This window comes from Procambarus clarkii, chromosome 94 (genome assembly GCF_040958095.1).
Source record: "Procambarus clarkii isolate CNS0578487 chromosome 94, FALCON_Pclarkii_2.0, whole genome shotgun sequence".
Classification (NCBI taxonomy): Eukaryota; Metazoa; Arthropoda; class Malacostraca; order Decapoda; family Cambaridae; genus Procambarus; species Procambarus clarkii.
Window position 1 is genome coordinate 5,330,439 of NC_091243.1, and position 288,358 is coordinate 5,618,796.

Below are 288,358 nucleotides of genomic sequence, written 5' to 3' on the forward strand. Positions count from 1 at the left end.
CAGTATCATTGGATTCCTGTATATTTCTGAAGATAACTCATCTGGATTCTTTTTATGGACTTAGTCCATGTTTCACAAAGAATATGCTCTGCCAAAATATTAGATTCTCAAGATGACTGCAGGTACTCTCTTGTGAGGACTTTGTCCCAATTGTCAAGAAGTCCTATCCAGGACGTTATAGTAAATATTGTCCATGGACCATTCCTGTGGGTGGACTGAACAATGCAAGAAATGTACCTGAGCAGTTCAAGTGACGAGCCCTCTATTCACGAGGCCGTCCACATAACTTCCTTTATCCTTATTTTCCCATTTCCTTTTCCCATTTCCTTTTCCCCTTTTTTTTCGCCACTCCTTGTGGGTGGTCTTCATAAACATCACCATTAGCTTGCTATTGGTGAGCGATGTCTAGTGATAGTTAGTCTAGCTATCATTAGATATCCCGAAGTAACCCTTGGTGCGTTGTTTAGGGTTCAACGCAACGAGAGAGTTCCTTCAGGGAAGTCTTTCATGAAGGATTTCCTTGTAGGATTCTCTCGGACGATTAGCCCTGGTCCAGCTCGTATTCGCAGACCTCACCGTGGTGAGCTGGTGAACGTGGAATAGCATGAATGCTATTCCATGGCCAACATGCGACATCATTCTTTACTTTCAAGCATATGGATGACAAGGTGAGCTGTATATTTATTTAAGATTAAAGTAAATTTAATATAAATCCAAATATTAAATTTACTGAAGTATTCTTAAAGTAAAATACTGTTAACATATATTTCAAAGTTTCTGAACATGTTATTGAATTTTGCCTCTGGATTCTAAATACGGTAGTAATTTATTAACTTATGTTCAATATATATATATTTTCTTCTGATCTTGGTACTTATGAATTGACATGTTCAGAACTGATTGTCATTCTGCCTATAAATTATTAACATTCACAAACTTTTGTATAAAAATCTTTGAATGTTAGATATTAAGTCACTGCACATCCTCTCAAGTGTACTCTATATATATAAACCTCTGAACTTCAATGCTAATCCTGACCTGAAACACTTCCTAGACGGTTGTAACAGAACCCACGGGCACCAAACTAATATCTACAGTATTTGATGTTCCAAGAGTGCGACTTAACCAAAGTAGAAATGCTCTGCAAATTAAGGGTCCCAAAATATGGAATGACCTTCCCAATCATGTCAAATACTGTCCCTCTCAGCCAGTTTAAGAGAGAAACTACTACCTAATCAACTCGATGTACCTTACCTTCTAAATGTCAATCTATGTTGTGCTGTTATTGGATATTAATGATCAATGCCTGAACTTGAAAAACTGCTGATATCTGCCATATAAAAACTTTTAACAAATTTATTCCTTCTGTTTATTTAATTAAAATTACTATCTGCTGTTCATTTAAAAATGTAATTAGTCATTCTTTTTCATTTTTCTACATTAGTTCAATTTTTGCTTTTGAGCTGAATTAGTTTTAAGTCTGTTCATAAGTTTTTTTCCACATCAAGCACGAAGCGCTGTGGCTATTAGCGGCTCTAGGCATACAGTCGTATATACTTACTCTACAGTATTTGGAAATCCAACATTCTTATTGTAACTTTTGTATTTGTGTACTTTTTCCATAAATAAACATTATTATTATTTTAATTACAATGTTTTGAAACATTCAATTTGGAGGATATTGGTCCAGACGATTTCTTCAGGTCAGATGTAATACAAACAAGGAGCAACAGTTTCAAGCTCAACAAGCCACAATGTACGACTGAAAATGGGAGATGCTTTTACGCCCATAGGGCTATAAACCCATGGAACCGCCTACCCACCGAAGCAGTACATGCCAAAAACTTTTAAATTGTTTAATCCATCTGGAAATAATCATCAGGGCAAATGGGAGGGGGGAGGGCCTTTGAAAAACTCCCAGCTTCCTGTTATCGAACCACTGGAGTGTTAGTGGCCCCGGGGTAAATTCAGGTAATTCTAGTCCTCAAAAGCGATAAGCGATTTGTGAACGCCAGCTAGCGGACAAGAGCGCCCAAAATACTTGATAATAATTCACTTTTTTGTAACTTATCTACTGTTGCCCACTGGCAGCAATGATCACAATGGTAAAGATGCTCAGATTGGGTGCATAAAGATTGGGAGACTGGGTAGCAATAGATACAGATAAACAAGATTAATAAACACCATACAGCAGATTGGCAGCACATATAAGAAGACAGCAATGATCACAATGGTAAAGATGTTCAAATTGGGAACATAAAGGTTGGGAGATTGGGTAGCAATAGATACAGTGCAATTTTAAGGCAGAAGGTGAAAAACTATGAAGATGAAATTAGGTCCTTTTTAGTATACTTTTAGGTACTTTTTACTATATCAATTGTGACACTAGTTCTCCACATATGTCAGTTGCTTAATTTTGAAACTGTACTTGTGATCGGTATCGAACCCATTATTGATGTGACTAATGTGCATTGAATTTTGTAACTATCTCTAAGACTAAGCTAAATGAATTGTGAGGTTTCATTCCCTGAGCCCATTATATGCCTCTGTAACCTTTTCCATTACTGCCCACAGAATGTGTATGGGGTGCATAATAAATGAACTAAACCCATTGTTGGGTTTATACCCAAACACAAGACATGGGGAGACAGATGTGTGGTTTCTGAAGTTTTTATTCATTAATATTACATGTTAGGCATTTACCTTTAATAAATATTGTATACAGGTATAACTATAACACAATAAATGGAATTTGTAATTGGAGTTTACCCAAAAACTTGCCACAATTTCAAACTTGTTTGTAGGAATTTCGATGAACTCGCCTAGTTAAGCTTCGGCTCTTTGGCCCCGCCTCTTGACTCAATCTACCAGTGTGCAGGTTCCTGATGTCATTGAGCTCTTTGATATCTACATTTGAAACTGAGTTTGCCTCCACCACATCACTTTCTAATGCATTCCTTTTTTTATTAATTTCTCTGATACTGAAAAAGTTCATTATAATGTCTCTGGCTCATTTGGGCAATCGGCTTCCACCTATGCCCCCTTGTGCGAGTACCGTGTTGATTGTTGAAGATTAAATCTTACCAAGAGGTTGCACGGACATGAATAGCCCATAAAATACCGTGTTAAACAATACGTCCATATCTTCTCTGTCATTCCTGAGACATTTTGTATGTGGTGATCATGTCTCAACGAGCTCTTGTGTTCCAGTGACGTGAGACGCAATTCACATAGCATTTCAGATTCAGATTCAGATTCAGATGTTTATTCAGGTAAGGTATATACATACAAGTGATGTTACATTAATGGATTGATATATAGATAGAGCTAGTACATACAATGCCTAAAGCCACTATTACGCAATGCGTTTCGGGCAAGAAAAACATTAATATCTAGAACTTAATACTAATTGAGCATAAAGAATAAAGAATATATGCATAAAGAATTTCTGAGTAACTCATGCCTCTTAGTTCTGGAACTAGTCTAGTGGCATACCTCTGAGCTTTCTCCTACATTTACAAAACCCTGTTCTTAAATGCAAACCATGCTCTGAAACTCTCCCTGGACAGATGTAATAGGACCCATTTTCACCACACCAGAAATAAATATCTCTTTGATATCCCCAGGGTCAAACTTAATCTGTGTAAACACTCTATGCAAATTAAGGGACCTAGTCTATGGAACTCATTCCCTAGTGAATTGAAAAACTGTAAAACTTTTGCCTTATTTAAAAGCAAAACCAAAAAGTACCTAACTTCATCTATTTAGTTTCCTACACTGAGCTTTAAATTTGCTCTGTACCTAGTTGGTACCCAATCTCCTAATTTTTATGTAATATCAAACAACCTTATCATTGTGTTCATTGCTGTCTTCTTTTATGTGCTAGCCATATGCTGTATTGTGACTACCAATTTTTGTCAACTACCATTTTAAGCTGTCATTGCAATCAATCTTAGCTACCTATGTGCTTTAATATATTATACTGTACCTATAATTTTCTCTCATCTTTTTTTTTTTCATTCCATGTAATTAATCTGTTATCATTTTTTTGTCTATAAATTTTGCAAGTATTTACCTCCTTAAAATTTTCTTAGATTAAGGACCTGCCCGAAACGCTGCGCGTGCTAGTGGCTTTACAAGACTGTAATTACCATAATTGTATCCTCACATTCCTTATGTACATTCTTGTATATGCATAAATAAATAAATAAATAAATAAATAAAATTTTCTTAGATTAAGGACCTGTCCGAAACGCTGCGCGTGCTAGTGGCTTTACAAGACTGTAATTACCATATTTGTATCCTCACAATCCCAATGTACCTTCTTGTAAATGCATAAATAAATAAATAAATAAAGTATCAGTGGCCAGCCAGGTGGAGATCACAGGCTGTACAGTACTGATAAATTATGTAATTCACAGAGATACGTTGATAAATATTAATGTTTTATATTTTATTAAAAATACAGATATATACTTTGTTTCATCCGTTAAATGTAACAATATTTCAGTATATATTATATAAGCATAGTATATATAATTCAGTATATACAATATATAATAAGAGTGTCAGACCACGAAGGAAGAATTGAAACAGGAATTTCCTTTAGTACTTTCTTATATTAATACATCTTCAGAGCGAACCATTCCTTCTGAAGATGTATTAATATACGAAAGTACTTAGAGCATTCTATTGTGGTTTTAATATTGAACAATTATACATATACGAAACAGACAAATCTGGTGTCGGAAATAGTAAAAATATTAGTGTGCGATGTGATCAATGTAAGGGGGATATTGGGTGTGCCTCGTATCCCCTACAACAACAAGAAGTTCGAGAGCGATGAGGCCGCCACTAACTAGCTTCAGGATGTCGTCGAATCTAAATCAACAATATACTACCGCCGCTACTTTCTCGGAAACGTAAGTACCTGCCGCTTTACTTCTCTCACCCTGCCAAGCCTGGCCTGGCCTGACCTGGCCTAGCCAGACCTGACCTGGCCTAGCCTAGTCTGACCTGGCCTAGTCTGACCTGACCTGGCCTAGCCTTACCTAGCCTAGTCTGACCTGGCCTAGTCTGACCTGGCCTAGTCTGACCTGACCTGGCCTAGCCTTACCTAGCCTAGTCTGACCTGGCCTAGTCTGACCTGACCTGGCCTAGCCTTACCCAACACTAATCACCACACATGACAGCCCAAACGAATCGCAAATAAGTACACGTAACAAGTCATATGCCCGGACACACTTTCACCTTGAGGACTGAGTGGTAACTATTGTATAGAAGAGCCGGCTCCCTGAGAGTGGTAAGAGGGCGTGATAAGAGGCTAATGTGTGGTCTTGAAGGAAGTCGATAAAGCAGACAATTTTCAAAAGGAAGGGCAGCATAACGAGCAGACAGGAATGGACAGACAGTCGGTTATCCCATAATGTGTAATACGCCGCACACAGCATGGGTGGAGTGGGGGGGGGGGGTTGTAGCAGGGCACAGTATGGTGATGGTGCGGGTGAAGTACACACCCACTGAATTCCTGCCATCAATAATTGTTTTCATAACCATTAGAACAATGGCATCCCTCCAGCCACCATCCTTCCACTGACCCCCTCCTCTGGTCCTCCACCTCAGACAATAACCCCCCACACCCCCTCTCCCTTCCAGACATCAGCATGTCAAAATCAGTACCATAATGTGTTTAAACTATTTAAACTAAGTCATTGTGTATCTCAAGGTATCTTAATTCATTTGAAAGTGTACATGTGCATTCATTCATATACTCGCCTAATTGTGCTTGCTGGGGTTGAGCTCTGGCTCTTTAGTTCCACCTCTCAACCGTCAATCAACAGGTGTACAGGTTTCTGAGCCTATTGGGCTCTATCATATCTACACTTGAACCTGTGTATGGAGTCAGCCTCCACCACATCACTTACTAATGCATTCCATTAGATATAATCATATATGATTACACATAATCATAATCATTCTATACACATAATCATATATGTGTACGTCAACGTATACATACATGCGTATATATACCTCATATTAAAATACTGATAAACGAATGACCATGAACAAATTAATTTATAATTGTAGCATTATATATAATTTTAATAGACTAATTACGTGTTTATACATTTGAATGGTCCAGACAGGTGGCCAGCCTTGGACATATACGCTTCTGGTAGGCACAATGACCTCATGTTAGACCCTTGATAGATTATGTGAGAGAGAGAGAGCTGGGGCAGGGAGGTGCGTGCCCCAGGGAGATAATCCATGCCCATGCCCCGCCTCGAGGTCAGTTCTCGAGTCACACCAAGAATAACATTCGAGCAAGTTGTCCTGACCAGGATGTGGCATATTAGGGAGGGTTGAGGAATAGGAAGCCTGTCTGATAGGGCTCTTGGCAAGCAGCTCTCCCTCAGTCTACCTATCTATATGGAAGAAATGTATCTAGGCCCTCCTCCCCCCTGCCTATTCTCTCTCCCCCACCTTTCTTCCTTCATTTCCTCCCTCCTTCCCTCCCCCTCACTGGTGAGAGAGTAGGAGTGTGAGAGTAGTTAGAGAACTCGTAGTTCTCACGCTCGTGAAATTGTCTGCGACCCTGGAGGAGTAGAGCGGAGGGGGGGGGGGGTGAAAGTAGGTGACGATGGAGGAGTAGAGGGGAGCATTATATGCAGTGAACGTTGGTGTCTATGGAAGAGTACATCATAGAGGAGGGTGAAAGGAAGGTGACGATGGAGGAGGAGAAGGGAGGGGGTGTGAAGGTAGGTGATGATGGAGGAGTAGAGGGGAGGAGGGGGGCAAAGGTAGGTGTCTATGGAAGAGTACATCATAGAGGGGGGTGAAGGTAGGTGGCAATGGAGTAGAGCAAACGGGGTGGGGATTGAAAGTAATCCTGAGTTTAATTTTTTAGTTATATATAGTGACACCTCGACTTACGAATGAATATTTATGAACTTTTCGGGTTACGAGCCTAATTTCTTCGAAAAATTTGAATCGGGTTACAAACTTTGCCTCGGGAAAGGAGTTTGTTGATATACGTATGGGCTGACCTAGCGCGTGGTGGCATGGTGATCGCGCCTCAGTTTACCAGTGTCTCCTGCCTAGTAAGTATCGCGCCTGAATTCTTTGTAAAGCATTACATTTGTTTTGGGATTTTTGGCTATTTGAACATAAAATTTGTTATGATATATCTTGCCATGAGTCCCAAGAAAGCCAGTGGTAAGGTTCAAGCCAAGAAAACACATGTGAGAATGACCATAGAGGAAAAACAAGAGAGCATTCATAAACATCAAAATGGTGCACGGGTTGTTGAACTAGCTAGGCAGTACAACAAATCTATGTCAACAATATGCACTGTACTTGCTAAGAAAAGGACATTATGAACATTAAAGTGGCAAAAGGCATATCAACAATCCCGAAACAAAGAACACAAACACTTGAGGATGTTAAAAAGTTTTTATTAATTTGGATACACAACAAAGAGTTTGCAGGTGATAGCATTTCAGAGGCCATCATTTGTGAGAAACCAAGGCATTTGCATGAAGACCTTTTAAAGAAAACCCCTGGAACGAGGGGGGGGGGAAAAGATGAATCAAGTTTGAAAATGTGAAAAGTTTGTGTGACAATAGAGCCTCGTGGAAAACTTTTGCTGTGGTCATTACCTGGTGGAATGCACCCAGGATGGAGTATTAGGGCTATACATCTTTTAAATCATAAAAGTAATAAACATTTCCCATCAACCTTACAAACAATATTAACCTATTTTCATGTATTTCCCCCATGTGCATTTTAACAAAGTTGCTAAATTGCCTTTATCATTCTGTAAAATTTCAATTACAGTACTGTATGTATAATTTTGTTAGTATAAATGGACTGAATATTCTGAAATTGCTATTTATTTTACAATTTCAGATTCAAAGGTGGTCTGGACACCCAATTTGGTCAGACAGGTGAAGAGAGCATTTAGGATAGTTCGAAGAGATGAAGATGGTCGCAATTGTGTTCGAAGAGGCAAAGGCCCCCCTTTGCTCCTGACATATGTTCAACCATTGACCTCTGCACACCTAACACAAGGTAGGTTGAAAACTCCTCCTTCATGTCATTGGTACATTAGCCAGAAACTCAGGGCTCATGTAGGAATATCCCTAAAAAAAAAAAAAGTGGCCCCAACAATGCATCCTCCAAGTCTGGAGGATGAGCAGGAGCATTGTCGAGAAGCAGGACCTTGAGTGTCAAACTTTTCTCTTGCAGATATTTTTTGGTGGCAGGGCAAACCACTCCACATCACAGTTTTTCTGCACATCATATATTTTTTAAAACTCTTGGATTTTCGGAATGATACACGAGCAAGGGTTTAATTTTCAAATCGCCACACAGCACAAGAGTTAGCCTATCCTGACACAAGTTAGCCCAAGTTAGCTTGTGTCCGGGCAGTGACGTCTCCTCTTGGGTAATGTATGTCCTCTTCGGCAATTTTTTCCAGAATAGCTATGTCTCCTCACAATTAAACACTTGTTGTGGAATATATCCATCAATACAGTATCTACAAAATCTTTAAAATCATGAACAAATCTTTCAGCCCCTACTTTGTCTGAGCTGGCACCCTCACCATGCCTCACAACACTATGAATACCACGTCTTTTTTCAAAATTTCTCAAACCATCCCCTACTCACCTTAAACTCTTTCGTATCTACAAAACTCGTTCTAGGGGTTTTCTTTATAAGATCTTGCATGAAGATTTCATTGTTGACCAAACCACACACTGGAAATTGAATAGACGACGACATTTCGATCCGTCCTGGACCATTATAAAGTCGATTGTGATGAGATGAGGGAAGGAAGAGCATTAAGTAGGCAAGAGAGAGAGGTGAGGAGATGGAAGTATGTACGTATGTACATGAATAAAACATGTACATACTGATACATAACGTGTGTAAATAGTGTAATAAACACAATAACAGTATTTTGGGAGGAGGAATGTTGGCGAGTAATGTGTTGGAGGAGGGAGGGAGGACTGGCAGGGTGTGGCAGCTCACTCATGTTTTTTGGGCTCACCATACCAACATAGTGGATCGTTATGGTGAATACATACGTAGATGGGTATATACAATGTGTGTATATAGTGTAATAACAGCAAAAACACTGTTTGATTGTAGAATATGTCGCATATATGAGGCCCATAATTTTGAGCATAGCGATGTTCTATACTTTGAATTATATAAATTCCACAAATTACACACTTTTAAATAATATTACAGCAAAAAAAAAGAAGAAATGAATGAGAAACTTCAAAATAATTGCGCAACATTTTATTCGCAGCAACTGCCGTCGCACGGGGTGGCGGGGCCGACAGACCCCCATCGCTCCAACGCTCAGCGCCCATAATTTGCTCAACTTCCCAGCTCCATCGCAGCTAAAGTAAGTCACATACAATATTTTTTGTTTAGTTTCCCCGTGATCAGACTCTGCATTTTAACAATATAAGAAGAGAAAAAAAATTTTTGGAAAGAATTTATTTCTTGTGCACCAGGGTGTTATTTGGAGACAGAGCAGTTCAGTGGTTAACTACTAAATTTTTTTTTCTCCCACACACGCACCCCCCCTAGGAAGCAGCCTGTAACAGCTAACTCCCAGATACCTATTTACTGTTAGGTAACAGGGGTCATCCCCTTTTGTACAAAGAATCTGCTAAAGCTTTTAGGGCTAATCTTTGACACTCGTTTGTCTTTGTCGCCCCATATTTTTTACGTCCGAGTTGAATGCTCTAAGGCCCTTAACTAACTTTAGGTCATGTCCCATACTTCTTGGGGAGCTAATCGACACTGCTCCTCTCTTTACATTCCTCTCTCGTTCTGTCTAAACTCGATTATGGCCCCGTTTACTCGTCTGCTTCTCCTTCTACCCTTCACCATCCGGACACACTGCATCATACTGGGTTACGGCTCGGCTCTGGTACCTTTCCTTCGACACCTACCCTAAGCCTGTATGTTGAAACTGGCGTCCTGTTTCTACAGGATCGCCATGATCGCTACTGTCTTCTCCACCTTGCACGGTCCTTACAGCACCCTCACTCTTGCTTATGTCATGCCTTGACCTTTACCCATCCTGTGGTTCCTGTTCCCCTTCACCACCTATCTCTTTCTGTACGGTTGTCTCTCTTACAAAATGCTCTTTCAGTTTGTGTTACCAATATTTCCCCTCGTGTCATTCCATCTTTGCCCCTATGGAGGGGTCCCCGTTCCTAAATTCTGTAAGCCTTGACCCACATGACTAAAACTTTTACCCCTCCTACAGTTCTAAATCACCTTTTCCTTGAACACTTTTCTTCACACTTCCACTCTATTTCTGTCTTCACCAATGGGTCTTAAGTCTGCAGATGGTGTAGGCTACTCTGTTGTTTTTCCTGACTGCACCTTTGTGTCTCCTGCCTCCGGAGACTAGCATCTTCATGGCAGAACTTTATGCTATTCTCTATGCTCTTTATCAACTCTTTTCTCGCTGTCAATCCTCCTCTGTGTTTGTAGTTGACACTTGCAGTGCCCTCATGGCTCTAGAATCCTTTAATCCAGTCCATCCTTTGGTAGTTGAAATTCAACATTGGCTGTTTCTTATCTCCAATAGATTTAAGACAGTGGAATTTCGCTGGATTCCCACCCATATTGGTGCGTTCTTAAATGAGCGTGCGGACACTGCCGCTAAGGAAGCTATCCGCATCTGTCCCATCTCCCGTAAAGGTATTCCTTATTATGACTTTTACCCAGTTATTCATTTCCCCATTCTTGCCCGTTGTCAGGGTTGTTGGTCTTCGGTTACTGGTAACAAATTGCGTGCTCTTAAGAGTAGTGTGTTCCCGTGGCCTTCCTCCTACCACCGTAGTTGGTGGTGGGAAACGGCTCTGGCGAGGTTGTATATTGGTCATACACGTTTAACTCACGGGCACTTAATGGAGCGCTGCCCTGCTTCTTATTGTCCAAACCGTTGTCTCTACATGTCCTGACTTCCAGGACTTACGTGTCTTGCTTCCCGACCATTGTCGGGAATTGTTTATCGAGGGATCAATTGTCCCTCGATAAAATTCTTGGTAAATTCAATACCTTTGATATTGTTCGCCGTATGCGTTTTTGTTCTTGTATTGGCGACGTTAGTGATATTTAGCGCACTATGATTATCCCACACATTTGATGGTTTGATAATTACTGTACTGTACAGTACTTTGGTTTGGAATGTATCAAATAAAGTTGTTTCATGTATTCAAATGTGTGAGAAAATCCACTGGGGCTGTGAGATGAAGCGAACCTGTAACAAAGGCATTGCCAGTTGCATACTCTACCACCACTGATGGTAAAAGTCTTACAACTGGATATCTTGTGTGACGGGTTATGGTATCACAGCTATACTGAACCAAGATGGTATGGCTCTCCCTCACATAAATGAAAGAAATGCTGGTATTGGCCTTGCAGTGTGTAAGTTGCAGGTGGAAACAAATGAAAATTATCAAATAAATAATTAAACAATTTACTGAAATAGTAATGAACAAAAATAACACATGACAATACTTGACTATCATGTAATGCAAAGGTGAACAAGTTAGTATGACCTTAAATGCAAAAAATAAACTATAAGCAATGAATAAAAGTATGAAGATATACTGGTGTTCTGAAGACAGCTACCATACCACCATGGCATCAGTCACACGACGTTGGCTGGAAGTGGACGACGGGTTAGAGACACCAAGGTGATCCTAGAGCACTAAGGGAGAGATTGCCTCTCCAGGGAGGCAGCGCTCTTTATATAGTCCGGCGGTGATGACTCATCCAGTGTCAACACGAGGTGGACATCCGGTCAACTAGCAAAATGCTCGTTGTGGCTGGCGGTGCCTTTGTGTTGAGCTGTACCACTGTCAGTTGAAGGCGGCTAACTGCTTGTTTGTGGGGACAAACTGCCAGTTAGCAGTGGCGCCCGGCTTGCCTCTGAGTCGTACCAGGCCGTGCCAGGCCCTGGGGGGTATGGAGAGGTGGCAGGACTGATGACTCTTCTGGGCTGGTGTAGATGTATAATACTTCCAGTGCAGAGGTATTGAAGGTGAAGGGAAAAGGCAGTTCCACTGCTATGCAGGGGATTCACGTGACACTTGTGAAGCCACAGAAATTCTGGAGGCCCTACTGAAGCCAGTCCAAGTATTAAATAAAACCCCTGAAGTACGCCGGTGAAGGGTAAAGTGAAGGGTGAAGCAAGACCGTATGCCCCAACTTCAGGCACACACAGAAAATCACGTTTTGGTCCCGCCTCTCAACTGTGTATTTGAAGTTGGGGCGTATGGTGTTGAACTGCTTCTTCAGCCTTCACCTGAGTGCTTGTAGGTCTTACGTAAGACGTTGACTCAAGGAGGGGCCTCAAAACTTGTTGTGATTTATGGGGAAATCCGGTTGTAAGACTTTTACAAAGTCAGTAATATACTGTGGTAGAGTATGCAGCTGCCAGTGCCTTGGGCAAGGGTTTACGTCGCATCACAGCTCCAGTGGATTTTCTGCTCGGTGTATATCAGGTTGTGATTTTGTGTGTGTACCGTATTGTTATGATCGCCGTGTGATAAGTCCTTTCTGGCCTCAAGAGTCATTTTTACCCACCTAGAAAGATTGCAGATGGCCAAAGCAGTTATTTAAGTTAAGAAGGGACAAGTCTTAAACAGAATTTTGCATAATATTTGACTGTAAAGGGGTAAATTGAGGTAGATTGAAAAACAAAATGGTGAACCGGGCAGGCGGTACTCACAATTAGGCGAGTACACTCGGGAACTTTTAAAGTGCAACCAAACATGCTCTAGGCTCTCACAACAAGAGGCGAGTGGTGGTGGCTCAGGTGCTCAGCCAATCAGAGCACCTAAGGAGGGAGGGCAGGAGTGAGAGGGGGGTGGTATGTGGAAGTTTGGTGACAGTTGTGTGTAGTTTGTTCATCTTCATTGTAAGTTTCATGGCTTGGTGTGCATTTCCCTAGTAAATTTAATTCGGGAAAAATTCAGGTGTTTGATTTTTTAAATCAACTTTTTAAATGTTGAGTTGTTAAAGCCTCAAAGTGCATGGAGTTGGTTTGGGAGTATGGCATCCTCATGCTGTTGCGTGCTCGCGTGAGGTAGCAAAGGTGATGTAAAGTTGTGGGGTGTACATGCTTGGGACGTCCTCTCTCGGGATGGCTGGTGTTAGACCTGTGTGTTTGTCGGTTGTTGAAAAGCCATTGTCATCCTTTGCTGTTGTGGTATTGATTTTACATTGTTCATCTTGTAATTAATACTGTAGTGCGATATCTAGGGCTACCATTTGTAGGTTTAAAATGTCTAATACAAACAGTTGTCCAATGAGTTTTAATAGGAAATATCATCCACCAAGCACCATTGTACAATTATATTAATACCTGCACGGTGAATGCTCAAAGACCCTTTCTTTATTCAGTGTTGTCACATACCTCATGGGGGTATGGATAGGCAAACACTCATTCGGTTAAACTTGCCTTGTAGTATTTTCAGAGCTCAGTAATTTGGAATCTGGTTAGCACTTTGCAAATAAATTGACCTTTAAAGTGAATTCCTATTTAGGTTTAAAACATCATACCGAATGAGAAACTCGGATTATATAGCCGAACACCAGAAATGTTGTTATTCAATTTGGTTGCCTAAAGCACATTCAAGGACTACACATTACATGGCATTCCAGGATTCCTCTATACCTTGCCTTATGCTGTAAACATTGCCACAACCCTGTGTTTTATTGATTTAAATGGCCACAGGGAGGCATACAACACTGCAGATTATGATGTCATTAGTTATCCACTGTGCTGACAAGTGGGCTGACTGATGTTCGTTGACACCTGTATCGTGCTTCAATTTAATCGCCAGGAGATCACCCTCTCACTAGACTCGTCTGTAGGAAGTACAGTATAGTATGTCAAATTACCTTGGATCATAAATAGCATAAGACTTGGGGGTAGGAGAGGGTTGCAGTGTTTGTCATGGCTCTCAGTTGTTCCTGGTATTAGGCAATTTAGTTCTGGAATCATTTTTGTTGGGCAATGTTAAACTTTTTCGAAAGTAGATGTTTTTCTGAAAGGGAAGGGGGGGGGGGGGGAACCTCTATGCTTGGATACAGTTATCTAAGTCAGGGGTCTCCAAACTTTTCAATGTAAGCGCCACATTATATATTTCCCATATTTATGCGGGCCGGAGGAATAAAAAATGAAAAAAAAACAAAAAACAAATCAGTGCCAGTAATTTAATTTCCTCAAATATTAAAGTATAAACATGGAAAAATTCAAACATATCTTTTTGGAAAAAATCAGGGTAAACTAAATAGATTCCTGCCTTTAGTTTTATGCAACCAAATTAGTGTGACGAATGATACTGTTGTTTTGACTTCAAAATTTCATTAAAATCAGGTTCCAGATTAGATGAGCCAATTGTAAGAATTGATTTCAAGTGATCATCAGACAAATTTGCTCGATAGTTAGATTTCACATACTTCATTTTGGAAAAAGTTTGTTCACACAAGTATGTTGAACCAAAAATGGACACAAAACTACAAGCAAACTTTATCGAATTTGGAAACTGATCTGGCTGCAGGCATTTATAAAACTCAATCAGATTTCCTTCTCTATACTTATCTTTCAGTCTGTCATCTGCCTGGAGATCAATAATTTCCATTTGAAATTGAGTTGGAAGATTTTCAGCATTGCAGTCAAATGGATTATGAAAGAGCCTGATTTCATTTGCTTTGGCATCAAGGTCAGCAAATCGCTTCTGAAACTGTTTTTTCAAATCTGAAATTATTTCATTTGCAAATGAAAAAGGAAATTCAACTTTACTTCCTGCATGAAATTTTTCACAACATGGAAAATGAGCAAAATTCTTAACCTTCACCTGGCCTTCAAGTAGCGCAAGTTTTGCTCTGAATGCCTTGACATGAACAAAGTAGTCACTGATCAAATTTGTTTTGCCTTGCAATTTCAGATTCAAGTTATTCATATGACCTGTCATATCTGCAAAAAATGCCAATTTCCAAATCCATTCACATTCTGATAATAATGGCTGAGGGTTATTTTTCTCTGTGAGAAATAAATCAATTTCTAATCTGAGCTCAAAGAAATGCAGCAAAACCTTTCCACAACTAAGCCATCTAACTGCTGTATAATAAGGCAAGTTAACAAACTCCGCATCAATTTCTTTCAAGAAATCACGGAACTGGCGATGGTTGAGTGCATGAGATCTAATGAAATTAACCACAGAAACAACAGGTTTCATGACACAAGACATATCAACATATTTTAGGCACAATGCTTGTTGATGGATAAGGCAATGCAGAAAAATGGGTTTTGAGCCTCCAACCTCACAAGCTGTTGTAATTTGCCCAACCAAACCCTTCTTTGTCCCAGACATATTCTTTCCTCCATCAATTGTCACACACTGCACTTGTTTCCATTCCAGGTTATATTCTGTCATAGTTTTACTTAGTTCATTGAAAATGTCCTCTCCAGTTGTTGTGGTGTGCATGCTGTGAACTGATGCTAATTCTTGGTTCACATTAAATTCACTATCAACACCACGAATGAATACTAAGAGCTGAGAAGTATCACACACATCAGTTGATTCATCCAACGCAAGAGAATACCAACAAAATCTTTTTGTTTTTTTCCTTTATTTGCCGAATTATGTCGCCTCCTAAATCTTCAATTCTACGAGCAACAGTATTTGACCCAAGACTTATCATTTTGAAGAGGTTTACTTTTTCTGGACATACCTCTCCTGCTGCTTCCACTATACACTCTTTTATGATACTACCATCAGTGAAAGGTTTTCCTTTTTTAGCCAACACATAGGCAACTTTGTAACTGGCTCTAGTTGAAGTTTCATTTTCAGATTTTTTCTTACTGAAAACAGCTTGTTGAGAATGCAGACTGTGCTGAAATGATTCAAACTTTTTAGTGCGTTCTGCTCCTGTGATGTGAGAATAACTTGAGCCACGTTTAGATTCATAGTGCCGACGAATATTGTATTCCTTCAGAACAGCAACACTGTCTCTACATATTATGCATAAAGCTTTATCATTTGCTATCACAAAAAAGTACTTTATCTTCCATTCATCATTGAACCGACGGCACTCAATGTCCACTTTTCTTTTCTTTATCTTTTCCATATCTGAAAACATAAGGGTAAAATAAATGAAATAAATTCTACAGGAAAAAAACAGCTTGTATGTGGTGTTAAAAAGCATAGCATATTATTATAAAGTGGTAAATATTATGGCAACAGCTTTCGTTGATAAACTTAATGGTTATCATTTTAACTATTTTAAACATGCAATATTTTTGGCTACAATAGTATTATTGCTATTTTGTATAACTAAGATAAAGGCATTGTCAAAGTACAGAGAAAAGAATATTGTACAGTGTTTGTGCTCCCTGAAACGGAAGCAGCGAAGCCCCACTCGCCCTCCATCCCCACAATATACAGTTATACACAACTGATTGGTTGTAATGCACAACACATACCTACCAGTATTAGTATCTGTGCGTCACACTATCGAGAGAGAGGAAAACTGACTCGGGTTGAGCGCCACCAGTCAGCAGCCCCAGCTTTGAATAATTCTGCGATGCCATTCGTACCATAATTATTTTTTCAAGGCCACCACACAGGGATTTGTTTGGAGGGCCGGATGAAATTATGTGGCAGGCCGGATGTGGCCCGCGGGCCATAGTTTGGAGACCCCTGATCTAAGTGAATACTTAGATTTATACAGTAGAATAACTACCTTCTTTTCCTTAGTCAAAATGGTTGCTTGTTTATTTCTAGGGACTTGTATTTTCTTTTATTTTTAACTGCAGCAACTTTCAGTGAATGATAGATTCTTACTGAAAGGACCTTTACTTCATTGTTGTTGCTTTATGGTCATCTCATTGTGTACAGGGATTCCGCGAAGCTTTTGGGGTTAGTGTTTGACACTCGTTTGTCTTGGTCAGCCTTATCTCTTGCCTCCGAGTTGAATACTCTAAGGCCCTTAACCTCCTTAAGGTTTTGTCCCATACTTCTTGGGGAGCGGATAGAGAATCAACTACAACCACAACCTTTGTGGTTGTAGTTGATTCTCGTAGTGCCCTCATGGCTCTAGGGTCCTTTAATCCTGTCCATCCGGTGGTCATTGAGATTCAACATTGGCTGTTTCTTATTTCTAGTAAATTTAAATCAGTAGAGTTTTGCTGGGTTCCCAGCCATATTGGTGTTTCAATGAGCGTGCGGATGCTGCCGCTAAGGAAGCTATCCGTTCTTGTCCCATCTCCCATAAAGGTATTCCTTATTCCAACTTTTATCCTGTTATTCATTCTTCCCTGTTGGCAGGGTTGTTGGTCCTCTGTGGTTGGTAACAAGCTGCATACTCTCAAACTTAGTGTGTCCCCGTGGCCTTCCTCCTACCACCGTAACCGGCGGTGGGACACTGCTTTGGCACGGCTGTGGGTTGGTCATACCCGCTTAACCCACGGTCACTTAATGGAGCGCCGCCCTGCTGCTTATTGTCCGAATTGCGTTGTCCCTCTAACAGTTGTGCATATCCTTGTTGAATGTCCTGACTTCCAGGACGAGCGTGTGTCTTGCTTTCCGACCGTCCCTCGCAGTCACTTGTCCCTCAATAGAATTCTAGGTGAATCGGATACTTTTGATATCGTTCGCCTTGTGCGTTTTTTTTCTCGTATTGGCATTCTTGGTGATATTTAGCGCCCTCTGATTATTTCGCACTTTGGTGCCTTCTTTTGGTAATTACCTTACCTTCATTGTTGTTTCATTTTAATGTGGTAGTTGTGATATGGATTGTTCTGGCTCACGTGCAAGGTCTTGGATTTGTTTGTTTTAAGAAATTGCCAGTCTTGTTACTATTTGTAGAGTTAGAGATCTGCATTAAGGCCTCAATATTATATTCTTTATTTTTTTAATAACATGTTATCAGCAATTTTTGTGGTTGGTAATATTTAGATTAATGTCAGTGATGTAAATGACAAGGGTTAAGACCCCTTGTGGTATGACAGCATTTTTCCCCAGTCATTTCTTTCATTTGTTAAAGGGTCCTCGTAACCATTCTTTTGTCCTTTCTACTATGTACCTGTTTGTTGCTTCTTGGTCTTTCATTTGGTACTTTGGCTATTAAAACAATGGTCTTTGGTAATGTTGCAATTACCATTTCTAAAAAAAATGAGCAGGTTCATTAGGCAGGGTTTGTTTTTAGCAAACAGTTTTACAAAAAAAAAAAAAAAATTCCATTCCTTCAGGACCTTGCAGATGTTAGGTCAAACTAATTGACAGTAATCTGTTTTGCCCCTTTCAAACAATGATGGTTTTAATATAGGTAAAATATTTCAGAATATCTGAAGTTTGGCAGACAAATCATTTAAGAGCTTTGATTAAATTTAAGTTACCAAAGACTTTGTGAAAACCATGTTGTATAGATGCTTCAGTGTCACTTTTCTAATGTTTTGTAAATTTAACAATGATCTTTAGTTAATTTAATCATAATTTGTACAAAGCTTAGGTGTTGCATAGCTTTAAATTCTTTCAAATATAAAAACTAAAATATTGACTGAAGTTTCTTCCACTTCAATATTTCAGACTAATTTGCAATATTTGTTAGTTTATGTAAATTGAATAGGTAGTCCACTTTTACATCTTTTCAATGCATTTTGCATGCACCTATGTAACAAGTTACAAATAGGTGTAAATTTTACAAAGTATTTATTTTCAAAGTAAAAAAATTTCACATGTTTAAACATTGCATCAATAGTAGTAAACAATAATTTCCAGCATAATTTCAGGATAAAGTATATAAAGTAGTTTCATTAAAATTGGTTTATTTAATAAGTTTTACATATAGTATTTATAACATCTAATATTTATTACTGTTTCAGGTTGTGGGCCAGATGCTCCTAGATGAACAGAAGATCCAAAAGGCCAAGACAACTCCAGAGACAATCACCTGTAAAACAACAATAAACATTAAACAGGGACACTACTTTTATTATCACCAATGCTTAATAATAAGTCCAAAAAATCCTAACATCCTATCTTTTAAGAGTCTCAGCAAGGCCTATCCCTTCCTCTGATTTCAGTGCAGAGCTTGTTCCCTGAATGGGAACATTACATCCACCACTTTAGTGCCCTCAACACATTGTACATATGCTTTACTCAAAGCACTGTACAATGCATGCCAGGCACTAAAGTTTTAGATGCATCCACCCATTACAGCAAACAAGCCCTGTGAGAATTAACAATGTAACCATTGTTAAGGGTCCCTAAGCAAATCTAGTCCATCTATTAGATGGGTAATAGAGCAAAGCTCTGAAAAAGCCCTGCCTGGTCCCCTTTTATGAAATGGGGTAGGATCAGTACAAACTGCATCAATCCCTGTGGGTTGTAACAGTAGGACATGGTTACACACCTATAAATGGACTAGATAAGAGAATTAAGATTAGGTCATTGATATAGCTAAAATTTCAAACTCACCCACTTTTGTAGATTTCCTTTTGCAGAGTAAAGGAGCCTCACTCCAAGCCAGTCCATGCATCATAATCACTTTCACCTGAAAAAATATTTCAACAAATTAATTTCAGATTTAAAGCCAATCTTTCTTTACTTTTCAAATTAGCATTCAGTACTTTACAAATTCAGATGGAAAAAATTTCTTTAAGGAATTTACCTTTCCTACATATTCTAGTAGTAAAGATCTAATTTAGCAATATAAATATATATGGAATCAATTTGCCAAGTTTCAGTAAATGTCATTTGAGAAACTATCCAAAACTGCACTTCAATGGCAATTTACATTTATCTTTAGCCAATGCTATATTGTTTAAGTTAATACTATTTTTTTTACTTTTATGCAAATCTATTCAGATTAACCTTTACTACAACTCACCTGATTCTGTTTAACTCTTCCAACTGACAGAGGGACTTCTGGACTTTCCAAACCACATTCTGGAAAACTATAAATTTAAAACCAAGCTAAAGTAAACAGTGAATATTTTTTACTTTCAAGGGAAAAATACCATCACTTAGAACAAAACTTTTCCTGCCATTAACTTTGACTCATGATTACCCTTAACAGTGTTATACATTTATAGATTAAAGCATATTTAACAAACATTTAATGTTAACTAAACAAGATTTATATTTCATTCAAATTATTAATAAAACACCCTCAACTATGCTGTTTAAGATCTAATGCCCCACATTGCAATTTTCACAATGTCAACATACCATTCTATTAAATACATTCCTGAAAGGACTAAACTTGCACATATTGTACCCACTAGCCTAAGCCTAGACTTCCATACCCTAATATTTAATAGGTTTTTAGCAATTAACTTCTACCCTCTAATTCCAATGTACACAACACTACTTACTGTAGATCTGCGAGTATTTTCCTGCAGCTCTTTGTTGCCAGGACCTTCCACAACCTGTCATGTGAACAGTAAATATTACTAAAAAGTTATATGCATAGCGATGTTATTTTGTTCATACCTGAACCACCAGTTTAACAGTTGCTGTTTTAAATGGCACACTAAGTATCTTGTTGTCCCATCTTAATTACAAACAAAGCTATAGTCATTTCAAGTCAACATCCTATACAAATTTTATTTTCCAACAACTTTAGTCATGAACATTTTTCTGGAACATTGCAAACAAACTTTAATTTAAGAACCATGTATAACATTTGAATAAAAGCAATACAAAACATATATACAATTTATTCTTTTGCAACCACTGCTTACTACTAGGACAAATTTATTCTGTTGAATTATGTACCAAGCTTTTTAGTCTGAAAATTCATAATTAACCCAACTATACTACCAAGACAATGTGATTTTACTAAATTTAGTAATTTTCTCCCCCCCCCCTTTCCAACTGTTCAGTGTCAAAAGGGAGGGGGGGGGTGTCCATTTACTGTACCACTTACATTTTAGTGTGGGCTTCATCCACTTAGCTGGAACATTTGTGCCAGCTGCTGGTAGGGGAGGCATACCATGTGCCAATTCAGGAAGCTTTCCACGTTCCTCACTGCATGTCAGCTCAGGACCTCACTACCATGTTGGGAGGCAGTTGAAGACTAACCAATCAACATCCCAGGCTGGAGAGCAGTGCCACCTCTGGGAGAATTTACCACCTGCAAAAAATTTAATACTCTTAACAATCTACAACATCTATCTCATCTTTACCTAGCCTCCAAACCTTACATTTGTCAGCATTAAACTGCATCTGGTAGTCTTAACCATTTCAAAACTATATAGGGCATCGGTATTTTTTATTTGCCAATTCGGCAACTATTGCAGTCTAAACCATAATCTTGCGAATAACCGAGGTCCAAGGAGAGCTTTTAGGCACTACTTACAACACTTCCTACAACTTAACCCCATTTATACTAATTTCCTTTGGTATAGCCATGACCTAATCAACTTCAGTCAGCATTCCCAATGATCCGAGCCCCTATCAATTTTGCGCCACTATCAAAATCTCTGATGAAGTCAAGGTACACAAAATCACAAACCTTATCACCATTTCCTCAACTATGCAACCTAATCCATGAACATTTAGTAATAAAACTATGCGATTCATGTATCTAGTCATGTTTCTCAAAAAGTAGAGAAATGGCACTTGCCATGTTAGATTCTAGTAACTTTCCTCACAATAGACTAAGCTAATTGGTCACTAACTTAAGCGTTAAAGTTAACTCAAACTTTTCCTTTAAAACTTGCTATATTAGGAACTTTCCACGACCGGCCTTTACCAGACATAATTAAATAGGGTAAAAACGGTATATTAAATGCAGTAAAACTACGGTAAATTCAATATGATAAACTTGCATTCTTTAAGCAAGTAGTAAGTGAACTAAACTAAATGTTAAGCACCTTGGCAAACCACTTCGTTCTATTCAATTTCTTTATTTAATCACTTTGTCCGGCTAGAATTTTTAGATTAGATTAAAGGAACACCCTCCCTGGTAACGGCTGAACTAGTTAACCAAATACAAATATTTAGGTAAAATACTTTCATAAAACCCGTCTACTTCCCCCACCAGTAGACTTGTTCAGCTAAAGGCATAATGTAATGTTCCACTTTAGTAAATAAACACTTAAAAAAACACTACCCCATCTGTGTAGTTACCGGTTACCTGACATTCTACGCTTAAAATAACCCATCTATTCCCCATAGTTGTTCGATATAACTTACCTCTCACCCGCTGGTCGAGTACACAGCAGTATATATCCTCCTCCATCACTCACCGCGTCGATACTATTTCACTCGTTCCGCAAATTGCCTCAAATCACCTGCGTTGTCCATAAACATAGAAGAGCAACTGACCGTAACACCCGTATAGAGATCATCATATAACGTGGGAACATTAGTAGTACTGCTGTCAAAACATAGATGGCGCCAGGACAAACGGTAATTCCTCCAGGAACATTCGGGTGGCCTCCATGGGCCTTTAGGGACGACCAGGAGGCCTTTTGGGCCTCCAGGGGGACCTCCACGCACCTCCACAGATATCCAGGGAGCCTCCCTCCCGGAGATATTGCATATCTCTTACCTAATTTGTATTATGAAATATGACATGATAGTGCGTTACAGACTTCAGTTAGGAAATAATTGGACTTGTAATGTGATTACTGATCCATCTGTATCCCAGTCATTTTACTATGTTAATTTTATGTAATTTATTCTTAAGCTTAATAACATTATTTAAATGTGCTAAATTTCCATTTATATATATATATATATATATATATATATATATATATATATATATATATATATATATATATATATATATATATATATATATATATATATATATATATATATTATGTTTCCAAATTTCTGATGATATACAACATATTGTGGTTTATAATTAAGTTCTTATTAATAGTGATCCTGCATCAAAATTAACAATGTTCAAATTCGGTTTTGTATGTTAAAATTAACTACATTTTTATGTTAATTTCTTTCTGTAAATAATGATGATAAAGTGCAATAAAGGTATGATTGAGACAATGTTAAATCGTTAAATCCTAAATATATCTTGAGTCTTATACTTGAAATATTAAATGAACATATAGTGTGTAGTGTAGTGTTTCAATTATTATTAAGAGGGAAGGGTTGGGGGTAATGGTTCATATGTCCACATTCGAATGCCCCTCTTCCCAGGACTGGGGGTGCGGGAGTGTACAATAAACTATACCCACCTCCGGCAGCAGCTTGTCGAAGGCGGAAGTGGAGTCTAGGCCGTTTGCCATGAAAATTATAGTGTGATGGCTCTTATTTTTATTATGGGTACATAATAAGATTATGCCTTTATTCTTAATTTATATTACAATGCTGGTAAAATACACTTCTTGATGAGTATGGAGTACAAATGAACTCATTTTGTACCCTATACTCACAGGATGAGTATAGGGTACACAATAAACTACCACTCACATCATGGGTATGGGTTGCACAAGAAACTATCGGAGAGCAGAGTATGGAAAGCAAAGTAAACAAAGATTCACACGATGAGAAAGGGTTCCACAATGTCCTATGACTCACAGGATGAGTATGAGGTGCATAATAAATTACCATTCATAGGATGAGTATGGGTTTCACAATAAACTAAAGGTAACAGGATGAGCATGGGTTGCACAAACTATTGGTAACAGGATGGGTATGGGTTGCACAATAAATTACTGTGCTAGGATGAGTGTGAGTAGGATATATATATAAACATATTGTGGTTTATAATTAAGTTCTTAATAGTGATCCTATCCTGCATCATAATTTACATAATATATATATATATATATATATATATATATATATATATATATATATATATATATATATATATATATATGTATATATATATAATTAGGAAGTAATGTTTATTTGGGTAAGTTGTCAGCTTATATGAACTAATAGCTAGTGTGGCTTGTATATGGGGTACATCCGGTGTCTTACCCTCGACGGTACCCTCCTTACCCTTATCCGCGGCGGTACCTTTATGGTCAGGAAGCCACGGATATTTACAATGGGGCTCGGTCAGTCAATATGATTCCTTTGACATCACTAAACTAACTCTTATGTATTCTGTTCTCGTATTGACAATTTGAATGACATCAAGAATATTTTGAATATCTTCTGATATAGATGGTGCTGTAGTTGATTGTTGTTCATGACAAGTCCAATGGGTCATTAGCATCGCTCAGATTAGTGGGAAGAAATTCTTGCTGCAACAATGTGTGTTCTCAGAGCTAACTAGGGTAACTAAAATACTTATTTCCTAAATAAATACTTTAATTGTAAATATTTGAAAATATATGGTATGTATCAGAATTTCTGACGATATAAAACATATTGTGGTTTATAATTAAGTTCTTAATAGTGATCCTATCCTGCATCATAATTTACATAATATCTACTTCTGTTTTGTGTATTAAAATGACTACTTTTTATATTAATTTCTTTCTGTAAATGATGATGATGATGATAAAGTTCAGTAAATGTAAGTAAGAACATAAGAATGAAGGTAACTGCAAAAGACTTATTGGCCCATACGAGGCAGCTCCTCGTATGGAGCTGCCTTTGATAAGTAATTACCAAAGAAGGCACCAAGCCGGGAAGGCTGTGTAGCACAATCAAATAAGTCAACTGCTCCTGAAGAGGACGGTATTACTTACAGTTTACTGAGATTAGTCTCACAAGTACCAGGTAATCCACTTTTAGTGTTGTACAGAATGAGTTTAAGTGAAGGAGTATTACCTGATGATTGGACAGTGTCATTGTTCCCATCCCCAAAGCACACTCAGATAATTATAGACCCATATCTCTAACATAATTTTGTCTATTAGCACAGTTTTCGGCGTGAATGCATTTTGGTTCTACAAGGTAGCCAACTCCATCAAAATATTAAATATGTACCCAACTCAATTAACGATTAATCAACCAATTACTCCATGGGATAACTTGGATCTAGCAGTTGATTTTGTAAATGCACCCAAGAAAGATAATGTACACTCTACATTATTAAAACAGTTAACACTGTGAAGCATCACTGAAAGTACTCAGAATATGGGTAACGATGTGTATCAGTGGTATACCGACGGTTCTGTAGAAGAAGGTGGACGATGTACCGGATGTGCATGTAATATATTTGAACAATCTTCTCTCTTACATACATGAATGAAGCGCTATGCTAAACTGTGTAATTACTATTTGAGTACTGGAACACTTGATGATATATTGAACTTGTACCCTAGATTGACGATGTAACGTATCAATTATACAATGAATGTATGTGATGTAACTCTATAACCTGAGCTTGTGAAAGCACCTTAATCACCTTCAGTGATTAAGTGCTTAATTGCACACTAGTTTCTCTATCAGTTATCTCACCTTGTCAGAGTAAAAGAGACAAATATATGTGTATGTATGTGTTCAGAATTCAATTTCACCTTTGTAAATGCACGTTAATGACACTATGTAAAAGACACATCGAACACTTTATGTAGGGCATACGTAAATCTGTGTATTTATGTATTTACGTATGTAGCTTAGCCTAGCATTTTAAAAACACTACAATCACCTTATGTGGTTGATTGTTCAATAAATCCCTGAACTATATGTTTAACAAATCTCTAACCCTATCAATGGAGTTAGTTTAGTTCTTATATTATGCACCCTATACCCATCTTGTGGGCGGTAGTGGAAAGGGTTAGAGTCCATGGCGGACTGAAGAAAATGTATATATGATGGTTAGCATTGTTAATGTGTGGCCACGTCTGTGGTAGAAAATAATACAAAAAAATCAAATAAAGGTATTATTGAAACTTTATACGAAAACATTAAATCCTAAATATATCTTTAATATTATACTTGAAATATGGTATACTTTGCTCTCTCCATCGTACTTCTGCACCTGCTGGCAAGTGGTTCGGTGCAGTGTGCAGGTGATGTTCATTACTGGGTGAGCTGGCAAGTGGTGCTCACCTGCCAGCTCACCCAACGAAAATTTGGTTTTTAATACACTTACACATTTATTGGGTCTTTCCTTCACCTTCATTCAAGCACTAGGGTATTACAGTAAGTGTTTTAATTATAATATTTATTAACGTTATTATTTTTAATTTTTATTATTATTAGTATTATTATTAACAGGAGAGGATCGAGTGTGTGTGTGTGTGGGGGGGGGGGGGGAAATGGTACACATGTCCACATCCCAATGCCCGCCCTTCCAGGACTGGGGGTGCGGGGGTGTACAATAAACTATACCCACATCCGGCGGCAGCTTGTCGAAGGCGGAAGTGTAGCCTAGAGAATTTGTCATGATAATTAGTGATGACTCTTATTTTGATTATGGGTCTGTAATCCAGTTAAGCATTTTATTCTTAATTTATATTACAATGCTGGTAAAATACACTTCTTGATGATGAGTATGGAGTACAAATGAACTCATTGTGTACCCAAGTTCAAGTTCAAGTATGTTTATTGAGATAAGCAATAAATAAATCTCAAAGGGATAGAGTAGCTTAGGCTATTTCAACCCCCCTCTAATTCAAGTCCCTCAAGGGGCGCACAAATACTGTGACTACAAATAGACAAATAACATTACAAGAATCCAAACAAGAATTGTGAACCCTATACTCACAGGATGAATATAGGGTACACAATAAACTACCACTCACATCATGGGTATGGGTTGCACAAGAAACTATCGCGCAGAGGATGAATATGGAGAGCAAAGTAAACAAAGATTCACACGATGAGAAAGGGTTTCGCAATGTCCTATGACTCACAGAATGAGTATTAGCTGCACAATAAACTACAGGTCACAGGATAAGTATGGGTTGCACAATAAATTACAGGTCACAGGATGGGTATGGGCTGCACAAACTACCGGTAACAGGATGAGTATGGGATGCACAATAAATTACGGGTCACAGGATGAGTATGGGTTGCACAAACTACTGGTAACAAGATGAGTATGGGATGCACAATAAATTACCGCACAGAGGATGAGTATAGGGTGCACAAACTGGTTGGGTAAATGGAAATGGTTGGGTACATTTCCTTTCACCTAATGCGACTATTCATGTGTCCGGACACCGGCGATTGTGTGGTATTGGCTATTTATTTAACCATAACTTTGCATTCATTTAATAATTATATTAAGATATGTTTTCCTTGAAATGTAGTTACATTATCGTCTACATGGCTTTATTCTGACATAAAGACCTATGGCGTTACTTTGCATATATGCAAAGTAATTATAAAATTGATTGGCTTGTGTGGAGGCCTTCACACTCCCTGAGCGAGCCATCAAGTAACTATAAAAAGGCATATATCTTAACTTTCAATTCAGTTATATTTATGCCAAAGTATTAACATGCAGCTTATATTTATGTCTTTATGATGACATAGAAAACTTCGTTTATTACAATATCTAGATTAAATTAACATTGATCTTCGGAAGGTCATAGTTCCCATATCGGTAAGGAGAGCGTCGGCCATGAAGCCTTGTTTAAAGTATGAATATTTTTCCTCTCTAATAAGGTATAATCTCTGTGATGGATTCACAAAAACTATTTTATATCTGCCTTTCTGATAACATATACAAATATAATCTTTATTTGTGAATATTTGTTAATTAAGCAATATATCAGAGGGCGTGTAGGGTTCGGTGTTCAATGAACGAAAAGGACTGGATCACTGTGTACAGGAGGCTGATATGGCAGCAAACACTCTCCTGGCGACCATATTTCTTGGATAAGTCGCTCCACACAATTGTCGCTTGGACCGTCGACTTCCTATGGCGTCACCTCTCACATATTTACGTCTCATTTCGTTATGAAATTAGATTATTTCAGAGAAAAAATAGGTTTGATCATGTTCTACGTGTAGCACCAACATTATAGTAAGTAAATATACCATATTTCTTCATTACTTACGTAATGCTAATACGTTTTGGGTAGTTTTGGCCTGATTTGGGATGATTGGGGTAATTCTATGGACCCGTGATTAAGGGTATGAGGAAGCAGGAATTCATACAGTTGAGGAAGCTAACAGCAGTAGGGTGTTCAGGCTCGCAGAGGTCAATATTAAAGTCCCCTGAATCGAAATCGAATTAAATATAGGACAAGATACCCTTCGGGTGAGCTTTGAAGTGGGTATAGGTGAAGAATAGCTTGGGTGAGAGGAAGCGTCGGAGTTGTAGAGATAGAGCCAGGGCTAGACCCTAGCTGCGCGGCTGAATATGAGGCTACTTGAACACCTGGTCGGCTTAAGCTTGGCGGGCAGGGTCCCGAGGGAGGGGCGGCGGTGTGAGGTCTTCTTTCCTCATGATGTGTGTCGAGTCTTCTTTCTTCTTAGGAGTTGAAGTCTTCTTTCTTCTTTGAAGCTGAAGTCTTCTTTCTTCTTTGAAGCTGGAGTCTTCCGTTTTCTGTCCTGCACGTTGGTCTGCTCCGAAGCTTGCAGGGGGTTCCACCACCTCAAAACGAGTCCCCTGCGATAATTAGGTGGTTTTTGTTCAGTCTGTTATCAAGTATTAGATTTCTAAGGTTTGAGTTGAATTCGGACACATCAGTGTTAGGAATTCTATAGTGATGCATCATACGTTGTAAGCGTTTAGTTTTTCGTAATAGAGTGGAAAATATCTTGTTATGCATATACAAATTATAAATTCACTCATTGGCAACAGTCTTGTGTGAGAGGGAGGGAGGATAAGCAGATTTGCTGACTCTAGTCACCCCCTTTGTGTCCGTGCAGGTGGACGTGTCTCTGACGCGCTCTCACAGATCGTATTTTTACTGCATCTACTGCACAATGGTTAGAGTATCGAACAAGAAGAAAGCTCTAAAAGCAAGAGCTGTACACGCTAGCCAAGTAAAGAAGGAGCGTAAAGCCGCACTGAGGGAAAATAGAGTTATCTTGAGTGAAGATAGAGGAGGGCTCTCTGCGAGGAGTGTGTCCCAGCCTCGAGCTCCACAACACACACTACCTCGCCTCACTCCCTCACACTCCCAGGGAGCCACACCTGCGGCACCTGCGGCACCTGCCACTCAAGATCTTAGACCTGCAACTCCAGACGTTCTCCCTCTTGATGTTGCAGGACCCAGCACCTCACGTGATATTGTGGAAACTCCCAACATTTCCACAAAGCGTAAAGGTACCCAGAGCAGTGCCACAAAACGAATTAGGTTATATAAACAACAACAAATTGACAATGACGGTGCCAATGAAAGTGACAGTGACGTGAAATGCAGAATAAATCCACGTGAGTCAACGATAATGTGGACAGATAGGAGGGTTGAACAGTACCTAGATAAACATTGTGTATGCAAGTATTGCTCAATGGATAATCTACGTCATACAGTTACGCCTATGCAACATGATGTGAAACTGGAAAAAACCTGTAATAATTGTCATGTTTCAAATACTGAATATTTGATGGGAAATCATGAAAATTTAACATCCTTAGTGTACAGCAACATGATAAATGGGCACGGATATTTATATTACACTAGCATGTGTGCTGTAAATAACATGAAATTTGTGTCACATAATACATATGACAAGATCCAGAAGAAAATAAGAGATGCTGCTAATGAAAGATGGGTTCATTTGCGAGAAAGTACTCGTCATAACATATTCAATCATTACAAAGAACAGTTCAATAGGCACCCCAGTGGTGGTGTCCTGGACATTGATGTGTCCTTTGATGGATCTTGGCATACAAGGGGCCATCATTCACAAATTGGCATTGCTTTTGTTGTGGAAATATTCACAGGGCTGGTTGTGGATTTCAATACTTTCTGCAAAAACTGCCACAAGTGCCAAATAACCAAGCATAGAAAACAACAGGAAAAATAACACAGGCCGAGTTTGACGATGAAATGGCTAAACATTTACCATATTGTGACAAGAACTACGATGGCACTGCCAAAAATATGGAAGCGGATGCCGCGGTACTGATGTGGGCTCGATCTCAAGACATCAAATTCAGGTATACGACCGTGGTCAGTGATGGTGATTCTTCGGCCTTCAATAAAGTGTGTGCAATGAACAATGGTGATGGACCATATGGAGATATAAAAGTGGAAAAGGCTGAGTGCATAAATCACTTCAGCAAGAGACTTGCAACACAGCTTCGCAACTTTCAGGAAACAGCTGTGGAAATAGAGGAGACAAAAGGGCCAATCAAAAACACCAGACGAATGTCACTGGTCAAAAAAGGGAAGGGAAAATTAACTGACGGCACCATTCTGAAGTTGGCAGGTTACTTCACAAAAGCCATCAGGGATAACGGCAACTCTGACTGGAAACAAATGAGGGATGCCTGCCTATCTGGACTGTTCCATGCAACGTCCACTGACGAAAAACCACAGCACATGCACTGCCCTAAAGGAAAAGACTCTTGGTGTTTCTACCAGCAAGACATTGCAAATGGAAAGACCACACGATCACACAAGATAATGAAAGTACATTTCCAGCTACCCAGTAGTCACATGACTGAAGTCATGAAGATATACTACAATCTTGTATCAGAGGACAACATGACCAAGTGTCTGAAGGGGAAGACTCAAAATCCAAACGAGTCTCTACACCACAGAGTTTGGCAACTCGCCTGCAAAGACAAATATGTTAGTCGTGTAATGGTAGACTTCGCCATGGCAGTGACATCCGTCAACTACAATGCTGGCTATATACTGGGATGTCTGACCAACCTCCTTGGTCTACCACAGAGTGACATGCGTGACTGGTACTTCAGTATGAAGGAAAAGAACATGCAGAGACAAACCAGATGCACCACCAAGCCAAGAAAGGCCCCTGAAGAAGCTGACCCTGGCTATGGGGCAGGTGCCTACTAGTACCAATGAAGTGCCACCTTGAGGACCCATATTTCAGACCAATTATATTAGGTTAGTATGTTTTATTTTTTATATTTTGATATTACATCATAAATAATTGTAAATATAAAGCTGCTGGCCTTTTTTTTTATTTTATTTTTTTTTAATATTTTTTTTTTTAATTAATAAAAAAATTTTTTTATCAGGCGATCTTCATGGAACTTCACACCTTACTGAAGGAATGCCAATCTACAAGGGTGGTAATTTTGATTGAAATTGGTCGTTCATCAACATCAGCCACAGGTGGCTGAACTTTGACCTTGATTTTCTACAGGTAAGTAATTTGCAACTATAGGGTAATATAACTTTTTTATTTATTATTCAATTTACATGAAACTTGCACATTATATGTAGAGTCTATGCCTCTAAAAACTCAAGTATTATTTTTTTCCTAAGATCATTTATTGATTTTATAAATATTTATAAACATCATTTTGTTGCATAATTTTTTGTGTGAGCTTTGAAAATTTGTATTATTGCACTAAATACATTTGGGATAGTAATGTTACAAGACAACCTTTATTATATAGTAATGTGATAGCCGAGTATCATAGAAATGATTTCGGTTGATATTTGTATTTCTTATATCAACTTTAAAACATGTTAAAAAAATGGTTAAATTTTTTTTTCTCCCTCTATTTAGGCTGCGATGCTGAAACTTGGACCAGTTGCAGCCCTCTTTAAATGTAACATGTCAATAAATTTTCATTGCACTAGAACAACTTTTATGAAACCTAACTAATGCCCCCTGCAGAGGGCCTATTGGCCCATACTTCCTCTTGATGCTTATATATTGGTTTGGAGTCTTGAAGTGGGTAGAATATAGTTGTGCATTAATTGGCTGTTGATTGCTGGTGTTGACTTTTTGATGTGTAGTGCCTCGCAGATGTCGAGCCTCCTGCTATCGCTGTATCTACCGATGATTTGTGTGTTGTTTGTTAAGATCTCTCTGGTGATGGTCTGGTTGTGAGGAGATTATATGTTCCTTTATGGAGCCCTGTTGTTTATGCATTGTTAATGATGCAATACAGACAACTGCAGGGCCACAGAGAACAAAGCAATGAAATACACAAACTACTCTACATGTGATTCAAACCCAAATGATTCACTCGAAACTAACTCAAATCCTCTAGTGCGAGTAGCTGCCAACAGGTGGCGCTCTAGGCTCCCATACCAGTAGTGTCACTGATGTATGAGCGTTCAGACCTTCCTGAGTTGCCAGCTCGTACCAAGTCCTACGTCTTTTTCCATAATAAGTGTAGGCCATCCTTTGAACTCTATTCTGTGGGGGCCATTTACTTGTATCATTCCTAACCTTTAATATTTGCTTCATGTGCATGTTTACAAGCCTTGCTTGGTATGCAAACTTGGTTTCATATTTGCTACAAGCTGCATGTATTTAGAGCTGTCCTTCCTTGAGTGCATGTTTAGCATTGCCTTGCACTGACTGACTTCGCTGGTAGGTTTGCGAGTCAAAGATTATAGGGATGACAGGACACGAGTGTTGCACTTGGATAATTACACACTCAAGTTCTGTACTCAACTTTATTCTTCAGGCACAAAATCCATTAAGAATAAGAGAGCAAACTGTACATACAATTCAGTATTAGCATTAACAATATTAAACAGAGGCCAAATACTTGGGTGTCATCAACGAGGGCCAAGACAGTTGTATTTTTTACATCAAGAACACTAACCATTTTCAGCAACACTATTTTAACCATTTTCAGGTTATTTTCTTACCAAGCAAGATTTACCACATCTAGATACCTGCAATTAACACACCACACACAACTTTGTATATATATATATATATATATTTGACTAAAGTTTCCTAAACACTTCTTTGTGTACTACATTTTTGTGATGGCCAAAGTGTGACTAAATTATGCTTGACGAGTACAAAAAAAAAAAATACTGTATTGCTTGCTGCATTTACTCTTGATAAATGTACACCTATGCTTCCCTTTCAAATTTTGTTCACTTGTACCTTCAGCACTGGAGAAGACAAATACTAATTGGAGCCTTTTAATACTATACTGTTCATATAGTACAGTAATAATGTTTAACACCACCATGGAACATGAGCTAAAATTTGCATTTTTTAAACTATTTTAAAATACCGGGTATTTAAATATTACCTGATCTATAGACTTACATTGCAAAATTCTAATATACAGTAATAGGTTTGAAACAAAGTTCCTAATTTAAATATACAGTATCCTTATCATCACTTGATAAGCCATAAACTTAGAATAAGCACAGTACACTGGACTAAAATGTAAAGTTATTATTATTCATAAAAACAAGATCTCGACCAACTTCGTCCGTGCATTTGATAATTACTTAATCATTGTGCTGAATTAAACTAGCATTTAGGGATGCCGCAAAGAGTCCTTGCATCAAAGTGAAATAATATTTAGCTTTTTTTTTATATTTTAGGTATACTACAGTATATACAGTAATCTTAATTTATATTTATATATTCTGTTAATTATTAGAAGAAAATAATGAAATTCAAGTGTTCATTTAATTATGTACCTTCTTAAATGCATTTATTTTAAAACGTTGCTGAAGAACAAAATAATTTACAAACTTTAATATGATGGTAGTATAAATGGAATGCAAACAACTGGTTATCTCTTGCAAATTACCATGTCAAGCAATGTGACATTCAAAGTACTCGTGAAAAAATCAACAATCCAAACAATTTATATAACAGGTTGACAGTACCAGAGTCTAAATATAATGAATACTATTGACTATTATAGTAGAATAAAAAAAAAAAAAAAAAAAAAATTACCCTATTTATAAAACCCTTCAAATGGTTCACTCTCATAGTTCCAATATAAAAACTAGCTTTAACAGCCAAAATATAATCTTTGTAATGCTTGATATAATAATTCTTTACTTCTGTCAGTAGTGTTAAAATAATGTGTTCCATACACATCATTTCAGCTCGAACATGTTAAGCTGATGTATAATTTTTTTAAACACATAACATTAGACAAATTACAAATACAGTACTGTAAATCAATATGTTAATACTGTACAGTATATGCAACTCTTGTCTTTTAAAACCTTGAAATTATGTGTGTCTTCTCGAGTCTGGGCATACAATATTCTAATTCTTACTCTATGAACCTTGTGGAAAATGTAAATTAAAAACTTTACTAACTAGTTGTGTAAATAAGCACAGCATAAAATAATTGAAGCATCTCTTCAGTCTACCTTACTAGATCATAAGAGATTTTGAGCTGTAAAGCACATAATCCATATTGTTCATTATTTACACTGATATAATTCCTATACTGTAACAATGGAAGCCAGTTGTGATTTAAGGCCATAGAATTGAATGATTTAAATACCTTATTAGCATTATTTTCATAACCAGTATAAAAGTTGTGTTCCAGATTGTAGAACTATCATTAAGATGATTTGTGCATTTCAGTTAATTAAATTTAGAGAAAAGGGCTGTATCTTTTATTTAAATTTCAAAATGAAAATTAAAGTTTAGGCGAAAGACAAGTGAACACAGAAAGAGAACGAAAGTCTATGGTTAGATGTTTGGGCGAGATTTGGCCTAAGCTTCCCCTCGTACATGGAGAAAAGCAACACAATGATAGTGTACTGTTGAACTATTTTATATATACTGTAAAGTACCGATGAATCTCTCAAATCTGCATTGTTCTAGTTCATGATAATATTGATACCAATTACTCCATTTTACAAATCTAGAATAAAATATGCAAGCTGTCTTGCCCCAAATGGAGGAGGAGGATTCTTCAGTTACATTGAAAGTGGGTCTTTACCCAACTTTTGATGATGAGCTTTTTCATAACAGATCAATTGAGTAATAGAGTACATACACAAAAAAATGGACTTTTCACATCAAATGGTCCACAATTTGGCCAATTGGCAAAATAAAAAATGTCGAGCTTCTGAAAAGGCAACAAAAACCTAACCTAATGCTTAAAACCTACATTATATATACATCAGTCCTAGGTTAGGCGAGATGTGCAAATATCCAGGTTTTGTAAATGTACCCTATTCTCGTCACGCAATAATGGAGGAGGGATTGGTTAATACAGGTGCACACTACTCTGTTAAGGATAAATTTCTTCGTGAGCATAGAGTTTTTTATATAAAATTTAATTTGTAAATATACAAAATGTAACATACATCATTGAAGTCTAAATGTTGCCAAACACTATTTTTGTTTTATACTATATAAGTACTGTACTGAAATATTTGTATGGTATAAATATACCAGTAATTTGTATGAATTCCTATGCATAATTAGTTAATTTACAGTATTTGCCAAGTAATCAATATTTTGTTCTTAAATTTTATATTTATACATAAGCAGCTGCCACTTGCATTAACACTGGCTGCTACACCATTTTTTCAGTCAAATGCAGCCTATGTATTTTGTTTAGGTTTTTATATTTTTAATATGGAAAGAAGTGCTCTTCCACATGTTCAAATGATTTTTCATTGCAATTTACTGTGCATATTCATTGTACTGTATAACACACACTATGGAATTATTTTTTTTAAAAGGCCTTATGTTCCAAATATAACAAATACTGTACAGCAATTAACCAAATGTACCGAGGAACTTTATCTACGGTATATAAAATAGAATGTCTGTCCAAAGTAGGAGTCCAGTTACTTTGGGTTAGCCACACCTAATTTTTCAGGAGGACATGGGGGTATGTAAGTGTCACAGGCTAGTCTGGGTTGGCCCCAGTGGCACAATTTTAAACATTGGCATCTGTAGCAGCCTCCTGCAGTTTTCCACGAGGTCTGAAATTTGGGGCATTTTCCATAGCGTTTTTACCATTTTTCTCGAGTGCTTTGTAATATTACATTGTCAGAGTGAGAGAGCGAGTTGGTTGGATGTACAAAGAGAGAGAGAGAGGGAGAGAGGAGGGTGTACACACACTTGGGCATGCCATCTAGTGTACTATATATTACTTAGTATTGCACAACCAAAAATAAATGAAGGCATTGTTCAGTGTGAGGGCGCCAAGAGCTATTAGCTGTCAGGTCTCCGACAGCGAGAGGAGGCAGACACTGGGAGGGATGTGTAAAGCCCTGTGGTCAAAACACCAGGTACGATGTGTGAGCTGAAGAGACAGGGTCTAATTCACTGGATGGTTAAAGGGACACTGAACAAGACTACGAGGGAGTGTCTACGAGTTCAGGTGTGTGAGGGAAGAAGCAGTGTCGGCCTTCAGTGTCAGGAGGAGAACCTGCCATAGGGGGAACAAACACAGAGACGATGCAAGGTGCGAGTTGCTTCGAGATTCTGGACGAACCGGACCTATTCAATGAGGGACTGACCAGAGGACCCCAGCTACCATCGCGAGGGATCTACGACTTTGTAGCAGAGAAGTTATGATAGATAAATTTTCCTTCCCCTTTTCTCTTGAACTAGGGAATGTAGTTTACCAGTATTATTATTACTGATCTAAGGATAGGCTATTACCAGGATTATTATAATTATTGTGTATGTAGCAACAGTGATATTAGTGCATATTATTCCTGAATGAACTACCAGTGATTATGAAAGACTGTATTCAAGCAGTGAGAGGAATGGTGAACTGTTGTGAATACAGTAGCCCGTCCTCCAAACAAAGATCCAAAAGTGATTCCATGCACCCGCCAAACCCCTGTTTATGAATGAAAAGCGGCTTACACATGACTCAACTGCTGACATTCGAACATATCCGGAACATATGCTTCACTGACGAATTTTGTTCGAATCACAACGCTATAAATGCTTCACCCACGTACTACAAATACAAATAATCGCCAACAGAACCTAAACACCTAACCTAACCTATCCTATGCCTATATATACACAATATGCTAATATATTATAATATTAATTTATACTTGAGAAAATTCCTGTTTTGAATTAACATTTTGTTAAAATTTATAAATGCGTCTGTGGGGTTGACCGCTGAATGTAATGGACTTGAGTCGAGGATGGGTTGGAATACAGGTACCCAGCTAGCGACCTTACTTGCAGGCGAGTGGTAAGATTCACCTGTGTGTAATTTTATGTCTGGCAAGCTCGGCCGAAGCATTACAGGCTTCAAACTCTGCAACAAAGGGAAGGTTGAGCTTCTCCACAGATGCAAGGCCGGGTCATGGACAGTGACTCGCCCCATGGTAAAACTGGGGTGCGCCCAGGGTGGTCAATGGCACCCATGCATAGGGGAGCAAAGACCTGCGATGACAGTACTTATGGCATAAAAAAGGATTGATGTGCGAGCGAAATATGCGAGATAAATTAACGCTGGGTACATAACGTCATAGGGTTCCCTGGCTTCTGGAGATACACGGCTGGTAGGCTCATTTGGCCCCGGGCATTCAGAGTGGTTTTGTTGCATGTTCCCCACTGGCACTTTGCCATCCGACATCGCAGTTAAGTTGGTAATTATTAAAAGGCACCAAACCGGGAAGGCTATGTAGCACCATCAAATGTTCAGAATAATCAGAGGGTGCTAAATATTACCAAGGATGCCAATACGAGAACAGAAACGCATAAGGCAAACGATATCAAAAGTATCCGATTCACCAAGAAATCTATCGAGGGACAAGTGACCGTAAGGGATGGTTGGAAAGCAAGGCATGCGCTCGTCCTGGAAGTCAGGGCATTCAACATGGATATGCACAACTGTAAGAGGAACAATGCAATTTGGATAATGAGCTGGGCAGCACTCCATTAAGTGACCGTGAGTTAAGCGAGTATGGCCAAGACGCAACCTTGCTAGAGCCGTTTCCCCACCGCCGGTTACGGTGGCAGAAGGAAAGCCATGGGGACACAATGCTTAATAGTACGCAGTTTGTTACCAACAACAGAGGACCAACAACCCTGCCAATGGGCAAGGATGGAGGAATGAATAACCGGATGAAAGTCTGGATAAGGAATACCTTTACAGGAGATGGGACAAGAGCGGATAGCTTCACAAGCGGCAGCATCCGCACTCTCATTTAAAGAAACATCAATATGGCTGGGAACCCAGCAAAACTACAGATTTAAATTTACTAGAGATAAGAAACAGCCAATGTTGAATCTTGACGACCACCGGATGGACAGGATTAAAGGACCCGAGAGCCATGAGGGCACTACAAGAGTCTACTACAATCAAAGGAGGCTTGACAACGAGAAAGCAGGAGACGGAGAGCATATAGCATAGCATAAAGTGTCGCTGTGAAGATGCTATTCTCTGAAGGGAGGCGACAAGTGCGGTCAGGAAAAACAGTAGCCTACACCGTCCACAGACTTGGACCCATCGGTGAAGATGGAAACTGAGCGGGAGTGTGAAGAAAAGTGCTCAAGGAAACGGCGTTTCAGAATTGTAGTCGACATGACGTTTCCAAGAGGAAAACAGAGATGGCACTCCATCACAGAAACATTGGCCTGGTTGTTCCAGTGTAAGGAAAGGACCTTGCAAGAAGAGGTCTTCAAGATTAGTAATCATTCTAAAATATTCATTAGAATACCCCTTCATGTTACAGCACGGCAGATCTTTAAATCTTCCAAAGATGACCAGACTGATGTGTCTGTGATAGTGTGTCATCACTGTTTCCTCCCTCAGAAATGCAATCAATACTTTCATGTTGACTGGGCTACACCCAACAAATAATTACCTGAAGTTAGTGGTCTACTTCCTTTTAAAGCAATGATCTGAGCATTTTTTTTTTTTTTTTTTTTTTTTTTTTTTTTTTTTTAGTTCCTCAGTGGGTGCCATAATGTAATACCCCCATCACCACTATTAATTAACTACAATAATAGACACCAAGGTGCCAGAGTGGGATTCGCAACAACCTCGCACTCTGAATGCCAGGAGCTAAATGAGCCTACCAGCTGTGTGCCCCTGGTAAGCCAGGGATACCCCAATGATGTCATGCACCCAGCTCAAACTTCTGGTACACATTTCGCCCATACAACTATAATTTTTTATGCCATACGTATGCACCTCGAGCAGGGAGACCCATACTTTTGTAAAGTACTGTACTGTACACACTCAAAAAAACATTACCAAATAGCTTCCAGATCTAACACTAACAAGAGAGTTATAAGACATTAGAATATGCCAAAGGTAGCATAGAAGGAAAAATAAGATTTGATCAGTGCATACAAAACCATAACAAATTTACAAAATTGAAAACGAGGAAATTTTAAAACCTGCAACTTCTAGAACAAGAAGCCACAGATTCAAGCTAAGAATAACAAATGTCAAAGTTTTCTTTTACAGCCAGATTTCTGGATGGTTGGAACAATTTAAGTGAGGTGGTGATGGATGCTTAAACCATCAGCAGTTTTAAAGTACCGTATGACAAAGATTATTAGGGAGACAGTGACACTAAAGCGTAGCTCTCAACCTGTAACTACACCTGGATAGATAGACCCAAACATGTATCTCTCTTGCACAAAACATGTTACTGTACAATGTTCAGAATAATTATCTAAACAAAATTGTAGGAATAGTCCAATGAATAGTCCATTTTAGTCCAATGAAATGTGGTGTGGGTGAAGCACAATACAGCAAGTACCGACATGTTAGTAGGATGTTAGTGAAAGAAAAGGGGGTAAGTGGGACTAAGAAATTTAAGGAGTGAAAGGTTTGTGTAGTGATAAGAGCATCCTCTAGAAATGTTTGCTGTGGCCTTACCCCTACTGGTCAGTATAAAGATATCAGGGCTACAGAACAGTTTGTGGTTATATAATACAGTGCAATAGTTTAAAATCCAGAACCCCTGGGGCAAAGCATTTGCCAAAATTTTGGATGCTATTTGATAATAGATAATGTTGAACATAGACAATACTGTACCAATTAACCAGTATTATTAACCCACTACAATGTCATATCCAAAATCTGGATTATATAGTTTCAAACCTAATTCAGATTGAGAAATTTGCACTTTTTCTTCTTGTTATTGCCAAACTTTCTATATTTTTCACAATGCTCAAAACTAGAATGAATCATACAATTTTGTTTTAAACATTCTTAATGACTACCAAGGCACCAACTGTTTCTCCTAATATTGCCTTAAAAAATGTGATTGGAGTCATATTACAAGACTTGGCATTCACACCCAAATTTTCAGCCCCTTCCCTCCACCCTCCCCCATTTTACGAGTGAATTTCAAAGAACTAAATTTTAATTTTACTGTATCATATGACGGGCATCTGCCAGAACCTGTGTATAGATATTTCTCAGGAGCTATTTGGGAGGCGATATATATTTCCAATATTTAAAACCCTTAAAATTACAGTAGTTGTATACTTACCAAAAATACTGCCTTGTCTTTGCTTTCAGAATGTTATGTACACTTACAGTAAGATAATGAAGAAAAAATAAAACCAAACCATCTGAAGTAAAGTGGTATTTCTCACTACAGTGCTTAAAAATTGGCAGTCTTATTTTATTACAGATTTTCAATGTTGCTGGGTTTAAAATACAAGATTCCAGACTCCCCTGTACTGTACTTCAATGGCTAGCATGCCACTAGACAGCATAACTTAAGAAAAACTAGCACCTTTTCTCTTTGTAAATAACCTTGTAATTATAAGGAAGATACAGGTGTTAATTCTGCTTTGAAGTATTCAACTTTTAAATACTTTACCCAAACTTTAAGCCACAAGTTATTTAATACTAAGTGTGTGTAATTGCTAGTACATGATACTTTCATGAATAGAATATTACTAATAAATCAAACTACAGTGAATAAAAAAAACTTATTAAATGGTATTTTGATTCATTTCATTTGGCAAACAATTATCAAGACAACCCCAAGCCTGAAAGAGCATCACATTTTCTTAAAATATTAATATTTCCTAGATACTCAGGATGTCAATACGAGAGCAAAAAACTAGACAAATGATGTCGGAGGCATCCAATTCATAAAATCTCAAAGGGATGTTGTGAAAACAAGATTTTTGATCTTGAAAATGTGAACATACAAAGTAGCAAGTTAAGGGGACAGCATTTCTAATGGTACGGTGTAAGTCTTTGTTAAATTCAGTAATTAGTACAGTGTTTAAACACTTCAAACCATCCCATCAAGCAGAAGAAAAAGTTATTCTCTTCAGCTGAATACACAACACATTAATATTACAATCCATTGGCGTGTTTCCAACCGTAAACATTCTAGGCACCTCGGGGTCCCTGCTCAGCGACGCCTAAAATGTTTATACAGTACTCAACATTTTGCCAGTTTTGAGTCATTATTAAAAATGTGGCATCAAAATGTTCACAAATGAATTTGCTTCTGTACTAGTGTAAAATAAAATTTCATAGAATTCTGTGACTGCCAAATAAACAAATTAACATTTCTCATTAATTTTATTGACAAAAATAAAAAGTGGAAATGTGTGAACATAATCTGTTACTGTATAAAGAAAATTTCGTACTTTTCTGGCAGGTAATTTGCAATGCACAGTGAAAAATCTTACAAGCATAGTAATTATTGAGGTGTTTTCTGCACTTAATGCTCCCATGCCAGGGACTGAACTCTGACCAACACATCTGCAGTCAGTGATGTTACAATCATTACACCACAAGAGCACATCAGAAAATGAAAATGAACATACAGAATATTTCTTTATCAATCCTGCTCCTCAGGTTCCTTTGAGTCATGTCTATCAAACAATTGGCGAATCCCAATACCTTTAACATCGCTCATCGTGTGTATTTGCCCTTACTGGTACCCTGAATGGTAACTAGGAATATCTGAATGTGACAGATGGTGCTAAATAGTTTCCCAGGTTTGGTATCTTTTTGATAATTTTCAGACCTAATGTATTTGTCTTGCCCCACTCTTCAGGTGGGGTTGCTAAAACTGCACAGTATATACAAATTTTATATCAGTGAAATGTGCCTGGTATGTTTATCATAAAGTGAGCTGCATCCATTCTAGGTACACAATGTAATGGATGATGGTAAGATTTAAAACAAACTTGTGTTCATCACCAACCATTACCTCAGCTTTAGACCTTCCACTCGGCTGAAACAATAATCTTCCATATTTAAAATTCCAACAATGTATCATTTATTATATAAAAATTATAAGCCCAGTGGTGTTCATCAACGTTTTCTACGATTTAACAATTTTGAAAACAAAAAGTAAAATGATTAGTAAATATTTATTTCTTAATATAAATATTAAACTGTGGCATTCCTCAGAACCATTTGACCCCATTCAATATATTTTTAAACTCATTGTATAAGATCAACCAAGGCATGGATACATTAAACTATAATATATAGTACTACCATTAGATAAAGTACCCTAAAACTAATTTTTATAAAATCCACTACAAAATTAATTCCACTTAAGTGAAACTTCTGAAAGTTATCAGAACTTCAAATTTATGTACTGTAATTTAAAATTAGTCTCTTGAAGGCATTCAGTGACAAAAGGTCACAAAAAGATACTTATATTAGTTTGCAATGTATGAAGAATGTATTACTGTATTATGTATTACTGACCACTTTGCATTAAACTAAACCTTTTGTGCTACAAAGAAGGTAAATTATTTGGTTTGCGTTTAGACTTGGAATAAAGTTATCCATCGTAAAAATCCTTCTACTGAATATTATAAAATTTAACTTTGATAAAATTAATTTGAATGCATTCTAAAACCATGTATAGTTTTAGTACAAAACTGAATTTCATATTTTTACTGGAAGCTAGCAATTATCAAATACAGGAAGTCCCCAAGTTATAAGTGGAGTGGGTTACAAAACAGGGCATTTTTAAGCAAGTTAAGAATTCTTAAGAGGGAATGTTCCTCATTCTTTACGAGGAACCAGGAGGAACCAGATCTTGCATAGGCACAATGCTAGAAACGGGAGACATGTTCCTGAACTACCAAAAATCAACATTTGCTATATTGTATAAAAATTTTGTGAATATAAAATAATTTAATTTGAAAGTGTTACCCATATTTTCCTGACTACTATTTGAAAATTTAAAAAGTTAATTACTAAAGATGTATACATGTATGCACACATGTATATATGTATGAATTTATACATTTATACAATGATTCTAGTCCTCAATCTGCAGTGTTAGTAGTCTTACATAAATCACATTTTCCTCATTACTGTTTATTAAAAAAAAAAATTTTATTGACAATAGTGGAACAGGTTCATGTCAAACATATACGATCTGCATTGGTGTTTCTCCCGTCTCGGTATTTTCTTATCCTCAGTTTCCTTTCTAATCTGCCTTGGCACTAATTCATGACCATCACTCTTCCTCTCAGCAGCCATTATTAATTAGATTTTCCTCAATAAACAAATGTAGCAATCCACAAAATAAATAGCCAGTCTACACTGGGCAGGAAAAAATATATGTCAACTGAAGCAGCATGGGGCAGCCACATGGAAACCATGGACTGTACGGACATTTCGGTAGCAACCTACACGAGCCATGCAAATATAAGACTGGTACTTATTCATATTATGGGAGATGGCATGGGCTCACAGAGCACATCAAGATGTAAAAATTGGGACGCGAGATGACATTTATACAATCGGGCAATTGTAAGTTAGGGATTCCCTGTATCTCCATATTCAAATTATAAGAACCTGCCATAAAAATACATTAATACTAATAAATGAATCATTTATTTATTTTCTAGAATTAAATGGTTCTTTCCATGTTGCCTACCTCGATATCAATTCAAAAAGTTAGACGCATGGCCCTGACTGCTAACCGACATAGGTTTGTAGAAACGGTATACAAATTCAAGATTACTATTTAACATCCAATTAAAATAAACAAAAAATCATTGTTACAACAAACACTTTAATTGAGCTTCATGGAAAAACTTTTTTCATTTCCTCAAGCACACAAGCACACACACTAAGAAACTAAAATCTTACCCAGTACTAGCATGCACTTGCAAAACAACCAACTGCAACATAAATACTATCCATGCAACCTTCATCATTTAATTGTTTTTTACTTGTAAAACACTACAATCCTTCAATCTGTATAAACAATACATACCAACATGAAATGCCATATTTGGTGTCCTTGATAGTTATTTTTTATTGACATGCCTAGCTAAATATTGTATGGACATTTGTAAATGTCAAACTGCACACCCAAACACCTAAAAATAAGCAAATTATAATACAATAGTTATACCTCATCTATTCTCAGCACATTTTCTGCAGACTCATACATCAAGAGGGAATGTTCCTAGCTTGCCTCTGAAATTAAGTAATGACTAACAAGAATGCTGTGCCACTGCATTATATCTAAATAAATACTGTAGATCATAAACTATTTGTAGCCAACATTAACCTGTGTAGCAACCTGTACGTCATCACATATGGAATTATTCTTAACGACCACAACATGGCATTAAGGAATTAAAATGTTAAATCACAATGTGCTTATTAATCATAAAAATATATGACATAGTAAATGTCATCACCTGGAGAATTTTCTGTATTTAATAGTTAGTGAACTTGTCATTCTGTATATTTACAATATATACATGAAATTACATTACTGTGTTGTACATCAATTTAGTGTTTTTACAATACCTATACTGCATTTGAGAATACTGTACCGATAAATGAAATTACACCAGGTGATAGCTTTACCAATGATGTATAGTATTATTCCAATCAAATTTTATAAATCTTCAATCATTTTGTATTTGAGCACCTACTGGTGTGTAGTTGCCCTTTGGTTTATAGAAAATCTGCCCTGTAGCAATACGCCTCCACAATTCTCTTGTCAACAGCCGCTTCTCTTTATGAAGTTTTTCCAGAAGAGAACTATTCTCTTTAGCACGACGTGACAGGTATGGTAGTACCTCGTTTACTGGACCATAAGGAACATATTTGTACACAGAGTAGCCAGCTTGTCCTGTAGATAAATTACCGTTGTAATCATACGTTATATTGTGGAGTTAAAATATAAATGGAGAAAAGTGCAAATGCATCAAAGTAGCTGTATTTTTAAGAAGTCAATGATAAAAGTACAGTGGTACCTCGGTTTAAGAGTTGAATCCGTTCCTGGAGACGGCTCGTATTTCAAACACCCTTAATCCGAAGCTAAGAGGGAGGAGGAGAGGTGTTACTGTTTGGAAGGGGAGTCCCCTTCCATTATAACATCAGGCAGTGAGGACTTCACTGGTGTGCACACACTGGCATGTTTTGCCTGCATACCACTAAGACTTGCTTGTCTTACTAAGAATCTGTCTAAAGACGCTTGTTTTTCCCTACATTTTAACACTTGTCTGTAGTAAGACATCACATTGTCATTTAAAAGGTCAATGCAACGGCCTGCTACAGCTTTACTTGGGTGAGTTTTTTCAACAAAACTTTACAATTCTTCCCATACTTCACACATTTTCTTAACACTTTAGCGGTATCACGGCGCTCGAGAGCGTTGGCACTTTTTGTGTTGAGGTTGCACAGCGGACTCGCTCACGAGTCACGAGAAAAAATATTTCTATAAGCTATTTGTTATGCGATCGACTTTGGGATTAGTTTGAAAATGTTCGCCATGAAATTTCCATTTTCTCTAATAGCCACATAGCCTATTTGGGAGAATGGCATAGCATTGCACCATCGTGGTAAGACCATTGTATTGTTGACACGACAAGTGTAATCGACGTAGTTTTTATTTGGTGCTGGTCTAATGCATCTTTGTGTGACATTTTATACTTATGTTCTTCTAGAACATTCTATCGCGAACACATTGGTACAAAAATGAAATATGTACATCAAAAATTAATGTCAGAACAGTGAAAAGAATATACACTTTTCAATAGGGGTTTTGCCGATGTGCCGTCACAGTTTACACTTCGGCCACTTCCCACACTCTTGTGGGTGGGACTGCGACACCGATTCTACATTTATATGTCCGTGTAGGGAATTTTATTGCGATCTCAGCGATACCAAATTTAATGCTGTAGGACAAGTGTGGAGTTGACAACCCTGAAAAAAGAGTAGCAACATTTCGTCGCTGTTTGGCGCTCACGACTAGTGATCAACGTAGTTCTTTATTTGGTGCTGGTCTAACTCGTGCTTTGGTGACATTTTAAAACGTATGTTCTTCTAGAACATTCTATTGTAAACACGTTGGTACAAAAATGAAATACATACATCAAAAATTAATGTCAGGACAGTGAAAAGAGTATACACTTTTCAGTGTTGCCGCTCGATCGCCCGAAACGCTGCACTATTTTCTTAGGTGCAGAAACCACTGCACCTTACCACTGGCTTTCTTGGGACCCATGGCGAGATAATATAATAACTTTTTATGCTCAAATCGCCAAAAATCCGACAAAAAACCATAAATCCTTGTGAAGAATTCAGGCAGAATAGTCACTGGGCACAAGGTACTGGTAAACCGAGGCGCGATCTCCGTGCCACCACGTGCTAGTCGGCCTGTACACGTATCAACACTTGTGTTCCGAGGCAACCCTCGCCTTCCGAGGCAAATTTTCCAAGCAAATCCTGCTCGTATTCCAAAAAACTCATATACAGGGACACTCGTATTCCGAGGTACCACTGTAGAGATAAATTCAAAATTAAATACAAACTGCTCTAGTGTGTTTATTGCTACATATCAAAAAGATCATATATGAATGATCAAGAAAAAAACAGCATTTAATGTAATGAAATGCTATTTTCTGGGTGAGACCCAGAGGCTCCCTGGAACTATACTGGGCTGATGTTTATATATTAGACCATGGCAACAGTCAATCGATGGAGTTCTAGCTGACTGGGGACCACGAGCCAGAACCTGGCCCCCCCTCAGAGAAGCACGAGGAGCAATGGCCTATAGAACTCCCCTCCCCCATGTTTTTGGAAGCAGTCTATGTCTGCCATCTACCAGGTCAGGACCCAGAAAGGTAGGAATCCCAAAACAAACTACAGCTGGTAAAAAATTGCAAACCAAAAGCTAAACGAGCAAACAGAACTCCAATAAGAAAACAAGCAAACAAGCATGACATCACTAGCACCCCCCATCCCCAGGAGGGAGAAGGGGGTCCCCAGACCCCCCTGGCTACCCAACCCCAGTTCAGAGGCTGAGTATCAAAAAGGAAAAAAAAAAAAATGCCGACCAGAAGGAAGGAAGGAAGGAAGGAAGGAAGGGAGGGAGGGAGGGAGGGCCCTGTGCTTCCTGACATCGCCAGGAAGCACAGGAGCCAACAAGCACACATTGAGGTGATCCAACTCGCTGACCAATGAGCCTCAATGGGGTTTTCCAGGACCCTTAGGCTAACTGCTAAGGCAAGCCCAGGCAAGGTACTGCTAACCAGTTATCCCAGATGGCAGGAGTTGTGACCTATTTTTTGGCCAATTTATTTACAGATTTCAAACTATTTCCTCTGTCTATTTAGATTGTATTGATGAATGGGGACCAGATGAGAGCCTTTTCACTTATATGAAATGAAGTTACAGGATTCCAGCTAGATGCCAGATGCTCAGATTACAGGATTCCAGGTGGATTCTTTGGGAAGACTGGGTAAAATAATGAATAGGGAAATAGTAAGGAAAGTCAGAAATGAGAACACTGGATTAAAAAAAGAAAAAAGAATTCAGTTTGAAAATGACAAAGTAACTGATCAAAGTAACAATAGGTAACCATGGACTTTTGCTTATTACCTAATGAGTTAACACGCAATACTGTACAGGCTTTGCTATGAACAATGTATTAAATAAAACACACACACACACACATCCCAAAGAATTAAACAATCCCAGACTTACCTAGAGGTAAGGAGATGTGGTCACACATTCCCAAAAGTTGACCAAAACACAGAACCCTGTCCAGAGGGTGGATTCCAAATTCAGACATCTTGTTAACAGTGTAGCGAACAGTATCTTCATTATGGGAAGCTATCATGATGGCAATCTGGTGGAGGAGAAATTTAAATACTAAATAGCTACCCAGTAGTTACACGTTCGTACCTGAATCAACACACTCGGCTGGCATTCTTGAGGTTATCTTGAGGTTATCTTGAGATGATTTTGGGGCTTTTCGTGTTCCCGCGGCCCAGTCCTCGACCAGGCCTCCACCCCCAGGAAGCAGCCTGTGACAGCTGACTAACACCCAGGTACCTATTTTACTGCTAGGTAACAGGGGCATAGGGTGAAAGAAACTCTGCCCATTGTTTCTCGCCGGTGCCTGGAATCGAACCCAGGACCACAGGATCACAAGTCCCACGTGCTGTCCGCTCAGCCGACCGACTCCCTAACTCCCTAATTCTGCTTCCTAACTCTGTTTTAAAAGCCCTTCCCTTTACAATATGATACTTTTAAAATTACTGATGGTCTTGGCATCCACCACCTTCTCATTTAACTTTGTTCCAATTATCTACCACTTGTTTGCAAGAAAACTTTAGTATTTTTTTTTTAGCCGATTTGTTTCCTTGGTTCGAGTCTATGCCCTCATGTTCTTGAAGTTACAGGTTTCAAGAATACCTCTCAAATTTATTGATTAATGTTACTTTTTTTGTACGTGGTTATCATATAGCCTCTTTCCTTCCATCTTCTAGTTTTGGCATATTTAACACCATTAGCCTCTCGTAGCTCGTTTTTCAGTTCCGGAAGGCATTTAGTAGCATGTCTTTGCACCTTCTCCAGTTTATTTATGTACTTCTTGAAATATGGGCACTATACAACTGCTGCATATTCCAATTTTGGTCTCGCAACAGTCACGAACAATTTCCTTAATCCTTCAAATGTGTGTAATTACCCAAGTGTAGCTACAGGGTGAGAGCTATGCTTGTGGTGTCCCATCTTTCCAATACTCTGTCATATAATGCTTTGAAACTACAGTACTGACGGTTTTGGCCTCCACCACCTCCACCTCACTTGTTCGAACCGTCTACCAATCTCTATGCAAACAAAAACGTTCAAATATTTTTGTTGCACCTTTGTGTGTTTTCTTAAATGATTTTCTAACACATCCATAAATACAATCATTCCAGATAACAGGTAATTTGCTGTTATTGTGAACATTACTTATTAGCTACCTCATATTTGCCTTTTCCAAATAGAGCTACAGTATTCCAATATACCATGAAGTATTATACATTAATTTTATTGTTCTCATCCACTTTTAGAATGTGCAACTTTACACTATATGAACTGTTAAAGCAGCAGCTGCTTATTAATGTCTTGTTAAATTATCAATTATTTTCATAACCTTCAATAATTCAATCATGTTCCATCTCCCTCCTTAATTTTAAGGATTCCCTAATAATAAGTGTTTAGTTTCTCCTCCTCCTTTTCATGTTATGCCCTCCGTAAAAGCTGTATATAATTTGCGAAGTGTCTTGCACAATTTTTTGTTAGCTTGCTTCCTGTTAGTATTAAATGTCTACCTTAAACCTTTACACAATCTAAATGTTATATCAAGTTATGCCCGAAACACTTACACCAATATTAGTAGCTTTATGCAATGTACTGTACTTGTTTTATCAGTGTGACTTTCCCCTTTTGTGTTTCGTATTTATGTACATCTGTGTTAACATGCTACTACCACTATTATTATTGTATAATGAATGTTAGAATTTTTTGTTTTTACTCATACAGAATAATGAATGTTGGTATACATTGTAACAGTTCAACTCATGTCCTTACCTTTTGTGGTTCTCCTATTGATTTATTCATTTTAATTCGTCGAAGGCATTCATTAAGACTTTCATGATACATATCTGTAGTAGCCTCATAACTAGGATTAACTGGGTCTTCATAACCAAGCGCAATAGCACGGGCACGTTCCTAAAGGAAAAAATTATTTTACAGATACATCATAATAATGTGAGCATTATTATTTAAAAACCTAAACATTTACAGCATTTAGTTTGTAAGAAATTATACCATCATTTTACATAACTAATAAATGACTACATGTACAGTATTTGTTATTACAGTAATTACTTTATTAGGCTAGAAAGGTAAAACTAATAAGTTTGTTTGGTTGCCTCTCTGTAGAACTGAAAGCTAAGTAACTTCATAGTTATCCGAGCTGATTTAAGTCGATGCATAGTCTAGAAAATGTAATATTATATACACACCACTAAGACAGTTCCTAGAGGCAAGCTTATTTTCAAAGTTATGATATTTATACATTTCACCCTAGCTTAATAATTAACAAATACACACCACTTAACTATTTTTGTCTGCATTAAGATCTAACAATTTTAAGGAAATATCCCAATAAAGTAGATAACTACTTTAGCTTAAGGCTCTTGAAAGATGGTGAACATCTAAGAAAGTAGGTCAGCCTGGGGAGGAACAAGCATCTGGTGATGAGGTAAATGAGCATCAAAGTCCTCAGTCCTCTCATACATCCTCTTCATGTCAGCAATATTCTTACCACAGACATTGTTGATGGCCCTCTCTCCAAGAGGGAGAGCTCTTAGTGTGCTGTCCCCAGGTTTGGTTGTACAGATATCAGGCAAAACACCCTTTATTTGATCTATTATTTGCTGGTTGGTAGACTTTACTTTGCACTTTCATACTAAAGGTATACAGAAAGGAAGAAATGCCAATTGCTACAAGACTCGTCAATCACTAACTTTCAGCCATTTCTACCTGGGGTAGGGGATGGCAGGTCACATTTGAGGCCGAGAACACACGGGCAATGATTATAAATAGACTGCACATTGCAAATTGGACAGATTATGAAGTTAATTATGTCACACATTTAGGATCTTGGTAGTACAGTCGGGTTCGTTCTTGATGCACAATCGAGAATTCCGGATTCAAATCTCAGGCAGGACAGAATTGATTGGGCACATTTCCTTTTACCTAATACCGCTGTTCACCTAGCAGTGAGGAGGTACTTGGGAGTTAGTGGGGTCAGTAATTCGGCTTTGGGGAGGATCTCAATAAAAGCCAAACGTGTATGAATATACACTGTCTTCCTGTCTCCCGACAGTGAATTATTATGGGTGTGACATAATTCTTTAACTGATTATGTCGAATTTAATTAATTCCCCTAATTCGTTCTCTCTTTACCTCCTTCAAACATTTGTGTGGGTAATGGAATGTTGTCTAATCTCTAGTGTGAACACTGATATCAAGTATTCACAGTGTTTGCTGCCCTTTCATTGTCCATTATAACTTGGGTAGTCATCTTTTAAGGTTCCTACCAAATCCTTTGTTTTACTTCTTATATAGGCATAGAACAACTTTAAATCTTTCTTTATGTTTTGGGCAATTTTTCTTTTATTGTTTCTTTTGGCCGAGATTATTTCCTGGGTGGCTGTATTTAATGCCCTTTTATGTATCTCATAATCAATGACGTTCATCGTGGATAAACACACACTCCAGAGATTCTGCTTAGTTATCAAAGCTCATTTTTACCATTTGTATCTTTCATCTAGTTCCCTTTCTTTTCTGTCTCCTTTTCAACACACATTTTTTAACAAGTTCAGTGATAACCTTGAAATTTCCCCCATGATGCTTCCATGCCATGGTCAACTATCAGCTCCCCTCAGGAGTCATTTTGCAGTTCCTCTCATTTCTTGATAGTCTGGTTGATACCTGGTCAGTCTCCTGTGTGGTAATCTTGAAAGTCATCATCGTGGACTTTAAAGAAACTTCATGTAGGTTGCAATAATTGTAAACCGTCTTAGAATACTGTAATCACACAAAGGGGTGAGCTTTTCTTCTACCTGAATTTAATCAATCATGCTCTCTTCAGTGTTAGCACACGATCTAGAATTATGTTACCTCAAGTGGGCTCTACCACATGCTGTATGTATCAGGTCAAGAAATTGTTCTCCTGCCTGTGATGTTAGATTTACCCAATCTATTGTCTTGTGGTTAAAGTTCATTATTATAACAGTTTCTTATGCCACATTGATCACATTATGCAGATCAGCAACTTCCTCTGGTGCTGCAGTGTCAGCCCTGTCCACTGTCAGTTAGCTACCATCTTGAGTTAGTATGTTGCACCATACAGACTAAAGATCCCACAACATTCAATTCGTCATTGGTGGTTGCATTCAGATCCTCTCACATACAGCATTACACTACCTGCTCCTCTTCTGTCCTTTATGAGTGGTTGATGGTATCCTGGAAGATGGAATTCCCCTTCTATAATGTCCTCTCGTCCCCATGTATCACTGATGACAATGTTGTCGGGATTCTCAGCCTCAGCGTAGGCACACAATGCATCAAATTTATTTGCTAGGCTTCTGGCATTTTTGTAGAAGCAATTCAAACTCCTGACATTGTTCCTTGGTGAACAGAATGCTACCCTTTTCTCATTACTATTCCGTTCATCATCACTGGTTTTGGGTTTGTCGACCAAGACATATAGGATTAGTTCTGACTGGCTGTATGAAGGACATCTCCATCTACTATCATGAACACCTGCCCTTGCCTGATCTTTAGCTTTAAATCTTAAGTGTACATTTCTTAACTACTTTAGTTTGCCTTTTAGTATCCTAAAATGTCTGGGGAAATGTAAACTTTGTTATACCCTTCAAGAACTTTTAGTTTGTGTGCACTGTTGAGTATCCTCCAGTGTCCAGAATTTGCAATGCTTATGCATTCAGATTTGCTTCAGATTTATCTGTCCTCCCTACACAGAAAATACTTAAATCCTCCTCCTCCTCCTCGCCTATCAGTTTATCATTGTTTCAATGATTTCCTGATGGGTCTTGTCCATCTTTTTCACCCTGACTGCTTGACAACGATGACATGGGAAGCAATGTTATTCAAGCATCGACCTGACATTGATCTTCATTTGACGATGAAAGCACTGCGCAAGACAATAACTGCACTTTGAGGGTTAAATAATTAACATATGAACAGATTAAAGACGAAAAAGTTCTGGCATAAATAGAATTGCAAAAATGTTGTAATGTGAGGTTGATATTTGGGGAAAAAAGTTAGGCATCAGATGGCATGGCAGGAGAGCGACGTGCCAGATAACTGGACTAAAGCTACTGTGCCCCCTAAATTCTATTAAAAGGAAATAAAACAGTTCACAGTATATGTTAAATAGGCAATCATCCAAGTTTTAGCAACATTAAAAATTGCTCTTCCGTACAAACCTGCTCCATATAAGCCCCTCGCACAAGCTTGGCACCAAAATAGAATTTTTGGCGATACGACTGTTCGAGGTCAAGGGAGAGGTTGTTAAAAGTTTCTTTCAGGTAACATTGGTATGTATTAAATACTATTGCTTTTTCCTGGTTATATTTCTTCATCATCTCTAAGGTGAGGCGAGATATGGCAGGCTGGAAGTAAGTTTGCTCTGCATCAACCATCACTCTTACATCACATTCTTTAGCATACTGAAAGAAGAAGAATGAATTATTACAAAAAATTCTTTCCTTTATAAAGCCTACCTATAAACTTTTCACTAGGAAAGTACACAGAGAAAATTAAAAATGGCAAGCCACATTTTTAAGAATACAAAATTTATGAACAATTCCCCCCCCCCATCACCACCATACTGCACACATGAGCACACCAAAGGTGAAAGTGCAATGATTCCTGGTGAGCTTTTGGGGGGAATTCCTTGCACATCAGGGTCATCTTTATCTGTGGCCCAATGAAGACAAGCTTTGACCTTTGCCTCAGAAGCCATTAAGGGAAGGGAAGCCATTAAGATACTTTAAGACTGCCAACTCCATACCTAACACCGAGACAAATTACTCAATAAGGTCCAATTTTATGCATCTTCTATAGATCCAACAGTGGCTCCAACTTTATGTTGGTCCTTTCCATGGAGAACTCGTCCAATGTGGTCCGTCTTGCCTGTAGTAGTATACCTTTGTGTCCCTGCTGTCCCAAACAGGGATACAAAGTAAAACCATCTTTGAGACCAATCAGAAATGCCACCAACTTGAAGTCTGATGATCTCCCAGCCATACTCATACTACTTTAAGGTGTTCAGCAAGGTCATGCTGCTGTTGTAATCCTCTTCAAGGCGTTTTGAGTGAGCCAGGGAAAAAGATGAGTACTTTTTTCCCTTGTGGAGCAGTACGGCTTTGAGGCTACTTTGTGTGCTGTACCTAAAGAGGCGCCATTCATTAAGGTTCAGAGTGCCTTAAAAAAAAATATATAATATTTTTTATTAAGTACAAAAAAAGTCTTACTCTAATATATAGTGCTTACCATACAGTATCTGTAAACTTAAAAATAAAATGAGATTAAAAATTAATTTGCAATAATCAAAGATCAACCTTTTAATTTGTTAAATGTAAAACTTGCCTGGAAAATAGTATGCAGCCTGCGCATCATATTTTTAAACATCTCTTCCTCCTCCCTAGTAAGTGCAGAGATAATTGGTTCCATTTGCCCAGAGTTAAGGCTAGGCACGTGGAAAAGGTCACTCAAGAGGATGTTGGCATCTATCAGCCCTGACCAGGAGAACAGATGAATTAGACCTTTCTTGTCATAGGTCATGCTGTCTAACCATTTTCTTACTGCAGGATTATCGGTCAGCATGTTTTCCTCGCGGAAACGTTTCTCAAATACATCTGTTTTAATGTCAGAGAAGAGGATAGGCCCAGACTCTCCTGTCACTTGGGTAAAATACTGCCGTGCTTTTGCTATCACTTCTGAAAGCTGCATCTGTAAAAAGATATTAAATAACCAGTCAACAAAATATTAATGTGTTTAAACATTTGCAAACTGCTTATTATCTAATAAAATGAACATACCAGAAATTAATAAGAGGAATTAAAGTTTGGAATACTGTTCACATGTACAAAGGCGTCTTAATACATGAAATCAATAACAAATTATTTGAGGAAACTTTTAGGAGCAGAACAGTGGAATCTAACCAGCACCATCCTCAGTCAAGGTCCATCATTCCTCTCATCACTTACCAAAAATATAAAATGCTAGCTGTGTACCTGTGTTCATTTGTGTATCATAATGTGGACACTTTGAACACATTTTGACAAGAAATTAATTAAAAAACTGGTTTCATAATTTCGACATGGGTACCGACGTATATCGGTTGATGTGCGACAATACCCATCCCATCCCTTCCCGTTCCACTACCCATACCCATCCCGTTCCAATACCATGGGATGGGTATGGGGTGCATAATAAAGAAAATTGAATACCACTCAGAATGGTGGGTATGGACAAACGTGAAAAAAAATGAACTACATTACCTACTCGAAAAATTAACAAATTACAAGGATAGATGCGATGTTTGTCCCTAAAATCGTCCATCGTCAGATTAGTGACATACCATTGTCGGAGACAACAATTAAGAAAGTTAACCCGGCAACGTTGGTTGTACTGCCTCCCATCCAATTACTGGCCAGACTCAACAACTGAGTAATTTGACGAGCACATGAACCTGAGAGCCATGCCCAACATACTATATCAAAATTATTTTGAATCTGGAAGAATTTTCTGCATCATTACAATCAGTTTGATAGGCTATCTGAACAGCATCTGAAGGTGGGGAAAGGGATGGGGGGATCTCTACACAGACGATATGTAAATAGCTCCACGCTGGTAACAGTGTCAACAGGTCGCTACCCCAGCAAGAACTATACCTTTACTCGGCATTCTTGGCAGTAATATTCGCATATCGCCTCATTTCTTAACACCAAGAGCACAAGACAAGATGGCTATAATCAACCATAACAATTTAAAAGAAAGGAAAAAGAGAGGGGAGGGGAGGAGAGAGTTCTTGAATCCTGTAACTTCAAGAACGTGAGGCGAGATTCAAACTATGGAAACGTAGGTGCCAAAAATATTAGACTTCACTTTTTTTTCCATTTATTTACCCCAGGCACAACTGGCTAAACATATACATTTCTTCCTTTACACATGCATTGTGTTACCAGATGTGTACACATACTTTGATGACTAGGTTCACTGACCACGCCACCACCACCTCGTGGTTACAGCCCCCCCCCCCTTACCACCACCACCACCTCGCGCTAACAGCCTACAACCCCATCCTTCCCTTTAAGAAGTAGAAGGCAGCAGGGGGGGGAAACAAGAACCAGAAAACTGACTAAGGAAAAACACAGCTAAGCACGCTGAAATGTGTATAGCCTAGTCCTAGTGACAATGATTGGGCGTGCGCTACTCACCAAGAGCTGAGGTCGACCCAGGGCAGTCATCTTTATCGCTGCGAAGCCGGTGCCATGTGTAGCATCTGAAACAAGTGACATCAGCCATTATACCACAGAATACCACACAGCATAAAATATCCCCACATCTTCCTCGCCCTTAATATACCAATTATTAAAGCCTTTAAAACTGAAGGTGCCAGGTGTCACAATTCCCCTGCATAGCAGGGTAAACTGCCTTCTTCCCTTCGTCGTTGGCATCTTCGTCACGGCGAAAATACATCACCAGCAAGTATAAAGTTTCAACATCTACGTTACCAGATGTGTACACATCATGGAATCCAGCTAGAATTCACTCGGTAAAACATCTAAACTACTGGGACCGACTAAAGAGCCTAAATCTGTATTCTCTTGAGCGCAGGCGGGAGATACACATAATAATGTATACGTGGAAAATATTAGAGGGGCTGGTCCTAAACCTGCACACAGCAATAACATCACATAAGACCAGGAGGCATGGCAGGATGTGCCGAATACCCCCGTTGAAAAGCAGAGGTGCAACAGGTACTCAGATACTGACCGACCCCTCACAGTGTTCAAGAGGGAACTGGATAAGCACCTCCAAAGGATACCTGATCAACCAGGCTGCGAGCAACCGCGTCAAACAGCCTGGTTGACCAGTCCAGCAACGAGGAGGCCTGGTCGACGACCAGACCGCGGGGATGCTAAGCCCCGGAAACACTTCAAGGTAACTTCAAGGTAACTTCAAGGTAACTTCTGTTCTGGCGTCCCAGATAGTGATAAACGCTCCAGCCAAACAAGACGTCCCTTCTCCCCCACCAACTGCATCAAGGAGGAGTCAATTTAGCGAAATGTGATCATGGAATTTTGAAGCATGCCTGTGATGACATCGTTTGAATATTTTCTAAATTTTTATTAGGTTTCTTATTCTTTATTTTACGTACAACCTACAAAGTTATGCCTAATCAAAATTTTAAATCTCATGGAAGTATGTAGATGCCAGAGCAGCGGCACACGCTCTTAAGTCCAACTTGAAGAGGTTGGCCCTCACTATGGATGGTAGTCTAGTTGGTTGGGAGAATCTCCTGCACAACACTTACTCTTTCAAGAATACAGAAATTAAATTAAATCAGAATTGGGAGGGTGAATGATTAAAGTAACAAAGCTAGTTAAAGGACATTTATATAAAAAGTATTATGAACTTACTAACAAAATTATGGATGTTCAATACCAGTTTACATTACCAATACCTTCCCCTTTACTTTACCATTACTTCCCCTTCAGAGCAGGAGAGATTATTGAAATAAGAGGGAATACAGGGAACATGCATGGCATAAATCGAGGTTATCTTTAGATTATTTCAGAGTTTAGCGTCCCCGCGGCCCGGTCTTCGACCAGGTCTCCTTTTTGTTACACACCCCAGGAAGCAGCCCGTAGCAGCTGTAACTCCCAGGTACCTATTTACTGCTAGGTAACAGGTATCAGGGTGAAAAATTCTGCCCATTTGTTTCCGCCTCCACCGGGGATCGATCCCGGAACCTCGGGACTATGAATCCAGAGTGCTGTCCACTCAGCTGTCAGGGTCCTACACACACAAAGGTATCGATCACCTAAATTAACGGGATCGTCTCAAAGCTCGACAAATGTACTGCCTAGAATGGAGAAGAGAGAAGTATCAAATAATATACATATGGGAAATACTGGAGAACCAGGTCACAGATCTAAACAGTAAAATAAACAACATACTGGAGTGAACGATATGGATGGAAATGCAGAACAGAACCAGTGAAGGGCAGGGGTGCCATAGGCACAATCAGAGAACACTATATAAACAACAGAGGTCTACGGTTGTTCAACATATTCCCAGCGAGTACAAGAAATATTGCCAGAACAAACGTAGACATCTTCAAGAGAAAACTGGATAGTTTTCTTCAAGAAGTGCCCGACCAACCAGGTTGTGGTGGATACGTGGGCCTGCAGACTGCTCCAAGCAACAGCCTGTTGGACCAAGCTTTCAAGTCGAGCCTGGCCCTGGGCTGGGCAGTAGAAGAACTCCCAGAACCTCATCCAGGTACTAAGGTTCCTTAGTAGTTAAGGGAATTATTCGACAAGTATGCCGGATTATTATAAGAGACGAGTGATGCTGTGTACAGCGACCAGATTTAATTCTCATGCTGTGTGTGTCCAACTACTTGTGCTGGACGATCTCGCTTCATGCAAGTCGCCGTTCAATCCCCGACCGTCCATTTGGCTGGGCACCATCCCCATCCCCGGCCCATCCCTGATCCTTATCCTGATCCCTTCCAAATGCTATATAGCCGTAATGGCTTGGTGCTTTCTTTTGAAAATTCCCTTCCCTTCTCAGGCGGTGTAAACATGTCACTCAGAAAATGTTAAGTGCAACTCCGTTCCTACCATTGTAAAGCTCAAACCATTCGAGTTGTTAAACTGGTCAAAAAACTGCCAGGATGTTACAGTCCAAATGTATTCCCTTCATCAGCAACTGTTTTCTAAACTGGCTCTCCCAATAATCAAGACAAATCATAGACTTCTAATTTCTGAGTCGAGTGCTGAGTACTGAGGTGACCAGACCAGTATTTTCAGATCTCTTGACAAACGGACACAATTAAAGTGGATAGGTCGGGTAAATTCATACGTTCCAGGGGACATCACCTGATAAAATTTATAGGAACAGGCCCAACTGATCTCTTACTCATTAACAGGATTTGTTCATGGTTGTTCACAAGTTTTAAATTTCAGAAAATGATTAAATAGCTAGGCTGATTTCTAACACTAGGGACAAGTGTTAGTGTATCGATATATAGCACACAAGTGCTATATATCGCCTAGTGAAGCATATAATAGAACTCTCTGAAGTATACAAGGCTGTCATTAAACTGGAATTTGCAGTCTCCATGGCACAGTGGTAAAACATTCGCCCGGCGCTTCGCGAGCGCTTTGGCCTGGGTTCGTATCCTGGCCTGAGAAGATTGACCAGGTACCAAGCCTTAACTGTAGCCTCTGTTCACCCAGCAGTGAATACCTGGTTGTTAAACGATTTTGCGGGTCGTATTCCGGGAAAAATTATGATTAAGGACCTGCGCGAAACGCTGGCGATAAATGCATTACCAATCTCCCATATGTAGTGTATAATGTGAGGAAGAATTTCTAGAGATTCCTAAAGGCCGTTCTCACACACACACACAGACACAGACACACGCGCCAGCCTTGTATGGATCTGTGTCACATAGTTGCAAGCTTCAAATGACATTCAATGTAGCATCCCCCCCCCTCCCCCAACCTGATTTTTTAGTTTTTTTTTCTGTGAACAGATTTCCTTCCAGCTGGCAGGCCACACCAAATCTTTCCTCAACATTCTAATAATACGCACTTGTTAGGTTTGACCTCCGGTCGCCACCAAGTTACAGCCCCGCTCCTGTGCCAGGCAAGTCCACTACGGGCTCACCATAGCCCGTGCTACTTGGAACTTTTGGTTCCGAGTTGCTGAATCTTAAACAACCGATCACCACGTATTTATCTAACCAGCCTTGCGCCTGGTCTTTTCCTAAAGCTTGTTGCAATCTTCTTCAGTCTCCAATTCTTATTAATTTCGCATGAAACATTAACATGAAGTATTCCCTCAAGACAAATTCTTCACATAACACGAATGGTGTGAGGCCGAGAAGTGATCTTTAGGGACACGCTTATTATGTCTGCATCCTGGCATCTCTCTCCTCACTTTAACACGCTGTCTACTCCCGGTACTGTCCTCCTGCAGCCACTTGAATGTTCAGAAGCGCTCGTCTCCTACCATATCGCAGCTTACACAGACCTCTCGAATCTACGAATATGCAGTCATCTCTCTCTCATTCTTCCTATATGATCCAAGACATCCTCCTGTAGTATTCTGTTAAGCTGACTAGGCCAGGTTTTCCCCTTTCTAAATCCATGTTTGTGTTTCGCGTATGCATGAACCAAACTCTGGCGTGAGGACCGGGGGCGAATACCCAGCAAGGTCTATCTCACACGTCTGGGTTCACTGCCAACATGTGTTCACGTCACACTGCACGTAGAAATATGTTAACTTGCAGGAATATGGTGTGTGCTGCAAGCATTGTTAGTACATGTGCAGGCGAGGCGTGCGGCGCAGTAGTAGATAGGTTCATATTGCTTTATAACAAGGGATATGAACAATGTTGCAAGCATGCGAGTGCGTGGTGGGGGGTGGGGGGAGGGTCCTTGTACCTGCATTAATACACTCGGGGTTTGAGTCTAGCGACGTGTGCGTGCCCAGACCAACCAGGAGAGTTTAGAACACATTCCAAGCGTAAAGGAGTAATGTACAAAGATCCCACCACAAGAGGGAGGCCTGAGGAGGCAAGGAGTGTTTCCTAACACTAGGATACTTGGATAACACTAGCTCGTATTAGTAAATATCTTAAAAATATGTAGTGTCGTTATTGTAGAATTAGTAGAGGAAATAATTGTTGTATTAGTATTACTATGAGGAGACACCAGCACCCACCAGAGATTGCGTCAATACAGTTGATGAAGGTCTCCATATTCTTCTCGCATTGGGCCTCGTTGACGTAGAAGTAGGTCCTCGCGCTGGACACCTTGTAGCGACGGTCGGCAAACTTGCGCTGAGGCGTGTACCGCTCCATCGCGTTCGACCCCTCCGCCTTCGACTCGCAGCCCCTGTGGCAGCCACCCAGAGAAATCAACGGACCAACTTTAGCTAGGATGTAAGCTGGAACTGAAGGTTTAGTATGCCCGTATGCCCCAGCGTGAGCCTGTGCCCGTGTAAATATGAGCGCGTGCATACGCGCAATGGTTCAAAGCACACAGCAGCAGAGCACATCTACACAAGCACGGTGTAGCAAGTATATTATTGGGATAATCTACTCGCTGTAGCGAGTAGATTATCCCAATAATATATTCGCTACAACGGAAACCCCAGCCCCACAACACAACACATATCATTTACACAATTACAAGATAATCTACCTTCTTCTAAATATGTATAACTGAGGCAGCAGCCTTCAACGACCGTCGTCGTTGAAGATTAAGGCACCACAGTAAGTGGCCCGAATAGCCCGGTAGTAAGACGACCCGACGACCCGACACGACATAACTCCCAAATCCACCCGACCCTTGACCCATGTGATCTATGTAATGTGACCCACGTGATGATGACCACTTGCCCCCATGGCTCCCTCTGCTATGTTGCTCGTCACCTTTACAATCAGACGACCTGTATGGGTATAAGAGGTGTGGCGCCACAACACACAAGGATCTTCAGTTCACGGGAGACATCTCCCGTCACGCAGGGTGCAGTCGCACCTCCACAGATGGCTCAAAAGGGCCACCACTTACGGGCTATTCATGCCCGTGCCACCTTTTGGGTGGCTTAATCTTCATCAATCAATCAATCAACACACAAGGCTATACAGCACCGCTCCTGTGCCAGGTAAGTCCACTACAGGCTCACCATAGCTGCTGCTTGGAACTTGTTCCGAGTAGCTGAATCTATAACACACGGTTTACGGGCTATTCATGCCCGTGCCACCTCTTGGGTGGCTTAATCTTAATCAATCACCTGGAGTAAGTATATTCAGCACCTCAGCACCGTATGTATGGTCTCCCCCCCCCTCCACACACACACATGGGGCCTCACGACTAAGTGGACAGCGCTCTGGGGTAGTAGTCCTAAGGGCCCGGGTTCGATCCCCGGCAGAAGCAGAAAAAATGTTTCTTTCACCCTCGTGCCCCTGTTCATCTAGCAGTAAATAGGTTCCTGGGAGTTTGACTGCTGCTACGGGCTGCTTCCTAGGGGTGGGGGGTGTACTCAGTTGTGCTGGCGGGGGTTGAGCTCGCTCTCTCTGGTCCCGCCTCTCAACTGTCAATCAATTGGTGTACAGATTCCTGTGTGTGTGTGTGTGTGTGTGTGTGTGTGTGTGTGTGTGTGTGTGTGTGTGTGTGTGTGTGTGTGTGTGTGTGTGTGTGTGTGTGTGTGTGTATTCACCTAGTTGTGTTTGCGGGGGTTGAGCTTTGCTCTTTCGGCCCACCTCTCAACTGTAACTTTTTTCCACACCACACACAACCCCCCCAGGAAGCAGCCCGTGACAGCTGACTAACTCCCAGGTACCTATTTACTGCTAGGTAACCGGGGCACAGGATGAAATAAACTCTGCCCATTGTTTCTCGCCGGTGCCCGGGATCGAACCCGGGACCACAGGATCGCGTGTACAGCGTGCTGTCCGCTCGGCCACCGGCTCCCGAGTGCGAGTGAGAAATATATGCAGTAAAAAATAATATAATAAATTGGTTAGAAAGGTGGGTTCCAAGAGCTAATAGCTTGATTTTGCAGATACAAATAGTAAATACAAATAGTAAACACCCCAATCGCTGACTTGTTTCCGAAAGTCTCAGTAGTATTCCAGGCGTTCTATTAATGTTCACAATATTTTGCAAGAACACACCAACCTTATTGTAACCACGAACCAAATGGCTCCCCCAAACAATTCTCACGTGCACCGCGTCCTTGTCCTTAATATGACTGTAAAATTAGACTTGAGATAGCTAGAGAGCCAAGCACGACGGAAGTGTGTCGACACCGGTGACAGTTGGCAAGGGCCGCCGGGAAAAGGACCAGGTAGTGGGTCATGGTGTCACTAATGTATAGGAAGAACCACATATCAGTGGGTCCTGATATAAGGTCAGTCTAGCAGCAGATGTTACTTCTGCTGATAGACTTGGGCTCTGTTGTATGCAGCTCTGAATCTTCACCTCCTCCTAAAGTAGGTCTGACTAAATGTAAACTGTCAACAAATATATTCACAAACACAATGCCACTATTGGAATGGAAAATATATCCAAACATTTTGAGATACATCTACCTCGAATGTTCAACAAAATTAAATGTATTTTATCGTAGATGATGAATTACGCAAAAAGCTAACCCAAGTATTACAAATATGCAAACTGTGGATAGTGCACACTGTCAATAACCACCTCACACTGCCGGCAAGTGTCTTGCATGCTTACCTTACCATCACTAATATTAACTATAGGAAGATTATCCCAGCTCCCTCGGGGAGACATCTCCCGTCACGCAGGGTGCAGTCGCACCTCCGCAGATTGATTGATTGATGAAGATTAAGCCACCCAAAAGGTGGCACGGGCATAAATAGCCTGTAAGTGGTGGCCCTTTTGAGCCATTACCAGTATTAATAGATGATACTGGAGATCTGTAGAGGTGCGACTGCACCCTGCGTGACGGGAGATGTCTCCCGTGTCCACATTTCTCCAGTATCATCTATTGATACTGGTAATGGCTCAAAAGGGCCACCACTTACGGGCTATTCATGCCCGTGCCACCTTTTGGGTGGCTTAATCTTCATCAATCAATCAATCATCCCAGCCCCCACAACCCCCCGGCCTCCCTCGTGTCACCGGCTCCGCCAGGAAAGGAGAGACGATCAACTCTCGAATGGAAGGAGGTTAGTATACAACTATCCAGGGGAGGACGAGGACGGTCTCCCACTATCCGGGGGAGGACGAGGACGGTGTACCCCTATCCAGGGGAGGACGAGGACGGTGTACCCCTATCCAGGGGAGGACGAGGACGGTGCTGTAATACTTCCCAATGGGCAGTGTCGGGTCGTGTCCAGCAGGTGACACAGTTTGCATCATCACCCATACTTTTATTCCCGGCTGGTATGTTGGGCAGGCGGCCCTGGGACGAGGCGGTGTGCCAACCCTTGCCACGAGACACGAGAAACAAGGCCAACCTGCACGTGGGTGATGGGTCGAGAGGAACGCAGGATTCCCTGCAAGGCGCGTACCTGTCCTTGAGAAAGTCACTGTAGTGTCTTTAATTTGACCTGCAGGAATTAATAGACAACATGATTGGGAATAGAGGGGCCTGAACAGTTGTTATTGATTCAGCTACTCTGAACAAGTTCCAAGTAGCAATGGGCTATGGTGAGCCTGAACAGAAGTCATTTCCATTTAACCGTTAAAAAATCTTTGATACTGCACCTTACCTTGAGGTTACCTTGATGTGCTTCCGGGGCTTAGCGTCCCCGCGGCCCGGTCTTCGACCAGGCCTCCTGGTTGCTGGACTGATCACGAGGTTGAGTAACTTTACACGAGGTTAGGACACAAGGTAAGAGAGGGTAGGGTAGCTGGGTACAAGCCCATATGGACAAGTGCCAGACACGTATACAAGACCCAGAACTCCCCCCCCCCCCCCTCTTGCCACAGTTGTGCGCGTCGTGGCCCAGGCTGTATTAAAACGGTCGCCGTGGATCAATACGTAGGTGCCAAGAGCGCCCCGCCGTCTTCCCTGTCCGCTGCACACACCGTGCTTGCCAAGAAAGTGACAACTACCATTGGGTGCTATATGCAGACTGACCAATATTGTAAACAATGAAAACAAAAGTTTGGTTCTTAAATTTGCCTCCAAATAGAGTGGAATGCAATGCTTGGAGCATTCACAGAAACAAGGATATGGGCAGTGAAGTTTGGATACCAAAATAGAATTTATATGCATGCGATAAAGATGTCAAACTAAGAAGTTGGTTTGTATATTATCACGACTTTATCAGCGTCCAAGACGGACCGAAATTTCACTTCTTTCTGTTGTGTGTGGATTGCGGGTTTGAGTCACGTTATTGCGACTCTTCCCTGCGTTAGTATATATGAGGGCGAAGATGCATGCATATAACTCTCCGAACTCCACAGATGTGGAGTTGGTGGCGAGACTTAGAATCACAGTAAAGAACAACAACAATTTCATTATACAAACCTCCAGACGCATTGGTTGAGTTCACAGAACAGATTCTAAAAATAGAATTCTAGAAACTCTAAAAATATAGGTGTTGGATATTATGGTCCTTTAAGACAAGCTACCCAGTTTAAGATGGAGGATAAAAGTCAATAACACTACAACAAGGAATCAAACCAGAAATAACGAGACATGTCAGTTTGTGGTAAATTTTAGCTGTCAACAGACAGCTAGACACTCAAGAACTTTATTTACAGGGGGGACAGGGACTACCCCGCCCCCCCTGTAGGATGAGAAGGGGGAAAGAGACTCGGGTACAGCCGGATACGCGACCTAGTATAAATACAAAGTAGCAACAAATTACCGTATGTATGGGGTGTGAAATGTGATCGTTAACGTCGCCAGTTTGAGCTTTTAATCCTGCCAAGCGTGGTAGCAGCAACAGTGGTCGCGCCTGCCCACAGTCACCCGTGTCAACACGAAGTAAATTGACCTCACTGTAAGTAGTTTTGGGCAGCTCTGCATATATTAGTGCGCGTCAATATAACCCTACGCTAAGTAGACGAGTCAAACTAATCTGTAACCGAGAAGACGCAAGAGAACCCGTAGCCTGAATGGTCTCGAGTGGGATGCCAATAAGTGTGGAGAACCTTGCCTTGTGAAGGTGTTCAGAATACCAACAAGTCCTCAGATAGGGAACACACATCGTTTGTAATTATTATCTTTGTAACCATCTACACCTACAGATTAGCTAATAATTAGCACATTTAATATACAAAATCAGACAATACAAATCATTACATGCTGTAGAAACTAAACACATTTTCCTCAACAAAATGTCCCGCTGATAAGTTCAGCAAGAGCCTTCCAAGGACGCTGCATTATTTCTAACGGAACCATTGGTCGTAGATAATGGTAATTAGCAAGAAAATTCTGCTAAACAATAGGATAATTGACAAATCACAAAACGGAGGCGCGTGGGGCCCAGATTAGAGGACAATTGGAAGAAGTGTATAGCCAGACAACGGAAAACACAGCAAGGAAACACACTAAGGGAAACCCCAAATAGCATCCGCTCCTCCAGACATCAAACTAAGGTATAAAACAACAACTGAACTAGTGATCAAGGTTTCCACACCCCAGCGGGCGTGGACAAGCCTGGAACCAGCCATCCACACGCAATGTTCCCGAATGCAGACACAGCTCCCCCCCCCCCACTCCAATCTACCTTGAACACCAACTGGTCTGGCGCATTCACATTTACACGACACCTCAGTCCACACAACATTAACGAAAGGAATTGATTATTCATACACTGCATTATTTATTCCCTTGAACCCCCCCCCCGCCCCCCATTGTCCCACGTACCCAACACGAGTCTGCCGTAAACATACCAAAGTCATACACATCGATGTGCAATTATTCTTGGAGAAATATACATGTGTATATTCTTTCCATTTGTGTGAAATAAAAAGCCGAAACCACTATAATACCGTCAAAACAAATAGCAGGGGCTCATGGTGAGAATATCAATCTGGAGTGTTACAAGCTGGTTGCCGCAAGGATCAGTCCTTGGTCCATTACTGTTTCTGATAAAGAAACGATACAACTGAACGACTGCATTTCTTACCTGTCGAAGTTCGCGGACGATGAAAACAAATAAGAAAAGTGACAACAGAAACAGGCTTATAAACTACTACTGGAACAGCCACACAAAGAATGGCCAGACAAACTGTTGATAGAATTTATTCAACAAATGGTGCCAAATAGTAAGACTGGGAAAGTGGGAGTAGTCCACAACGGTACACACTGGAGATGCAGGGAAATTAAACGTTGACCAAACCACACACTAGAAATTGAAGATACGACGACGCTTCCTGGTTGATACCTGATTGATGGGGTTCTGGGAGTTCTTCTACTCCCCAAGCCCGGCCTGACTTAGAGTTTGGTCCACTAGGCTGTTGCTTGGAGCGGCCCGCAGGCCCACATACCAACCACAGCCCGGATGGTTCGGCACTCCTTGGAGGAATGAATCTAATTTCCTCTTGAAGATGTCCACGTTCGGTCCGTCCTGGACCATTATCAAGTCGATAGTGGTTCAGGACTTTCTGAAACGTCGTCGTCTCCAATTTCTAGTTTGTGGTTTGGTCAACGTTTTTCAGCCACGTTATTGTGACTCATCATCAGCATATTAAACTGAAAATTAAAGAACACTGGAAGACATCATTCCAAGCCTAACTACACAAGCGCCACAGAGAGGGGGCCGAGAGGGGCGTACGAACTAATGATAAACTGTTCAGTAGAGATGACGGCAAAACCAGTGAGAAAATGAGAAGCTCAGACGAGTGAGAAAGATATAAAGTACTTAAATGTAATAGTACACAGTAAATAGAATGAATTACATAAGGAAGCGGGGGTTAACTACATACAGTTTCAACTGTAGACATGATAAAGCCCAAGGGGGGTAACAGACTAAGCCGTGACCTCGCACACAACCACTCAAAACACTTTATCGACAAGTGGTCTAAGACTGGAGTATGTATGTATCGACGTTCACACGCCGGAATCTCATAAACCTCGGCCGTTACTACTTATTCTTGCCGGAGGAATGCAATTTCTAAGGTCGTCTGGATTCCTAAACTCTGCAGTAGGGTTCGGTTTTACTACTCTGAAACCCCCCCGGCGCCTGATTTTGGTACGATACAATAAAATAAGCGTCTCGCTACACAACATACTGTCTAGCGAGCCATGCCAAGTTCACCACTCATGCGGTGTCTAGCGTCCTGCTACAATGATGTATACATTTTCTTCTGTCCATGGAGGACAGAAGAATATGTATATATGCTGATTAGCATTGTAAATGTGTGGCCACGTCTGTAGTAAACAAAAAATTATCACATTACATTCGTCCACTAATCAATATAAGCTTCGTCCTACTTTCAACGATCTACAAAAAAATTAAAAAAAGGGTGATTAAAAAAAAGAAATGCAAATTGTTGTTTTATAGTGATAGTGACACGGTTTAGTAACTTTATCTCATACTAAATGTTTAAAAGGCATATGACGAAGGTTGTATATTGTCAAAATGGTTTCTTTAAAGTTTTCAAATAAATTATATCATGAATTAATCAAACTTTAAAGCAATATACGCAAATAAAATTAATTATCTTTACATCTGGCTCGACAGCGGTGAGGTCATAAACGAACCCGTCCTTCTAGTGTTTCCAACGTCAAGAAACTGTCGCATAAAGTGCCCTTATCCTAACCTACCAGAGGACCCAAAACAGAAAACGGGACAGTACGTCACTTTCGCGAGCCGCTTCCATTTTCTAGTATGACTTTTTTGCCTTACGTAACGCATACGAGCGGAAAGCAACGTTTTTTGTAGGACAGGGTGCAGGAGGACAGGGTGCAGGAGGCCAGGGTGCAGGAGGCCAGGGTGCAGGAGGCCAGGGTGCAGGAGGCCAGGTTGCAGGAGGCCAGGTTGCAGGAGGCCAGGTTGCAGGAGGCCAGGTTGCAGGAGGCCAGGTTGCAGGAGGCCAGGTTGCAGGAGGCCAGGTTGCAGGAGGCCAGGTTGCAGGAGGCCAGGTTGCAGGAGGCCAGGGTGCAGGAGGCCAGGGTGCAGGAAGGGAGCAAACCAAAACAAGATTATAAAGTACACATGTATCATTCCCTCAGACCGAGGCACCACTCATATCCGCGACAATATAGACGATAATCGAAACAAAATAAATCCCACGCGGACAGGGAACAACCAACAAATTATTTTGGATATAAACAAAATAACTGTATACGTAAGAGATCACGTAACTTTCGATTTTTTTGAGAGGCGAGTTATGAAGCCGGAGTCGTAGTAGACTATGAGCCAGCTGAGGGCGTGAGCGCCGACACACAGTATTACAGCCTTCCCACAGCCAGACCTTCACTACGCACGCATCCTCGTCAAGGCTGAAGTTATTAATTCCAACAAAGCCACACGACATATAACCATCCCGAAAGGCTAGTCAACAAAAAAACTGCATTATCCCCGGCCTGTGTATTGAGCCTTATATATTTGTTTTTCATGGTTATTTTCACGGGGGGAGAGAGCAGAAATATGTACCTACTCACCAGTGGAGCCAACTCCTGGGAGCTGATACTGGGTACACCAACAGCGGAAACTCAGGCCGTGGGTGGCATGTCTTTGGGTGATACAACTCGCCACGATGTTTATGAAAGGCCACTTAACTACCGAACTACTAACCGAGGTATTTCAGATTTATCTGGGCTGAGCTGGAAAATGATCTTGTTAAAACACCTGTTTTGACCCAGAAGGCGGGTACCACACAGCACTTCCTAGGCGTCGTCTCTGCTCACTGGGATCAAACACCTGTTTATTGTGCAGGCGATGAGTCACAATAACGTGGCTGAAGAATGTCGACCAGACCACACACTAGAAGGTGAAGGGACGACGACGTTTCGGTCCGTCCTGGACCATTCTCAAGTCGATTGTGTCGATCAAGTCGAAGCCACAATCGACTTGAGAATGGTCCAGGACGGACCGAAACGTCGTCGTCCCTTCACCTTCTAGTGTGAGTGTCCTGCTGGTGAGCCATGGCCAGGAGGATACTACTGTCTCCGTGAATATTCCCTGCAAGTTTTGTTTGTTTATACCACACATCTAACATTCAAATATCCACGTGTTAAATTTTATACACAAAACTATGATGCCTGGTTGTAATCATTACTGAACAGGAACAAATTGAAGCAACGTAATGGGATCGAACACACATCCCTGGACTACCCAGACACATCACGTTATTGTGATTTCATTGTGCATATTACTGAACATTGATAACAAGAGTTACGAGGTAATTAAAGCGTGTATCGGCAACTTGACGGACGCGAGTCTTCTCTGGCTTCCATTGTGCATGCTACCGGCACGGTAATTACACCTTTGCGTCCACTGGACATAATGGGTAACTTGCGACACTATACACAAGTATAGTCATATATTGTGTTACTCAGAAGACAAAATTAAAGTTTACTGGTCAATATGGATCAAGACCCGCAAGAGTTGCAGACTAAAGTAGTGCGCGCGCAGGGCATCAGCTGTATTCCCCCCCCCCCCCCCCCCCCGGTCAATCTACACTATCTACAATGCGTCTGTGGGGTTGACCGCTGAATGTAATGGACTTGAGTCGAGGACGGGTTGATCCCAGACATATTTACACGTGGTTTTTATATTGCTATCAATTTCGTTTTTTTTTCTTCAAGAAAGATAAAATATTGTATTACTTCTACAGATTTCAAAATGCTATTTTATGGCTTTTAATTACCTTCTTACAAGACAAATACACAGCTTCAGTTTGATTGTGCTTATTTCTTGCATGGCTCTAGTATAATTTTCGTCTCTCGGGGATGACCACAAATTGTTCTACAACTTGTCCCAATACAGTAACCAGAACAAAACAATATTCTAAAATACTACTTATTAGAGTTAGGATGACTGTCTGCAAAGTAATTATCAGGCAATAAAACTTAAATTATAATAAAACAAATGCCAAAAATGTTAAGTCTACTGAGGCACATTTATTCCCCGGTAGTTTCCTTTAGTGTCACTAGCTATGTGGTATCCATCTCCGTGACTAGTGTCTAACATGCCGCCGCCGCCTCTTGATAGTTGGTGCAGTTTGCATGAAGGATATGTTTTCCCGATGACTGCACCAGTACACATGTTGGGAGACGTTTATGATGAGAATGATAAGTTTCAAAAGTGCTGTGGTGTTGTGGTGTAGAAAAAGGAGCTGCGACTAAAACAGCGGTGTACGTTAGAGGGAGACTTGCCGCACCGTAGGGCGGCATGTTATGTTTATGGCATCAGCTGATCCATGGTGCTGCGACAAGGCAGGCAGTTGTGTGTGTTTAGCTGTTAATGGCGGCAGGTATAAATGTGGCAAGGATCAAATGTTAACATGCCTCGCTTTCTTTCAACGGTGGCGTACACTTATCCCACTCCTCTGTAGTGCCACGAGTCAAGTGGCGGCAACAAGCGGCCCTCCAAAGCCAAAACACCCCCCCCCCTCCCTCCCACAATTTCATAAGTTCCTCTCGGTTATTCTCTCGGGCAGCAGTGGGAGGGTTTATAAGTCTTTAATATAGTACTAACCAGTACACGAGGCACACTGAGCCCAGGAGCTGGAGAGTGATAAACAATTTACAGTAGGTTACTTAGGATACCTGGCTAAGATTCTAGATAATGACATTATGTAGAACGCATTTGAAGATTAAAAGGAACATTTATTAAAATTGCCCCTACGGTTTTTGGGGTAATAGCAGCATACTGTGTATCTATGCCTGTTTATAAAAAAACAAAAAAGGTACTGTAACCAGGTTTGCATGAGCGAGCGGACGGACAAGCAGCAGCACACCATAGATTTAACTGTTAAACTAATAATCTCTGATGAGGTCTGATAAAGACCTTTTGTGTCCTCTGTAATCCTCTTTCGTGCTATCTTTGCCTAGCTTGAGGTTACCTTGAGGTATCAAGGTATCGAGGTATACCCAGGTATCCTATCGCTCACAGGATGACTACGGGTGTACTATAAGAACAAATCCACAAGGGCCATGACGAGGATTCGAACCTGCATCCGGGAGCATCCCAGACACTGCCTTAATCGACTGAGCTACGACAGGGTTAAAAAAAGAGTTGAAACCAAAGTTCTACTGAACTTACTGGATCCCGTAACGTCTCCGAGACACAAACCAGGGTTTTACACAACTCCCCCCTGCACCCGAGCTATGTCAATAGGCCGTTCTCCCTCTTCGCCCTTACATCATTACATTTTGTTCATTTGATGCATCACGTTAGTGTGATCTCTGTGTGTGGACTATAGGCCTACCAGTCCTGGCGGCAACAATCAATCCTTACTCCTCAGATTCTGGCCGCCTAGTCCCAAGGTCACCAGATGTGTGGGTCATCCATGATAGCGAGATGGCCTGGTCACTCCCTCTCTTCTATACATTTATGATGCTGCTTGTAGCAGTTCAGTTATAGCTGCGGACATGAATACAAATCTTGGCAGTTCTATCGTGCATTCAGAAGCTAATCGTGTAATTAACCTGGAATTCTTGTTTGAGTGAGAAAAAAAATGAGAACTAACTCGATTGTACTATTATCATCATCTTTATTTCCCTATTACACGTTGTGTGCGAAGAGGAGAAAACCAAACAAGGCAAGAGACCGAGGTGCGCGCTCCCACTACACCAAAGGCAAGAGGATCCGGAAGACGTTATGACTGACTGGTTAATATAATACGTGAGGAGGAAGGTTACATGTCCACAAGGCCACCACTGCCGCCACCGCCGCCCTCTTCCTCCTCGCCCGGCAGACACCACGTGTCCAGAAAGTTAACTTTTCCTTTTATACGCGTTTCTTTATGTGGAGGGTGTGAGGGGGAGGGCGTGTGTGTGTGTGTGTGTCCTGTAACATGGAGACTAGGCTAGGGCTTCCCGCCACCCGCCTTACACGTTAGTGCCGAGGGTGCCAAGTGTGCCACCGCTGTCTGGCTCCCGAGGCTGCCAACTCCCGTTATCTGCTCCAGACCATTTACCACACTCGATGCAACACTTTTATTAATAATACTTCCGCAATCTTTCAAGAGTTCATTTGCTCTATCCGCAAAAAACAAATATTAAGCATTTCGCTTAGATAAAGAAATTTTAATTGATGACGTTAAATGCGCATCATTGTCACCTAAATTTGATAGCGTTAAATTTTTCCTAATTCCCTTTTACCCTAATTTGACAGCGTCACTCCTCACGTGAGTGAACATACCGCCATTGCAGCATATACAGCTCACCCTCAATTAGAAGAAAGTCTGCTTGGTTATTCATCCTGTTACTTGTACCCAGACGCAGCTTGGACTGACTTAACTGTCTCGAGTGAACAAATCGTCACACAAGGTTAACAACAGTTACCAACCTTCAAGCATAAATATTTTGGCGGGTGCAAAATGGGGAAATCATTTTAGACAAACATCTGTGTGTTTGTCGCTATCAGGATCGAATAAGTTTATGAATAAATCTTCCAGGACAGAATCCAGTTATTTCGCATATACTGTGCTTCAATTTTTCCAGGTCATCTCGTGCTTCTCCAAAGCAATGGTAGAAAAGTCATGAGCAACTTTACCACTATCCACTGCTACATATACAATTGATTAAGCTTATTAAAAATAAATTTAAGTTGATTACGAGTTTAATTTTACCCGTTTCAAATTGGTTCCACACTAGTGACGTGCAAATTGGTCGGTCCAATAACTTAACATTCACTAGGCATCCTTGCAATCATTTTTTTTTTTGTATTAACACATTTTAGGTACATCTGCATTTGTGCAGCTACCCTAGACTATACGAAGGAGAGTACAGGTACAGTGTGTTAAAAAAAAACTAGCTACGTGATTCTAAAAATCCCCATCACACAGGATGGTTAGTCATACAAAGGTATGTGATAAGTAGTGTGCACTGGCAGACTCTAGATGCATTATAGGGATATCAAGAACACGAGAGTGAATAATGTAATTGCAAAGCTCCAGGTACCTCATGCCAACGGGGTCTGAATGGTCTGATAACTGGGCATTCGGTGATGTGTGCAAGATCATGCCCCAGTTCCTGCTCAGAGTTTGCACCTGGAGTGCTCAGGATTGGGATATCCGTCACCTGTAGCCACAGGTAACGGTAACCCAACCTGATTCTGGCAACCACTGTGTCGCACAGTCTGGTGGACGTTTTGTGCTGCCCATAAACATAGGTTTATGGGCAGCATAGATCTGAACAAATCATAGCTTTTTTATATTGGTGCTTTCAAGTCGTTTGGAGTCAGTAATTTCTCTATCAGATCCTTGCAATGAAGCGAAACTAATGTTGACCAAACCACACACTAGAAAGTGAAGGGACGACGACGTTTCGGTCTGTCCTGGACCATTCTCAAGTCGAGTGACCATTCTCACAATCGACTTGAGAATGGTCCAGGACGGACCGAAACATCGTCGTCCCTTCACTTTCTAAAGTGTGATTTGGCCAACTTATTTTCAGCCACGTTATTGTGACTCCTCGTCTGCAAACGAAACTAATATTCCAAAAGGACTCCACACTAGAAGACTATCTTAGCTAGAAGAATTTGGGCACATGTTTCATCAAATCACCTCACATGCAGGGGTCCACGCGAGTAATATTTGTGCAGAAAGTACTGAAAGTAGCGGTGAAAGTACTAGACACGCTAAGATGCATGGAGCCCCCTGACTATCTGGGTTCGAATCCTCCTGGGTTGAGGAGTTTTCTGTTATATAACACTCCCTCACTTTAAGACTTGTATCAATTATATTTGAAAGAACCTATAATCTTCCACCGTTAAATAAGATTTTCCCAATTTGTCCGCCCATTTTCCAAAACAATTCGTTGTTTTTTACCATTTTCACAATAATGCTGTGGTATGAGTGAGAGTCATGCTGTATCAGCATTCTATTTGGCTTACTCTTGACTACAATAATGATGAAATAATATAAAAATATAGCGTGGAAACCTGGCGGAAGGACATACAAAGTACCAAAACAAACGATTGCCTTGCACGTACTTACACAATGTCCAAAATTTGAGAGGCAGCAAGATACGGAGACGCGGGTGAACAAATGCTCACGTTACCTCCCATGATGAATCAAACGCCACACATTTCCTTGCCTGAAATTCCTTTAGAATCAGAGTACAAACGGATTCCAAGCAGCAGAAAATAAAAGAAAAAAAAGCAAGCAAGCACGCTGGAAAGGACTATAGTTTGACTACTGACCGTTGCCACTACATAATGTCAATGTGGCCTTCGTCAATCGCTTCGGCAGTAACCACTAAAACCTCCAACTACATTTAAATGTATCAAACATTTAGCTGCTAGTACGCAAGCCTTTAACAGCTTTGTGACCCCCCGTCACTAAAGACACCAGCCCCACTCTCTAACATCTCTCCATATGAAGCAGTTGTTAGTATCTCTACGGAAGCTAGGCTCCGAGCAAACATTTATATACTGGACGAAGATTAATAACAGACAATTAGATCACGACGAACCACAACGGCCAACAATGATTATTGTTAGTAGTAGTTAATACAAGTACAACGTTTTAAAGTAAAACAATACAAGTCAAACCACGAAAAAGATAAAAAAGCTGAGAAAAGTCAGACACGTACGGAGAGGGGGAAGCCTAGGAAAGCATCAGGCTGCCAGGTGAAGTAGAGTGGACCAGGACTTACCAGGACTCCCCAACACCAGACGCCGGTAGGCACGACCAGAATAGAACAATATTATTAGAACTTGTTATAACAAATGCCACTCTCCTCTAATAGCCATTGGGGGGATGAGGTGGGGGGGTTCCTTTATGTTTAAGACAAAGATAAACAAAAGGCAAGACAGCAGGTAAAAAAGGGAGGAAGGTACATTAATGTGGGAATAAATTGGGAAAAAATGCTGGAGGGAAATAGCAAAAGAGGAAAAGGCGAATGTAAAAACAAAAAACGAAATGTAGAGTTAAGGAGTAACGAGAGGAAAAGCAACAATTGGCAAAATGTGTAAGTATACCAAAGGAGAAAATGGATCATGTAGGGAGGGGGAAGAGGTCATGGAGCCAGGTTGTTGACGGGGGAAGGGGAAATAAGTGTATGGTGAAATTTAAAATTGAAATAAGTTTGAGGTAAAATACACAAAGGGATGAGGTAGCTCAAGTTATTCTCACCCCGTTCAGTACATCGTGTTAATACATACATACACACAGTGTATGGTGAGTATGGTGTGATGACGGGACGGGGAATGGCGTAAGGGAACAATGTGGCAGGCGAAGGGGGGGGGTAGAAATAGTCTAAGCTACTTTATCCCTTTGAGAAGTATTTATTGCTTATCTCAATAAACATACTTGAACTTGATTGTGGCAGGTTAATGGGGGGGGGGGGGAGAAGGCAGGGAGGGGGGGGATGTGAGGGGGGGGATGGGAGGGATTATAGGGGTAATATATGGCTGTACATTAAATAAAATTTGGTATGAGGGGGGGGGGAGAGGTGGTAAAAGGTCAATTAAAGGGGAACGGTGTGCTTCCTGGACACACAATTACATTTATCGGGGAAATAAATTTAATTTTTAGTCATTAATTTAACCCTGTTTCCCCAGTTTGAATGGGGCGGGTAGGCATCAGTCAAGTGAAACACACACACACACTGAAATTATATATATACATCACTTGCCTTAAACAATCGGTGATTAATCGGCACTAACTGCTACGGCAGTTAGTGCCGATTAATCTAACTGTTACGGTGAGTTGCTACAGTAGCAACTCACCGTCATACAACCAAGAGCACAGTGTAACGTGTCAAACACACTACAAATACATTCACACCCTCACAAACTGCTTCCTCCCAGCTTCCTGGCCTGCACCCTCTCCTCCTGCCCTCAACTTAATTAATTAACAGTCTCTTCATTAGTTTACCATCAAGCATACGCTCAAATTCATGCCATTTTAATCCTTTTTTTCTCATTCAGACTTTATTACCTCTTGCTCTTTACATCGCTATATTAATTCCATAATTTATTGAGAAACACTATATAATGTACGCTTCTTAAGGTTGTCCATTTCTACTGCTTTAATTCTCGACACATTCACACCACAGCATCGTTTTGCGCATTTACACAGAGCCGCCACTAAGCACTTCATGAAGCCCTCTGGCTGATGTATTCCTTCTCGTCTAACTTGGGCTTTACATTTCACCTTTGTAAATGCACATTAATGACACTATGTAAAAGACACATCGAACACTTTATGTAGGGCATACGTAAATCTGTGTATCTATGTATTTACGTATGTAGGTTAGCTTAGCATTTTAAAAGCACCGAATCACCTGCTGTGGTTGATTGTTCAATAAACCTCTGAACTATATATGTTTAACACATCTCTAACCCTGTCCATGGAGGACAGAAGAAAATGTATATATGCTGCTTAGCATTGTTAATGTGTGGCCACGTCTGTGGTAGAAAAAAAAACTAAACCAGCCACTTTTCTTTCCCGACACACACTCAGCTTCCGCTGCTCGCATTCCTCTTATCAATCACACCTCTCTCCAGTTACAGCCCCGCTCCTGTGCCAGGTTAAGTCCACTACGGGCTCACCATAGCCCGTGCTACTTCGAACTTTTTGTTCCCAGTACCTGAATCTTAAACAACAACATTATCAATCACATGTGCCAAGTATATAAAACTTACTTTAGGACTTCACTTATGTTTGACAATGCCTCTCTCTCCTCACTATCATAATTTTAGTGTTTACATTTACTCTTAAGTACTCTTACGTCTCTCGCGCACACAAGAGTACAATTTTCAACTACAAGTATAAATGAACTATCAGCAAACTAAACATGAAAAGTACAATAAAGTTCAAATGCAAGTACTGTATAAAAAAAATGCACAACACAAAATTAGACCAATATCCATTCTTAAAGATGATAATTTTAGAATTTCACCATTAATCAGCAAACTACCAACTTTATATTAGTCCAAAATGTTCGTTCTCCAGAGATTATAATAAATCAATGAGAACATTAATCAATCTCTAGACCAAAGAAACCAAGTGACATGAGACTACTTTAATATACGGTATATAAATGTTGCCTTATAGAAGTCAATAAGCCTTAACACTATTTTTATATTCGTGACATTATACTATTTATTCAATTATTTGCTTCAATCTTAAATTAACTGACAAATTTTGTGTAGGTAACTTCCTAGTTACATAATCCATCAATCACAATTTAGAGACCTAATACATTTATTTTCACGTAGGATATGAATAATGTCTATTACATTATACGTTCGCCAAACAAAGTACTGCATTAAACTACATAGTTACATCGATATCATCCACCAGCCAAATCAAATCACTATTATTGTCATCAACAAATCAAATTGCAACTGCATTTCCATCAGACATATCAACGTCATTTCATCGTTTACTAAATAAATCAACCAACCGCTCACGCACTGCTTTTGTACATTGGGACCAGTGTAAAATTACAAGTGCCATGAATTGTATTTACCAACTTCAACTACAACGTCATTATGTCACTACACGTCAACAGCGATTGTAAAAGTACACCACCCTTCCTAGAAAAAGGAAAGTTATATAAAATATTGATATAAAAAAAAAGAGATTTGCAACCATGCTTAAAATATCGAGATCCTATTTTTAGTTTAAAATACGCTAGTGAAAACTGCTCACGAACCCGTCATTAACATACAAATAAAAGAAACTTCCATCAACTTCAGGAAATCTCTAGTAAATATGATTTGTCTTTAAACAAGCAGGGTTCTCTCTCACACACACACACAAAGTCCACATTTCCTGGACCAGCCCGTTTTTTATGACTTTACAATTTTCCAGTTTTATTTGAAGTTTTTACCTAACCATTATCAAAGGTTATACGAAACCTTGAACCCACGTAACCAATCTGGGCCTCGTGCACATTAGTCTGATAATGCGGACAAACTGGGTTCGTTAAATACCATAAATATCTATTTAGACGCTGTTGTTGACTGCGTACAAATTCGGGTGAATTACGTGCGAGGAAGAGTTATTTACACGCGATGACGTCTACTTTCATACTAGCAATTAAAGCCGAACTATCAAGTCCCTGTAAAGCAGTGGCACTACATACTCCTCGTCGAGGTTTCGTGTGCCCAGGAAGGAGAGGGCATGACAGGGCACCAATCTTTACCCGTTTGTAAGAGAACAGTACACAACATAACACTGGAACAATAGAACACGTCTGGACACAGCAACAACCTGTCTAGTTGTATACAATGAGAACTCTCACCTCACCAGGTGCTAACAACGGCCAGGTCGGGTCAAATGCGTAGGAGATAACGATGTTGTCAGTTATGTTCCAGCCTTGCTAATCCACTTGTGATGACTAATCTACAAAGGACGCTGAAGTACCTCACACGGCCCAACAGTTGTATACAAGATGAATGATAGATTGAATGGACGCACCGCTCCTGTGCCACGTAAGTTACGGGCTCACCATAGCCCGTGCTGCTTGGAACTTGTTCAGAGTAGCTGAATCTACAACAACAACATTGAATGGAGGTACGGGCTCATTATAGCCAGTGCTGCATGGCAATGGTTCCGAGTAGCTGAATCTAAACAACAAACGGAGTGGAGTGTGAGGGCTTTGAGGCGAGGGATGCGTCCGCAGCCCAGACCTCTGGACGACGGATATCAAGTATCTCATATCTAGTGAAATGTGCTATAAATGTAAGTACTGCATTCGTACTGCATTCTTTACCCTTTCCAATGTACATCCATTCAGTTTACTTCAACAGTAATCATAGTAATGACAATCCATCTAAAAGATTAAATAATGTTTGAACAATCGACCCCCCCCCCTTGTATGTTAATTGTATATGTGCAACGTGTTAATAGACTGACCGTCTCTTGGCCTATTGACCTAGTGTCCCTAATTGTCACTTATTCCTCCCCGAGTAAGAATGTGAATTCTAAAGTGTCCAGAGTGTACTTTCTTACTTTTAGAATAAGAAAGGAAGCTTCTTATTCAAAAGTGGAATACATTGTCACAAAGCTCCCACACTGCTGGGATAAGCATTCAGAGTGTCAAGACTGTGAAAAGTGTGAGTGGTGTGGGAGCAAGGCGATTCACTTTAACCCCATTCTAGGTTCCCAAGGCCGGGGGCACAGCTATGTGGTGGCGTACAAAACTAATGGACATCAAAGCAAAGCCGCCTACCAAAGCTGGAGATTTACTTTAATTGTAGATAAATTTAAATTAGTTTGTCACCAGACACTTCCCCCTTTCATGGGAAAATGTGTTTGACAAGAGGATGGCATTCTTATAACTTATTCGGTTTGGTGTACCACAAAACCATGTCACTAACTTCTAAATTCACTAGGATTTCGCGAATCCTTGGCGTGACTAATCTCCCACTCTTGTGCATTCCATGTGTAAACTGTGAGCAGGAACTGCTTGATACCTGCTTGATGGGGTTCTGGGAGATGTTCTACTTTACTACTTGTGAGAGCTTTATGTCATGATCTTGTACACTACATTATTGATCGCTTACTCAGACTCTTCAGACCTGCCGGTAATTACCTAAGTAATTAACCAAGTGTAATTACAGGTGAGAGCTACGCTCGTGGTGTCCTGTCTTCCCAGCACTCTGCCATATAACACTTTAAAATAACAGACGGTTTTGGCCTCCACCACCTTCTCACCTAACTTGTTCCAACCGTCTACCACTCTGTTTGCGAAAGTGAATTATCTTATATTTCTTCGGCATCTTTGTTTAGTTTAAATCTATAACCTCTTTTTCTTGAAGTTCCAGGTCTCGGGAAATCTTCCCTGTCAATTTTATAGATTCCTGTTACTATTTATTTATTAAATATTATGGTATGAGGTACCTAGAGCTTTGCAATTACTTTAAACACACGTTCCTGAGGATATCCTCAATGTTATCCAAAGCTCGCTAGTGCAAGTGTTATGAACGAGGCTGCATTGGAATTAGCCTAGACTAGTGCAGAGTAAATACAGCAGCACATTTAGCATCTTAATTATGCAAATGTAGAAGTAAATATGTAAAAGTAAGACTGTAAATTGACGAGCAAGCTTTTAATATTGCTTAATTTGCAATGTGTAAAGTGACCGCTTTAGTTTAATTCTTATTCATGCTAATTTGCATACTATTATTAGCATATGCATACACATTAACAATTTATTTGTAATATTGTATGTAAATTATGTTGTAATCTTGTGTAAATTTAGTTAGGGTAAAATGAACAGACTTGATTTTCTAGCTGGCAATGTTGTAACCGATATACAAGTTCAACGAACGTTTTGATTTGGGTTAGTGATATGTAACTGATTAATGAGTTTGTTAGTAACTAAATAGTGTGTGGCGTGGGGGGATGGGGGATTTACACATTTGTTAAAGTTTACTTCAGTTTATTAACATGGAAATTTAAAAAATGCGAGACATTATACAGGTAATTTAAAAGTCGGTTACCCTTTACTACAGTTTACTACATACTTTATTACATTGTTAAAGTTATATCTAACCATCGCTGAAGTAAAGCCGGCGAACACACTTCTGTTTCACACTGTTTCACACACACTGTTTCACACTGTTTCACACACACTGTTTCAGACACTAGCTGGTGACGTTGCCACGTCTCTAGCAGAATTTAAGGGGACAGATTTGTAAACTTAGCTTTAGTTAACCCTCGAGTATTATATGGAAGGTTTGTGCGTTAGTAATATTCCTTAGAGTTGTAGATGGAGTGTCACTCAATGTTAATGTAAAGGGCTAGTTTTAAGGAATAATATATTCACACCAGAAGTTAGTATAAATTTGGCAACAGGGGAAGAGGTAGACTTTCCTCAACCCATCCTCCTGAAATAATAGTACGTTTTGTAACTCTGGTATGTGGTCGAAAGTGCAATTATGTAGTAATGGCGCGCCAATAAGCCATCTTTATGTACTATTTTCTTTACCGTCAGGAAAAATAAGGCTAAGGACAATGTACACTTATCTTATTAGACTTCTTATCAAGGCTAAGAACCAAGCTTAAATATTTCTAGGCCTAGTACAGCACATATATGTACTATATTAGGCCTCAAATATGTCTTTTAGCCCTAGGATTGCTAAGAGAGCTTTGATTAGGTCTTATATTTATGTTGCTAATAACAAAACTCTTGTTTGTCCAAATTCACTAATACAAAAGTAAACTTTCTGGTGGTTCATCACGACATATTTGTACTTTCAACCACATAGTTACTACAAGTACTTTCACTTTAGGATTGGCTGACTTTCCTCCCTGCCATGGATTTAAATGCCAGCTGCTGTGGCTCTTAGAGCTGGATGTGGGCTGCCGACTCTGCTATTTATGCATTTAAGTATTCGTTTGCGTTTTAAAGTTAATACACTAATGGAGTCAAGTAGTCGGTAAATATTTTCAAGTGTTGCATAAAAAAAGGTGGCATTTAGCTTTCATTTTATGTGTTAGTTCAGAATTTAGGTATCCCACTTTCCCCCCCCCCCCCCCCCCCCAGTGATATTCCTACGCGGGCCCTAAGCCTCTGGCTGGCCCACTAAGTGTTGCTTGTTTCTGTTTTACTTGGGCGGAGTATGAGTATTTATTACTCGTATGGTCGCTTCAGTAAGATTTTGCCACGTGTGTTTACAACAACTTCTTCTGCTCTGTTGAATCAAAGTTGAAATCTTAATGGATTTGTAATTGTGCACTGTGTTAGATAATGTTCCAGTGGTCTGTCGGGCATTTCTCCCCAGTGCTGAGACTTCCCACTTGTTGATAAGCTATGTATCCAGGTTAAATGGTTAATGGTTATTCAGTTATTATTATCGTTATTCAGTTCAGGACTGCAGGAAGTTACATATATTCAGTGCACACTAAATTGAGGGCTGGGGCCAGAATGAGATTAATACTACTTTTAGGCCAACATTTCCATGAGAGCAGGTTACTAACCACCTGCTCACTAACCATCCTGAGATTGGGATTTTGATATCACATATCTAGACAATAAGTCACAATAACGTGGGTAAGAATTAGGCACCCAACCCGCAAATCTAAAAATAAAAAGATTTGCCGATGTTTCGATCCATCTTGGACCATTATCAAGTCATGCAATGTAACCCTTCATATAATTTAGGGTAGATGCAGCGATATTGAAGTACCAAAACATGTTAATACAAAAGTTGTTCCTGCGAACACACCGTCACTGCTCTGATGCACTGACCTCATGAATCTTACATCGGGTCCCGACCATTCATGATTCATCAATGTGGTTCCTTTTGCCTGCTAACTTAAGGGTTGTCACAACAATACTCTTAGTTTGACAATACCAAGTCCTTGTGATCTTACTTTTACACACATGGCTGTCAAAAGGCTGAGGTCATCTGACTAAGCCAAGGACAAGAACTTTCCATTCTGTAGTCTGCGTCCTGTGAACCAACCCATAGCATTCTTGACAGTTCCTTACAATGTTAGTTGTCAGTGCAACGTTGTCAGTGAAGCTTGGAGAAAGAGCTCAGCCAGCAAGACTATGTCCTACTTGTGCATAGAAAATTAACGACACTCCACATAGACAATAACATAACATTAAATAAAATATTCCCTACAAGCTACAGTGGAAATAGCTATAATGTACGACTCTCGCAATGAGAGTATATTACGGAGAAACGTAGCATTTGTGGCTTCAGTTGGAAATTCAGTTTTCAGTTATAAAATTTTATCACTCTTGAATTCTGTGCTCAGGGATCAGCTCCTGGAGTGAGCCGTTACTGTGACGTGGCCCACTAACACCACTTGTTGCACCTCTCCAACTTTTCTAGGCTTTGAGACATTTTATTGGGAAGATTTGGTGCCTGGATCCAAATGTGGCTCTTGCATGCTTTAGCACGGCACTTACAGTCAACGCTGGATGATTTTCCATTATTTTTCAAATTTCTGTTAAAACTCTTCATCTGGCCCATCCACCAGCGAGTTATTACACTGCCTCATTTTTGTGGGGCAGTGTAATAATTGTGACGCGACGAGCAGGCCGACTTAAAGTAGATATGCCCAGAGGGCTCTATATACACTCCCCACCCCCTCAATCTTGCACATTTATAAGCCCCATATACTCGTTATACTCTTGTAACTTGCCAGATATACGAACTCTTCCCTAGATGCAGAGTAACAATAGTAAATAGCTATTCTGTACACATCGGTAAGCTGAAAGGGAAAGCCGATTGGTCGATGCAACTCGTCCTCTTACAAATTACGTCGTTTTTCCCTCGTATGCGCTACGGAAAAAAAAAAAAAAAAAAAAAAAAAAAAAAAAAAAAAAAAAAATTAAATATAATTGAAAATCAATTATGTTTTTTCCAAAACATTAAGTTATGGGTTCTCTGGTAGGTTAGGACGGCAGGAAGTTCTCCTAGCGTTTCAAAACGTCATAAAACCATTAATTGAATGTTTCCTCTCCTAACCTAACAGACTAAGCCAGAGAACCCAAAACAGAAAACGTGACAGTACGTCACTTTCGTGAGCCGATTCCATTTTCAATTACGTCTTTTTTTTCTTTTTCTTTTTTTTTTAGCCCGAGTGCGAATACTAGCGAAAAGCGACGTAATGGGTAAGAGGACGGGATGCAGTAGCAGGAGGGACCCCGTGAAAATACCCACCTACGCACAAAACCGGGACCCCGCACACTGAATATAAAGAACCTCGTCTCTAAATAATTAACAATCGCTATTACGAACCCTAAGAAACAGCTTTTGTGAAGCCTGAAAAACAGATATCGATAAACGAAACTTCGTGTAACTGATAGTAATCCTTTATTTACGAGAAAGTAGCCAGTTTTTTCACGTATACATTCAATACAATTATATTAGTGGATTAAACAAATTTACGAGGATAAAGTACTTTCAACCACATAGTTAAGAATAGCCTGACAATGGCAATACACAAGGAATTTCAGGCAGGTTTTCATTTGCAGCGATTAAGTAAAGTCGAGTCAACCTTAACAATTAGGTTTCCGAATATATTTAATATAGTGATGGGAACATATTATAATTGATAACTATATACCATTACCAAAAAAAGGGAGGAATAGCTACAAAAAATAAATGATGCTGGTGATAAGGGTTATTCGTTAAGATAGTAATATGTGAATTAACAGCACCATTTTTGTTTAATGTCTAGTGAAAAGCAGCTATCATGAAGAGACATTTCGATTCTATTATAACCGCAATAAATGAATCAAACCCGATTTATAGAAAACTCAATAACAGCTTCCGATCCTCCTGCAAGAGACCAAGCATAATGTTGATCAGACCACACACTAGAAAGTGAAGGGACGACGACGTTTCGGTCTGTCCTGAACCATTAAGTCAATTGTGCAGTTTCCTTGCGCTGGGAAGCATAACCAAGCGTAACACCTGGGAGCCTATTAACTACGAACACGTGTGTTCCTTAACTCTTCAAACAAGATTACTCTTAGCGCAAGTAAACGGCATATAACACAAAAATCAATATCCATCTAATAATTAGTAGGGAAAACTAGCAGAAATCCAACTAGGCTACAATCCTCTTAAAAAACCTAGACCGTAATGACTAACTTGAAGTGCTTAAAGTAGAGTGTGGAGGGACAACGTTGAAAGGTGAACGTGGGGTGCGGGGGGGACAGTGGCCGAGCTGAGGATAGTGGAGTCACACCACGTGATCAATATCCTGCCGGCCACCGCTGCCACCGCCACCCGACGAAGGAACGTAAATACCATTTCGACAATCTCATATCACCGCCAGACCGGACCCATCACAACCCAGAACCACATACCTTCGTACCGCCCTAGACACCCCTGCGTTTGTCACAAGCGTCATATCCGAAACATAAAATTTACAATGTGAAATATGTATGTATTAAAAAAAATTGTGTAACTAACCTCACAATATTGTTACTTGCTTGGCTAATTAAACTATGGGGGTGTAGTTTCTGAACCCATTATGTACCTCTAACCCTTTCCACCACCGCCCATGGGATGGGTTCGGTGTGAATAATAATAATAAAAAAGGCTTAGATACGTTCACGACTGCATGGTAAAGCACATAGGCTGCCGACGTGTCGCCCTCTTAGGTATGTCTATTCAGTTTCAGACTTGACATTATTGAACCGCATCTAGTGTACTATATACATAAGCACCAGTAAAAGCTTCCTTGAGTCACTGGGGTAAACCGGAAGCCTCCCTGCGACGTGGGACCAATCGGGAAGCCTCCTTGCGTTGTGGGCCAAACCGGAATCCTCTCCCGTTATACTTGTTAGGCTTATATCGAAATCCCCCCCCCCCACCTAAGGTCGAACTATTGACAACTCCCCCACCCAGGACGCAACCACACAAGCTAGCTCCTGGATACCTATCCTGTCACCTAGTTTACCTACTTGGTAAACTAGGTGATCAGAAACACCCCCCAATCATTTCCGTCTCACCCGGGATTCGAATTCTGAATTCTACAAAATTTCGCTTCCAGTAGATAAATGACACGAGATCAAGAAAAACTGTAGTTTGAATAACAATAATTAACAGCAGATTTCCTATGATCCTGTAATACCTCCATAACTAGAACAGTTAAGAATTGGCAAAAAAAATGTATAATGATTAATTGTAAATACATAGTTATTGAAATGAAAATCTTTGTAACTAGCCGACATTATAATCCATGAAGGATAGATGTAATTGTTAATGTAATAATCTCCGTTGAGGTCTGATAAAGACTTTTAGCCCTCTAATCCTTTTTGCTCTTCCGCTCACATGAAGAGTATGGGGTGCACATTCTAGCCGCCTCCGCCAGCAACAATCAATGAACCGCGAACAAACCCGACTGTACTATCGGACCAGGAGTATTTAAAACTTAAAATCATAGAAAATCTTAGAATTAATTTAGTTTTTTCCTCCTGCTTAGGATGACTTAGTAACGATGAGGATTATCGTAAATATAATGACGTAAAAAGGCAATTAGAACGTAGAAATCGGTACTATTGAATTTAGACAAACGAAAAGTTTTTGTACTGATGTTGCAAAGAAAACTTAACCGAACCTTCCTAGGCCAAATCCACGCCGAGGCATAATATAGTAGGCCTGGGAATACTTTAAGTTTGGTTTTTAGCTTTATTTTTCCGGACCCTATAAAGTGAATAGTGCCAAATTCTACTATCTAATTGTCCATTACGTCTATGTATGTACGATGGTCTACAAGTTACAAGTAGTACTATCTAAACAGGATGACGGGCCGAGTTTTTTTTGTTAGTGTTTATATTCCTTTATCATCATCATGTAATTGACAGCAAACGCACGTAGCCTCTCAGAAGCATTTAACAAAAAATATGGCGGCCCCTTTTTGTGAGAGAAGGAGCCTGCGCGGCGCCGACCTCCACCCACGCACCAAAATATTCTGGAAGCGTCTGCGGAAATACTTGCTGCCGCCTGGTCGGTTCAGTGTCATACCGTTGAACACGAGATCAAGCACTTCTAGAGTTTGTAAACCACAACATAGACGTGTCAAACTGTAAGGAAAGTGCACAGAAAAATGCATGAAGTTAATCCCCCAGCATCGGCACTCACTACTTTACGATGGCAGACCCAGAGTATTAACATTAAAACACCCCTCAGATGCGATGAGACGGAGCACGTAACTGAATTCTTCAAATCGATGGCTGGAAATTAATTATAGTTTTAAGTATACACATCAAAGCCAACAATGCATTCCAACAAAAGAAATTTAGATTTAAAAAGGATTGGTTTGGCAACAGTATGCATGGATAGAACTTTCCAAGTTAGCGACATTGTGGCGCATATCCTGTCAAGTGTCAATATAGCTTGGGTTATTATTAACACAAATGAATGTGGTTGGGTTGCGTACGTGACCTCCCAGGCATAGGGACAGATGGATACACAAGTGTGATATTAAAGCATAGCTACATAGTACAAATACTTCACCGCTTCTATCGACGAGTCACATATATAATAATCAGTACAAATATAACTTCACTAAAGCTAACCTTGTGAAGTGCATGTATGCATTCGCCCTGCTGACGAAATCCAAGACTTAATTTCATTACAATCAGAACAAAATTATACTTTTAGTAAGTGGTGAGAACATGAGGCACACTAACGGTCGACATTAAGGTTTACGTCTAATTTGTTGTTTCGCCAAGGCGACATTTTCGCAAATAATTTGGACTGATTTTCTAAAAATTAAATCTGCCCAAAACTACAAAGCCTCTTTAAAATTTATCTATAAAAAAATTAAACGTTTATGCTTATAGCAAAACTATTTTTAATCCTTCAAACTAAAATCAATACACGTTTCTGTGAACACCAGCACACAAACTATAGGCACACTCTCACATTACCACTAGGGAAAATCTCGTATCCAATATCAAGGGCGCTATAAGCATATTCCCCCAGCAGAGCTTAGACCACTACAATGTCAAATGTTATAGCCTAAGCCACATCACCAATGAGGGATTCGTAAAAGACAAAGTAGTTAAGAATAACCTTAGTTTTCTTACAACTCTTGTCCATATAAGGGAGTTTTTATGCAATTATCCGAAGGAAACAAAACTGGTTAGTACCGGCGTGAGCTGGTCTCGCGTGGCGGGCTGAGAGGAAACTGGGAGAGGCAGAGAGGGGGGTGGGGGGGTGGAAAGGGAGGGGGGGGGGAAGAGACAGGAAGGGAGAAGCGGACCTCTACCAGTACTGGTAAGACCTGTAAAAAGGCCATACGAAAATAGCTGCCACCCTACAACACTGAAGCTCGCTACTTTCCGAGCTATTGGCGCGTAGCTTGTACCGGAGGGAATTTTGAGTATCACATTGCCGGAAATTATGTAACCGAGCGGGACATAAATGGTAGGGCGCTTTTCCTGTCGCCGAATGCTCTGTTCACCTACGTAACCAGGAGTTAGTCGGCTTGCAGTGGGGTTGGATCCTGGGGGAAGGACAGCATTTTGCCATTGGCGGGACCTCGATACAACATGCATAGGCTTTTATCAGGATGGACCGAAACTGTCAACTCTATCTTCTGGTGTGTGGTGTGGTTATCGTAACATGCATAATAGCATTGCCTGCCAGCCTGCCTGTCTCCCCGACACCTTGAACTATTAATTATTATTATTATTATTATTATTATTGAGAAAATCCACTAGGACTATAGGTGGGCGCAAACCTAAAGTACGCGACTGGTCGTAGGTTCGTGTCCACCTATAGTCCTAGTGGATTTTCTCAAATGTATCATGTTAATGTGATTTGTGTTTGTGATTATTACTATTATTTTATTATTATTATTATTTAGGTTAGCTGCACAACTGTGCATGTACCTAATGAATCCTAGTCTGATAAAAAAAGCACGTTAATAAAAACAACTGCCATCGACAAAACATTTAGCCCATTCCCACGATTTGCCAAGAATTTAATTTGCAAGTGTTGCCATGTCATAAGCCTAGTCTGTTGCCAGTTGTTGTAGCGATTACTTGGTCTGTGAGGCTGTTGATCTTCATAGTCGTGGGCCTCTGATGTTTTTTACACTTGCCAAACTGTTCTTATGGCACCGGACATACCTATGCGGTTTATGAATCCACTAGTTCCAATTCCAGGAGTACCCCCCCCCCCCCTACTCGTGAATGTGCGTCGCTACTCTCTGTTTTCTTTATCTTGGGGTTATCTTGAGATTATTTCGGGGCTTAGCATCCCCACGGCCCGGTCCTCGACCAGGGCCTTCTTTTTGTTACACACCCCCTAGGAAGCAGCCCGTAGCAACTGTAACTCCCAGCTGTAGCAGCAGTTACCCATTTACTGCTAAATAACAGGGGCATCAGGGTGAAAAACATTTTGCCCATTTGTCTCCGTTTCCACCGGGGATGGAACCCGGAACCTCAGGATTACGAATCCGAAGCGCTGTCCACCCAGCTGTCAGGTGCCTTGACATTAAATAATATACAATATAAAGATCATATTTACATCAAAGTGTGTCGCTACTGGCAAATCGGAAGTGCTAGATGGGTTCGTGGGTTCGTATCCTGACCGGGGAGGATTTACTGGGCGCAAATCCTTAACTGTAGCCTCTGTTTAACTCAACAGTAAAATGTGTACTTTGTTGTAACAACGATTCTTCGCTGCAGGGATCGTATTCCAGGGACCTGCCCGAAACGCTAAGCGTACTAGTGGCTGTACAAGAATGTAACAACTCTTGTATATATATATATATAAAAAAAAAATTACCAAACAGACTTCCTGTCCCCGATAATTAGATAGTATTAGGCCTATATGCCATCATATGTAACATTCAAACTTTTATAATGAAGAAATATACCAAAATCAAAATAGGGTCACGTCCTTTAACACAATTTTGGACAGGGTTATAATTCATTGTGTCCGGGACCGACAGCCAGTTTATACATACATAAAGTACATGTTAGGCTTATATCGAGGTCGTCGTCCCGCTTACCGACTATCCCCAGGATGTAACCTCACAACAGGCTGACTCGCTCCTGGGTACCTATTTACTGCCTAGTGGACAAGGGTATTGGGTACTCGCCTAATTGGGTTGAGCTTTGTCTCTTTGGTCCATCCTCTCAACTGTCAATCAACTGGTGTACAGATTCCTGAGCCTACTGGGATCTATCATATCTACATTTGAAACTGTATAGGGAGTCAGCCTCCAACACATCACTGCCTAGTGCATTCTATTTATTAACTGACACTGAAAAAATTCTTTCTAACGTCCCTGTGGCTCATCTGGGTGTTAGGAAACGCGCCCAACCGTTTCTGTCCCGCCAGGGATTCGAACACCAAACTCGCGAGTGAGTCGAGGACGTACATATACACGTGTAAATGTATGTATACATACATTTATACATAAACATACGTGTATACCTCGTATACTGCGAGGGTGGCTAACATTAGAACTGCCTTTAGGAACCTGTGTAAGGAATCTTTCAGAACCTTGCATACCACATATGTAAGACCAATCCTGGAGTATGCGGCCTCAGCATGGAGCCCGTACCTTGTCAAGCATAAGACGAAGCTGGAAAAGTTCAAAAGTATGCCACTAGGCTAGTCCCAGAACTAAGGGGCATGAATTACGAGGAAAGGCTGCGAGAAATGCACATCACTACACTGGAAGACTAAGGGGAGACATGATCACTACCTACACAAGTTTTAGAGGAAATGACAGGGTAGATAAGGATAAACTGTTTAAAAAGGGTGGTACGCGAACACGGGGACACAGGTGGAAACCGAGTACCCAAATGAGCCATAGGAACATTAGAAAGAACTTTTTCAGTGTCAGTAGTTAACAGATGGAATGCATTAGACAGTTATGTGGTGGAGACAGACTGCATACACAGTTTCAAAATGTAGATATGATTGAGCTCAGTAGGCTTAGGAATCTGTACACCAGTTTATTGATAGTCGAGAGGCGGAACCAAAGAGCCAGAGCTCAACCCCCGAACAAGCACACCTAGGCGAGTACAGTACATGCAAATGAAGGAAAATAGAGGGAAAAGAGCACGTGCAGTTATTATTATTATTATTAACATCTTTATTGGCAAAATTAATTACAATTTTGCCTAATCTGAGGATTTTGATAGTCTTATTAAAGTGAGGATAATGCTATCATTCACTGTCACGCAGGACAGAGGGTCATACATAAGACAATAGGTCTAAACTGTAGGCTGAAGCACATATATATCATGATTACAATCAATGTTTTAATGTATGGAGATGTGAAAACAACTTCCTATTGTGCACTGCCACACAAGGGCAGGGATGGGTTCATAAGTGATGCAGCTTTGCTTGTCCATTTTAAAGAATGAACAATTTCTATTGATATTACTTCTAAGCACGTGCAGTGCGCTTGTTATGTGGTGAGCCAAGCAGTGGTCGTATAATCCATTCTACCCTTAGTTAAGTCCTAATTGAATTCCTCAGATTAGGCAAAATTGTAATTAAATTGTCCAGAAAGATGTTAATAATAATAAGTGAAGCAAGACCTAGCTACAAATACAGTCATGGGAGGAGAAATGTTCGGAAGACTTGGGCAAGACTCACTGGCGGTCAACCCCAGATTTGACTGCTCCAGCTCTAGGTCGTCACTTTAATGTATCCCAATTTTTACTTTGTCATATTACATTTCAACTATTCAGTGTAGTAAACTAATGTACAGGAAATATGTCGCGGGTACCGTACATCAAAATGATCACAAAACGCCTTATCTTTTTTATGTAAATAATCCATAACGAATATTTATGAATTTAATAAATATCCGTACATTTTGTGGATTCCGCAGGATTCCAATAATTAAACTTAAATGAACTCCCCAGTTGTTACTACTGATGAATACAACGAGTGTTTTAGAAGAGTTAGATACCTTCCTACCGAATACAAAATCTTAACACACATTTAAGATACCCTACTTAAAAAAAGGTCGAAAGGCACGGCCAAGTGCTGAAGTTCTACTCCGGCATGAACTGGCAGGAGTGCACGAGATGGACAGGAGCGGGTAGGAAAGGGTACTAGCTGACATTGTAACTAAGGTGTGAAGGATAGATGAAATTGTTTATGTAATAATCTAAGATGAGGTCTGATAAAGACCTTTTGTGCCCTCTGTAATGCTTTTGCGCTACCGCTCACAGGATGAGTATGGGGTGCACAAACTAGCCGCCTTCGGCAGCAACAATCAATCATGTGAAAGGGAGTGGGTGGGGACGTGGTGGGGTTGTGTGCAGAAATTGTAAGAATAAAAGTACTCGTGTAATTGTGTGGGTACAGTTTCGGCTCTGTGGTCCCGCCTGTAAATCTTCAGTAAACTGGTGTCCAAGTTTCCGAGGCTATTGGGCTCTGTTCTATTAGCTTCAAATGTAGTGTGTAGAATCTGCCTAACTGATTAGTCCATCCCCTTTGCTCACTACTATGATATTAAACAAAAGTGCGTGAGGGGCTCATTTTGGGTACTTTGTTTCCATCTGTATTCTCGTTTGTGTATCGCCTATTCAAAATTTGTTCTTGCCCTGGTATTCCTCTCGACATCTTGTACGTTGTAATCATGTCTCTACTACCACATGTGTCTTCCAGTAACGTGAGGTTTAAATAATTTCCTACAAGCTCATCCCTCTGGGAGGGAGAGACGATTGACTCGTCTTAACTGTTCATCCATGTTTACTGGGCAGTAAATGAGGACCTGGTTGTAAGCCAATTAGCAGGTCGTATTCCAGGGAAAAGTGGTAGGGTAAAGATTAAGATGAGCTGTGGAAGAGAGCACCAAGCATGCTACTAACCAGTCATCTGGTTTTATTACCTACCTGTGTAAACAAAGAATTATTCCACTAGATTAAATTGTATTGGAGTTCTATGATATTTTTCCCATCAGGAAAATAATAGCGTACACGTCACAGTTTGTTCCAATGGCTTTTAAATACTGAACCATTACATGTTAGATTTATAGAGGTCCTTGTAATAAATAAGTCTTAAGTAACTTAACTGACACCTAGCTGTTACTGCTAAATGAAGAAAATTTTTATCAGGTGAATGGAAACGTGCCCAAGCGTCTCTATCGTGCCATGAAAAAATTTAAGTAACTGTTCAGGAGTTTTCGGCAGAAACACAATGTTAATTGTGACAAAGACAATCTCAATCTTTAAATCCATCATTATGTATGTACTGTAACTCAATGGATGTATGTACCTGAATAACAAATCTAAATCTAAACAGGGACAGGAAACCGTGATTTATAATTATATTTTTCAGGCCTTTCTAAATATTTAAATAATTTGGCTTTATGTTTATGGACGAGTCGAAGGAATAGAAAGCATACTAGAAAAAGTTATACAAATGTTATATCTAATTGAAGTTTTTATTCTATTTATGGTTGTGTGTATGTGTGGCAGGCGGTGTGCGGCGGCGGCGGCGGGGGGGAGTATCACCATGGTTACCAGTCTGCCCCAGCCCGCCAGCCCCACCACCCTCCTGCCATCACCCGGGCGGCGTCACGCCATGCGACACTTCCCACTCCCTCTGTCTCAGTTCACCACAGTACCTTCCCTCTCCTCCTTCCCGTTCCCGAAGTTTGCCACCATGATATGAAACATTAGTTTATATAATTCTCAGTAAACCAATGTAGTGTTTTATTTCCAATGTAAATTGATGTATATATGACCTTTATATTGTATATTATTTAATAAAGAGAAACTAAAAACCATGAGCGGGGCGAAATGCATCATCCACAACACCTCAAACTAAGCATCAATGCTCAAACACCCTAGACTGCAGTAACATACCACAGTGTGCTCTGTGGATCAACAGTCCACTCTTGCAACAGTAGCTTTCAGAACTCGCACACGTGTTCCACTGGCCAAACAGTGGCTACATTACAAAGGAAAGTATCTGCGATCAGAACGTCCCTTGAACTTGCATGCAATAAACATAATAGTAATGTGATTATTGACACCGAAGAAAAAGATTAATAAAAATCTACATCTAAAATTACAATTACCGGATAAATTCAGTTTAAAACTGATTCACAAACATTTTCCAAGGGAATAACTTCCTTGCTAGGCACAATCAGGAAGAACGGTATAAACGTCAGAGGTCCACGATTATTCAGTATCCTATCAACAAACATGAGAGAAATATGGCCGGAACAAAAATGGACGGGTTCAAGAAACAATTAGACAAGTTTCTGCTACAAGTGCCCGACCAACCGGATTGTAGGGGGATATGTTCGCCTCCGAGCCACTCCAAACAACAGCCTTTTGGACTAAGTTATCTTGAGGAGGAGCAGAAAAAACAGAACCCATGCCAAGTATATTTTAGGAGATCGCATACAAAAACACCTTATCACCCGAGAACGTAATAAAATTGAGATTTAGAAACTGCTTTCATTACATTTGTGGTTGAATTGGCTCACAAATAGAAGTGTAGCCGTAAAGTATTAGCGATTATAACTAGAGGGAGGGAAACAAATAATGGCAAAACCATCCCACAAAATTAGAATGAGAATACAATTAGAAAAATAAAACAACTATACCATCAAGATATAGAAATTTGCACACTAACATTTTACATCAGCAGATTTAGGGACTAGCCTGGATATAAATAAAAAAACACTGAACACAGAGCTCATGCAATAGATCCGATTTCAGCGCGCTTTATAAATGTTTGTCAACAAGCCATCCGTTTGTGACTAATTCCTTAATTCCAATTATCCAGCTGGGGATACTCCTCCTTTGCTCATTAGTCGTTTTATTCTATTATATTCTGGAGACCTGCTAACCATTATATACGTCCCTCATTCTTAAGCTATATTTAATCACAATTTAAGTTGTGAAAGCGAGAGCTTATGGTTCTTGCCATACTTACTTATACTTGCCATATTTACTCCTTCCACTCAAATGTGTAAGTCTCCAAAGTTCACACATTGACTTTTAGAATTATATTGAAAGTCACACACATACAATTATTTATGACAGAATCGGTGTTTTATGTGAATTTCAGCTCTTGTATGCCTCTTAAACACATGTTAGGATTGATGGGTTAGCCCAAGTATATGATGCTCTTAAAGAATACTGATAACTTTTGTAGTTTATGTAAGCAGTCTGAGGAGGGCAATAGACCAAGAACAAACAAGTCTTGATAAATCTACACTATTTCATCGTCTCACACACACACACACACACACCTTTTGTCAATGGGGCCATCCGATAAATCAACATGCTATTATGTACTCTTATAACTGTGCTTGCAGGGCTGAGCTTCACTCTTTGATCCAGCCTCTCAACCTCCAATCGACTGGTGTAAAGATTCCCAAGTCTGTTAGGGCTGTCTTGTCTTACTATTCTTCTGTGACTTTAGGTTTATTTCCTTTGGCCTTCCTGAAGTGGAAGCAAATAGTTCGGTGTAAAGAGTTGATTGATTGATTGATGAAGATTGAGCAAATGTAAGGTGGAAAGATTTGGGGCGTCGGTAAAGCGGCAATAAACGCAAATGTTTTAATAGAAAACAACTTTCTTTCTTTATCAGGAGCAAAATTCGTGTGTACATAACCATAGGTACATCTTGGCAGGATAACATCAACGGCATATGCAAAACTGGCAAACATGTAGTTTTCTCAGAGACCAAAACAAGTAGTCTGTGAGCAAATTGTACACTATAGTAGACCAGTAGGCATACTAAAATACTGTACGTAGCCTCTGCTTTGAAACCTCACCTAAACAAGCACACATCAAAATCAGATGAAGTCCAGAAGTTTGCTAAACTGCTGAACTTTTGCCACGCTGGGATACCGAAGGGCAAAAGGCCACATTATCACGATATTTAGTTTTAGTGGCATTAACATAATGGGAAAAAATAATGCTTATCGTGAACAAGCTCATAACGATACATGGATGAAAAACTGGCGAGTAATAAGTAAGTTTAACGAGATAAAAAGGGAGGAAACTGTTGAACACGCAAATTTTCCAGAGTAGGTATAATAAAAAGCTAGAGCGCTAGGAGCCATTGAAATAGATGAGTGAAGTTTCGAGAGGAGAGATGAGAAGAGATGAGTGAAGTTTAGGTGCGCGACTGCACCTACACACAGGCCAGTAACGCACCAGAAGGGTTCAGCAAAATATTTACCAAAGGTCGATTAACAGAGTTCTTCTACTCCCACAGCACAGACTGGCGGGCTTCCCTGGTGTTGCCTCGCCTGTGAGGATATTAGTGTTAGCAGCTCCTCATCACATCCCTGTGAATCTAGGTAACACCTGCAGAAACTTGTCACTCTTAAATTATTTATTTTAGTGATGTTGCGCATGCCCTGATTTTCCTATTAACATACTTTGCATAAATGCAAATGTACCTAGACTATATGAAGGACTAGTGCCAAGAGTGATGCTAAAATCCTCCATTTCACAGGGTGGTTAGTCATACGGGAGCATGTGATCAGTAGCCTAGTCTGTATTATGAGGATATCCTCCAGAACACGCGAGTTAATAAGATGCGAAGCTTAAGATACCTCAGACTGGGAGGTCTGAAGAGTTTAATGAGTGGACAGTCAATGTAGTGCGAGAAGTCATGACCGAATTTTCCTTACGTGGTTTGCACGGAGTGCTCTGGATTGGGAAGATTCGTGACCTGTAGTCACCTGTCTCATGTAAGGTAGCCCAACCTGATCGTAATATCGCTGTAGTTTATGCTTTATGTACTGAGAAGAGTCAATTCCACAGCGGGCGACTCAAATTATATAGACACTGGAAGCACATTCAGACAGCTAGAATATAGCTAACGTTATACTAATATAAAAATGGTGAGACAAAAGGCTGCAAACTACAGGCCAGTATCATTAACATAAAAAGAGTAGTCATGAAGTTATAAAAAAAAACAGTCGAATAGAATATTAGAGAACATCAACATAGGATTGGTAGGGGCAGAACTAGCCTCGCATACCTATAGTGTGATATAATGAGGAACATGACCTATTGTTACCATTATCTTGCATTTTCCCAATAGCAGACAATGGAACCAGGTGCGCGCGTCCACCCCACACACATGCAGACACACGACTCTCGGTAACCTAGTCAACTAATTCAAGGCACAAATTTCAACATGACAAAGATAAGATTTGGCAGACTGTATATTCCTGGTGTGCCAGGTCTCAAACTGTGCCTCAACAGTTCAGAGAATGACAAAGTGCAGGGAAGGTATCCTGATAAAGGAGTACCTAAGCAACAGAAGGCGGAGTCATGATGAGATGTTATCACTCAAGTGGAGCAAAGTAGCTAACAGACGCCAATAATTTCTTCAAATAGTCCAAAAAACCTGACTCTTATCTATTTGGAAGGGAGTAAAAAAAATAAATCAGGTCATTATGGTGAAATTCTACTTCTAGAGACGCATTCAGGACAAGGACTGAGATACGATTGAGAGAGGAGAAGGGGGAGGGGGGGAGGGGGGGGAGAAGGGGGAGGGGGAGGGGGGGGAAGGAAAATAGGGAAGGCGAGTACTTGCCTATTAGTGCCTGCAGGTCGAGCTCAAGCTCTTTGACCCCGCTTTTCTACCCGCTGATTGGCTAATGCAATGACTCCTGACCTATTTCCCTGTAATACTTGCTTTTAAGGTTATGAATGGAATTTGCTTCTATAACCTGTTCCTTTAAGTCATTACATTTACTCGCTACCCTTACGCTAAAAAAAAGTCTTAAGCTTGCATCCGTGCCTCCTTGTTCTGTTCATGGAAAATGTTCATGGAAAACTTTCCTGTTTCCACCCTGTCATTCCCAGAGAGTGAGAGTGAGGGATAGTGTGAGAGAGTGTGAGTGCGCGTGCGTGTGCACGTTACTGATAATTTGGCTACATAACGAGGTCAATGTTGTATATAAAAAAAATTAAGCTTTTTTGTTAGGTTTACATTTCTTAACGTCGCCAAGATAAACAAAATTGGGAATAAGAACATAAGAACAAAGGTAACTGCAGAAGGCCTATTGGCCCATACGAGGCAGCTCCTATTCTATAACCACCCAATCCCACTCATACTTGTCCAACCCGCGCTTGAAACAATCGAGGGACACCACCTCCACCACGTTACGCGGCAATTGGTTCCACAAATCAACAACCCTGTTACTGAACCAGTATTTACCCAAGTCTTTCCTAAATCTAAACTTATCCAATTTATACCCATTGTTTCGTGTTCTGTCTTGTGTTGATATTTTTAATACCCTATTAATATCCCCCCCCTGTTATGTCCATTCATCAACTTGTAAACCTCTATCATGTCACCCCTAACTCTTCGCCTTTCCAGTGAATGCAACTTAAGCTTTGTTAATCTTTCTTCATATGAAAGATTTCTAATTTGGGGAATTAACTTAGTCATCCTACGTTGGACACGATCAAGTGAATTTATATACATTCTATAATACGGCGACCAAAACTGAACTGCATAATCTAAATGGGGCCTAACCAGAGCAAGATATAGCTTAAGAACCACACCAGGTGTCTTGTTACTAACGCTTCGATTAATAAATCCCAGTGTCCTATTCGCCTTATTACGAACATTCATGCATTGATCCTTTTGTTTTAAATTCTTACTAATCATAACTCCCAGATCCCTTTCGCAATCCGACTTCGCAATCTCAACACCATCTAGCTCGTATCTTTTAACTATCATCATTACCTAGCCTCAGAACTTTACATTTATCAGCATTAAACTGCATTTGCCAATCCTTTGACCATTTCAAAACCCTATCTAGATCAACTTGAAGTGATAGTGAGTCCTCCTCCGAATTAATTTCCCTACCGATTTTCGTATCATCGGCAAATTTGCAAATGTTGCTACTCAAACCTGAATCTAAATCATTTATATATATTATAAACAACAGAGGTCCCAGGACAGAGCCCTGAGGTACTCCACTAACAACATTATCCCACTCTGACTTAACCCCATTTATACTAACTCTGTTTCCTTTGGAATAGCCATGCCCTAATCCAAGTTAATATAGCACCCCCAATACCATGAGCTATTTTTTTAATTAGTCTTTCATGTGGCACTGTATCAAAAGCTTTGCTAAAGTTAAGGTACACAACATCACAATCCTTACCACTATCAACTGCCTCAACTATGCTGAATAAAAAGTTAGCAAATTTGTTAAACATGAACGGCCATTTGTAAAACCATGTTGCGACTCATTAATTTATGTTTTTCAAGTATTATGTATTATGAATATTACCGTATTATGAACCGTATTATGAATACGGTTCTGCGAGGCAACAGAATCAAAAGCATACCTTAGAGGTACCTCAGAAGCACCCCCCCCCCCCGGGGCCATCAAAGGTGTTCCCGCGCTGAGGTATGCGTGAGAGGGCGGGCCGCCAGTGCACCTTACTGCGCCTTCCCCTGCAGCACCCAGCTGACGGCACCCGCCGCCCAGCTGGGCCAGTTCCCAGCGTGGCACCATGATGTGTACACACACACCCACCCACTCCCTGTTGTATCATAGGCAAGGTGACCATATTTAGTTTACGACACCTACAGGTCGGCCACGCTTGCACGTATTATAGGACTAAACTCCCTGTCAAGATTAAATACAATACGTTTTCGACCTAAATGACTAAGATACATTAACTAACTTCACTGTAAAGACATAGCTAGATTAATATACAAATTAGATACATATACATATTTTTTATACATGAGGAGTTACACCTGTGAGATGATTAACAGTAATGATGGTATAAAACAGCCATAGAGTTAGTTAGGAGCAAGGGAGGAATCCCGATCATATGTGGCATTCTTCCAAGAAAGGGAGTGGGAAATGAATGGATATCGAGGGCACTTGGTGTCAATTGCCGGCTGGAAAGATATTGCAAATCAAATGCAATATCTTTCATAGACAACTGGGAACACTTCTATGGAAGAAATGAAATGTATGCTCGTGATGGGGTGCATCTATCGAGAGCTGGGGTTGTTGCTGTTGCGAACTCGCTAGAAGAAGTGGTTAGAGGTGTTTGTTTGGGTTTAAACTGTTAGTAGATAGAGGTATGGGAATTGATTTGGAGGAAGGAGGTAATAAAAGTATGTGTTTGTGGGAGAAAGGAATTGGCAAAACGATCAGGGAAAGAGAAGGTCCGCAAAATAACAATTCACTTAGGGTATATTACACTAACAGTAGAAGTCTAAGAAATAAAATTAACGAATTAAATGCTCTTGTCTGCACAGAAAAAATAGATATTATTGCACTTACCGAAACGTGGATGAATGTAGAAAATAGAGAACTATTAGCTGAATATCAAATATATGGATTTAAACTATTTCACACAGATAGATATATTAGACGAGGAGGTGGAGTAGCCATATATGTTAGGGACAATTTGAAATGTAGTCTCAAAGAGGGAATCAAAACAGAGCCACACACAGAAACTATTTGGATTGAATTAAACGAAAAAGCTAATAATATTATAATAGGAGTAATATATAGGCCACCAAATTTAGACAGAATGGAAGCAAAGCATCTATGGGATGAAATATCTAGAGCATCTAGATCTAACAGTATTTATGTCATGGGTGACTTTAATTTTAGCGGAATAAACTGGTTGAACAAAACAGGGAATAGTGAAGCAGAAGATTTTCTAGAATTAATTGACGATTGCTTTCTTACGCAACACATTAAGGAACCAACACGGGAAAATAATATTTTAGATTTAGTGTTAACTAACAGGGAAACGCAAATTAATGACATCGAAATAGGGAGTGAGCTAGGGAGCAGTGATCACAAAGAAATCAGATTTAGCATAGAATGGAATAGACCAGTAGGAGAAAATTCTGTTAAAGTGCCAGATTTTCGAAAAGCTGATTTTAATAGCCTAAGAAATTTTTTGGGTCAAATTGATTGGAAAGGCTTGGGTATGGGGTGTGGGCCGGTCTTGGAGCGAGACATGAACCCAGCGATAGGTGACTTAAATGGGGATTTCGATGTGGATTCAATATATAACTTATTTAAGAATATTCTAAACAAAGCACAGGAACGTAGTATACCATACAAATTGAATAGATCGTATACTAATGACCCAAAGTGGATAACAAAGAATTTGAAGAACCTTATTGGTAAAAAGAGAGCTTGGTACAAAAGGATTAAAAATGGGGAGGTCACTTTAGAACAGGAATTCGTACAACTGGTTAGAAATGTTAAAAAAGAGATAAGGAAAGCAAAAAGAAACTATGAAGTTCGCATAGCAGGGCAAGCAAAGACAAATCCTAAAGGGTTTTTTCAGTTATATCGTACTAAGACTAGGGAAAGGATAGGTCCAATAAAAACTGAGACAGGTCAAATAACAGATAGTGATGAAGAGATGAGTAGTATTTTTAATAAATATTTTGTATCTGTATTTACTAAAGAGGAACTTAACAATATGCCTTCAGCCGAACAAGTCTATGTGGGTGGGGACGAGGACAGGTTGACGAGTTTAGCAGTTACCAGGGAGGATGTTCTTAAACAAATAGTAAAACTCAAACCAAACAAATCCCCAGGGCCGGATGAAGTGTTTGCTAGGGTGCTTAAAGAATGCAAAGAGGAGCTTTGTGACCCACTGTCAACCATATTTAATAAATCAATAGAGTCAGGCAGAGTGCCAGAGTTTTGGAAAGTTGCTAATGTAATACCAGTTTTTAAGAAAGGAGATAGATCACTTGCGTCTAACTATCGACCAATTAGCCTAACGTCTATTGTGGGAAAGTTACTCGAATCTATAATAGCAAATAAAATTCGTCTTCATCTTGAAAAACATAAATTAATAATTGAGTCGCAACATGGTTTTATAAATGGCCGTTCATGTTTAACAAATTTGTTATCTTTTTATTCTAGCATTGTTGAGGCAGTTGATAGTGGTAAGGATTGCGATGTTGTATACCTTGACTTTAGCAAAGCTTTTGATACAGTGCCACATGAAAGACTGATTAAAAAAATAAGAGTCTCATGGTATTGGGGGTGCTATATTAAGCTGGATTAGGGCATGGCTATACCAAAGGAAACAGAGAGTTAGTATAAATGGAATCAAGTCAGAGTGGGAAAATGTTGTAAGTGGAGTGCCTCAAGGCTCTGTCCTGGGACCTCTGTTGTTTATAATATATATAAATGATTTAGATTCAGGTTTGAGTAGCAACATTTGCAAATTTGCCGATGATACGAAAATCGGTAGGGAAATTAATTCGGAGGAGGACTCACTATCACTTCAAGTTGATCTAGATAGGGTTTTGAAATGGTCAAAGGATTGGCAGATGCAGTTTAATGCTGATAAATGTAAAGTTCTGAGGTTAGGTAATGATGATAGAGTTACAAGATACGAGCTAGATGGTGTTGTGATTGCGAAGTCGGATTGCGAAAGGGATCTGGGAGTTATGATTAGTAAGAATTTAAAACAAAAGGATCAATGCATAAATGTTCGTAATAAGGCAAATCGGACACTTGGATTTATTAATCGCAGCGTTAGTAACAAGACACCTGGTGTGGTTCTCAAGCTATATCTTGCTCTAGTTAGGCCCCATTTAGATTATGCAGTTCAGTTTTGGTCGCCATATTATAGAATGGATATAAATTCACTTGAACGTGTCCAGCGTAGGATGACTAAGTTAATTCCCCAAATTAGAAATCTTTCATATGAAGAAAGATTAACAAAGCTTAAGTTGCATTCACTGGAAAGGCGAAGAGTTAGGGGCGACATGATAGAGGTTTACAAGTGGGTGAATGGACATAACAAGGGGGATATTAATAGGGTATTAAAAGTATCAACACAGGACAGAACACGAAACAATGGGTATAAATTGGATAAGTTTAGATTTAGGAAAGACTTGGGTAAATACTGGTTCAGTAACAGGGTTGTAGATTTGTGGAACCAATTGCCGCGTAACGTGGTGGAGGTGGGGTCCCTCGATTGTTTCAAGCGCGGGTTGGACAAGTATATGAGTGGGATTGGGTGGTTATAGAATAGGAGCTGCCTCGTATGGGCCAATAGGCCTTCTGCAGTTACCTTTGTTCTTATGTTCTTATGATGGAAGCAGTACAGGTGTCTTGGGTGCCTCCCCCCCCCAAACAGAACAAGTGCCCGTGTAGTGACGGCCACACGCCAACTTGCACGCAACAACCCCCCCCCCTCCCCGTTTGTGTGGGTGGGTGGGTGGCGCGACCAAGCGGCTCAACACCATGGATAAAATTAAACAAATGGGTGATGGTGGGAAGACGGCCTGGTGTAATACTAGAAACAGGCCAATCCGACACCTTTACACACTGCATGACCTTTGTTACTCCGACACTGTCAATACTCTTGATAACCATTTTGCATATTTTGAAAAACTAACTTGGTAACCCTACCTAATCCTCAGTAGAAGCTAACTTGAGTTAGCGACTAACTTGAGTAAAATGCGACAAATAATAACTTGTGTGAAGATACAACACAAGCATAGTGGAACTCAGGGATGGGGGAGATCGAGAGACAGAGGGGATGGCAAAAACCTCAAGTACACAGAAGAAATTATCATTTTGGGAAAGACGTTTAACAATGACAACTAAGAGCCACGTGCATAACCTGCTCCAAAAATGTAGCTGGAAACTTACATCCCCATGGTGCATCTCATACCTTCTTGGCAGCAGGGGCTGCAAAACCTTGTACACAAGTTAGCTCGTATCTTGGGTATGCATCCCTCTCCTGGATTACCTGCCCTCCATATTTCTTCAGACTTTTGCACAAAGTTGAGAGCCGTGCAAGAAGGCTCATCTATAGTTTTGACCAAGTTTGGTAAAAATGATCCGAACATCAGAGCCTGCAACACCGTCGTGATGATGGTCTTACTGTATGCACAAGGCTAACATTCTCAAAGTTCTACACCTGACCCAACTTCGTGGTCAACTGGTAAGCTGGCACCTGTAACACTACGGTCTAAACCTTCAACAGTCTCATGCTGGAACCGCCTTTCAAGAATATAACTATTAGCGATCATTCATTCCTAGGTTGACTCGCATCTGAACTTGTTCGCTCAACGGGATGATACATGGGAGATCAGGTCAACCGATCATATCAAGGCTCTGGCACACAATTGGCTACTGGCTGCTCCTGTTCCTTACAAGACTGTTACTTAGATTTAAATAAAGTTTATTCGTAACGATGCATATAATAAGTTCCTGAAATAAATGGGTCTAGGGTCAAGTTTCAGATGAGCTAAGGTAGGATAACGGCTCTTGCTTGCAGTTTTACTAGCTTCTTTTAATTGACAGCCCTAATGAACCCAAGTCTTGGGTATATATAAAAAAAAGGGGGGAGGGAGGGGGAATTTGCACGCAAGCACCAACACGTTTCCTTCTTGTGAGGTAAACAACGAAAGGCAATAACTAATCGGGCCTTTTACATTAGCAAAATTACAAATTGTGGAATTTATTGGGCGCCACAGTCTACATTTAGCATACATGTCACAGTGACCATATAAACTATCATTTCTGGAGGATTATTACTTTTCCAGCTATACTTCAAAAGTATAACAATGTTGGAGGATAAGCTGAAAAACATCCAAGCAAGGCCAGGCCGTTTTTCTTCTGCTGTTTCTTTTAAGGCAACGCCAAGCACAGATTATCCTCCTGTGCATACCGTTGCTTCATCTAAATCTAGTTCACTAGATAATTCCCAGCAAGTTGGTTGTAAATATAAAATGTGTTTCCGAACAGTGCTGGCCAAATCTGATCAAGGCCAGCATATCATCAGGGCTTGCTCACTTGTCACAATTGACACTAAACCCGCCTTGCGTAGCCTAGTTGGGCACTATTTTTGACCAAAATTCCTCCAAACACGTCTGGAGTTCTGCTTATATGAACTGGTGCACACCTGTACATGGACGTACCTGCACCTGTGCATACCTAGACCTGTGCGTATCTGAGCTTGCGCATACCCGGTCCTGTGCATACCAGGATGTGGACCCGAGTGACAAGACACTTGCGCCAATTGGAGGCTTGCCCAGGGGTCTCCCTCACCCCTGACACACAGTCACACACTTGGCATCGGCTGGCAGTCAGTTCATTCTCCGCATTAAAAACACAAGAAAAAACATTTGGGCACTTGGTTCACTCTTTTCTCCTTGCCCGTGTCCCCTCCCTTGTCGCTTCTCGAAAGTATTTTGTACATCTTTATCATGTCTTAAACGTTTCTCGCCTACATTTACGAATTTAATTCCATTAGTGTGTTATCTTGACTCGCACCTTTCAGCACTGGGACCAGTCCTGTGGCATACCTCTCAAGTTTTGTTACCATAGTTTTTGTTCCCTCAAAAGCCCTCGCCTTTGACAAGGCGAGGGTTCCATGCCTGTACTGAATATTCCAAAATTGTCTAACATATGCAGTTTATAGTGCCCAGAAAGATACTTCTCCAACCCATGAGCCAAGCCTACTATTTCTCAACCTCCCGAACCCATATATTTGAGTAACATTTACATTTGAATTTGTATATATAGCTTATTGTCACTTCTAGCGTGTTCCCGCTGGCTATCTTCACTTAAAAACTCTCTCTTATGTATCTCTCAATCATCCTCGTCCTCAGCCTGTGTTCCCTTGTGCTAGCCACAATCCTCTCTAACAGTTTGTCTTACATGAGTTAATTCAGTTAAACTACCCTACAAGTAACTTTTGTAGATCAATATGAGCCTAAAACCACACCGAATCCCTTGTTTTAGGTAACACGGATGTAATTTATAATTCAATGACAATGGAGGGGGGGCCCTTTGATACGCCGCCGGCTTCCTGTCCTCATCGTGGTCCACTAGAGTTTTCGGGTGGCTCTCAGGTAAATTCAGGTATTTATACAAGGGAAATGTAGTACAACATGCTACATTGCACTACATTCCTGTTACTGTAGTTCCACTTACTACAGTGCATAACTAAAAGTGGGCAGCTTAACTAAGGCGGGCTAGAATGTTACAATAATGACAGGTGTATAAACTCCTTGGCCAAGTCTCCGACTTGCTTCAGACAAGCACTCTCCAGCGAGCAGTAACCTTATTAACCATAAATAACACAATTACTAATTAGTTACCAATTAAGTAATAGAAGCCTCATATATTGGCCTCGTTTTTGAGTTAGGTTTAAAAAAGCTGCGTGTCAAAATGGAAGGTTGGCTCTGTTTCAGCAGGACCTCACGCCTTTACCGGCTTGGTGCCTTCTTTTGAGTATTACTTATGCCATTACAAAAGCCTTGAGTCCTGTACTTTAGACAATAGAGCCGTAACACACCACAATCTACCTTCTTCTGGAAAGATGTTCGTAACCCCCCACCTCCCCCCTCTCAACTCTAACTACAGTACTACACCAAGAAAAATAATTTATATAAAATAAATACTTGTGTATGTATGAGATATACAAAATATTATATTATTTATTATTAATTATTATTATAATATATACATACATATACATACATAATATAATATAAATATATATATTATATATATATATACATATATACATATATATATATATATATATACATATATATATATATATATATATATATATACACACATACATACATACACATATATACATACATATATAAAAATTTGTTGCTTTAGTATTGTTTTAACATGTCAATTAATGAGCCTTTGTGTAGTGAGTGATGGTTTGGTAGGGCGCGCACCGGGGCCACAGAGAACGTCTTCACAGTTGCAACACAAGTCACCAAAGTATGAATATAACCAAGGTCTTAACTGATTACAACCTAAAGAGAATCAAGACCCGTGAGAATATCATAGATAAGTTGGCATTTTTAATGTGATCATCATACTGCGTATTCTACTTTAACGTAATGAATGCTGATAATTTGTGTTATAACAAACAAGCATTGCCTTCTATTAAAAAAAAATTATTCCAAATTTACTAAAGAGGGAGTTATCACCCAGCCCCAACTCCTGCAGTAGATTAACCGTAAAATACTACGACACTAATAATGTAGACCCACTTGGATTTCAAATTACATGGTGTGTGTCAAGGTCTAACACATCATCCAATCCAAGCTTGACCACATCCAAGCTTGAGACCGTGCACATCGAAGCTTGTGCATGGCAGGCATTAATGCACAAGCCAATGTGGGGCCTCTTGTGAAATCTTAGATCTGGTATTATCTGGAAGGGCGGAGCCCATATCCTTACTACACACAACCCTTTTACCATCTTCACTACATATAATCTTCATCAATAAACTACATAGGGCGCGCGCGCACACAAAATACTCTTATCCCTGGAAAACAGAAGAGAAGGAGAAGACATGATAACCAATTACAAAATTCTTAGGAGAATTGACAGGGTTGACAAAGACAAACTCTAGCACGGGTGGAACACGAACAAGGGGACACAGGTGGAATCTTAGTAACCAAATGAGCCACAAACACTGAAAAAATTCTTTCTAGTGTCAGTAGTTGACAAATGGAATGCATTAGGAAGCGAGGTGGTGGAGGTAGACTCCATACAGTTTCAAATGTAGATTTGATAGAGCCCAATAAGCTCAGGAACCTGTACACCAGTTGAGAGGCGGGACCAAAGAGCCAGAGCTCAACCCCCGCAAGCACAACTAGGTGAGTACACACACACACCCCTGGTTATATTCCTTGGTTATAGTCATATTTTGGTTACCTTGGATATATTTATGCCTTGGTTATATTCATACTCTGGTAACTGTGTTGTAACTGAAGACGTTCTCTGTGGCCCCGGTGCGCGCCCTACCACACCATCACCCACTGGGGGTGGGCAGACTGCATCTAGTAGGATTGCCAGAAAGCCTTTGACACAGTACCACACAAGAGCCTAGTGCAAAAGTTGATGATGCAGACAGAAGTGAAAGGGATTAAACTTGCTTATTTGCCTACTTAATCTCCACCTCCCCCCTCCTCCTCACATGCCCCCTTAGTCGTGTCTGTCAAGTAGTCTCGTTCTGGTCTACCGTGTAAATTACCCTGTTTTTCTAATCCTCACTACATCTCTTCCCCCCTCGAACTGATGAGAGGTTCATTTCTTGACGTTAACGATAATAGATTAGACCTATTTAGTCTGCATGAACTATATATAGTACTATTCACACAAGATATACCAGTCTGGTGGTATACATCGGAATATTAAAGAACTTTTTTAACTTTCATTCAGACCTCTAAACCACGTGTGTAAATATGCGAGTATGTGTAGGTAAGGAAACGGGAGATACCTACTGTCACTTTACACCCGTAGTCCCTTACACAACAATATGCAGTTTTTTTTTTAATTTTATGTCTAAGCCCTAGCAGGGAACCCCACGACTCTGTCACAAGGAAGTCACAGGTACTTACTCCATCTCGCGCTTCTCTGCCGTCTCTGAGCTGATGTCCTCTTCCACCGAGTAGTCCAAGATGGATTTGACGCCGAATGAGCGAAGTCTCTCTAGGGTGGGTTGGATTTTGATCTGGTCCTCGCCAGCGACGAAATGGCCGTAGAAGGTGGCCTTCATGAGGGAAGCGAAGAGACGCTTACCCAACACCTTCTGCCCCATCTTCATCAGCTGTTGGGAGAGAGACCTAATAAGCATATGCACTACTATAAGCCTTCGCCTCCCCCCGTCCCATCCCAAATCCTTATCCTGGCCCCTTCCCAGTGCTATATAGTCGTAATGGCTCAGCGCTTTCCCCTGATAGTTCCTTTCCTTCCTCCCCCCCCCCGCCCAAACACACACGCAGGTGATGAGCCAAAAAGTTACACAAGTCATCACTTAGCATACTAACACGTCCTCAGGCCAGGTTCGGTAGAGCGGCGGCTGTCCTCCCCAGACGCATTCCTCATTTTAAGTCTTACAAATTTGTTCTCGTATATAAGTTAATATTAATAAATTTCTATATAAAGTTACGCATAGGTTAGGTTAGGCGTAGGTTAGATTAGGCGTTCAGATTCTGTTTGCGATTATCTGTATTTATTTATTTATTTATTTATTTATGCATATACAAGAATGTACATAAGGAATGTGAGGATACAAATATGGTAATTACAGTCTTGTAAAGCCACTAGCACGCGCAGCGTTTCGGGCAGGTCCTTAATCTAAGAAAATTTTAAGGAGGTAAATACTTGCAAAAATTATAGACAAAAAAATGATAACAGATTACATGAAATGAAAAAAAAAAAAGATGAGAGAAAATTGTAGGTACAGTATATTAAAGCACATAGGTTATCTTGAGGTTATCTTGAGATAATTTCGGGGTTTAGTGTCCCCGCGGCCCGGTCCTCGACCAGGCCTCCACCCCCAGGAAGCAGCCCGTGACAGCTGACTAACTCCCAGGTACCTATTTACTGCTAGGTAACAGGGGCATTCAGGGTGAAAGAAACTTTGCCCATTTGTTTCTGCCTCGTGCGGGAATCGAACCCGCGCCACAGAATTACGAGTCCTGCGCGCTATCCACCAGGCTACAAGGCCCCTAGGTAGCTAAGATTGATTGCAATGACAGCTTGAATGGTAGTTGACAAAAAAATTGGTAGGCACAATACAGCAGAAACAATATAAGATTGATTGCAATGACAGCTTGAATGGTAGTTGACAAAAATTGGTAGTCACAATACAGCATATGGCTAGCACATAAAAGAAGACAGCAATGAACACAATGATAAGGTTGTTTGATATTACATAAAAAATTAGGAGATTGGGTAACACTAGGTACAGAGCAAATTTAAAGCTCAGTGTAGGAAACTAAGAAGATGAAGTTAGGTACTTTTTGGTTTTGCTTTTAAATAAGGCAAAAGTTTTACAGTTTTTCAATTCACTAGGGAGTGAGTTCCATAGACTAGGTCCCTTAATTTCCATAGAGTGTTTACACAGATTAAGTTTGACCCTGGGGATATCAAAGAGATATTTATTTCTGGTGTGGTGATAATGGGTCCTATTACATCTGTCCAGGGAGAGTTTCAGAGCATGGTTTGCATTTAAGAACAGGGTTTTGTAAATGTAGTTGACACAAGAGAATGTGTGGAGGGAGTTAATATTTAGCAAGTTTAGGGATTTAAACAAGGGAGCTGAGTGTTGTCTGAAAGCAGAGTTGGTTATTATTCTGATAGCAGATTTTTGCTGTGTGATGATGGGCTTAAGGTGGTTTGCAGTGGTAGACCCCCATGCACAGATACCATAGTTAAGATAGGGGTAGATTAGTGCATAATATAGTGAGAGGAGAGCAGAGTTAGGAACATAATATCTGATTTTGGAGAGTATACCAACTGTCTTAGAGACTTTCTTAGTTATGTGTTGAATGTGGGTGCTGAAGTTGAGTCTCTTGTCTAGGAATAGGCCAAGAAACTTGCCATCATTTTTATTACTGATGTTAATGTTGTCTATCTGTAGCTGAATTGCATTTGATGATTTGCTTCCAAATAAGATGTAGTAAGTCTTTTCGATGTTTAATGTTAGTTTGTTCGTTGACATCCATAAGTGGACTTTTTTTAATTCATTATTCACAACATTATTTAGTGTATGTGGGTTGAGGTTTGAATAGATAAGAGTAGTATCGTCAGCAAACAATATAGGTTTGAGAATATTAGAGACATTAGGCAGATCGTTTATATATATAAGAAATAGAAGAGGTCCTAAGATGCTGCCCTGTGGCACTCCAACGGTAATTGGTAGAGTGGAAGAAGTTGTATCATTGATGGTTACATATTGGTGTCTGTCACTAAGATAGGATCGGATGTAGTCAAGGGCAAGGCCTCGGATTCCATAATGCTGGAGTTTAAGTAAGAGGTAGTTGTGATTAACAGTATCAAAGGCTTTACTTAGGTCAATGAAGAGTCCAATCGGAAACTCATTTTTGTCAAGGGCTGAGTAGATAACGTCTATTGTATTTGAATTTGAAGTATTTTCGTCTCGTGTATTTGAAGTACGTAGATTTACAGCGTTGTGGTTCGAACAGACGAACAGAAGTCATCAGCAAAGCAGTTTGAGAAACGTCATCAGTTATGAGAGGCGAGTCAGCCGCTTTTCCTTTCATAAACAGGGCGGTCTGGCAGCTAGATTAACGAGCATTTGGGCTTTGTTTATGAGGACGGGTTCTCTCCTCCACTTAAATGACTGAAGCACAACTTATAACTATAACTTGAGGTTATTCAGCTGGCGCGCCACTAGTTTTTAGTGACCAGGAAAAAGTACAATCCCATGTGCGTAACTTTGGACTGAGACAGTATGACTGGACTGATATGCACACTAAGCTGATGACGACCCTATAAAATACCAATACGGTTGTACGTCACTAATTTAGATTATAAAACTACTTTCATAATGGTTTACATGTGAAGGTCAAGCCACAAATACGTCTAATAAAAAGCATTATTATTCCCAAGCAAACTTACACAGGATATATGTACAAGTTTATTTCGTCTAGACTAGTGGGAGTAGACGAGTCACGAGCTAGGGGGGGGGGAGGGGGGAATTACTTCCGACCTTGGGGATGTAGGTCACATGCTTATTGCTACAGGCTCCCATCCTGTGAGTGGGAGTGGACCCCCATACCCATCCTGGGTGTGGTAGTGGACCCCCACACCCATCCTGGGTGTGGTAGTGGACCCCCACACCCATCCTGCGAGTGGAAGTGGACCCCATAACCATCCCCCCCCCCCCAAAAAAAAATCATTTCTTGAACACGAGTGATAAAAGTTGCTGGGAATTTGCACCACGTGCCGCAGCAAAATCCGTGGCTAATTTTGGCTACAAGTCCAGCAACACCCACACCTCAATCTTTATATAATAAATGTACCCAAACTCTCACCTACTTACCCATAATACACCACCGGTGACGCCACCTTCGTTACATCCGATCACCCAACACTTCCCTCACTCCATTCACTCAACGTTTCACTTCTCCCTTCCTCTTGCCTCTCCTTTTCACGTGTTTATTTATCCCTTCTCCCACGGCCCACCTTCCCTAATACCACTTCTACCAGACTCTCCGCCAACCTTCATCCACTTCACCAGCAGAACTTGCAAATTAATCCACTCCTCTGTAAACAACTTCATAACGGAACTTCCCAGAAACCTTGCAGTTTTAAATCTTAAGTTCTAAACGCTCGTGATTCATCGAAGGTACTAAAGGTGATGAATGGGTTCTGAAATAGTTTTTACTTCTAAGATATATTTCATGTCGTCCAAGGAGCTCAGGAATTTTTAACGTGATTCAGGGTTTTCATCTGCCAGAACAAAACTGCACACACAGGTTAAGAAACCATATTTTAGCACGTAAAATGGGAATACATATAATAAGGAAAATGGTAATAGAGAACACGCTATGCAACTAGCTCATCAAACACAAATCCCACTAATGTGATATACATCAATGAGAAAATCTACTGGGTCTGTGAGGTGACAAGTCACGCAGCCTCACAACCCCATTGGATTTTCTCATAGTTCATCAAGTCTGTAACTTACTTAAATTAAGTTGAGGGTTCAATTTATGACCCAGCTATTATGTACCTTCGTGATATAAAGGAGACGACTAGCTCAATGAAATAAAGTTCAGGACAAGAAAAGGAAACCGTTTGTTTTGTTAACCATTCTTGATATGCCCAGTAACTGAATGGGGCGACTTAAGTGGAAAAACATATCCTTGGTTTCTGAAAAACCAGGATAAGCCTAACAATGACCCCGTCCCCAACAACGGTATAGTCAAAAAATAGGTCAAGTGTTGCTGCTCTCAGAGATTCACTCTCGGTAATCAACTTTGCAAACTAATATAACCTCAATAAAATAACTTAATTTGATATACCACCATAACTCCGAATCTTTTCTCTGAAAAAATATTTTACTGAATTAAATTTTACTACTGCCCAGAAAGTGAACGCTTTTATAATTTTTTTTAAAGATGTGAATGGAGTAGAGAGTAAAGGAAATATAGGTAATGGTAATTATCAAGAGAAAGTTACTCCATTACTACTATATAAATGAGAGTTGATAGAATGCAGGTTGTCCGCCTTGCTGACAGTATTTGTATGTTTAACAGCCAAGCTAAACTTGCTCTGTGTGTACTTCACGCCAAGACACCCCAGGAGGTGAAGGGAGGAAAGCAGCTCAACCCCACGACACCCCAAGGGAGGGGGCTGAAGCATCACTCCACGACACCCTCAAGTGGTAGCAGCAGTCCCACCCCATGACACACCAAGGGACGGGCACAGTAACTTCGCGATCAGCAGTTTTCAACACCCCCAAGGGGAAACAGCAGCTCCACCCCACTACAACTCAGTGGGTGGGGGGGGACTCCATCTACCCCCTCCCTTCCCCCACCAATGGGGATGCTGCAGCTTCAAGCCACTATGCAAGTGTGCGCATGCGGCACGCGCCATACATAACGATACACAAGTATTCAAGTATTCTACAATACATAATGCATACTGACGAAACCAATTAACAAGTAGAAAACTGAAGTATTTACTGAATATTCTTGTCAAATCTAGGATTACACCTTTCAAGAGAATTAAGCTCTCCCTGCTGCGATCGCCTGAATAACTTCTCAAGGTCTTCCTCCTTCCAACATAAGCCATGCTGGAAGCTGCTTCACCATATTTTGCACAATTGCTCACAGCTCAAATATTTAATTCCAGACTCAGAACTGAAGATATACAACACAGTCTACCCACCTATGCATGTCATTATATGTTGATTATAGAATTTTAACTAGTAGCAATTTTTCTGTCTTTATCGTACTTAAATTTTCTGATTAAACCTTTCTTCGTAAATGTAGTGCCCTACACCCGTTTACAGGTACAAAATAATATTCTCTCACCTGCAGGTTCGTCTCTACAGGTTGCCAGTCTATTCTGCCCAAAAACGTAAAGTTCATTCATTAAGCACCCCATACCCATCCTGTAAGTAGCAGTGGTAAATGTAAAGAGGCATATATGGGCTCAGGAACTAAACCCCAAGTTCGCTTAGCTAAGAAAGTTGCATCCTTTATAATCCAGTTACATACTCTGACATACATACTTTAGGTCTATTCAGTCTTTATCAAACTAACGTAACTGATCAAACTACGTATGCGTGAGACATTATAACTTACATCTTTAACATATTACAGGGCCTGATGAAAAAAAAATGGCAAAGAATAATTGTGCCAATTGTTTAATTTTATCCAGCAGGTGGGAAACTAAGCACTCGAGCCACAGGAATATAACATTTCAAGTAATACAACAAGTGGCTATAGCCGAGCCCAAGGGTTTGGGAACCTGCGAGCCAAGGGAATGAAGGCTGCAGGACAGGACGAAAACAAGCACAAGATGAGCATAGAAGCATCCAAGGACTTCCGCAGGAGCTCCAGTCATGAATTCTGCCACTCACCAGAGTTATGCAAGTCTATTTAGCAAGAATTGCATACAATGTATTAGTGTTTTTTATGCACAACGCACTTATCTATTTTAGAATTCTGTATATTATCTTAAAAACCAAGGTCTAACGTTCATCACATTCTAATATTTCAACGTGTGGGTCTGTACACAAAAGAAAGAGATACATATAATCTTCATGTATATGCATACTAGTATACTGTACAACGTAAGCGACAGTCTCGTCTACCCAAAATTGAGCAGGGATAAGCTTGTGCAAATATCACGTGCTTTGCTTATGTTCACCTTGATAACCCTGAACTAATTGCATGACAAACTCTATACAATGCAAAGAATAACAAACGGCTACCTTGGAGCGGTTTAGTATCTTTTACAAGAGTTGCAACACCGAGTAAGGCTTCCCTTTTTTTTTAACCACGTTCTGTGGAAGCTGGTTATGGTGACTTCACAGTTCACAAGGTTATACAGTGTAAATACAATCAATTCAGTTTTTAAAACACTGCGATTCAACAAAACTTTTCTAATTTTAACAAAATTTTAGAGACTATTTTGCACCTCTAACAGGAACAAGAGATTAGGGATTAGGTTAAACTTTTTTTATATCTAAAACGGAAATGATACGTTTAAGGATTTAGCTTTGAAAATAATAAATCTACCCTGAGAGTGCAACTAAATATTTTATTATAGGATGCTTTTAGCAACATATCCGAGATACTTCCCTATCTACGGTCGTAAAAAACATTAGATCTGCGATTGTAATTAACAAACTTTATTTTGAAATAAACAGGAAAAAAAATAAACTATCGCGTACATTAATACAACAGTACAAATAACCTGAACTGAGAGTATGAGCTACGAGGAGAGTGCGGGAATTATACCTCACATCGCTGGAAGACTAGTTGAGTAGTCAACTATTTGTCAGTAGTTGACAAATGGAATGCATTAGGATGTGGTGGAGGCAGATCCCATAGAGCCCAATGGGCTCAGGAACCTGTACATCAGTTGATTGACAGTCGAGAGGCGGGACCAAAGAGCCAAAGCTCAACCTCCGCAAGTACAACAAGGTGAGTACAGTCAAGGCAGAGTCAAAGCACGTACACTTATACAGCCACACTGGCAATTATCTACTCTATCTTGTTCGCTACACTGATATATAATTCATTCAATTTGTTAATGCGTAGTCACAAATAACTAATAACAGAGGTATTTATCATTGGCAATAAATCACAAATTATATGGTTACCAAGGTTGGCGAGTTTGCGAATGTCTTTATAAAAACCTTGAGTGTGAGTACTGTATTATGCAGCAGAAACTGACGCAGATATCTACAATACATGTGTAGATATATGCAGCAGAGACTGACGCAGATATCTACAAAACCTGTGTAGCTTATCGAGGTCCTACATCTTGCGCAATTTTAAATTAATAAGCTGCAGAAACTATGTTTTTGATTGTCTTATAATTAAACTGAGAAATAATACTCTTTAAAAACGACTTTCAAAGCATTTGTGAATAATGTAAACAACTAAGCTGGAAGCACAGAAAGAATAGAAAGAACCGTGTTAATTGTACCACCTTGACCTAGATTCAACCCAGATATTCTAGCGCCTAGCCAACAATTCTAAAGTTAATTCTTCATCCACAAAGCTTCACAAACCGACGTTTATTTAAACACCCTTAAGAGGAATGGTAGCAGAACTTCTCAAATACTGCCTCGTAACCGCTCAGACAAACATGACAACTTAAGGGACAAAATAAACCCTTCATTTCATTGATCTTTAACCTTACTCGATTGTGGCTTTGTCAGTAACGTGATTCCGCAAGGACACCGATAGGTATCATTATTTCACGGTGTCTAGATGTTACCAGGCTAGCAGCCTGACACGACAGGCAGAGGCGCCACACACCAGCAGCCTGACACGACAGGCAGAGGGGCCACACACCAGCAGCCAGACACGACAGGCAGAGGGGCCACACACCAGCAGCCAGACACGACAGGCAGCGTCGCCACACACCAGCAGCCAGACACGACAGGCAGCGTCGCCACACACCAGCAGCCAGACACGACAGGCAGCGTCGCCACACACCAGCAGCCAGACACGACAGGCAGCGTCGCCACACACCAGCAGCCAGACACGACAGGCCTAGAGTCGCCACACACCAGCAGCCTGACACGACAGGCAGCGTCGCCACATACCAGCAGCCAGACACGACAGGCAGCGTCGCCACACACCAGCAGCCTGACACGACAGGCAGCGTCGCCACACACCAGCAGCCAGACACGACAGGCAGCGTCGCCACACACCAGCAGCCTGACACGACAGGCAGCGTCGCCACACACCAGCAGCCTGACACGACAGGCAGCGTCGCCACACACCAGCAGCCTGACACGACAGGCAGCGTCGCCACACACCAGCAGCCTGACACGACAGGCAGCGTCGCCACACACCAGCAGCCTGACACGACAGGCAGCGTCGCCACACACCAGCAGCCTGACACGACAGGCAGCGTCGCCACACACCAGCAGCCTGACACGACAGGCAGCGTCGCCACACACCAGCAGCCTGACACGACAGGCAGCGTCGCCACACACCAGCAGCCTGACACGACAGGCAGCGTCGCCACACACCAGCAGCCTGACACGACAGGCAGCGTCGCCACACACCAGCAGCCTGACACGACAGGCCTAGAGTCGCCACACACCAGCAGCCTGACACGACAGGCAGCGTCGCCACACACCAGCAGCCTGACACGACAGGCAGCGTCGCCACATACCAGCAGCCTGACACGACAGGCAGCGTCGCCACACACCAGCAGCCTGACACGACAGGCAGAGTCGCCACACACCAGCAGCCTGACACGACAGGTCCCACCGGGCGAGCGCTGCATGTGCCGTCAGTCAGGTGGCCACGAACCTTGTCGTTGTTGTCGACGAGCGTCTTGATGCCACACATATGGAAGACGAGCAGCGCCCGCAGCACCTCCCAGGTCGTCTTGCTCTTGAAGGCGGCTTCATGGTCACAGAAGGTCAGGTCAAGTGGGTCTTTTTCCTCGTTATTGCGGGAGGCAGCGTCCAGTGCATTGTTCTCCCCGACCAAAGAGGCAGCCGCTGGTGTCGACTTGAGTCGAACACTCGACCCAACGACTGATCTGCTCTTCAAATTCAGACATATTTGAGTGTGATTAACACCATATCTAACACAAGCGGCGAGAGAGCGAGGCAGCGCAGCGGTCAACACGGGAGCCATTACTAAACTGACGCACTGCTGCTCTTCGTTGACTCACGTGAGAACCACTGTGACATCACGCCAGCCCAGCCCTCTCATTGGCTGGAGGAGGAGGCGTGCCAGTATCTGGACCAACACCAGAAAACGAGACGGTTTCGAAGCCTGAGACTTGCCGAGGGGAAACTGTCCCTATCGACACGTATCCCAAGGATGAGTGTCCCGTGTGGCCAAGCAATATGAACGAAGCAAGTATTGATCGTAACGTTCGGCTAGACCGCCGGCAGCCCCAGAGCATCCTTCGGCGCCCACCCTCTCCGTGATGTAAGGACCCACATACAATAAATATTTGATAACGTGATATGCATGACAACAAATATCTCAACAACAAGAAAACAATATATTATATTATATATATATATATATATATATATATATATATATATATATATATATATATATATATATATATATATATATATATATATATATATATGTCGTACCTAGTAGCCAGAACTCACTTTTTGGCCAACTATGCAAGGCCCGATTTGCCTAATAAGCCAAGTTTTCCTGAATTAATATATTTTTTCTAATTTTTTTCTTATGAAATGATAAAGCTACCCATTTCATTATGTATGAGGTCAATTTATTTTTATTGTAGTTAAAATTAACGTAGATATATGACCGAACCTAACCAACCCTACCTAACCTAACCTAACCTATCTTTATAGGTTAGGTTTGGTTTGGTAGCAAAAAAAGTTAGGTTAGGTTAGGTTAGGTAGGTTAGGTAGTCGAAAAACAATTAATTCATGAAAACTTGGCTTATTAGGCAAATCGGGCCTTGCATAGTAGGCTGAGAAGTGCGTTCTGGCTACTAGGTACGACATATATATATATATATATATATATATATATATATATATATATATATACCGTATTATATATATATATATATATATATATATATATATATACTGTATATATATTTTATATTCATTACCCTTCAGTGGTGAAGGGTAGGGAGGGTGGTGAAGGGTAGGGATGGTGTTGAAGAGTAGGGAAGGTGGTGAAAGGTAGTGACAGGGAATAGTGAAGGGATAGGAAAGGTGGTGAAGGGATAGAGAAGGTGGTAAAATGTAAGTTAAAGAGTATGACATGTGGTGAAGGGTATGGGAAATGTAAAGGAAACCCAAGATGATAAAGGAGAGTGAAATTAAGAAAAGGTAAGGCATTTGTTTATTTTTTATTAACATATTTAGGTACATCTATATTTATACAGCTACCCTAAACAATATGAAGGGTCACAGTGTGCGGCAAGAATCATGCTAAAAAAAATCCTCCATATCACATCATATTTTTTAACACATTTAGGTACATCTGCATTTGTGAAGCACCCTAGATTATATGAAAGGGAGTACAGAGTGTCACAAAGCTAGCTACGTGATGCTAAAAATCCCCATCACACAGGATGGTTAGTTATACAAAGGCATTTGATATGTAGTCTGCACTGGCAGACTGGGTGCATTATGAGGATATCATCATCAAAACAAGAGTGAATAAGGTAGCAGTGATACTAAAAGTCTCCAGCTCGCAGGAGGTTAGTCATACAGGGCCATATATGTTTTGTAGCCTGCACTGGCAAATTTTGGGTGCAATATGAGGATATCTTCAAGAATACGAGTGAATCAAGTAATTGCAAACCTCCAGGTACCTCATGCCAACGGGTCTGAAAGGTCTAATAACTGGGCATTCGGTGATGTAATGCAGGAGATCATGGCGCAGTTCCTGCTCACAGAGTTTGCACCTGGAGTGCTCAGGATTGGGAGATCTTTCACATCTAAATAACTCTACGGATGTCGTATACCGCGTTTCATATTTATTTTTACATAAATTAATCATAATACTGTATATTCACCTAGTTGTGCTTGCGGGGGTTGATCTCTGCTCTTTCGGCCCGCCTTTCAACTGTCAATCAATATTTCGCCCCCCCCCAACCCCAGGAAGCAGCCCGTAACAGCTGTCTAACTCCTAAGTGCCCATTTACTGCTAGGTAAAAGGGGCATCAGGGTGAAAAAAACTCTGCCCATTTGTTTTCCGCCATTGCCGGGGATCGAACCTGAACCCTAGGATTACGAGTCCCAAGTGCTGTCCACTCGGCCACAGGCACCCCCCTGTAGCTGTGTATGGAGTTCACAGAAAATTCGTAAATTCTAAATAACCAATAAAAGAATTGAAATTGTAGTCACTATTAATTCATTCTTGTGTATGTAATACATTAAACTGTATCTTCCAAATTAATCAATGTTCATCCAAAAGAATGTGTGTACAAAGAACATATGAGTAATGTACAATTATAGGGACAGGAGTTACAGAAACTAATGAAGCCCCTATTATGCAAAGCGTTTCGTGCAAATGTTCAAGAAATGTCTCATTCATTAAAATTGTTTATTTATATATATACAAGAAGGTATATTGGATTTGAGAGAGTACATAACATTGGTGTTCTCGCATTCTTGCAAACCCACTTAACTAGCACGTCAACCCGTCCTCCTAATAGAGCGTCGCATTTTGACGTATACTCTACCTAAGGTCAAAAATTGTTGTATTAGAAAATGGTAGTGGCTCGAGAAATTGGCACACTGTCCCGTTTTCTGTTTTGGGTCCTCTGGTAGGTTAGGATGGGGGACTTTAGTACTACAGTTTCTTGACGTTAGGAAATCTTAGTAGGGCGGGCTGAGCTCTCATCGAGTTTAGGGCAGATCTGTTCTAAATGATAATAATAATCCAGGGGACAGGCAGCCAGTTTAATAAATATTATATATTGTGTATGTATGTTAGGGGGGACCTCAATATATGCCTAAGGTAGAACTACTGATACTAGAAGGATACAACCCTACTAGAAGCTGAATAACTCTTGGATACCTATTTACTGCTAGGTGAACAGGGAAATTAGGTGATGCTCTTGTTCACCTAGTAAATGCGCCCAACCATTTGTCTTGCCCGAGATTCGAACCCGGAATTCTCGCTTGTGAGACGAAAACGAACCAGACTGCACAACTAGGACCCAACCACAAATATTAGCTAAGTATCCCCAAGTTGCTAACTGTAGGTAGCGCACGTAGGTGATTGTAAACTTTCCACCCGATATGAATGATAAAATAAAAATGTATGTAAACTTCCAATTTCACGCGTTTACATTACAGAGTTGACCAAGATTAAGTTGGGGGAGAGAAGAGTACAAAACTGGGGAAGGTTAATAAGCCATTAATTCTCAACAGAAAGCATTAGTCCGAAAGGCCCACATAGCACCGCCAGGTCACAAGATATTCAAAGGGTCATAGATGCCATTTAGGATGCCAACTGGGGAGGGTTATGGAGCAGGGAAGGGACGAGGAAGATGGAAGGGAATATTAAGCAGCAAGGGATGGGAAGACATTATGCCATTATTAGCGATTATCAACAAATGGTAGTGCTTCAGACACTTCCTTCCGAGATGTCCTTTTATTTTGGATTTGAACACAACTTAGTTCTTACTCGTATTGTATGAGAGGTTCTTAAGAAATTGTGGCAAGTTACCCCTCAGGACAAATACATGTAACAAAATTAAAACATTATATTTCCATAGCGTTATACATATTCTCAAGGTCAAAGAGAAATGCGACTATTGATTTACCAAGTCTTCCTAATCTAAACGTCGGAGGTTCACCTGTACATCTTGTGCTACCAAATCATAAAACATTTTCCACACGAAAAGCTGGTGTATAAGATAGAGAAGCAAGACTGGAAAACGCTAAACTTGATAAGGAAGTACCTGATGGACAGAAAAAAAAGGTCACAGTTAGAGGAGAGTTTCGAGCTGGAGGAATGTAATATGTGAGGTCCCCCAAAGGCTCGGTCCTTGGACCACTACCGTTCCTAATTTATGTGAATGACCTACCAGAGTTCATGCATATTTGTTTGTAGATGATGCAAATGTTAAAGAAAGATTTTGACAAACTCAAGAAGTGTACGGGAATGATGATGGGAAAAGGAGAAAGGCGGCCAGAAAATAAATACACTATAAGATAGACCAACTACAGGAATCAGAGACATATTTGGGAGTGGATGCAATTCCAGCACTAACACCTAAGGTACACACTAATAGGGTAACATCGACAAACATTAGAACATCGTTTAGAAACCACAACAGAGAGACTTTCGATTAAACAATTATCAAACGAAAGGATTCTTTGAAGGCAATCAACAGCCGTTTTTAGACCCATACTGGAAAATACACCGGCCTGAAATCCGTATCTTGTGAAGCATGAAACCAAAATACAAAAGTAGAGGTTTGCAACAATACAAGTGCCAGAGCCAAGAGGGTTAAACAATGAAGATAAATAGGTTAAGGGAACTGAACTAAACAACCCAGGAGGAAAAGAAACACAGGGAATATGAAAGTAGTATCTAGTGAGCGAGAAATAGAAGGACTATTGCCCGAGCAAATTTGTCAAAAGTGGCGCATTTTCATTTTTTTTATCTCTTTAGTTTACTTTTGTGATAAGTCGATACTTATTATTTATCAAATGGCCTTTGAAGAAATTTCTGGACTCATTAGTTTATTCAACCAGTCTCCTAGCGTTTTAAACTGTCTGCTCCATCTCTTGTGATACATTGGTGGCCACTGACATCTGGGGAAATAATACAAACCATGATGTTGCTACCTCCTTTCTGACGCTAGACGATCCTGTGGAGTTTCATCTTTCTCACGTCGTCACAACCCCAGTAATTATAATTTTGCTTCCAATGACTATTATCGAAACATGAAATTAATGAATGTAGAGTACAATTATGTACATTATATATAATACAAATACATATTGCAAAGAAAATTTTAAGCTGCTTTTGCTAGTCTCCCTGGCTTGGCACCTTTTGATAATCACTTATTTACCGTACTTAAGTGTTTTTTGTTTTATTATGAGGGTGTTATATCATTTGTATTCTTGTGACTGCATGGAAAAACAATCATAGATTTTTCTCTGATAAGAAATGCCATGGAGATTAAGAAAAAATTACGACGATACTATCTGGGTAAGACAAAGATGAAAGAATTTGCAAATCGAGAAAAAGGATTGTCAAAATGTCAAAGTGGACTCCTACTTTTCAATTGGAAGCACATGACGTCTGCTGCACTAGATGTAGAATCATCTGAAGACTTGCTACCTACCTTCAGCCAAAGAGATAAGAGATGATATCCAGGCCACAGTGGTTGCTCTCGAGGTGGAACCCTCTAGACTTGCTAGTAACCAATTTTTTCCAAAGGGGCTGGTGAGAGCACCCTGGCTGCTAGAGCAGCGTGGGTGGTGGAAGTGGAGCCCCCCAAAAGACGTGACCACTTCAGCAGACTGTCATCGTTTTCTGAACGATAAAGTAAAACTGTGTGTGATCATTGATACACACAAGGAATACCCAACAGATCCCAACCCATCCTCCGACCAAGTCCATTAAATCCAGCGGTCGGCCACAAAGATGCATTCATCAATGTTAGCATGCTGTTCATTCAAGTGGAATGTTCTCAAATATAAATTAATAGTTATATGTTAGCATACTGTGCATATTTAGGCATTGGTTAGATTAGGAATTTAGGTTCTGTTGGCGATTATTTCTATTTGTAGTACGTGGGTGAAGCATTTACAGCGTTGTGGTTCGAACAAAAGTCATCAGCGAAGCACTTGTTTCGGAAGTGTTCGGAAGTCATCAGTTGCGAGTGAGTCGTGTGTAAACCGTTTTTCATTTATAAACAGGGTTTGGCGGGTGCATGGAATGGACTTTTGCCTTTGCTTATGAGGACAGGCACACAACTCCACACCTGTAACACCTGATCTCATACATACTCTTCTTGAGATAGGGCCTTGTCAGCCAAGTCTTAAAAGAAAATTTTGACAGTTTCCAAAGATGAAGCTATACATTATTTCAGTGCAACTTGGAACAAGAAACAAGCTAAAAGTGATTGTGAAATGGATAGGCACTGGTTGGTTTTCTCACAAAGGGGCAAACACTATACTTTGTTTTGGTCACTGGCTTTTTACAAATTTATTTGATGGTTGCTAAAATGGTCCAAAAACTGGTTGCAAGACTGTTGTTAAAGGTACATACAAAATTGAAAACAATAAAAAAAAAAGACAAAAAATCAAAGAAAGATCTTTTTCTTACCAAATTTTATTTGTTCAATAACAGAAGTGCCTTGGGTGGCCCTGTAACTGCAGAAAAGAATGATAAAGAAAAACAGGATGATTCTTATCTGTATTATAGATGCATTTCTCTATTGGGGAAAAACAGGGATTAGCATTCTCCAGTCATTGCGAGTATCAAAGTTTAGGTTCCCTAAGTACGAATGATGGCAATTTTTTTTAATTTATTAAGGTGTTTGCCTTAATATTATTGGAAACATTACTGGAACAACTAAACAAATCCACAACGGCCGTGACGAGGGTTTGAACCTACCCACGGGATGTTTAGGTAAGTTGCTCCAAATCAACTCTTTTTTACACACTGTTGTGCACATAATTTAAATTTATTTCTTTTTGATGCAATAAGCTCCAATATTCAAATCAAGTTGTATGGAGTTTATAGTTTTGAAATGTTTTGAAATGCTAGAAAATATGTCTATACCTTTTTCTGGCAGGTTACCTCTCCTTTCAGTACTAAAAGAACAATGCAATCGGATCAAATCTTTCACACTGACACTAAAGAACTTTGTAATACTAGATGGGGGGTCCAGAATGTCAGCAGTAGAGGCAATCTTGCAGAATTTACCAGCACTAATAGTTGCTCTACAAAGAATTCTGGATGGCAAGATTAAAAACTGTACTACTGAGCAGCTCACCGAGGTAAATTGTACTGTATATGTACAGTATCGGAAACACTCAGTACTGTACTTATGAATTCTTAGTTATTCTTAGATTCTGGAATACAAGTGCCAGAAAAGGTTTTAAATTTATCCACATATTTACAGAAAAGTAGTATAGATCTGATAATGGCTTTTCGTTTGATTTAACTTTTAGAAAAACATCTGAAATGAGTGTGAACCACAATTCAAATGAATTGAAAATGAAGCAACTGAGTTGGGTCAAAAATGTGATATTAATATGGAACACAAGCAGCACAGAGAACACAAAAAAGAAAATCCATAATGATTAAGGAATATTTGATGCTCGAAAAAATGATTGAATCCTACTCTGTGTTCTTAGACTCTACTGTAGCAGACACATACTCAGACGTCACCGACAGTCAAACTTAAATCGTACAAGTGCCTTTCATTCAAAGACATATACAAGGCACTTGCAGGAAACTGTCTAATTTTCTTTTGAAGAAGTCCACTTTTTTTCCATCATATGCAATTCTTAATTCTTACAATTCGTTCTCCCCAGCAATCAATTCTTATGCTTACTGGAAGATTGCTGAACAGCTATAAACCTCTCATCTTCATATGAGTTTTATCTAAGTGAAGGGTGCCACAGCAGTGGTGGAGTATGCCTCATCCTTGGGATGGCAACACGTGCATTTATATCATTGCTGTCTGTATTCCTTTTACTGGAGACCTGGGCATAATTCTCAAGATCTGAATAATTCTTGATACTTTCCTCATTAGATGCAAAAAGTTCATCCTAAATTTCTTCATCAGTCAGCATATGTTTGGAGTGAGCCATTGCGGCATTGCGAGCTGTTCAGTCACCCGAGGTGGTCCTCTTCGCATCTTTGTAAAACTAGAGGCTTTCCTCCTGCATGGATTCATGTCCAGATTGTAGAGCTTTTGTGGTTGATTCCTTTCAGCTGGATTGGTCAGGGTAGGGGTTCCTCTATTTCTTCACCCCAATTCAGTGGTTACTCAGGGTGTTGTCCAGGTTGGTGATGAAATTGGGAAAGATGAGCCTTTTGGCTCCTTGTTGGCTGACTTGCCCTTGGTTTCCCGCTCTTCTGACCCAGTATCTGAGCCCAGGTGTTTTTCTGTGGCTCCACCACCTCTGCAGATTGACCCAGTGCTGTACTCTGCTAGTGCATTCTTCTCTTCTGATCTACATGTCTGGTTTCTGACGCAAGTCTTCTGCCCTCTGTACTGTGCATTGGCAGCTGAACTGTTAGTGTTCCTCATGCATCTTTTGTCATTGCAACAACATGAAGTTTCCTGGCACTCTTGTTTATATTCAGTGTCAATACTTTCTTGGCACCATTCTGCACGGTGCCTCATACTTTCTTTCACCTCCTGGAGGTTCATGTGGCTCCTGAGCTATCTTGGTCTCTTAATACAATGTTGTGTTTCTTTCCTCTATTTGGTTCATAGTTGCCCCTTCATTCTGGGGTACCTTTCCCAGGGTTACCTGGGCTCTGTTTTTGTAGGCTTTCATGTCGTCAGGTTGGGAAGCCTCATGCTCCACTCCAGAGGCATAGGTACTGCTTGTCTGGCCCTGGTGGGCAGTTTCTTCATTTGCAGCCTTCTCTTCCTTTTCTGGCAAAAACTGAGACAGTTAGCTTCTGGAGGGGTCCCTTGGTGTCTAATGTTTGGTTTGTCCTCCTGAGGGTGAATCATCTGATGTGTCTAGTGGCAGCAGTTCATTGTTACCTGCCTGCCACCCAATCTGCTTTGGTGGATGGCCTGTTTGTAGACATAGTTTCCTTGGTTTCCTGTACCATGGCCCATTTGTCCCCAGGTTGTCCTTGTTGTCATTATATCTAGCAAGGGAGCCGGTTGGCCTAGCGGACAGCACGCTGGACTTGTGATCCTGTGGTCCTGGGTTCGATCCCGGGCGCCGGCGAGAAACAATGGGCAGAGTTTCTTTCACCATGCCCCTGCTACCTAGCAGTAAAATAGGTCCCTGGGTGTTAGTCAGCTGTCACGTGCTGCTTCCTGGGGGTGGAGGCCTGGTCGAGGACCGGGCCGCGGGGACACTAAAGCCCCAAAATCATCTCAAGATAACCTCAAGATAGCCTGTGGTCTATCCTCAGGTGCATGATGTTAACAAGTTCGCAGCTATGGCCGGTGTGTTCACACCGGCCATAGCTCGTCATGGGTTAATGTTTGGGCTCTGGGGTTTTGGAGGATTATCTGGGGTCCTGGCAATTCTGGCAACCCTAGTCCCAGAAAAGCTGGTGTTGCCCTGGGTCAGGTTTCTTGGCCCAGCATCTTGTCTTTGTGAATATGATTGCTGCTCTCCTCCTCGCTGGCAAGGAGGAGTTTTCAATGTTTTCAATGTGACAATGTTTTCTGTCTTCTCTGTTATTAGATAGTTTCAGGATGCCACCAAGAGGCTCCTCCAGAAAACGAGAATTGAACATAATGAAATGCCTCTTTCTGGCAGGGCCTCAGTGGCTCCCTGATCCTCTTTCCCCCATCCATACTGTCTGTCGGTTTGTAGTCTATCAGCTCCAGACTGATTCACTGCTTGCATGGGAGCCAGGAACTCCCAGGGTGTTGGTCACCTGTTGGAAGCCATACAAAACTAGGGAGTTCAAGCTAGTTTTAAGTGAATCATTTTTAGAGTCCTTTGATTGTTTTGGTGCTTCGCTTTCTGTGAATCTTGCAGTTGTCTGTATTGCTTTGTTTACTTTCTGGATGTTTTCTTGCAGAGGGTGATTGCAATAATTCTGTTTCCTGTGCCTCTGTGAGGGTAGGCCAAGGTTCTGGCTCTAGTCCCCAGTAGGTCATACAGGATTCCTATGACTGATGTGACTCAGTAGTGGGAAGCCACATCAGCAAGATAACCTTGGGGAGCCAAGGCCCTGCTAGAAAGAGGCATAAATAAAATAACCAGAAATAAATAAAAATTGAGTTTAATGTAATAAAATATACTTTTCTGGTAGAGCCCTCAGAGCTTAGTGCTGTTTCAGCCAAACCGTAGGGAGACGCATCAGATCTCTGAGACCCATCCTTGCCTACTGGAAGTCAGGAACAGAAACCGACTCTCTAAGAGGTGAGCAGGGAGCATGGAAATCGGAGATTAACCCAAAATAAAAATAAAAATACCAGAAAGTATAAGTGAAACAAAACAAGCCATTGTCAGAAATTAAGGTATTCTTAGGAAGCAAGGCAAACAATCATTGCTGTGATGTAAACAACCTCATTGAGAGATGACCTGGGCCACCACTAAGTGGTAGCCCAGGTCACCCCAGAGCCCCAGCCAGGGTCCCAGCCAGGGTCCCAGCCAGGGTCCTAGTCCAGCCAGCTCATCCACAAGTTGCTAAAACCAAGCCCTTTACCGTCACTGGGTAGAAGAAAACACGATGGAGACAGGGAGCTACTGAGGGCCCCACCCACATTCAATACATAATTTCTGAGAAGGCTCCACTCAATAGCTCCCAGAACTAACAATGATGTGCCTGCAGAGGAGACCAGCATTTCTGAGAATATAGCAATAAACAGAAAAATATTACCAGGGCTTACACATAGAAGACAGGAGAGGATAGAAGAAAAATACAAGGGTTCAGGGCAGAGGGGGTTTCCATAGTGCATCAGATGCAGCAGTACAATACATGCATCGTAAGGCCAAGGGAATCCCAAGCTGAGCCAAGGTTAACACCAAGATAGACCATCCAAGACAAGCCCCAGGCCCAAATAGCAGCTAAGCAGTAAGTGAGCGAAGATGCTAACAACTGGCTGAAACCAAAAAGCCCAGAGGGATACCAGGAGCCAATGAGCAGCAGACTGGGCCACAGGGACTCTATACCAAATGCCCATAGCCCTGGGAACTAGTCACTATGCCCCAGAGGAACTCTGGATCACTGGCGTCACAGGCAAGTCAATGTCTCCACAACAGCCAGATCACCAAGACAGCTGCCAACACCCAGGAAGTCAAGGCAAACCAACTCAGCAACAGACAGACACTCTGCCCAAGAACCAATGAACACCTTACCAAAAAAGCCCTCAGCAACCAACTCGAGAACAACCTGGAACACAGCCAGACAGCCTGGCCCGAAGAGCTGGAGCATCAACATGTGCTTGGGAACAACCGGGAACAACCAGGAACCCAGCCATACACATAGCTCAGGCAAAGACATGTCTACCACTCAGGAATGACAGGGTACAAAGCCCTCAAATGTCTGGACACAGTCAGGAAAGCAGCAGGTTCATAGCCCAGTGCCAAGGATTGGTGCTTCTGGACTCTAGGTCCAGAAGCACATCAGCATTCACAGAAAATCCAAAACTGGGGAGTCAATAGGCAAGTCACAATCAATGGCACATCAGAAAAAACTAATATAGCAACAAAACTGATGCAAGACCAAGGTTTTGGAGGAGGATCCAAAGCAGGCCCCACTGACTGAAATGCAGCAGGTAGCAAAAACTGCCACAGGGTTAAATCAAAACAACAAACTTCTAAAGGCCTTGAGAACCAATCCCTGCCAATGGTGAAGAGGGTCGGAGCCAAGTTTATATACCTCCTAGGGCTCAAAACTGGGAGGGGGAATGGAAAAGGAACACCAGACAAGATAGTCCCATATCTCCTTCTAACTGAAGATGAGCATCCCTGTAATACACCACCAAATCCATGGTCTGCTAGTTATGCAGACTTGGGTGCTGCTGTCAAAATACTGAAAAGAACATCAAACCGTTACTTCCAGCAACACACCCAGTGATGTAACCAGGAGGAACACAAGCCAAAGCACGGTAGAACCATCACCAGAGGTGATAATCTAAGAATCAGAAAAAAACCACGAACCCCAGCCTGAGCTAGCTGCACAAAATAGTGGGTCCCACAGTGAACACCCAAGAGAAAGGACAAAATCCCCTTCAACAGTAGGGATGGCAATGCTTGAATTAATGAGGTAAAGGCCTGGGTAATCTGTGTTGGGTTTATTTTTAATTTATTTTTACAATATATGTAAACAGTGCATGAAGACTGTACCAGTATACTGAGGCGACAAGTTAATTCTGTCCAACATTTGGACAGAATACACGGAGCTAAAGCCACCACCACAAAAATATCAAATGACACTCATCCATTGGAGGCTTCCCCCACTTCTCGAATGCTGAGGCTAGCATGAGCCACCAAGGTGGGAAGGAGGCGACCCTGCCTCCTCTGTGGAAAGCTGCAAGGTATGGAAATGGTTGTGAAGCAGAAACAGCCTGCCTGAGAACACTGACAAAAGATGATGTGTGAGGGAAATCAGCTACTCAGACATGCAGGTATGCCAGTTATGAAAGAAGCATATCAGCTGAACAAACCCTGAACCCCAGCCATATACATCTGGCAGGAAATGGCATAGGCACCCCGCAGACAAGAACACCTCCCAACTACAGTGATAGTGCAAAGTCCCAACATACACCAGGAGCAGGGTTAGACATGAAAACAAACGTTAAACAACACACAGCTAATTAGTACAGTTCTCATCAACAGACATTGCAGTAGAGATCAAGTCCTGTATGCTACCTACAAGTGAGGCAACTCTTCCCGAGTCAGCTCATTAAGGAGAAAACCCAAACCTCTTCGAGGAAGTAATCTCTGGTGGGGCAGGGGAAACACAAGCCAAATACCAAGGAAGGAATACCTGGTCCATAGTTTGGAGTGAAATAATATAGCCAGAGGCACATTCAATATGTGCAAAACTGAAAACAATGCACAAAGAAATCACATTAATGTGATGTATCAATGAGAAAATCAGTAGGTTTCAGTGGAAGCCTCAGGACCCCTAGAGGATTCAGTTGAATCCCAGGTTGCATTACTGTTAGCATATTATGGCCAAGTGGTTTAGTGTGCGCGTGGTTGCGAGTACCCAGTGTGCATGTTCGAAGCCTCCTCATGGATCCTAGAGATTTTATCATAGAAAACAATTGTGAAAGAGAAGAGTAACAATAACAAAGCAATGTGCCCCAGCAGAGCTAATGTTCCAGGGATAGCCAACACAACATATCTAAAGTGTGAAGCTAAGAATGAACCCTGTCAGAGTTATCAGGCCCCCTGAGACTTTGATCTGGCTGGATGGCCTGCACTGTCACCTGGTATCAGTCAGACACATCATGGTTAGGATGCTTAACTGGCAGCAATAACTGTTTGCCTTACCCAAGGGTCCCTAATTTTCTTCCCTGCTTGTTTAGGTTTTTTCTTTGGATTGATCCCCAATTCCCAAGTTTCTCTTGTCTCGCAAAGTGAGGCAGATTCTGATCCTGGCTCTCAGTAGGCAATTGTGGGTCACAAAGGCCTAGTGCATCTCCTAAGGGCTTAGCTGGATCCACACTTTTTTTCAGAGAGCTACTGGGGATCTCACCAGATATGCTCTTCAAGTTTCAATTTTTTTTTAATAGAGGACAAACTCATTATTATTAAATACTTTTGATATTAGAGCATCTTTTATATTCTGTACAAGCAATACCCATGATCATCACTAATTGCTTAATTTACCAGCTGTTTTTTGTAGTAACTCCAAGTGTATATTCAGATAATAGCTTTACACGTGATACAACTTTTCAGTCTAAAATAATGATTTCATCTGATGATCCACTTTGACCCTGACTAGGCTTGCTCTGGACTGACTTGGATGGTGACTGCCTAATTTGGGGATGTCTAGGTTGTTGCTGGAGTCTTTGGGAAGAGTTGGCCAGCGGTCTTTGAGATCCGTATGGTTGTGGCCGAAGAGGTGGCTGTAGTCGTTGAGATCCTGAAGGCTGTGGATGCTGGGATCCTGAAGGAGATGGCCTTTGATTAGCTACAACTTGTGTACGTTTAGGCACAGATGTCTGTGACTGATGAGATGTGGATTGCCCCCTGACAGGTTGTTGTGGCTTGGCATACTGATTCAATAGTCCTGATATATTTCTTGAAGGTCTATCATCGTATGCTTGCTGCATTAGTTGTGCGGCACTTAACTGTACAACTTGTTTACTGGACTTGGATGCTGGACTTCGTACCTCCGTGCCAGTTACTGTTCTGGTACCACAAGGACTTGTAGATTCTGCCGTCCTTCCAGACGAAGTTTTGTTTCCTGCCAACCCAAGTGAAGCCTCAAAAGCTCTTGAAAATGATGATGCTGATGGCGCTGGCTTATTGACAGCCATATGTGGCTTTAGATGGCTCTTGATTCGTGGTGCTGGGGTTATACCTTTTGGTAAGGAAGGCTTACTGACTTGTCCTGATGCTGCATGCTTTGTGCTGCTGACAGTTGTGCTAGCTCGGGTTACAGAAATTCCACTGCTGCTGATAATCTCAGGCGATGTATTTTTTGCAGAGCTTGTCAAGTCCTTTTCAACAGAATCAGATGCTGGGAGTTTAGGAGGAAAAGCTTGAGTCTGTGGTTGTGATCGAGGGGCAGAGCTTCTGCTTAAAGGCAAGTCACCAGGGCGGATGATTGTGGTCCCAGCGGGTAATTTGGGTACAGAGCTCCCACCTGCAGAATCATTTGCCCAGGAAGTGTTTACATTAACAGTAGAGGTTTCATTGACAGTTGACTTGGGTAATGCTATGCTGGATGCTCTTGTGGGTGTTGGCCTATGTACTATACCTGCAGGAGATTCTGTTGTGGTGGTTGCTGTTTTAAATGTGGTGAGGGTTGCTGGTTTAGATGTGGTGAGGGTTGCTGGTTTAGATGGTGTGATGGTTGCTGGTTTAGATGTGGTGACAGTTGCTGGTTTAGATGGTGTGATGGTTGCAGGTTTAGATGGTGTGATGGTTGCTGGTTTAGATGGTGTGATGGTTGCTGGTTTAGATGGTGTGATGGTTGCTGGTTTAGATGTTGCAATGATCGCTGGTTTAGATGTTATGGTGGTCGTTGTAGGTCTACTGGACACAGAAGGACGAGACACAGACAAAACAGAAATTTCACTACAATCCTGTAGAGATGGAAGGCATGAGGTTTTAACAGGACTGACAGTGACTGACATTTTAGGTTTCAGAGTCTGACTTGTTGTGAGGGTGGATGGCTTTGTACCAGAGACGGTGGTAATGGATATGCCGTGAGTTTCAGACCTGGCTGCTAAGGAACTTATTGCAGGCCTTAATTGACCAGACTGTGTTGAATGAGCTGGTCGATTTAAATTTGTGGTAGGCAATATTTGTGTTGTGGTGTTGACACTTTGGTGACCAAAAGTGTTTCTAGCAGACATTGCAGCAGTAGTAGGAGTGCCTATAAACCCGGGTGGAGGGGGCAATTTAGCTGTTGTTGTTCCCATAATTTGAGACTGTTCCTTGAAGTACTGAGAAATATAAGGATATTTTAAATACTTCACCAGTTCTGACTTAGCATATTCAAGTTCCTTTTGATGAGTATATCTAGAATGCCGATCAAGGTCTTTCATATTCAGCAGAGTCTGTGTATCATACATTTTGGAATATACTCTGTAGGCCTCGTGTAAAGCCACAACACGGTCTACTTGAACAGAATACACGGAACCTCGTCCTCGTCCACGACCTCGCCCTGTTCCTGGAGGTCGTCCTCTGCGTGAAAATTGTGGAGATCCACTAATATTGCTACTCATATTAACTTGGTTACTAGTAACAATTGGTGCAATGCGGGGCTGTAGGTGCTGATTTCTACTACAGAAAGCATCTGCTTCCCTTAATAAAGTTGAACGGTTATCTGCTTTCATACCACTATATGAAGAATAGGCTTCAATAAGCATCTTGGCTAATTGAGGCTCAGAACCTGGCAAGTGTCTGCTTATTTGTTTGTATGATCGATGTATATCCAGGAGGAAGGAAAGGCAACGATTCCTATGCACTGGGGAAGTTCCCTTGAATAGACATCTGTATTTGTCTCTCATAGCTTGTAAGCCAACTTGAGTAGCATGCTCTGACAGTAATTCCCGCTCATTGTCCCGCAGGTACTTTTTGTCTTTTTCAGGTGAATTTTTAAGAGCAAGAGCAATTTGCAAAACTGTAAAAAAATCCTTCATCTGAGGCAAGACATCCAAGGTTAAGGACACACACCGATACATGTGAGCAGCAAAGCTTCCTGGGCGATCAACTTCATCATTTGGTATTCTCCAGACACCATGGAAAAAGTTAGAATTTTTGGGCTGTTGAATCCATACTTTACGCTCATTAAAGAGTCCATTAACTGGCATGTATGTCACTCTCTGCCAGAAATCACACCCTAGTAAATAGTTTCTGGAGCGGCTGCAATCCTTATGAAATTTAGAAGTGTTATAATAATATGCCAAGCGATAGAGTGCTTTGTAATTTTCTGAAAACCTCGATAAACAAAGTTTAAGAGCTGTGATACACCTTGCAATAACATTCATGTGATCCTTTTTCTCTATTACCTTTTCTTCCACTACCTGAATCTCATCGTCACTTTCTCGTTTATCCTTTTCTGGAGTTGACTTTATAATCATGGGATTTGTTTCTGTTCCCAAATTGGTATTTTCCCCACAAACTTTTGCACCACCACCTTTGTCAGTGTTGTTATCTTCTATACTGAGGTTGGATTTTGAAAAAGCATCACTAACAATATCTTTAACAACTTCTTTCACAGCACCAGTGACATCACTGGGATCTTTGTTACCCGCTAGTTTCTTAGATGGAGATTCCTTTTCATTTTCTAGGCTATCTAGTGGTCTCTTACCAAGTGATGTATCTTTGTTTGGCACTTGTCTTACCAGTGAAATGTTTTCTATTTTTCCACTGATATTATCACCAACTTTCTTCTTTTCTTGACAAGTGGCAAAGGGTCCAGTAGCTAACTCATCAAGGATTTGTATAAAGAGTTTAATAGTATCTTGTTCAACACTTTTGCCTTCTCTTTGCTGTAAGTATTTCAGAATATATGCATGGACACGATAGTACATTTCTAATGCTTCTACTGAATACTCCTGAGGACTATTATAATTAATTTTGACAGGATATTTAGCCTGTAGCTCATGCAAATATTTACCAGCTTTAATATAATATTGCAATATTTTGTCTGATGGCTGGCCTTTCTTCTCTGCAACTTTTCCTAACATGTAGCAATAAAGCCATCTCTCATCTGGCAAATTTTCATCATCCCAACCTTCCTCTCGAATTTTTAGAGCCTTTGTGAAGCATTTTTCAGCCTGATCAAGCATTTCTCCTTTCAGCTCCTCAAGCATTTGGAATGTTTCAAGGCTGATATCAGGATTGAGATCTTGCTTAAGAAGTCTTGAAGCATGGGAATGCACCATATAAACTAAACCCCCAAATTCAACCCAGAGATTAGTGTGGTATTCATCAAGCTTCAGAGCCTGCTTGAGACATCTTACAGCTGACTTAGCAAGTGAGAAGAAATATTCTTCATCTTGGATGATTTCACATGAGTTGAGCTGTGTTTCCAACATTGCCTTCATAGCTAAACCAAGCGGAGCCCATGAGTCTAATCTGTCAGGATTCATGGTAACATCTAGCTTGTAATACTTGATTGCATTTGTCCACTCCTTGCTCTTAAAATAATAATCACCCAAAAGATAAAAACAATCACGTATTATATCCGTGGGTGGAGTAAAGCGAGTATAATTACAGTCTGTCTGCTCTCCACTGATATATGCCTCCACACCACAGATGTGGTTCTCTGCTCTGTTCTCTGCAGGAAGCAAAGCAATGATTCTGAAACGAAACAAAACAAAACAATGAGTAAAAGCTAAATCCTATGATACTGCAGGAAGCATCACTCAGCATCACACTTCAGACCATGCACTCATTGTACATCATTAGAGAATGGGGAAGTAAAGGACAAAGGGGAAGGGAACATTGTTTCTGAAAATCATATATTCAAACATTGATGGAGTGGGATAAAAAATATTGGTGCTAAATGATATAATAAAGATTAAGATGTCAGATACTGTTGCATTGACGGAGATAAAACTAGATGATATTTTGCATGAGATTGTATTCACAATGGGCTACTCAATTTGGAGACAGAAAAATTAGGAAAGGTGGAGGCGTTGTTGTGCTGGTGAAAGAACACTTAAAGGTAAACAGATTTATGATTGACAACTCATGAGAAGTAGGCATAATGGCATTGGAAATTTGAAACCAGGATGATAAACTGATAATCATAAATGCCTACAGTCCACTGGCATGTAACACAAGGACAAAGGAGGAGTTAGACGACAAATGAGAGGGCCTCATAACGATCATGAGAGTATAGTAAGAGCGGATAAAGATAGATCACGACTGATAGTACTCGGTAATTTTATCTTGAAATCCATAGACTGGGAGTCCTATGAAGCAAGAATGGAGGACTTTTGGACTGGTATATTTGTAAAACTCACCCTGGAGACATTCATGTACAGTATCAACATGGTAAATAAGCTTCAAGAATGAGGGAAGGGGATGTTCCTTTAATGCTGGATTTGATATTAACCAGGAAAGAAGGAAGAGATATTTGACAATCATTTAGTATCTTAACCCATTATGTAAAAGTGACCATGTCCTTTGGGAAATAAAGTATGCAATGTGTTGTAATCTAAGAGAATGTCGAAAATGAAGCAGGTGAAAAACTATTTCAGGAGAGGACACTTTAGGGAACATAGAAAGTTCTTTAATGAATTTGATTGAAAAGCCTTGTTGTTAAGCAAAGAATTAAATAAGATGTATGTCAAGCTTTGTGAAATATAAGATAAAGGTACACACAAAAATTTATACCAAAACAGAGATGCAAAACTAGAAAATAGGACTGGTTCAACAGAAATTGTGAGAGGGCCATAGACCAAAGGACACAAAATTGGAATCAATATAAGAAGAGGCTAAATCCTCAAACATACCAGTAATACAAAGAAGAAACAACTAATGATAGTGAGAAGATAGGCAGAAAGACATTTTTAGAAAGGGATAGTAGACAAATGTAAAACAGAACCAGGCCAATTCTATCAATTCATTAAAAGCAAATTGCACGTAAAAGATAAAATTCAGAGGTTGAAAACGGGAAACAGATTCACAGAGAAAAAAAGGAAATGTGTGAAATGAGGAACTACTATGGCTGTGGGATCAGATAAGATATTACCAAAGAACTGGTTCTCCTCATTTTACTGAACCGAACTCAACATCAGCCACATGCTGCTGTTACAATTTCTATGAACTATTGACCAAAACCCACCAGAATACAAATGCTTGGTGGGTTTTGGTCAATAGTTCAGAGAAACTGTAACAGCAGCATGTATATTTGCAATTCCTTTTCTTAAGTGACTGAAAAATGTCAATCTCTAGTAGTTTCAAATATTAGATTACAAAGGTAAATCCATGCCTCAACTTTTCACACATATTTAATGCTTATATTCTATTTTATAACTATGATTCTCCTAAATATCCTTTTCATCTTTTCAAACATTGGAAATCTGAGCTCACTACATCACTATCCTACATAGTAAAATTTCACACCCAACACTTTAAATCTTATTTAATTTTTTACATTCATTCTTAAGTCTCACTCACCCTATTAATAGAATTGCAGTGCTCTATTTACAAGATTATGTATACTTGTATTTTAATATATTTCACAATTTATGTTGTATTATTTATTAGCTCAAATTATTTTCACTCACCAATATTGTTTCAAGCCATTAGCACAACAAGCTATTTATGCTTTAAAAATTAAAACAGTACAGCACTTCAATGACAAAATTCTACATGATTTATCCTAGGGATGCACACAGATGCAGGTAGTAGCAAACCTCTTATGGAAAGTGGCCACATCATCGGTGATAGATGGTATCTGTGAAGACTGGAAATCAGGTAGTCGGTTTGGACAGTAGTACTGGTATAGCTGGAGTGCCCGATCCCAGCACAACGCTATCTGAGGCACTCCATGATCACGCAGGTGTTTATGCTGTTGACATTAACATTGATATTAAAATCCTATACAAATTCAAAGAAATATGATTTACAGTTTTATGACAGCAGATTAAACAAACTCAGTGTCTGGCATATTTAAATACTACACAGGTGGTACAGTAGACCATGAGAAACAACAAACAGGATCTGCAGTCAACATATTAAATTCTGTAGTTTGCTTAAGACTATGAAATGGGTGCTTCACTTTACAAAGAGAAATGAGTGCCATTCAAAATGTTTTAAAACATGCTTCTGCTCATCACTAAAATGTACCTGGATTGTACTGGATGAGGTTCTGGGAGTTCTACTCCCCAAGTTCGGCCTGAGGCCAGGTTTAACTTGTGAGAGCTTGGTTCAACAGGCTGTTGCTTGGAGCAGCCTGCAGGCGCACATATTCACTACAGCCCAGTTGATCTGGTGCGTCTTGCAGATAACTGTCCAGTTTCTTGAAAACTTCTACTTTTGTTCCAGCAATATTTCTTATACTTGGGAGGATATTGAACAATCATAGACCTCTGATGTTTATCCAGTGTTCTCCGATTGTGCTTATGGTACCTCTACTCTTCACTGCTTCTATTCTGCATTTCCTTCCATGTCATTCACTCTGGTATGTTGTTATTTTACTGTGTAAATTTGAGACCTAGCCCTCCAATATTTTCCCTGTACATATTATTTTATACCTCTCTCGTCTCCTTTCTAGGGAGTACGTTTTGAGAGCTTTGAGAGGATCCTAATAATTTAGGCGTTTTATCATGTTTATGCATGTCGTATCTGTACTCTGTATTCCCACTATTTTGGTAATCTCCCATGCTCTCCTGCTCTGAAATCTTGCAACAGAAGTACCTACATGACAACAGCTATCTAACCACAAAAGCTATAGCATTAATGCAAATGCTAAAATGTCAAAGTTGTCAAATACTTATCAACTGAGTGCCAAGTAATATGGACAAATAAGAGAAATGACATTGCAGACGAGGCTGCAAACTTTGCAACTGAAGGGATATTGTGTACAATTCTTTAAATTTTGTTTAGTTGTTTGGCATTTCCAAAACATTTCCAAAGAGGCCAGTGCTTTGTCACCTAATTTTAACTTCAGGGCAGTTCATCTCGATAGTGTATTGAGCTACAATCTCCCTGTGCTCTCCACTCAAATATATAAATTCAGGAAAACTTGACTTATTAGGCAAATTGGGCCTTGCATAGTAGGCCAAGTATGACATTCTGGCTACTAGGTACAACATATTATATTATACTTGGGAGGAGATATATATATATATATATATATATTATATATATATATTATATATTATATATATATATATATATATATATATATATATATATATATATATATATATATATATATATATATATATATATATATATATATATATATATATTTATATATATATATATATATATAAAACTAGCTCTTCTGTAACTTTTAAACATTCTGTACTGTAATTAAATTGATTTGGGATGCTATAAAAAATGCATATAAATTTTGAGTATTAGCACAAACCTTTGATTTTTTGGATGGATGTGAGTAGAGACAGAAAGACACCTGTTCCAGTGTTTGGTGTAATAACTGCCGATGTTGCTCATCCAAACTTCTTCGCAACTCAACTAACAGAACGTCCAGACAGTAGAGTAAAAATACTCCATCATCATAACAACAGAAGGAGTGTCTGAAAAAACATAATTCCTTTATTAAGTCAGATTTTTCTGGGAGAGCCCCATGGTGGCTCCATATAGTTATCGTGCTGAGTTGCTCCATACTACAAGTCATATCTGTTGCAGGAGTTCCATTTGGTCTACCAGGAGCCAGAGCCAGAACCTGGCCTACCCTACAGAGGCATAGAGAACAAAAATGACATTCTGACCTTTCACCAGGAAAGTATCCAGAAAGTCAGTGAAGCTTTACAGACAACTGCTGGGTTCACCAGAGTTCACAAGACTTGAAGCCTCAACACTGCCAAACAATTCAATACATACAAAATAATTTACTGGAAACTAGCTAGAGCCCATTGGTACCGATTGCTACCACCTGGCAGCCCGGAGCTTGGTCCTCTGTCAGCTTGCACCTAAGTTCTGTTGCTGATGCATATTCTTCTATAAAGCAGTAGTGTTCCTTGGTTGCTATCTCATTTCACACAGCAGGTCCCAGTGCTTCCAAGCTAAAAGCCAGCCATCCTAGGACTTATCCTTTTTTATGCAAGTGTATCTTGCATAAAAGGTGAGTGCAGGTGGCTAGGTGAGTGCAGGTCACAACCCCCATCCCATGGCTGAGGAGGCAGTGTAAAGGTCAAGCGCAGGAGGATGGAGGCACCACAGCACAGAATCCTGAAAAGTCCGAAGAGGAAAGTGGTGAACCAGAAATGTCAAAGGGCCTATTGGACTTGCGCCCTAAGGTTTTGGTGGCTGTAAAAGGGGCAGAGCTGGAAAAAATAGTACAATGCCTGGACCCAAACACAGCCAAGAAGATAAACCATGCAGGCAAAGTTTAGACTTCGGCAGAGCCACTTGAGCAAATGATGCGAGACCTGGGAACAATCCATCATCAACCGAAGAGGAGTTTTCAAGCACAGCAGGGATGCAAGCAGAAGGGAGATGGAAGTTGACCTAGAATCCCAAATTAAACCCAACCAGGTTTGAACTCATGATGGAACCAACTGTGACTTTTACCAATTCACCAGAGGCCCAAACCTGGTGAGCTAGAGAAGAACGAGATCCTGGCTTGCAAACGCATGGACTGGTTTGGAGCCCACACCAGCCAACCATTGAGGAAGGCTAAGATGCAAATCATTAACACCCCATAATGACAGACGTGGGGTGGACTGCTCATCCTGGACGAAAGGAAGTATTAAGGACCACCTCCACTGAAGACCCTAGGGCAGTACCCAGAAGGCCTGCATATCATGGGACCAAAAGTTGGTAAAACGGGCCAGATTTCTCCCCATGGCTCAATCAAAGGGGTGAACTGCAAAAGAGGTTGGTTTGAAGAAACCTTGAGCCGACCCACCCTTCCATGATGCCTACCTATAGAAGTGAAAGCTGAGGCAGGTGTAACAGCCTGAGAATATGATCCCTCCAGAAGACTATCCTGACCAACAACAGGCAAGGGATCTGCCTCAAAACCTCATTTCCTGCATAGTGGGCACAGAACCCTGTACAAAAACCATACTGTACTATAGTCACCACTGCAACGAAAAGAACCAAAGACACAGCATCCTCAGGAAACAAGAGGCAAAATGGAGGACAACAGTAGGGACAAAGACCAAGCCAAAGCTAAGCAGTACAACACACTTGCACGACATGAGTGGAACAGAAGCCTGTCATTATCTTCTGAAGGAGAGGAGCAAGCAACTTGGGCAATACCTCTGAGGCCCGAGTTGCAACAAGGATGCAACTGAAGATAAACAGCCAAGGTATTTAAGCTGCCATGGAACTAACCAGAGAACAGCTGCATGACTGCCCAAACATGCAAAACTGCATCCAAGTGCAAATAAGCCCTGTAATCTTCAGTGACCACAGGCTCCCAAAGCCAAAGCAGCTGCCACACATCTGCAGCCCAGGGCAAAGATAGTGAAAACAGGCAAGTCTAAAGTAGTTCAAAATCAGCACCATCCCCAAAAAACCAGCATTGAATGTAATGAATCGCCATTTTCTGGGTGAGTCCCGGAGGCTTCCTGGAGCATTACAGACTGATATGCTAATGTCAGACTTTGGCATCAGTCATTTGGCATCAGTCAATCAGACTGCACCCAACCACAAGGCCTCACAGAGTCCTGGGATTTTCTAGGTTGACCTGATTCCCAAGCTCCCATCACTGTTTAGAACACCATACTCTGGTCCTGGCTCCCAGGAGGTCAGCGTAGTCTCTGAGACATGTTGCACTTCTGAAAGCTTGGTTACAATGGTGTGTATGTTATGGAAAGCTACCAAGTAACAATGTACAGTACTTTATAATTAGTGCATCAACTGGTTAAAATACTGCTGCATATGCCTTGCTAGAACTTGGCAAATATGTAACTGTTTCTTGTAAAGATTATAGAGCAAGGAAGTTAATATGAGAAACATGATTCAGATTTTCAAATATTAGATTTAGCATTCAGTAACAGATTGATGCAGACTAGAAAAATTTAATCTTTTGTAAAAATTTCCTCCTAAATACATTTTACACTTCTGTGACTTTTATTTCTTCAGCACTAATCACATACAGGGTATTTCAAATAGAAACAATATTGTATTTTATAGAACAAGAGATGCTTCCCTGAATGTGACTTACTTGCCAAGCTCTTCATGAGCTGTTATGAGGAAGAGAGTAGATGGGTAGGGAACTCCAGAGCTTTTGTTCTCAGCGGGCACATCCTCTTCTACATTACTTCTCTCTAGGCTTTTGCCTGGTGGAACTTTGCTGCCATCAATTGCTGCAAATCCTGAACTGTTGACAATCTGCGTTAGATTCTGGTGCATCTTGCCGAGTTCACCTGGTGGATGGTTAGTATTATTTTACACGAATTGGTTTTAGTATTATTTTCTATTTCTGGAAATGCTGGGAAAACTTTTTTGCATATACTCGGTCAAGACGTATGCATTTCACTCTCATTGAATTCCTCATTTAAAAGAAAGTGATTCTCGCAGTAGCAGTTTTGTCTTTCATATTTAGCAACTTACCTGTAGTTGACAGTGTTACTTGTTCCTCATTATTGTCTTGCATGTCTATCTTTGTTGTATCTCTCTGTTTTTGAAGGCCCTCCTCATAAGCCAAAAGGCGATGAAGAAGTGTCCACGGAGTAAGAGTTTCAAATGGCAGGACCTGAGCACTTTGCGCTCTTTCCAGCTGTGTCACCAACATCTGGATCAATGTTGAAACTAGTTCAACCATTCGTTCATATTCTACATTATGCACTGAAAAAGAGTAAACAAATACTGTGGTAGTAATAATAATGATTAATTAATTAATAATAATAATAATAATAATAATAGTACACAGAGAAATCACACTAACGTGATGTATCAATGAGAAAATCTGTAGAAGCCGTGATGAGGATTCGAAGCAGACATGGTAAAAGGATTACAACCTGGGATTTAACTGTCCACAAGGGTTCCCGAGGCTTCCACCGAAGCAGAACCAGAGTTTCACACAATCCCCAAATGCACTCTGGTTCTGTCATTCAAGAGTTCTACAAGAAGAATGTATTCTTCTATCATGAAACATGGTTCACAACCACTAATCTTGAGCTCCACTTACAATGTTTCCAAAACAGGAATAATTATATTGCGAATTATAAAATTAAAAAAAATTTCAATACATCCTCCAAAATGAAAGTACACAACATTTTGGAGGATGCAACACCATGCCAAACACCTAGAGAAGTCAACTCTAGATGCATGCAGCTTGAGGTGAACAGTTGTTTTTGTTCCCAGTAGGCTTCCAATAATTCACAAGGGTCTGGTGTGATTCTATATCCAGGTTGCTAGCAACAGGAAGCCTCCATAGGAGCCCTCCCAGACAACATACTATTAGAAATGTCATTCATCCACTCATTATATCACTTGCCATACAGTACAATATAATGTATATCACCACAAAAATTAAGCTCTGGGAATGGGAAGGAGGTGTTGTATTTAGATTTAAAACAAATAATATGAAATGGGTACATTCTAGTTACACTTTGCATTATTAAGCAAAAATTAAAACAAATCGACTAACATATATTTTAGGTGGTAGCAATATGAGAAGAGGGAAAGAATATTTGACATACTTGTACTGTGTAGACAACACAAGAGGAGGACTATACACATACCGTACTTGTATATAGTGATGGGTATTGTTATGAATGATTATTTAAGTGGAGTAGTGGTGGTTCTGTGTTGTTGTGTAGCATGTCAAATATGGTGGCTGATGGTTCCCAACCCTATTTTGTGGGAAATTAGTTAATAACAACAACAATAATAATAATAGTAACAATATAAATCTTTTTTCTATGGGTACAAACATTAAGAAAACCTAAGCGTGCATATACATAATTAAAATACTATCAACACTTACTGATTTGAAGATTTTTCTCTAATGTTGTGTCCATAGTGTCACAGATTTTCATTAAGGTCTTCGCCCATCTGTTTTTCTCTTCCTCTGCCTCTGCTCGGTTATAGCGTTTCAAGGCCTCTGTCAAGGACTGGGCTCCCCAAATAATGACTCCCTGAAAGAATCAAGCATTTTATGTAATTTAACACCCTTTTACAGTGGGGTCTTTATTTGCTCCCTGAGCTAAGCTCTGGCCCAGCTAAACCTTAAGAACATACAACAGGCCTTCGAGACTCCCCTTCCAACTGGGAGCCAAGGCCAGAATATGACTCTCTCTTCGAGGCAATGGAAACATGCTCATCAAAAGTTGATCTAAACCTGGGAGAAAGCCGACCAGAAAACATAAGCACAGCAAAACAAGCAGCTGCTTGATGAACTTGGGTACCATAAGATAACAAGGCACTCAATCATTGCTGCAGACTACAGAGCCACTGCCACAAAGGCAGAAGCCTTGGCCACAAAAGGAGCAAACCACCAGTGCCACAGAGCACAGGCACATTTGCATGAACAGGCAGAAAGAGGTGAAAGGTGAAACCACAATCAATCACAGAAATGGTACAGAAGCAAAAACTATGTGCCTGAGAATGCAAAGAAGGCAGGGACAAAGAGAAACCAGCCATCCAGACTGTCATGCCAGGCATGAGATATGGCTCTCAGGTGAACAAACCTTGAAATTTACCAATAAACACTCAGCAGGGAAAGGATAGGCAGCCCTGTACTAAAACAATCATATATTCAGCTAAAGCATAAAGCCCTAACGTGTACAAAGAGTCAGGCCAAGCACAATCGAAGCAAGTCAGACAACACACAGCCATTACAACACTCCCCATCAGCAGCCATGCAGTGGTGAACAAGTCTCTTGTACTACCCAGAAATGAGGTGATTTAGAAAGAGTCGGCTTGTAGTTGAGGAACCCAAACCTCTCAGATCAGGTGAAAGGCAAGCTGACTACCAAGAAAGAAAACCCAGGTCCACAGTCAGAGTGAAATACAAAGCTAGGGCACATGCAATGTGGATGACATACATAAAACACAATTGTTAGGGAGAAAGGAAATAATGACAAAGCAAAGGTCCTGACAGAACCAGCATTCCAGGAAAAGAAAACAGCACTTAGTTCAAGTGTGAAGCAGAGAATTAGCCTCCATCAGGGGTTCTGCGCATCTGATGATGTGACCAGGCAAGAGAATGAGGAGGCTGGCTAGCTGGACCTCGCATGATCTGGGCTGCTGTTTTGTGGCAGCAAAACACACCATAGTTAAAATGTTTATCCTGCAGCAGTGATTGTTTGACTTGTTACCTTAATGTAACTAAATTTCTTCAAGCAACTGCTTGTTTTGTTGCATTTATGCTTTTTGGTAGCTTTTTTTAGTTCTGTGATGGTCTCCAATCCCTAAGCTCCTCTTGGCTCAAAGAGAGCACCAGTTTTTGGTTCTTGCTTCCAGTAGGCACCTGCGGGTCTTAGAGGCTTGTTGCATCTTCCTCAGGCTTGGCTGGGTCAGTACTTAGCTCAGAGAGTTACTGAGGGGGTCCTACTAGAACATTTGTTTTATAAAAGTCTATTACAATTCTACAAACTCAAACCTGAAGACACAGCAATCAATAGATTCCAAACTGGCATTTTCCTATTTTAAAGTTGTGGTCTTACATACAGTATACATGCTAGTAGGGAGGAATAGATCTTGGACTATCATTTTTGTGAATCTAGTGCAACACTACTACAAATTCTGCATGACATTGTTGCATCTACTTTTAAGGCTGTGATAGATCAATTAGCTTGATCTATCCTTTCCTTCAGTTTTGTCTGTGGTCCCTACTCATTCAATAGAAACGTAATGCTAAACATCCCTTTGATTCTTTTGTTTTTCAGTTTCCACCTGTGTTCTCTACTTCAATTTGACCTTATTTGCCCCATAATATAAAAGTTCTTGAACAGGAATTAATACTTTGTCTGTAACAATTTGTATAAATTAAAAGAATTCTTGCTGTACGGAACAAGTGTACTGCTGTAAAACTTATATACAGTGCAACCTCAATTTGATGAATTTTTGCTGAACAAGCATTTGAAGATTTAGCAAAGTGGAGAATGTGTGGATTTGTTTATGAAGCAGGGTCACACATGTGGAAAAGTTGTCCATTATATGATAGATTGAAATTAAAATTTTGCTCAATGAAATTAGCCCACAGAGCATTAGAAATATTGGGTATGAATTGTACCTCTCTAAATATGGCTCTTAATCACATTTTTATTGATTTTTGGAGATGTATTCAACGTAAGAAGTTTTAGGACCTCAGAAAAGCCAATGAGTAAATTTAAAGTATCTGTCCATGCCTAAGGAAGTTCCATCATGCAAGCACATCTCACAACATGAGCATGTGCTGAGAGATCATTCTCTCATACCAACCAGGTTGAGACAGACTACTATCGACACATTGCTGGAGTGGATATAAATAAGACTCTTGGAAGAAAGATGCATTTGAGTATAATTCAAACTGCTGCCATTTTCTGAACATTGATGCAATCCTCCACCAACATAAGAAGTCAATGCCTTTGACTACCATGGTGGATACCATAAGTTAAGCCTCAACTCTTGCAAAGTGTCAATAAATGGCTCAAGAGTTGGAACCAGAGGTATCCAAGGACTATACCCAAACTCCAGTATTAACTGTTAAAGAAGATGTCTCAAGACCAAGGGAACTAGCCACCACGTGATGATCTAGTAACCTGTGATAAGCACAAAAGTATGCAACTCATTTAAATCTTCCATCATAGTGCACTTGGCCTGAAGTGGGAGGAGAGTTCCTGTTACACAAGAACTTCACCACATCTGACAAGTGAATGTATAATTGAGGTGCAGCTAAATAGTAGCAATACTTGGTAATTCTTATAGTGCCAAGGACTGGATCAAGTGTCTCGATTCCTTATTGGGAATATGTCCTGACAGAAATCGTCTAAAATGTTTATTATTGTGCACATGAAAAATGTAACCCTGCTTGAATATCATGATACATTCCTTTGCGACCAGAATGGAACTTGGCTTTGGGAGTATCCAAATTAAATGGCTAAGACATGTCACAAAATTAATATTTTAAAAAATGTGCATTTATACCTTGTGGTCATGAAGCTTGCACAAGGAGTCAACAAGGATGGCTAACTGTGTCTGTCTGGTAGGCAATGTAACACCTGGTCGAGGCTTAGGAGGAGATTCATGGAATATGGTTGTCAGCAGCTCTGCTACTACTTGGTAACACCCATCTGTGTATTTTCCAACAACCTGCTCCAGCATCTGAGAACTAGAGAAAAGTACAATTAGAAGGCAGCCCTCAGTCTGAGCAAAGATGAGTTTCTGATTTTTTTTTTGCAGGCACAATATAAATTTAAATGGGAAAAGTAGGGTTAAATAAAATTATTGTTCAATACTCCAGTAAATTTTCTAGTCATCTTACTCATCTGAGCATCAGCTAGAAGACAAATACAGTTAACTGCTGTAATTATACTGAAGAGTACTGGTGCTTACTGTACATTGTTGCATAAGACTAACACGAATTAAAATATTTTGATTCATCAAATGGTATAACTAAACGCTTTAAAAAAATGAGCGTTGAATGTAATGAAACGCCTCTTTCTGGTAGATCCCTGATGGCGCCGTGTAGCTATCTCACCACATCAAAAGAATAACACCTGCAGTGTATGGGAGGCTGGCTAACATCAGAACTGCCTTCAGGAACCTGTGTAAGGAATTATTCAGAACCTTGTATACCACATATGTAAGACTAATCCTGGAGTATGAAGCCCCAGCACGGAGCCCGTACCTTGTCAAGCACAAGGCGAAGCTTGAAAAAGTTCAGAGGTATGCCTCTAGGCTAATCCCAGAACTAAGAGGCATGAGTTACAAGGAAAGGCTGTGGGAAATGCACCTCACGACACTGGAAGACAGAAGAGTAAGGGGAGATATAATCACTACCTACAAAATTCTCAGAGGAATTGACAGGGTAGATAAAGATAAACTGTTTACCACGGGTGGTACACGAACAAGGGGACACAGGTGGAAACCGAGTACCCAAATGAGCTACAGGGACGTTAGAAAGAACTTTTTCAGTGTCAAGAGTAGTTAACAGATGGAATGCATTAGACAGTTAAGTGGTGGAGGCTGACTCCATACACAGTTTCAAATGTAGATATGATAAGAGCCCAGTAGGCTCAAGAACCTGTACACCTGTTGATTGACAGTTGAGAGACGGGACCAAAGAGCCAGAGCTCAACCCCTGCAAGCACAACTAGGTGAGTACACTACAAGTCATATCAGTTGCGGGAGTTCTCATTGGCCTACTGGGGACCAGAGCCAGAATCTGGTCACACTCACAGAGGTGCATAGAGCAAATGAGAGTCTGCTATTTCATAGGGAAAGCATCCAGAAATTCAGTTAGGTTTTACAGACAAGTGCTGGGTTCACAAAACTTAAAAACCTTGAAACTACCAAACAACTGCCCAAATGATTCAACACAAGACAAAATAATTCACTCAAATCTAGCTTGAACCCATTATTATCGATTGTGGCCACCAGGCAGTCTGGAGCTCAGTCCTTTGCCAACTTGCCACTCAGTTCTGGAGCAGAAAAAAAAACACCCCAGTGAACCAATGAACCTGAAAGAAAGACAGGGAGCCACTGGGACTCTACCAGAAAGAGGCATTTCATTACATTCAATGCTAGATTCATAGAGTAGCCCCTTGGTGGCTACTCAGGACCAGGAAACATGACCCAAGGAAACACAAGACCAAAGAAGACAAGGGACGTTAACTAAATAGTATTTAGCTAATGTCCTCATTATAAGCCACACAGCAGACTCACAGAGTTGACAGGGCCTGAAGGTGACTAACCAAGCAGAACACCCAGGCACTAGTGATGGTCTCTGGAAGAACTGATACCAAACACAGCTTATAGGTTTAATATGGCTGCAAGCTGAGGGCCAAATAAAGAATTCCACATAACACACAAATAAACAGAATGCCCCCAACCATACGATCTTGTGGAGGAGTTTACGACTTATGCACTGCCCAGGGTGAGGCTCACCAACCTGGTGTTCTGTCCTATCAGGGGTAAATACCCAAACACACCAGAGAAGTAACTCTGTTAATGCAGGGACAATGCTAAACCAGTGCTCACAGTGTAGATTTGACTACGTCCCCCATAACAAATGGGGACAAACAAATGAGACTTGTAAACACATGCTCAAGAGTAATTATTGTACTTATAGTTATGAATGATACACAAGCAAATGGACCCCACAAGATTAAGACCAAAGGATATCCTTTACTTATCTTCAAAAAGGAGTGGGTCTTCATGACAGACTTCAGAAGACACCCGAGGCAAGCATCAGCAACAGGACCGAGTGGTTGCTGTTTTTGAAGCCGAGAGCTCCCCCTGCCCCAGAAAACCAATGTCAAATGTAATGAAATGCCCTTTTTTTTGGGCGAGCCCTGGTGGCTCTCTGACTCCCTACCCCTACCAGGTATATCGATTCATGTTTCATCAGCTCTGGACTCAGTAGATGCCAGCCTTGAAGCTGGGATGCCACCTATTGACAAGTCAGCACACTAGGGGGTGTGTCATACCCATTTCAAATGAACTAATTCGTTTTGAGTGATTCACTTGCAGTACCTATTGGCTGTTTCAGTGCTTTGATTTCATGAACCATGCAGTTGTCTGTATTGTCTCTTCTACTTTCTGGTTACTTTCCTGGTGTGGGCAATCACAAATTATTCCCTTGCTTTCTGTGCCACTTTGAGGAGGCCAGGTTCTGGTTCTGGTCCCTGATAGACCAACAGGATGCCTATGACTGATGTGACCTAGTAATGAGAAGCTATCTCAGTGATACAGCTTTAGGGAGCCACTGAAGGTCTTCCTCCCCCCTACCCCCAGAAAACTAAAGTATTATCTTATCATTTACACAATTCTAAAACAAATCTTACCGCTGCAGGAAGTTTAGGTGTCGTTTGACTTGTGAATTACACACAATAGTTGGGTCCGTTTCTACACGGGCACAGTCAACAATGAATTCCTTCCCAGTGTCAACAAGCCGGTCAAGGTCTGCTAAAAGCTGCAAAAACAGAGCATTGACAGTAATAAAATGTACCTTTGTGAGTGGCACCCCCCTTCTCTAGCACATTAGCATGGTCAGGACACTATACACCAAGCTCCTGAATGACCTTTTTGACCCACTAAGTACAACTATTTTTTTTCAATATATCTTGCCCTGTCATATGGGGTTGGGAGCTTATGGAGATCAAATATCAACCAACAACAAAGAGACCACACTATGATAACCTGGAATGTAACAAAATGCTACCCCTCCCTCTCTCTGAGTAATATTTGGCAACAATTGTTGTTGTCTGAAGGGGCCAGGTTCTGGCTTGTGGTTTCCAGTAGGCCAAACTCCATGCGCTTTGACTGATGCCAGAAAGCTAATAGTTACATATCAGCCTGGATAGATCTGAGAAGCCTCGGGTCTCACCCAGAAAATGGCTTTTCATTATATTCAATGATGGTTATTTGCTGTTATCACACTTATGCACACATTATATATAACTATCTATATGTTCATTCACTGTTATGAACCACTAAGCAGTTCTGTGTGATAATCTCGTAATTAGTGATTCAACCACTGCCTAGTCCTGCACATTTCCACCAAGTTTTTACTGCATTCATTGAATATACAATATTTTCTTTGCATTTTTAATGTTTTAGCATGGTTTTTTCCAGTGATGATGCAATGGGCTGTCAATAGTATTATTTACATCACAGAATGTGCATAACATTAGTGCAAACAGATATATTTGTGTCACTTATGTGTGAACCACAATACGTATGGTGTTAGAACAATATATAACGTATCATTTTGCTCATCACACTGTAAACATACATTGAATATGTAACTACAGTATCTATATGTTTATGCAACATTACGAAACACTAAGCAGTTCTGGTTGGTGTGATAATCACGGAACCAGTTGTTCAAGCAAAGACTAGCCTTACACACTCGGCACTTGACTAAACGAAATACCACCTGATGTCACTAAACACACCACTAACACTAACCAAAATACTACTATTATCAAAATCCTAATCCTTAAATCCTGAAAATTAAAAATTTTCAACATGTTCATTTTCCAGAGAACCTCGAAGTCCTATTGCAAGATGCACAGATACCGTACACTAAACTGTAACTTTGTGCTGTGATGGCAGACTAGGCTTTGCACTGGGAACATTGTGATCTGCATTGGGTTTACGGATATCTGAACCTTGTATGAAGTCTTTATTATGGTCAGTATCTTCTATGTCACTATTGTTAAATTCTTGCAGTTTCATATACGGGTATCATCGAAAATGATGCTGTAGACATAAGCCACATGGTGGTGCTTTGAGCTGCTGCTGCTGCATGTGCTACTCATATTTCTTGTGTTAGTACTAAGGCCCCTCATGCCATGGACGGGTGCCCATGAATTATTTCCAAGATGGAGTCTGTTTATTGGAGGCCTGAGGAAGCAAACAATTTAAACTTTCCTGTGTTTCCATGAGAGGTTTAAAAGGTATGCAAGACCTAAATACAATACTGGTTGCAATGTAAACCACTGGTCAAACAACCCAGGTTGCAATGCACATTTGAAGCGTTAATCCCAATAGTAAGAAGGTATGTCCCCCTTCTATATCACTGTTACCACTGATAGTTATTTTGACTCAAGTATTTGAACCAAAACTACATTCTGCATTTTACCATAAGAAAATGAAGGCATAACTTAATAATATTTGTCTGCAAGGAATACTTAATAAAATGGAGGATTAAAAGTAATGGGAAAAAATAAAATGATTCTAACACATTCTAAATACAAAACAGCCTCTTCAGGTTCTTCTTGACAAAGCTTTATCTGGGCCTGAAGCCATCGTAGTCGTGTGTGAAACTGTGGCGCCTCCTCCACCCACACATCTCCGCGTCCAAGCATCAGTGTCAGGTGAACTATGTCATCTTCCAAATGGTAGCAATTTTCTTTCACAAGATTATTCCTGAATAAAAGAATAATTAAATTTTGTTTAGTGTAATACTGAAAACATATGATGCACACATAAAAACAGATGGCTGACACAAATACACAAGCACACAAACACACTCACGACTTGAATTAATGAGAACATTAAGTCATTTATAATACTGAACAGTAGATATCTCTTTATATGCCAAAGCAAATACACAGGAAAAATACTAATTTTCATAATAATTCAAATCCTTAAGATCAGTGATATGACTTCATTTATGAAATGGTATACATTTATTGTACTTAGAAAAATTGTCCATTCATTAGGAGACCACTAATTAAGTTTTTGGTCCAATTCTTCCCATTTAAACTAATGCTCAGTCATGTTATTACTTAATCAAAAATAAAAATAAGGCTTATCAAAACTAAAGTATGTACGCAGTTTCCAGATACATGTACTATAAAATGAACTCTTACTTGGCAAGACTATTCTCCATTTTGGAGACATGCTGGAGGCTCACTGCTAGCTCCCAGTGCGTGAGAGACAGCAGGGAATCCTGATAAAGTCGAGTCCGGTTTTCCTGTAGACTCAGAGCTGGCCCGTGGTACACATGATTTCTGTTGCAAGATTTGTGGATTAAATATGGGAAAATACACATTACTCACCAAGTTAACAAGTAATAAGTGCACATTTTACTAAGTTGACAGCCTTGTTCTGAATTTAATTTAATTAATAATGTACTGTATATACTGTATATTTAAAATTAATTAACACTACTCAAAAATTTATGATTTTCACATAAGTGTACAATCATTACTCTAATTTATTGTCAGTCTTATACCTACTTCTTAGCTACCATAAATCAGGTGTTTTCAAAGGATCCTTACAAACTCACTCATGGAATGTCAATATAGTGCATGACTGTATTTAGTCTACTTCACATGGTACAAAAATTGATGGCTCCTCTGCCTGTGTGTTTATTACATTCCCATTGTTGGGGACATAAAGCCTGTACTGGTACTTAGGTTTGTACTGAGGCTTTCCCTAGGTCAAAGTACTGATCTTACCCAGGATCCAACCCACAACAGTTGCCTAACTTCTGAGAACCTATTTACTGGTTTTACTGGTCAGTGAACCGCAACATCAGGTGAAAGGAAACGTGCCAACAATTTTTGCCCTTCCAAGAATTGAGGCCAGGATCCTCAACTGTGAGTCGAGAACGTTGACCATTGTATAATAAGAGAAAAAGACTTGAGAGTATACATAATCCCAACACTAACACCAGAAGCTCATGTGAACAGGTGTGAGAGAATGATGGTCTCCAAGCTAGACATGGACCTCATGGTCGCAAGTGTATGTGCAGTTTTGTACACTGTGTATTGGCGATTACTATTATCTCAAGCCACAAGTACCTTAAGTTGGGTATTCTCAGATTGATAATGGCATTTGCAATTCAGATCAAGTATGTGTGGTGCCATATGTCATCTGGTTATACTGGTAGATGACAGTTTACATCTCGCTTGTATAATCATGGGTGGATTTCGCTGATATTATTCTGGCTACAGTCTGTTGCAGGTAGCAGAAGGGTCAAGGTCTGAACCTGACCTTTCCAATGGTTGAGATAACCATTCCTCCCACTCCCAGGGACATCAAAGTGACTCATATTTCACCTAATCTGGTGTCAGTTATTGCAGAAACTACATTCTGATTGGTGTTCTGTGTGGAGGTCTCTCATTAAGATACAAGGTGTGAGCTTGGCTACCTTGCCCTTAGCACCATCACCGTAATCTTGTGGAAGCTTTCCGAGTGTTAAGATATGGTATTCTCCAAGCTCCTGAGTCCCGTCTCTCTTGAAGCTACAAGTATTTATTCCAGAACGCATCCTGCTGTGAAACAACTCATGCACTGGTAGAGACGATCTCCATTCATCAACGGCTAAGTTGAAGAGCGCTCATATGAATGTACTGTGTGATTGCGGAGTACTCTGTTAATTTGTGCATACAATAATAATTCACATTTCACAGTGCAAGTGCCACCCAGCGAGTCTGGAGGTGTTTCTTGTCTAAATCTGGTGCAGCCAATCATGGGCAAGAACACCCTTGCGAAGCACTGGTACGTGTCCAGAACCACAAAAAACCACAAAAATCACAAACCACAAAACAAAACAGAACCACAAAAAGTTCTGGACCACGTGTCCAGCACTGGTACAAAGAACCAGGCACGTGTCTAATTTATTTACAACATATATCCAATATGTGCATGCCAAATTATTTTTAAGCATCATTTTGAGTTCCTAATTAGCATATGGCAGTGTTGTTAGGTAGCTGGTAATGTGGTACATTTAAGTATTAAGCTAGGATCTCTTGTGTCTTGCGTATTACCAGCATGTCAGATATTTGCTAACACAATGTTCCTTAAAGCAAAGACAATTACCCCACTTCAAAGTGTAAATATTTTATGTTTAATTTACTGAATAAATTTGTATGTTAAGTGCACATGGTATTTCTGGAAAACCCTTCTCCCTTATATATGCAAATCAGGTCATGCCCGCAAAAGGATCCTCCGCCTATACTAGCACCAAATCAAATCAAATTTTCTGTTACCGATCTCTGATTCCCTGCACCACCAGGTTGAGTCAGACATGACCTATGCTGGTAGAGTTCAAATGAACCCTGTGCCGTTGCTCTAGACACTTTGTTCCTTGTTGATAATCACTGTGGACGGTCAGTCTTCCGGTCTTTGCACTGCTGCTCAAAGAGATGGTCCAAGTAAAGCAATTTTTTACAACAGGATATGGACTTTAGCAAGGTATACAACATAAGAACATCATTTAAGAATCTAACCATGGAGGTTTTCAAGTCCATACACACTCTCTATGTGAGATGATTATATGAATATGCAGAACCAGAATGGAACCCACACCTTTCTGAAGCACAAAAAAAAAAAAAGTTCAGAGGTTTTCATCTAGATTAGCATTAGCATGGAGAGGACTCAACTATGAGGTCAGGAAGTGATCACTCCATGCATTCATTTTTCTAGGTAGCAGCAGTCTAGGTTGTGTGCCTGGTTGGATGCACGGAGTTGCCCTGGTTAGTGTTTAGGGACCCGTAACTGGAGGTGGTGTTGAACTCCATCTTGTCTTCATCCGCACCTCCTCTTCCTTCCCTTTCGGGCGTGGCTCACCCTTCTTCTGACCAATCCCTTCCCCCCACTGCTCTGGCCTTGAAGTGTCTTGAGGGGGTTTCTGCATCAGGGCAGGGTTTAGCTCCGGCTGTGGCTCTGCCAGCTCTAGGAGTTGTCCCTTTCAATTCAGACATGGAGGCAGTTGACCCCTGCTACTCCTACCGAGGCTTCTTGGCTCTCCTTTCAGACTTCTTCCTTTGAACTCCACCTTTCTGTTCCAGGTGGTGGGCAATTACACTGACTCTGTCCTGGGGCCCCTCTTCTGCAACTTTCAGGGCTTGGGGCAGTCAGATTTGGGCCCTTTGGTCCCTTTCGATTCTATGTGAAAATATTAAAGAAATTGTTCACGACTTTTGTGAAACAAAAATTAGAATATGTAGCAGTTGTATCTCAAGATGCACATCAATAAACTAGAAATTGTTTAAAGACATGCCACTAAATGGCTACCAGAACTAAAACAACAAGAGCTATGAGGTTAAAGATGTTAAATATGTCACAGCAAGATGATAGAAGAAAAAGATGCAATACAATCACTACATACAAAGTAGTAACAGGAGTGAACAACATTGACAAAGAGGAATTCTTGAAACCTGCAGCTTCAAGAACAAGAGACCATAGATTCAAACTAAGGAAACAAAATGTAGAAAAAATATCAGAAAGTTCTCTTTTGCAAACAGTGGTAGACTGTTGGAATAATATAGGCGAGCAGGTGTTGGATGCCAAAACTATCGTCAGTAGTTTCAAAGCATCATATGACATTACTGGGAAGATGGGACATCTGTAATTACACTTAGGTATTTACACACAGTAAATCCCAACCCACCCCAACCATCAGGCCCAGCATAAGAGCCGAAGCACATGAACTCTCCAAAGCGAGGCCCCTCATAAAGAGGAAACCCAGATGGTTGGACTCCTGAACCTTCTTAGGGAAGAGGACACTGACCTGAAGGCAAGTACAATGCCAGTGGCAACCAGAGAAGGCAACTTTGACCACCAGCAGCCAAGGCAAACAAAGAATCAGGGTATATAATACAGACTAGCATCAAAAGTACATACACACACACACACACATGGAGCTAAATGGAACACAAACACAGACAGTTAAAAAAGAAAGCCAACATTTGGCTTAGAACTGTGTAAAGCAGTGAGGCATGAAAAGGTCCACCACCAGGAGAGTGAATGACTGGGGCAGCTGGCTGGGACCCCCCCCCTCCCTCGGGTCACTGGGGCTATCTGGGAACAAGTGAGTAGTACTATCTAGTAGTTGCATCTAGACATCAAGTGTGTGTGTGTAGCTTGGATCAGGATTGCAAAGGATGAACAAGGAGCTGCTCGTTTTGCTGCACTTTACCTTTCTGGTGAATTTTCCTTTAGTATTGTGGCTATGTAGTATCCCCAAACTCCATTACGCCTCTACTGAGGAGGCCAGATTCTGGTCCTGGTCTCTGGTAGGCACTCATGATTCATCAGTACATGGTATGGTACCCAAGGTTTGCAAGGTTCCAGGTGGGTAGCCCAGGAAGATACCAATGTGGCAGCAATTGGGTATGCAGCAAAAGAACAAATGCTGAAAATTATTAATTTGCTTACCTGACTCTAGGGTAGATTTCAGTGAACATTTTTGCTGCTGCAACAGGCCACACCGTTCCATGCTTCTTCAAAAGAATACGCAAAAATTGCTGACTTAGGTCAAGAATGCCCCCATTCTCTTCATGACGCATCAGAAAGGCTTCAACCTGATGGATATAAACAAACTCATACAATATTGTTAACATGTATATCCATATACCCGGTAAATAATTTTATCACTCTGGAAAATACATATACATTACAGTTTCTACGAAAATTAAAGAGAAAAGGTCTACTGAGAATTAGAAACCGAAATGTTTGCCAATTTAAATTTTTACTTACCTGTCCTTCCTCTGTTGAAGAAGAGAAGATGGCCATCTCTCTCTTTCTCTTCATTTCAGTTTTTCTATCTTCACATTCATCTTTGACTGCACATATCTTGGGTAGTTCACTTCCCTGTATTGGCGTTATATTTTGGTTAAGCTCACTAACATCCATTGTTGGGTTAACCAACTGCTTTTCTGTACTGAGAGTCACTTCAGAATTTTTGGGTGTTAAACCAGCATGAGAGGAATGGGAGCTTTTCTCACTACTTTCTGCTAACAGGGAAATTTTCTGGGCAACACCAACAAGTATTTTCTTACTGCTGGCAACTTGACTATCAGTGCTGTTAACTGCAGACATGCCATTGACACTACTGGTATTTGACACATTGTTGGTAGCAACATCTTTACCGTTACGAAGATCCACATCTCTGCTGGGTACCGTATTCGGTGTTTCAGGTACTTTTTCACTCTCCGCAACACCTAACTTGCTAGGCTGATCAGTCTTCGTGTGGTGGCTGTCTGCAGAACTTCCACTTGTGTTAGGAGAACACATGCCTTTGCAACTAGTGCTGGTACCTAGATAAGTGTTCTGAGGTCCTATCTTCTTCATTTTATCACCACCACCATTATCCCTAGTGAACAAAATTAACAATATAAATGCATGGACTATTACAAGAAACCTTCTACTTAAGGTACTAGAAATGTTTTAATACATAAATAAAGATACTTACATTAAAAGCAAAACATTTATCTATATCTTATGACACATGTTCTTCCCATGCACTCCCATACTCTCTCATATGAAGTGGACCAAAAGCAGCCTATCAAGTATGAGTGGGAGTAGAATGAGAGGAGACAGGTGGAAAGCCAAAAACATAGACAGAGGGACAACAAGAAATGCTCTTTAATGCGAGTAGTGAAAAAGACAAATGATCTAGATGATGAGATAATGAAGACAACTTCAGCCACAGCAATGAGGCACTGTGTAGAGCAATGAGCAATGGAGTTGATGTCATTGTAAAATTAACCCTTAAACGTGCAACACTTCATATGACATGTTGAGTAACTGACGCGAAAGTGCGCACCCCTTCATATGACATTTGCGGCGTCATATGGCTGGTGTGGCGGCCACTCTTTGCTGCTTTTTGACTCAGCATACCAACTTAGTAGTTCGTTATGGTGAACACAAATGTAGATACTTATATATAATGTGTATATATAGTGTAATAATAGCAAAAGGAGTGGTGGGAGAAGCCCTTTTGGTGAGGGAGGTGGCATCATCTGCATGACTTGTCATGCTGTGTTTGGGTGGCCACTATGCTCTTTGGGCACTATACTAGTTTAGTTGAACAGTTATGGTGAACAAAACATGTGGGATACTTATATATAATGTGTACATAGTGTAATAACATCACAAACAGTATACTTCAAGGAAGAATGTTAGTGCGACTGGCCATTGAACCAGTAAGGGAGGGAGGGAGGGAGCATCTGTTGTGTGTGGCCACCTGTGTATATTGTGTAATAACCTGTGTATACCTGTATACCTATGTAACCTGTGTATATGGTGTAATAACAGCAAAACTATTTGTTTATTGTTTTATGAACATAATAATTGAATCACTCATATGATCACAATTCTTTTGAGTATAGTGATGATTCACACATTTTATTATATAAATATATGACACTACACACTATTGAATAATATTACTGAAAAAACTCAGAAAAAATCAGACAGTGAAATAATTAGATAATAATATCTTTGTGGCAACACCCGTCTGACAGCTCGGGCGGAGCAGACCGCCACCGACGATTGCTCTGTCAACGCCTCTTTCTGGGAGGAGCTCCTTCGGCTTCCCAGAGCTTACTAGGCTGATATGCTAATGTCAGACTTTGGCATCAGTCATGTATATGGAGTTCTATGGGCCTACCGGGGACCACGAGCCAGAACCTGGCCCCCTCAGAAGAGGCAAGGGGATCAATGGCCTATAGAAACCCTCGTGTGGTTGGAAGCATTCTATGTCTGCCATCGACCGAGTCAGGCACCCAGAAAGGTAAGCATCCTAAAACAAACCCCTATTCTGGTGAAAATATTGCTACTAAAAGTCGAACAAGTGGATTGAACTCACAAGCTGAACAAGTGATGCTAAAGGCTACGGTCGTGTGCTCTGGCTCCGGACATAGTTTCAACACTGTGCTTTGAGTGTGGTGGCTGTCTTCTAGGGATGCGAGAGCCAGGAGTTATTCTCCAGTACTCAGGCTGCACGAGCCTAGGGTTCCCTTCCCTAGGTGCCCTGTTTGTACTGCCCTAGGAACCTGGGGTTACCTTCCACAAGTTCCTTGGGTCCTGCCTCTGCTGGCCGTTTCACTGCTCGGTTTTTCGGCCGCCCTTTGGGTACTTGGGTGTTTTGTCTCCCTTGTTTACCTTAGGGTAAGAGGCAGTTTGCACTGGTTTGGGGCGCGGGGTGCTGCGTAGCTTGTGTTCACTGATTATAGCGGCTGGCTCTGTTCTCTAGGGTACACTGTCCTCTTGCGGGGTTTTCTTTTTGTTTTTGTTTTTGCCTTGTGGGGGAACTGCCCTGTTTTTTGCCCACTTGTGCTTATCCTCTTGGCCCGGTGGTGGCAGGCCCAGCCGTGGTTTCAGGCGCTGCTTGCTCGGTGTCCGAACCCAGAGGTTTTACCACGGCTCCGCCTTTTCCAGCAGATCGGACCAGAACATCACGTGGCTGGTTCGATCTTCTCCTAGAGTCTTCGCGTATGGTATTTTTTACTCGAGTTTATCATCATTTCTATGGCGATCAGGTGGCTTCCTTGTTAGTGTCCCACCTGCGGGTTTCGTCTCGGCGGCAGTATGAAGTTTCTCAGCGGTCCTTCCATTTCTTCTTGAGTCTTCGTCGTTGTACTTCGCTTTCTGTTCGGGTGGTGTCGACCTTCCTCTCTTGGTTCTTCCAGGACCATCACCTTATGCCTAACACCGTCGCCTCGTATCGTGTGGTACTGGCGGAGCCGCTTCAGCTGGCTTTCGGTATTAATGTTACTTCTGCACCGTTTTGCAAGCTGTCTCGGGCGTTGTTTCACCTCTGGCCAGCTCATGCGCCGCCTGAGCCGTCCTTTTCATTGAACAGAGTGCACTTTTATCTTTCTTCTCTTTAGTTTGTTGTGGCCCTTTCGGTTCAGGATTATTTCTCCAAGGCTCTTTTTCTGTTGGAATTGGCCTCTGGGAGTCGGGTTGGTGAGCTTCATGCTCTCCTCCGGCGCAGGGGTGTTTGCTCTTTTGGTCTTCGTGATGGTTTTGTTCGTTTGCAGCTGTCTCCTCCTTTTCCGACAAAGAATGAGACTGCTGCTTTCCAGAGGGGTCCCTGGGTTGTGGATGCTTGGTTAGTTAGGCCGGGGGTGCATCATGTTTTGTGTCCGGTTGCGGCTCTTCGCCGTTATTTGTGCGCCACGGCTTCTGTGTCCGGGGACGCAAATTTTGACACATCTTTGCATTCAAATACGTGTGTGCTTTTATATACCTACTACAGTATATAGATGTCAAACCTGTGATAGGTAAAACCATGTTGTTTTTGAAAACTTTGTTTTTCATGTGAGGGAATGGTGAGAAGGATGGGGGAATGGTGGGGAGGACAAGGGGACGGAGGAATGGTGGGGAGGACGAGGGCACGAGGAAAGGGTGAGGAGAATGAGTGGATGGGGTAAGGGAGGGGAGGACGAGGGGACAGGGGAGTGGGGAATGGTGGGGAGGACAAGGGGACGGGGGATGTTGGGGAGGATGAGAGGACGGGGGAGTGGGGAATGGTGGGGAGGACGAGGGGACAGGGAAGTGGGGAATGGTGGGTGAGGACAAGGGGACAGAGGAGTGGGGAATGGTTGGGAGGACGAGGGGACAGGGAAGTGGGGAATGGCTGGGAGGACGAGGGAACGGGGGAGTGGGGAATGGTTGGGAGGACGAGGGGGGGGGAGCGCGGGGGGAGGACGAGGGGGGGGGAGCGCGGGGGGAGGACGAGGGGGGGGGAGCGCGGGGGGAGGACGAGGGGGGGGGAGCGCGGGGGGAGGACGAGGGGGGGGGAGCGCGGGGGGAGGACGAGGGGGGGGGAGCGCGGGGGGAGGACGAGGGGGGGCAGGGGGAGGACGAGGGGGGGGCAGGGGTAGGATGGGGAAGGGGGACGGGGGAGGGTGGCTGAGGCTCAGCAATGCATGCGCGTTGCTGAGCCACAGCAACGCGAGGCCCGGTACAGCTAGTCTAAAAATAAAAAGTTTTGTCTTAAAACAGAAGCATTAATATACTGTACAGTGATCTTTGAGTGACAATGACCAATTTTGAGAAATTAACTGGTAGATCCACAAAATGCAAAGAACATGATTTATCTTTAAAGAAAGAATACTTACAGAAGAGATGGAGGAATAAAACTTCGAAAAAGATCTCCCCATGTCGAGTACTCTGCCACTTCAACTGCTCCTAGTAATTTTGACGAGATTGTTCGTCTGCGTCGTTTAGCATCGCGTTCTTGCCGCCTACCCCAATAATCAAGCTGTTCCAGCTCTCTCTCTAAACCACGTTTGGAACGCTTGGTTTTTCTACCAGTCCCTGCACTTGTTTGTGACTGCGATTCTTCTGCTTTATCTGAAGCCTCAGCACCTGTATTTTCATCCACTGTGTCTGACTGTCCATTATTTGAACTACTGCCCTTCTTCTCAGATTCTTTACCTACTCTTACATCATTATTCCTGGTTAAACTGTTCACGTTTCCAGAGTCAATTTTCACAGCCATATCAACTTCATTATTTTTCTTTTCTTTTGGTAAATCAACTTCCTCCTGGTTCTTTTTCTTTATTGGTTTATGAATTTCCTCAGCATTTTCTTCTTCTTGGCTCTCATTCTCTTGGCCTTCTTCCTCATCATCCTCTTCAATATCTCTCTCTTCTTCAGTTTCTTCTATCCCTTCCCTTTCAGTTTCATCCTGGTCCTCTAAATCTTCCTCTAAAGCATTTGCATCATCATCTTGTTCCGAGGACTCTTCTTGATTATCTCCTTGTTCAATTTCATCTTCTTGTTCTGTCCCTTCTTGATCCATCACATCTTCTTGATCAATATATTCTTGATCTATTTCGTCCTCATTGTTGACACCTTCTTCTTGTTCTATCCCTTCATCCTGGTCTGTACCTTCTTGTTCTGTCCCTTCTTCCTGATCTGTAGCTTCTTCCATTCCTTCGTCATTATCTATACCCTCTTGTTCGGTCCCATCTTCTTGCTCTATGTCCTCATCTTGATCTGTATCCTCTTGTTCTACCCCTTCTTGTTCTATACCCTCCTCTTGTTCTGTACCATCTTCTTGCTCTATGCCCTCTTCTTGATCTGAACCTTCTTGTTCCGTCTCCTCCTCTTGTTCTGTAGCACCTTGTTCAGTCCCATCTTGTTCTGTACCCCTTCCTTGCTCTATACCCTCCAGTTCTGTCCCTACTTGCCCTATCCCCTCTTCTTGTTCTGTTCCTTCTTGTTCTTCCCCATGATCTATACCTTCTTGTTCCATCCCTTCTCCATGATCCAATTCTTCTTGGTCTATACCATCTTCTTGATCCATCCCATCTTCCTGATCCATTCCTTCTTCGTGAATCATATCATCTTCATCTTCCTCATATACTCCGCCATCAAAATATTCATCATAGTCATTGTCATAATCAAAATCATTTTCTGGAAGCCCTAATATTTCAGTAGGCTGAAGCGCCATAATGCCCTTGAGAGCATTTACAGCAGCTTCTGTTTCTGTCACTTCTGAATTCATCCCCTCTTCTTCTTCCTCCTCCTCCTCCTCTTCCTGTAGCATTTCATTTTCTCTTAAATCACCATCTTCATCTCCTTCAGGGTCTTCCAATTCCTCCTCTTCCTCTTCCTCCTCCTCCTCCTCTTCTCTATCATCTTGTTTGTCTTCATCCATTTCATTTGCATCGTCATCTTGCTCGAAACCTTCACACGCAAGAGCTCTTTCTTCCCTATGCTCTTCCATTGGCTGTTTATTGGCCTCTACTGCTTGAACCATTTTGTTATCTTTCTCACTTGCTCCACCATTTGCTTTATTACAAAGGATTGTACTCTCAATTCCACTTTCCAGTTCTTGTGGTACAATGGTTTCTTCTTTGCTTCCATTATCTTTAGCTATTCCTTCACTCGCTTTCAAGTTGATTATTATTTCATCATTAACAATATCCTTCCTTGGTGAAGACAACTCTTTTAAATTGTTTGAAGGGCTTTCCTTTACACTACCATTATGTTCGCCTTCTTTATGTATACTTTTTGATAACTCGCAATTGTCTGTCACAACTGCTTTCTCTGGAACTACCATGTTTAGCCCTTCAGAATTCAAAATTACATTATCAGATTGTACATGATTATCTGCACTCTTATCCTTCTCTACTGCAGTATACAGAGCAGACTTACTTTCTGCTAACTTCAAAATTCTGTCTTCATGAGCTGGGTTAGTAGTGAAGCCACGGAAATCATTTTCAGACTCGACAGAAGTATTCAGAACCTTATTGTTTGAATCTTCCACTCTTGTACCTTGTATTTCATTAGTCTTCTCATTATTGCTCACACTGTCTCTCATATCTTTATCACCAATTTCACAATTATTTTCTTTTTCCTTCATAGAGCTCTCATTTGCAGCATTCTCATTTGGCACTTCTGCTAATTTAGGAGAAATCTGTGTATGTGGTTCTTTATCGTTGACTAAATTATGATGGCAGACTTTCTCTTCATCCGAGTTATTTTTAATGGCACAATTGTCTCCTTCCATTAGTTGATTATCATCATCTTCACTTCCTTTCATGTCATCATCTAGCCGAGAAAACGTGTCACTGTCTATCGATCTTCTCTTTTCACCAACCCTAAACGAGTCTCGACTTTCGCCGAGCTCAATTGTGCACCGCCGGCTGGAAACGCGAACTGGGCTTCCCTGAAATCCTTCAGTTTTACTTTCATATTTATCATTTTTCTTGTCATCTTGGCATTTATCATCTGAAATATATTCTTTGGTGTTTTGTAAATTGCCCTTCTTTTCTCCATTGATATTCATCTCCCTTTCTTCTTCCTTTCTTCCGTCGTTCATTTTTCCTTTCAATGTTTCTGTGTCAATACTAATCTCACCTACCAGATCTATTTTCTTCACTTCATTATCACTTTCACTAAGTTTTTCTTCTGGGTTCAAAGCATCATATACATCAATTCTTGCTGCAAATTCCTGGAAATAAAGATAGCAATAATTAGATAACTATGGCACACTCATACATTTTATTGATTTGTATAGGTATACTGTACAAGCATACACATGTAATGCACTATGTGCAAACGTACACATAAGCAAACACGTGTTGTCCCGTTTAAGAAAGCCAAGTGAAGGGTGTCAGGCTTCTAAGGGAATACTGTATCTTATTCCCACTGTACCAACTTTAGCACCACTCTGTGACTAGCTGCTATGGTATTAGTAAAGTACTATGATATTAGTAAATTATTTTAGATTTACTATGATATTAGGAAAGTACTTGAATACTCTACTGTGTTATTATGATTAAAATCTGATTAAGAGTTAATATACTGTTGTTTATACAGTATTTCAATATTATCATCTGACCACTAAATAAAGTATAATATTAACTACAGGTTACAGCATATTATATACTATATTTCTCTCAGCCTATCTGATTTCTTAAATAATAATACTTCATACTCTAATGATAGTCAAGTATTATCGTCCACACCAATGTCACAAGACTTTCTCTATAATCTGGTCCCTGTGCAGATATAATGCTAATATTTGTGTTTGTGTACAGTACTCCAAAGGCCAAGCACTGGAACCTATGGTTATTCAGTGCTCATTACTAATACTTCACCATTATTACTGTTGGCATTTTATTTTAAAGAGTATTTTTGATAAGAATAACTTACATATGTGAACATAGATACCAGCATAACCACCACCACCTGTTGTAATATTGGATCCATACCCTCTCTTTAACATCCCTTGACATATAAACTTAGCCTGTTATCACTGAACTTGCCCTAAATCATTATTTCTAAAGCTGCTAATGCACTACTTGATTGGAGGTATTCAATCACTTTTAAATCTACAGTAATGTGATGTGAACACATTATGTTCACATCATTATGTGATGTGATGTGTTATTGAGGGACCTAAATTATTTACAGTATAATTCCTCTGCTAAGACACATATGTTGCTCACCATTCCATCAGCGTCCACAAGATAATCATAGGTGAGCATGAGCGCCTGTCCAAGGTCAACCCATGAAAGCTTTGACATGGGTTTTCTTAGTCGTTGGAGTTGCAAGGGCGACGATGGTCGCGGAATTTTATTCGGAGGACGTAAAGATTCACACGTTTCAATAAATTTGTCCCCTTTGGCTTTATCATAGTCTACTTCTTTGAAGAGAACCGAGCTGTAAAACAATATGAATGATATAGCAAGTGTGTTGATACAGATGGTCTATGACAAGTGTCTATACACAATACTGGTCTGGTGTTTACCAAGTTATTCCTGATAATAATTTCTTATTACATATTCATTTTGGTAATATATGACATTAAAAATGCAACTGATAATTAGACACTGTAGTTGAAATTGCTTCAAATAATGCAGTGACAAAAGCTGTAATAAAGACAGACAAAAAAATATTAAAAAATTTAAGCCTGTCAAGTACAACAAAATCATTGCAAATATTGTATCCTAAAATATCCTGTCAAGTATGACCAAAACAAAAGAGCAAAACATCACGAACATCAATTCACATTTCAAGAGTGGGCTTGTGCACCACTGTGGAGAGCTCAAGTGGAGCCCTCCACTGTGGAGGGGTAGTGTACCTCTGTGGAGCATAGTGCACCCCTTCAGGGGGCTCATGTATCACTGTGGAGGGCATTGTACATCTGTAGAGGCCTTGTGTACTACTGTGGAGAGTTTGAGCACTACTGTGGAGGATATTGCATTGCTATGGAGGGTCCATGCATTACTGTAAGGCAATGCACCACTGTGTATGGCTCGTACACCAGAGGAGGGTAGTACACCTCTGCAGAGGGTAGTGCACCTCTGCAGAGGGTAGTGCACCTCTGCAGAGGGTAGTGCACCTCTGCAAAGGGTAGTGCACCTCTATGGGGGTAGTGCACCTCTGTGGAGGTAGTGCACCTCTGTGGGGGTAGTGCTGTTACCTGGTGTTGATTCATAGGGGTGGCCTAGCAGCCCAGACTTTGATTAATAGAAAATTTCCTTTAGCAGTTGCCATTTATGCAAAGAGAGCTCAGAAGGTCTTCAAATTTTAGTGGACTGACCTCTGACAGTAAGGCTTGGCTGGATTGATTATTTTCCTGGCACACACATGACCCTGCAGGGATGCTGGAAATTCTCCTGGTGTATGTTGCCCTGCCTAAGTGTGTATGATCCAGGTCCAGGACACAGCAGGATCTTACTTGAGGGAGCAGCCTAATGTAGTAGCTTATAAAATTATTTACACAGCTCTTGTAATCATCACTGCTCCAGTTAAGGGAAAACTTAATCTAATAAGAGATAATATATTATTACACAGCTCAAGAACTCCTACCTGTCACGATAAAAGTGCTTGATGTCTTGAATGAGTGACGGCTGAAGTTCAAATATCCTATCCTTGAATGCATTAGCTTTAATGTATCCAGGATCTCGAATAAGAGCAGATATTGCCAATCCAAGACAGTCCACATACATTTCAAGAATATAAAGAACAGACAGCAACTGGTCAAGGCATGGCCAGTGTTTTGGATTAACAGTCAGACCCTGTGGAAAGAATTTTTATTTTAATAAATTTATGAAGAACTTACATCATACTGAACTATGCATCCCTACACCTACTTCCCTATGTTCCAACAAGCAGAAAAACCACTGAATTCAAGATTATATTAAGCCAGTAACTGGCTTAGCATAACCCATTAAAGAAGACCATTGTAATATATGATAATTATTTCATAAATTTGGGCTTGAGGACAGATTCTTGTTTTCTAAATTATGCATTTATTAAGAAAATCCACAGGAACCGAGATAAGGATTCGAACCTATGCACTGGGTGTTCCCAGATGCACGCTCTAGTCGACTATGCCATGACATGGTCAGAATTGCAACCTGGAGTACTACTGCACCCACTAGGGTTCCCGAGGCTTCAACTGAAGCCAAACCAGGATTTCATAATTTCCCCCAACCAGGGTTGGGGAAAATTATGTAATAATTGTACCAGGTTGCAATTATTTGACCATGTTATGGCACAGTTGACTAGAGCATGCCTGGGAATACCCAGCACATGGGTTTGAACCCCTCATCATGGCTCCTGTGGATTTGTTCATGAAAGACTAAGTTGCAAGAATGAAAAAAAAAGAAAAAGACCTGGGAGTGGATGTAACACCAGAAGGACCAATCAACAAAATAACATCAGCAGCATATGCAAAACTAGTAACCATAAGAATGACTTTCAAGAACCTGAGCTAGGAATCCCTCAAAATACATGCCAGGCCAGCCCTAGAATATGGAGCATTATTATAAAATCATTATTTTTTTATTATTATTATCATTATTATATGGGAGTTGACCACCCATAACAGAAACACCATCTCATCACCTGTTGACCTGGCCTTGTGAATACCCAAAGTACTGTATGATTATCAATGGGGGATTAGGTTTATGGATTAGGTAAAAAGAGGTCAGCAAACACTGAGAAACACATTCTTGATTATATGACCTGAACAGCCACACCCACACCATAATATTGTATTCCACACTGACCTGAGGGTTTGTGAGGGAGAGGGGGATACTTGTTCCAGTCAATTTGTGCTACAGTCGAGATGCACATAGGCAGGAAACTCTACTCTAGGGAGCACAAGCTAAAGTGTATGGGACCTAATTCATAAATCAGGTGATATGCCCTGTGTTCATGGATGCCTACTGACAGCTGTAGTTGCCAGGATTAAAGTTATTACATAATGGCCATTGTGTGTCTTACGATTAATTAAGGACCAAGTACATCATTTACACAGTTGAAGCAAGCAAGAGGATAGCAATTTTGGATGGTGTAAGGTAAGGGAATTCTTGTCCCAAGTGGGTGAAGGGACCCAGGGGGAGCTCAAAGGTGTCAACTGTCATTGTAGCGAACAAAGATGTGTTAGTGACATCATGCTACCCTTTCCATGGGCACATGAACTGGAATCTAACTAAAATGCTTAACAGGGCATAAACAGGAGATCAGATTTGAAGAACTTAAGAAAGCATGTAGAATTATGGCTGGTAACAGTGCTGTAGCTAACCATAGTTGGGAAAGGGATCACAATATTTATTTTAAGAAATGTGAAATAATCTACAAAAGTAATAATATTAGAACTACAGTAGATAGTTCTAATATTATCACTTTTAATAAAGTAATTTTTATTACTTTAAAAAGTGGAAGGGGTTCTAATAAATACTCTGAATACTTTCCTTGGTATCAAAAGCTTTACTTCGGAGGAATATACTAGGAAAATGATTCTGAGTGAATTAAAATTAGATCTCAATAAATAGATGAATGAAAGCAGTCCCATTGGCCATGCTCCTTGGGGTATGGAAAGGGTTACAACAAATAGCATTCAGATGAACACCTCTATTAATAACAACTCCAGTTCCCAGAATAGCAGGATTACAGAAAAGACACACGACCATATTTCTGTAGAAGGCATTACTGCAGGTACATTGCCAATCGGGAATAGAGGCAACATGGTCAGGTGGTCAAGAAGGATAAGAGGACTGGACCCAGGATAGCAGCCTCATTAGATGTCGAGATGTAATTCTCATCTTAATCACACACTCAGACTTTGATAAAGCACTCAGGAGAATGCGAAAGACTTGGTATAAATTCCTTACACAAATTTCAAAAATACAAAAGTGTGGATATTTATCCTGTTGTGTGTGGATATTTATCCTATGTTATTATGACTGTGAGAAGACATTACCATTACTAATCTACATACTGAATTTCTTAGATAACTTTCTGCAAGCCATCTGCCATATTCATATAGGCAACACTACATGCAGGTGGTGGTCAGGAAAGAGCAGTACCCTACAGGGTCCAGCACCAACACTAGAGAAGTTCAGTTTTGTTTTGGAGAATTTGTATTTTAGTATTGTTGCCCCCAACCCAAAATTTTTAAGTGGAAATTAATGAATCTAAAAGTGGAAAAATTGAACCACAATGTGGAAGAGTCCACTTAAAATGAACATCTAAAAGTTTTGTTATCAATGTGGATTTAAAAACATTGTGTTTACAAGTAATTTACAAATTAAGTGTGGAAGTGCTAAAGATATACAGCTAAAATCATCATTTTGATACCAAGCACGCAAGTTAAATATAAATATTTTACATTTACATCTATATTAAATGTGTGGCCTACAAAGTATAGCACCATTCATGAAATTGGCCATCAGTCAAAATAAATGTACTCATGCAGCAATACTGGAAAGTTAGAAGGTATAAACGCACCAGTTACAATAGCTAGGTGGGCACTAGAGCTAGGTACTGATTTTCCCCTAGATCTAACCAACTAAATAAGTATATGACTATCACATTAGCTTTTCTAATATACTAGTACACATTTCATACAAGTCTACCTAAAGGGGTGTTCTTTATCTGATTAAAATATAAAATTAAGCCTGGGTAAAAAACATACTTCCTGAAATGCAACTAATGCAAGTTCAAAGTCCTTTAACTTGATTGCTGTAGCTCCAAGTCTCTGCCAAAGAGTTACTTCTGAACTATCCAGCTGAACAGCCTGAAATAAAAAATAATACTGCAAAAGTATTTACTGAAATATCTGTAAAGTAACAAATTTTAGTACTGTAACTTCAAATGTCTCCATAACATCTTGGGTAATTACGGAGCCATCCATATTTTCCTTCCATAGTACAGTACTGTATCATATGATACAGTTTTGTGAAATAATTAAATCCAAACGTAGGGTGTGAAATGAAGCAAAACAACTTGCTGAGATTGTCCCTAGAATTTTCCCCTCAAGCCAAGAATCCTTGGACCACCAGGATAATGTCACTGCACTTGGCTCTCATGACCTACCCAAACATCCTAATACAGTAAGTATCTTTGTAGATAGTCTTATTGGGGACAAATGATGATCAAGGGTGACAATGGCATATTTATCTAAAGCCATCACTGAAAGTCCAGCTTGTTATAACACACAGCAGGGATTAACCCCTAACCCCCGCACTGTGCAGAGCGCCTTGTGGCATTATATCGAGGGTGCGCAGAGAGCCATGTGGCTTTTTTAGGTATAGGGAGGGATTTAAAACTCCGACAGGTACACGGGGCTCACATCTTGAGTCTCGGGACACCTGTAAACAGACGCCACCTTGAAAAAAAAAATCGTGGGTAATATTACCGGGTGCGAGGGCCTCAGTAGTGAGTGAGCAACCAGGGCTGGCGCACGCACCATGAGCTTTTTTGCAAAGAATTTATTTTTGGCTCACCAACGGTGTCTCATATTTTAAGGCAATGCAGCACAGTGGTTAATATATCAATAACCCTGAAAAAGCACTTCAAAATCTGGATTATATCATTCTGTACCCTATCCTGTTTTGAATGAAACTTAATATTTCAGGTAAATTTGTCCTTCTTTGTCCTTTTGGAATTTATCACCAAATTTTCTCAAATTTTCCTTACAAGTGATACAACACATGTTTATGCATATTTACACATAATATATAAATAATGGTTTTGAAAGCCTATAAATAATATCTATAGTAGATTATTCACAAAATAGTAAAAAATTACACTCGCCTTGTGTAGCACTAACTGTTCTTGCAAACACAGAGGCAGTATAATACAGTTATAGTATTATGTAATGCTATCTGTTAAACATTCACTCTGACCTGGTTTTGAGGTGCTCAGTCCTTGGTTAATGTTATCTCTTGGTTTCTGAGTAACTATTCATCCCCAACAGCCAGCTCCAAGTGTGTTGCATAAATCACTGATAAACAGCATCATCCAAATTCTTGTTCATAAAATGTTTTAATGCTTTTATGTCACATCTCTCAATTATATTCACAAAACAAAGTACAGTACTGGACTGTCTATGCTTGGTAATCCAAAACATACAGGGTGTGGAAAATTATTCTACTGTTTATGCCCTGTGCTAAATTATTAAATTTATTCGGCAAATGTAAGTACTGTATTTGACGACCAAACCACACATCAGAAAGTGAAGAAATGACAGAAATGTGAGTCTTTTCTTCACTTTCTGATGTGTGATTTGGTCATCATATCTTCAGCCATGTTATTTTGACTCATCTGTAAAAATTTATTTTACCAACTGCTAGAATCTAAAAAAAATCTACAGTAACTCTTACAAAATGTTCATACCCCTTTGGGGTCTACATTCTTCCAGAATGTGGCAAAGAAAAAAATTAAACCTAAGCATTCTTCATGGTAGGGGGCCTGACAGCTGAGTCGACAGCACTTTGGATTCATAGTCCTGAGGTTCCAGGTTCCATCCCTGGTGGAGGCAGAATCAAATGGGCAGAGTTTCTTTCACCCTGATGCCCTTGTTCACCTAGCAGTAAATAGGTACCTGGGAGTTAGACAGCTGCTACGGGCTGCTTTCTGGGAGTGTGTAACAAAAAGGAGGACCGGGCCGCGTGGACGCTAAGCCCCGAAATCATCTCAAGATAACCTGAAGAAGATGGTTATTATACATTACATTAGTATTATCATACCATACCTCCAAGTAGTATTTGGCTGCCTGAGCATTATCTCCTTGTTTACTAGCAAGGTTACCAAGATTCTTGAGACACGAGTACCGCAGTGCCAAGTCCTGCGGTAAAGTGCCACTGGGTTTAACACCTTCTGGCCAGCATGCCTGAAATATCACACAACTCATTTAGCTGTCATCAGTAAATACTATTTGGCTGTGAAATCAATCATTTTGCATATTAAAAGTTATCAGCTATTATTCTGACAAAAGAAAGTCCAAAAATATTTCACTTTATATGAACTCTGAACTAAGATATTTCAAACATTACATTTTAAAATTTTGTTACAAAGAAGTAACCTGAGCCCAAAACAATTCACTGACCTTTAAAACAACTATAAGTAATATATATAGTTTTATAGATAATAAACCATCTATAATAATGTTATCATTTATAGTGATCATTTATAGATAATAAAAACAAGACACTGATCTATAAAAATACATACATACATACATCCATCCATCTATTCCACAGGGTTCTGTACTCAGACCCATCTTGTTAGATATACTGTACATGAATGACCCTCCAGAAGGTATAGACTCATTTCTCTCAATGTTTGCTGCTGATGCTAAAATTATGAGAAGGATTAAGACAGAGGAGGACTGCAAGTGGCTACAGGATGACCTGGACAGACTGAAGGAATGGTCTAACAAATAGCTACTAGAGTTTAACTTGAGCAAGTGCAAAGTGATGAAGATAGGCACAGGGAGCAAGAGACCAAACACAAGGTACCAGCTGGAAGAGGAGATCTTTCAAGAGTCAGGAAGAGAGAAAGATCTGGGGGGTTGATATTACACCAGATCTGTACCCTGAAGCCCACATCATGATACTATCCCTAGGTCGATTGGATAAAAAATGAATTTTATACAGATATTTTTTGTAGCGGACACAAGTCCAGTCCAAAGTTAGGATTCAAGAGAAAAATAATGGATGCGAGTCCGGTCCAGAGTTACAGATAGTGTTAATCTTCTCAAATAATTGTTAAAATTATACAGAATATGGGAAAATGTAAGTAAAAGGAAATTTAAAATATCCTCAGGCATATAGAATTTAATTCCCATGGTTGGGGAGAGGAAGCCTGTACTGTACTTTAGACTTATCGAGGTCCCCCTAGGCCAACTTTCCCAGTATGCAATCCACAACAATTGCCTAAGTTCTGAGTACGTATCTTTTTTACTGCTAGGTTAACAAGTGCATTAGGTGAAAGGAAATATGCCTAACCATTTCTGTTCCACCCGGGAAACAAACCTGGGATCCCCGATTGAGAGTCGAGGCCAAAGACCACTGTATTACAGGATCCATCTTCAATTCTAATTTTGTTATACTGAATCCCATAATTTAAATAGAAATGTTTCCAATAATTAAAGGTTTTCTACAATAGGATTTAAGGAAAATGTTAATATATTAAAATGTTAATGTTACTAAACACAAACTGACTTGAATTACAGTATTTCTATAAATATGATTGTATGCAATTTTTGCTAAAAGCTCCACAATTTTTTGTTAATGACTTAAGTAAGGACAGTGTTTATATTTTTTTATCAGGTAATAATAACCAGAGAAATGAAAAATCTTAATTCTAGAGGTTTCACTGCAAAACACTTTTAGCCACCATCAAAGGAAGGAAGCCACCATCAAAGGGTTGAAAAACCTTGAAAAAGAATTATAGTTGAGCCATGTAGTATAGATGGGTTTCCACTGACTGAGCATATATCTGCTTTGGCTCTGATCTACCTGACAATTTACCTGAATTTACCTGAGGGTCACTAACACTAGTGGCCTCGAGGAGGACTGGAAGCCGGCAGCTTGTCAAAGGTCCCCCCATTTGTCCTGATAATTTTTTCAAGCTGGATTTTAAAATTCAGCAGAGTTTTGGCATTTATGGCTTCAGCAGGTAGACGGTTCCATGGGTTTATAACCCTGTGGGTGAAAAAGCATCTCTTGTTTTCAGTCCTACACTGTGGCTTGTTCAGCTTTAAACTGTTGCCCCTTGTTTGCATTACATTTGACCTTTTGAAGAAGTTGTCTGGATCAACCTCCTCTAAACTGTTTAATATTTAGAACATTTCGATGAGATCAGTTCTATCATGTCTGGTTTGCAGTGTTTTACAGTGTTGTTACAATTACAGTCACTATCAAATGAAACACTGAATAAACTGCCTTTATACCACCTGCTACTGTCTATAAGGTACCGTATTTATTCTCACCTGTATAAATTTGTTTTTGAATGAGCTGAAAAATCTACAAATTACACCAACCTTCTCAATATAAGGGTTTTGAAGAACTTGAAAGAATTGCTCTTGAGCATCCTCAAGGTTTCCATGAGCAAGGTATCTGATAGCTTCATTGTAGGACTTGGTTGCCTGAGCTTCAAGGGCCTCTCGTGTGGGTCCAATGTCCTCCTCTTCACTGCTCCCAACTGACCAATCATTTAAAGCTGCAATACGTGTCATTCTTCTGGCACATATCTTACCTACAATTAGAATATCAATGTGAGTTAAGGTCCTCTTATGAACACACACATTAATGACATCAGAGGAGTACACTAAACATTCTATCTATCATTATATATCCACAACAGCAAAATAGCATGAGCAATTTATGCCCTATTTTCCTACCAGGCCACTACTCCCAGTTTCTGGTAAACATTGTCTTGCTTGTCCTCAGCTGCATCCATTTCCCAACATGTCCTACCTTTCCCACCCTATAGCCAGCCTACCTCTTCTGTCCTCTAGCTAGCCTACCTCTTCCACCCTCTAGCCAGCCCACCTCTTCCTCCTCCTAACCAGCCTACCTCTTCCGCCTTCTAATCAGTCTACCTCTTCTGCCCTCTAACCAGACTACCTCTTCCTCCTCCTAACCAGCCTACCTCTTCCACCTTCTAACTAGCCTACCTCTCTGATTCCTTCAACCAGCTTTCCTTTCTCTTTCTTTTTCCTGATATATAATTTTTTTGATTTATAGTGTGTGTGGAAATTTGACTTATGTAGGTTGTGGTACAAAAAATTGTGAATACGACCATTTTTGGACTTCCCCGGTAAGAATTCTGCTTATCTGGTTGTCTGGCTTATCCATGAGGGGGTCCTTCCCATATAAACCAGATAAATGAGCTTAGACAGTACTGTACTTGGTTTTGGTGGCCAGAGATTGTACATAAAACCAGTTTTTGAACTGAGCACCCCCTTTTTTTTTTTTTTGCATAAATAGATGTCTATTCCTGTATCAATCTACAGTTAAAGAACTATGTAATAGATATCTATTCCTGTATCAATCTACAGTTAAAGAACTATGTCTGTCTGAAAGCAAAAGTGATCATATTAAATAAAATATAACCCCTAAATTTGACAATATAAAAACAGCTTACTTTTAATTTTCATTGTAAACCCAGCACTGAAGCATAAAAATGATTAGAATATTCATTCTAAAAGGCTTCTAATCAGATATTTTTAATGTTTCAATATATTTATGTAGTATATTTAAAGTGTTCTAGGCATTTTGGGGGTTTCCTCTCAGGCACTGGTGCAGGCACTATGTTTTTCAACACTAGTGTCTGGAGAATTCTGACTACAGTACCTGGAAACCAGCAACTTTATCCACCATGGAATTGCAGGTGTTCAACCTTGTCTTCAAGGTTTTGTCATTTTTGCCTATGTGACAACTTTATTTTCCAGGTTTGAAACGAGACTTCTGGAGATGCCAGCCAAATCAGACACGCTGGTGTTCATTGATGAGAGTAAAGCTGCAGCCATCCTTCTTGCCCCTCCAAAGGGTTACAAGAATATTAGCATTTTTTTACTTGTCTTGTCTGATTGCTATGTACAATCACATAGCAATTCTTCATAAAATTCATAAACTAATGTTGAATAAAAAAACATTCATAAGCAAATTGTTACCCATACAGTACTTTCTTGGACGAGTCAATCTTGTGTCTGTCAGCACGCACCTTCTAGAGACATTAAGATACAGTTAAGGTGTCTTGGGAATTAATTTTGGGTAAATTGTACTTAGCTGAAGCCAAGTGATGTCTTAAATCCTGCAAACTGCACCTACTATTAATTAAGAAGAGATGTCTTAAGACAGTGAAGCTGTACAATCTAAGTAAACTGTGGATCTCTCGTCACCACAATCACCACCATAACATCCTGGTAGCTCACCTATGTAACATCCCGACAATGCTTTATACTAGAGCACTTCCCACTTGACTGCTTCTTTAACTAATCAGCTGACTCTTGAATAGTACGTGCAGAGATGCTAGCAGCCCTGTCCCGCGTCCGTCGCCGCCACAACACACTTGACCAATCACAGCAACATCATAACACAATCACCCAATCACAGAGCCGCCACACCAACATTATTGGCCAATCATATCGCACCTCTTATCTGCCTAACAGGGACAATTCATTTAAATATTTATTATTGTCAATAAATGCAAAGGATAAATATTCCATAATATTTATCCAGGGTAAATATTTTAGGGTATTTATCTAGGAAATATTCCAGGATAAATACTGTATTTTTTGTATTAACAAGATTAGGTATACACAGCAATGTGCTGCTACCCTCTTCTATATAAAAGAGAACACAGTGTAGATCAAAAACTAGCTATAAGTTTATCTAATATTCCCATCTCACAGGATGGTTAGTTATACATGGAATCAGGGAAGAAAATACCCACCTCAATGCAAAAAAACAAATCAAATTTTTTTTCTATTAACAAAGTTAGGTACTCACCTATTTGTGCTTGCGGGGGTTGAGCTTTGGCTCTTTGGTCCCGCCTCTCAACCGTCAATCGGTGTACAGATTCCTGAGCTTCTCGAGCTCTATCATATCTACATTTGAAACTGTGTATGGAGTCAGCCTCCACCACATCACTTTCTAGTGCATTCCATTTACTAACTGCTCTGACACTGAAAAAGTTCTTTCTAATGTCTCTGTGGCTCATTTGGGTACTCAGCTTCCACCTGTGTCCCCTTGTGCGTGTACCACCCGTGTTAAATAATCCATCCTTGTCTACCCTGTCAATTCCCCTGAGAATTTTGTATGTGATCATGTCTCCTCGGGCTCTTCTGTCTTCCAGCGACGCGAGGTGCAGTTCACGCAGCCTTTCCTTGTAACTCATGCCTCTTAGTTCTGGGATTAGCCTAGAGGCATACCTCTGAACTTTTTCCAGCATCGCCTTAATTGTGCTTGACAAGGTACGGGCTCCATGCTGGGGCCGCATACTCCAGGATTGGTCTTACATATGTGGTATTCAAGGTTCTGAAAGATTCCTTACACAGGTTTCTGAAGGCGGATGTTAGCCAGCCTTACATACGCCGCCGATGTTATTCTTTTGATGTGGGCTTCAGGAGACAGGTTTGACGTGATATGAACTCCTAGATCCTTCTCTCTGTCCGTTTCGTGAAGGACTTCATCCCCCATTCGGTATCCAGTGTGTGGCCTCCTAATTTCTTCTCCCTAGTTTAATTACCTTACACTTACTTGGGTTGAATTTTAGGAGCCATTTATTTGACCATACCTTCAGTTTGTTTAGATCATATTGTAGCCTCATACTATCATCCTCTGTCTTGATCCTCCTCATAATTTTTGCATCATCAGCAAACATTGAGAGGAACGAGTCTATTCCCTCTGGGAGATCATTTACATATATCAGGAACAGTATAGGTCCAAGAACTGATCCCTGAGGGATTCCACTGGTAACGCCTCGCCACTCTGAGACCAGCTCACTCCTCACACTGACTCTCTGTCTTCTGTTGCTTAGGTACTCCCTTATTTAGTGGAGTACCTTCCCCTTCATACCTGCCTGAATCTCCAGTTTGTGCACTAGTCTCTTATGTGGTACTGTGTCAAAGGCTTTCTGGCAATCCAAAAATATGCAATCTGCCCATCCCTCTCTTTCTTAGGTATACACAGCAATGTGCTGCTAACCTATTCAATATGAAATATTACACAGTGTAGATAAAAAACTAGCTATAAGTTCATCTAATAGTCCCCCTCTCACAGAATGGTTAGTCATACATCGAATCAGGGGAGAAAATACCAGCCTCAATACAAAAACAAATCAACTCTGATTAAAAATCTCAAGTGAGAACATAAAATGTAAGGCTGATCTATTAGCCCTCCACTAGCAAAATCTGGGTACAACATAAGAGTATCTTCCAATATTCCTGAGTGCATGAAGTAATTACAGAGATCAAAGAACACTGGCAGTTCAAAACTTTCACGAGAGTTTTTTTCTGACAAATTCGACTTGTGCGTTTACGTAAGTTTGTGTTATAATTGAGGGTCGCGTTCTTCTATATAAGTGAATTGATTTGATGAAAACGGTCTTCTGGTCTGTTGCAACTGAGTGCTATTGAGTCATTGGGGGAGAAATAGCTTCGGCTACCAACGACTTTTAACAGTCTAGTGGTAACGTGGTCAGAGTACTGGACTTGTCCAAGGGTCAAAGGATTTTAATGCCCCTGGGTATGAACATTTCACAGGAGGAGTTCTTTTCTTGACTCGAACCCATACAGGGTTCGGAATACAGAGAACATATACGGCACGCATAGACGCAATAAAGCACCTAAATTATTGGGATCGTCTCAAAGCCCTCCAAATGTACTCACTAGAAAGAAGACGAGAGAGATATCAAATAATATACACCTGGAAGATACTGGAGGGCCAAGTACCAAATCTACACAGTAAAATAACAACGTACTGGAGTGAACGACATGGAAGAAAATGTAGAATAAAACCAATGAAGAGCAGAGGTGCCATAGGCACAATCAGAGAACACTGTATAAACATCAGAGGTCCGCGGTTGTTCAACGTCCTCCCAGCAAGCATAAGAAATATTGCCGGAACAACCGTGGACATTTTCAAGAGGAAACTAGATTTATTCCTCCAAGGAGTGCCGGACCAACCGGGCTGTGGTGGGTAAGTGGGCCTGCGGGCCGCTCCAAGCAACAGCCTGGTGGACCAAACTCTCACAAGTCGAGCCTGGCCTCGGGCCGGGCTTGGGGAGTAGAAGAACTCCCAGAACCCCATCAACCAGGTAACCAGGTATCATACTGCCAGAAGCAATGCATCTGATGTACAGGATCCCTTAACCACTCGACCAACACGACCGGACAAAAGAGGATGGTAGCCGAGGCTAATTCCCATCCCCCCGCAGGCACTCTATTGGTAATCTTGGGCATGGTATTTTATCAAATCACCTCATTCTTTGGGGCACACGTGAGGAACACAAATGCGAACAAGCCTGAACGGTCGCCAGGCATATATGCAACTGAAAACTCACACCCCAGAATTGACTCAAACCCATACTGCCAGAAGCAATATATATTATTGTAACACAGCGATGGGTCATATTTTGCCCCCCCCCCCCCTGCAGTTTTCAAAATATCTGAAATGTCGGAAATTTGACTCCTGAGCGTGATTTTTGAGTCGAATTCTGACTCTCTGCACCTATTTTCATTTTCATATTACGACTTTTTATACCGAAAATATGCCAATTACTGAAAACGGCGATGGGTCATATTTTGCCCAAACCCCCCTGCAGTTTTCACAATATCTGAAATGTCGGAAATTTGACTCCTGAGCATGATTTTTGAGCCGAATTCTGACTCTCTGCATCTATTTTTATTTTCAAATTACGACTTTTTATTCCAAAAATATGCCAATTACTGAAAACGGCGATGGGTCATATTTTGCCCAAATCCCCCTGCAGTTTTCAAAATATCTGAAATGTCGAAAATTTGAGCCCTAAGCGTGATTTTTTAACCGAATTCTGATTCTCTGCACCTATTTTCATTTTCAAATTACGACTTTTTATATTGAAAATATGCCAATTACTGAAAACGGCGATGGGTCATATTTTGCCCAAACCCCCCTGCACATTTCAAAATATCTGAAATGTCGGAAATTTGACTCCTGAGCGTAATTTTTTAGCCGAATTCTGACTCTCTGCACCTATTTTCATTTTCAAATTACGAATTTTTATACCGAAAATATGCCAATTACAGAAAACGGCGATGGGTCATATTTTGCCCAAAATGAAAATAGGTGCAAAAATTCAGAATTTGGCTCAAAAATCACGCTCTGGAGTCAAATTCTCGACATTTCAGTTATTTTGAAAACTGCAGGGGGGCTGCCGTTTTCAAAATATCTAAAATGTTGGAAATTTGACTCCTAAACGTGATTTTTGAGCCAAATTCTGACTCTCTCCATTTATTTTCATTTTCAAATTACGACTTTTTATACCGAAAATATGCCAATTACTGAACACGGAGATGGGTCATATTTTGCCCAAACCCCCCTGCAGTTTTCAAAATATCTGAAATATCGAAAATTTGACTCCAGAGCGTGATTTTTGAGCCAAATTCTGACTCTCTTCACCTATTTTCATTTTCAAATTACGACTTTTTATACTAAAAATATGCCAATTACTGAAAACGGCGATGGGTCATATTTTGCCCAAACCCCCCTGCAGTTTTCAAAATATCCAAAAGGTCGGAAATTTGACTCCTGAGCATGATTTTTGAGCCGAATTCTGACTCTCTACACCTATTTTTATTTTTCAAATGACGACTTTTTATACCGAAAATATGACAATTACTGAAAACGGCGATGGTGTAACGGGGGGTGGGGGAAATAGCTCTATCTTGTCCATTATTCCACCCCCCAGTTAACTAACGAGGCCGGGGGAAACAGCTCTCTCTAGTCCGTTATCCCGTCCCCAGTTAGCTAACTATTCTAGAGCACTCCCAGAATTCCTAAGGCAACCTCTCTCGTTCAACACCTTGTAACCTAGGTATTTGACTACCTAGGTGCTAAGACTACAAGGCGCCGTAACTGGATCAGCTACCCGTCATATTTTGCCCAAATTCCCCTTTCAGTTTCAAAATATCTGAAATGTCGGAAATTTGACTCCTGAGCATGAATTTTGAGCCGAATTCTGACTCTCTGCACCTATTTTCATTTTTCAATTTTCAACTTTTTATACCGAAAATATGCGGAAATATGAAAATCATGTATATGCAAGTAGATGGGGTCGCCATGGGTTCTCCCCTATGTGTCCTGTTTAAGAACTTCGACATGGGCACCATCGAGCAGAGGGTCTTAGTTGACATGAACGTGAGACCCGCCATATACTGCAGGTATGTTGACGACATTTATACACAGGTACCTGATGCCAGATGTCTGCAGCAGCTGAAAGAGGCATTTGAGAGGAATTCTGTGTTGGGTTTCACATACGGGATGGAGAATAATAGGAAGCTGCCCTTTCTGGATGTAACTGTCACGGAAAGGTGCGGAGCTTCCATACTACAACACGGACTTTCACTGGACCGCTACTTCTGCTGCTTCGGGCTGTGGACCGCTGCCAACACCCTCGCCACAGCTAGCATTTTCACGGCGATCATCTCTGCATTTTCATCAACTACAGCTTGCTGCACCGCGAGCGTTACTTACTCATCTGACAGTTTCATCAGCAACTACATTATGTGGGATCTACAGCCTGTCCTGCCGACTCTCCGTCGCTGCCAAGGCACTGCTTGTTCTACAGGGACTCCCACGACAGCTGCTCTTTCGTCAGATTCATCTACACGTTCATTGCATTCTGATACTCTGGCGACTCAAGCACCTTGCCCAGTACAGGACTTACAGCTTGCGTTTCCGATTCTTCGTCGCTTCCAGGACAATTCAGTTCTAGCAGTGATTTCCTCGTTGTCCTAACTACGTGCCTACATTACCTCCTATTGTCCTGGTGCCCGAGCCCACCCGCCCAGGATCTAAATGTTCCACCAGCGACCCAAGGACGCAACAGTCATGCACATTCTTCTTTCCTGCTGCACCGAGCTTGTCCACACACTGCCTGCATCTTTTAGTACCGGACTACATGTTCCACAGCGACCCAGGGAACAGTAGTCTCGTATTTTTTTGTTGTATTGTGTTTCTTTCATTCCCTGGCAGGGGGAGTCCTGTAGCGAGTAATCCTTATACTCGCTCCATTATCTCATTATCTTAATGGCGTAACTAATTAGCACTAACTACACAAGCTATAATCTTATCCCTAATTACAGGTAACAGTTCTCACATCCTCCTATCCTAGTAGAGAAAGGTGAGGGGTAGTCACCAAATATAAGGAAGCAATATGAGAATATACAACGCACCATTTGGTCACCATTTGGTCCGGGAGACATCTCCCGTCACGCAGGGTGCAGTTGCGCCTCCACAGATCTCCAGTATCATCTTTTGATACAGGTAATGGCTCAAAAGGGCCACCACTTACGGGCTATTCATGCCCGTGCCACCTCTTGGGTGGCTTAATCTTCATCAATCAATCAATCGAATATACAACAGTACTATTTCCAGTCAAGAATGTAGCACTCGGCGTAGACAGTTCTAATTGTCCCCAAGACGCTACAGCTTCGACACAGAACAGGCAGCAGACTAGGACAGCATCGAGCTCCTTTACATTAGTACTTCACCAGTACTTTATCGCAAGAGACTCAAGGTATTTTCAGTTTCTCAGTTATCCTATGTACACCAGTCAGTATAAGTTGTGGGTGGTCGATTATCACATGAAATTAAAACATGTTTTGTACAGACAATAAGTCTACATTACACAGGTCTTAGCAGCAAATGCAACAAACAGTGCCAATACCCGGGAGTTAGGCAACTGTTGTGGGTTGCATCCTGTGGAAGGTCAGTAGTTGGCCTCGGGGAAACCCTCGATAGGCTTAAGTAGAAGCCTCTAGGATTCTGGTCAGATATTTCCCAAGTATCTTCACGAAACCTCAACAAAGAGAACCTTTCCGTCACTAATGTTTACATCAGCTTTCATGTTTACACCATAATCCCTAGAACCATTGCAATAATTTTAACGTAAGTAAGAACCGTTACACCTGAAATAGTGCGGTTTTTAAAGCAGAGATTGAAATATGCAGGCGATGAGTCACAATAACGTGGCTAAAGTATGTTGACCAGACCACACACTAGAAGGTGAAGGGACGACGACGTTTCGGTCCGTCCTGGATCGAAACGTCCTGGTCCGTCCTGGTCCTCAAGTCGATCGACTTCAGAATGGTCCAGGACGGACCGAAACGTCGTCGTTCCTTCACCTTCTAGTGTGTGGTCTGATCAACAGAGATTGAAATACTTATAGTCCCTATGGCTAGCTCAGTTTCAGCTTTATGACATACAGCTTTATCTGTCTTATCCATATCGTCACATATAATAGCTAAAGCTCCACTGTGAAAAATGCAGCGACCCTTGTGAAAGACGACACGCAGGCTTAACCAGGACAAATATATGGTAATGTGTGTAAATTTATAGTGGAGAGTGTGAGTACACACGTCAAGAAAGTGCCTCGCAGTGGACAAATGTTTATAGTTGTTTTGGGGTTGTTGCTGTGTGATGAAGGATAATAAGACTAGACATACAAGCATAACTATAATTATATAATACTCCATTTTTATAAACTTCATAACTAACGTGTTTGAAGCTCACAAGAGGAAGCAACATCAGCACTTGATGAGTGCTGATGAAAACAGGTTTTCAATGTGCCGCTACAATCCTCAGGTTCCAGTTCTGTGGGTCAGCATCAGCATTGATGACTGTTCAAACTGAAGAAACTCTGTGGAGCAGTACTGACACATCTTTGTGTAACTGGACACATTACACAAGTCTTGTTGAGGAAGATTAAAATGGAAACTGTCTCTTAAATGTTTGTTATAGCTTAGGGGTATTTGTTACTTAGTTATAGCTAAGTTTGTCACAATTGGAAGAAAATGACAGATTGGATAATGAGAACCTAACGAGAAGAGTGGCAAACAGGAAAATGGCTTTGGAAGAAAGCCAAATCAACTATCATTATCAACTTGATAGAAATAAGTGACTATCATTTTATCGAGGTGCAAACTAAATGCAAATAAAGATAGTTATAAAATGAATTATCTGCAATTTATTTTTCGATTTAAAATATAATTTGAGCCAATACTGGAATCCAGAACAAACTGTGAGTAATCTGCCCCTACATCAGTACTGTGTGAGATCCATATAGACAACGTGACATCCAGAATTTTAGTGACTCGGCATAACCTCTGCGCGTAGGCCGGACGACTCAAATAGAAAACGGAACAGAACGTCACTTTTATGATTCGATTTAATTTCAAATTACGTCCAAATTTGGCCATAGCGCGCATACGAGCCAAAAGTGACGTTATTTTTAAGAGGACGGGTTGGAAGAGTGCAATCCACTTTATATTCCTGGTCTATGATAACCGACTCGCTGCTGTTCACCATTATGGTAGAAAACAAACTCTTATTTCAATGGTTACTTGAGACCATTTCAATCACTTTGTGAATTTAAGATGTTGCAAAATGGCAATCGATATCGATTCTTTGTCATTTATTGATTAATAACTGACGAAGGCTGATGAAACAGGACTGGCAAAGAATATGTCCCCAGTTGAGTTTATTTTAGTTTACCTATTTAGGTTATTTATTTACTGTATATAGAAGGAGGTACAATATGAGTTGTAAGAGCAAGTTTGGTGATTAAGTGCTACACTTACAGAGCCTCTGGCACACAGCGTTCCGGGCAGGTCATCGAGGTAACTCAGGATTTGTAATGAATTTAACACTAGAAGGTGAAGCCGTAAATACCAAAACTGATTGCAACAGTTCAAAATGCAGGTGGATAAAATCACCAGGAAAAGTCGGGGTCATTTGACAATCCGCCGGCTTCCCGCCAAGACCACAAGAGAGATAATGGCCTTCGGATAAATTCAGAAAAACAATGACAATTTAAATTCGCATTATTACTATATCAATATAAGTGGCGATAAAAGACAGTATACTTATATGATTATTCTTCTAATTAGTAAAATACTGTGTGAGTAACATAATTAAGGTGGGCGACTCTGCTGATGAAATTAAGTACTTCACCGTTCTACTCGTAAATAAAGTATAAGTTGAATATTTTTTTACTTCATTAGGAAGGGAGTTCCATATATCGAGTCCCTGCTGATTGGTCAATATATTGTTGTGAGGGCCTCAATAAAACTCTCTGTGTTAATAAACCATAAACCCAACGCCGCACAAATAAAACTAACAAAATAATACACAAAACCAACAACCCAAAACCTTAAATCTTTTAAAATTAACCCCAAAGAAACCTGTGATTCTTTTGGGGGTGATCATCAGATTATTCAGTGCTTAAGCCCCGCTGTCGGGGTTATCCTCATCGGGTCCCGTGTTGGTGGTGGCCAGAGGGCCGTGGTCCGTGGGGCCAGCAGCGTCGCCGGGGCGGCCACAGTGGGCCTGCTTAACGGGCTGGTAGTACTCCATCTTCACACCCTTCAGGGACAGCCGGGCCTGTGAGAACACAGGTCTCCCAGTATGAGAATTTATCTGGAGTAGGAATGATTAATTATTTAACATAAATAAAAGAAGGGGGTTTTCAGGAAAGTTCCAACAGCATGAGCTAGAAAGGAGACTAAGCGAGCTGTGCTACTTTCATTTAGTAAAGTCTGATCTTGTAAATGAACATTTTAGTAAAGTCTCGATATGTAAATATTAGATTTACATATCAAGTGTTACGAAGTCAGTATCACAAGTGTTCACCCACACGCGACAAAGTTGGGTAGCCATTAAGCCAATGTCACAAAGTGTTCACCCATACCAGACAAAGTTAAGAAGCCACCAAGCCAGTGTCACAAGTGTTCACCCTTACCAGACAAAGTTAGGAAGCCACTAAGACAGTGTCATAAAGTAGTAACCGCTCAAAATCCTTACCCAAGCCCTAGGGACCGCTGATATGCAGGGGCGCACAACACGCACTACATACACACACACACACATACATACATACATACATACATACATACATACATACATACATACATACATACATACATACATACATACATACATACATACAAAGGCCCTCCCCCCATTCAGAGAGGGGGGTCATCAGGGCCAATGATAGGTTTACACCAATGACAAACGCACAATGCAGTATAATCATGACCAACAAGTTCCCTGGGTCTCTATTGTACCACATTGCGAGGCAGAGTTAGTTTCAACAATATGCGCAATGAGCGGAGTATATTTTTTTTGTTATAAATGGAATTTCACAATATATACACAAAGAAAGCACGATGCCAAGGCACCAGCACAGAGAACATAAGCACATACACAGGAACAGTATAAAATAAAAATAACACATGATACAAACAGGCTATACAAAGGAAATACACATAAGCACTAAGAAACCGGCAGGATGTTACAAACAAAACATTAACAATCACAGTCGCTCCCAACACAGGGAACCAGCGAAGACCGGGAGCGAGGTCAAGCACGCTAAACATGTTTCTCCGGATACTTAAACATGGGATACCGATAACGGTAAGCATCCCATAGCGCCCACTCCTTGGTTGGGCGGACGCCCGCACGCACACGGGGGCGCAACCTAAACTCAGGAATGACCATAGAGGGAGGCGGCCAGACCGGATTCGACTGCACAGGAGCTGGAGACACTGAAGGCGAAGGCTGGAGAGGCAGAACCACGGAAGACTGAGACACAGAGGGCAGATTGACGGAGGGCGGCCACTCAAGGGCGGCTGCACCGGGGTCTACCGGAACAGATTCCTTCTTCAATGTTATCATCAAATCCTGCTCCCACACCCGGAACCTCAACTGGGGCTACAACACCCCCCCCCCCAAACCCGGCAAACCAGCAACCGGGGACTACAACCAGTCACTACACACGGGGGCCAACACGTCCTCCAACAGGGGGCAGTCCTCTTCCCGTAACAAGTTCACAAGAGCCGCACAATCACCACGGCAACCCGCCGCCTGGTGCCCAGCAAGACCGCACCGGAAACACGTCCTAGGCTGTCCAGCGTAGAAAATGTGAACGTTGAAGCCAAGACGCATCACAGTGAAGCAAGCAGATTAGAGGCGAAGCACAGCCAGCATTTAGAGGTAAACAGTGACCATCCCGAGCCCACGCGGCCTCAGTACAAACATCCTCCGCTCAACACAGGCAGGACAGATTCTCTTGGTTTGAAAATGTCACAATTTCCTTTGATAACAATATATCCAGAGGACACAAAGCATCATATACAATGCAATTCCCACGATATTTAAAATCAAAGTGCACGATGTAAGATCCAACAAGCAAAAAAACTTAATCGCAGCGGGACACAAACACATCAAGGAACTAGAATTTTCTGACATTACTAACATTTTGGATACAAAGTGAGATGCTACAAACCATATAGGTGACAGATTAGCAAAATATGTAATCGTACATGCTCTAGACATTAGTGCAGACGACATCAAAGCACAACTTTAAGCAGATGACATTCAAGTCTTCGGAGTCCAAAAATTTATACGTAGAAGAAATGGAGAACTCAACGATACAGGCAGAACCATAATACAGAATCTCTATAAACTAGAACACCAGGGCGTGGATCACCTAATTCTCCTGTGCTCGAATGGTAGCCACGGGGATGGCAAGTACCACTGGGTAGCGGTAAGTTGCCTTGGGGTTGTTCCCTTTTTAAGGCCAGTCCAGTAACGCAGTTGGCAGAGCGAGTGCTTCCCATGTCGGATCAAATGTTAATTGCCCTTAAGGCCAACAACAAAAATTAATAAGAGCGGACTTCCTCAGTTGCAATTTTACGATATGCAGGCGATGAGTCACAATAACGTGGCTAAATTATGTTGACCAGACCACACACTAGAAGGTGAAGGGACGACGACGTTTCGGTCCGTCCTGGACCATTCTCAAGTCGATTGTGAATGGTCCAGGACGGACCGAAACGTCGTCGTCCCTTCACCTTCTAGTGTGTGGTCTGGTCAACATTTTACGATAAGTTGTTTTATCACATCATCTGCCATGTACTAAATACTGATGAGTTTCTCAAAGGAATTACCATATTAATTTAATTAACACTTTAATTCAAGACAATTGAAACCACAACATCATAAATCAAAGCTGTTCCGTTTTTTCCACGTGGTCCTCTTGAAGTATGACATGATCCCCAGCAGAGGGACCAGGTGGTCCACATGGAGAACTACTAGAGAGGGAACTCCTGTCATCAACGGTATAAATATGGGGAAACTTGTGTACTGGCAAGTTACAGCCCCTCTCCTGTGCCAGGTAAGTCCACTACGGGCTCACCATAGTCCTTGCTATTTGGAACTTTTTGTTCCAAGTAGCGAATCTTAAACAACAACATGTGTACTAACCGTCTGTTGGAGTTTGACCCAGAGGTGCGGGGTGCGGGAGAGGACGACACCGTTCTGCCGCTGGAAGAACGCCACCTGCTGGCACATGAAGACTCCCGCGAACCTCTGGTAGTCGGTCGAGTACACCGTGAAGTCGTAGCTTCCTGCGAGATCTGGCGACGTTGAAAGTTTACTGAGTAACTACTACCGGTATTTTTGTGTCTTTTAAACTAATATTAAGGTTCATCAAGAATGCCACCGACGTTCCTAGGTGAAACTACAAGCTAAACTTTTATTTTAAATCAAGCCCTCTGAATCTTGGCCCATGACACTGATCTATGTAATGAATTATTTAATATTTTATTGGAAATAAACTCAAATATTTACTTGTATATGCTACTAGATGGGGTACCCGGCACAGCCTGAGTCGACCCCAAAAGGTTGACCCATTTAAGTGTTGGGAAACCCGGGTCGACCCGGCGCTTGGGTTGACCCGTGACTATAACACCCGGGCTGCTGACGTAATACATGTACCAGTGACTGTATAACACCCGGGCTACTGACGTAATACATGTACCAGTGACTGTATAACACCCGGGCTACTGACGTAATACATGTACCAGTGACTGTATAACACCATTTAACTACCCGACTATCAATCCACCTTAATGATCGTTTAACCTATCCACTCCAGCAGATTAGTCATTAAGGGCACATCCGACATCTGGTCACAGCAGCACAGTACTCACTGAGGGGCCACCTGACCCTCATCTTAGCAGGGTTGTCAGAGCTGGGCCTGAGAGTGGCTGTGGTGGCGCCCGTGTTGGAGAGTCCGACGGTACTGAGCACCCCTTTTGTCTCGGCCTCCCTCAGGTGCCAGGTGCCGTTCTCCGGACCCCGGGTGATGGTCCACGTGAGACACTCCTCCCGGTCATCGAACGTCTCCACCACGTACCACAGACCCTCGAACTGAGAATAGAGGTCTAACTTCTAACAAGCTTGTACATGTACTAGTAAAAAGTTATTTGCAAATGTATAGTAAGATCATTGAGTGTATTCATGTATGTTATTCTTGAATTTCAAATGTATATTTTGTATACTTTGTGCATTAGAACAGTGTGTATACTTGGCTCTGGCTGTGGTTCCTATATTTAAAAATCACAAGCGGCCCCCTTTCCTGTCTAATTTTATTTCAGCATATCACACTTCCTTGTGACTCCCGTAGCCTTACCTCACGGGAATCATTGTCTTACCACACGATCTTATCCATTCCTATAACCCACGCTGCCTATCCCCTCCCCCTATCCCTCTGGCCATCTATCCCAAAGCCTCCACCTTTCGTTGCCTCACCTTCTCCATGTCGAAGTCCTTCATGGGGGCGGGCTTGGGGCAGGTGCCAAGGAAGAGCTCGTGAGCACGGGCCGCGGCTCCCAGCCACCACACCACCAACACCACGACTGTCTTCATCACTCTGCTGCACGACTCCTGTGATTGATTGATTGATGAAGATTAAGCCACCCAAAAGGTGGCACGGGCATGAATAGCCCGTAAGTGGTGGGCCCTTTTGAGCCATTAACAGTATCAAGAGCTGATACTGGAGATCTGTGGAGGTGCGACTGCACCCTGCGTGACGGAAGATATCTCCCGTGACGACTCCTGTAGTGTACGTGTTGTTTTAGATTTAGCTTTTCAGAACTAAATGTCTGAACTGAACTGCTCATGTACACCTGACCATGTTGTTGCTCATGTACACCTGACCATGTTGTTGCTCATGTACACCTGACCATGTTGCTCTCTGTACGAACAAAGTAATAAAGCTCCTCATGTTGTATATATATATATATATATATATATATATATATATATATATATATATATATATATATATATATATATATGACAGTGTCAGACCACGGAGGAAAATGAAACAGGAATTTCCTTAAGTACTTTCGTATATTAAATACATCTTCAGAAGGAATGAGCGACATCAACGAGTCGAATATACTTTCGTATATTTAATATACGAAAGTACTTAAGGAAATTCCTGTTTCATTTTCCTCCGTGGTCTGACATTGTCATATATATATATATATATATATATATATATATATATATATATATATATATATATATATATATATATATATATATATATATATATATATATATATATATATATATATATAACGTAAATAATTTCAGTTTAATCTTTGTCAATATATATACTTCACAATTCTAAACTTTTTAAACATAATTCAAAAGGAAAAAAATTACGGTAATCTCATGTTGAAAACAGCTACAATGTAAACAGTTGTATATTTGTGAATAAAGATGATGAAAACTCATTTGACTAAGTAACAATAATATACTAAACTCCTTTTCGCCACCAGGTAAATTTTTTGACTATTTATGGTCTGAAAAAAAAAAATACCATAGAACCGCTCGACCGTTTACCGTTGTCTATATATTCCTGCTTAAATGCAGAAGAGGAGTCACAATAACGTGGCTGAAATATGTTGACCAGACCACACACTAGAAGGTGAAGGGACGACGACGTTCCGGTCCGTCCTGGACCATTCTCAAGTCGATTGTGCCTAAAGCTGTACGTATTAATGTCCACTTACACTCCTATTATTTTCCCTCAATCCCTCCTTCCCCTGCTAGTTTATTCCCTCTTCCTACCCCTTTTTTCCTCTATTCCTCTTTTTCTTCTCCCCTCTACGTTGTGTGGATGCTTGATAGAGTCCACTGTTTGGTGTTGGATAGAGTCCACTGTTTGGTGTTGGATAGAGTCCACTGTTTGGTGTTGGATAGAGTCCACTGTTTGGTGTTGGATAGAGTCCACTGTTTGGTGTTGGATAGAGTCTACTGTTTAGTGTTGGATAGAGTCCACTGTTTGGTGGTGGATAGAGTCCACTGTTTGGTGGTGGAGAGAGTCCACTGTTTGGTGGTGGAGAGAGTCCACTGTTTGGTGTTGGCTAGAGTCCACTGTTTGGTGTTGGCCAGAGTCCACTGTTTAATGTTGGATAGAGTCCACTGTTTGGTGTTGGCTAGAGTCCACTGTTTAGTGTTGGATAGAGTCCACTGTTTGGTGTTGGCTAGAGTCCACTGTTTAGTGTTGAATAGAGTCCACTGTTTGGTGTTGGATAGAGTCCACTGTTTAGTGTTGGATAGAGGCCACTGTTTAGTGTTGGATAGAGTCGACTGTTTGGTGTTGGATAGAGTCCACTGTTTGGTGTTGGCTAGAGTCCACTGTTTGGTGTTGGCTAGAGTCCACTGTTTAGTGTTGGATAGAGTCCACTGTTTGGTGTTGGATAGAGTCCACTGTTTGGTGTTGGATAGAGTCCACTGTTTAGTGTTGGATAGAGGCCACTGTTTAGTGTTGGATAGAGTCGACTGTTTGGTGTTGGATAGAGTCCACTGTTTGGTGTTGGCTAGAGTCCACTGTTTGGTGTTGGATAGAGTCCACTGTTTGGTGTTGGATAGAGTCTACTGTTTAGTGTTGGCTAGAGTCCACTGAGTGGGTGTCGGGTAGGGTCCCGTTCACAATATGAAAGGGACTAATTCACTAATTCATAATGATTAATCCGAGTCACAACACCGTACACGGTACCATCAATACACCCATAGCGTTACACTCACCTGCTCGCTACACCTGTCTCAGGTCCTGGGTGATACTGAGGCGTCTCCCTGACCGCCCTGTGTATATATATATAACCCCGCCCCCTCTGTCACGGCCATGACTGCTTCCGGCGTGTCATCCGGCCTGTCATGCTCCTCCACAGTTGATGACAGGCTCGACGGAATCTTTTAGGCTGCTGGTGATTACACTGACAATTTGTCCTGGCCGTAACACACAGGATACGTCAGATTCAAGCAACTTTGTTCATGAATGGTTGGACGTTTATAATTGAGTTTACAGAAAATTTCAGTACATTATTTACGTAAGGGAATGTCGGAATAACAGCATAACATGTAAACTTCATAATTAGTTAGCAGATTTAGAAGGTTCACTTGAGTGAGTTATAACATTCATTACAGCTGTGGCAGAAGTATACAGGTGCACAGCGAGCACTGCAAACTGGTAAAAAAACTCTACGGAAAACAAATCCCCGATTTTAGACCATGAAAATAGCATGGGATCATTATAGATAATAATATTTCTTAAAGGGTGGCACTTGGGCTGACCCCAACTGGCCTATGACACTACCATACCCCCCGCATGTCATCTTGGAATGTGTGGGCGAGGCGAGCTCCAGTCGCCTAGCCTCCTACTTTGGTCACACTGACACAATCATTATATTTTATAGATACAAATGACTGAATGTGAATTGCTAACAGATACCATAGTGATGTTCAAGGGAAGATTTTAAGTTTCAGTGTAGTACCAGTTAGGGACCTCAGAAATTCTTCCATATTGTTAGTATACATACATTATTTAGGAGAGTGTGAAGGTGGATTAGTTTAGGTGGAGGAAGTTTGGGCGGAGCTGTTGTGGTTGGCAAGCCGCCTCCCACAATATTGTCATATTACGGCACTGTGGTCGTGTTCTGTCGCTCAGGAACCGAGTCAGGTCTTGCGTTTTTCTCTGTATTTTCTCGAAAATGTTATTTTTCTCCCGTGTGTGTTCCGTAATGGTTGTCTACCACCCGAACCCCGCCGTCATTTGTTTGGTTCCTCCTCCTAGACTCCTTGGGCCAGATTCACGAAAGCACTTACGCAAGCACTTACGAACCTTTACATCTTTTCTCAATCTTTGGCGGCTTTGTTTACAATTATTAAACAGTTAATGAGCTCCGAAGCACCAGGAGGCTGTTTATAACAATAACAACAGTTGATTGGGAAGTTTTCATGCTTGTAAACTGTTTAATAAATGTAACCAAAGCCGTCAAAGATTGAGGAAAGATGTACACGTTCGTAAGTGCTTGCGTAACTGCTTTCGTGAATCTGGCCCCTTGTATGTGCAAAAATACCTCGTGTGATTGTTCGTCTTTGTATTTGTTCCATCATGCGGTTGTCTATGCGTTTCTTTTTTCTACTGGTTTGTTTCCTCGTATGTTTGATTCCTAGCGTTTTATTTGCAGTGTATTATTTTGATCTATATAAACTGCTGTTTATTTCCACGTCTATCACCCATACCTATCTGTCTGTATGTTGGGCGCCAGCCTGGCCAAGAGGTGCCGGGAGTTGGCGGGCTTAGTTCAAATTCAAATTCAAATTTTTATTCAGGAAAAGTACATACATAGATGATGAGTTACAAACATAATGTTGGATTTAAAGATAGAGCTAGTACATACAATACCTAAAACCACTAACCCTGGAAACACAAACCGAAACTGTCTCTATTTTCCGCTTGTTACAACTTGTAATAAAGTTGTTACATCTTGGCTTAACGTGTTTATGACGTATTAGAACGTTGTTACAACTTGCTATATTGGTTGTTATAACTGATTAGGTGTTATAAACTTGTTCAAACGTTGTACCAACGTCGTAGTTTCGCTGTGTGTTTGGCGGGAATTAATACGCATAGCGTTTCGGGCAAACGTGTTTCAGTCGTGCTGGTACTCGAGTAGATTATGGTCCAGGACGGACCGAAACGTCATTTCTACATTTTCTGATGTGTGGCTTGGATATCATACCTGATAGCATAATAGACTAAAGATCGATGAATTGTTTCAAGTATATATTAGATATTTATATGTATGATTTAGACATTTATATGCATGGGGCTGTATTCACCTAGTTGTGCTTGTGAGGGGGTTGAGCTCTGCTCTTTCGGCCCGCCTCTTAACTGTCAATCAATGAACTGCTACTAACTAATACGTCATAAACACGTTAAGCCAAGTTGTAACAACTTTATTACAAGTTGTAACAAGCGGAAAATAGAGAGAGTTTCGGTTTGTGTTTCCAGGGAGCTACACACAGAAATCATAATAACGTGATGCATCAAATGAACAACCTAGGCTGGAATCTCCGTGGTGTAGTGGTAAGACACTCGCCTGGCGTTCCGCGAGCGCTATGTCATGGGTTCGTATCCTGGCCGGGGAGGATTTACTGGGCGCAATTTCTTAACTGTAGCCTCTGTTTAACGCAACAGTAAAATGTGTACTTGGATGAAAAAACGATTCTTCGCGGCAGGGGATCGTATTCCAGGGACCTGCCCGAAACGCTACGCGTACTAGTGGCTCTACAAGAATGTAACAACTCTTGTATATATCTCAAAAAAAAAAAAAAAAAAAAAAATCCACAAGGGCCGTGACGAGGATTGGCTCTTGGACGCAGGTTCGAATCCTCGTCACGGCCCTTGTGGATTTGTTCATACCAGTGTCCTGTTTACTTTATTCCGTACATTTTCGCATTAACTTTTTTGGCTCAAGATAATATGACTCGGATATTTCTTGCATTCAGATTTCGCAATGTTATCATCGTCCAGCTGATATCTGATAACTATTGTTATTACCAAGCGTGGGAACTCTGTTTTTGTCGACATAAACCTGCAACCGCCAATCTTCTGTTCATTTTGTTCATCTAGAATGTCTTGTAGTGATCTTGAGTCTTGAATTTATTTTCTATCCAATTGTTTTATGTCCACAAAATCATTCATATATTCTTAGGATTAAAGACAATTAAAGAAGAAATATAACACTATTCTTGTGTCAGAATGTTTGGTAATATGTTTATTGTTTGTGATGTGTGTCTATGTATGTATTAACACGATGTACTGAACGGGGTGAGAATAGCTTGAGCTACCTCATCCCTTTGTGTGTATTTTACCTCAATAAACTTATTTCAATTTCAACTATTCTTCTACTTCAATACTGATAGCTAGCAGGGGTACCCGGCGGTGCTCGGGTGCCGGAAGTCACATCTACACTACATGCAACTTTCATTACTGTAACCATCTACACTATACACGACCATCATCACTGTAATCATCTACACTACACACACAGTTAACTCCAATACTCCTATGAATATTCCCCAGCCACTATCAGTCACCCTGTAAAGTTTGGGGAGGCTAGCCGTCTCTAAACGTGTGCTTGTCGTCAAGGTTGAACCAGGGCGTCCAAGCTGACGGCTCACAATACAACTCGTCTGAACAAGGGGGTGATCCTCCCTTCATGGCGTCCGGTAGATGACTGTAGATGACTTTCCAAACCTCGGAATATGTAAACAATGGAACACTATCGGAATCACCCTAACATGTTATATAACTGCCTTGCAAGAGATAGCATTGTTTACAATTTTTCTTTTAATATATACAAAATACTGACATACGTCAATATATACAAGATAAAAATTACATGAACACATGCAACACTAAAGTAGTTCATCTTTATGTACACTACACATTGGTCCTCTTAAGTAGCGGCCGCCTCACACAGGGAGGGACCAAGGTTACCTTACAAGTGGCTTCACCCAAAATGTTAAGACAGGGAGCAATGTATATATTGAGGAGCAACTTGTCCTTTAAACAAATAAATAAAATGGGTTAAAAGCAGTTACGTTGGTGGAAGTATATAATCTGCACAATTACAAACATACACAAATTTTACTGCTACAACTGGGCACCGAAAGAAATATTTTAGATGGTAGACCAACCCGTCCTCTGATCAAGTTCATTCCATCCAGCTGTCAACCCGAAAGACGCATTCATAAATTTTAACATGCTGTTCATTCAAAATGGAAATTTTCTCAAATATAAATTAATATTATATATTAGCATACTATATATATTTAGGCATTAGTTAGGTTAAGTTAGGTGTTTAGGTTCTGTTGGCGATTATTTGAATTTGTAGTACGTGGGTGAAGCATTTACAACGTTGTGGTTCGAACAAAAGTCGTCAGCGAGGCACTTGTTACGGAAGTGCTCGGACGTCATCAGTTGTGAGTCGTGTGTAAACCGTTTTTCCTTCATTAGCAGGGGGTTTGGCGGGTGCATGGAATAGACTTTGGCCTTGTTCAACCCGTCCTCGCATAAAAAGATCCAAGCTCGGTAATCCAGCCGCCAAACCCCTTGTTTATGAATGAAAAGCTGTTTACACACGACTCAACAACTGATGACGTCCGAACACTTCCGGAACAAGTGCTTCCCACACGTCCTCTGTTCGAACCACAATTCTTTAAATGCTTCACCCACGAACTTCAAATACAAATAATTACCAACAGAACCTAAACGCCTAACCTAACCTACGCCAAACTATACATACACTTTTTATGTATAAGAATATTAATTTATATACGAGAACAAACCAATTTTTAATGCACAGTATGTTAAAATTGATGAATGCGTCTGGGGAGGACGGCCGCTGCTTTAAACAGCCTGGTGTGAGGACGGGTTGTCTGGGGAGGCCGGCCGCTGCTTTAAACAGCCTGGTGTGAGGAAGGGTTGTTTATAAGGACAGGCTGGGTAGACCGTAGACAGACTCTTACTGCCTCAGCAGGTTTATGAAACATGCTGAGGACCAACGTCCTCAGTGACGTCAGCGTTAGTGACGTCAAGTGATGGTCAACTTCATGGTCTGACATCTTACCATTGTGAGGAAATTTATAAGCACATTTGAAGTAAGCAATTATACAAAAAGACAGCGCCAAGATGTTTGAGAAGTAGATAACATTGTGTTCATCCGTTTTAACTATAAATATAATTACATTATATTATGTTAACCAAACCACACACTTGAAATTGGAGAGACGACGACGTGTCGAAACGTCGGTCCAGGACGGAACGAAAACGTCGTCTCTTCAATTTCTAGTGTGTGGTCTGGTCAACATTTTCAGCCACGTTATTGTGACTCCTCTTCTGCACATTATATTAAAATTTATTTTGATACATTGCCGTCTTCTTTATATACTTTTAGGCTCTGTAATCCTCTCCTTTATATATTTATTCCTTTACGCAACAATGATCACAAACACACTGATCAAGTATGCAGAATAACCACAATGTGAAAATTAGAGAATGCTAAACGCGTTTTCGGCTAATTCGCCTTCATCAGAGCAAAGTAGTAACTTCTTTTATATTAGGACAGTTATAAGAAATATAATTAAAAAGTTCTTTATTCACATCTGTTTTGGAAGGTGCTAAACAAATTTACATGTAATTAGCTCACGTTCGGGCAGACCAAGAACAAAATAGTGTTGTGTCTGGCTTGTAACAACTAATCTTAAAACTAAACTAGAGTTAGTATGGGTAAAATTATGTATTTATTGCCTAGTGTACTCACCTAGTTGTGCTTGCGGGGGTTGAGCTTTGACTCTTTGGTCCCGCCTCTCAACTGTCAATCAACTGGTGTACAGATTCCTGAGCCTACTGGGCTCTATCATATCTACGTTTTAAACTGTGTATGGCGTCTGCCTCCACCACATCACTGCCAAGGTTCACACACAAAGTGTGTGTGTGTGTGTGTGTGTGTGTGTGTGTGTGTGTGTGTGTGTGTGTGTGTGTGTGTGTGTGTGTGTGTGTGTGTTTGTGTGTATGTTTGTGCGCTTGAGTGCGAGCCGAGCGCACGGAAGCGCTCTTGCTTTTCTGCTTTTTTGGAGTGCATCTTCTTGTACGTTGAGGATGTTTCAAGTGCCTTATATCGAGTACTAAAGACATACAAAAAGAAAGAACTCCTAAATTATGACTAGAGTTCGTTACGATAAGTGTAATGTGCTCTTACATGTTGACCATTGGTATTACCGCTATTAAAAACGTGGAAGAAACACTACATGCGCACTCCCGGGATGATATTCATATTAAAAACACTTCCAGCTTTGTTCGTGATATTACAGCTACTTAGTGCAGAGCCGAGTTGTAAACAACGCGAGATGGTGAGTATGATGGCACTACATCGTTTAGGAGAAGCTGGCCCTGAGAGTTCCTAGGCACCAGAGGGAGAGATGCAAGAGCTGGCCCCTGAGAGTTCCTACGAACCAGAGGGAGATATAGAAGAGCTGGCCCCTGAGAGTTCCTACGAACCAGAGGGAGATATAGAAGAGCTGGCCCCTGAGAGTTCCTACGAACCAGAGGGAGAGATACAAGAGCTGGCCCCTGAGAGTTCCTACGAACCAGAGGGAGAGATACAAGAGCTGGCCCCTGAGAGCTCCTACACGAGCCACCAGAGGGCGAGATACAAGAGCTGGCTCCTGAGAGCTCCTACACGAGCCACCAGAGAGCGAGATACAAGAGCTGGCTCCTGAGAGCTCCTACACGAGCCACCAGAGAGCGAGATACAAGAGCTGGCTCCTGAGAGCTCCTACACGAGCCACCAGAGGGCGAGATACAAGAGCTGGCCCCTGAGAGCTCCTACACGAGGCACCAGAGGGCGAGATACAAGAGCTGGCTCCTGAGAGCTCCTACACGAGCCACCAGAGGGCGAGATACAAGAGCTGGCCCCTGAGAGCTCCTACACGAGCCACCAGAGAGCGAGATACAAGAGCTGGCCCCTGAGAGCTCCTACACGAGCCACCAGAGGGCGAGATACAAGAGCTGGCTCCTGAGAGCTCCTACACGAGCCACCAGAGGGCGAGATACAAGAGCTGGCCCCTGAGAGCTCCTACACGAGCCACCAGAGAGCGAGATACAAGAGCTGGCCCCTGAGAGCTCCTACACGAGCCACCAGAGAGCGAGATACAAGAGCTGGCCCCTGAGAGCTCCTACACGAGCCACCAGAGGGCGAGATACAAGAGCTGGCCCCTGAGAGCTCCTACACGAGCCACCAGAGGGCGAGATACAAGAGCTGGCTCCTGAGAGCTCCTACACGAGCCACCAGAGAGCGAGATACAAGAGCTGGCCCCTGAGAGCTCCTACACGAGCCACCAGAGAGCGAGATACAAGAGCTATGAACATCACGAAAGGTGACGCTCTTCACGAAACACATTGGTACATAAATAATAATACAAAAATAATAATAAGAGATTATTAAAAGCAAAAGATAAGAGTTATTTTCCCCCCTTATCATTACACAGGTTTGAAAAATTATAAAGCAGTTCACACCAATGTTGAATGAGAAGCCATACTCGAGATAATGTCTTTGTTTATAAGAACCCAAGTTCGGCTTCCTTTAAAGACGTGTGGCACATATACATGTCTCATACATCACTGACTACTTCTTCCAGCTTCTTGGAAAATATCTTCAGATGCTTCAAGTACTATTCATTACCGATATAAATATCAGCTGATACCACAAGTGCGCTATTAAAGTATAAATATTAACTGTGACTTTTGATGTAAATATTACAGAATTTGTTCACAAAAAACAGGTGTTTATGCGTTCTGACATTTAGCTTTTTTTATTATCACTGGAGCAACTTGCAAACACACTAGTCACGGCAGAACGTTGTGAAAGCTGCCGGGGCTGAGCAGCGCCTCTTGTCTTGGTGGGTTCAGGACTCCGGGCAACATTCATTGGTCTTGGTGGTCGTGGTTCACATCGGGTGGTCATGTAGACTATGGGTCACATCCGTTGGTTCTGGCCACTGCGGCCCATACCCGTTGGTGCGGGCCATACCCGTTGGTGCGGGCCATACCCGTTGGTGCGGGCCATACCCGTTGGTGCGGGCCATACCCGTTGGTGCGGGCCACTGTTCGTCACTGGTTCAGGGCACTATTGGTCACATCCGCTGGTTCCAACTGCTGGGGGTCAACATCCATTGGTTCTTCATGCCGTGGCTCTGATGCAGCTCTGCGGCTATCACAGTTGGGAACGTGGCAGAATCAACACAAATAAGGTAACATTCCTTCTCCTCTTCGAGGGTTGAACTTTAGCATCGCAATGCATTTTAGCCCGTGAACAGCAGTCAAGGTTCTGTTTCAGATTTTTTCAATTTCAAAAACTCATATTATTGCTATTTAGATCTTCTATGTTAGATGGTCAAAAGCTTTCCTGCCATAGCCTTTAGAGTTTTATTTTCTCGGTACCATTAGATACAGGTGTTATTATATATATATTGAACAAAATAATGATCTGTTTCTCAAGTGAACGGATAACGCTGCCGCTCTACTCAGCGACCCATATGACACAAGTCCCTTAAAGTTAATAGATATCCAACAGTCACTTGATCAACAATAGTGTCACTGTGTTTTGAACTGGTTGAGTGGCTCATAAGAGCTGTTGAACTATTACAAAAAGATAAATCACATTCTAGATCACATTCTAGATTATGAATAATCCCCATTTAGTCAATGTCAAGTTTCTTAAAGTTCCGCTGGATGGTGTTGATCGCCTTCTCGATCTTCTTGGTCTTGGGCTTCTTGTTGATGTTCATCTGGTCGAGCATCACCACGCGACTTCGTACCGCCAACAGCTCCTTCTTGTACATCTCTGAGGAGGAGAGCAAAGGATGACCTTCTTAAAACTTAGGTGTAAACAAATTATACAAATTACTATATATATACAAATACAACTATACAAATTAACTATACAAATTAAAAACTATACAAATTAAACTATACAAATTAAAACATTCATCAATATGAGCAAACTTAATTGCGTATAGAGCATTATATGAACATAAAGGCTAAAGTAGGAACAAAAATCATGTATGAAAAATATTAGCCCTTGTGGAGCCAAAGGGCCGGTGGGTTTACAATGTGTATACTAATGAGGCCATACTGTGTATGACCTCATTAGTATATACACATTGTAAACCGCAGGTTGTACACCTGTCCAAGTTATAAGTGGAAATGTGGTTTGTGGACTTGTAGCCTGAACAGGGACTCGTCCAGCACACACACATACCAGGCCTGTGTCTCTCTCACCCTCCTCCCACACACCACACCACTTGGCACCAGGATGACAAGGAACAGTGATGAGGCCCAGTGTGTAGTGATGGTTACAGTGATGACCTCCTGCAGTTGAGATGGTTACAGTGATGATGTGAGTAGTGTAAATGGTTACAGTGATGATGTGTGTAGTGTAAATGGTTACAGTGATGAAGATCACGTAAAATGGACCTGCTTTCAATAGGATCTAAAATGCTTGTCAACAAGCCATCTCTTTACGGCAGTAATTGCTAAATAATTCCAAGTATCCAGCTGGGAGCCTCCTCCATCCTGTGCTGACTACTAGTTTTACTCTGCCCTGTAGACCTGTAAAACCACTGTAAACATCACTCATTATATTTCCTCATAATCAACTTCACATTTCTGGCAGGAGTTCCAATGCCTTTTGAACATTTTCCCCCCCCTTCGTAAGTTTGTTTACAAAGGTCAGCATTCCCCAGATCCATAATTCCCAACCATACAAGCTGAGACATTGACCTCAATAACGTTACCTTCGACCAGGTATTTAGATGACCTATTATAGATTCCCTAAAGTGACAGTTTCGACTTTCAGCTCTCTGACACCATCATAACAATTTACAAGCGAGATCTTTTATTCTTAAATAGATCTTAAGAGATCTTAAATTGAGAACAATTTACAAGATCTCAGAGAATAAAATATCCCAGATGCATTTCGAAATTCTTTACTGAAATCTCTGTTATTTGGACTGGATGGTAGAGCGACAGCCTCGCTTCTTGCAGGTCGGCGCTCAATTCCCGACCATTCAAGTGTGGTGAGTGGGAGGGGGGATGGGAAAGAGGGAGAGAGGGAAGGGGGTACCCCGGGCACAGCCAGGTATCCCGGGCACAGCCAGGTATCCCGGGCACAGCCAGGTATCCCGGGCACAGCCAGGTACCCCGGGCACAGCCAGGTACCCCGGGCACAGCCAGGTATCCCGGGCACAGCCAGGTACCCCGGGCACAGCCAGGTACCCCGGGCACAGCCAGGTATCCCGGACACAGCCAGGTATCCCGGACACAGCCAGGTACCCCGGGCACAGCCAGGTATCCCGGGCACAGCCAGGTACCCCGGGCACAGCCAGGTATCCCGGGCACAGCCAGGTACCCCGGGCACAGCCAGGTATCCCGGGCACAGCCAGGTACCCCGGGCACAGCCAGGTATCCCGGACACAGCCAGGTATCCCGGACACAGCCAGGTACCCCGGGCACAGCCAGGTACCCCGGGCACAGCCAGGTACCCCGGGCACAGCCAGGTATCCCGGGCACAGCCAGGTATCCCGGACACAGCCAGGTATCCCGGACACAGCCAGGTACCCCGGGCACAGCCAGGTATCCCATCTAATATTTCTATAATTTTGCTTTCCCAACGTCTGTGGTTGGAGCCCAACAGCACTAGGTCATCAGAATAACATACATCATTGTTCTTAATATAAAAACCCACACTTGTGTATGTGTGAAATTTATGTAAAGAATTTACACCAAGTCTTTCACACTCTCCTGAGTGCTGTGTCAAGGTCTGAGTGTGTGGTTAGGACGAGACTTACATCTCAACGTCTAATTATTGATGATTAGATGATGTAAAGGTGGAAGGGGGAAGGGGGGGCTTATGGTGCGGGTGGTAGTGTGGCGTGTGTGTGTGTACTCACCTAGTTGTGCTTGCGGGAGTTGAGCTTCTGCTCTCAACTGTCATCAACTGGTGTACAGATTCCTGAGCCTACTGGGCTCTATCATATCTACGTTTGAAACTGTGTATGGAGTCTGCTTCCATCGCATTACTGCCTAATGTATTCCATCTGTTCACAATTCTGCCACTGAAAAAGTTATCTCTAATGTCTCTGTGGTTTATTTGGATACTCAGTTTCTACCTGTGTCCCCTTGTGCGTGTACCTCCCGTGTTAAATAGTCAATCCTTGTCTACCCTGTCAATTCCCTTGAGAATTTTGAATGTGATCATGTCTCCCCGAGCTCTTCTGTCTTCGTATCGTGAGGTGCAGTTCACGCAGCCTTTCCTCGTAATTCATGCCTGTTAGTTTTGGGACTAGTCAGTGGCATACCTCTGAACTTTTTCCAGCTTGGTCTTGTGCTTGACAAGGTAAAGGTTCCATGCTGGGACCGCATACTCCAGGATTGGTCTTACATTTATGGGTAATAAGGTTCTGAAGGATTCCTCCACACAGGTTTCTGAAGTCATTTCTAATGTTAGCCAGCCTTGCATACGCCGCTGATAATATTCTTTTGATGTGGGCTTCAAGAGACAGGTTGTTTGGCGTGATGTCAACTCCTAGATCTTTCTATGTGTCCGTTTCTTGAAGGACTTCATCTCCCATTCGGTATCTTGTGTCTGGCCTCCTATTTCCACCGCCTAGTTTCATTACTTTACATTTACTTGGATTGAACATTAGTAGCCATTTGTTGGATTCAGTTCGTCTAGGTCATCTTGCTGTCTTCTTCTTTCTTAACCCTTCTCATAATCAGCAAACATTGAGAGGAACGAGTCTATTCCTTCTGGGGAGATCATTTACATATATCAGAAACAAAATAGGTCCAAAGTTTGAACCCTGCGGGACTCCACTGGTGACGCCTCGCCACTATGAGACCTCACCTCTTACAGTGACTCGCTGTCTCCTGTTGCTTAGGTACTCCCTTATCCAATGGAGTACTTTCCTTTTCACTCTTGGATGCATCTCCAGCTTGTTCACTAGTCTCTTATATGGTACTGTGTCAAAGGCTTTCTGACAGTCCAAAAATATACAGTCTGCCCACCCTTCTCTTTCTTGCCTGGTCACATAATTCAATTAATTCTGTGAGGCAGGATTTGCCATCCCTGAAATCATGCTGATGTGATACAAAATTCTTTCACTCCAGATCTTCCACTAGTTTTTCTCGCACAATCTTCTCCATCTTGCATGGTATGCAAGTTAGGGACACTGACCTGTAGTTCAGCGCCTTCTCTCACCCTTTTTGTATATCACGACTCCAATGGTGTCGCGATAGTGGTGGTGGTGGGTGTGTGTTTGGTGGTTGATGGGTGTGGTGGTTGGTGGTGGTGGTGGTGGTGGGTGTGGTGGTGGTGGCAGCAGCAGCAGAGGTACTCACGGATCATGTCAGCAATAGGGATGGTGCCGCCGTACTCCTTGGGCAGGATCCGGGTAGGAACACTCTGCCTCAGCCCGGCCTCGTCGCTGTGGACCTGACGTCACAACACACACACACGTAATATATATATATATATATATATATATATATATATATATATATATATATATATATATATATATATATATATATATTATCACCAATCCCCCAAATAATTTAGATACATTCTCGCCTGCTAAGTTTATATGCATATCACTTAGTACACAACTATCATAATACTCTTGCTGATACGTGCTAATTAGTCACATTCAGGGTAATTTATTTGAAGAACTAGAAAACACGACTGAAGGAACGTATATCTGAAGCTATCTTTGTGATTGTTATTTGTAATAATTGTAATATTGATCAATACTGCCTTATACAATTCTCAAGACTATGACAAGTTTCTCATCTGTTTCATTTGTTTTGGACAAGTTAAACAGAAAGTGTCGCAGGCTTACCTGGAACCTGTTCTTGATCTTATCGGAGAGGAACGTCTTGGTAATTTCGAAGACAGCGTGGAGGGCGGTGGGCAGGTTAAGGATGTGGATCTCCTTGTGACGCATCGGCACGGACTTCTGCGGGTGGGTCAAGGTGTGAGGCTCTTGTCTCAGTATACATACCCTTCACAGCTCTGGCACCTCACTATACACCCCTCACAGCTCTAGCACCTCACTATACATCCCTCACAGCTCTGGCACCTCACTCTACACCCCTCACAGCTCTGGCACCTCACTATACACCCCTCACAGCTCTAGCACCTCACTATACATCCCTCACAGCTCTGGCACCTCACTATACACCCCTCACAGCTCTGGCACCTCACCCCTCACAGCTCTAGCACCTCGCTATACACCCCTCACAGCACTACCACCACCACTCACAGTGACCCAGGCGTCACTTAGAGACGCCTGCTGACTGTTTACAACTGTGACTTAAACCTCACAGAGACGCCTGAATCACTGTTGATATTACAAAATATAAACTAAAGATGAGGATAATTATACAACCAGATTAATTCCCAAGCAAAGTAATGAAAAGATCTTTTACCAGACTAAAATCTCACACAATACATCGAAAGAACGAAATTATCCATTCTAAATTCCATAGCAGGTAACCTGATGGTCAAGTTATGGCTGAACCGCTTACCTCACAACACTGGAATGCCTTGGCGACGTCTGACGGGGTCCACAAGGCTACGAGGGCGAACCCAACGTCCTTCTCGTCGAAGATATAAGTGAAACCTCGCACTTGGTTCTCCTCGTCTTCTAAAAGGGATTCACAACCCATCTGCATGGTCCTCATCATCTGGGCGGAGTTGAAGCGAGTGGTGTCCAACCTGCCTGTGAAGGGGTCAGGTCTCAGGTCATGTACTCTCGGTAGTTCGCCTCGAACCTCACTTGTCTGTTGGTCTCCCTCTTACACACACTCATTCATTCTCACCTGCAATGTTGAGGAACACCCTGCGGCCGGAGTCGTCCCGTTCTGGCAGGGCGAAGAAATAGCCACAAGAGACGAGTTCGTCGATGTCGGGGTCACGGACGTCGAGGCCGGTGAACCACTGCGGATGCTCCCTCCGCATGTGGAGGTACTTCACCAGCAGGTCCTGCGACTCCTGCACACGAAACTTCTTCATCCGCAGGAACCGCAACAGAAAGTTCCCATCTGTCGAAAACGTAATAAAATAAAACTCAAGACACGTAGCTAGCTTTTTGACACACTGCTCCTCTTCATATAGTCTAGGGTAGCTGCACAAATGCAGATGTACCTAATGTATTAATAAAAAAAACTTTCATAGCTGTGGGAAGTGTTAGTCCTTGTATATATGTCGTACCTAATATCCAAACCCGCACTACTTCGCCTAGTAAGCAAGGCCTGATTTGCCTTTCAGAGCGATTTTCGGTATTTTTCAAGTATTTCTTTCCAAATTAATTCTTTCCTAACACTTTTAATGTATTAGGAACTAGAATTACTGACATTAGAATTATTCAAATTTGTTAGTTTTGAGTCATATTAAAAAAATCTATTCATATATAACGTAATAGAAAGCTTCATCATATTATATATCCATATCATATAATATATATATATTATATATATATATATGACAGTGTCAGACCACGGAGGAAGAATTAAAACAGGAATTTCCTTAAGTACTTTCGTATTTAATAATACATCTTCAGAAGGAATACAATACGTATATTCCTTCTGAAGATGTATTATTAAATCGAAAGTACTTAAGGAAATTCCTGTTTCAATTCTTCCTCCGTGGTCTGACACTGTCACATATTAATATGCATACATGCATACATTCGCTCATGTTTGATATGAGTCATCATGTGATGATCTCACTACCTTCCCTTCCAAGTAGTTGGTAAGTACTACGTAATAAAAGGGAGACCACTAAACCATTATTTTATACCAGAAAGTGATTTAACTTCGTTTATTTCCGAGACAAAATACATGAGCATCTGTGGTATTCTAAACATTTCACAGTGTAAAAGTCCCCATGAGAAGAAAACTTGCTGACTCAAATACCGAATTTCGTAAGACAATGTGCGGACCTCCGGAGTGAGCAGATGAAAACTATTGTTTATAACACTTCCGCTAAGTGTTGCAAGTTATTTATGCTTGTATATTATGTGGTATATTTCGGTGTGGTAAAACTAATTGCCTTTCAACACTGCACCTCTCCCTTGAGTTGGCAGTGTTGGGGCGAGCGTGAGACAGGCAGCACAACAGTGGTTGCCACACGGAACATTACACTAACCGAGCCTGCACTTGGTGATGGCCGGGTTCCTCCTCACGAAGTTCCGCATCTGCTGGAGACCGGCAGCGCGGCTCGCATCGTCTTCGTTCAGGTCCCTGGAGGCAATTTTCTTGACCTCCGAGGGAAGGGTACAGACGTAGTGATCCTCCCCCAAGACGTCGCTCACCTCCGCCGCACCGTGCGGGCTGCCCATCACTCCTGCTGGCACAGAAAGAAATGATGTCGTTAGTTCAGAGAATGTTACAATAGCGTGGCTGGAAATTTATGAGGAGTCCAGGACGGACCCAAACGTCGTCTCTTTCATTTGTCCATATGTGTGTGTGTGTGTGTGTGTGTGTGTGTGTGTGTGTGTGTGTGTGTGTGTGTGTGTGTGTGTGTGTGTACTCACCTAGTTGTGTTTGCGGGGGTTGAGCTCTGGCTCTTTGGTCCCGCCTCTCAACTGTCAATCAACAGGTGTACAGATTCCTGAGCCTACTGGGATCTATCATATCTACACTTGAAACTGTGTATGGAGTCAGCCTCCACCACATCACTTACTAATGCATTCCATTTGTCAACCACTCTGACACTAAAAAAGTTCTTTCTAATATCTCTGTGGCTCATTTGGGCACAGTTTCCACCTGTGTCCCCTTGTGTTAAATAGCCTGTGTGTGTGTGTGTGTGTGTGTGTGTGTGTGTGTGTGTGTGTGTGTGTGTGTGTGTGTGTGTGTGTGTGTGTGTGTGTGTGTGTGTGTGTGATAATGATGGCGTTGCTACTACTACCAACATACATGATCATTTTCATTTCTTTACAGGAAACAAGAGAAGCGTTATAGCAAAACATTACAAAGTGCTCGAGAGAACACCTCCCGTATTGTACATAACCTCCCCACCCTATCGTGCCTGAAAACGTATCATTAAATTTAATGTTACACAAACAGTTGTATGATTATTTAGGCTAAGAAGATTATAAACTTGACCCCTGCATATTGAACATGGCGTAGGGGAGAGAGGGGAGGTTCTATCAGGGAGCAGATGGGGTGGGTCTGCGCGGGAAATCGGAAATTAAGACCTGAACCAGTAGATAAGACTCCAGAACATGGAACGCGACAGTAACGGGAGGAATCTGGAATAAGTTGATGAACCCTAGCACAACATGAAAGGTTGAAGGATCTGTAGCGGCAGGACGTACAGAGATACCAAGAAAGTCCAGACAGACTGAACCTGTCTGGAAGCTGGAAGGGCAGGATAGGTTGAGGAAAGTGAGAAAGAGACTGATAAGCCTAGAAGGAGGAGTGGAGGAGACTAAGGAACATACAAATGGGAATAAACAGAGGAACCAGGAAGGACGGCCCAGACTTAGGAACCTGGAATGGGGGAAGGCAATGTGGAATTAATTTGCATACGCCTTTGAACAGAGTTCCATTAAATAACAAATACTGTAAAGGCTTAAATAACAAAAACAACAAGTGTGTGACAAAGGTTCAACGTGCTCGTATTTGAAGCTAACCTCTGACCCCTGAGGCAGCAACCTGAGAGTGTTGCCCTCCTGGTCGACTGTGACAACCCCCCCCCCCACCCCAGGATGAGGTAACGGTGACAGCTCCAAGGCCCCGTTACTGCGGTAACACAACACCAACATTACGCTCATTATAAAGTTATTGAGCTGCCTAAAATAACAATAACGCGTTCTATAAGCGATAAAATAAATTTATAAAATGACAGAATACAGTTTTTCGCAAAGTTGTTAGGTAATTTATAGAAGAGATTTTACCGGACAAATGAATTGGAAGATGGAGGGGAGGGAGGGGGGGGAAGGGCCAATCCCAAGGCCAACACGCTCACAGGATTGGTCTCCACCGGACTTTCTCATCACGACTTCGCTCCATAGATGATCTTCATACTAAAATAACTGATGTGATTAACAGGAGCTAACTGTAACCCGAATGCACAAGGTGTATGTAGAACATCAACATAGTCTGGCATCATGGTGTGACTTCGTAATGACTGTGGGCGTGTTGCGACTTAACAAGCCAGAGGTCAAGTATACTTAAGCTGGAATAAATTTCCTCACTAAAATATTTCAAAGACTGTTTTTTATAGAACAAGTTATACAAAATGTAAACTGTACAAGGGCTTCATAATGACCAACTGGGACTCTAGAGTCGACCACGAAACCAATGGTGAAAACTGGTAATATTTGAGCGAGGGAGACGAGGGAAGTTTGAAACACGAGTCACACACATCTGCAATTTATGAGTTAAGTTTCAAAGGTAAATATAGTAAGTTAAATATATGTTAAGAGTCATTGTCTAAGCCAGTCGAATGCTGGAAAGGTGGAGGTTTGACGCTATAGCTCGACACTACAGGCGCAGCTAGGTTAGGACATCCAGGTGAGCGCATCCAGGTGAGAGAGTACACACTCATTTACGCAGGAGACGACGAGGGTGAATGTACCATCACTGAAGGGTCGGCAAAGGTCACGTCCTCCCCCCCCTCCCTCACCACAGACCTTGTGACCTAGTAACCACCTACAACACACACAACATACACAAATGGTTCTACTTCACTACTGAACCTCTCACCTGACGCGATACTTGACACGCTCACGGGACCAACACGAGTGAAAGAGGCTTCAGGTTCCAGTCACGTTTCAAAGTCATCCACAAAGCTATTATACTATTAAATTACGTAACAATAATTATGTAGGTTAAAAGAAATTGCAATTGTCATTTGGTCTTGAGCCAATAATGTCATACAAGGTAGTACGAGGTTAGTGAGTGCGAGGCCCATCGTTCAGCCCGTTCTCCCGAGCGTTCCCACCGTCAAAAACCTGTTGTACTAAAGTGCCCGAACCTAACCCACCCGAGGACCCACGAACACAAACCATGACAAAGTCAGTTTCGCGTACCGCTACTATTTTCAGTACATCAGCTTGTGGCCTTAGGGAAGTTATACGCCAAAATACTATGCAGTATTCCTGCAGGAGAACGGGTGGCGTGGTTGACCCGCCTTCACACTCCACACCGGCTCCAGGGCGGCCTTGTGGGGCGGCCTCCTGACGCGCCTCCAAACATTCTCTGCGGTGTTCCGACGGTGAGAGGGAAGAGCGGGCAGCTTGTTGGCGTAACTGGCACAGCCTTGGCTACCACACACACACACACACACACACACACACACACACACACACACACACACACACACACACACACACACTGGTGATAGCATGAAATGGTTACACCACTCAGGCCGCTTGGTTACACCACAGTCTATTTTCATGTTGTTTGGTCTGCAACACAAACTCTTTTGTGTTGAAATATGATAAAGACTTGGCAATATTTCAGTAGTTCCGCGCCACGATATCCCTCACAACGTTAATTAGTCCTTAATATTGAAAAAAATACTTTGGTAAAGTCTAAGACATAAAAAATATCACTGGTACTTTGATCATGTGGGTGTTAGTACCCGTTACTTGTTAATACTGGTATGGAAACAGGGTTGTTGATCTATGGAATATACCACATATCAGATATGAGATCACTGCAGTGGTTCAAGCTTACATTAGACATATACGAATGAGTCTGGGTGGTTATAAGTAGCAGCTGCCGCCCAGTGGTTAATAGGCCTCTGCACTTCTAGTATTTTTATATTCTTATATAAGTTTTGTCGGGGACAGAAAGCCAGTGTATATATTCAGGTCATCACAAGGTCGAACTACTGACCCTCCCCAGGATACACTCCAATAACAGTTGCCTATTTCCAAGGTTCCTATTTACTGCTAAATCAACAGTGTTCAACGTGTGGAGCTTCTGATCACCTGGAGCCCCACACACTTCACCTAGAGCCCCACACACCTCACCTAGAGCCCCACACACTTCACCTGGAGCCCCACACACTTCACCTAGAGCCCCACACACTTCACCTAGAGCCCCACACACCTCACCTAGAGCCCCACACACTTCACCTAGAGCCCCACACACGCCGAGCTGTCAGATATTCTTGTAGCCAAGTCGTACTTGAGCTGTGACATCACCTCTCACTCTACTGACTTTCCCAATTCACGTGTTTTGTCTGACATATTTCATTGTGATGAACAATGGATCTGCCACTTGCTGTATGCACGCTTTTGTTGTCTTCATATCTACCGAGAGTTCTCGTCCAACGACACCCCCCCCATTTGCTTGCCCAAGATTAAGTTAAGCAGTTGATAAGCTCGCAGCAAATACTGCTGACGGGCTCACCATAGCCCGTTCTACTGGAACTTATTGTTCTGAGTAGCTGAATCTAAAATCATTATCAACTGCGTTAACAATGTGATGGTCTTGCAGGCCAGTGTGAGAGGGCCTCCACACCCCTTGGCTGTGACTCCCTGGGTAAGTCTGTAGACATAGCCATGCCTGGCTTCATAGACTAGGACGTATACAGCCTTGATTTTCAGTTATTTAATATCAGTAATGAGGAGAGGGAGAGAGATAAGGTGTCTATTGCAGTATTTTCAATCATTTTGAGCGCTTGACTCTGACATGTCCTTCAATTGTGCTGTCGGGTTGATGAACAATGGGGTACAATTCACCTCCCAGGGGTACAGTTTACCTCCCAGTGGGTACAGTTTACCTCCCAGGGGGTACAGTTTACCTCCCAGGGGTACAGTTTACCTCCCAGGGATACAGTTCACCTCCCAGGGATACAGTTCACCTCCCAGTGGGTACAGTTTACCTCCCAGGGGTACAGTATACCTCCCAGGGGGTACAGCTTACCTCCCAGGGATACAGTTCACCTCCCAGGGATACAGTTCACCTCCCAGGGGTACCAGCAGTTCCCGCCCGCCCTGTAGCTGAACCGAGTGATCTGTAAGTGCATATTGTTTGATAATTTCAGGTTGTAAATGGTGGTTAAAGAATATTTAATTTAGCAGCAAGCTGAGCATGAGGGATGTGTGTGACTAGAGTCTTGGTGGGGGTGTGGAGACGTGAGGACGTCAAAAGCTGTCATGAGCCAGGGAGGCCGGGATGCCCTGCTTGTTCGCCCTCATCCCTCGTGCGACCCAAGCGCCAAATTATGAGTGGTTGTTCGTTGAATCCCTCCACACTCGCTAGTTCCACTCCGTGTGTCTTGTAAAACTTCGTCTCATCCAATGTTATTGTCGTTTCCACGCGGAAGCTTTACAATTATCAACAAATTGATTTCCAATAATCAATCTTGAACGCTAGGTATATCTAATTACTTTGGTTGTTACTGGACAGCCAAGGATGATTCCGAGGGCTTTGTTTTGCATTTGTCAAGTTTGTCAATACTGTAACCGTGATACCCTGCCCTAAACGCTTTGCGTAATAGTGGCTTTAGGCATTGTATGTACTAGCTCTATCTATAAATCCATCAATGTTTGTATCACGCCTTGTATGCATGTACTTTACCTGAATAAATCTTTGAATTTTGATTTTTTTAATACAGGACTAAGGCTGGTGCATGATATTTTGTCAGCGATCTCATATATGCTCAAAAACATCACGTCTGCTATTTTAACATTTAGACCAGAGTGTGAGTTACACCCTACAACAGGTCTAACAGTCTTGAGCCTATCTTTACATTGTTGAAGTAATTTATTACCAGTAGCCAGGGTACAGTTCACCTCCCAGGGGGTACAGTTCACCTCCCAGGGGTACAGTTTACCTCCCAGGGGGTACAGTTCACCTCCCAGGGGTACACTTCACCTCCCAGGGGGTACAGTTCACCTCCCAGGGGTACACTTCACCTCCCAGGGGGTACAGTTCACCTCTCAGGGGGTACACTTCAAATCCCAGGGGGGTTCGTGGTGGTTAATGTGCTGACACAGGTGTGGCTGGTGGCCCCCTAGTGTGCTGACACAGGTGTGGCTGGGGGCCCCCTAGTGTGCTGACACAGGTGTGGCTGGGGGCCCCCTAGTGTGCTGACACAGGTGTGGCTGGGGGCCCCCTAGTGTGCTGACACAGGTGTGGCTGGGGGCCCCCTAGTGTGCTGACACAGGTGTGGCTGGGGGCCCCCTAGTGTGCTGACACAGGTGTGGCTGGTGGCCCCTAGTGTGCTGACACAGGTGTGGCTGGGGGCCCCCTAGTGTGCTGACACAGGTGTGGCTGGTGGCCCCTAGTGTGCTGACACAGGTGTGGCTGGTGGGCCCCTAGTGTGCTGACACAGGTGTGGCTGGTGGCCCCCTAGTGTGCTGACACAGGTGTGGCTGGTGGCCACTAGTGTGCTGACACAGGTGTGGCTGGTGGGCCCCTAGTGTGCTGACACAGGTGTGGCTGGTGGCCCCCTAGTGTGCTGACACAGGTGTGGCTGGTGGCCCCCTAGTGTGCTGACACAGGTGTGGCTGGTGGCCCCCTAGTGTGCTGACACAGGTGTGGCTGGTGGCCCCCTAGTGTGCTGACACAGGTGTGGCTGGTGGCCCCTAGTGTGCTGACACAGGTGTGGCTGGGGGCCACTAGTGTGCTGACACAGGTGTGGCTGGTGGCCCCTAGGGTGCCGACACAGGTGTGGCTGGTGGTGGTCAATACTCTCCAGTCATCCACAACACACAGGTGATTACCACACACCGGCAGAGTACTACACTTCCTCTATACAAATTTCCAGTCAGGATCCCGTGTGCGCGTGTGCATGTGCGCGTGTGCATGTGCGCGTGTGTGCAGTGTACAGTCACACGCGCCTACATAGTGAACTGGATTTTCCAGTTGGCAAACCCTACACGTTAACTGCACATAAACCATTATTAAAATAAGAATATACACTTACAAATACACGCAAATGTATATTATATATATAATTATACACAATATATATTATTATATTATATAATATATATATTATATATATATTATATATATATATATATATATATATATATATATATATATATATTATACACAATCCCGAACGTTCGAACATACACGAACACACACACACACACACACACACACACACACACACACACACACACACACACACACACACACACACACACACACGTACACACGTACACACGTACACACACAAAATGTACATGGAAATCCCCCAGGAACAAGAAAGTGAAAGGGACGAAGAAGGAGGTGAAAGAGAGCAACAAAGAAATTCGAAAGAAGGGAGAGAGAGAGAGAGATCAAGAAACCACGAGAAGTGGAACAGGAACCACGGATCAGAAGCGAGAGAGAAAAGACGAACCAAGGACATGGAACTACACATAGAACATAACAAAGGAACAGAGATAAATGCGGAAATTAACCATGCAATAAGAGAGAACAGTAACCAGGGACTATTATGAAGAAGAATAATGGAACAGAGGGAAAAAGGAAAAACAAAATGGAGAGGAATCAACGAGCAAAACAGAACCCCAGAAGAATAAGATGTAGAGCAAGCAAGGTACAAGAGAGAGAGAGAAGAGGAGGTTCGGAGGGCAGAGTGTTATAGTGACTTTGGAGTTATAGTGAAGGGAAAGAAGTTGTCATCTGGTGGTGGACCGTCTGCAAGCTGCCTACATTGTCTGCTGTCATCCCTGCTGCTGCTGCTGCCTCTGCGTTGCATCAACCTCTGGTTTTTGTGAGAGTGAGAGCTACGTCCCCCCCCCCCTCCCCAGCCCTCATACTCATCGTTACCTCATCTTGTGAGTAACGACACTCACAAGTTTATCGTCTCTGCGATTGAAATGTTACCATTATGCAATTTATAAGTGGATATTTTGTTGCTTAAGTATCGTAAGTAATTGAATGTAGCAGCTTGATTGAAGCTGTAACATGGCGGTGTGGCGCGGTGTGGCGCGGTGTGGCCCAGTGTGGCGCAGTGTGGCGCGGTGTGGCGCGGTGTGGCGCGGTGTGGCGCGGTGTGGCGCGGTGTGGCCCAGTGTGGCGCAGTGTGGCGCGGTGTGGCGCGGTGTGGCAGGGTAACAACCCAGGAGAACTGGGGCCACACACCCACCACAGAGCTGCCTCGCTGGGTCAATACCGTCTTGTTGCCTCCTGTCACCGCTAACCCGCCCCATCCTGTTGGTGTTGGAGTGGTGGTGATGGTGGTGGGAGGGGGGGCATTGTTGGTGGTGGTGTTAGGGAAAGGCATTGGTGGTGGTGAGGGGGAGGAGGCATTGTTGGAGGAAGCATCAATAATAATATTATGGCAAGCATCCTGGAGATTTCAACGCTGACGAAAATAATAATCTAGACGTGTCCTCCAGCCGTTCACTCCGGGAGGGAGTGGAGGCGGTGTTAAGGGAATACCTGGAAGAGTAGGCCCAACAACCCACGACTACCCTGGGCGCCAATACCGGTCAATAGGCCTAGAGAAGCCGGCCGCTACAAGAGGACCGGTCAGCTTGTCTCCTCCACTCACGTCTCCCGCAGCACCTTCACCAACACCACTCCTTACGTCACAGTTCCAGTACGTTTATTGAGACAATAAAAATCTCAAAGGGATAGAATAACTTAGGCTATTTCTACCCCCTTATGTCACAGTCTGTGATGAAGATTAAGCATTCTTTTCCCCCTTCAATGTTGAATTATCCAGGATGTTAGTTTTATTATCATTTTTTTCGAGAGCTATAGCTGGCATATCGCTGGAAAAAGATAGTATGCAGAGGAATATTATTTTGCAGATAGAAAAGGGGTGAATATTTGACTTTTTGGCTAATGTCTTTTGGCCAGATTGTGTAGGTTGGTACTGAACCAATACAAAGCTAGCAAAACGCCAGGCGAGTGGGTTTCCACTTCGCCACGGGGCTTGTTATGGGAGTCTATCCCTCTCATTTTCCTCAAGTTCTCTCTACCTCCTTCCCTTTCCTCCCGTTCTGCTTCCTGTTCTTTCCCTTCCTCCCGTTCTCTCCCTCCATCCCATTCTCTCCTTCTCCTTCCCTCTCTCCTCTTTCCGTTCTTTCTTTCAGTGGGCAAAACATACTCGAGTATCAACGTTATCGACGTCTATTCAACGTCGCTAACAGCGGGAACTTCCATCGACACTGTAGACACTCACACCTACATTTCAGGCTTAACAGGAGTCCTTAGTTGTCGCAATAGGAGTCAATCCTACTTACGGAGCAGCATGGGGGGGGGGGGAATGGTCGACCCCCAGCCCTCCTATGACACCCGTCATACCATCACACATCACCCTGGAACGTTAGGCGAGACCAGACCAAAGCATCCGGCTCCTACGGATGCCCCTACTTAGGATCCTACGAATCCTAAGATCAGCCCCTTTGGCCTGGGTTCATAACAGACATTCATAGAAACAGCTAAACATTTATAATTATTTCTGCCTATACATTTAAACATTTTTTGTTTAAACGAGTAATGATAAATTTACATTACATTTAAGATATTATGGTGGGAAATGCCGTGAGCCGTATGGAAGAGAGCAGACTTTCACCTGGGAGAAAGTCTTAACAACACGTAGCCATCAACGACAGAAGTAGAGAACACCTTGGCACTCAAGGTGTTAAGATATGCATGGATATCATCAGAAAATTAATTGTAGTTCCTTGAACGATGGACGAAAGAATTGTTCCAATTTTCGTATCTCGTGTAATAGTGACTGGTGAGTGTACTCACCCAGTTGTACTGGTCTAATTGTGCTTCCAGGGTCGAGCATCTGCTCGTGTGTGCACTCACCTATTTGTGCTTGCGGGGGTTGAGCTCCGGCTCTTTGGTTCCGCCTCTCAACTGCCAATCAACTGGTGTACAGGTTCCTGAGCCTACTGGGCTCTATCATATCTACACTTGAAACTGTGCATGGAGTCAGCCTCCACCACATCACTGCCTAATGCATTCCATTTGTCAACTACTCTGACACTAAAAAAATTCTTTCTAATATCTGTGTGTGTGTGTGTGTGTGTGTGTGTGTGTGTGTGTGTGTGTGTGTGTGTGTGTGTGTGAGCGCCCACTGACTCACGGCCGCCGCTTTGGGATTGAGGTCGACTGATACACCACCCTCCGTGAGAGGGCGGGGGATCTTTCACCAAACACAAGGGGGCGGCAATAATCTTGGCGCGACACTCCGCCAATACCTTAAAGTCTTCAAAAGCTTTGGCCACCACTGATCACATTGTCTGGCCGCTCTCACACCTTAGTGTGTGCAGGTGTACCCACCTGGGTGCACGCTCCTGGATGCTGAGGCTCGAGCCTCAGCTCTTAAGCCCCGCCACTGGACTGTCAACAGTTTTAGGCAGCGACTCTATTTTGTTGACTCAACTGTGTATTGAGTCACCAGTGATAAAGTACTTCAACTGCTCGATTGGAGTGTGTGTGTGTGTGTGTGTGTGTGTGTGTGTGTGTGTGTGTGTGTGTGTGTGTGTGTGTGTGTGTGTGTGTGTGTGTGTGTGTACTCACCTAATTGTGCTTGCGGGGGTTGAGCTCTGGCTCTTTGGTCCCGCCTCTCAACCGTCAATCAACTGGTGTACAGATTCCTGAGCCTATTGGGCTCTATCATATCTACACTATCATATCTACGTGTGTGTGTGTGTGTGTGTGTGTGTGTGTGTGTGTGTGTCTGTGTCTGTGTCTGTGTCTGTGTGTTCACCTAAATGTGTTTCCACGGATGTGCAGTTCCTTACTCCCTCTCCTGAACTGTTTCATTGTAATGAACTCGCGGTTTTCTTCTCAAACTTGCAAATGATATTGTGTACAGAGTAAGATACAATAATTGTTTATCTAGCCTTACGTATTCACTTATAAACAACAATAATAATGAAGTTTTTTCTTACAACTGTGGCTTATTTGAGTCTTGTTCATATCTATGTCTCCAAGCTTTGAGCAATGTGTTGTAAATTATGCTTAGAATCTTACATGTCGCTATCATGTCTCCCCACATATTTCATCTAATCTCCAGTGTGCTGTGGTCCAGTTCCCGCAGTCTTTCCTCGTAGTTCACGCCCCTTGCTGAATATCCTTAAACCTTTTCTAATTTTATATTGGGCTTTTTCTTATATCACCCGTATGACTTATTTCTTAGTGCCTTGCAATATTACACCGCGGGAATGAAACTCGGTCACTAACTCCGTCTCGCCTTCCCATTATCACCCCCTTCAGGTGTCTGGCCTGAATAATTCACTAAGGACCGCTTCTTAATGTATCATTGGTGATGGACGTCCATTGAATGCTCAGTCGCTGCTCATCTTTGACAACTCGTTGGAAAAATATAACTATATTAACTACCTTAGTTAACTTAAACCACCGGGTTGACTAGTGAATTTATGTAAACAAAAATATTAACATACGGTAAATTATTTAGACAATCCGTTAGGTGTGTGTGTGTGTATGTATGTATGTATGTATGTATGTATGTATGTATGTATGTATGTATGTATGTATGTATGTATGTATGTATGTGTGCGCGTATTAACTTTACTAACTAGTAAATCATATATATACAACACGTAATAAATAGGTACAAACAAAACAAGTCATTCATAAAATAAACAACTCATCATTAACACCAAAATGTTGAGATCTTTGACCATGACCTATGACCCGAAGAGCCAGTCTCCAGCCCCTGACCCAGCGGACACGCTAGGTCATCAACATTTGTAGGTCAGCTTTCGAGAGGCGCCGTCCGCAGACGAACACACCCGCAGACAAACTTCATCCCATGCGACCGAGAGTCAACAATTACACAAACAATGATACACGTAAGAGTTGTATAAGAGGCGCCTTGCGCAAGACTGGTGGTGAGAGACTGGTCGACGTCCAGCCCGTGTATCATTAATAATAACCTGACGGCAGACTTGGAGCTTGACGTTTGACGTATTGGAGGCCGTCACTTAACGTTATCTGTGCGTACAGCAATGTTGTTATATAGTGATATTCACAGTACAGAGCTTCGGATCTTGGGGTGGGGGGGGGGCCTCGCTTTTCTAGCCGGCGGCCGGTTAATGGCTCTCCACTCTTCCGTTTCTTGTTATATCTACATATAAAACTGTGGCTGGAATATGGCTATATATCTTACCTTTTTAATTTATAGTACTTCCTTGCTGTCTTCACACGGAGGAAGTTCCTCACTGTCTGCTTGTTCTGATGTTGCTCAACTTATACATTCTCTATAAATCCTACTGATACCCTCTATATTTTACACTATAATCATGTCTCTTGTAATTGGTACGCTGTAATTTGTACGTAATCTTGTACGCTGGAACCAATCGTATTGGCGTATGCCTTTCCATTGGAGACTTTCGGCGCCGTGGAGAGGGGGGGGACCTGCTGCCTGGGTAACAGCTTCTCCCCCAAATCAACCTACGCTGGCTTTGCGCCCTGGTGAGGCCACTCCTGACCGACAACCAGAGCGCAACTCCATAGTCTCCCGAGACTGATGGATGCCTACTACTGTAATTCTCATATCTTCAAGAAAATTTAAGTATGATTCTGTTAGTCTGCCCTCGTAGCTCAGCTCCTCTCAGCTCGTGAACTGAGAATATTTCACTTTCCTACTTTCTCTGCGCTCCTTTCTAGTCTTTTCGGATAAAATATGATTTTCTTCCGTGCTGTAAACTCCAGCACTAAAGATTAGAAATATGTATTTCAAGGTTAGCATGAGCCAAGAGGCCTCTTGCCTTTCCCTTATTATGTTCTTTTTATGTTCCGTTGGGGCTCCATACCAGAGCTGCATATTCTACCACTGGTCAGGTAAATGTTAAAAAAACTGGGGATCCAGGTCGGCGATACAGGACACAGCACTACACACAGGTTACAGTGAGGACTATGCTGGGGCCTCTGTACCGTGCTGTGCTCAGTGTGCGGATTCTGCACATGGGCATTTTAACACCAAAGTTACTGGGAAATAAATCAGCTGATGGTTGCTGGCTGCCCCAGACCGTTACGTGGTCCATTGTGCCTTGCAATTGTTTTCCTCTGCGTTCTCTCTCAGCTAAATGCAAAGAGGAGTAAATGCAATCCACTTCAGGAATTCTGATCTACTGGTATTCCTATTTCCGGTATGCTACTCTTACACTCTCCCTCTTTTGGCCGCCTTGCGAAGACTAAAACACAGTTTTTACCGGCTCCTGTTGGTGTCATGGGTAATGTTTTCACTGTACATCGCATTCTGTGTGAAGGAAAGGTCTAGCCTAGCTGGCTGGTCACCAGCCCTTGTTTCCTTCCTGACGTGTCCATCACAACGTTGCTCCCTACCACTTCAACAAGCCAAGCTTTCCATATCTCTTTTCCGCCTCTTAAGTCCATTGTTTCCCAATTAATTTTACCATAATGGATCTTCCATTGCTAGAAGGTTTGGTTTCAGTCTGCAGATTCTATCTACATCCCTTGGAGAATATTTACGCGTGCTTTGTCTATAATTTAACATTCTGTGGAGTTGTCGATCACAGCCACGAAAAACTCTCTCACTTTCAAAGGACATAACAAAGGAGATATTAATAGGGTATTAAAAGTATCAACACAAGACAGAACACGAAACAATGGGTATAAATTGGATAAGTTTAGATTTAGGAAAGACTTGGGTAAATACTGGTTCAGTAACAGGGTTGTTGATTTGTGGAACCAATTACCGCGTAACGTGGTGGAGGTTGGGTCCCTCGATTGTTTCAAGCGCGGGTTGGACAAGTATATGAGTGGGATTGGGTGGTTATAGATAGGAGCTGCATCGTATGGGCCAACAGGCCTTCTGCAGTTACCTTTGTTCTTATGTTCTTCTTTCCGTGGAAGTGATGGTCATGCCGCCCTCGTAGTTACTCGTCTCGTCCAAGGACAGTCTTTCAAAGATCCAGTTCATTTTGTCCAACAGAGCACCACCCCCATCACCTCTTGAGTCTCTCACTTCGCTTTACATCGTTAATAACCATAACAGTTAGTGTGGTCTCCACTCTTGCTGTCACGTCAAGGTTCATGCCTCCAGTTCTGTCTTCAAGATTATCGCCTGTGAGAGTTCATAAGTCTTACTGTACCAGCTCTTAGTCTTCAGTATTGTTCTCTCATATTGGTGTTGAGTGTATTTACTATTTGTGCTTACAGGATCAAGCTGTTAGCTCTTGGACCCCGTTTTTCTAACCAGGTTGTCTAATTGACTCCTGACCTATTTTCCTCTATCATATCTACTCTATATATTTGTAACTCATACATCTTTGCAATGGAGCTTGTTGCAGCTGTAACTCACAGGTACCTATTTACTGCTAGGTGAACAAATGTATCAGGTGAAAGATCCTCTGTCCATTTGTTTCTGCCTCGGCCGTGTGCGTGTGTCTGTCCTCATACGCGAGTGAGTGAGTGAAGAGGGATTGATTGATGAGCATTAAGCCACCCAAGAGTTGGCTGAATCCAGTTATTCATGCCCTTTACGGGCATGAATAACCCGTAAAGGAGGAGGGGAGGAATACGATTATATAGCACTTGGAAGTAGTCAGGATAAGAATTTGAGATGGGACGGGGGGGGGGGGAGCGGGCGAGGAATGGTGGCCAACCACTTGGACGGTCGGGGATTGAACGCCGATCACCATGAAGCGAGACCGTCGCTCTACCGTCCAGCCCAAGTGGTTGGTGTGTGTGTGTGTGTGTGTGTGTGTGTGTGTGTGTGTGTGTGTGTGTGTGTGTGTGTGTTCGTACGTGAATGTGTACATGTCATACCTCATACTGTCACCCACGGCGTTGAGAGATATGCTCTCCACACACAAAGTGTTCAGGGATATGCTCTTCACAAACACACAAGTGTTCAGGGATATGCTCTCCACACACATAAGTGTTTTGGGATTTTTGACGGTCTACGACGGTCTAGAATGCCGTGTAGAATGTTTACAATTTGTTCAAATTTGTTCGAACAAAAAGGATACCGGTTGAAAGTAATAAAGAAAAGGGGTAAGTGTGAGGACCTTGGTAGAGGTGTAGCGGTGTGTACACATTAGGGTCAGGTAAGTGGACCAGGAGCACGCCACACACCGGCCAACCACCACAACTATCTGGGTCACCACAGTCCGCTCCCTTACACTCCACACCACATGGACTTCTTGTTTCAAGGCCAGTGATGACCTCGTGGGAAATGTTCATCTTTGAGGCCGGTAATGTCCTCTTTGTGGAAACCGTTCGTTGACCAGTCATCTGGAGCTTGATCTGGGTGTTTAACGAAGCGAATAATTATGATATTGAGCCCCCGAACATCATTGAGATTGGCGGAGGGAGGCGACACTGCCAATGTCCGGACGAGACGGGGTTACCCAAAGTTCGGACGAGACGGGGTTAGCCAAAGTCCAGACGAGACGGGGTTAGCCAAAGTTCGGACGAGACGGGGTTAGCCAAAGTCCGGACGAGACGGGGTTAGCCAAAGTCCGGACGAGACGGGGTTAGCCAAAGTCCGGACGAGATGGGGTTAGCCAAAGTCCGGACGAGACGGGGTTAGCCAAAGTCCGGACGAGACGGGGTTAGCCAAAGTCCGGACGAGACGGGGGTTTCCCAAAGTCCGGACGAGACGGGGGTTTCCCAAAGTCCGGACGAGACGGGGGTTTCCCAAAGTCCGGACGAGACGGGGGTTTCCCAAAGTCCGGACGAGACGGGGGTTTCCCAAAGTCTGGACGAGACGGGGGTTTCCCAAAGTCCGGACGAGACGGGGGTTTCCCAAAGTTCGGACGAGACGGGGGTTTCCCAAAGTTCGGACGAGACGGGGGTTTCCCAAAGTTCGGACGAGACGGGGTTACCCAAAGTTCGGACGAGACGGGGTTACCCAAAGTCCGGACGAGACGGGGTTACCCAAAGTTCGGACGAGACGGGGTTACCCAAAGTTCGGACGAGACGGGGTTACCCAAAGTTCGGACGAGACGGGGTTTCCCGCTCCCCGTCCCATGTCACCTCCGGACACTGCCTTGCTAGCGGCGTGCTGGAGTCTACAAATAAGAGAAAATGTTGTAGCCTATTCAAATAATGAAGTAGCCGGCAGCGGCCTTGAGCGACAGTGCCTTTCATGTGTGATGCACGGGGTAGCATATATATAGCTGGAGGGCCACCTGGACACGAGGACCAGCCTTGAGAAGCGGCCGCTCACCAGCGACCTCGACCCTAGTGAAAGGTTATAGTGGTGCCGCCTCCAGCTGGCTGCCGGGGTAGGGTGTTCACCTCTTGCTAAACATTCTTGGCTCATTACTAACTACTCCCTCCTACTGTTGCTTTTCTTCTCCGCCCTTTGTTGCGTGCTGGGGTGTAGGCTCGTGGTGAAGGCTCGTGGTGTAGGCCCGTGGTGTAGGCTCGTGGTGTAGGCTCGTGGTGTAGGCCCGTGGTGTAGGCCCGTGGTGTAGGCCCGTAGTGTAGGCCCGTAGTGTAGGCTGTAGGTGTAGGCTGTAGGTGTAGGCTGTAGGTGTAGGCTGGAGGTGTAGGCTGGAGGTGTAGGCTGGAGGTGTAGGCTGGAGGTGTAGGCTGGAGGTGTAGGCTGGAGGTGTAGGCTGGAGGTGTAGGCTGGAGGCGGAGTTGGTAGTGTAAGCTTGTAGTAGTAAAGAATAATTCACTCCTTTATAATTGTCAGTTAACCTTGCACAGTACAACCAATTGCATCATGAAAACTGGAAAAAAATAAGATCCGATTTGACCCAAAATTAAACAGGTTCAACCGGAAATGACCTAATGCACCCCGACAAGAGGGTGGAGACGGGTCAGACCTACACCAGAGAGCGGGCGGTTGTCACGCAAAACTTGCACTTGAATGGAACTTGGAAATCTATGGTATCCAAGTTTAGAAGATCTGCAAAGTTCGCAGGGGTAAAGTATGTTTTGAACATATATTGCAAAACCATTTGGTTGTTAGCATTGAAAATATCAAATACGATTCTATCGTTTCGTTATATACATGTTTGAACCTCTGTAAATAACAAAGGTAGTAATAATGATTTAGGATTTGTATTAATGAATTATTTATAACTGGAATTTAGATTTTTTATCGTTAATAATAAACAAAAAGAATTTAGAAAAAAAAATGAGTCAATGGAATGATAAAGCCTATTGCGTTGTGCATTGTGTGAAAATTGCTTCAAATTCTAAGGAAAACTCACATATTTCCGTCTAGCTCCAAAATGCCTTTTAGACATTCGAGTTTTCCTGCCAAAAATAAGTCATAAAAAAAATCCTTAACAATATAATTCTAATCATAATACTAACATTATATATACTTTACTTTTTATTTAGTTATTTCAATTTTGTTCAATATATTTTCAAAGCATAAAAAATAAAGCCCGACTGTTTAGTGTTGCCGTATTCTAAACACTTTCCTCGCCGATTTAAACAAAATACTTCAAGTTGTCCGATTTCTTTCAACTATCATGAGGTTATCTTGAGATAATTTCGGGGCTTTAGTGTCCCCACAGCCCGGTCCTCGACCAGGCCTCCACCCCCAGGAAGCAGCCCGTGACAGCTGACTAACACCCAGGTACCTATGTGTACTGCTAGGTAACTAAAGCTCAAAATATTCTTAAAAAGATCTGTCTTGTGGTACTGAAGCCAAAACAATGAAACAAAATAACAAAAAGCTGAAGAAGTTCACATTACCTGTCCCCATCAGGTGTGGTTCTTCCACCCCCGCCCCACCCCCCTCTCCTACCCCCTCCCCCCCCCCCCCCCACCCCATACAAACATGGTCGAACCAGGGGTAACCAACAATATTTATAAATACAATTCTCAACTCTTTATTTAAAGTTCCATCTTCATAGTTTGAACTCCATATACATTAAAATCCCCCCCCCCCCCCCGAGGCTAAGAGGTCACTGGGAAACACGACATAAACGCGACGTTCAATGATGTTCAATGACGTTCTTACGCCAAGTGCAAACGGACCTAACCCCACACGTTGGGGTTAACGACCCTAGTTTATGAGCAGGTGTGTTTAACGAAGACACGAAGGAGTGGCAGTTTAACATGGTTTAACGAAGGAATGGCAAGGGTAGCGGAGGTCGGAGTGGAGGTCATTCTTTGGTTAAACTAGCGTGTTGTAGTAGAGCAATGATTGAAATTGAAACAAGTTTATTGAGGTAAAATACACACAAAGGGATGAGGTAGCTCAAGCTATTCTCACCCCGTTCAGTACAACGTGTTCATACATATATACACACACATCACAAACAATAAACATATTACCGAACATTCTGAGATATACACATAAATTTCCTCCTGTACACAAGTAGTATGGTATCAGACGTACACACAAATACTTTTATGACTTGGGTATACTGTATACCTAAGTATAATAATAAAGTATAGTAATAGAGCAATGATGGTGCTGGATAATAGTGTAGGCCTACGGGACAGGGTAACAATGCGTGAAGAGGGAGACCTCTAACTAGATATTTTGAATTATGAAGAAACTACTGTCAAAGAGATATAGATTTGCGGGCAATCTGAGTCCAATTGAAATCGGAATGATGTTTTATGAACTCTGCGTTTGAAGTGACTTTGAGCCGTGATATTCCCATAATCTGTATACGTAGAGTGCAGAGTGTTCGCACACACTCTGCATAGGTGTGGTGTTATAGATGTTATACGGTATAGGTGTTCGCACATATTTACCGTATGAGTAGTTTATATTAGTTCTACTTCTAATCGTCTCACCTTCCCAACTTTGTGATATAAATTTTGACAATATATGTCTTGGGGCTCTAAAATTAACCTCATGTTGTCTTCACAACATATCACCAGACTGTTCGCTAAACATTTTATGCCCCCCAAAATAACTGATTTAGGTTGCTATACGGCTGTTTAGTCCAGCAATGATTTGTAGAAGTTGTTAACGAATGATTTTTGTGATTGTGATAATGGCATTGTCTACGTGCTGGGCTGTTACTGTGAAGTGTAACTAACGTACTGTTTTCATCGTAAACTTCCCAGTTATAAATATACAACCATTTATGAATTGTCTCATTTGATTAGTCAACCCGTTCTCGCAAATTTAATAAGTCAATATTGACTTATTAAATATGTGCATAGGTGACATACTTAACGTAATAGTTTCCCTTGAAAAGCTTCATAGAAAACACCGACCTTACCTAACCTACTTAGTATGTTAAGATAAGCATCTTATTGCTTCGTAATTACAATTATTACCTAACCTATACCTATAATAGGTTAAGTAACAATTGTAATTACGAAGCTATAAGATGCTTATTTTAACATACTAAGTAGGTTAGATAAGGTCGGCGTTTTCTATGAAGCTTTTCAAGGGAAACTATTATGTTTAGTGTGTCACCTATGCACGCAACTAATAAGTCAATATTGACTTATTAAATTTGCGAGAACGGGTTGCATTAGTATAGCATGTGTTACGGTATAATTTTCTCCCTCATTCACTGTCCTTTAATCGAGGCAGGAAAAATTAGAAAAAAATTATGGGTCACGCTGAATAGGTAGTAAATGTCACGCTGCTTTGTGATAGAAGGTTCATGTGACGCTGGACCAGGCGTCACATGCATGGTCAAGCGTCACACGACCGGCACAAACGGAGAGAAACAGTATTGATTGTCACTTGATGGTTGGTCACTGGTGGACAGCAGGAGGCGCGTCACGTGACACACCTATTGTGCTTACGGGGGTTGAGCTCTGGCTCTTTGGTCCCGCCTCTCAACTGTCAATCAACCGGTGTACAGATTCCTGAGCCTACTGGGCTCTATCATATCTACATTTGAAACTGTGTATGGAGTCAGCCTTCACCACGTCACTACTCTACTGTTAACTACTCTGACACTGAACAAATTCCTTCTAATGTCTCTGTGGCTCATCTGGGTACTAGGTTTCCACCTGTGTCCCCTTGTTCGTGTCCCGCCCGTGCTGAAGAGTTTGTCTTTGTCCACCCTATCAATTCCTCCCTGAGAATTTTGGAGGTGGTTATCACGTCTCCCCTTACTCTTCTACCTTCCAGGGACGTGAAGTTTAGCTTCTGTAGCCTTTCCTTGTAGCTCATACCTCTCATTTCCATTACGAGTCCGGTGGCATACCGCTGAATGTTCTCTAACTTTGTCTTGTGTATGGTATGGATTCCAGGCTGGAGCTGCATACTCCAGGATTGGTCTGATATAATTGTAAGACCACCGCGGGTGGCGGCCATGGCCCGCCCGGCTCTGCGCCCCCCCCCCCCCGGGGCCATGGCCCACCCGGCTCCCCGGGCCACACACCACAACTCTCCCCCCCCCACCTGCTCCCCAACAATGTTTTGCTGGAAATAACACCAATCAAACCTATTCCAGCTAAACTTAACCTCGCCTAAACCAAATAAACCTAACCCAGCTTAATTTAACTCCTCTCGAACTTTCTGCTACTCTCACGCAGAAGCTCAATCTACTCTCAAGATAACCTCAAGATGACCTTACAGCCTCACTCTAAACTACAAGACGATGATCATTGATTAAGATCAGATAATAGCCTTAAGAAAAGTCACAAATAAGGGAGGTAATATATTAAGACAGGATAAATATCTTACAGACAAATTACATTAAAAACCTTCGATAAGGAAGACAAGAAGAGCCTAAACACGCGGAAAGTGACGACGGTCAGAGCCTTCACCGCTGAAAGTGACCACGGTCAGAGCCTTCACCGCGGAAAGTGACCACGGTCAGAGCCTTCACCGCTGAAAGTGACGACGGTCAGAGCCTTCACCGCGGAAAGTGACGACGGTCAGAGCCTACACCGCGGAAAGTGACGACGGTCAGAGCCTTCACCGCGGAAAGTGACGACGGTCAGAGCCTTCACCGCGGAAAGTGACGACGGTCAGAGCCTTCACCGCGGAAAGTGACGACGGTCAGAGCCTTCACCGCGGAAAGTGACGACGGTCAGAGCCTTCACCGCGGAAAGTGACGATGGTCAGAGCCTTCACCGCGGAAAGTGACGACGGTCAGAGCCTTCACCGCGGAAAGTGACGACGGTCAGAGCCTTTACCGTGGAAAGTGACGACGGTCAGAGCCTTCACCGCGGAAAGTGACGACGGTCAGAGCCTTCACCGCTGAAAGTGACGACGGTCAGAGCCTTCACCGCGGAAAGTGACGACAGTGAAGGGAAGGGAACTATCAAGGAAAAACGCCAAGCCATTACGACTATATAGCCCTTGAAAGGGGTCAGGATAAGGATTTGGAGTGGGACAGGGGGGAAGGAATGGTGCCCAACCACTTGGACGGTCGGGGATTGAACGCCGACCTGCATGAAGCGAGACCGACGTTCTACCAACCAGCCCAAATGGTGACGACGGTGAGTCAAAGTTTAAAAGTGGAGAGAATTGCGAGAGTGGAGTGAAACTTCATATATTGTTTCAAGGCCAGCTACGAGAAGGCGTGAGAGAGAGAGGGGGAGTGGCTGCCCTAGATAAACCATAACTCAAGAGTCTCGAGCACAAGAGCTGAAACTCAACCCAGCAAACCCAAGTAGGTTGTTAGCACTCCCCCCCCCCCCCTTAACACACACACACACACACACACACACACACACACACACACACACACACACACACACACACACACACACACACACACACACCACACGCGCGCGCGCAAGCGGTACCCATAACTGTCATACAGCGAACTTTTCTCAGACCAAGATTACAGGAACGAACTGTTGTAGGGGCAAGAATTTTTTTTCTATCTAACTCATCGACGCTGTTTATTTTTTTTCAGGGGTAAAACGTGAATTATATGCCCGATCTTAACGTGTTGGTGCCCGCGCTTTCCTCTCCGTGATATATTGAAGAAAAGGTTCAAGCAGAAAAAATATTAAACATTTTATGAAGCTGTTATTTAGTGTTCTTGGGATGGATAAAGTCGTTTAAGTTTCCCGTCATATGTTACTGTTGACAATAAGGTGCGTGTTGACCTGTGACAATGAGGCCAGGGCACCAGCCCGTCCTCCTAAGGCTTCCCCAACGGCAAGAAAACGGTCAAGGTAAAGTGTCCTCTAAAGTGCCCAAAACAGAAAACGGGACAGTACGTCACTTTCGCCAGCCGCTTCCATTTTCTAGTACGACAATGTTTGGCCTTATGTAACGCATACGAGCGGAAAGCGACGTTCTTTGTAGGAGGAGAGGTTGAGGGGACACCAAGACTTGTGCTCCGACAACTGTTGCCACATGTGCGCCCCAGGTCCCCCTCCACGCCAGGTCCCCCCTCTCCACGCCAGGTGCCCCTCTCCACGCCAGGTCAACACACGACTGTTGTCATGTGCGGTCGTCGGCACTTAATACAAACATGACAAGAAAATCTGGTGTTGCAAGTGCTTGAAGGTTCGGTAATAAGACGACTTGTGCCGAAGTTGATCTTGCTCCACGTGTTGTCTTATTAATCGGTAATAAGACAACACGTGGAGCACAGTGGATGTCGACACGAAGGGAAATGATAGATTTTGTTCGTCAACCCCAGAGGCTGCCGCGCTCATTACATGATACACAGTGTTGATCGTGCCAGTAGCAGAGTTCGAGGCTTCCTCTCCACTACCACCTTCCTCGGCTCGCTTCTACGATGGGGGCGAGCGTACAAGACATAAGTTTTTAATTTGGTTGATGAGAGCTTTGATGAACAGAATATTAAATTAGCCAACACGGAAAAACAATACGTTTGTACTGCTTGCTTGATACCTGCTTGATGGGGTTCTGGGAGTTGTACTACTCCCCAAGCCCGGCCCGAGGCCTGGCTCGAAGGTCCTGTGTGTGTTTCTAGTGTGTCAGCCTTAGTACTGACCAAGGCCGACACACACTAGAAACAACACGAAAATAACAGGACGTTAATGAAATAAATAAAAGTGTAACTTAGCATGGAAATGTTGCGACAGAGAAAATGAGTTTTGTGTTAAACATTTTCGTACACTATATTGTTTGGGGTTGAGGAGCTACTAGGGGGAGGGTTGGGTGGCAGGCAACATGACCACCACCAGTATTTTAACAACTTAACAAAACTAAGTCAAGCCCAGAGATGTAGACCTTTCATAAGTACAGCAGATAATATAACAAAACTTAAAATAGATCAACTAAACATTATTACATATAAACAATATTCTGATATATATATATATATATATATATATATATATATATATATATATATATATATATATATATATATTATATATACTAGGTTAGATTTGAGAAACTCGTCTTAAACATTTTATTAAACTAGCAAGAAAATAAAATATGAGGTGCGGCTAACGTTAGAGGAAAAATCATATCCCAAAAGCTTCTCTGGGAAATCCAACAAAGATTAGGGAGAAGACTGGGCCACAGTACAATTAAGCAGTTCATGTAGGTCATAAAGACAAACAAGGGAGTAGTTGCGTAAATATCGCTGCTACTCACTCCCCCAGGGAGGGGGTGAAGGGGGGGGGAGGAGAGGGAGTGGAGGAGGGGAAGATTATGAGGGAGGGAGGATGACGGGTGAGGGAAAAAGAATTGGGGGTTGTCGGGAAAGATGCATACTACCCCGGGCACCACCGGGTTCCTCTCCTAGTAGCGTGATAAACCTATGCAACAGCCTTCCCGAACTCAGCACCGCTCCTGTGCCAGGTAAGTCCACTACGGGCTCACCATAGCCCGTGCTACTTGCCCCGCTCCTGTGCCAAGTAAGTTACGGGCTCACCATAGCCCGTGCTACTTGAAACTTGTTCCGTGTAGCTGAATCTATAACAACAACAACAACTTTCCGAACGAAACCGTCAATGCCAGGACATTACTTCACGTTAATATACAATCGGAAAAAACCTCCATGAACAATATTGGAGCTCTGACAAGCCGGAGTCGCCTTAATTGTCCCCATCGAGGCCAGTAGTGACCCTCGGGTACTAACGGGAGGGCTGTGAGGACGAGCACCTAACGGGAGCCGGAGAGTGCAGCAACGGATAAAAAGTCACTTAATGGAACAAAATACCAGAAAATGTGCAGTCGTTAAACTCTGCTGACGCTGGCTTGGCCCTCCAAGGGTAAGGTGGTGCGCGCCTCTCCACTTCTAGACCTCTTATCATAGTTACTTTTATAACTAACAATATAAATAGCAACAACAATCTTTTTTCATATTCATTCTACTTACTAACCTCACGCCGAGTACTTCCCTACGGCACACCTCTCTGTTTAGCTTCCTCCCATTGTCTCTCGTCACATTACAGACACCCAGGTTTGTGTCTGCGTTCTCAACACTCCTAAATCACCCTCGCGTCTATTCCGGTAGACTACTTCTACCGTCTACCCTGGCATCTACTTCTCCAAGCCTCGTGGCTCACCTTGCTCTGTCCTGTACAAGTTCAAGTATGTTTATTGAGATAAGCAAGAAACAATATTGAGATAAGCAAGATAAGCAAGTACGTGGGTGAAGTATTTAGAGCGGCTGTTCGAACACAGGAAGGGAAGGACTCACTGGTTGAGACAAGTTGGAGGGTAATCAGTTGTGAGCGGTCCTCACGCAGCAACCTGTTCATCGATAAAGGTCATATGTTCGATAATCCAGTCACCAACCTCCAACCCCTGTTTATGAATGACAAACGGTTCTCACACGACTCACAACTGATGATGTTCGAGCATTTCTTGAACCGTGTTTCAGTGACGACCTCTGATACAGTAGCAACGCTGCAAATGCTTCCCCGCGTATTAGGAATACAAATAAACAACAGAATCTAAACATTCTAATCTACGCCTAAATATACATATAACGAATGCAAAATAGTATTACTTATATGAGAGCAAACTTATTTTAAATACACAGTACGTATAAAAATTAATGAATGCATCTTTGGCCGCCGGACGGCCGCCGCTTTAGTGAACCTGGTGCCGGATTGGTCAAGCAGTTACACAAGTACTTACGAACTTGTACATCTTTTCTCAATCTTTGACGGCTTTGTTTACATACATTGAACAGTTTGTGAGCTCCGAAACACTTGGAGGCTGTTTATAATAATAACATTTGACTGGGAAGTTTCGATGCTCATAAACTTTCAATATCTGTAAACAAAGGTGCCAAAAGAGTGAGAAAAGATGGACAAGTTCGTAATTAGGTGAGTAAATGCTTGTTGAATCCTTGGCCTGGGGACAGGTTACAGTGACAGGTCAAATGTTCACATGCAGCGCTGTACAGCCATAAACAGGGCATGGTGGTGGAATATAGAGCACTTGGTCAACGGAGAAGCGCTGTAAAGACTAAACATTGCAGGTACAGCAGCAGTCTTACCTGTGATTAAATATAATGTCCTCGGTAAGTTAAGGTAGAGTGTGGAGGGAGAGGGCGAGAGACACAAGAGCGAGGAACACCAGCACCGCCTACCACCACGGGGGAAGCCAGACTGCCAGGCACGGCTGGCAACACCTCCCTTCCGCTCTCAACCCCGACCCCTTCACCCACCTCCCACCCCACTCACCCACCTCCCACCCTAACCCCTAAAGTTTTTACCTTTTGCATTTAATTAACACGTGAAGTAAAAGCCATTACATCATCTCCACCGCCGCTCAGTTCACTTGCAAGGTGTGTTTGCATCAACATGTATCTTTTTCTTGGGTTCTTTTTGAACACAAAAGCCAGAATGCATATTGGTGTATGTTGTGTTCTACCCTGGGGCCGTGTCCATGTGTTGGTCCTCGCTGACCACGACTCCTTGTCCGTGGTGCGTGTCCCCCCAGCGGGGTGGTTAACCAGGCCTTCCCACCCTTGTCAAGCCAAGGACATAAACAATTAAAAAATGAATACAAAATAAATACAATTATAATTATATATATATATATATATATATATATATATATATATATATATATATGTCGTACCTAGTAGCCAGAACGCACTTTTCGGCCTACTATGCAAGGCCCGATTTGCCTAATAAGCCAAGTTTTCCTGAATTAATATATTTTCTCTATTTTTTTTCTTATGAAATGATAAAGCTACCCATTTCATTATGTATGAGGTCAATTTTTTTTTATTGGAGTTAAAATATACGTAGATATATGACCGAACCTAACCAACCCTACCTAACGTAACCTAACCTATCTTTATAGGTTAGGTTAGGTTAGGTAGCCGAAAAAGTTAGGTTAGGTTAGGTTAGGTAGGTTAGGTTGCCGAAAAACAATTAATTCATGAAAACTTGGCTTATTAGGCAAATTGGGCCTTGCATAGTAGGCTGAGAAGGACGTTCTGGCTACTAGGTACGACATATATATATATATATATATATATATATATATATATATATATATATATATATTATATATATATGGGTACTACCTCTGGTGCAATTGTAAGGACCCATAGCCTCGGTGAAGAAAATAAAGTGTATTCAAAGAAGACCTTGTGAATTCTCACTGAACGCTTTAATATTTTTTTCTACCACCTCTATTTTTTATTATTAATTTAATTACATTGTGTAATAATTTACAGAAAACACACATATATAACAACCACTGTTCGAAGACCTCATCCAGCTCTTCGGAGTGGGGTGCGTGCCCAAGGGTGACTCCATCTGGGCGTTTTTGGCTGTTGTCAGGTCTGCACAACTGGGGTTCCCTTTGTGCTGGACACTCAGCTGTAGCCAAACTTCTCTTGATGATGTCATTGACTGCTTCATGTCTGGCAATCTTTCCCTGTGTCTCACGACAGATGAGACCATGGCTGCCGTATTGGTCTGCCGACGCATGGCCGCAAATATACCGGTGTTCGGTGGAGATAGGGGCTGCAAGGCGCAGAACAACACCAATACTTAGGGACCGATGGTCCAGGCGGGTGCCCAAGGTGTTATATATATTATATGTATATTATATAAACCCAGGTTCGATTTCAGCAGAATTAATAAGTAATTATCAAAAGAAGGCACCAAGCCGGGAAAGCTATGTAATACCATAGCATAATGAATATATGAAGCTACATATCATTACCTACGTGACGCCAACAAAGCAGAAACATTGTATACAAGACTTACTATGGCCCACATTACCTGCGGGTGTATGGGGGCGCGGGCGACCTTGCTCAACGCCCGGGTCATCACCAGTTTATTCTGGTCATATCCATACTCACTCTCATCCCCGTGCAGTCTCTGGGGCCCACAGGCACTAGTATAATCTTGTGCATATCTCCAGCATAAGTTAATATAAATCTTTCATGTCAGAGAAAAACAAATTATGCGAGAGTAAATGTTAGAGTCGGCCTCAGTCCACGACTTACAGAGTCAGGTCATGCGTTGGTGATTGCGTAGTCCCGAGCGACCTTGGTACATTGCTAAGTATGGGTCCAAGATGAGGGGGGCTGAGAGTGCCAGAGGTGGCATTAGAGTGAGAGGCGGGCAGGGCCTTGTGGAGGTCATCAAGAGGAGAGAGGGAGTTCTTGGTTACGTTCCCTGACCGGCGTCAGTTTTCTGACATTGGTCAAGGAACTGTGTCAACATTCCCGTTTTCCTCGACTTAATGATGAAGATGTCTGGAATACGTGTTTTCACACTTGTATAATAGCGTTTATATATAATAGTACGCCAGCTATGCGTACTAGTGGCTTTACAAGAATGTAAGATGTTGTTGACCAGACCAGGTCAAGAATGAGAATGGTCCAGGACGGACCGAAACGTCGTCGTCCCTTCACCTTCTAGTGTGTGGTCTGGTCAACATATTTCAGCCACGTTATTGTGACTCATCGCCTGCACAGGAATGTAAGAACTCTTGTATATATAAATAAAAACAAAAATAAAAAAGTGAGCAGTATAAATTATATAAAATAGAGTATAAATAGAGCACTAAAGAGTATATAGAGTAGTATATGGTATATACAAAAGTATACAGCAGACACGCAGACCGAGAAGAGAAATAAAGCCGCGTGACACGAGAGATGGTGTGGAGGCAGCTGGAAACACCTCCCTTACTCCCAGGTTGTTGTTGTTGTTTAAGATTCGCTACTTGGAACAAAAAGTTCCAAGTAGCACGGGCTATGGTGAGCCCGTAACTCCCAGGACCCCAAGTCTTCAACAGGTTGCAGGCAGGATGTGTGCTTAGTGACCTGTCTGCTCATGTATACTAGTTTAATGCAACTAATATTCATTTACATTTGTAAATTATTTCAGAATTGTGAAAATTATAGCTAAATGGGGGAAATAAATTTGAATTTGGAATTATCAAGGGAAAAAGCCAAGCCATTACGACTTTATAGCTCTTGGAAGGGATCAGGATAAGGATTTGGGGGTGGGACGGAGGGGAAGGAATGGTGCCCCAACCACTTGGACGGTCGGGGATTGAACGCCGACCTGCAAGAAGCGAGACCGTAGCTCTACCGTCTAGCGACGGTCTATTGAGTAATTGTAAATATTTTCACAGTATGACGAGACGGATCTGTTACGACAGACTGAGTCACTGAGACAAGATGAAAGAAAGCTATTGAGTATATTTTCCTAACAAAAAGAGGGCGTGTTAGAGCAGGTCCGGCTGAGTGAGGGAAGGGCCGGCTGAGTGAGGGAAGGTCCGGTTGAGTGAGGGAAGGGCCGGCTGAGTGAGGACAGGTCCGGCTGAGTGAAGGAAGGGCCGGCTGAGTGAGGGCAGGTCCGGCCGAGTGAGGGCAAGTCCGGCTGAGTGAGGGCAGGTCCGGCTGAGTGAGGGTAAGGCCGGCTGAGTGAGGACAGGTCCGGCTGAGTGAGGGAAAGGCCGGCTGAGTGAGGACAGGTCCGGTTGAGTGAGGGCAGGTCCGGCTGAGTGAGGACAGGTCCGGCTGAGTGAGGACAGGTCCGGCTGAGTGAGGACAGGTCCGGCCGAGTGAGGACAGGTCCGGCCGAGTGAGGACAGGTCCGGCCGAGTGAGGACAGGTCCGGCCGAGTGAGGACAGGTCCGGCCGAGTGAAGACAGGTCCGGCCGAGTGAGAACAAGTCCGGCTGAGTGAGAACAAGTCCGGCTGCGCGAGAGCGGTTCCAACTAAGCCAGAACAGACACCTTTCATAAGATAATACAACAACAACACCATGGCAGGTTACCCACGGCTCCGGCAACAAATCTATACAAAATAAAACACTTATTGTAGCATCTAACACCGAAAATGTGATCCCAAAAATAAGCCAATAACTGTATGTAACCAGTAGTGCCAGATGGTGTCTCCACAGATCTCCAGTGTCATCTACTGATACTGGAAATCGCTCAAAAGGGCCACCACTTAACGGGCTATTCATGCCCGTGCCACCTCTTGGCTGGCTTAATCTTTACCAGTCAACCATCAAATGGTGTCTGGGCTGACGACCGTCCTCCCGCGGAGGCAAAAACTGTACTGCGAGTGGAACAACAATGTCGACTGTTCAAATGTTTACGAATACCGCCATTGTCTGCCTGTCAGACTATCACGACGGGGGCAGTGTGATGATTGATTGGCTGGAAGCTTTATGACGTCATGACGAGGCAGTGTGATGATTGGTTGCCTGGTAGCGTTGCACGATGACTCAGCTATTGTGTATTGAATTTAACGTAATAAAGCAATTGATTTAAGTTACGATTTTGCAGAGCCATCATTGGTTAGCCAAATGGTGTTTACATGTGATGTCATTGGTTAGACAATGGTGTTTGTATGTGACGTCATTGGTTAGGCGACGATGTCTATAGATAACATCAAAATACGGCGGGGAATAATCAGTGTTGTGCCGCCAGGGGGACTATGGTGGACATTGTCGTCACTGCTGGTTGTGTGGTGGAGCATGGCTGTGGTGGAGCATGGCTGTGTGGTGGTGTATTGCTGTAGTGGAGCATGGCAAGTGGGGGGGGGGGGAAGTGAACGGCAGTAACAGTTCAGGATAACTCTCTACTGCTTCATTGAAATTTCCTGGCAGTCAACGCTTCACCGACAACCCGTCTGCCAGCCAGCCAACCACACAGCCAGCCGACCACACAGCCAGCCGACCATCCTGCCAGCCGACCAGTCTGCCACCCTGTCAGCCAGTCTATCACCCGGCCGTCCACTTAGCCAGTCTGATATCGGATAAATTAGGATTTCGAACACTAGTGGTGATTACGGATCCTGTAGCCTAGTCTTCCCCGGTATTTCTTGGGATTACATTACGATAATCCTGGGGATTACCGTAGTCTGACTTCCAGTACTAGAGGAAGGGTAGGGAAAGGGTGGGGGGGAGGGGAGGGAGAACAGTTGCAAGGGTCGAGAAGTTATAAAGATTCCTGACAAGAAAGATGTCTTATTCTCTCTCGGATTCTTAAATTTGATATCCCGGTGACTGCCAGGGGTTTGCTCGAAGTACCAGCTACTCTTGCAGTTACCCCTGGCCGTCACATCCTAGGGGGCGCCACGTGCTAGGGGGCGTCACGTGATAGGGGGCGTCACGTACTAGGGGGCGCCATGTTGTGTGTTTGTGTTCTCCATATTGTTACAAAAATGTATTATTTTTCAATGTTAAAAATAATTTATTCAAATTAAGGAAAATATGAAAGCATGAATGTATGTGCACTGTTTTCGTTAGCTTGTATATTGAAATAAACTATTTAATCCTACATTTGTTGTTTTCCTTGTGAACATTGTTAAAAATTATCCTTGTGCCGAAGCTTATCTTGGCCGGGGCGCCCAGACTGTTCTTACCGGGGGGTGAGTGGCCTTCCCCAGTGTTCCTCACTCCTCGTCCCCGCTCCTCCACCACTGTCTCCCTCACTCCTCGCCTCCGCTCCTCCACCACTGTCTCCCACACTCCTCACCCCAGCTCCACCACAGTCTCTCTCATTCCTCGCCTCCGCTCCTCCACCACTGTGCGCCAGCAGGTGTGTGTGAGTGTGTGTACACAAAGACCCTTACCGTCCTCCTCCACCTCCCAGCAGACGACGACCTCGACTCCTCCCGCCCCGTCGTCGCCTGCTGGAGGCTGTAAGCCCGCGGCGCTCCTCCCGTCTCCTCCTCAGTAACAACCTAACCCGCAGAAGGCCGGGGCGTCCTTGCCAGACGGTTCCTCTGTTTATCCTCACACAAACATTCATATTTGTCTAACCTTCGTTGGGATCACTCGGTGAACACACGTCTGCCTCCTTCGCCAGTCATAATCGTTGATCACAGGTTCGATTCTCCGGCAGGATAGAAATGATTGGGTACCTTTCCAATCGCCTAGTGCCTCTGTTCACCTAGCAGTAAATAGGTACCCCGGGAGTTGGGCAACTATTGTTTGGTTGTATCCTGGGGGATTGTCAGTAGTTCGACCGTGTAGAAATCTAGATACAAGCCTATATATACAGGCTTCCTGTCCCCGACAAGAATGAATTATTATTAACTTGTTTACAAACTGTGTTGATCTACTGTTTCCTTCGACACAGTCGTGTGTGGATCTTACGATAGTCTCTCCCAGTACCGTGAGCCTTTTAAGTCACAGTACATAATGTTACAGTATTTTGCACTGTCGACTACAATCTTTTACACTGTCGACTACAATCTTTTACACTGTCGACTACAATCTTTTACACTGTCGACTACAATCTTTTACACTGTCGACTACAATCTTTTACACTGTCGACTACAATCTTTTACACTGTCGACTACAATTGTTTACACTGTCGACTACAATTGTTTACACTGTCGACTACAATCTTTTACACTGTCGACTACAATCTTTTACACTGCCGACTACAATCGTTTACACTGCCGACTACAATCGTTTACACTGTCGACTACAATCGTTTACACTGTCGACTACAATTGTTTACACTGTCGACTACAATTGTTTACACTGTCGACTACAATTGTTTACACTGTCGACTACAACTTCTTACACTGTCGACTACAATCTTTTTACACCGTCGACTACAAATTTGATTGAAATAATGACAATAAATTTTCTAAGCATGAACACCCCTTAGAAAAATCAATACTCTGAGTTCTTCATCACTCTATATTTTTCAAAATGTGTACGAATGGCCTTTATGAATGTCAACTTGAGCATCTTTCTAACAAGAAAGATCTAACGTAAGAAGCTGCTGTATAACTTATAGAACCAGACTGAAGTGACAGGCGGAGTATTGAATTGGGTAAACAACTGCTTTACAAGTATCTTCTTGAGGTTATCTTGAGATGATTTCGGGGCTTTAGTGTCCCCCGCGGCCCGGTCCTCGACCAGGCCTCCATCCCCAGGAAGCAGCCCGTGACAGCTGACTAACACCCAGGTACCTATTTTACTGCTAGGTAACAGGGGCATAGGGTGAAAGAAACTCTGCCCATTGTTTCTCGCCGGCGCCCGGGATCGAACCCGGGACCACAGGATCACAAGTCCAGCGTGCTGTCCGCTCGGCCGACCGGCTCCCATAGGCGTAAGTAGGCGTAATGTGTTGACCAGACCACACACTAGAAATTGAAGGGACGACGACGTTTCGGTCCGTCCTGAACCATTCTCAAGTCAATTACTTCAGCCACGTTATTGTGACTCATCGCCTGCATAGGCGTAATGTCATTTGCAGACTCTCACAAGGTTCAGGTAAGGGATTCATGCTATTTGTGATGTATACAAATTGCACAGCTGAGAAACTAGATTGATATTGCAGGCGACGAGTCACAATAACGTGGCTGAAGTATGTTGACCAGACCACACACTAGAAGGTGAAGGGACGACGACGTTTCGGTCCATCCTGGACCATTCTCAAGTCGATTGTGACGTCAAACGTCGTCAGAAACGTTTGAGAAACGTCGTTGTCCCTTCATTTTCTAGTGTGTGAATTGGTCATCAAAAGACTGATATTGAGTGAGTGGTTGCTGATGTTGCCAAGTTTATGAGGAGTATGAAGGCCATCGGGGACATGTGGCTACTTAACTTCAATACATATAAATGCAGTGTCACGATGATGTAGACAGGAGTAACGAGGCCAAATGACTTTACAGTCTCCGTGGTGTAGTGGTAAGACACTCGCCTGGCGTTCCGCGAGCGCTATGTCATGGGTTCGTATCCTGGCCGGGGAGGATTTACTGGGCGCAATTCCTTAACTGTAGCCTCTGTTTAACGCAACAGTAAAATGTGTACTTGGATGAAAAAACGATTCTTCGCGGCAGGGGATCGTATTCCAGGGACCATAGGATTAAGGACTTGCCCGAAACGCTACGCGTACTAGTGGCTGTACAAGAATGTAACAACTCTTGTATATATCTCAAAAAAAAAAAAAAAAAAAAAAAAAATAACAAGTAACGCAAGGATAAAGGCTCTTAGAACAGACGTGACGTGGAAGGTACAGTATCTCAGTGGGCACACGTAACAACAGCTCCAGCAGCTGGCGGCATGCTGACCAACACCACCACATCCTCCAGGAACCCGACCAGGATGCGTACAAGACGCTAGAAGCCCCACAAGATCGATCAGAATTAAGAGACCTGGGGCCAGATTCACGAAGCAGTTACGCAAGTACTTACGAACGTTTTCATATTTCCTTAATCTTTGGCGGCTTTGTTTACAATTATTAAACAGTTAATGAGCTCCGAAGCACCAGGAGGCTGTTTATAACAGTAACAACAGTTGATTGGGAAGTTTTCATGCTTGTAAACTGTTTAATAAATGTAACCAAAGCCGTCAAATATTGAGGAAAGATGTACACGTTCGTAAGTACTTGCGTAACTGCTTCGTGAATCTGGCGGCTGAGCTACAGAGACAGATTGAGGCGGGTGCTATCTAACGACACTGGAAGAAAGCGGTAATAGAGGGCACATGATCTGGTCATAGTAGATACTCCAGGGTATTGATTCAATAGGCAAAAGATTTAGAGTAGTAAAGTAAGGAGATATGGACGGAGGAGAGGCGCTCTGGGGTGAGTGCCAGAGTGTGAGGGAAGAGTGCCAGAGTGTGAGGGAAGAGTGCCAGAGTGTGAGGGAAGAGTGCCAGAGTGTGAGGGAACACCTCAACAGTGTTAGGGCTGTGAGCAAGTGGAACAAACTAGAAAGGTAACTGTTAAGAGGCGACCTCCAGCCTTAGTTACATAAGTAAATACAACGAGAAACAAAGGAATCTGGAGTCGTTGCGTTAGACGACCGACAGTTGGAAAGGTAAATACTAGTTGTTAAAGGTAACACACACACACACACACACACACACACACACACACACACACACACACACACACACACACACACACACACACACACACACACACACACACACTCACACTCACACTCACACTCACGTACATACGCACGTGCACGCACATGTGTTAAAATTCAGCCAGTTGATCGAAAGTTACGAGGCGGGCCCCGGAGCTGCATCTCGACTCCCACAAAACAACTAGGTGGCGTGTGTTTGCCACGAGTGCAAACACACGCACTCGTGGCTTGAATGGTCCGGAGTCTGGCATCGCTCTGAACCCCTTAAACCAGCAAAAATAAAAAATTCTCACTCTACCCCCAAGACAAGCGGAGGTGTGGGTTGTGCTCTCTGAGGATAAGGTATTTCCGGTTAACTTGAAAACTGTCTGTCCCCCCCAGCCATTCCTTCCCTCCCATCCCCATAGTTCCCCTCCCACCCCCCTCTTTCCTCTCCTCCCCTCCTCTCCTTCCCCTTCTCCACCAACCAACCAACTACCTCACAAACCAGTCTGGTGTCCGCTACATGATCACCGCCGATCATTACCTCCTCGGCCGTGTTCCTCCAGCAGTAGTACTGGGACTGGTTGTAATCCGGCTGGCGGGTCGTGCTCTAAGGAATACTAATAGGATAAGGCTCAAGATAGGCTGTGGGAGGGAGGAGCCTCAGGAGTCACACATATTCGTCTCCTTTACTCTTCTATGTAAACAACTCAATAATAATAATAATAATAATAAATTATCATGCAGCTGGATGATTGTGTCGCTTAAGTGAGTATTGTTGCGCTCAATTAGCACTGATTGTTTTAGATAATTAACCATAAAAAAGTTACATCTTTGTTGCATTGTGCGATAAGCTGGAAGCCCACATATTCTTGTACCTTCGTGGTACTGAGCTCATCTATACAACAAGTCCGTTATATCATACTTATATAGCTTCTAACAGTCCGCAATGAACAAACTCAGAATACATGAGGCATCGCTCAGCTGCCGCTTAACAGCCTCGTGTCCACTGTCAGTGGTCCTGCATCACAGCTCTTTTTGTGCCTGATAAAATGCTCCAAATTCCAAGTATTAGGAATATGTTTTAACCATGTATGAAATAAAATAAAAAGGTTTTGTTGTTAACACCCACGTCGGGCTCGAGAACATAAGTCACTGCAAACAAAAGTTATTTTTCATACAAAATCACTGGATTCAAATGTATTATGAAAACTATGTTTTTGTAATATGGACAACCAGACAGATAAATATACAGGCAGGCAGCCCGAAAGGGGAAGGACATGGGAGGATGATTATAAGGAGAGAGGTGGTCATTTAACCTTCAGAAAAACCCAAGAGAGAGAGAGAGAGAGAGAGAGAGAGAGAGAGAGAGAGAGAGAGAGAGAGAGAGAGAGAGAGAGAGAGAGAGAGAGAGAGAGAGAGAGAGAGAGAGAGAGAGATACAGAGAGAGAGAGATACAGAGAGAGAGAGATACAGAGAGAGAGAGATACAGAGAGAGAGAGAGAGAGACCGAGAGAGAGAGAGAGAGAGAGAGAGAGAGAGAGAGAGAGAGAGAGAGAGAGAGAGAGAGAGAGAGAGAGAGAGAGAGAGAGAGAGAGAGAGAGAGGAACAGTGGAGCTCTGAGGTAGTGTTAGACGCCCCCATCTAGCACAGTATACCCTTCTCTCTCCCTCCCTGGCGCCCGCCCAGCAGGCCTCCTAACCTTATGGCGAGGCTGGCCCGCTCATACCAAGGAATAACATACCATAAGCTCGAATAAGCGTTCTGTATTCCCTGAAAGAGTATGACGATGGAGGTTATTAGAACAGGCGGGGAAGGAGGGGGTGGTGGTGGGGAGTTGTATAGTGGAGATGATGCAAGACGGTGGTGATTGATGGAGGTGATGGTGGTGGTGGCGGTGAAGGGATGGAAGGAGAGAGAGAGAAGGCGACAGTGAAGGTCGCGCCCCTCGCCTCCAGCACTTGCCAACCCATACAGTTGGAGGTCACACCCTCCCTCCAGCACAACACCTCTCTATGGCTCTCACATAATGTATTTTAGTTTATTGTATACACACACACATCCATAAATGGTTGTATCCATAACTGGATATTAGTAGGTGAGTACACACACACACATACACATATGTGTGCGTTTTCAGTTACACATATGTGAGTGTTTTCAGTTACACATATGTGTTTGACACACATGGGTGAGTGGACAGCGCTCGGGATTCATAGTCTTAAGGGTTCGTGTTCGATCCCCGGCGGTGGAGGAAACAAATGGGCAGAGTTTCTTTCACCCTGATAACGCTGTTCACCTAGCAGTAAATAGGTACCTGGGAGTTAGACAGCTGCTACGGGCTGCTTCCTGGGGGTGTGTCCCGCCTCTGGTCCAACCTCTCAATTGTCAATCAACTGGTATACAGATTCCTGAGCCTACTGGGTTCTATCATATCTACATTTGAAACTGTGTATGGAGTCAGCCTCCACCACATCACTACTGTTAACTACTCTGACTCTGAGAAAAATTCTTCTAATGTCTCTGTGGCTCATCTGGGTACTAGGTTTCCACCTGTGTCCCCTTGTTCGTGTTCCACCCGTGCTAAATAGTTTGTCTTTGTCCACCTTGTCAATTACCCTGAGAATCTTGTAAGTCGTTATTAGAACATAAGAATAAAGGTAACTGCCGAAGACCTATTGGCCCACACGAGGTAGCTCCTATTTATAACCACCCAATCCCACTCATATACATGTCCAACCCGCTCTTGAAACAATCGAGGGACCCCCACCTCCACCACGTTACGCGGTAATTGGTTCCACAAATCAATAACCCTGTTACTGAACCAGTGTTTACCCAAGTCTTTCCTAAATCTACACTTATCCAATGCATACTAATTGTGTCGTGTTATGTCTTTTGTTGATACTTTTAATACCCTAGTCTCCCCTTACCATGTATTAATGTCTCCCCTTACTCTTCTCTCTTCCAGGGACGTAAGGCTTAGCTCCCTTAGCCTTTCCTCGTAGCTCATACCTCTCAGTTCTGGTACAAGGCTGGTGGCATACTTCTGAATCTTTTCTGTGTGTATGTGTGTGTATGTGTGTGTGTGTGTGTGTGTGTGTGTGTGTGTGTGTGTGTGTGTGTGTGTGTGTGTGTGTGTGTTTGTGTGTGTGTGTGTGTGTTTGTGTGTGTGTGTGTGTGTGTGTGTGTGTGTGTGTGTGTGTATGTGTGTGTGTGTGTGTGTGTGTGTGTGTGTGTGTGTGTGTTTGTGTGTGTGTGTGTGTGTTTGTGTGTGTGTGTGTGTGTGTGTGTGTGTGTGTGTGTGTGTGTGTGTGTGTGTGTGTGTGTGTGTGTGTGTGTGTGTGTGTGTGTGTGTGTGTGTGTGTGTGTGTGTGTTTGTGTGTGTGTGTGTGTGTGTGTGTGTGTGTGTGTGTGTGTGTGTGTGTGTGTGTGTGTGTGTGTGTATGTGTGTGTGTGTGTGTGTGTGTGTGTGTGTGTGTGTGTGTGTGTGTGTTTGTGTGTGTGTGTGTGTGTGTGTGTGTGTGTGTGTTCGAGAAAAATATATATATGTTCTTAAATATATATAGTAGACATAATAGGGGAAAATAGATAGGTTAGAAAGGTGGAGTCCAAGAGCTACTAGCATGATTCTGTAGGCAGAATAGTAAATCCACACACACAAATGAATTGATGGATGGATAGGTGTATAAAAGGATGGATGTATAGAGAGAGATGGATTAACAGATCCAGATGGATTTGCTCAGGTAAGTCAGAAGAGGGGGGGAAGGTTGATGAACAAATGGATACAAAGATGGATGGATAAGTGGTATAGACAAATAGATGGATGAATGGATAAAGCAATGGATAGCTGTAACATTTCATCCGCCTAGTGCGTCGAACACCCGTCCCCTGACGTGTAAGACGTACTATGGGCTAGCCTTAAAAGCGAAGGTTCCTAGCTGACTGCTATCCAGATGGGAATTGCCTATCCCCCGTAGCTACCACTCAAGTACTGAAGGACTTGAGTGGTAGTTGCCCTGGGAACCTCCCTTGACACTTCATCCACTCTAGTCTACCAAAGCTTCAGAATCTTCATTGATGTTTCGTCCTCTGAATGGGCAGCTTTCATAGTAAATTTGGGTGAAGGTGTAAACACTAGGGTGATGGTGGTAGTGGTGGTGGTGGTAGTGGGGGTGGTGGGGGGTTGGTTGGAGGTGGGAGTGGATGCCAGTGGGGCAGTGGGGCAGTGGGGTGGAGTGAAAGGTGTGTGTGTTGTAGCAGGGAGTTGCGAGGCTTTATTTGTAGATGAGAGAGTGACGAGGTGTATGGAGTGATGTCATGTGGGGTGAGATATGTGGGTGAGATATGTGGGAGGGATATGTGGGGTGAGATATGTGGGTGAGATATGTGGGAGGGATATGTGGGAGGGATATGTGGGGAGGGATATGAGGGAGGGATATGTGGGAGGGATATGTGGGAGGGATATGTGGGAGGGATATGTGGGGAGGGATATGAGGGAGGGATATGTGGGAGGGATATGTGGGAGGGAGGGGTATGGGTAGGTGGGTGGGGAGGAAGGGGCGATTAGTGCAGGTGGTAGGTGTTGGATTACTTGTATGTTTGGTCTGGGAACTGACTGCATTTGTCTGAATTTCTGATGGGTTTTGATGTATGCTGGTATTAGCTTGTTCCTGTATTGCGTCACTGGTGTGTGTGGCTGGTGCCCTTACATGCTGGCGTGACCGGTTTCTGCCTCTTCCTCTGCCTCTATTCCTCCTCACTCCCTTCCTCCCTCCCCGGCCACTCATTCTCCCCCCTCTTCCCATTCTAAGCGCCATCTCCCTTCGTTTCCGTATCTTCATCATTATTTCCTCTTTTCTCCCTCCTTCGGCCTCTCTCACGAATCAGTGTCAGTTTTGGCGGTAATTATGTTATAAATACCAGCCTCGAGTACTTCTCTTGTGTCCGGCGGTGCAGTACGTGACCCGAGAGAGAGAGAGAGAGAGAAATGTCAGAGGAAAGTGCCAAGCTATTACGACTATATAGCACTTGGAAAGGGTCAGGATAAGGATTAGGGATGGGACGGGGGAGGGAGGGGGGAGGAATAGTGCCCAATCACTTGGACGGTCGGGATTTGAACGCCGACCTGCATGAAACGAGACCGTTGCTGTACCGTCCAGCCCGAGCGTGTACACCGTCAACAGGTCGCCCTCCGGGCTCACGGAGACGCATCAGCACATTCAGGAATGCTCCGGTAGAACATCCCGCCGAAGCACGTACTGGTTACCAGTGGTGTTCCCTCAGAGAGGTCCTGTGTGGGCCACGCCGGTGGTGTTCTCTCAGGCAGGTCCACCGTGGTGCCATACTACTAACTACCTGGGCCCACATAGTGCCATACTACTAACTACCTGGGCCCACATAGTGCCATACTACTAACTACCTGGGCCCACATAGTGCCATACTACTAACTACCTGGGCCCACGTGGTGCCATTCTCAGGATTCAGGTTTTGCACGTTCGCCTCTGTGAGTCTATTAAGTTCAGTCTCTCATCATAACTCTGCCGTTCTTATCTGCCTTCTAAATCAAAACAAAACTAAATATGTCCACCTTACATAAAATATTGAAATATTTTTCTATACTAATTGATACATGAATACAAAGTTAGTAAACTTATACAATGATCCTAACACCTATTATGTAAGCAACTGAGTCGAGGTGAGAAAATGATTCGACTGGAGTTTCAGTTTGACTGATCACCCCCTCCACGATGTTATGGTCTGGTGTTGCAACCCGTTCTCGCACTTTCTTACAGTCAATATTGACTTATTTAATACGTGCATATATGACATATTAAACATACTAGTTTACCTTGAAAACCTTCATAGAAAACACCGACTTTACCTAACCTTCTTAGTATGTTAAGATAAGCATCTTATTGCTTCGTAATTACAATTATTACTTAACCTATACCTATAATAGGTTAAGTAATAATTGTAATTACGAAGCATTATTACTTAACCTATACCTATAATAGGTTAAGTAATAATTGTAATTACGAAGCAATAAGATGCTTATCTTAACATACTAAGAAGGTTAGGTAAGGTCGGTGTTTTCTATGAAGCTTTTCAAGGTAAACTAGTATGTTTAGTATGTCACATATGCACGTATTTAATAAGTCAATATTGACTATACGAAAGTGCGAGAACGGGTTGGGTGTTTGGATGGCGGCGGGTGGATTTCAGGAGCCGCTGAGGGACGTGTGGATTTCAGGAGCCGCTGAGGGACGGGTGGTTCTCCGGGTAAAAATAACCAAAGACTGCAGAAAAGGAAAGTTGCCTTAAGGGCGATCCAGTCCGGCAGGTCTTATCCAAACGTGGCAGATCCGGTGTTTCCAGTGTGGTGACGTACTTCCTGCGTGCTGAGGGCAGCGGCGCCACAGTCTACCACAGCATTGGTCCACACGGCTGCTGAACCAGTTTATCTAAAGGCATCAATGGTGGCTGGGTGAGCACCAGAATTCATAAAGCAGTTACGCAAGCACTTACGAACCTGTACAACTTTTCTCAATCTTTGGCGGCTTTGTTTACAATTATTAAACAGTTAATGAGCTCCGAAGCACCAGGAGACTATTTATAACAATAACAACAGTTGTTTGGGAAGTTTTCATGTTTGTAAACTGTTTAATAAATGTAACCAAAGCCGTCAAAGATTGAGGAAAGATTTACACGTTCGTAAGTACTTGCGTAACTGCTTCGTGAATCAGGATCCTGAGGTGTGTGAAAATAATTTTATTTTTGTGTTGGTAGGAATGAATTCTTCAGTATAAAGTACTTCGAAACTATTTTCAGTGTAAAAACAGACATTTCTTACATAAAGGAGTTAAATATATTGACTGTGTTAAGGCAGAGACGGCTCGGAGAGCGGGGTCAAATGTTTTTAATAAAAATCTTCTTTGTAGTAGGAAATGTATATGTTTATCTCTCAGAATGTTCGGTAATACGTTTATTGCTTGTGATGTGTGTCTATGTATGTATTAACACGATGTACTGAACGGGGTGAGAATAGCTTGAGCTACCTCATCCCTTTGTGTGTATTTTACCTCAATAAACTTATTTCAATTTCAATTCTTTGTAGTCTTATAAGAAACGTTCTTTGGACAGGCATCTTATAAAATGGATATATCCATGGTACGAATAAAGTGAGTCATCTATCTATATATTTATGTGTGTGTGTGTAAATATAAGTCAGAGAAAGTCATAGGAGCGAGCAGTGCGAGACAGTAGCATACCTCCTGTGAGTCCTGAACACTTCCTGTGTAGTGAAGGATCAGTAGAGGAAAGGGGAAGGGAACTATCAAGGGAAACCGCCAAGCCATTACGGCATTATAGCACTAGGAAAGAGGTCAAAATAAGGGTTTGGGATGGGACGGGGGAAAAGGAATGGAGTCAAAACCGCTTGGACGGTCGGAGATTGAACCCTGACCTTGCATGAAGCGAGACCGCCGCTCTACCGTCCGCCCCAAGTGATTAGTGAGTGCTTCGCTCAAGGTTGTTGTTGATTTCTGGGCGACGAGGCTCGAGGGATGGGTTGGGCCCCGGCGTACCCTTGAAGGGTTAATTGCGAAGCCTAATGGCGAAATTACTTACGCATATGGTCGTAAACTAATGTGCCACACGGCCAATAAACACACGGATGGGCAGATGATTGGGGAGTGCCGGGAGTCCCTCAGGGTGACCAGCACCGACCTCGCCCCACACAAAATAACATAGTAACAAAATAGCAAAATGTCCATAGTAAAAAATAGTAACAAAATAACAGTTCAAAATAGTAACAGGAATCGATAAAATTGATAGGGAAGAATTCCTGAGACCCGGAACTTCAAGAACAAGAGGTCATAGATTTAAACTAACGAAACAAAGCTGCCGGAGAAATATACGAAAACTCACTTTTGTAAACAGAGTGGTAGACGGTTGGAACAAGTTAGGTGAGAAGGTGGTGGAGGCCAAAACCGTCAGTAATTTCAAAGCGTTATATGACAAAGAGTACTGGGAAGACGGACCACCACGAGCGTAGCTCTCATCCTGTAACTACACTTAGGTAATTACACTTAGGTAATTACACACACACACACACAACACTGGGTACCAAGAGCAAAAAACTCGGACCCTTCGTTCAGGGTTACTGTCCCTTCTCTCTCCCCTTGCCACTCTTCCCTAACTAGACACGTACGAACCTACGCAACCCACCTAACCTACCGAAGCCTATGCATAGAATTCCTTAATAATACTGGGCTTTAATTGAAGTTGATACATTGCCATTTTAACAGATTGGTCTAAGCGGTCAACAATAAAGCGTATTAAGGAAAGGTTGGTAAAGTAGGCCGCGAGGTGGACATGCTCGGCGCCTTCCACCTTCCCCGCGGGCAACTGTTATTCAAGGAGAGACTCAGAGACGCGGGGCAGCTTCACGGACCACAGTTGTGGACAAGGACGCTCAGGTAATGCGGAAGTGAAGGCAGGGAAAAGGAATATATACAAATCTTAGATAATATCTTGTGATTTTATGAAACTGTAAATTCGTGTTTACACTGGCATGTGGGGTAGGCAGCCGCATTCGTGTTTACACAAGTATGCGGGGTAGGCAGCCACATTCATGTTTACACAAGCATGTAGGGTAGGCAGCCACATTCGTGTCTACACAAGCATGTGGGGTAGGCAGCCACATTCATGTTTACACAAGCATGTAGGGTAGGCAGCCACATTCGTGTTTACACAAGCATGTGGGGTAGGCAGCCGCATTCGTGTTTACACAAGCATGTGGGGTAGGCAGCCACATTCGTGTTTACACAAGCATGTGGGGTAGGCAGCCACATTCGTGTTTACACAAGCATGTGAGGTAGGCAGCCACATTCATGTTTACACAAGCATGTGGGGTAGGCAGCCACATTCATGTTTACACAAGCATTAACTACCTTAAATATACTGACAAGAAAACCATATTAATGTTCATATTTTATCCTTACTTCCCCCTTACAATGCAATTGATGATAAACTTATGCTGCTGCGCTTTTGTTTATATGTATGAGCACTGTGTGACGTGTGTGAGGGCAGTGTGACGCGTATGTGTGAGCAGTGTGACGCAGGACTCCATAGAGCAAAACAGAGCGGATCTAGAGTGGCTGACAGCCATGGCCGGCGTCAGCCTCGGGAACTGTCGGTAATATTTGTCCATTGTTCTCAAAACATACAGTTAACTCCCTCGGCATACAGCTGACTTACAGCTCCTGTGGACCATTACTGTCTGTCACTGAAGCATGAGGTTGTAACTCCTGCCTGACCTTAGAGAAGGTCTTGTGAGCAATGGCAGTTATGTGACAAGGAAGTTAGTGGGAGGGAGGGGGAGAGAGAGAGAGAGAGAGAGAGAGAGAGAGAGAGAGAGAGAGAGAGAGAGAGAGAGAGAGAGAGAGAGAGAGAGAGAGAGAGAGGGAGAGAGAGAGAGAGAGAGAGAGAGAGAGAGAGAGAGACAGACAGACAGACAGAAAGACAGACAGACAGACTGACAGACTGACAGACAGACAGAGACAGACAGGGATGGGATATGAAGACAGACGAGGGATGGGATATGAAGAGCGGCTGAAGGAACTGAATCTTACGACACTAGAGAAAAGAAGGGAGAGAGGAGATATGATAGGGACATATAAAATACTCAGGGGAATTGACAAAGTGGAAATAGATCAATTGTTCACACGTAATAATAACAGAACGAGGGGACATGGGTGGAAACTGGAAACTCAGATGAGTCACAGAGATGTTAGGAAGTTTTCTTTTAGCGTGAGAGTAGTAGAAAAATGGAATGCACTTGGGGAACAGGTTGTGGAAGCAAATACTATTCATACTTTTAAAACTAGGTATGATAGGGAAATGGGACAGGAGTCATTGCTGTAAACAACCGATAGCTAGAAAGGCGGGATCCAAGAGTCAATGCTCGATCCTGCAAGCACATATAGGTGAGTACATATAGGTGAGACAGAGACAGATCTTGGGAGAAAGAGGGTAGGGAGAGACGGAGAATATGGGAGACAGATAATCGAAGAACTTTCTCTAAATTGAAAGGTTATCTGTTACGAAAACAAAACAACTTTAAGCTTCGAAGCTTAAGCTTTAAGCTTCTGGATAGATGAGATCAGAACATTACACCAGAAGGCTCTCTTCTTCCTCTCCAGCCCCCGCCCCGCGACATGTCTCACGGATATGGAACACGTGCCACGCTTTACGGAAGCAGGGAGTCGTCACTCACACAGTGACACAGATGCTCATCCTCACTTTGGATACATTGAATAAATCTTAATACTAATGGCTGGGAGAGGAAGCTGCCCAGCAAGTCATCAAGCATCACACAGAAGGAAGACAACACCTCCTCCAAGACACCACCACACCTCCTCCAAGCAGTACTGAGGGCACCAGCTCCCTCGATGGTTGAGCGCTGTATTGAGTTACGTTTAGTGTAAAACACGGAGCTGGCTGTATCTTCGAGGACTGGCTGGTGTTTACTTCAATATCATCGCAGGTGCCTCTACAATGTTCTATGACGCTTGTTGAAGAAACTCGTTCCGAATCATCCTGCACTCCAAACAGCTCTTCTTGTTTGAGTTTATCAAATTTATTCATTATCTAAAAGTTTAAATTTGATATAACGATGGCCAGTGTTGGACGGAGGGACAGCAGCCAGGTTCAGCAGCTGAGCTCAGGAGACCGGGAGTTATAATGTTCACTAATAGTTCAACCCGTCCTCTTAAAATTACGTCGCTTTTCGCGGTAATTTGGGCACATGAGCAAGTCATGGGCAAGTTGAGCACATCTGCCCGAAACGCTTTGCGTAATAGTGGCTTTAGGCATTGTATGTACTAGCTCCATCTATAAATCGATCAAATTATGTAAAATCACTTGTATGTATGTACCTTACCTGAATAAACATTTTATTTTTATTTTATTTTATTAAGTGTTGCTGCTTGGTGTACCGGGTGTACACCAAGCAGCAACATGTACTTGGTGTACATCATACCTGTAGGAAAGTGTGTGAACTAGATAGAATTGATCTACTTGCCAAAACACAAACTTTAAGACCATAAGTAAATTGGTGTCTGCTTGAGGAAGAGGCAGCATCGTACGTGGTCTTCTCATTTATCAAGAGGTCGAAGGTAAGACGAACTGTCATTTTTTTGCTGAAGTTTTACTTTCGTACACAGCCCATTGTCACGATATGGAGGTACCCGTATGAACCGGAGACGTCGTGCACCTCACACTTTCAGTCGACACTGACGCAGCTGACTTCAGGGTGTAAGAACACACGAGCGTACAGCGCTGGAGTCACTCACTCTCAGAATGGTGCTACGAGAGTCATGAAGTGTTCTCCGGACTATGACGGGTCGGCCTCTTCCGTACACAAAATATGAAAGGAGTTATGATTCACCAAAGGTCGTGATATAACAGCAAGACTTGTGTACTGGACTGGTTCATGAATCGCTACACTGTCTTACTGACTACATAACCATTTGTTGGACAGAGTATTTCACTTGTGAACTGATCGTATGTGACACACTCAAGTCCAGTTTACTCCTCTTAATGTTTCCAGAGTCGTGTATCTTGACATTAGTCATGACGCAGCCCTGATGGCCCCGGTCTATCCACTTATGAACGTCATAAGTGGAGGCTAGAGGGCAACATCAGCAGCACACAGGAAAATACTGCACACATTCATAACATAAAATCATCAATGTACATAAATGGCAAAGATTATACTAAGGTTTTCTCTGACAGTATTCCGCATGAGCTGCACTTACCATACGAAACCTACATGCAGCTACAGTGGCTACACTTTATAACACTTTAAGGAAAGTTGTTCCACTAATGCCATATGCTGTCGTCGACACACTTCCTGAAAGATCTATCACAAATTCCTGAAGGTTCTTCACCGACATTTCTGAGTGGTTGAACTTAACACTTTTGAGAGAGAAGAGTTCTCCGTGTCGTATATGGTATCAACAACACGAACCCACAATAATAATGGGTACAAAGTGTCCCTTTAGTTTACACCCCCAGAGGCTTAATTGGCCACAAGTTAATGTTTACTTGTACTTACGAGCAAATCTATATGAATAAAATAAAATGTGTTTGTCTGTCCAAGGTTGTAGGCCAGACAGTTGCGACTAAGCTAACCAAATTTTTCTACATAACACATGGGACTGTCATAGGCCGGGCTGAGATAGTCGCAGTGGCCCCTTTAAGACGGATCAATTCCTATTCGGAATCCCAGCGACTTGTACAAAATTTGGAAATGAGGTTTCATTTTCATAGAGTTTTTTTCTGCAACTTGCTAGCATATTACGGTTCCAGTTATAGTCTACGTGTAAACTGGTAAGTAAATCTTCGTCCTAAATAGAGATTATTCTCAAGTTATAAGTTTATTGAATTTTAAGGTGTTGGTTTAAAATATAAAAAAGTATATATTAACAATGTTTTCTTTGAACAAATTGGTTTTCTGTGAACGGAATTCCCGGGTATATTGAAATAATTTTCGAATTCAATATTTCACATTATCGTCAATAATACACCGTATTAACGTAACCAAACATAATAAAACCTAACATAACCATTGATAGAGAGTAGATAATAACACTAATTATGTAGTCATTCTCAGTCTAATTCCCGTGAGAGTATTTCCTCCCTGTGGACAAGTTACACATGCACGTCAACACAGGAGCTATGATGGTTTGTGATGAGTGATGTATTCAGCTATGCAGGCGATGAGTCACAATAACGTGGCTAAAGTATGTTGACCAGACCACACACTAGTCACAATCGACTTGAAAATGGTCCAGGACGGACCGAAACGTCGTCGTCCCTTCACCTTCTAGTGCGTGGTCTGGTCAACAATGTACTCAGCTACGTGGGATGTGGCGTGATAATTATATATATACTTGATAATTTTCGTGGAAAGTTCTTCTCTAGAAGGTCCGCATGTACTACACACACTATTGGGGAGTGTTGTACATGCTGCTATGGCAGTATGTCCACTCACAGGATGAGTGGCGCTGCCCAATACTGTCACTATGGCGGTGTGTCCACTCACAGGATGAGTGGCGATGCCCAATACTGTCACTATGGCGGTGTGTCCACTCACAGGATGAGTGACGCTGCCGAATACTGTCACTATGGCAGTATGTCCAATCACAGGATGAGTGGCGCTGCCCAATACTGTCACTATGGCGGTGTGTCCACTCACAGGATGAGTGGCGCTGCCCAATACTGTCACTATGGCGGTGTGTCCACTCACAGGATGAGTGGCGCTGCCCAATACTGTCACTATGGCGGTGTGTCCACTCACAGGATGAGTGGCGCTGCCCAATACTGTCACTATAGCAGTATGTCCACTCACAGGATGAGTGGCGCTGCCCAATACTGTCACTATGGCGGTATGTCCACTCAGAGGATGAGTGGCGCTGCCCAATACTGTCACTATAGCGGTATGTCCACTCACAGGATGAGTGGCGCTGCCCAATACTGTCACTATGGCGGTATGTCCACTCACAGGATGAGTGGCGCTGCCCAATACTGTCACTATGGCGGTATGTCCACTCACAGGATGAGTGGCGCTGCCCAATACTGTCACTATGGCGGTGTGTCCACTCACAGGATGAGTGGCGCTGCCCAATACTGTCACTATGGCGGTGTGTCCACTCACAGGATGAGTGGCGCTGCCCAATACTGTCACTATGGCGGTGTGTCCACTCACAGGACGAGTGGCGCTGCCCAATAAACTCGCCCCTCGGGGCAAAATTTAAAATTTAACACCAAGCGACGGGTGGTGCGTAGAAACACTCGGAAGTGATCCAGCTGCTTCTTGGTGCAGGGAAGATGGTGAGGCAGCGACGCGTAAGCTGTCTCATCCTACTTTGTCTGCCAATAACATGTTAGTGGGGGTGAACGACTGATTCACGATTCTGAGGTGAATCACGAACCGCCGTCTTCAGTAATGTGAGGGAAAATGGTGCTTTAGCAGTCTCTGGACTGTAGTAACACAGTAGCAGTCTTGGGCTGGCCGTCGCATGTCCGCAAAATTGGTTACTAATGTAACAGGTGGAAAAATATAAAACACTAAATGATAAAACTAGGCCAGTTTTTACCTAAGTTTAGTCAGTTACCTAACCTCGCCTAGGCCAGTATTTATTGAAGTACAGATTTTGACGTGGTCAACACTTACCTGTAATCATTTAATTTATTTTAATGATAACTTAATAGGTTATAGCCTATGCCTTTACTGTTTATTCTAAAAAATAGTCGTCATATAGTATGAATACCCTTAGCTGAATAATATTTTAGTGTTAATTTTCTATGCTTACCTAGCCAATGACCCTTCAGTTGGATCAACTTTTTATGAAAGCTGCAAAGAAATAGGTTAATAATTAAGGATATATTTATTTACTCTGGCCTTTTTTTACCATATTCAAACATGTAAATAAATCTTTATTACATCACCAGCACTTCAGCCCGAGTTGTTTGGAATAAAGCTTAAAGCCTATCAACTATACGATGGTTATTAAAGCCATGGCAGTAGCTCACTGACCATCTAGTAAGTATACTTTATCCCTCAATATACTCCAAGGTTAAAGTAAACTCAGTGTATACTCATCTATAAATAGGGTACACATTTCAGTGTTTGTCATCATCAAATACACCTTCACTAGCCTCGCAAAGCGGTTCTCTCCTCATCAATATCTGGACCACTGGAGAGTTATATAAGGTCTCCACACGAGTTTAATAGCCAGCCAGTAATTATACTTTATTACTGAACATAATTTAGGGCCAAAATAAACTATCTATATATTGGGTACACCGAGAAGTGAAGTGAATATGAGCTTATTTTGTTGACATACACCAGCTGATATAGAACGAACGTGATTGGTCAGTTGTCCAGCTAGGCCGGCAATGTGAGTGACTAAGTGCTAAAATGAACAATATTACCTTCGCTCTGATTGGCCAATCGAAAAGTCGTAGTGACCTGTCAAGAAGCAGGTGAACCAGAACCAAACACCAAGTAACTCCGCACGCCGCAAGAACACCTTCGGTGAAGCGAGCGTAGAGGCCTTCTGACAGAGATGTTAAGAACCTTGGTAACACAGGCACTTAAGAAGAAATACATGACGCTTCGTGAACCTAAGTCGACAGCTCCCTGGCGCCAGGCGGGCAGGAGGGAGACGTCTGGTGGAGGCGACGACAACTGACGCTCGCCGGGTTACCAGGGAAAGTTGCCAGAGAGAACATTTTACTAACATCTTACTTTCCTTTAGTGAACTTTCCCCTAACCGCTGCCAGGAGTGTTGTTTCCTGTGGGGCAGATGGTGGACGACGCCTCATATAGGCTCAGGATGGAGTTGGGAGGATGGAAGAGGACAGGAGAGGCGGAGGTCCAACGGGAAGGGGCATGAGACGGAGGATATAACTGGAATGCCCTTCGAGAGGAATCACTGAATTTGTGCGCCCCTTGAGGGACTTGAAATAGAGGGGGGGTAGAAATAGCCTAAGCTAGTCTATCCCTTTGAGATGTATTTTTTCTTGTCTCAATAAACATACTTGAACTTGAACTTGAACTCGAGAGGAATCAGTGGATACAGACTCCATCAATGGATTCAGATTTAAAATTGGATTAATGTGGAGGTTAGTAATTACAACATTCTAATCTATTGGTGGTTAAAAAAAAACGGGGGGGGGCCTAGAGCTTGATCTCGTTCTCCTCCAACACATATTGGTGAGCATAAAGACATGTATGTTCACCCCTATCCCCTCTCCCACTCACACACACTTAGGCGGGATCCAAGAGTCAATGCTCGATCCTGCAGACACAAATAGGTGAGTACACTGCACGCTGTCTTTAGGACGAGAGCAAATAAATGTAAATCATTCATTAGTGTGGGTGGGAACCCTGTTCATGTAGACCATGATCATCCCGTGCTCACCCACGGTGTGGCTGTCATCTGAGTGGTAATGTTTTCTAGCTGTAGCTTGGTGATGGCTGCATGCTAGGTGTTGCAGCCCATCTTGGGTGTTATATTTCCCAGGTGTTATACCTCTGGTGTTGCTGTATTACTGGTGGAGGTGTTCCACCCTGGGTGTGGCTGTATTCCACCAGGAATACAGCCACGCCCAGTTAAATCTGGCATAGCCAACTAGAAACTCGCAGGTGCGGCTGTGAGAAATGCCAAGGTTCCAAATCTGGCATAGAAAACGTGGAATTCGGGGTAGGTAAGACAGTCCCAGTACACCCGAGAGAGAGAGAGAGAGAGAGAAGATTAAGCCACCCAAAAGGTGGCTTGGGCATGAATAGCCCATAAGTGGTGGCCCTTTTGAGCCATTTCCAGTATCAATAGATGATACTGGAGATCTGTGGAGGTGCGACTGCACCCTGCGTGACGGGAGATGTCTCCCGTGTCAGTACACCCATGCTAGGATCCATCCTCAGTACAAATAATCAATTCTCAGCCTCAGTACTCAGTCCCAAGTGCTCGGCCCCAATAATCCCAGCTAAGAGCAACCATATCGCTAGATGCAACCTTTAAGTAGTTGACCCCCATTAACTACACCAGAGAATCTGTATCATTACTGACATTATATATCATTAACTCTGAGGAAATTATCATCGCGCGTAACAGTCAGCACTGACTCGACAGTTTAGCTGAGAGCGCTGGTAGTTTAGTTTAGTTTAGTTCATTTATTATGCACCTCATACCCATCTTGTGGGCGGTAGTGGAAAGGGTTACAGAGGCACATAATGGGCTCAGGGACTGAACCCCACAATTCATTCAGCTAAGCAAGTTACAATCTTGATGAGTTAGTTACAAAATTCAGTATAAGTGGTTGCCTTCCACTGCTCCCCGCCGGCTGTGCGCTCCCCGCGCCTCATGCTCTAGTAAACACGCTTTACCACGATTTTGAGAACTTGTATCTCGCTCTCGGTAAACTAAAAATAAACTAATTATATATATATATATATATATATATATATATATATATATATATATATATATATATATATATATATATATATATATATATATATATATATATATATATCTTGTGGATTAACTTTGTTACAAAAAAGGAGTTATATATAAGATACAGAGATGATTATCGTAAGTTGTCAAGTTTCTCAGATGGCGGGCAGGAACCCTGAAATGGGTATATTTCTTCTCAATATTTCTTATGTTTTTCTTCAGTGTCGAGGGAAGTTGAAAAATTAACTCTCCAAAGTTCATTTTCACACTTTTATTTTTGGTCCGACGCCTAGGAATGCGTTTCGCAAGGTTACTATAAGCTCTTTTTGTCCAATAAGCTCTACGTCTCTTGGAGGAAAATTGCTTGAAATGTTTATCGCAAAGACCATTCATTTATACCGTCAAAAAATCTTGATTAATAAAGGGTTCATAACAGGTTTACGAGGGGCCGCTCGTGATAAATTTACTTTAATTTTTTTCCCGGCATATTTCTAGCAATTGATAGGGGGAAAGGGTTGCAACAGTGTATACCTAAACATTGGCAAAGCCTTTGATACTGCGCCTTACGAGAAACATTAAAAAGTTAGAGGCCTCATGGTATTAGGGGCGGAAGGGTTATGCAAAGTTGGAGTGCAGCCTGCTGGTTATTTCAAGAAAAGCAGAGTTAGCACAAGTCAGAGTCGTGGACCGTTGTAAGTGGTGTGCCTCGGGGCTCTGACCTGGGGCCTCTGTTGTTTGCCACATATATAAACGATTTAGACACATGACTGAACTGCAAATATTTGTAGATTTGCAGACAATATAATAGGGCGGGAAATAAATTCAGAAGACGCACAGTCACTACAAGACGATTTAGATTGGCCTTTAAAATTATTGAAAGATTGACAGATGCCGTTTAATACTGGAAACTGTAGGGTTCTGAGCTTAGATAATAATAATGATAGTTACTAGATATCATCTGGCCAATATTCAAATTGCAAAATCTGAATGCGAGAAAGATTTAGGAGTCATGATTAGTATTGATCTTCAACCAAAAACTATAGGTATAAATGTATGGATTGACTCAATTAGGATACTAGGATATAAATATTTCTAGAAGCAATAACAACAGGATATTTAATATTGTTCCTCAGCTTTATTTTGACCTTTATTCTGACCCCAATTTGACAATGAGGTCAGTTTTGGTTTCCGTACTATAGACTGGAAATAAAGCGCAATATAATACCATTTTTTGTCTCTGGAAAATGTTATTTGCTAATTGCTTATGCCTCTGCAGTCTATAAAATGGCTATAATTATCCTGTAAATTTGCTACGACCTCAGACAGCTTAGACAGCTCAGCTTTTGATTCAAGCCGCTCATCAGACGAAGATGTCTCAATTGGAGCGTCATCCCCTCCTCAACGGAAGAGCAACTGAAGGTTTCCTTCTGGACACCACACCTGCAACCTCGAACGACAACACTGCAATGTCAACAAGAAGTAAGACTACAACGAAGCCCAAGAAGACCAACGACCCAAGCTTGATGGTAAATACCAGAAGAAAGAAGTAAGAAGAGCTCTGAAGTCAGAAGACCGGCGAACGAAGACCCAAGATTGAAGTATCACCAACAACTACCACCAGCTGCCTAGGAACCGAGCCCCTGTGTGACGCCCAATGAATGCAAATGGACAAGGAGAACGCCGTTTGGCGGGATCACGGCCAAGTCAAACCCGCGGTGGTTGGGCCACCGAACTGTAACCCGCTCCTCCGACCTGCTAAAGTTTTCTGCACCCTCGCCCCAGCCTCCCATTCCCTGCTTACCTGCCCTGAGGTCTTGTATTCGGCTGGTAACACACTGGAACGCGCACTAAGAAGGAAGACAAAATGAATACAATACAATACAATACAATTTTATTTAGGTAAGGTACATACATACAATAAATTTTTACAAGGATTGGTAGACTTATAGGTAGAGCTAGTACATACAATGCCTAAAGCCACTATTACGCAAAGCGTTTCGGGCATAAACGGGCAAAGCGTTTCGGGAATCTCATTAATTATAAACTATTTAATGAAGAAAGTAAAAAAATAGCTAAATATACATGACTAGAATGATGAAATCACAATAGCATGATGCACCAAATGAACAAATTCACAAGGGCCATGATGAGGGCTCGAACTTACGCCCGGGATGATCGCAGTCGATCATCCAGCTGGCGTAGTCGACTAGGCCACGACATGGTTATCTTCTTGAGGTTATCTTGAGATGATTTCGGGCCTTTTTAGTGTCCCCGCGGCCCGGTCCTCGACCAGGCCTCCACCCCCAGGAAGCAGCCCGTGACAGCTGACTAACACCCAGGTACCTATTTTACTGCTAGGTAACAGGGGCATAGGGTGAAAGAAACTGCCCATTGTTTCTCGCCGGCGCCTGGGATCGAACCCAGGACCACAGGATCACAAGTCCAGCGTGCTGTCCGCTCGGCCAACCAGGTCAAAAGAATTGCAACCGGGAATTCCACTGAATTTCCGGTTGCATACGTTGAGCTCTGAGCTCCAATACCATGAGGGGTATTTCAGAGTATATGGGGGGAGTTGTGTAAAACCCTGGTTAGTGCCTCGGAGAGGCTGCAGGATCCGTGTGAATTCAGTGGAATTCTCAGTTGCAATTCTTTTGACCATATTGTGGCCTAGTCGACTAAGCCAGCGTCTAGGATCATCCCGGGCGTAAGTTCGAACCCTCATCACGGCCCTTGTGGATTTGTTCACTAGAATGACGAAGATTAAGGGGTGACATGACTGAAGAATGTGACTGGATCAAAGCACAAAGGGGATATAAACAAGGTTTTAAATATATCAACACAAAATAGAAATCGAAGCATTGGATATAAATTGGAGAAGTTTACATTTAAGAAATGCCTGGGTAAATACCGGGTTGAAAATAGGATTGTTGATTTATGCTACCCAGCAAGTTATTCCATAATAGACGTGGGATTGTTGAATTGTTTCAAGTGTAGGTTAGACGTAAATATGATCGATTTTTGGTAGAAATGAATAGGACTTGCCTCGTATGGGCCTTAGGCCGTAATTCTTGTTTCATGCCGTTTATTTTGTACAAATTACAGTTATAGACTGGTGTCCGTCGTGGGCCTTACCCCCCCCCCCCCCCCCATCCGCCTGCTTCTATTGACATTTTGACCCGCCAGTCCAGACGGCTCACATGGTTCTATTTTTAGCGAGGCCAAGTCTTCACTTTCACTTTCCCCGCCAGACGGCGCTTGGCCGCAGCGCTTGGCCGCAGCGCTTGGCCGCAGCAGTACAGTTCTGGCAAGTGTTACCCGCTAAAGCCCCGGGCTCTCACTCGAGCCTCGAGCCCATTGTTATGTGACGACTTATACTGAATTTTGTAACTAGCTCATCAAGATTGTAACTTGCTTAGCTAAATGAATTGTGGGGTTCAGTCCCTGAGCCCATTATGTGCCTCTGTAACCCTTTCCACTACCGCCCACAAGATGGGTATGGGGTGCATAATAAATGAACTAAAGTAACTCTCACTCCACTCCGTTCTCTTCATCTACCACGCCATACAAAATATAAAGCCTAACCATTTAAAGTACTAATCAGAAACGCACGAACCTAACCCACTCACCTAACCTAACCACCCTGAGCGTAGAAAACGTGGACATTTGTGTGGCGCTAATTTTCCTAATACTTTGTTCGTTGGAGACCATAACGAACAAAATAAGACGTGTTAGTTGAGAGGTCAGACTACCTTAGAAGACAAGTGTGGGCCGGTGACCGCCGCCCCCCGGCCTGCAGGCTCAGCCCAGCCTTCTCACGCCATCTACCGCACGTTCGTGATGCTGGATGTGTTCATCTCCATTATTAACCGAGCTGAGAAAAGCTACATTATTTCACTTAGAAATTAAGAAATGACTCTTCTCGTACGTTCCCGTTGTTGTTGTTATAGATTCAGCTACTCGGAACAAGTTCCAAGTAGCACGGGCTATGGTGAGCCCGTATCTTACCTGGCACAGGAGCGGGGCAAGTAGCCTAGGCTATAGTGAGCCCGTGGTGGACTTACCTGGCACAGGAGCGGGGCAGTAGCCTAGGCTATAGTGAGCCCGTGGTGGACTTACCTGGCACAGGAGCAGGGCAAGTAGCCTAGGCTATAGTGAGCCCGTGGTGGACTTACCTGGCACAGGAGCGGGGCAAGTAGTCTAGGCTATAGTGAGCCCGTGGTGGACTTACCTGGCACAGGAGCGGGGCAAGTAGCCTAGGCTATAGTGAGCCCGTGGTGGACTTACCTGGCACAGGAGCGGGGCAGTAGCCTAGGCTATAGTGAGCCCGTGGTGGACTTACCTGGCACAGGAGCGGGGCTGTGTGCTCGTGTGTTCCCGGCGTTAGAAGCTATATGAACAAAAATATAGCAACATATAAAGCCTAAGAATGTTTCAGCTAAGCTGTTTACTTCACTTTAATATGCATGAGGCTATGGAAGGGAGATCGCTCATTCAAGAGGATGTACAATAACACACCAGTTGACTGATCAACCGGCACGTCCTCCTAATAGAACGTCGCATTTTGACGTATACTCTAAGGCCAAAAATTGTCGTACTAGAAAATGGTAGCGGTTCGCGAAATTGATATACTGTCCCGATTTATGTTTTGGGTCCTCTGGTAGGTTAGGATAAGGGTACTTTAGTACGATAGTTTCTTGACGTTGGGAAACCCTTAGGTGGACTGACACATCACCTGTCAGCACAACATCTGTATATTTACCCGACCGGCAGTCTCCCTTCCTGCTGGTCGGCGTTCAATCCCCGACCGTCCAAGTGGTTGGGCACCATACCTTTCCCTCCGTCCCATCCCAAATCCTTATCCTGATCCCTTCCCAGTGCTATATAGTTGTAATGGCTTGGCGCTTTCCCCTGATAGTAAACCTTCCCTCCCCCCCCCCCTGTTCGTCATTCCTAATCCGGCTCCACACTAAAAACTGCGGAGCTTCATAGCATGATGGACTTATAATGTGCGAGTATTCGTGGCTGGCTCAGTCTGTCTTGCACTCTCGGATGTGCTTCTTCCACGATCATACCGCCTTTGCCTCGCTCCTCTCTTGTCATGCTTTGATTTCGTTTTTATAGACTGGTTATAACATTTTGACATTGACATTTTGACTTTGGACTTGATTATAACATAACTCTATAAACATCGCAGGTAATTTATAAGCATCTTACGCCATTATATTATTTCTGGTCTCCGTTTTCTGTGCATGGCTTGGTCCCTTGTAGAGTATTGGTGAATGAATCTGTGTCCAGGATGGACGTATTTAAACCCTCACTTCATGGCTTTTGCGGTCAGCGATCTATGGAAGGCCATGGCACCTTGTTGAATAATATATACAATTGTCATTCCTAAATCTATGTAAGAAAAATGACAGAGTTAGCCAGTTTGTAGTGAAGTGTTAGAGATTGAGAGGTGTAGGGCAGGTTTGAGGGGTAACACTTGTAAATCTGGGTGTGGCTAGAGTCGGTGTGCATGTATCCACTCGACGGCAAGCAGTCATGTCTACTCTAGACCCAGATACTTGGAATGACACGTATAACTGGTGTCGAAGGGTTGCTCCATTAATACCAAATAATGCTTCATAATGCTAATGCTCGCCTCGTGGACGACGAACAGTTTTTGTAAGAGAGACCCTGAACTCTCTTTATTTCTTTAAAGCTGGCAGTGACGACTGAACTTGTATTGTCAAGATTGTAGTGATTTAAAAGTTAATGATCTTTTGCACGAGTTCTGTACACTAGCTTGAAGGATTAGAGTAGAATTACATTTTTACAATTAATTTAAAGTTAATTATGTGATTTTGTGTATAATATGTATAATATATATATATATAATATATATATATAATATAATATAATATAATATATAAATATATATATATATATATATATATATATATATATATATATATATATATATATATATATATATATATATATATATATATATATATATAAATGCATGCATAAAACTAACGATTACACAACACTGATCATAGATATGCGGAAAAACCAAAGTGAAATTGGAAAAGATGTTGAAACGTTTTCAACCAGTCAAGGCGGTCACCAGCAACAGACTGGGTCTGGCGGTCACCAGCAACAGACTGGGTCTGGCGGTCACCAGCAACAGACTGGGTCTGGCGGTCACCAGCAACAGACTGGGTCTGGCGGTCACTAGCAACAGACTGGGTCTGGCGGTCACCAGCAACAGACTGGGTCTGGCGGTCACCAGCAACAGACTGGGTCTGGCGGTCACCAGCAACAGACTGGGTCTGGCGGTCACTAGCAACAGACTGGGTCTGGCGGTCACCAGCAACAGACTGGGTCTGGCGGTCACCAGCAACAGACTGGGTCTGGCGGTCACTAGCAACAGACTGGGTCTGGCGGTCACTAGCAACAGACTGGGTCTGGCGGTCACCAGCAACAGACTGGGTCTGGCGGTCACCAGCAACAGACTGGGTCTGGCGGTCACCAGCAACAGACTGGGTCTGGCGGTCACCAGCAACAGACTGGGTCTGGCGGTCACCAGCAAGAGACTGGGTCTGGTGGTCACCAGCAACAGACTGGGTCTGGCGGTCACCAGCAAGAGACTGGGTCTGGCGGTCACCAGCAACAGACTGGGTCTGGCGGTCACCAGCAACAGACTGGTACATTGCACACATGAATCAATGGGTATGAAAACATAAGGATGGAAGTAACTGCAGAAGGCCTATTGGCCCATATTTTCTCTTGCTGCTTTTATGTTGGTTCGGGGTCTTGCAGTGGGTAGAATATAGTTATGTGTTAATTGGCTGTTGATTGCTGGTGTTGACTTTTTGATGTGTAGTGCCTCGCTGATGTCGAGTCTCCTGCTATCGCTGTATCTATCGATGATTTCTGTGTTGCTTGATAATATTTCTCTGGTGATGGTCTGGTCGTGAGAGGAGATTATATGTTCTTTGATGGAGCCCTGTTGTTTGTGCATTGTTAATCGGCTAGAAAGAGACGTTGTTGTCTTGCCTATATACTGAGATCTTTGGGGCTGACAGTCCCCAAGTGGGCATGTGAAGGCATATACGACGTTGGTTTATTTAAAGGCGTTCTGTTTGGTGTCTGGAGAGTTTTTCATGAGTAGGTTGGCCGTTTTTTTATTTTTTTTTGTAGTGAATTGTCAATTGCATCTTCTGATTTTTGTCTGTAGGGATAACGTTCCTAATAATAATATCTTTCAGGACACTTTCCTCCGTTTTATGAGCCGTCGAAAAGAAGTTCCTATAAAACAGTCTAATAGGGGTTACAAGTGTTGTGTTAGTTGACTCTTCAGAGGTTGCATGATATTTCACTTTTCTTTTTATGACGTCTTCATCATAACCGTTAGAGAAGTCATTGTTGATTAGGACCTGCTTTATCCTACAGAGTCCTTCATCAACTTGCTTCCAACCCGAGCTGTGAGTGAGAGCCCGGTCGACGTAAGTGTTGACAACACTCCTCTTGTACCTGTCTGGGCAGTCACTATTGGCATTAAGGCACATTCCTATGTTTGTTTCCTTAGTGTAGACTGCAGTGTGGAAGCCACCATTCCTTTCCATAACTGTTACATCTAGAAAGGGCAGCTTCCCATCGCTCTCCATCTCGTAAGTGAAACTTAACACCGAATATTGCTCGAATGCCTCCTTCAGCTGCTGCAGACGTCCGACATCAAGTACCTGCATAAAAATGTCAACATACGTGCAGTATATGGCGGGGTTTCAAGCCCATGTCAACTAAGACCCTCTGCTCGATGGTACCCATGTAGAAGTTCGCAAACAGTACACCTAGGGGAGAACCCATGGTGACCCCATCTACTTGCTTATACGTGTGCCCATCTGGACTCGAGAAGGGTGCCTCTTTAGTGCAGGCTTGGAGTAACTTTCTCAGTATGTTCTCTGGTATGTCAAGAGGAGCACAAGCCGGATCACGATACACTGTCCATTATCATCCCGATTATTTCATCCACAGGTTCGTTGGTAAACAGCGACTCCACATCCAAAGACTCTCTTATCCCTGTGGCCCGTGCTCTCCGCAGTAAGTCATTTTTTTTTTTTTGCAGGGATATTCCTGCGCGGGCCCTAAGCCTCTGGCTGGCCCACTAAGTGTTACTTGTTTCTGTTTTACTTGGGCGGAGTATGAGTATTTATGACTTGTATTGTCGCTTTAGTAAGATTTTGCCATATGTGTTTAACAATTTCTTCTGCTCTGTTAAATCTAAGTAAGTCAACGAATTCCTTTGGAGTCTTCGGGTTGAAGGCACAAGGTACATAAGGAGTCAGCAGGCAGTTGAGTCGCTAAGCCAGTCTGTATGTGGGTGTGGGTATCTGGCTGATGATTGGCCGAAGTGGGTTTCCAGGCTTGTGGGTCTTGACATTCCCATACGAATAACCAGATTTGTATTCCCCGGTAACCTTTGGCAGGTGGAGTCCGGATTTCTTGGCGTTCACAGTTTCAATCAACCTGTTTACCTTCGTTTTCAATTCGGCTGTAGTGTCCTTCGTTACCCTTTGGAATTTAGTTTGGTCGGAGAGTCGCTGTTCACCAACGTACCTGTGGATGAAACCATCGGGATGATAATGGTCTGTGAGAGGGTAATGACCTTGAGAGAAGTCAAGCCAGAGCGACAGTCACGGTTCGTGTGATATAATAAACAGCTTCCGCTTGTCCTCCAAGTTGCGCTTGGGAGGATCCTTGAGAAAATTGTCCTTGTACATGCCAGCAGGATCACTGACATCATCCCCTTGGTGGTGAAGGCTTTTGTGGAATGAGAAGTTCAGCTACAACGAGTACCGGTGCCTGCTGAGTCCTCTCACATGGGTCACTATCCTCTCCAGAACGCTCTTTCCCTCACTCTCTCAAATTTACATATATATATATATATATATATATATATATATATATATATATATATATATATATATATATATATATATATATATATATATATATATATATATATATATATATATATATATATATATATATATATATATATATATATATGTCGTACCTAATAGCCAGAACGCACTTCTCAGCCTACTATGCAAGGCCCGATTTGCCTAATAAGCCAAGTTTTCCTGAATTAATATATTTTCTCTAATTTTTTTCTTATGAAATGATAAAGCTACCCATTTCATTATATACGAGATCAATTTTTTTTATTGGAGTTAAAATTAACGTAGATATATGACCAAACCTAACCAACCCTCCCTAACCTAACCTAACCTATCTGTATAGGTTAGGTTCGGTTAGGTAGCAGAAAAAGTTAGGTTAGGTTAGGTTAGGTAGGTTAGGTAGTCGAAAAAAAATTAATTCATGAAAACTTGGCTTATTAGGCAAATCCGGCCATGCATATTAGGCTGAGAAGTGCGTTCTGGCTACTAGGTACGACATATATATATATATATATATATATATATATATATTGCCTTTGGCTACCAGTATAATTTCACGGAGGACACTGTTCTCGTGGCTTGCCTTGCATCGAAGCCCCTCAATGTCGACCCTGTAATGTGAACGCTGTGACATTGAACAAAGGACCTCAGATGTCACTAGAAGGGTGTGTGCTGGTAAGACCATGGCCAAATAAGTCTACCAATCGGACTTTAATAATGTAATGCATAAAGTGAGCATGAGAAGGGAAAGTACAGCGCGTGGAGACACAGCACGACATGAGAGAGAGGAAGTTAACTGTACGACAACATTGGAGGAGGAGGAGGCCAGAGGTTAACAAGATTGTGCTGATATGCAGGAACAAATGCACAAGCAGGCGAAGGATCCAGTTACAGTATGGAAGATGCAGTTGGAATATATGAGGGATGACTGTAAGGAACAAGGAATTATGTGAGAGGAAACTAGCTGAAATTGGAGAACTACAGAAGCTCCGTGTCAGGGAGGGACACTGAGAACAGCGTCAGAGGAGGTCGTCTAAATTAAGGGGAAAACAAAAAATCACACAATTATAGCAAGAATTGCAATGTAGAGGTAAATAATGAGAGATATATAAGCAAAATGTAGCAAGTATGCGAGAAGGGCTAAAGGCAACACGAGGAATGAGGATGTAATTAAGGACTGAAGTTTCTGAAGTCTGTAGACTCAAGTGGACGGGTAGTACCCTAAAGAACTGGAACTCATGGCATCAAGTCGTTTAAAGCAACAAGGTAATAGAACATGTTGGATGAAATATTTAAATCTACAAACGAACAAGAGCAAAATTATGGAAGTTGCTCTGAAAACGGCAAATTCAAAGAGTAAAAAATAATAAAACAAATAATTAATTAGGACACTGAAGCTGATATTAACAAACAAGGAAACACAAAGAATCCTAAGATGAAATAGAGCTCTCAGCGACATAGAAGGCGTTCATAGATTTTCTCTGGAAAAATATATGAATAAGGATGAAATAACTAGGAAAATGGAGCAAGGCAGAGGAAAGAGAGTGCAGAGAGGCGAGGGAGGAATTGTAGGTCGGGAGGGTGAGGGGGGAGAGGAGCAAGGGGGGACTCCACGTCTCTTGACCGCCGTCAAGAGATGGCCACAGAGAAACTACACAGCTGGGGCCAGATTCACGAAGCAGTTACGCAAGTACTTACGAACGTGTACATCTTTCCTCAATATTTGACGGCTTTGGTTACATTTATTAAACAGTTTACAAGCATGAAAAGTTCCCAATCAACTGTTGTTATTGTTATAAACAGCCTCCTGGTGCTTCGGAGCTCATTAACTGTTTAATAATTGTAAACAAAGCCGCCAAAGATTGAGAAAGGGTGTATAGGTTCGTAAGTGCTTGCGTAACTGCTTCGTGAATCTGGCCCCTGGACAAAACACTACCTCCCCACCCCCCCAGGTTACTAGGGTGTGTTGGAGTGTCGGAAAACGAGTAGTTCTACACCAAGAAGAGAAAGGGTATTAGTAAGATTTTTAGTTCAGATATGAATGAAAGGCAAAAATATAAAGTTCTTGTGCTGGAAGCAGATTTAGGAGGAAAGATGTCCCTTTAGTTCAAGAGCAGGTGATGTTGATATAATTTAAGGGATCACCAAAGCAAGAGAATAACCTGTAAAGAAGATAAATTTAGAATCACACACACAGAATCACAGACTTGTCCCGGAACTGAGAGGCATGAGCTACGAGGAAAGGCAGAAGGAGCTGAACCTCACGTCCCTGGAAAACAGAAGAGTAAGGGGAGACATGATAACCACCTACAAAATTCTCAGGGTAATTGACAGGATGAACAAAAACAAACTTCTCAGCACGGGTGGAACACGAACAAGGGGACACAGGTGGAAACTTAGTACCCAAATGAGCCATAGAGACATTAGAAAGATTTTTTTCAGTGTCAGAGTAGTTAGTAAATGGAATGCATTAGGAAGTGATTTGGTGGAAGCTGACTCCATACACAGTTTCTAATGTAGATATGATAGAGCCCAGTAGGCTCAGGAATCTGTACACCTGTTGATTGACGGTTGAGAGGCGGGACCAAAGAGACAAAGCTCAACTCCCGTCAGCACAATTAGGTGAGTACAATTAGGTGAGTACACACATAAAGCCCAGTATATTTCGCAGAGCCCAGTAGGCTCAGGAACCTGTACATCAGTTGATTGACAGTTGAAAGGCGGGACCAAAGAGCCAGAACTCAACCCCCTCAAACACAACTAGGTGAGTGAGCCTGGTGTCTGAGTGGACAGCGCTCGGGATTCGTAGTCCTAGGGTTCGATCCGCAGCGATGGCGGAAACACATGGGCAGAATTTTGTTCACCCTGATGCATCTGTTCACCTAGCAGTAAATAGATGCCTGGGAGCTAGACAGCTGTTACGGGCTGCTTCCTGTGTGTGTGTGTGTGTGTGTGTGTGTGTGTGTGTGTGTGTGTGTGTGTGTGTGTGTGTGTGTGTGTGTGTGTGTGTGTGTGTGTGTGTGTGTGTGTGTGTGTGTAAAAAAGTCGAATGACAGTTGAAAGGCGGGACCAAAGAGCCAGAGTTCAATCCCCGCAGGCACAACTAGGTGAATACACAGCGTAGACGCCGTAGGTACAGAACATAGAACTGTCCCATAACGACTGTCATCACACAACCCAGCTGAACATGGGACAGGTAGACAGGTGACATGAGAGCCGGTGTTGCCAGAGTGACGTGACACCCGCCCCACGGTCACCGCAGCCTCCACACTGCGTGAGGACGTTTCACACTTACTAAACACTTTACAGATAAACAGCTACATCTTTTATACATTTAATTATAAAAATGAGTGTTGTTGCAACGGAAGTGATAGTAGCTATCATGTTGATAGTGCTATCATGTTGATAGCATGATAGGAGCTAACATGCTGATAGTCACCGGTCGTTAGGGGGCGGGGGCTTCCCACCCCCAGCTTGCCTCGTCATCACTGTGACTCACATCTGTATGTCGAGTGTTCTACACGTGTCTTTTACAGCGGTGTGAGTGTATGTGTGTGTATGGTGGACACTTGGTGTGTGTGTGTGTGTGTGTGTGTGTGTGTGTGTGTGTGTGTGTGTGTGTGTGTGTGTGTGTGTGTGTGTGTGTGTGTGTGTGTGTGTGTGTGTGTGTGTTTGTGTGAGGTACACTCGATGAGTGTGTACTCACCTAGTTGTGCTAGCGGGGTTTGAGCTCTGGCTCTTTGGTCCCGCCTCTCAACCGTCAATCAACTGGTGTACACATTCCTGAGCTTATTGGGCTCTATCATATCTACATTTGAAACTGTGTATGGAGTCAGCCTGCACCACATCACAGCCTAATCCATTCCATTTGTTAACTACTCTGACACTGAAGCAATTCTTTCTAATGTCTCTGTGGCTCATTTGGGTATTAAGTTTCCACCTGTGTCTCCTTGTTCGATCGTGCCCACCCGTGCTAAATAGTTTATCTTTGTCCACCCTGTCAATTCCCCTGAAATTTTTGTAGGTGGTTATGTCTCCCGTTACTCTTCTGTCTTCCAGGGACGTGAGGTTTAACTCCTGTAGCCTTTCCTCGTAGCCCAGACCTCTCAGTTTTGGGACTAGCCTGGTGGCATACCTCTGAATCTTCTCTAACTTTGTCTTGAGTAGGGTGACGCGTAGAGTGGGCTGACGCGTAGAGTGGGCTGACGCGTAGAGTGGGCTGACGCGTAGAGTGGGCTGACGCGTAGAGTGGACTGACGCGTAGAGTGGGCTGACGTGTAGAGTGGACTGACGTGTAGAGTGGGCTGGCGTGCTTCTGTGTGGCGTCAAGGCCACGTCTTAGACCTGATTTCCCACGTCATTACACCATCAGCCAATCAGGCTGGGAAACTCTTGTGATCCAGCGGTGCACCTCACTGAGAGCAGGGTGACCAAAGGTGATGTTTGTCTTATCAAGTCTTTCATAAAGTTCTTAATGACGTGACGCTATATTTAATCAAGTCTCTCCTCGAACTAGTGTTTCTCTTCGTAATTATTGTCATTTTTTGTTTTCGTTCTCCATAGAAAATTGTAAAGAAAAATATTATTTTAGAGGGTATACTATGCTAGTTATGTGTACCCTTGTACATTATAGTCGCCCTTATAGACCGACCCTGTTACTATTATTTCCAGTAGTTACACTAGTAGTAGTAGTGGGCAGTAACAACAGTTGTAGTAGGTATTGTAAGAGTTGTAACAGTATCACAACTACTGCTTCTACTACCACAACCATTTCAATCCAATACTTGCCAATGTAAACTAGCATCATCATAGCCAGATATTATGTTGAATATTTAGAACCCTAACTTAACGCCGACTGAATTTTGTTATAGAATGTATACAGAAGTATTTATAGTGACTATACAGAGTGAGACACAACAAGGCAGGCAACAGGTAACTAATCCTGACAGTAACTATGCAGTGTATAAATACCTATAACAAGGTGTACACTTAACGAGACGCACATGTGTAGCACATTATAGGTAACATATCACTCGCATGCCGATGCTTTCAGGGTGGAGCGCCAACTCCTGAGAAGCGATTATTTTTTTAAATGGTTTAGAGTAAAATGGGAGAGTACAGGAAGAATTCTCCTCGGTGTTACATCCATATGTTGGTCAGTTTGGCATGTGCTGACTATGTTGTCTTGTTAATGTGTGCCTCTGGCGCTCTGTATCTTCACTTGTGTTCATCTGCTCATCACTGAACTAGTTATACCGTGTTCACTCGTGCTCATCTGCTCATCACTGAACTAGTTATACCGTGTATACTCGTGTTCACTCGTGCTCATCTGCTCATCACTGAACTAGTTATACCACCTCTGGAGGTTGTCAAGATCATGTTAAAAAGTATCACAGTCTTCTGTTATGATGCTGCTCGCTAATCTATTATTATCAACAAAGATCGATATATGAAGGAGCCTGATTAATCTGTTGGGTCGCGTAGTTATGGGCCCTGGTTTCGACCCTTGCTGTACCTCGATCAATACGAGGGGTCCGCATTGATCTGTATTGATACGAGGTGTTCCCGGTAGTACAGTCGCGTTCCTTCTCGGCGCACCCGGGTTCGAATCCCGGGTGGGACAGAAAATGTTTGGGCACATTTTCTTTCACCTAATACCCCTTGTTGTGGGGGTTGCATCCTGTGCGGGGTCAGAAATTCGGCCTGTGGTCCGGCCATTACTGACCACCTACAGCAAGGAAAATCGAACAATTGCCTAACTCTTGGGGGTACAAGTATCACTACTAGGTGAACAGACACATCAGGTAAAGAAAGAAACGTGCTCAACCGTTTCTATATATTGAATTATATTGCATATTGTTATAGTTTATAGTGATAAGTGGGCAGGACATACTGAAACGTTGTCACTTTTGATTTACTTAACATGATAACCAGGTCTTTCTCGAACTCTTGCCACTTATTGGCAACTCTAACACCGGAAACATCTGATATCTGCGTGACTCCTTCCTGGCTGTCAACAGTGTGTCTTGGTCTGTTCCGTAACGGCTCTGTATACGGCTCTGTATACGGCTGTGTATACGGCTCTGTATACGGCTCTGTATACGGCTGTGTATACGGCTCTGTACACGGCTGTGAATATGACTGTATACGGGCGCATGGTTCCGTCACCCAAGTTCCTCAAGGTTCCACACACTCACTGTGTGGTTGTGCCACAAACACGTCTCCGCTCACGTGTTCCTCTGGTATGAGACTGTACCTGAATTTACCTGAAGGCCATTAACACTCTAGTGGCCTCGACGAGGACAGGAAGCCGTTGGCTTGTCAAAGGTCCCCCACATTTGTCCTGATGATTTCTTCATGCTGGATATTAAAGTTCAGCAGAGTTTTGGCATTGACAGCCTCAGCGGGTAGGCGGTTCCACGGGTTTATAACCCCCGTGGGTGAAAGAGCATCTCCTGTTTTCAGTCCTACACTGTGGCTTGTTGAGCTTCAAACCGTTGCTCCTTGTTTGTGTTGCATCTGACATGTTGAGGTTGTCCAGATCAACATCCTCCAAATTGTTCAGTATGTTGAAGGTTTCGATGAGATCATTCCTGCCATGTCTGGTAGCCCTGTGGCCCTGTGGCCCCTGTGGCCCTGTAGCTATATGGCCCCTGTGGTCCTGTGGCCCTGTGGCCCCTGTGGCCCTGTAGCTATATGGCCCCTGTGGTCCTGTGGCCCCTGTGGCCCTGTGGCCCCTGTGGCCCTGTAGCTATATGGCCCCTGTGGTCCTGTGGCCCCTGTGGCCCTGTGGCCCCTGTGGCCCTGTAGCTATATGGCCCCTGTGGTCCTGTGGCTCTGTGGCCCTGTAGCTATATGGCCCTGTGGCCCCTGTGGTCCTGTGGCCCCTGTGGCCCTGTGGCCCCTGTGGCCCTGTGGCCCTGTGGCCCCTGTGGCCCTGTAGCTATATGGCCCCTGTAGCTATGTGGCCCTGTGGCCCCCTGTGGCCCTGTGGCCCTCAACCTGTCCTGGTAAGAGAGCTGGCTTAGTTGTGGAATTATTATTGTTGTCAGTGTTGAACTTTCTCCTATGAAGCCATGTCCTACTGAAGATGAGATGCAACAATCCAAGTGACTTGTACCAGAGAAAATATACCGTTGAATAACTACCTTCTTTTCCTTAAAGTCAAAGGTACGCTTAATTTTTCCTAGGGGTTTGGTTAGCCTTTTTGTACTGCCTGAAAGTGGCACTTGTGCCACTTTCCATGAATGACGGATTCTGACTCCAAGGTCCTTTTCTTTATCAATATATTGCAAGGTAATGTATTGATTTGGTAGTTGTAATGTAGGTTATGCCCCATATGCAAGGTCTTGCATTTGTCGATATTCAAAAGCATTTGTCAGTCTCGTGACCATTTGTGGAGACCATGTAGATCTCTTTGTAAGGCCTCAATATCATTTTCATTTCCCCCTTTACCACCCAACCACTTGGGCTGGACGGTAGAGCGACGGTCTCGCTTCATGCAGGTCGGCGTTCAATCCCCGACCGTCCAAATGGTTGGGACACCATTCCTTCCCCCCGTCCCATCTCAAATCTCCATCTCCTGACCCCTTCCAAGTGCTATATAGTCGTAATGGCTTGGCACTTCCCCCCCCCCCTGATAATTCCCTTCCCACTTTACCATAAATCTGAGTATTATCTACAAGTTTGTGGTTTGTAATATTCCCATCTATGTCACTGATATATACTTTGGGTTACGTCTATTCCCAGGTAAATAGACGTCAAAGTTATTTGACGTCTATGTAAACGTCAAATATGACGTCTTTAAACTGTTATTTTCCAGGACTCTCTCTCCTACACTGGTGGTGACGTGGTGAGGTGCTCCACACTGGTGGTGACGTGGTGGTGCTCCATACTGGTGGTGACGTGGTGAGGTGCTCCACACACTGGTGGTGACGTGGTGAGGGGCTCCACACTGGTGTGACGTGGTGAGGTGCTCCACACGCTGGTGGTGACGTGGTGAGGGGCTCCACACTGGGGGTGACGTGGTGGTGCTCCACACTGGGGGTGACGTGGTGATGCTCCACACTGGTGGTGACGTGGTGAGGGGCTCCACACTGGGGGTGACGTGGTGGTGCTCCACACTGGGGGTGACGTGGTGATGCTCCACACTGGTGGTGACGTGGTGAGGTGCTCCATACTGGTGGTGACGTGGTGAGGTGCTCCACACTGGTGGTGACGTGGTGAGGAGTTCGACACACTGGTGGTGACGTGGTGAGGAGTTCGACACACTGGTGGTGACGTGGTGAGGGGCTCCACACTGGTGGTGACGTGGTGGTGCTCCACACTTGTGGTGACGTGGTGGTGCTCCACACTGGTGGTGACGTGGTGAGGGGCTCCACACTGGTGGTGACGTGGTGGTGCTCCACACTGGTGGTGACGTGGTGAGGGGCTCCACACTGGTGGTGACGTGGTGGTGCTCCACACTGGTGGTGACGTGGTGGTGCTCCACACTGGTGGTGACGTGGTGAGGGGCTCCACACTGGTGGTGACGTGGTGGGGCTCCACACTGGGGGTGACGTGCTGACGGCCCCACACAACCTACTCAAGAACTAATTTTTTACACAAGATCCTGAATGTCACCAAGATCCAAGATGTCACCACCATATGTGGACGGTGAGTTGATTCTAAAAATACCTGCCACGACACCTGTGTCACAGCACCAACACCTGTGGTGGTGGAGGGGGGAGGGGAGTGTGTAGTGATTGTGTATACACTTGCTGGAGCCGGGTCCCTGTCTGCGTGGCGCTGTGCGTGTGATCAACACCAGTTTCCCGTCCACTCAGACTGTGTAACCATAGTAGAGGTAAGATGTCGATTGATTGATTGATTGATGAAGATTAAGCCACCCAGAAGGTGGCACGGGTATGAATAGCCCGTAAGTGGTGGGCCCTTTTGAGCCATTACCAGTATCAAGAGCTGATAACTGGAAATCTATGGAGGTGCGACTGCACCCTGCGTGACGGGAGATGTCTCTCGTGAAGATGTCGATATATAATATAGTGTTGTGAAGCATTTCGTATTTTTGGTATAGTAATAGGTGTATATGGCAGGAACCGCTGACATTCCAGTTTTTTTTATGCAAGAATCATGCCATGTAATCTTCCCGGCTTGGTGCTTTGTTTTGATAATTACATTCAATTATGCATGAATCGGGGCCATGACAGTTCCTTCCCTCCGGTTGAGTTATAATGGGGGCCTAACGGCTGAGTGGACAGCGCTCGGGGTTCGTAGCCCTGAGAGTCCAGGTTCGTTCCCCGGCGGAAGCGGAAACAAATGGGCAGAGTTTCCTTCACCTTTATGTATCTGTTCACCTAGCAGTAAATAGGTACCTGGGAGTTAGACAGCTGCCACGGGCTGCTTCCTGGGGATGTGTGTGTGTGTGTGTGTGTGTGTGTGTATATATATATATATATATATATATATATATATATATATATATATATATATGCGTTATATATATATATATATATATATATATATATATATATATATATATATATATGCGTTATATATATATATAACGCATATATATATGCGTTAAAATTTATGAAAAAATAAAAATCCACTCACAATATGATTAATGGGTGCACAATAGACTACCACTCACAGGATGAGTATGGGGTGCACAATACACCTCCACTCACAAGATGAGTATGGGGTGCACAATACACTACCACTCACAGGATGAGTATGGGGTGCACAATACACTACAACTCACAGGATGAGTATGGGGTGCACAATACACCTCCACTCACAAGATGAGTATGGGGTGCACAATACACTACCACTCACAGGATGAGTATGGGGTGCACAATACACTACAACTCACAGGATGAGTATGGGGTGCACAATACACCTCCACTCACAAGATGAGTATGGGGTGCACAATACACTACCACTCACAGGATGAGTATGGGGTGCACAATACACTACCACTCACAGGATGAGTATGGGGTGCACAATACACCACCACTCACAGGATGAGTATGGGGTGCACAATACACCACCACTCACAGGATGAGTATGGGGTGCACAATACACTACCACTCACAGGATGAGTATGGGGTGCACAATACACCACCACTCACAGGATGAGTATGGGGTGCACAATAGACTACCACTCACAGAATGAGTATGGGGTGCACAATACACCTCCACTCACAAGATGAGTATGGGGTGCACAATACACCACCACTCACAGGATGAGTATGGGGTGCACAATACACCTCCACTCACAAGATGAGTATGGGGTGCACAATACACCACCACTCACAGGATGAGTATGGGGTGCACAATACACCACCACTCACAGGATGAGTATGGGGTGCACAATAAACGAGCCACGGTTGGCGGGTCGAATAAAAAAAAACCTCACCGTGTTTGCGTACTGGTCAGTAGGTTAATGCGTATAGTGGAGAGGGAACCTGCTCTATGCTCCTCCTGGCCGCCTTGTCCTCCTTCGTGAGACGATTTGGAGGTGTGCCTCACCACTGTTCCTTACCACCCTTGGCTACGGGCTCACCATAGCCCGTGCTACTTGGAACAAAAAGTTCCAAGTAGCGAAGCTTAAACAACAACGACAACATACCACCCTTGGGCCAGATTCACAAAGCAGTTACGTAAGTACTTACGAACGTGTACATCTTTCCTCAATCTGTGACGACTTTGGTTACTTATAATAAACAGTTTACAGGAATGAAAACTTGCCAATCAACTGTTGTTATTGTTATAAACATCCTCCTGGTGCTTCGGAGCTCCTTAACTATTTAATAATTGTAAACAAAGCCGCCAAAGATTGAGAAAAGATGTACAGGTTCGTAAGTGTTTGCGTAACTTCGTGAATCTAGCCCCTTGTTGCTTACTGCTCCTTTCCTACACACTTTGAAGACGTTCCTCTGGATAACTATATGTCCTTTGAATTTATAATTGCCTGCAGGTGTTTGTGCTCGTTCAGTAGAGGACTGTCAACCATCACACTGCCGTATTTCTTCACAGCTCCGTGACTTATCTCTGCCTCTCATTAAACTGTTCATCATACTAATCATTGTTTCTTTGTCTACTCTCATCATACTCCTGGGATCTTTATATGTTATCAAGTCTCATCAATTCCTGCTCTCCTCTAGTGTTGCGAAGTCACTTTCATTTTAGTTACTTTCTCTCAGCTCCGAAAACTGAGAATTAAATATATTCAGTTCAATTCATGTTTTTTATCTCAATTAGTTTTAAGTTAGCCGCGAACTAGTGACTTTAGGTATTGTATGTACTATCTCTATCTTTAAGTCCAACATTATGTATGTAACTCAATGTATGTACCTTTACCCGAATAAAAAATCTAATCTAAAAATCTAAAAAATCTAAAAATCTAAATCTTAGGTTTTACAGTTTTTTTTCCCACATCTTGCCCGAAACGCTGTGTGTATTAGTGGCTTTAGGCATTGTATATACTAACTTTATCTAGAAATCCAACATTCTGCTTATAACTCATTTTGTATGGATGTACTTTCCCTAAATATACTGATCACTAAATCCCTAAATATCGCTAAATTTTCCCTAAATAGTTGATCTCCAGTATCAGCTCTCGGTACTGGCTCCAAAGAGCCTCCACTTACAGGCTATTCATGCCCGTGCCACATTTTTGGCGACTTAATCTTTATCAATCATCAATCAATCGGGGAATGATAATGACAGTCAGGGTGAGCTGCCTTCTCTACATCAAAGGTCCTTGGGCTGCCTTCTTTACAACAGAGATCGCTTGGTTGGCCAGGCGCCGGGATGTAAACAAACAGGTGACACGTCAAAGTGGTGTTACCTCATCACTCGCCTTATTTCCATGTTTAACTTCCAAAGAAAAAATCAAACATTTTAAATATAGTTACGTTTAATTAGAATGCGGTTGTGATCTGCTTCTAAATTGATGCGATTCGGGTGTGTTTTCGGGGAGGACAATTGAAGTTGAGGAAGCTCATATCTGGCAACGGGAACCATTGCCACGTATCTTGCTGCGGCGGAAGGTCGCGCGATTTGCTTGAATATTGATAAGAATTCCTCATTTAAAATTTATACTGTTCGCTATGGCAGAGAGTCTTCCTATGAAAGTTGCCCTTCTGACTGGTATTACTGGACAGGTTAGTGATAGCATGGGGTAAAACTTGTAGCTTTGCATGTCTTGCAGAATACTGATCCAAACGCTTGTAGTCAAAGCAACTTTGGCTGGTGGGCGGCTTGAGCTTATCTCTACTTGGACTGTCTGTACATAACTAGGTACCTTCATCGTGTTATGTATGGTAAATATTTACAGAAATATAATTTTATGCTTCAATTGTCAAGGCTTTTATGCTTCAATTTGTCAAGGCTAGGAAAGGTTATAAATATTGCTTGCACCATCATAATAATAATAATAATTTCATTTGCAATATGGTATAATGGGTTGGTGAGATTACAAAAGCTTGGTATTTTTACATTCATGCAACGCCACTAACACGCATAATGTTTTGGGCAGGTCCTTTATCTAACATATCAGGTAAGATGAAAGGGTACATTGTAGCAAGGTTTTTATATCAACAGATAACAACAACAAAAGTTGACAGGTGATTACACTGGTAAGGATATATGTTATTAAGTACTAATATTGGGGAAGTGGGTAGTACAAGATACAGTGTCAGTTTGAAGCACAAGGTTGGAATCTGAGGATGAAATTAGATACATTTTTATTTTACTTTTGAACAGGGCACAAGGGCAGTGAGTTTTAAGCTCAAGGTAGGAAACTATCATTCTGCTTAAGGCAGTAAATGATATCAGGCAGGTCCCACAAATAACCCTTAAGTTGGTATATTAGATAAGTTATAACTGTCAGCATTTAGCAATACTATAATTATAATGTGTAGAACAAGGAAAAAATTACTTTAAAATTTGCTTATTTCATATTAAAGATAAAAATAGGCAGCAGAGATTTTCAAAGGAAGCCAATGACCAATGTCACTTTTTCTAGCCCTTTGTCATTATTTAAATTTGAAATTAACTCCACCCAATTTAAGAAGAAAATATGGAGCACAGACTATTAATGGATGTCAACAATTAGTGCTGGATCTATTTCCATTTTAAATAATTATAAAATGAGCTTATTTCCAGTTAAAATTGTTTTGTCATACTTTGGACTCATTACCATTATAATATTAATAAATTGTTAAACCGTACAGTATTTGTCATTTATTCACATGGGACCCTTTATTAGATCATTATTGCTCAACAAGTCATTCATAATTGTAGATCACATTTCTTTCTAAAGTTTCCAAACTAGACTAAATAAATTTACTTCCTATATGTAATCTTTTCTAACATAACCTAGCAGCAACATAACCTAGGTAAATTCACTAATGATGGCTGACTTTACCCTAGGTGGCTGGATTTACTGTGAACACCAAATGTCATGTTACCCAGTTATCACACATTTGTATAGGAATTTCACCACTACAGTATAAACATGCTATTATACCCCACTAACCTCTCAAAATTTTTGTGCATTGTGTCTGTACTGTAATAACTTGGTATTTAGTAGGTCATGTCCGATCTTAATGTTGGCAGACACTGACATAGCATACTGCTCTGTCACTGGAATTGGCAATGCAAATGTTTACTGGTTCATTCCATAAGAACCACTAAGCATTTAGATCTGATACTACTAAAAGTACAGCCTTCGCCCATCCCCACATCCTTGTTCCACAAAATTTTTTTTAAAATTATAAACTTACATACTTCATACTAATTATCATTAGTCTTAAATCACTGTTTTAAGTGTTTTAATCTAGAAGATCTCCATCTTCTGATGTGTGGTTTGGTCATCATATCTTTAGTCATGTTATTGTGTCTCATCGTCTGCAAATAGGCTGTTGTGCAATTGTAAAATATCCTGATCAGTGAGGCAACTATGTTCTTGGCCTTTTTACTACTACCTGTTTTTAAATTTAATTTAAAAAGCAATATGGTGAATTTGCATGTTACACATGATCTCAACCCTGAAGTGGATAACTATTATTACTTTTGGGCAATCCTGTGCTTAGTGGTCACTTCTCTTTGTAAGCATTTTTGTGTATTGCTTTGTGAATCTTTGATTTCTGAGTCTGCCTGTAAATTCCTACCAGTGTACTACACTTTGTATGTAGCTTAAATGCTCCTATTATCTGAAAATATTACAGTAAAATCCCCAAGAATGCAAAGTGAACTTGTGTTCTGAATTATACATGCACGTCTCTGCTTGTACAATTTGAATTTTGAATTAAAATTTAAACTGTAGTTGTGAACCTGCTTAACTAAATTTACAAATGTCATGGATAATTTGGTTTCGCATTGTTAGACACTGGAATCCTATTTGGCTTATCAACGTTGCCCTGTTGGAGGGGGAGGCTGTGTAGTTGACTGGTCAGTTACTTGCTAAACTTATTTATATATTGTATATATATTTACAGTGTTTAACTGATCAATCATGTGATGTGACTGGCACACACATACTGCACTATTGTTTATCTTCAACTTGGTAGTTATATTTTGTTTGTGGAATTTGCGAGTTTATTAACATATTGTTTTGCATTTTTTTTAATCTTGCTGATATGTAAGCTTTCGGTATGGATAGCTAGCCATTGTATCGGAAAATTACCAGATAATGTTTGGAGATATATTGAGAGGTTCAGTCTTGTGTTTGTAATATATACTCTTCATCATTAACTTAAAACAGGCCAAAAGTGGGAAAGTAAGATATTGCACCAAGTTCTTGTGAGGAAACCCTACACGTGACATTCCTCGCAAACATGCCTCTTGCTCTTATTACTGGCGCCACTGGTCAGGTATAGTACCGTGTATTTATTTACTGCATACTTTAGTATGTTCATGATTCTTCACCCCATTTTTAGTGATTAACACACACATACTGAGGCTGTTGCATGATAGTTAATAAAAATGTGTGCGCTTACATTTGCACGTTTGAGTGTGTTCCACAAAATCTTCTCCAATGTTGTTGGAATAAACTGTTCCTCACTCACTTGTTCCGTTGAATTTAATCATGTGTGTTTCACTGACTAATTGCTGTGCTGTGCTTCCTGTTCTTTCATCTTGATTGTTATTCTGTGTGTTATAACCACATGTTTAATATTTGTTTGTCCTTCATAATATACATTAATTTTATAGCTAGCTAGCTAATAACATATGTGATTTATTTCATGTTTACCTTTTATTTGTGTTTTATGTATTTGTCTCTTGTTGTTGCTGGGATATGCCTAATTATATATATGGTGTTAAAAACTAAGATTCTTAAATTGTAGGATGGATCATACTTGGCTGAACTGCTGCTGAGTAAGGGGTACCAAGTACATGGTATTATTAGGAGATCTTCATCGTTCAACACTGGCCGCATTCGTCATCTGTATGAGGATGAAAAGGTAAACAAATAAGATGGCTGGCTGCGTTAAACTTTTATAAATTTGTCAAATCCAACAATTATTTTTAACACAAGAATTAAATCCATTGAATCACTGATTCAATGGATTGAAAGGCTACAAACAATATTTATTGGTCCACCTATCATGTAAGCTCAATACTGTATAAAAATTTGCGATTGTATTTATCATGTTTTGGAAAATTTGTCAGTTCCCAATGGGAAAGTAATTCATTACTGTAAATGAATTATACACCACACACTGTCTCTTTATAGCACTCCGAGATTCTTTCCAAAAACTATAGCAACATTATTATGCTACAGTATACTGTAATGTAATACTCATTTATTGTTAAAAAAATTCAAAGCTAGGGTTTTACATATTAAATAATATTTAGTAAATGCTTTGTGCTAATTGACGTAAAGTTTTTTATGAAGTTCAGATTTCTGGATGACAAGAAATGGCATCTGTGTAGAAATAAAAATACTTATGTCTTTCATAGGGGTGTGTTCACCTACACCCAAACCCTACTCTACAGCCAAATGGACAGGCTGGTTATTCATATAATAAGAGTAGAAGCCACATTATTTAGATTTGATGACAAATAAATATTTCTTTTAGATCCACAGAAATGGAAGGATGACACTTCATTATGGTGACTTGACTGACTCCACCTGCCTTGTTAAGATAATTTCTCGTGTTCAGCCAGATGAGATTTACAATCTTGGTGCTCAGAGCCACGTTAAGGTAAGAGTATTTGCAGAGTAAATATTAATAATAGGTTTATTATTATTTTATGAATTATACATAGGAAAATGTCAGTGTTTAATTAGTAGATACAGAAATTGAACATTATATAAAGTTTGACACGGTATTTAAACAAGTGACTAACCCTCTTTGACACATGTACTTTTTCATACATATTTTATTATTTTAAGTCCTCAGTTTGAAAAAATAGTCTGTACTCTACAGTGGAGTTTTTGATAATCAGTATTCCAAATTCCTGTAACACCGATAATCCAGTATGATCTTTTTTTTACTTCATTTCTTTGTTTTGTTACACCATGCTTTGTCATTGTTTACACATTAAATTTTTGTCTGTCATGTACTGTTTAGTACATTGGTAGGTATTTGAGAGATATAGCTTTTAGTTTTTGTTATTTGTCAAGTTTTCCATTTAATATGAACTTTAATAAACTATTAGACAATACCATATTGTACAGAAACAATCATTGCTTATACATACATGCATTCATACAACTAGAGTAAGGTCAGTAGTTGCATCCTGGGTAAGGTCAGTAGATACCCTTGGATAACCTCAATAAGCTTAAGTACTTTACAAGTTTCCTGTCCCTGACAATGGGAAATCATAACACATTTACTGCTGGGTATGGCTTCCTGGAAGAAGGAGTATTAACTGAATTGGCTGTATGTGGGGTCATTATAGCATAATTCTTAGGGAGATGCATCCCTGCAGAGGTCAGTGCAGTTGGTTCCCAGTCAAATGAGTTTGGGTCAAATTTTTAGCCAAGGTGAGATGCTTGGAAGCATTTCCCTACATCCAATGCCTCTGTTCATCTAGTAATAAATAGGTATCATTAGTAAATAATAAATAAGTAAATTGATTAGTCATCAGCCTAAGGGGGACATTGATAAGCCTAAAAGCCTTCCCGTACCAAGTAATTAGAAATCATCACTTATTGCCTATAACCAGCATATTAAAAGTGTTGTTACTGGAACAACAGTACAGATGATAAGAATGATTTTATAAATACATTCTATAGGTACTCATTTCCTTGCATAAAACCCTACTCTTCCACACAAGACACACACAATTTATGAAACAATGAAAGATTGGTTTGGTTAAAATTCATCTTTGGACTGCATAATCTACAGGAGTCTGACAATGGCAAGATATGGCTGGAGAATAACATTAGATGTGTTATTGCTACCGTGTCTGCATATCAATCCCAGTATCTGATTTGTCTTTCAAATATTTATACAGTGCTTTGATTTTATGGTGTGAGATCCCTTCTAATCATAACTTTCAGATCGTTTTGTTTAACTAATTTTTCTATAATTTCAGGTGTCTTTTGATTTGGCTGAATATACAGGAAATGTGGATGCTATGGGAACACTTCGGTTACTTGATGCCATCAGAACGTGTGGCTTAGACAAGAAAGTAAAATTCTATCAAGCATCCACATCTGAACTTTTTGGTAAAGTTCAAGAAATTCCACAGAAAGAAACCACCCCATTCTATCCTAGATCACCCTATGGTAAGGACATACACATATATACTGTGTGCATACTGTGACCCTCAAAAAATGTGGGAGAGGCATTCCTAGAAAATGATGCGTGTAGTGAATCCACTCTTTAAGTGGAATTCTACAAAAAACGATAACAGTTGGGATCGGTTTCAGAGATCCGAATTTGTTATTTTTTCATGAATTTAAAAGTATTAAACAAAGTAAATCCATTGATGATAAAAGTGTCTGTTTGCAGTGATTGATTGTATAATTATTAGAGGTGGGCTAGTTGAACCACAATCACAAATTCTCTGAAATCATGCACAATCCATAGACAGTTTCCTCCAAACAGCATTTATTGTAATGTGCTTCACTTCTGGCCATGTACCATTTATATTTCTAATTGCATCACAAGAACTAAACTGCATAAACAGTCAGGCAGACAAGAAAGCATGGAAGCAGGTAGGCACGCATTCAAGTAAGCAGATTGCAGATATGTAGACATGCAATCAGATTGGCATGTTGGCAAGCAGGCAAGCAGGCAGGCATGTAGGATGCAATCAAGTCAACGACCATATAGATATGAAATTAGGCTGGCAGTGAAGGCATGCAGGCTAGACAATAAAGACCAAGCCAACAACTGGCTTTATCAGATCACGGTTGTCACTGGATAGTGCGCGGGAGGCTGTCGTACATTCTCATCTTGTTTAAATCATCTGCTTCCTCCACACCTATAAATTTCATAATTGGCAGCTGTAGTACTTAACTACAGCCCTCACTGTGTATTGTATAATGATTTACAAGTGTTCAAGTTTGTATCTTCATTTATACATTTTATACATATAAATATTTATGCACATTCATTCATACCTTCAGCCCACATTTTTAGTTTAATCTTCTCTAAGTGTTTTCTTCTGTATTGATGCCAATTACATAAATATTAATTATTTTTAGGTGCTGCCAAACTGTATGCTTATTGGATAGTAGTGAACTATAGAGAAGCATATGGCATGTATGCTTGTAATGGAATCCTCTTCAACCACGAGTCTCCAAGACGAGGGGAAACATTTGTGACACGCAAGATCACTCGATCAGTAGCCAAGATTCACCTGGGACATTTAGAAAAATTTGAACTTGGAAATCTTGATTCCCAGAGAGACTGGGGACATGCAAAGGACTATGTTGAGGTAACAGTATTACAAACACATTTTAATGATAATATATTAAATATTCTAAGATATTTTCTTATACATAGGGAGATGGCTATATTAATTAGTTTTTACCATTGAATTTTTTACTTGATATTAAGTATAATTGCATTTATATTGAAGTACAGTAACCTCATCTAAGCAGGGTTCATTGTTCTTAAAATATTTAACCTTTTTTTTTTTTATGAAGTGACTAAATTCTATTTCAGTATATACAAAATTATGCACATTATTAATTTTGCAAGTGTGTCATTCATCTACTATATCCTACAGTAAAATACCTTACTTCCTCTTGAGGTCTAAGGCATGCTGTGTTTGGATTTAGCGATTACTGAAATTGATCCTACTATCTGATTGATTGATTGAATCGACTAAGGTGCGTCTGGGATCATCCTGGACTTAAGTTCGAACCCTCATCATAGCCCTTGTGAATTTGTTCATTAACACAGAAGTGTTTGGCACCATTTTCCTTCACCTGATGCCTCTGTGCACATTACAGTAAATACATACCCAAGAGTCAGCTGTTGTGGGTTGCATCCTGAGAAAGGCCAGTAAGTGGCCTAGGCTTATCAAGGTTTCCCCCCTTTCCCCTAACAAATTTCATGTTCCCGACTATGGGAACCAAAAAAAATTGCACTTGTGGAAAATCAGGTTCCAAGTACTGATTTTTGGCTTTGGACCACAAAGGAAATCTTTGAATTTCTTCATTTACGGTCATTTAGTATGACCCCTCTAAAAAATTAATTCTACTTATAAGTTTGGAACTGTGTATATCAACTTGTTCGGGCAAATTCAAAGAAAATCTTGATATTCTATTCCAGTAAACAGTTCTTATTGCAATGCAACATGCTTGGATCAATGAGTCTTGTGTCAACCAAATGTTGATAAATAACTAAAAATCTTTACAATAAACTCAAATACTGTACAGCAAATTATTATACTGTTTGAATATTTTGGGCAAGCAAACAATAACTGGCAAAATGTTCACAAAATTGCCAACAAATTTGATGTACCCAATCCTCCATGTTAGAAGCCTTCCTATCACTCTTCCAGTATATTGTAGTTTCCAGATCAACTTCTTATGTGGGACTTTGTCGAAAACCTTATTTAGGTCCAGATAAGTGCAGTCAACCTAACCATCTCTTTCTGGTAAAAGCACTGTGGCTCTATTCATGCCTGGAGTGGCTGGCTGTGTAAGGGCTCCACCTCTCCACTAGTAAGGTGATGAGGTTAGTGCTGTGAACCATGCCTGGAGTGGCTGGCTGTTTAAGGGCTCCACTCCTCCACTAGTAATGTGACGAAGTTAGTGCTGTGAACCATGCCTGGAGTGGCTGGCTGTGTAAGGATTAGAATAATGTCATCAAGATAAGAATACAGTAATGTCATTATTTTAATTTTGTGCATCGAATAATTGTTATATACAGTATTTATAATTTTGCTACCAAAATTATTGCTCTATCATGTGAGAAAGAAAATTATTATATAATATATTTTCTGTGAATTTTTTAATTAGAGCAACATCACCCCAGTTTCAGGCAACCATGCACACTTGTGTTGAGAACAAAAGTCTCTATTTTATGTTTGTGTTCCCAGTAACTATCATTTGCTATAAAGAAAACTAATGTTGTTTAACAACTGTATTTTATGTGAATATTTTAATTGAAGCTACAGCATCAAACTACTGTACCTTATGTTTTAACAGGATGACATTTGTACTCTCCCAACTGTGCTTGTGGGGGTTGAGAACTTGCCTTCTCGAAGTGTCAGTTTTGAACTGCACAGTATCGTTGAGATGTTTTCCAAATACTTGAATTATTTTTGATCACCTGATTATTTTAGCCCTTTTGTCACATTTAATTATTTTCCTTGTGTTGCATGATTTCTGCTGAGCACAGTACAGTTCGATCTGACTGAGCAAAACATTGCTTGAAATCGTATGTAAAGCAAGGATTCAGACTTCACATCATCTCACTTTGCCATATTTACTTTGCTTTGACTATTCCAAATAATTCCTGGTCCTTGTATTGTCTCCGTTTCCTCAAAGATTCTATAGTAGTAGGCATCCATCAGTCTCAAGAGACTATGGAGCTGTGCTCTGGTTGTCAGTCTTGAGTGGCCTCTCCAGGGCGCAAAGCCAGGGTAGGTTAATACGGAGGAGAAGCTGTTACCCAAGCAGCAGGTCCCCCCCCCCCCCCAACCTCTCCACGGTGCCGGAAGTCTCCAATGGAAAGTTAAACGCCAATACGATTGGTTCCAGCACCATCGCAGGAACTGTGAGCTCTGGAGTTGACCTCAAAGTTGGTGAAAGAAGTCACAGGGACCCCAAACCCAGATACTGCCGTGGTCAGGACTGGAGAGGAACCACCCTATCAAGGGCAAGAACAACCCCAGTCTCCTGAAGCAGAGCCTAGGCCGCATGAGCCCCAAGAGGTGGACGTCCCAGTCCCTCACCTACGGGTTCCAGACAGAGCCCTCATTGCCACAGCCCTCTTTCACCCGAGGTCGGCTTCCTTCATGAACAAGCAGAAGGAAGAGTGTTAATTATTAAATACAACAATTATTATTATAATAATAATAATTGTTAAAGATATTATAACAACAGCAAGATTCACGCCTCTTGAATCTTGTTGTTGTTGTTGAATGTATCCTCAACAATATTCTTCCATTTTCTCTGAACACCTACCTCCTCGTCCTTAAGAAAGTGGGAAACAGTAATGCTGGTTATTACAATATTTTCTTTTGTAATGTTTATACTCTTTAATATTTGAATTGTAATTCTTTGTACAGGGTATGTGGAAAATTCTCCAACAAGATGAGCCTGATGACTTTGTGTTGGCAACAGGAGAGGTTCACTCTGTAAAGGAGTTTGTAGAAGCTGCTTTTAAAGAGGTAACTTGAACTATGCTGTTTTATTGGTATTTACTAGTGTCATTGTTTATCATAATTTTTTCAATCTGTTTAAGTTTCATGTAGCTGCTTGTTCTGTATGATCCATACAGCATTTTATGTTTATCTTCCTTTGCATTTTTAAGCCTGATTTTTCCTGACTTATAGCCTCACTATTTATTATGTTTATCAGTCAAGTTCGTTATGTTGTTTTCTCTGAATCCATCCAAACCAGGTTGCCTATATACATGGGTACTGTTTCTGTTGATGTTCATTTTATACTTTACTCTGTAAAGCTGTCATTTTAACCTATTAACATCTCTCCAGTAATCACTACCACTTGTGAAGCTTTCACTTTTAGCTGCTCTTACCTCATTTGGCATTGTTGGTGTCTGAATATATTTTTTAAATTTTTAAATTGTAAGGGTGCAGCTTACAATAGAATGCGAAGGTAATACAAATTCCTTATGCAAACTCTCCCATCACACCTCACTTGTCATTTAAAGTCAGA

The 288,358-nt window shown here is 41.9% G+C and overlaps 10 protein-coding genes across 28 annotated transcripts in view; 3 read left to right on the forward strand and 7 right to left on the reverse strand.

The window, feature by feature from the left end:
• Positions 1-3,447: 3,447 nt before the first annotated feature.
• Positions 3,448-19,033, forward strand: LOC138359916 (uncharacterized). 5 transcript variants are annotated; one of them, XR_011226139.1, is made up of 5 exons: positions 4,542-4,922; positions 7,912-8,073; positions 9,320-9,418; positions 10,622-10,734; positions 18,935-19,033. XR_011226139.1 is itself a non-coding variant. In XM_069319775.1 (4 exons), the coding sequence occupies exons 1-4, from the start codon at positions 4,843-4,845 to the stop codon at positions 18,958-18,960; spliced, it is 318 nt and encodes a 105-aa protein (XP_069175876.1). In that variant the 5' UTR covers positions 3,448-4,842; the 3' UTR covers positions 18,961-19,033. The 5 variants fall into 5 exon arrangements, 1 of the variants encoding a protein (XP_069175876.1); XM_069319775.1 differs by lacking the exon at positions 7,912-8,073 and having other exon boundaries at positions 3,448-4,922; XR_011226138.1 differs by lacking the exon at positions 10,622-10,734 and having other exon boundaries at positions 4,545-4,922.
• On the reverse strand, positions 14,249-16,671 carry LOC138359914 (general transcription factor II-I repeat domain-containing protein 2-like). Its single transcript, XM_069319766.1, has 2 exons — positions 16,539-16,671; positions 14,249-16,181 (listed from the first exon to the last, which is right to left on the reverse strand). The coding sequence occupies exon 2, from the start codon at positions 15,534-15,536 to the stop codon at positions 14,373-14,375; it is 1,164 nt and encodes a 387-aa protein (XP_069175867.1). The 5' UTR covers positions 15,537-16,181; positions 16,539-16,671; the 3' UTR covers positions 14,249-14,372.
• On the reverse strand, positions 18,861-28,541 carry LOC138359915 (uncharacterized). 6 transcript variants are annotated; one of them, XM_069319769.1, is made up of 7 exons: positions 28,004-28,533; positions 22,254-22,611; positions 20,983-21,189; positions 20,429-20,482; positions 19,942-20,000; positions 19,534-19,605; positions 18,861-19,002 (listed from the first exon to the last, which is right to left on the reverse strand). In XM_069319769.1, the coding sequence occupies exons 3-7, from the start codon at positions 21,044-21,046 to the stop codon at positions 18,931-18,933; spliced, it is 321 nt and encodes a 106-aa protein (XP_069175870.1). In that variant the 5' UTR covers positions 21,047-21,189; positions 22,254-22,611; positions 28,004-28,533; the 3' UTR covers positions 18,861-18,930. The 6 variants fall into 6 exon arrangements, with proteins under 6 accessions (XP_069175870.1, XP_069175875.1, XP_069175873.1 ...); XM_069319774.1 differs by having other exon boundaries at positions 19,942-20,008; positions 20,983-22,611; positions 28,004-28,541; XM_069319772.1 differs by lacking the exon at positions 22,254-22,611 and having other exon boundaries at positions 28,327-28,533.
• A 234-nt stretch (positions 28,542-28,775) lies between these two features.
• On the forward strand, positions 28,776-31,683 carry LOC123747283 (uncharacterized). 2 transcript variants are annotated; one of them, XM_045729362.2, is made up of 3 exons: positions 28,776-30,973; positions 31,108-31,235; positions 31,605-31,683. In XM_045729362.2, the coding sequence occupies exon 1, from the start codon at positions 28,878-28,880 to the stop codon at positions 29,922-29,924; it is 1,047 nt and encodes a 348-aa protein (XP_045585318.2). In that variant the 5' UTR covers positions 28,776-28,877; the 3' UTR covers positions 29,925-30,973; positions 31,108-31,235; positions 31,605-31,683. The 2 variants fall into 2 exon arrangements, with proteins under 2 accessions (XP_045585318.2, XP_069175869.1); XM_069319768.1 differs by having other exon boundaries at positions 28,784-30,973.
• An 809-nt stretch (positions 31,684-32,492) lies between these two features.
• Positions 32,493-117,584, reverse strand: LOC123747284 (proline dehydrogenase 1, mitochondrial). Its single transcript, XM_045729363.2, has 9 exons — positions 117,215-117,584; positions 108,293-108,501; positions 60,586-60,758; positions 56,061-56,125; positions 54,208-54,570; positions 53,043-53,285; positions 49,612-49,752; positions 47,734-47,878; positions 32,493-44,875 (listed from the first exon to the last, which is right to left on the reverse strand). Exons 1-9 carry the CDS (start codon positions 117,545-117,547, stop codon positions 44,649-44,651), a joined length of 1,899 nt encoding a protein of 632 aa, XP_045585319.1. The 5' UTR covers positions 117,548-117,584; the 3' UTR covers positions 32,493-44,648.
• Positions 117,585-127,314: 9,730 nt separating this feature from the next.
• Positions 127,315-175,579, reverse strand: LOC123747285 (uncharacterized). The gene is made up of 19 exons (XM_045729365.2): positions 175,433-175,579; positions 173,537-173,751; positions 171,245-171,382; positions 169,184-169,285; positions 166,069-166,277; positions 164,703-164,916; positions 160,857-163,702; positions 156,484-157,099; positions 156,163-156,308; positions 151,866-152,006; positions 151,233-151,419; positions 149,331-149,458; positions 146,470-146,653; positions 143,327-143,477; positions 141,949-142,182; positions 141,560-141,761; positions 138,794-138,959; positions 137,112-137,266; positions 127,315-135,045 (listed from the first exon to the last, which is right to left on the reverse strand). The coding sequence occupies exons 2-19, from the start codon at positions 173,729-173,731 to the stop codon at positions 130,959-130,961; spliced, it is 10,101 nt and encodes a 3,366-aa protein (XP_045585321.2). The 5' UTR covers positions 173,732-173,751; positions 175,433-175,579; the 3' UTR covers positions 127,315-130,958.
• A 7,125-nt stretch (positions 175,580-182,704) lies between these two features.
• Positions 182,705-194,624, reverse strand: LOC123747286 (apolipoprotein D). Its single transcript, XM_069319896.1, has 5 exons — positions 194,505-194,624; positions 188,856-188,990; positions 188,255-188,474; positions 187,527-187,678; positions 182,705-184,643 (listed from the first exon to the last, which is right to left on the reverse strand). The coding sequence occupies exons 2-5, from the start codon at positions 188,970-188,972 to the stop codon at positions 184,485-184,487; spliced, it is 648 nt and encodes a 215-aa protein (XP_069175997.1). The 5' UTR covers positions 188,973-188,990; positions 194,505-194,624; the 3' UTR covers positions 182,705-184,484.
• Positions 194,625-196,549: 1,925 nt separating this feature from the next.
• Positions 196,550-255,255, reverse strand: LOC123747287 (clavesin-1). 3 transcript variants are annotated; one of them, XM_069319777.1, is made up of 7 exons: positions 255,066-255,255; positions 206,180-206,377; positions 204,853-205,074; positions 204,559-204,752; positions 203,871-203,987; positions 203,371-203,464; positions 196,550-199,813 (listed from the first exon to the last, which is right to left on the reverse strand). In XM_069319777.1, the coding sequence occupies exons 2-7, from the start codon at positions 206,370-206,372 to the stop codon at positions 199,668-199,670; spliced, it is 966 nt and encodes a 321-aa protein (XP_069175878.1). In that variant the 5' UTR covers positions 206,373-206,377; positions 255,066-255,255; the 3' UTR covers positions 196,550-199,667. The 3 variants fall into 3 exon arrangements, with proteins under 3 accessions (XP_069175878.1, XP_045585326.1, XP_045585325.1); XM_045729370.2 differs by lacking the exon at positions 255,066-255,255 and adding an exon at positions 231,255-231,383; XM_045729369.2 differs by lacking the exon at positions 255,066-255,255 and adding an exon at positions 231,255-231,368 and having other exon boundaries at positions 206,180-206,380.
• A 7,872-nt stretch (positions 255,256-263,127) lies between these two features.
• On the reverse strand, positions 263,128-263,787 carry LOC138359978 (filaggrin-2-like). Its single transcript, XM_069319856.1, has one exon. It carries the CDS (start codon positions 263,785-263,787, stop codon positions 263,128-263,130), a length of 660 nt encoding a protein of 219 aa, XP_069175957.1.
• Positions 263,788-274,743: 10,956 nt separating this feature from the next.
• The window catches only part of Gmd (GDP-mannose 4,6 dehydratase), a 31,100-nt gene continuing 17,485 nt past the window's right edge, over positions 274,744-288,358 (forward strand). Inside the window, exons 1-7 of one of the 7 annotated variants that reach the window (XM_045729376.2) lie at positions 274,744-274,882; positions 280,808-280,916; positions 281,391-281,507; positions 282,126-282,251; positions 283,591-283,783; positions 284,708-284,940; positions 287,749-287,850. In XM_045729376.2, coding sequence (XP_045585332.1) covers positions 280,881-280,916; positions 281,391-281,507; positions 282,126-282,251; positions 283,591-283,783; positions 284,708-284,940; positions 287,749-287,850 — 807 coding nt within the window. In that variant the 5' untranslated portion in view covers positions 274,744-274,882; positions 280,808-280,880. Of the gene's footprint in view, positions 274,883-277,745; positions 278,205-278,275; positions 278,364-280,807; positions 280,917-281,390; positions 281,508-282,125; positions 282,252-283,590; positions 283,784-284,707; positions 284,941-287,748; positions 287,851-288,358 lie in introns of those variants that run through there. The other 6 variants (XM_045729375.2, XM_069319832.1, XM_045729378.2 and 3 more) reach the window with 6 other exon arrangements.

What these genes read in the sequence shown, in the direction of transcription:
- LOC123747284 (XM_045729363.2), bottom strand. Translation starts at nt 117,547, where the DNA reads ATGGCTCCCGTGTTGACCGCTGCGCTGCCTCGCTCTCTCGCCGCTTGT. An exon ending in TGGGTCGACCTCAGCTCTTG is followed by an intron (nt 54,571 to 56,060) that starts GTGAGTAGCGCA and finishes ATCTTTTTACAG; the next exon opens with ATGCAGCTTTCAGAAGTGAT. An exon ending in GAGGGGCTTATATGGAGCAG is followed by an intron (nt 49,753 to 53,042) that starts GTTTGTACGGAA and finishes TTTTTCCTTTAG; the next exon opens with GAACGTGCCCGTGCTATTGC.
- LOC138359914 (XM_069319766.1), bottom strand. Translation starts at nt 15,536, where the DNA reads ATGCACACCACAACAACTGGAGAGGACATTTTCAATGAACTAAGTAAA.
- LOC138359978 (XM_069319856.1), bottom strand. Translation starts at nt 263,787, where the DNA reads ATGTACCAGTCTGTTGCTGGTGACCGCCAGACCCAGTCTGTTGCTGGT.
- LOC123747283 (XM_045729362.2), top strand. Translation starts at nt 28,878, where the DNA reads ATGGTTAGAGTATCGAACAAGAAGAAAGCTCTAAAAGCAAGAGCTGTA.
- LOC138359915 (XM_069319772.1), bottom strand. Translation starts at nt 21,046, where the DNA reads ATGCCTCCCCTACCAGCAGCTGGCACAAATGTTCCAGCTAAGTGGATG. An exon ending in GAAGAGTTAAACAGAATCAG is followed by an intron (nt 19,606 to 19,941) that starts GTGAGTTGTAGT and finishes ATATTTTTTCAG; the next exon opens with GTGAAAGTGATTATGATGCA. An exon ending in GCAAAAGGAAATCTACAAAA is followed by an intron (nt 19,003 to 19,533) that starts GTGGGTGAGTTT and finishes GTTGTTTTACAG; the next exon opens with GTGATTGTCTCTGGAGTTGT.
- LOC123747287 (XM_069319777.1), bottom strand. Translation starts at nt 206,372, where the DNA reads ATGGGCAGCCCGCACGGTGCGGCGGAGGTGAGCGACGTCTTGGGGGAG. An exon ending in AGGCATTCCAGTGTTGTGAG is followed by an intron (nt 203,988 to 204,558) that starts GTAAGCGGTTCA and finishes ACCCACCCGCAG; the next exon opens with AAGTCCGTGCCGATGCGTCA. An exon ending in AGATCAAGAACAGGTTCCAG is followed by an intron (nt 203,465 to 203,870) that starts GTAAGCCTGCGA and finishes TTGTGACGTCAG; the next exon opens with GTCCACAGCGACGAGGCCGG.
- LOC123747285 (XM_045729365.2), bottom strand. Translation starts at nt 173,731, where the DNA reads ATGACACGTATTGCAGCTTTAAATGATTGGTCAGTTGGGAGCAGTGAA. An exon ending in TTTATTCCTCCATCTCTTCT is followed by an intron (nt 157,100 to 160,856) that starts GTAAGTATTCTT and finishes TTTGTTCACTAG; the next exon opens with GGATAATGGTGGTGGTGATA. An exon ending in GAAATCTACCCTAGAGTCAG is followed by an intron (nt 152,007 to 156,162) that starts GTAAGCAAATTA and finishes ATCTTGCAACAG; the next exon opens with AAATCATGTGTACCACGGGC.
- LOC138359916 (XM_069319775.1), top strand. Translation starts at nt 4,843, where the DNA reads ATGAGGCCGCCACTAACTAGCTTCAGGATGTCGTCGAATCTAAATCAA. An exon ending in CCAGCTCCATCGCAGCTAAA is followed by an intron (nt 9,419 to 10,621) that starts GTAAGTCACATA and finishes TATCTCCAATAG; the next exon opens with ATTTAAGACAGTGGAATTTC. An exon ending in CTGTCCCATCTCCCGTAAAG is followed by an intron (nt 10,735 to 18,934) that starts GTATTCCTTATT and finishes TTACTGTTTCAG; the next exon opens with GTTGTGGGCCAGATGCTCCT.
- LOC123747286 (XM_069319896.1), bottom strand. Translation starts at nt 188,972, where the DNA reads ATGAAGACAGTCGTGGTGTTGGTGGTGTGGTGGCTGGGAGCCGCGGCC. An exon ending in GAGGGTCAGGTGGCCCCTCA is followed by an intron (nt 187,679 to 188,254) that starts GTGAGTACTGTG and finishes CAACGTCGCCAG; the next exon opens with ATCTCGCAGGAAGCTACGAC. An exon ending in GGGTCAAACTCCAACAGACG is followed by an intron (nt 184,644 to 187,526) that starts GTTAGTACACAT and finishes GTGTTCTCACAG; the next exon opens with GCCCGGCTGTCCCTGAAGGG.